General features: G+C 58.3%; 5 protein-coding genes and 1 pseudogene across 8 annotated transcripts; 1 reads left to right on the top strand and 5 right to left on the bottom strand.

The window, feature by feature from the left end:
* Positions 1–51425: 51425 nt before the first annotated feature.
* On the bottom strand, positions 51426–54938 carry LOC114513941 (annotated as a pseudogene).
* Positions 54939–88705: 33767 nt separating this feature from the next.
* CACNA1I (calcium voltage-gated channel subunit alpha1 I) lies at positions 88706–192638 on the bottom strand. Of its 2 annotated transcripts, XM_036019648.1 has the most exons (37): positions 192336–192638; positions 181455–181707; positions 162471–162582; positions 162218–162351; positions 147171–147268; positions 136868–137027; positions 131995–132310; positions 131062–131154; positions 127736–128051; positions 124929–125350; positions 118037–118188; positions 117212–117397; positions 116836–116953; positions 115931–116086; positions 115362–115455; positions 114494–114693; positions 113336–113818; positions 112852–112952; positions 112038–112161; positions 111680–111748; positions 110963–111147; positions 110385–110511; positions 108977–109102; positions 106256–106345; positions 105084–105276; positions 104335–104486; positions 102995–103104; positions 102238–102371; positions 101365–101435; positions 98544–98622; positions 97828–97949; positions 97090–97428; positions 96686–96832; positions 96180–96302; positions 95462–95627; positions 93484–93659; positions 88706–92550 (listed from the first exon to the last, which is right to left on the bottom strand). In XM_036019648.1, exons 2-37 carry the CDS (start codon positions 181685–181687, stop codon positions 91942–91944), a joined length of 6516 nt encoding a protein of 2171 aa, XP_035875541.1. In that variant the 5' UTR covers positions 181688–181707; positions 192336–192638; the 3' UTR covers positions 88706–91941. The 2 variants fall into 2 exon arrangements, with proteins under 2 accessions (XP_035875541.1, XP_035875540.1); XM_036019647.1 differs by lacking the exons at positions 181455–181707; positions 192336–192638 and having other exon boundaries at positions 93484–93656; positions 162471–162601.
* Positions 192639–214735: 22097 nt separating this feature from the next.
* Positions 214736–218242, top strand: RPS19BP1 (ribosomal protein S19 binding protein 1). The gene is made up of 4 exons (XM_028533010.2): positions 214736–214903; positions 215069–215197; positions 217377–217474; positions 217712–218242. The coding sequence occupies exons 1-4, from the start codon at positions 214852–214854 to the stop codon at positions 217841–217843; spliced, it is 411 nt and encodes a 136-aa protein (XP_028388811.1). The 5' UTR covers positions 214736–214851; the 3' UTR covers positions 217844–218242.
* Positions 218243–221227: 2985 nt separating this feature from the next.
* On the bottom strand, positions 221228–223673 carry ATF4 (activating transcription factor 4). Its single transcript, XM_028531855.2, has 3 exons — positions 223135–223673; positions 222230–222547; positions 221228–222128 (listed from the first exon to the last, which is right to left on the bottom strand). Exons 2-3 carry the CDS (start codon positions 222453–222455, stop codon positions 221299–221301), a joined length of 1056 nt encoding a protein of 351 aa, XP_028387656.1. The 5' UTR covers positions 222456–222547; positions 223135–223673; the 3' UTR covers positions 221228–221298.
* A 2100-nt stretch (positions 223674–225773) lies between these two features.
* On the bottom strand, positions 225774–239981 carry MIEF1 (mitochondrial elongation factor 1). Of its 2 annotated transcripts, XM_028531849.2 has the most exons (6): positions 239735–239981; positions 237624–237973; positions 232224–232374; positions 231197–231374; positions 230720–230982; positions 225774–229924 (listed from the first exon to the last, which is right to left on the bottom strand). In XM_028531849.2, exons 3-6 carry the CDS (start codon positions 232365–232367, stop codon positions 229118–229120), a joined length of 1392 nt encoding a protein of 463 aa, XP_028387650.1. In that variant the 5' UTR covers positions 232368–232374; positions 237624–237973; positions 239735–239981; the 3' UTR covers positions 225774–229117. The 2 variants fall into 2 exon arrangements, with proteins under 2 accessions (XP_028387650.1, XP_028387651.1); XM_028531850.2 differs by lacking the exon at positions 239735–239981 and having other exon boundaries at positions 237837–237966.
* An 8056-nt stretch (positions 239982–248037) lies between these two features.
* On the bottom strand, positions 248038–278117 carry MGAT3 (beta-1,4-mannosyl-glycoprotein 4-beta-N-acetylglucosaminyltransferase). Of its 2 annotated transcripts, none has more exons than XM_028533363.2 (2): positions 277545–278117; positions 248038–252600 (listed from the first exon to the last, which is right to left on the bottom strand). In XM_028533363.2, exon 2 carries the CDS (start codon positions 252597–252599, stop codon positions 250998–251000), a length of 1602 nt encoding a protein of 533 aa, XP_028389164.1. In that variant the 5' UTR covers position 252600; positions 277545–278117; the 3' UTR covers positions 248038–250997. The 2 variants fall into 2 exon arrangements, with proteins under 2 accessions (XP_028389164.1, XP_035875539.1); XM_036019646.1 differs by lacking the exon at positions 277545–278117 and adding an exon at positions 267416–267635.
* Between the last annotated feature and the right edge of the window lie 1749 nt (positions 278118–279866).

Genomic DNA, 279866 nt, shown 5'->3' with positions numbered 1-279866 from the left:
ACTAAAGGGAGAAACTGACAAAACCACAGTCATAGTAGGTGGCCTAAATACTCCATTGACAGCTATAGATAGGTCATTCAAATGGAAAATCAGTAAAGAAATATTGGCCTTAGCTCTGGCTGCTGTGGCTCAGTGGATTGAGTGCCAGCCGGGGAATGAAAGGGTCACTGGTTTGGTTCCCAGTTGGGGAACATGCCTGAGTTGCAGGCCAGTTGGAGGGATGGGGGGCGGGCGGCCAGTAGGGGGTGCATGAGAGGCAACCACACATTGATGTTTCTCTCCCTCTCTCCTTCCCTTCCCCTCTATATAAAAATAAATTTAGAAAATTAAAAGCCCAGTGAATACAAATGCAAAAGTCCTAAACAAACTAGCAAATTGAATATAAAAATGCATTTTAAAAAATCAAGTGGGGTTCATTCCAGGAGTGCAAGGGTGGTTCAGTATGCACAAATCTATCAATGTAACACACCCTGTTAATAAAACAGGTTGAAAATCATATGATCTTATCAGTAGATGTAGAAAAAGCATTCGATAAGATATAACATCCATTTATGATTAAAATACTCAATAAAATAGGTATGAGAAGAAAGTAGTTCAACATAATAAAGGCCATATATATTAAAAACCCTCAGCTAATAACATCCTCAATAGATGAAAAACTGAAAACTTTCCCTACAAAATCAAGAACGAGACAAGGTCGTCCACTCTCACCACTATTATTCAACATAGAGCTGGAAGTCCTAGCCAGAGTGATTAGGCGAAAGAAAGAAATAAAAGGCATCCAAATTAGGAATGAAGAAATAAATGTACCACTTTTTGCAGTTGACATGATTGTTTATAAAGACAACCTTGAAGACTCTACCAAAAAAACTATTAGAAATGATAAACAAATACAGTAAAGTATAAAACGCAAAATCTGTGCACAAAAATCCACTGCTTCCCTATACACTAACAATGAAATTTCAGAAAAAGAAATGAAAAAAAATTCCTTTTGCAATTGCCACAAAAAGAATAAAATACCTAGGAATAACTTAACACAGGATGTGAAGGACCTATATACCGAAAAATACAAAGCATTATTAAAAGAGATTGAAAAAGACACAACAAAATGGAAAGATATTGTGTGTTTGTGGATTGGAAGAACCAACACAATTATAATGTCCATTTTACTCAAGGCAATATACAGATTTAATGCAATCCCCATCAAAACCCCAATAACAAGCCCTGGCTGGCGAAGCTCAGTGGATTGAGCGCAGGCTGCGAACCAAAGCATTGCAGGTTCGATTCCCAGTCAGGGCACATGCCTGGGTTGCAGGTCAGGTCACCAGCAACCGCACATTGATGTTTCTCTCTCTCTCTCTCTTTCTCTCTCCCTTCCCTCTCTAAAAATAAATAAATAAAATCTTTAAAAAAAGAATTTAAAAACACCAATAACATTTATTAAAGAAACAGAACAAAATATCATCGGATTTGTATAGAGCTACAAAGACTTCAAATGGCTAAAGCAATCTCAGAAAGAGAAGAAAGCTGAAAGTATCACACTATCTGACTTCAAAGTAGTTAACCGAGAAATGATAATCAAAAAAGCATTGTATTGGCAGAAAAGCAGACACACAGACAATGGAACAGAATTGAGAACCCAGAAATAAAAACACATGTATTTGAGCAAATAATTTTGGACAAAGGAGCGAAAAAACACAATGGAGAAGAGACAGCCTCTTCAACAAATGGTTCTGGGAAAACTGGAGAGCCACATGCAAAAGAATGAAACTAGACCACAATTTGTCCCCATGTACAAAAATTAATTCACAGTGGGTCAAAGAGCTAATATAAGACCTGAAACAACAAATTACACTGAAGAAAACATAGTTACTAAACTTACGGGCCTTGGTCTTAGAGAAGATTCTATGAATTTGACCCCTAATGCAAGGGAAGTAAAGGCGAAAATAAATTAAGGGGACTATACCTAAAAAGCTTCTGCACAGCAAAAGAAACTGACAATGAAGCAAAAAGGCAACAACCTAATGGGAGAAGATATTTGCAAACAACAGCTCTGACAAGGGCTTAATATTCAAAATATATAAAGAACACGTACAACAACCCCAAACAACAATCAGTTTGTCTTACATCTATACTATGGATACTAATTGGCAATAAAAAAAAAACAACTATTTATACACACAAAAACTTGAATGAATCCCCAGGAATTATGGCAGGCTAAAATAAAAAAAGCCAGTCCCAAAAGGTTATATCCTATATGAATCCATTTATATAACATTCCTCAAATGTCAAAGTCAGAGAAATGGAGACCAGATTGGGAGTTGTGGGGGAAGGGTCTGGTGATAAAAAAGCATCAGGAAGGGTTTTTCTGGTGATGGAAATGTTCTGTATCTTGACCACATCAATGTCAACATCTGGGATATAATATTGTACTCTAATTTTGCAACATTTTACCAGGGAAACAGTAAAGGATACACAGGCTCTCACTATTGTTTTTTACAACTGAATATGAACCTACAATGATTTCAAAATTAAAGATGAGCTATAAAAAGTGGCAAATCACTTGGTTTGGCAGTTTCTAATGACATTTAAAATAAGTTTATCCTATGACCTAGCCATTCTTCTCCTGTGTAACATTCAGGAGTAATGAGTGCATTTGTCCACAAAAAGATTTGTACAAGAATGTTCATAGTAGTTTTATTCTTAATAGCTAAAATTTGGAAATAACTCAAATGTCCATATGCAGGCAAATGGATTAAAAATATGATATATTCCCCTAGCTGGGTGGTTCAGTTGGTTGAAGCATTGTCCTGCACACCAAAATGTTGCGGGTTTGATCCCCAGTTGGGGTGTGTACAGGAAGCAACCGATCAATGTTTCTCTCTCTCCCCCTCTCTCCCTCTCCCTCTCTCTCTCTCTCTCTCTCTCTCTCTCAAAAATACCTTATTGTACTATACTCAGCCTTCTTCTTATGATGCTGTGAGATGAGGCAGTGCCTCTGTAATGAGATGCAGTGGGCTGACGTAGGCATTGTAATGTAGCATTAGGCTGCTATAAGAGTTACTTGAGGCTCTGGCTGGTGTAGCTCAGTAGATTGAGCTCAGACTGTGAACCAAAGGGTCACCAGTTCAATTCCCAGTCAGGGCACGTGCCTGGGTTATGAGCATGTGAGAGGCAACCATACACTGATGTTTCCCTCTCTGCCTCCCTTTCTAAAAATAAATAAATAAAATTTAAAAAAAGAAGAGTTACTTGAACATACAGCACTGTGATACCATGACAGTCACACTGACCAAGAAGGCAGCTACTAAGTGACTAGGAGGCGGGCAGCATATACGGCATGGTTATGGGGGACAGAGGGAGGGTCCGCGTTCAGGGTCAGACAGAGCAGGACAGCACAAGATTTCATCACGCTACTCAGAATGGCACACCCTTTAAAACTTATGAGTTGTTTATTTCTGGAATTTGTATCTAATATTTTTGGAGCATGGTTGACTGTGGGTAACAGAAACCACAGAAAGTGAAACCACAGATAAGGAGGGACTACTTGCTGGCAAAATATGGATGGATCTCACAACCATTGTGGTAAGCAACGGGAGTCAGAAACAAGAGAATACATAGTGCATGTTACCTTTATATGAAGTTCAGAACAGGCAAACTCATCGATGGTGACAGGAGATAGACTCCTGTTTACTAGTGATGGGGGGTGGGTCAGTTGGAAAGGAACTTGAGGGAAACCTCTGGAGTGAAGGAAATGTGGTTGTGCAGATAGACACACAAAGTTAAAAGTTACTGAGCCCTGTACTTAAGGTTCCCCCATTTACTACGTGTTAATTATACTCTAATAAAAAGGATCCCCATTCATGGGGGAAAAGCCGTATCAACCCACCCCACTGTGTAGACTTTATTTGGATCACCCAATACTCAGTGGACACCACCTGTATAGATAACCTACGTGTGAATTCTTTCAATCAAAATGTGTCCACACACATTCTGCGTATAATGCCTATAGGTTGTATCTCCATAAATTGTCCATCCATTGTAACAAACTGAGGCAATGTGATTTATTTTTTTTTCAACTTTAATGTGCTCTCTTGTTTTCTCTGAGGACCTGATGTTATTTTATGAGGATGACCCAAAGCCGCCTTTGCTGACAGTCCCTCCAGCCATTGCGTCGTCAACAACGTGGCTGTCAGAAGGGCAAGCAGAAGTGTGTAACCTCTGGGACACGGGTAAGTCGGTTAGAGAGTAGGCAGTTCGCTCAGAAACGTGGATAAAGAGACACCGGGCAGGAATTTTTTTTCATTTGGTTTTATTCTGTGTAATATAGCAACAATGGCTTTAATTTAACTTCGATAACAAGGGACAGGACTAGCATGAGCAAATGCCTCCCACGTGCCATTCTATAATCTGATTTTATCATTTGTTTCCATATGTTTTTTTCTCTTTTTTCATTCTTTTGTTTAAAAAATTATTGGCTACAAACCTTAAACCTTTTACAAATGGTTAAGAGCAGAAAAATTAATTTTAGTTCCTTGTCTCATTTCTATTAACTTCTCTTTGTGTAAACACATTATGACATTTTTTAGAAGCAAGCACTGGATGAAAAAGCCAGATGCATGGTGTCCCACAAATTGGTTAATCGCCTCTTGCATAGTTAACGTAGGAGGAAGACACGGCATAAAATTGCACAAAACCGGCCTCCAGGCCATCACACTGTGAAATCCCAGCTGGGCCCTACCGCCACTGCAGATCTGACTGAGGCACTGTTGAGCCGCTCTGTCCTCCGTGAACTCGCGATGTTCAGTACATTCTTCCTCTCGGACGTCTCAGAAAACAGGGTGAAAGGTCTGCCAAGAGGAGAAGGAACTCCTTCATTAGTGCTTTTCACCCCCCCCCCCCACGCATGTCCACTCTTACACTCGCCCCGGCGTCCGTCCCCGTGTCACGGAGGTGGCTCCTCCCGTTCTGGGCTCCCCCTCCCACCGTCGGACCGCATGCCTCCCTTCCCCCGTAAGTAGATCCCCAACATCCAACATATAAAAATGACCGCTTATTAGTAGATTTATTTTGCAAGTTCACGTTTATACAGTTTTCTTATTAAGCAAGTCGTGAGAATGATGAGGCTATTGTAACAGACACAGAAACAGGAGGCTGCCGGTCATGGTGATACCTGCGGCACGAGGATGGCGGTATTCACACGGGTGACTCGTTATGAGTGGTCACAGTTTTGCAGGCAGCTTGCCTTGTGCCCTTAGAATACACTTGATGTAAACTGCTCCAGATCCAGAACCTTGACCCAAGAGCCGCAAGGACACATATTTGCATTCTAATAACCCCACCCCACACATTTCCCTCACCCCAACATTTTTTTAATAGACTTTATTTTTAAGAGCAGTTTTAGGCCCAGAGCAACGTCCCCCACACACGCTGCCTCCAAAGGAGCACAGCTCCCCCCCGCCCCACTACAAACACACCACACCTAGGTGGCGCCTGCGCTGCAGTCCATGAGCCTATAGCCCTGCCTTAACGCTTCATTGTCCCCCGGAGCCCATAGTTTACATTCGGGTTCACTCTCGGTGTTGTATATTCTCTGGGATTGACAAGCGTGTGACGACATGTATCCACCATTGTGGTGTCACGTAGAGAAGTTTGGCCGTAAAAATCCTCTTCTCCCTCCCCTTCCACTGCCCTTCCCCCAGCAACCACTGATGTTTTTAACTGTCTCTGTACTTCTGTCTTTTCCAGAAAGTCATCTAGTTGCCATCCTACAGTGTGTAGGCTTCTCAGATTGTCTTCTTTCGCTGATGCGTTGAGTTTCCTTCGTGTCTTTTTGTGGCTTGACAGCCCCTTTCTGTTTAGCGGCGAGTAGGATTTGCTAGGGGATTGTCCAGCTACCTACTGGAGACCATCGTGGTTGTGTCCAAGTTTCGGCAATTAAAGATAGAGCTGCTATAAATACCCACGTGCAGGTTGTGTGGAGGTGTGTCCCTCTGCCGGCATTTTAGTGCAAGTGAAATCGGGTATAAATCGGCATCAGAGGCAGTCCTCAAGAGGAAAAAACGTCACAAAACGTGTCGCACAAGGGACGGTTCCACCATTTTTCTTGGGTAGGACTCATTTTAATCGGAGGAGCTTTTCCTACTTCTAAGTCGGTCTTCTCTCAAATCTTTCCTTTACACCAATCTCAGAGAGCTCTCTCTAAAATGCAGACCTTAGCGTTTCACTTCTCACCTTAAAAACTCTCAGCGGTTCTCCACTGCCGATAGGATGTCTACTCTGGTTTCTGTGCCTGCCACGCAAGACTTTCCATAGTCTGGTCCCAGCCAGCCCTCTGGCCTCCGGGCCCAGCAACTGGCAGCACTCACAGCGCTCTGTGGCTTCCTGTCAGCCGCGCAGCGCAGCTGCTGCTTCTCAGAACGTCTCTGTATCAGTTTCCCCAGCTGTGTAACACATCGCTCCGAAACTCCGAGGTGTAAAAGAATCACTTATTCTAGAAGCTCATAGACTCTCAGGGTCAGGAATCAGGACAGGGCACAGTGGGGACGACTTATCTCTGCTCCGCGACACGCGTTAGGGCCCCAGCCTGAGCCCGCAAAGGCTGGGGACTGCGCTCAGCCCCCGCGGCCCGATCCCTCCTGGGTCTGGGGGTTGAGGCACACGGTCCGCCAGGGGCCTCGGCTTCTCTCCGCGTGGGCCAGTGTGGGTTTTGTCACAGCACACCGCACGGTGGCTGCGTCCCAAGGGTGGGCGAGCATCCTGTGAAAAAAAGGACCAGGCAGAAGCTGAATAATCTGGAAAGCCATGCTGTGACACTCCCCCGCGCTCGGTTCATCCAGGCCATTACAAAGGCTCGCGCCAGTTCAGGGGGAGGGGACGGAGACGCCCACCCCTTCACCTGCGGGAGCGGCGGTATCGGGTAGAAAGAAAAGCAAATGGGACGGGATGTGTGTGTGTGGACTCACCTTTGACAAGTATGGTCTGCCGCCGCCCACCCCCACATTAGGGGGGCGCGACAGTGTCCCGTCCAGCCGGCAAGGCCCAGCTCGAACGTCCCCACTGCTGCGGAGTCTCCCTGCACGCGGAGTCTCCCTGCACACGGATTCTCTCCGTTCACTGGGCTCCCACAGGACTCTGTCCCTACCCCTAGTGCGGCATTCGTGGCTTTGTATCATCATTATCGTGTAAGTTTTGTTTATTTCTAATTCACATAAGTAATAAACGAGCATACTGATATTAAAAAACTCAAACCATATGGAGTTAAAATCCCCCCTCCACTGTTCCGTACCTTTGACACAGGCCCCAGAGTTACCTTTTACTATTAGCTTCTCAGTTACTCCAGACTTTTCTGTGTGTATTTGTGTACGTACATGTATCTTTAGAAGTATGTGGAAATGACTTTATGTTCTTTTAGAACATTTTTCTGTAGTTTTATGAGGCTTTTTTAATATCACTAAACAGTCCTTCAGTGTACATCAATATTTAGAGATTTACCATAGTCTTTTTAAACCGTTGCATTGCCTGGATATTCTAGTTTATTTCCCTGCTGATAAACACGTTGGTGGTTTATATTTTTCACTATTACAAGTAATGTTTCAGTGAGTATCTTTGTGCACATACGTGCGTGTTTCTTGAGGGTAGATTCTTAGAAATGGAACCCCTGGGTCAGAATGGATGCCCGTTTTCATTTTAATCAGTATCCATACCAGCTTGTGCTGGCTTGCACGGGAGTACATGAGGGTACTACTCACACTTACCAGCACCTGATACTTGTCAAGTTTTAAGAGTCCGTCTCTTGTATGAAGGTTACACTGCATAGTAGGTACAATGTGCACTTTTTCCAGGCATTCCTGGTGCATTTCTAGTTCCTCTTCTGTGGGTTGCCTGTTTATGTCACTAACCTGGTTTTCCTTTGGACTGTGTGTTGTTTATTTAAGGTGATTTTGTGGTATTTTTGTATAGGTGTGACTGACCCTTTTTGTTATTTATGTTGCAAGTATCATCTTAACAGCCTGTCTTTAAACTTCTTTTATAGAAGTTTTGTGTTTCATGTAGTCATATTTTTTCATATAATCATATTTATTCCTCATTTTCTCCTGAAGATTGGCATCTCATGTGTTTTTGAGAAGTCCTCTTCTACACCCGGCTCGTAGCGCACATTCATCTGTATGTTTTGAGTTCTTTAGCCTTTCTGGGCTTAAAGCATTCGTGGATGCTTTTAGAGAGGGCAGCGGGCATCCAGTTGTTCCAAAGACATTCCTTGACTGGCTCATTCTTCTCTTCTGTTTTTAAGTGAGTCTTTAAGCCGTGCCAAGCGGTGTCTGTTTAACAACTCTGCCCTGTCCCATCGATCCATTTTTCTATTCCTGGCCTATTTAAATTGTTTGTAGCTATTATAATAACGTGCCATAGTATAAGTGTGTCCTATTTTATTTAACCAGTATTATGTTGATGGTTACTGGAGTTATTTCCAGGTTTTTACCATATAGATAATGATAAAATGACAGCTTTCTTCTCTCACAAATTAAGTAGGCTTTTTATTTATATGTTTCCACAATTTGAAGCAGATTCTAAAATAAATCCCTCTGAATTTCTTTGGGTAAATTCTGTCCATCTCACTAACTTAGCCTGTCAACAGATGGTTCTAATTTCCATGTGATAATTTTGGCAACTTCAACCCAAGGCAAAAATAAAGTAGGCAAGTCACGTGGGCACAGCACCCTCAGCCCTCCTCCCGCACCTGCCTTCCCCCTGCTCAGAGCCCGGGGGTCAGGGGTCCGGGGTCGCTGCTCACACGCTGGCCTGAGCTGGGGAGCACTCGTGCCCTCCCCAGCACTCCACCTTTGCATCCCTGTCCCCCTTCCTTCCCTTCCCCTCCTGAGTGATAACGCTCCTGAATTTTGTGCTCAGCTTTTCTTTATAGTTTTACTACATATACTTACGCTCTGAACAATACATTACGTGTTGACTTTACAGGCTTTTAAACTTTTTCTAAACAGGGTCCTTTGGAATTTATTTTTCTGCGATCTCTTAATCGCTCAGTAACACATTCTTAAGGTTCCTCTGCGTGTACATGGTTGTCAGTTGTTTTCACAGCCGTAGAGCACAATGTTTCCTTGTGTACCTATATTAGAATGTATTTATGCACCCTACACTAGAACACTGCCCCCAGCGCGGTGTCTCAAGGGTTTTGTGTTGTAAGCAGTGCCTTCTATGAACCTGTTTGTATGAGACTCCTGGTTGCCCGCAGACAAGCGTTTCACTGGGGCATATATTTCAGAGTGAAACTGCTGTTGATTCAATATGAACATCTTTAAATTTACTGGATAAGGCCAAATGGTTTTCAAAGTTTTGGTTGCTTCTTCTCCTCACCAACGCTTTAGGTTGTCATTTTTGAAGAAAAAAAAAATCACCAGTCTGATGGGTGAGGATTGGTATCTCATTTGTTTTAAAACACATTTGATAATAATTAGATTAAACATCTTTTCAAATGTGTGTGGCACATTCATCTTTCCTCGCCTGTGACATGTCTGCTCATGTCTGTTGGCGATTCTTCTGTCTGGTCGTTTGTCTCTTTCCTAACTGGCCTGCAGGAGCGCTCTGTCTGTTCTGGAGGCTCGAGTTTCATTTTTTAAGTTCATTTTTCCAGCTCATGACTTCTCTTTGCACTTTGTAAAGGGTCTTGTGAACAACAGGAGTTCTCAGTTTTAATGAGGTGGAATGTTATTCCTGTGGTTTGTACTTTTGTATCTACTTATTTTTAAAAATTCTTCATTGTCTCAAGACTACGGCGAGATGTCTACATAAGTTAAAATTTTTGTAGGTTCGCTTTCCACCATTAAAAGTTTCATGCAGCTGGAATGGGTGTTGTGTATGGCGGAAGCCGGAGTCTAATTTTACTTCTAAATGGATATCCAGCTGTCCCAGCATCAGTTTATTGAAAAGTCTGTTCTTTCCCCACCATTTGTATCCTAAAGCGAGTTTATACATATGCATGGATTCGTTTCTGGGCTCCCTGTTCTGTACGTAGTTTGATTATCACTGTGCCAACACAGTTTTAATCACTCTACCTTTGTAATAACTCCTGATGACTTTTCCTTCATCGGGAGTGTTTTGTTGATTTTTTACTTTTTGCTTTCCTACAAAAATAGTTTGTCAAGTTTCTTGGGGGGAAAAAACCCATTATAGTTTTGATTGGCTCTGTCAATCCTCAAATTAATTTGGAGCAGTGACATTTTTACAATAACAAATTATTCTATTCATGTAAGTCTTCTTTATTTTTTTTTAAGATTTTACTTATTTATTTTTAGAGAGGGAAGGGAGAGAGAAAGAGAGAAAGAGAGAGAAACATCAATGTGCAGTTGCTGGGGGCCGTGGCCTACAACCCAGGCATGTGCCCTGACTGGGAATCAAACCTGCGATGCTTGGTTTGCGGCCTGCACTCAATCCACTGAGCTATGCAGACAGGGCTACTCATGTAAGTCTTTAATGTATTGCATTTTATAGTTTTCTCCACACAAGTTTTATATAGCTTTTGATAGATTTAGTCCTGGGTACTTTATGTATTTTTGTGCTACTGTAAAAAGTATCATTCTATAAATTTTAGTTTCTAGGTGTTGATGGTGAAAATGAATGATATTAATTTTTATATATTAATTACATAACTAGCAACCTTGCTCAGTTAACTCTTACCAATTGTTCTAATTTATTTGTAGATTCTACTGGGTTTCTTATGTTGAAAATCACATCAACTGTGAATGATGGCAGGGTCATTTCTTTGTTAGTAAACCCTGTACTGTGTTTTCTTACCTAACCAGGTGGGTAAGCTTCTGAGACAGAGTAGGATAAAAAGTGTGACCGTGGGCTTCCTATACCTAGTCTGTCTCTGAAATAAAGTGATTTCACCATTTGCCATCAAAACAGGTTTATTGTATGTATTTCTGCAAACCTCTATTCCTCACTTAACACTTTTATCATGAATGGATGTTGAATCTCTCCATGTTCAGCATCTACATTAATGGTTATAGGTGTTTTTTCTTTGAGCGGTTAGTTTTGTAAAACAACCTTGAATTCCTGGAATAAACCCAACTTGGCCATGATATATGATTTTTTATATGTATTGCTGAGTTTGAGTTGCTAATGTTTTGTTTAGGAGTTTTGCATCTATTTAAGTAAAATGCTCCAAAATAGCCTTTTCTCACATTCTTCTTGTCATGTTTTGACACTGGAGTTTTGCTAGATTCATAAAAAGAGCTGGAAAGTATGTTTTTGAATTCTCTGGAAGAGTGTGGGTAGGGCTGTTCATGCGATAATGAGGAAATAGATAAGGCGCTCTGTGAGTTCCCTGACGGTGATGCTGGCGGGAGGGCCGCAGGCAGGGCAGGCAGCTCTGTGCCATTCAGAACGGAGGGGTCCGATCTAATCAACCCGACACCAGCTTCCTGGCTGTGTGCCCTGGAAAATGGTGCCGTGCTAGGGATGTAACATCAACCTCTACTTCTGGCAGGCTGGACATCAGCAGGTGTGGTAGCCAGGTCACCTTGATGAGGGCAAGTTCATGTTGTCACGCCCATGCATAACCTCCATCCCTGGAACATGACCACACCCACTGAACAGCCACTGGAGTGACTAGGGGAAGAGGGGGATTGAGGGCCTTTTAAACAGACATCTCACCCACCTGACTTGTGAGAGCCTCTTCCACAGTGAATGTCCCCTTGCAGGCCTTTATAGAGGACATGAATACCTTCACACAGTGTACACATACATTCTGAGAGGTCCATCCACACATTTCTTTGTCACCAGCCTTCCAGTCTTATTCTTTCCAAGTCCCTGAGTGCACCCATCAGCCACTGTCTGTGAATTGCTTCTCACCTCCTGCATGAAGGATGCATCCAGATGCACTGTGTGCAGGTCTGCTTGGGAGGATTCTCCTACTGTCTTTCAGGGGCACTTCTTTTTTTTTAAGTATATTTTATTGATTATGCTATTACAGTTGTTCCATTTTTTTCTCCCCTTTATCCCCCTCTGCCCTGCACTCCCCTCTCTCCAGGATCTGCCTCCACCCTTAGTTCATGTCCATGGGTTGTACATATAAGTTCTTTGGCTGCTCCATTTCCTATGCAATTCTTAACCTCCCCCTGTCTATTTTGTGCCTACCCATTATGCTTCTTATTCCCTGTACCTTTCCCCCATTCTCCTCCTCCCTACTGGTAACCCTCCATGTGATCTCCATTTTTGTGATTCTGTTCCTGTTCTAGTTGTTTGCTTAGTTTTTGGTTTTGTTTTTTAGGTTCAGTTGTTGATAGTTGTGAGTTTGTTGTCATTTTGCTGTTCATAGTTTTGATCTTCTTTTTCTTAGATAAGTCCCTTTAACATTTCATATAATAAAGGCTTGGTGATGATGAATTCCTTTAACTTGACCTTATCTGGGGAGCATTTAATCTTCCCTTTCATTCTCAGTGAAAGCTTTGCTGCATAGAGTAATCTTGGATGTAGGTCCTTGCCTACATGACTTAATACTTCTTTCCAGCCTCTTCTTGCCTGTAAGATCTCTTTTGAGAAATCAGCTGACAGTCTTACAGGAAGTCCTTTGTAAGTAACTGTCTCCTTTTCTCTTGCTACTTTTAAGATTCTCTCCTTATCTTTAATCTTGGGTATGATGTGCCTTGGTGTGTTTCTTCTTGGATCCAACTTCTTTGGGACTCTCTGAGCTTCCTGTACTTATATGTTTAGTTCTTTTGCCAGATTGGTGAAGTTTTCCTTCATTATTTGTTCAATATCTTGCTTTTCCTCTCCTCCTTCTGGCACTCAGGGGCACTTCTGAGTAGGGCTATAGTTAAGCAGTTATCCATTCTGGCTAGTGCTGGCATACCTTTGCAGATTCATAGGTAAACCAAACCTGTACTTTTTCCTCTTAACAGGCAGTTCTTCAGGGAGCTACAGGTGTAGGCTGAGGGGGAGGCAGCAAGAGAGTAGGAACAGGTTCCAGGGAGTCTGAGCCACTGCTTGTATGGTTTACATGGATCTTTTGGACCGGCTCCATCTGGTCTCATCTATGTCATTTTGATTTTACAATGGAAAGCTGCCATTCATGTCTAATTTTATATTTTGTGGCCCAGGTAATACCCTTTACATTATGGCTACATAGTTCTTTGGTGTCCTTTGGGGTTGACAAAAGAAGACATGGCCTTACTCCAGAGCCCCAGAGGCCAGCTTTGTGATTTCCCTACTGGAGTTCATGAGAGGCTGCATTTAGCATCAACCTCTGCCTAAGGCATTTGCATTGGTTCTGGGTTCCACTGCCAGGGCAGCTTAGACGGTGGCCTGGGCCTGCTGCACAACCTTTCCTGGCTTTGATGTGCACTCAGAGCTGAGTGATCAGAGCGGAATACCCAAGTGCGATATACATTGCCTCTGATATATAAAAAGGCCGTGATGACTATGAGTTTTTCTTTGTGTTAGGCAGTTTGAGGTACAAAAACTTGCCTTTCCCTTTAAGAGGAGATCTCCCGATGTGCTCCAGACTGCTGTATAAACATTGCCCAGGACTGGCAAGCCCTTGAACTTTCCCAGGACTTACCACCCACCCACGGTGGTCTGCATGTTGGTAGTCCAAGAGTGCTTGTTGCTCCCTGCTCAATAAGTCCAGTTAGCACCGTATCATCCATGTAGTGGACCAGTGCCAAAGGACCAGGGGCAGCAAGACAATCCAGGTTCCTCTCTCAATAGAGCAGAGCTGACATAGCTGTGAGGCAAGACAGTGAAGGCAACACAGCCAGACTGTGTCCCAGCCACGTGAAGGCTGACTGACTCTAATCATCTTTACTAATAGAGATCTGAGAAAACACTTCTAGGCTGAGAGCTGTACCTGAGATGCCAGGGGCGGTGCTGATTTGCTCCACGGAGGACACCACAGCTGGAACCGCAGCCATGACTGGCATCGCCACCCGATCATGTTCACAACCGTCTACAGTCGGTCTCCACAGCCCATCTGGCTCCTCAGAAAAGTGGGTGGGCTAGGGATGTGAGAAGAATCAAGTCTTTGATGGCGGCAGTAATCTCTGCTCTTTCCCCTGGAAGATTCTTGGGGACGTGTGCAGGTGGAATTCTAGGTGCTTCTACCTGGTCCTCCTAACCGTAATAGCCTGAACTCCATGGCCCTGGAACTGATGTGGGGATTCCGCCAGTCGCCAAGTGTATCTATTCCCATGATAGGTCCTGAGTCCATGGAAATGACCACAGGTAGGTCTGTGGCTTTCCTGGGCCCACTGCGAGACAGAGCCTGGGCTGTGACTACATGTGTCCCCTGATTTCAATAGATCTCTACTCAGTGGACGGCAGTGGAGTCGCTGGCTCTCCAGAGATTGGCATCAGTTAAGAGCCAGCATCGAACAAGACCTGGAAGTCCTGCGGATTTCCCTTTCCAAGTACAGTTGTTGCAAACGGCTCCAGGTGCCGCTCAGGAAGGCTCAGCAGGAGATGGGCTATGTACACCTGCGGCGGCATTTCAGGGTTCTTCCTCGAATGGATCTGACCCTCCCCTCGGTCAAGAGATTCTGGCTGTGAGAACCAGCTTGGGTTTCGGGGCTGGGTAAGAGGCCATGAGCCCCACCACCATGACACTAGTTATGTCTTCCTCCTCTGTATGCCAGGCAGCACTCCGTAGGCTGCTCATCCATTTCCTATAGATCTCGTGATCCACTAACCATTACCATACATCCCTGAAATTTTTAAAAATCTGCTATCTTTGCCTCCCTGTGGCCTACCGTGGCTATGGGGCCTAGCCTGCCTCCAAGAGGTAAGCACTACCATCCGGCTCCTCCCACTCGAGGATGCCACTATTCCTATGAAGATCAGGGGCCTCATTCCACCTCATCATCCCGTGGCCCTCCTCGGCCTACAGGTGACGACCACCACACACCTCTTCGGTGGTGCTGGCACCCCGTCACTGTACAGTTTTGGATGCCTTGGTGAAAGGAGTGTCCTCCAAGGCAATTAGGAGGTGGCCCAGCACGTTGTACGTAACAGATTCACCCCACAGTCCCATCTCAGGAGCCTTGAAGCCTCCTTTACAGCGTGCCGGAGGAGCGCCTTTTGTCCTGAAGGTCACTCCTGAGCCCGTACACACGGTGCTCCGTCACGTTCTCGCCCCCTGTCTGTCTCTCCCTGCCCTCTTTCCAGGCCCTTCTGGTGTGTCACAGTCTCGGGAGGCTTTCCCGAACGTTTTAGCACAAACTGGACCCCACCACCACCACCACTGGCACTCCCTACCCCTCTTCTCTGCTTTATCTTCTCTGTAGCTCGTACCGTCACCTAACATGTGAGTCTATCGGTTTAGTGAGCAGATAGTCCCAGAGTTCCCCAGAACACCCGCAGGTATTGGAGTGAACCTGCCGTCAGCGCAGCAGGGACCCTGGGCAGTGGACTTTGCCACTTATAGGTATGGACAGTGCCTTCCTAGCGCTTGCTTTGAGTTTTGAGTGTTGCTCACGAATGGGGAGCTTTGCACTGACGTCTTCCGCTTGGAGGGAAGCAGCTGTGTGCTTTCCCGCTGCCCCAAATAGTCTTTGTACCCGTCGCCAGAGCACTGCAAAGCATTTTTCAAATTATGGAACTGATTACAGGACTTAGAGAGGTTATCAATATGGTGACTGTGTATTACATGGCTGGTATTAAGAAAGCTAATTAAAACCTTTTTTAACTTAATTTTTCCTCCTTTTTACTTCAAAAATATGGGAAACATGACCTATGCATGAAAAATAGACGTAGATAAAACTGTTATAGGCTTACATTGAAATGGATGAATAGAACAAAGTCTCAGTAATTTGCAGAACTCAGTTAAACAACGGAAACATTGGAAGAACGGACGGTAACTACATTTAAAGATGCCACCTGCTATTTTTCATGCAGTGGCCAACTTGTTTCATCATTGTGATGATGATAAGAAAAATTAAGAAATGCTGATTTTTTAAAATTATTTATGAATTTTAGGTCAAGAAGCCATCCACCATAAATCCTTCACTACATTACTAACAAGTGTATGTTATAAAAAGCCATATAACCCTTCTGACATGTTGAATTAAGAGAATCAAGCTTAATCTGAACTAAGGTGACAGGTGCTTTGTCAAAATTACTGTGATTTCTCAGGCGTGTAAGTCCCAAGATGACTTTATTTGCGTAAAACAAATGGCTGTACATCTGTTTCCAAGAGTGAGTAAATTACTCATCCTGCAGAACTTTACTGACACCTACTATGTGCCGGGCACTGTGCCACTGGCTAGATACCCAAAGACGAACAAGACACCTGCCTTTCTGCGGCTTCCAGCGGTCTAATGAGACCTCATGGGATCTGACCAGACAGAGGAGGCGAGTGCTAGGACCTGGGAGGGCGCCCGGCCCTGCCTCAGATGGCAGGGAAGGCTTTCTGGAGAAAGTGACCTCCGAATCAGGGCCTGAAGGATAGGTAATGATAAGTGATCGGCACATACTCTGCACGCTGGGTGTAGTTTTAAGCGTTTTACTTCATTTAATCTCTGTAACAATCTCATAATATAAATGAGGAAAATCCACATGGTTTAAATAACTTGTCTGAGGCGACAGAGCTAGGAAGTGTCAGAGTCAGGATGTAGATCAAAAGGGTCTCCCCCACCCTGGAGCCTCTGCCAGTGTGTTTCAAACCTGCAGACGGTGACCCGGTCAGAGAAGCCTCTTCCTTGTGACCCAGCGCACTCGCTCACACCCGCACCCGCAGCAGTCACCTCGCAGACGGAGCAGCACTCCGGGCTGTGCTCTGCCATCCCGGGCGGCTTTACCTTCGGAAAAAGTGCTGCTGAGTGGCAGCCGCAACATTGACTTCCCAGCCCACTGAAGGGTCACAACCCACACTGTGAAAAGCAGTTCACCACGCCACTTTCTCTATGCCACACAACGAACTCGGCCGAGCGAGGAGGGGAGACAATGCCTTAGGCGGAGTGAGCAGGGTGTGACGTGAGACCAGGCGGCGGGAGGGAGGCGGACAGGCCGGCAGAACTGAAAGGAGCTCAGCAGGGCGTAGGGTTAAGTGGGTTGCAGGGAAGGGACCAGATGAGGCCAGCAAGGTACACGGAGTCGTATCAGTAAAGGTGACCACATAATCTATTGTCCAAACCGAGGCATCTTTGAAGTACAAGGGGGGACAGTCCGTGATGACGCCAGGAATACAGATGTCAACGTGGAGCTTCCTAGGCAGAGTGGCGTGACTGTGGTCTGAGCGTTTGTGTTCCCCTCAAACTCGTGTGTTGAACACCTATCACCCAAGGGGATGGCGTTAGGAGGCGGGGCCTTTGGGAGGCGATTAGGTCACAAGGAAGGAACCCTCATGCATGGGATTAGTGATTTGCCAAAAGAGACCCCAGAGAGCTCCCTATCCCCTTCCGCCACGCGGGTCCGTGGTCAGAAGCCAGCAGTCTGAGGCTGGGAAGAAGGCCTTCCCCAGAGCCTGACTGTTGCCATCGCCCTGATCTTGGACTTCAGCCTCCAGAACCACAAGAAACCAATTGTTGTTAATAAGCTACCCAGTCTGCGGTACTTTGTTACAGAAGCCCTTACGGACTAGGCCAGACCTGTGTTTGCCTGGTCTCTCCAGCACTGGTTATTTCTTATCTCTTTGGTCACAGCTATTCTAACAGGCCTGAGGTGCTACCTCGTCAGGTGCTGGTTTGCATGTCCCTGGTGATCAGTGAGGCCGGGCACCTTTGCAGGCACCTGTTGGCCATCTTTCGTCTTCTCTGGAACAATGTCTGTTCGGATCCTCTGCCCATGTTTGAAATCAGACTGTTTGGTTTGTTGATATTGACTTACATGAGTGCTTTATATATTTTGGATATTAAGCCTTTTCAGGTATATGCTTTGCAATTTTTTCCCCACTCAGTAGGTTGCCTTTTTGTCTTGTTGGTGATTTCCTTTGCCGTGCAGAAGATTTTTAGTTTGATGTAGTCCCAAGTTGTTTATTTTTGCTTTTATTGTCTTTGCTTTTGGTGTAAAACCCCCAAAATCCTCGCCAAAAGCAGTGTCACAGAGCTTGCCACTTGCTTTCTTCCAGGACCTTTATGATTTCAAGTCTTCAGTTCAAATCTTTGGTTCATTTTAAGTTAATTTTTCTGTGCGGCGTAAGACAGGGGTCCAGTCCCATTCTTTGGCATGTGGCTGTCCAGCCTTCCCAGCACCAGTTATGGAAGAGACCGTCCCTTCCTTGGGGTATTACTCTTGGCTGCCTTGTAGTAAATTAATGGACCACAGAGGCCTGGGTTTATCTCTGGGCTCTCCAGTCTCTTCCATTGATTAGACTGTGATTTTTTGTTGTATAAATTGGCCCATTTGTTACAGTCTAGCAGTGTTTCAAATCGCATAGCTTCCACTGGTCTTTCAGTTCCTCTGATCGCCTGACGGCGGGCGTGATATGAACGGTGGGGGCGGTGGTTGCCGTAGGTCCAGGCATCGCCAGCCACTGTTTCTGCGTGGGAACAGGGTGCCAGCCCCCACGGCCCAGCTCTTCGCCTCGGTCTCACTGCAGAAGGAGCAAGTCCACCCGCTGCTGGCTGACGTCACTCCCCTTCACTGCTTTCCGGAGGCAGGCACAGTGACCACTCCCATAGTCACCGGCATCCCGACTTTGGTGTGTTTAGCCATCGCGCTGCGAACGAGGTGCTAGACTATGATTTTTTTTTTGAGAGAGAGGGTCTGTGTCCTGTTGATTGCCGTATTCTCTGTCTCTATCTAATCCAGCGCTTAGCCACCTAGTAAGGGCTCCACTGAACACTAGTTGGCTACATAAGTATGATTTGAAATGATGTTTCTGTATTCTTTGCATATACTGTGAACAGATCTTCACAGAGGGTTCAGCATAGTGTTTCAAGAGGAGAGCGGTGCGAGCAGCCCAGCGGGTGGACTCGAAGTTCGCCGGTGAGGTTCGCTACCTGCAGAGTCATCTTTTGAAGAACCTTCCTCAGCCCTAGTTGACAGTGGATTGTTATCCTGGCTAAAGCGAGTCTTGTGTCACAGGAGGAAAGGACTCAGAACACAAAAACTTTGAAATGATGATGTTCAAGGATGTAGAGAGGGCACGTACACGGGCATTGGGGTTGGGCCAGGTATTACTTATGCAGCTTTTCCTTTCACGTCGCTGCAAGTCCGGGCCGAGCCCAAGGTCTGCCTCTAGCGCGGCGGGGACCCAGAGAGACAGCACGGGTGCTCTCTCCCCGGTTCTGGACGCAGTCACGGCACCCAGAGGAAGGGGAGTCTGGAAGGCAGAGGGGGAGCGAAGGAGCTCCCTCACCTGGGAGAGGTGGGCGAGGAGAGACGAAGGGCCGGGGGGAAGGAGGAGCTCCTCAAAGTCAGCGGTGCTGTCACTCACGCCGGGTCACGGGCATGATATTTTCAACCTGTGACCCCAACTCTGCCCAACGCAACTCCTTGTATTTTTCTAAAATTCAAAATAACCTTAAGTCTCTTGATGGCAGAAAATATAACCTTGATTATTCTGTTTTCTCAGTCATTTTCCGGTTTAAACTCAGTCCATTCAGGATTCCCCTTCTGTCCCTCTTCCCCTTGAGGGTGGCGTCAAAGGCTCGGGGACCAGCTCGGCCTCACGGCTCTGGGGATGGAGAGACTCTCTGCCCCAGCCTCCCGGGCCTCTCTGCGTCCTGGCTTCTGCTGAGAGGAAACTCAGCCCGTGCTCTCGAGTGGGCCACACCTCTTCCTGCCCATGTCCACTGTCGCCTCACAGCACCGCCCTGGCGTGAAGCCGTTAGGCCACACACTCTGTGTGCCCCTTCCCCCGTGGCGAGGCCCTTTGGCTCCTGCTGTGCTCTCTCCACCGATTCTGTGGGCTTCAGGCGCTGCAGGGGGTTCCCACGTCTCTGTCACGTACCAGGGGTCTCTGAGTGGCTGACCGAGGTACTCTCTTCCCGGACCTGCCTGCTTGCATCTCTATCTACTGCTTCCGCCCCATCCTCCCGGTGCGAGGTGAAAAGGGGTGGGGGGCTTACAACATACAGCTCACCTTCCCAGGTTCCACCTGGGAAATGAGCAAAAACCCTCTTCACCTTCAGAGTGAGAGCAGGGAAAGGATTTTCCTCTGTTTCCTGCTGAATGCTCAGCGCCTGGAGAGTGGCAAGCCAGGTGCCCAGGAGAGACAGGTTGGAGAGACGGCTGACCAGCCCGTCCCCAGCCTTCCCTGCTCCTGAGACCGGGCCCTGGGCAGGCTCAGCGTGCAAGACCTCTCTCGCCTTACGCACCTCCTGCTGCTTCTGTTTATCTCCTCCCTCGGGGGAGCTGTAGTCTGAAGTAGACACTTAGAGTTTGGGGTGGGGAGTGGACAAGCTGAACCAATATTTTTTTCCCAAAATTCCCAATTTGGCTTTAGTTTGTTCGTTTTGAAGTCTTTATCTCTGGACCCATCATGAAACTTCCTCTTGGGCAAAGGCGGCTTCATATTTAGGTGACTACGCTGGTGGAGAGGGCCTTGGGGATTCAGCGTGCGTGGGGGGCGCGGGGGGCACGGGGAGCTGTGGGACCTGTGTCTGCTGACACTTCGCTCGCCGTCCTCCCAGCCCGGCAGCCCCAGGTTCCAGCACAGCTCCGGGGCGAAGCAGGCTCTCACTGGATGGCACTGAACTTGGGGTGAATGAGAAACTGGTAGGACACTGCAGAGAGAAGAGTAGAGGCTTGGGGGTGTCATCAGGGTGAAGGAGGGAGGAGGCAGAGAAGGAAGGCTCGATATTGTTGATTCTTTGTTGAAACAGCATCTTATTCAGTAACGCGACGTGGTTTGTTAGTGTTGATACTAATAAGAAGTGTTGCTGTTATTTTTATTGATTGTAATGGTAGGTGCTCTCTAGACCCCAGCTTAGTAAATTAACTCTCCACATGAGGGTCAAAACCCGGTGACTGTGAAACTTAGAGTTTTGCAGCAGGTGTCTCTTTGAGGCAGAGTGCAGTGTGGTCTGGGGACAAGATAAGCAACAGCAGGTACAAAGGTCAGATGTTTGTAGTAAATATAAGTGGAAAAGGTGTTTTGCTTTCTTGGAAGTATTGGGGATGGGAAGCTTTCCTCTTTCCCACCTAGTTCTTCTTTCTGGCTGGTAGAATCATTTAAATGGCATACAGCAGATTAATGGGAGAAATCAAGTTTTAATATGTGCACACGGGGAATTCACTTACACATGAAAGTTTCAAAGACAGCGAGGCAAAACGAGATAGGTCTGTCATAAGGAGGGGGACGTCGGGCTCCAGGACTTGGAAAGGGAAGTTAGGCGATTCCCGAGGAGATGAAAAGTTAACGTTTAGTGAATAGGTACTTGCTGGGCCGTCTTCAACAATGGGGCGCAGGACAGGTCTTGCTCCCACAGGCCTGGCTAGGTTCCTCCCCAGTTCGAATGAAACCGCAGTCACCTACGATGGCAGCTGCCTTCCTGGAGCCTGTCCTCTACCCTACGTTCTTCTAGGGCCCGGGGGTGTCCAGCCTTCGGTGTCTCTGGGCCACACTGGAAGAAGGGTTGCCTTGGGCCACACAGTAAATGCCTTGTGACACATAATCACACACACAAAAAAATCTCATAATGTTTTAAGTAAATGTATGATTTTGTGTTGGGCTGCATTCACAGCCATCGTGAGCCGCATGCAGCCCGCAGGCCGCAGGTTGGACACCCCAGTTTAGGCAGTTAGGGGGAAGGACAAAGGTTCTTTCTGAGCCTTCTAGGCCCTGCTTGTTTTTAGCTTGAAATAATCTACATTCCAGGGGGGCACATCTTGGGGTAACCTGTTCGTCCTGCACCCCTACAGAAGTATTTCGCTCATTTAACTGGGAAAAGAAAATCCCATAAAAGAATGCTTAGTTACCAGTCCTTGCTACCTGTGAACTTGGAAAAAGCTCATTCAAGCACTAAATTGCGGCAGTCCTTTGATAACCATACTGTAACTGTCATCTCTGCCCCTGCTTCGTGAGCCTTTCTCATCTGTCGCTTGATTGTCAGGACGCCTCGGTCAGGGACCTCCTGGCCTGAGCATCACTCCTGTCTGTTCTGCCTCGGAGTCCCTGCAGCGGCCTGTGCAGCTCACAGAGCTTCAAAGCAGCCTTTCTTGGCTCTTTATCCTCTGCGGGCTGAAAACTATACTCCTGACCGCTTTCCTTTTCAGCAATGTAGTACCCCAGACACTCTGAAGGTGCTCCTGCTGTTTAAAAAAAAAACAAAAAAACAAAAAAAAAAAAAACACAACAAAACTAGATTCTGGATCAAAGGTAGCTTTTGATGCATTGTTGAACGCTTGGGAGCTAAAGGAGATCTCTAAGGGCAAAGCAGAACAAAGGCAGACGAATGCAGTCAACCCGAGAACTGAAGCTGATTGGAGCAGGAGCTCTGAGTGTGAAGGACTGCAGGGCAGGTTTTCCTGACGGCAAAGGCTGGTATGAGCTTCACGCTCGGAACACCACGGCTCCAGCCAGCCGACCGCAGGGAGGAAGAAGCGCCTCAGACCTCTGCATTAAGTGAGGCACTCAGAGTGCCGGGGGTAAACCGGCTCTAGCCTGTGGACAGAAGCAGATCCTTCCTGGAGGAGAGCAGGCCTGATTTAGACCCCGCCATGCGCACGGGAGCGTCCCCGAAAGGAGTCCCTCGCACACGTGTGTGTTTCCGCGGTGCCAGGTTCCCCAGGGGAGACTCTCCGGTAAGACAGTGGAGTCCCAGGCCGGTCGCGCGCAGAGAGGGGAGCTTGCACCACGGAAGCGAGCAGCGCGAGGGCCCAGTGCGAAGTCTCGGTCGCTGGCGACGGCCACAGAAGGAGAGGCCGGCACCAGTCTCAGCCAGGCGGCTGCAGGGGCGGCGCGCGTGCAGTGGAGGGGCGGTCCAGCAGGACCCCCAATGAGACCTGCGGTGCAGCGGAGCTCAAGCGGGGGCGGGGGGGGGCGTGGAGCTCTGAGTTTTTGTAGCTCCCAAGGGGTGCAGGTCCCACTCATAATGGTGTCCAGATGGAGCCCTCATCCACGTGTCCAGGCTTGTGGCTTTGAGTGTTCCGGCCTCCTGCTCAGGGCGTTCCCACTCCCTCAGTCTCCGCGTTGCACTTGACATGACGTCACTGGGGCAGGAGACCGCACAGGAAGAACTCTGAGACCGCGCTGCTGATCCCGGCCAGCGTCCCGCATCCTGGTTGCCAGGAGGCGCCTTTCACCACTTAGGTCGAATAAATAGTAAACCGAGGCAGCGGGGAGGAAGGAGACGAGTCTCACACACTAACTCAGCAGTCCTGCGCCTGGTCTGATAATACTGCCAGGTGTTCCAGCATCACAAGAAACACCAGGTTAGTGAGAAAGGAGGAAAGTCCTTGAAATTCTATGTAGCATTTCCACTGTCTGGGAAAGAAAGCCTTGAAACTGGGCTTTCATCCCAAGGCCTGAATGTGGGAGAGGGTCCCCGGTGCCCACAGAAAGAGCCCATAAAACAACTTTGGTGAATTGCCTACCTCCGGTCACTGTCTGTTTTATGAGGAGTCCGTGATGCTTACAGAAAGAGCCCATAAATAACTGGAAAGTGCCCCAATTTTAATTAACTGCCTCCTGTGACATTTCTGTTTTACAACAAGTTGAACAAATGGGGTCTGGAGCAAGATAAGGATTCGGGCTAAGAGACCCCCACACATCCCTAAGTTTGGGTCATCACATTCCCCCAGGAAAGCTGGCGCCACATTTACCCATTAATCATTATGCAATTTTTTTTCTCCTATGCCACCAACTCTATAAATCCTCAGACCAAAGGACTCACTCCCTCTTGGGGGCTCGGGGCACTCTTAGCACTCTGGCCTCCCCAGGCCACTGGGCCTCAGGCCACCTGGGGGCCTGCCACCCTGGTCTCCAGCCGCTCTTACTTTTGCCACCCCACTTTGCCCCGAAACTTTGCCTCTCACCTGCCCCCCATCCCATTCTCTTTTCCATGGGAATGGGTCACTAATAAACTGATTGCACACTAATAGATTTGCCGATCTATAATTTTTCACATGCATGAGCAAGGAGGACCAGGTCTCTCCCGTCAACATCCTGGCTGACAGCGACTCCGTATGGGATTGTCGAAGATGTCCAACATCCCACTCTGCCATTGTCCTGTACAGGCCCCCGGACTCTTACAGGTTAAGCTCAGCCAAGCAGGGTGCTGCCATCAGTGAGAGCCAAACACACAGGGAACGAGCCTGCGTGACTGGGAGGCTACAAGACGCAAACCAGATTCAGCCTACACGGATTTCAGCAATGAGCTATTAGCAGCTGAGTATGAAATGCTTAAGGAAAAAAAAAGATGGAATCAATAAGGGACAGATGATTAGGCAGATTTGAAATAACCAAATAAAACTGTCATTATAGGAAAAATGAAATTGTTTGAAGGCAAAAACTCCGTGGATACGGATGGAGTAAACAATAGATTAAATAAAACTGAAGTAAGAATTAGCAGCAGGGAGGTGGTTGGAATAAGTTGAACCAGACCTGGATGTACCACATTAGGGGATGGTGAAGTTTGGGGGCTCCCAGGGTGTACTCATTCACCCCCATGGGCACAATGGCCATAGCAGGCAAAGGAGCAACGACAGCCAACAGATACGTGACCACAGTGGTGGCCAGACGAGGAAGGGCAGACACTTGCCTCTTACTCCCCTCCTCTGCTCTGACCCCCGAGTAGAGCTGAGCTCCGAGGAGGGAGCTGGGCCCCACAGGCTGCTTCGTCCAGATGTGGACATCCAGGAGAGTGGAGGGAAAGAAAGGGAAAAGAGGAGACGGGGACAAGAGGGCAGCCAGCCGGAAAGCACAGCGGTGTGTCAGCGCCTGGCTGCGAACAGAGGTGATTCTGACCTCACTCCTCACATCCGTATTCTTTCCCTCTGATCTCCCTGCTGTATTTGTGAATGGTTTCTTTGTATCTGTCTTCCAGCTCCCAATTTTCTCTTCAGCTGGACTTAGTCTGCCTTTTAAATCAGCCAATTAATTGTTTTTTTTATTTCAGCTATTTTACTTTTCATTGTTAGAAGTCTACTTGGATCTTCATCATATCTAGTTTTACTATTTGGTCTTATTTTTATTTTAGATTTTATTTATTTATTTTTAGAGAGGGGGAAAGGAGGGAGAAAGAGAGGGAGAAAAACATCAATGTCTGGTTGCCGCCTGTGTGCCCCCCATGGGGACCTGGCCCACAACCCACGCATGTGCCCTGACTGGGAATTGAACCGCTGAATATTTGGTTCATAGGCTGGCACTCAATCCACTGAGCCACACCAGCCAGGGCAGGCATTTGTAATGTCTAGGGTTGGGGGAGAGAAATGGTATATGTCATCTTAGGTATCCAGTGAGGTGTTTTCCAAAGGGACGTATATTAATATATTGTTTTAATAGGTGGGATTTGGGGGGGGGCATTCTGTTTTGGAGTTTTGTTGCTGTTGTTTGTTAGTGGAGCTTTTTTTTCTTTGCTTATTTTGAGTAACAGAGCATTCATGCTTCATGAGAAACAGCATTTCGTCTGAGTTCACAAGTTAGATGATATTTAAAGGTTTGTTTCAGTGTTGTAGACTTAGATGTGATTTTTACCCAGTATCAAAGTGAGAAATTTTATTATTGGTCTGTACAGCTAACAAAGAAAATGTGTAAGAATTACAGTTCTTCTCATCATCTTTCCGCAGCACACTGGTTCTCTCGGCCTTAAATGCAGCAACCCGCGGGCACGAAGGGCCTGCATCGCGCTGTGGTCTATAAACACAGCGGCTTCCGGGGAGGCAGGGAGAGCACCGGGGTGTTTACATTCCCATCTGTTTCCAGTGAGGCCCCCCCACCACCCGCAGCAGGAACTCCCGGGGGATCCCACTTCCTCCCACTGTGTCATAACAACACCAGCAACCACACAGAGTCCCCGGTGTGTTGGGGGCTGTTCCAGGCCATCCATGTACACCAGGATTAAACCTCTGACCCAACCCAGCTCACTTTCTTACTCTGCTGGAGTCACCTACAGGGGTCGTTGTCATTAGAAAGACCGGTCTGATAGTTGACACACTTGACCTTCAGACGCCAGCGCACCTGTTTGGCCTGGAGTGTGCCCTGTGGAGCGCGCAGGCCCCAGCAGGCCAGAGACCAGATCCCGCTTACCCTCCAGCCTGACAGACAGACAGTGAGGCAGCAATGATCCCCAGCTCCCCAGGGACAGTCTCAGCCTCTGTTTGGCTCATGATAATTTATCGAATGAAATTACGACTTTTACTATTGATGGAACTATAATTATGATGCAAAATTTAATAATGTGAATCCTGTACCTGCTTTGTATGGTCTACTTTCATGGCCTGAAAATCTTCAAGTGGAAAATCTCCACTTGAAGAGATTTTTAAAGACAAGCACCTTTAAAAGTGTCTGTAAATCTATTTTCCCATGAGAAGTTAAACCATTAACTCAAATTGATATTGAAAGAAGTAGTAAGTATACGTAACATATTTCATAGCTGCATTTGCCAAATATTTTTATTTTAATATTTGGATATAGTGTAATACAGTTAAATGTAATGACATACAATTAAAAAATTCTCAGAACCTACAATTGTGTGTATACACACACACACACACACACACACACACACTTAACACAGACCATAGGTAAATTATAGCCATTTAACTTATTACAATTATTTGGGGTTTCATATATGTACTACAAACAAGTATATTAATATTTCCATGTCAGATATGTTAAGTTTCACGTTAAATACTCATTTTTGAATTAGTGGCTTGTCTACTTTAAACCAACATTTCAATGAGCAATTCAAATCATTCTTCTATGTTAGTAATTTATAACTGTGACCTCTTAGCAAAATGGCCTTATTATCTTAAGATGCTATTTCCTCTGATTAACATGATTACTGAAGTAGAAGCTCCTTCAGTTACACATTTTTAAGCCACAGAAAGACATATTTTGGGATCCGTCTTTTGTCATGCTTGCCAGCTCTCCGCTTTGTCACCGTAATTGGATACTATTTATCAGACCGGCAGGAGAATTGATCACAGCAATAGCTCTCTTGGAATGTAACACCCATTATTAAATTCACGGTATAATGGAATATAAAATAATATTCAATAATCGTAGTACCTGGAACAAGGCAGTGGGATTATTGAAAAATGTAAGAGTTACCAGAATGGAATAATGGAATGTTCCTGTCTAGGGGCAAAGTCTCTTAACGCAGAATTAAATCTGAAGTTCTCTTTCAAAAATGATTCCATCATCTCCAAACTAGCAGCAACATTTCAGTACCTTCAATAGCATAGCTATTCTCTTTTGTCCTCAGGCTCAAAGAATGGTGGTGTGTTGCTGGGGTTTTTTTTTTTTCTTCCTTTTTTTCCCTCACCGCAGGCATTTGAGTGAGAGTCTGGGTTTAAATTTGCAGTCTGATGTCTTACATAGAGAATAAGCTTCTTACTAGAGATAACTATCAAGAATAATCAAGCCAGCGTTTCAAGGTCCCGTTTTTTCGCATTAATCAAATACATTAGCAGGTGTAAAGCGCTGCGCAGCCAAGAAAGCCGGGTGTCTGAATCTAATTCTGGGCTTCCCACCCGGGAGTCTGCGGGATGGGTGCTTGAGAACAAAGCTCTTTGACGTTCAGGTTTGAATGGAAAGAAAATGAGAAACCAGATAAAGGAGGCCAGCCAGATCAATTCACTCTCCAGTCCTCTCTGCCATTTCAGTGGAATTCAGAGAAATTCCCTTTCAGAGAAAAGTGGGCAGCCCTCGCGAAACAGCGCTTTAGGGTTTACAGAGTGTACACCTCTGTGCTTTGTGTTGGAACAGAGAACAACAGCATTCATGGCTGTTCTCCGTCGAATCCCCACCGAGTTCTGCTGGGCTTCAGAAGATTTTCCATAAATGCTATTCGTTCTTTAAACGGACCCCGGGTACATAGGCCAACTGTGTACTTAACTCAGCCCCCTCCACAGGGCCCCACGTATCCAACAGCACCACCCAGGATGCATGGAGTGACCCCAAGGTACACTTCGGCCACCTCACAGTCGGGAGCCCTTAGAACGGTGGTTGGTCAAGAAGCACTTGGCACCGCAGGTTCTACCTACCGGACGTTTGCTCCTGCCTTCACTCCCCCCAGAGTGAACGAGAGCATGGGTTTAGAACCCAGGAGCCTGGGGTGCTAGTTCTGCTGCTGCTGCTTAGTCATCATTTGGCCCTGAAGCCTCAGGTCGCGTGTGGGTCACAAAGGCACTGAATTGGAATGTCCTCTAAGACTTTCTCTACCGTTGCGTTTTAGCGATTAAACTCCTCATTATCAATGATGACAATCCACTGAACAAACACTTATCAAATGACTGCCGGGCACCTGGCCAGTCACCTTCGGATTGAACAGACTGACCAAGTGGCGAGCCCTGAAGGGGTCCGCGGTCTGCTGCAGGTGACAGACCCACAAACAAGACGTTACAACAAGTCATAAACAATGAATTTGTTTGCTGCCGTCATCAGAGCCACATTCTTACGCTTCATACTTATCAAATGAGTAATATTTAAAATAACAAAATAAGCGAGAATATAAATATTCACATTGAACTAAGCAAAAGCTAAGAAAAGAAGGATCCATTTCTTTGCTTGGAGGATAAAGAAGAGGTTTCACAAAGCAGGTGGTATTTGAACTGAGTGTTGAAGATTGAGCCATTTTTGACAGAGAGGAAGGGTCGGGATGAAGGGTATTTCAGGCTGAGGGAAGAGCACAGGCAAAAATGCAGAGACGAGAACATGTACGTGCGCCTAAAGGGCATCAGGCTGGCAGCTGGGGACCAGTCAGGTAAAAAGAGGCAGAAGAGCATTGCACACCAAAGGAACAGCATCGGTGAAGGCTGGTGTGCAGAGGAAGCATAATAAATGTGAAGAAATGGAAGAGCTGAAGTATAGCAGGATCATACCGTTTTAAGGAAAGTAGTAGTAAAAAGTAAGATGAGAGAGGCAAATAGGGACTAATCTATGCAGAGCCTCGTAAACCATGTCCAGTAGTTTGAGACGTAGAGGAGAGACCCTGGCTGTGCTGTGTGGAAAGGACTGAGGGGTCGGGGGGTGGGGGGTGGAGACCACTTAGAGGCTGTGCTGGCAAGTACAGCTCTGGCATAACCTGAGTGGCTGGGAAGTGGATGGTCATATTAATAGAGGTAAAATGAACACCCAAGGATGGGGAGGCTGGAGGGTAGTGAGACCTCCCTGTGCAGAGGGACAGGTCAATACTGGGGGCTAGACCTCAGCGGGAGTCAGGGCTGAGGATTAAAATGTGTGGATTGCCTGCATAGAGGTGACAGGCCTAGTCCTCGTTTAAATAAGGTAGCAGATGGCGTCTCCCTGGGAGATGGTAGGGACAGAAGAGAAAAGGGTCAAGGGCAAGACTGTCTGCAAGACAGAGGAAACAGAGCCAGGGAAGACTACTGAAAAGATTGCCTGGCCCACTGGAGGAGAGCCGGCAAAGCTCTGTTGAAGCATCTGTAGAGGAACGAGTTGCAAGGAGAACATATTAAGATTTTCATTTCACTCCTCATCACTCCTCATCACTCCTGCCTGTCAGGCAAGAGGGCCACCAGACCTGGCTTCTTCCTTTCTCTCCAGATTTGGCCCGTCCACCCTGCCACACGCCCTGCTCTGGTGACACTGAATGGTTTGTATCTGCCCTCCGCCTTTGCTACGTACCACATTGGAGCCTCCATTGTAGCGTGTCTTGAAATTTCTTCTAAGTGAATTATTGCTATTTCTCATTCAATTCCACTATGGCCAGAGCACTTAGTGTAGGATGTTATGCTTTTAAAGTCTACTGAGACTTGTTTTATGGCCCACCATGGTGTAGCTCAGTAAACATAGACATACACTTGCAATCTTGCAAAAAAAAATTTATATTATGCAGTGGTTGGGTGTGGTGGTTTGCAGATGTTAATTAAATTAAGACAGTTGATAGTGCTGTTTACATCTTCTATATTCATACTGACATTTTGTCTATCCTATCAGCTGCTGAGAAGGGATGTCAAAATTGCCAGATGTAATTTAGTGAGACTTGTCCAATTCTCTCTATAATTTTGTCAGTTTTTGCTTCATTTATCTGTAGCTCTATTATTAGGCATTTACATACTTATAATGTCATATCGTCCAGATGTCTGGCCCTTTTGTCTTTATGAAATGTCCTCTTTGTTCTCTGGGAATACCTCTTTTCTTGAAGCCTATTTTATCTGATATTAAGATAGCCACCATGCCCTGTCTGGTGTGGCTCAGTGGATTGGGTGCTGGCCTGCAAACTGAAGAGTCACCAGTTTGATTCCCAGTCAGGGCACATGCCTGGGTTGTAGGCCAGGTCCCCAGTTGGGGGTGTGAGGGAGGCAACCGATCTATGTATCTCTTGCACATGGATGTTTCTCTCCCTCTCTCCCTCCCTTAAAAAAAAAAAGATAGCCACTCAGCTTTTTTGTTTATTGTTGCATGGTATTGCTGAACTTTTCAGCCTTTCAACTTATATTTGACTATGTCTTCAAGTTGCATCTCCTCTATATAGCATATAATTGGATCTTATTTTTTTATCCAGTCTGAAAGTTTATGCTCTATAATTTGCATTTTAGTATAATTATTGATAGTGTTTGATTTAGGTTTCCTGTTTTACTTTCTGCTTGTTCCATCTGTGTTTTGTTCCTCTGTTCTTTCATTGGAGCCTTCTCTTGGGCTAATTCAATACTTTTAAAATTCTATTTTAACTGATCAATTGGCTTCTTAGTTATACTTCTTTGCATGAATTTTAGTATCTTCTCTAGGGATTAAATTGTATATCCTTAACATTTTACAGCCCCATTGTATCACCACCTCATAAAATGTTAGAATCTTGCAACCTTACAGGTCCAATCTCCCAGCCATCATTTATGTGATAGTTGCCATGTAAGTTATATTTACGAGGTCTATCTAGAAGGCATCCAGGCTGGTAATATGAAAAATAGAGACATTGTTGAAGAAGATACAAGTTACAAGGAACATTGTACATAAGACAATAATGCCTTCATCCCCTTCAAAGTAGGCATCTTGGGACTTCATGCAGTTCTCCTGATCGCCATCAGCTGCCCCATATACTTTCCTGAATCTCATCAATGATCTGAAATCTCTTCCCTTTCAAAGGTGATTTTAGTTTGGGGAAAAGCCCAAAGTCACAGGACGCCAAATCTGGGCTGTAGGGATGCTGAGTCACCTGGGTGATTTAATGTTTCACTGAAAAACTGCACAAGACATGATGCATGAGTGGGCATGTTGTTGTGATGAAGCTGCCAGTCACCAGTTGCCCAGAGCTGCAGCCTTCTGAATCATCCGAATAGTTTCTGCAGAGGAGTATTCAAGCTTAATGCAAAATTTGATGCAGATTGTTTGCTCTACTCACTCAGTCATTTTGAATGCAAGGGCCACACAGTACAGGTGCTCACTTAATGGCATCTACTGCCCCCATTGGCTAGTACAGTGAAGTCGTCACTGTCCACACATGTACTTTCCAGTCCACTCTCCTTGGCTGCCAGGTTACATCGATGTTGCACAAACTATTCTCATTATATTAACCATGGCTGGGCTTTTTCTGGACATACCTTGTGTATTTGTTGTAATACTTCATACACAGTGTTTTAATTTTTAAACAGTCACACATATTTTAAGAAAGTAAGAGGAAAAATAATGCTTTATGTTTGCTTTCTTATTTCTCATTTATAGCACTTCTCACTCCTTCCCAAACCCTCAGCTTTCCATCTGTTATAATTTTTCTTCAACCTGAACTTTTACTTTCTATATATAGTATTTCTTATACATGCTGTATTATATAGCATTTATTGCTATAAATTTTCTTCTAGTAATTAACTTTCTTAGTTTTTGTTCATCTGAAAATGTTTTTATTTTGCCTTCAGTTTTGAAGGATATTATTGCTAGATGTAGAATTCTGCATTGACAGCTTTCTCCTCTTTTCATGATTTTAAAAAATAGGACATTCCACTGTCTTCTGACTGCCATTGTTTAGGATGAAAAGTTGGCTCTCATTTATATCATTCTTTCCTTGTGTGATGTGTCTTCTTTCTCTGAATACTTTCAAGATTCTGTTTAATGTTTTGTTTTCAGCAGTTTGACTGTGATGGTATAAGTATGGCTTCCTTGGTGGCTCTCTCTTTACTGGGATTTACCCCCTCACTTTCCACTGCTGTGGGAACTCCAAACCCTGTCTTCTAGATCTGCAGGCCAGTGAACCTGTAGGTTTAGCCAAATTTTAGTACTCAGTGTGGAGCTGACTGGAACTCGAGTGATGAGTTGTAAAAACAGGAAACTTACCCAGCGATCTTCCTTTCTTCCAAGTGTTGATTCCCTCTAGTTTCTGCCTACTTTTGGTTGCTCTTCTGTAACATTAGGTGGTTGGAATTTTACATATTGTCTAGAGTTTCTAGCTGTTATCTACAGGAGGGTTGGTGCAATAGGAACTACTCTGTCATTATAAACAAAAACATAATACAATAGAGAGAATTATGTAAATTATGTAATCAACCAGATGTTGATTAGATATTAAAAAGTGAAAAGAGAATACCAAGGGATCATGGCAGTAGTAACTACAGGGATAAACTACCAGGCCTAGGGCTGGGGGAGCAGAGTGCAGAGGTTGGAGAAATTAAAATTTAGCAGCTTGGCTTTGTGAGGTGATGACCACAAACTCCGCGACCCAGGCCTCTCAGGAGGTGGGGTGTGACTGGCTGCTGCTGTTATGGAGGAGGGTGGTAAGGCTGCTTCTACAGATGCTGGGAAAAGGCAACTGGAAGGAATGCGGCAAATGGAGTGAAGAAGCAGTGTAAAGGCGATGCTGTCAGGAGCAGGAAGAAAACAGGAAGGAGCAAGTTGTTTCTTTCTTCTCCGGCCTTCCAATCTTCCTCTAGCCCCTCTTATTGGCAGAACCTAAGTAACCATTAGCTGGCAAACAGAAATGTGGTTTGTGACATCCTAGCCCCAGTGTCACAAAGCTAAAGGACAATAGTTTAATAACTGACACAGCCCATCTGCTGGACACTCAGCATCCAGATATATTTTTCTACACTTATTTGTATATCCAAGCAACAAAAAAATCTCTATCTTTTGTACAAATGAAGATCTTTTCCCAAAAAGAATGAATCATAAATTCCCCATAATTCCAAGGTACCCTGTCCTCAAATTCCTAAAACTTTTTGGAGTTTCTGTGGGTTTTGCTTCTTCACTCCATCAGCTTTTCCTTTTCTAACAATTTGTTGATGTTGCGATCTTTTGTTATCCTCTCTTCTGTTCTATTTGCCCTTTTAGATTTATACCTTTTTGTGCCACTTCTGTCATGTTAGTGGGTGTGGAGGAAGGAGAGGAAATTAGTGAATATATTGTGTGGCAAATGCTATTAATGCCCCACCCGTATTCTCTTGGTCTACCTCTGACTAGAACTGCAGACCTGGTGACCAGTTCCTATGTACACTGAGAGTGCCTCTGTCTCTCTGCTTCTCTACCTGAGAGGTGTTCTATTTTGTTCCATTTGGAGCCGAGAGACTTGTTCAGCCTAAATGCACAAAAGCCAAGAAATGCCAAAGATTTCGTGCTTGCAGAGGCAACCCTCAACCAGTGATGGCAAGACATTGGGTAACTGGTCCACCTTTCCATTCCTGAGTGGCTCATGCTGAGACATCCACCAGGACCGAGCCTCATTTGTCCACATTAGTAGTAAACCTGGTCATTAATACACTCTGTTGTCTTTCATCCCTTTTTCACTTTACCTTTCCCATTCCCTCATTTCTGTTCTTGGGATCACCAGCCAAATCAGCTACCTGCATCTGAATCTTTTTCTCAGAGTCTGCTTTTAGGAGAATCCGGACTGAAGCATTTTACTGTTATATTGGGATGGCCATAAAGTTTAGTTTTTTCTGTACGATGGCTCTCGTAGCACTTAGTTGTCTTTAACTTCATTCAAAACAATTTTGTTAGATTATGTTGTGACAGCTATCAAGTCTGCATGCATTTTATTTAAAAAACTTATCAAAATGGGTAAATTTTTGTGCAGCCATTTTAATATTGAAGATGGAAAAAATATGCAACATTTTCAGGATACTATGCCTTATTATTTCAAGAAAGGTAAAAACGCAACTGAAACACACAAAAAGATTTGTGCAGTGTGTGGAGAAGGTGCTGTGACTGGTCGAACATGTGAAAAGTAGTTTGCAAAGTTTCTTGGTACTATTGACATTTTGGCCAAATAATTCTTTGCTGTGGGATTGTTTTATGCATTGGAAAATGTTTAGCAGTAGCCCTGGCCTCTACTCCCTAGAAGCCAAAAGCAGGAGTTAGCCAACCTACTCAAAATATCCAAATAATTAAAGTTATTGGTGAAAATGAAAAATGTGTCTTTTATTTTATGGAAAAAACTAAACGGACTCTTTGGCCAACCTAAATATGTTCTTTATGTCCACTCATTTATTGAGAAAATATAATCTCTTAGACATTGTGATATTGAACTGTATTATTAGTCATTTAGTAATTTTTATTATTTATATGTGTCATCACATATACATGGTGGGGCAAACCTAGATTTACAGTTGTTCATATGGAAAACAATACAATAATTAATAAATAAGAATAAGAATAGACTCTGTGTTTTGCATGCCCACAATTGTAAACCTACTCTCGCCCCATTCTGTGTACTTGTGTTTGTGCATATGTAGTGAGTATCTATCTATTTATATTTACATATCTACATATTTTTATATGTGTATTCTTTTTTCTACCCATCTGTACAAAATCCACACTTGATCTTAAGTTGATTGGCAATAGGAACTATGACCTCCACTTCTGCATGTCTTTGGAATCTAATATAGTCCGGTGCAAACAGTGGGTGCTCAATAAGTGTTTATTGACTGATCATCCTTATTTTTAGGTTTCACATATAGTATACATCTTTATACACAAAAAAATCAACATGTAAAATTGATATTAGATAATTCACAATCAAATAATTATTAAATTTAACAAACATTTGTGTATCTCCAATGTGCAAAAGCCTGATGAAGGCTATAAAGTCAGAATGCAGACACTTAATATGATGTGTGATAAGCTCTATACCACATAAATTTGGGTGAAATAAATGAGTTTACAGAAATAAATATTTGCCATTTCAGAGAAGCGAAGTACTAGGGTGGAGTGATAGGCATGATTAGGAATATCAATAGCCTCCAGCAGTAGTAATCACTGTGCTAGGCCTTAAGGAACTGACGGGATTTAAATGGGTGGAGAAGGGTGAGGGGGTGCTCCATGGCGTGCGTGCCGGGCGAGGAAGCAGTGGTAATGAAGATAAGCACAAACTAACGGGGGAATGAAGGCACAGGCGCCTGAACCAACACTGGGGATGGGATGAAAAGAGCAGCCCGGCTGAGGTTAGTTTCCTACCGAGAAGGGATAGAAAATAAGCAGTAGAGGACCTTTAAAACTCAAGGGATTTAGACTTGTCACTGAAACAAGAGGGAGTTTTTGAAGGATTTTGAGGGGAAAGTAGGGATTAAAATGAAGAGGATTAATGTGGCTTGTTGCTCAGAAAGCGCAGGGGTGGCGCAGAGCTGAGGGCAGATTTGAAACCCAGCTTAACATGCTTTCTAGAACCTGCATGCCTCTTTAGCACTGGTTACATAACTTTTTTTCTTTTAGATAATCTATGCATTTAGAATCATTATTTTTATTTTTCATGTTTTTTTTAGATTACAGTGTTTTATTCATTAAAAATGTTACTGATTTTAAAAAAAAGTATAAGCAAGAAGCTGCATTCCATTCTTCCTGGACTAGAAACAGAATGGCTTCAGTCTGGTTTATTTCTTTGAATTTTAAGATATTTTTTATTCTTTTTGTAATTTTAAGTTTTTGTACTAAACATTAAAATAGTGGCTATATAGGTGATTTCATATATCCTAGTTTTGAGATTTAGATTTTGTTATTATGACTATTTTCATCAGAAAGTCGTTATCATTCTGAATTATCTTGGTTTACATATTGCTACATTTTAAAATGACTCTATTACTATAGAAAAAGACTTTTTCCCCATTTTTCTCACATGTAAATTGAAAGTCCATGGAAAATATTTCACTGAAATTTACTTTTAAGGAACGCTTTTATGCATATGAGGTGATGTATGATGCACATGCACTTTGGAATACTGTAAATCTAGTATTCTACTAGGCATATATTAGTATTTTTAACAGAACTTTTACCAACTAGATTAACTTGATTATATGCACATTAGAAGTTGTTTTCATCTACCCATTTTCCATTTCCTTTAATCATTATTAAGTAAACTACATTCAATTTAGAAAAAAACAAAGGCATTTTTCTTTATTCTATGCTTCAGTTTGTCTTTTCATTCAATGAGCATTTACTGACTATACCCTGTGGGAATGGCACTCTTTAGGTGCTGGGATGCAAAGATGATTCCTAATAAGGTCTCTCCAAGGAGGCTGTTTTCAGGGGCTGGGAGGTGAGGAGCCTTGTAATAAATGAGATGAAATTAAATGAGGTGCAATGTTATCATTCTTCATGGGGCTCCAAACAGGATGTTGTAAGGTAGACATCATAGGGTACAGGGAGGGAAGAAAAGGACATAGAGAAGGTGATACTCAAATCGAGTTTTAAAAGATGAGAAAGTTTGGAGATGAGAAGTTTGGGAAAAAATGAGATTCCTGATAGAGTTAGTGATGTACATCTCTTGAATTGTCTAACTGGTATACCAGCAGCACTTTTGCCCAGGCTGGCCTCCAACTATGGACAAAAATGGAAAGGAAGGTTTTTAGAATCAAAGAAAATTTGCTTTTCCTGATATAACACAGTGCCTGAAAGTGACGATGCTAGCATATAAATGAGCATTATGAGGTATGTTCTGAGGTACATTGTGATACATAAACTCTCAATAGCGAATTACACCATTCCTGTATCCTCTTGCCTTTGGGGAGATTCGAATGACATAATCTCCCTTTTGCCCTCTCTCCTCCAGTTATGCTTCTAATTCATGAACTCTTTCTTAGATATAATTTTCTTCCTTTCCTTATTCAACCTCCGATGAAACTACCTGAGAGCAAGTCCTGGCACTGAGTGGTGATAACAATCTGCAACTAGAAGTCTGGACTGTGCTCGCAATTCATAGATTCAAGAGCTATTCCTATATCTGATCAACTTCCAATCTCAAATCCCTAGAATTCCTCCAGTTTCTTCCATTTGTAAAAAATATTATTTGTCTGTTGTAGTCCAAGGACTTTGTTTTATTCTAGGTACTTTGGTGATATTAATGAATAAAATGGACAAAGATCCCTGGCCCAGTGGAACTTACATTTTAGTAATCCTCACAGTGGCTTGGAGAGATTGCTTCTTTTCTCCCATGTAGACAAAGGATTTATTAAAGTCAGGCTGCTACCTAAAGTAGTGGGAGTTTTTTTATGGGCTTTGTAGAGATACTGGGGCAAGAAGACATTTTTTATTTCAAGAGAAAAAGAACCTGGGGATTCTGTAAGGATAGACCAGTATGATATGGCAAATTTTCTCTAGTTTATCTTGTTAAAAGGTAAAAGTTTGAAGGTTCTAAAAATATAGTCGTTTCTGAGACAGATAAATTGGTGAAGGGAAAAATATTTTAAGACAAATTATTTGAAGCTTTTCTTTCTTTGAGCTTCAGTGAGGAGAGAGAAGACAGCCACCAAATGACTAATGTATCAATTATAGTGTGGGTATACTTCACACAGGCAGAATGGAAATATTGTAAGAAAGTAGAAACAACTAAATAGGAGAGAATTCTGTTGTGACATAAAAACTTGGAGTTCCAGGGTTCTGGCCAAGATGGAGGCGTAGGTAGATGCCCTTCACGTCCTGGCACAACCAAAAGAAGGACAACCACCAATTTAAAAACAAAAAACAACCAGAACTGCCAGAAAATCAAACTGTATGGAAGTCTAACAACCAAGGAGTTAAAGAAGAAACCAGACCAATTGGAAGGGCGGAGACGACCAGGCGGGGCAAAGAGGATGCACGACAAGGCTGCAGCTGGCAGGCCAGGTGGTCCCACATCTGTGTGCGGATAAACTGGGAGGAACAAATGAGGAGTGAGACAGACCATGCACCCGGGGTTCCAGCACCTGGAAATAAAGCCTCAAAATCTGACTAAAAAAACCTGTGGGTGTTGCAGCTGTGGGAGAAACTCCCCACCTTATAGGAGAGTCTGTTAGAGAGACCCAAGGGATCCTAGAATATACACAAGCCCACCCACCTGGGAATCAGCACCTAAAAGGGCACGAACCGCTTGTGGGAAGTGAGGGAAGTGACGAAAAGTGAGGCAAGAGCTGAGCAAATGACATTGTTTCCTCTCTGACCCCTCCTCCACATACAGCATCACAGTGCAGCCATGTGGGTTGCCCCGCCCTAGCAAACACCTAAGGCTCCACCCCTCACTGTGTAATAGGTGCACCAAGACAAAGAAATACTGCCCAAATGAAAGAACAGATCAAAACTCCAGAAAAAGAACTAATCGACGAGGAGATAGCCAACCTATCAGTTGCACAGTTCAAAATGCTGGTAATCAGGATGCTCACAGAAATGATTGAGTATAGTTGCAAAATAAAGTAAGAAATGAAGGCTATACAAAGTGAAATAAAGGAAAATATACAGAGAACCAACAGTGAAGTGAAGGGAACTGGGACTCAAATCAACAATTTGGAATAAAAGGAAGAAATAAACATCCAATCAGAACAGAATGAAGAAAGAAGAATTTTTTTTATAAAGTATATTTTTAAAAATATTTTTTTAATTTATTTTTAGAGAGGGAAGGGGGTGGGGAGAGAGAGAGAGAGAGACATCAATGTGCGGTTGCTGGGGGTTCTGGCCTGCAACCCAGGAATGTACCCTGGCTGGGAATCGAACCTGGGACACTGAAAGAAGAATTTTTATAAATGAGGAAAGGCTAAGGAACCTCCAGGACAACTTTAAATGTTCCAACATCTGAATCAAAGGGATGCCAGAAGGAGAAGAGGAAGAGCAAGAAATTGAAAACTTAGTTGAAACATAATGAAGGAGAACTCCCCAAATCTGGAGAAGGAAATAGACTTCCAGGAAGTCCAGGAAGCTCAGAGAGTCCCAAAGAAGTTGAATCCAAGAAAAAACATACCAAGGCATATCATAATTACATTAGCCAAAATTAAAGATAAGGAGAGAATCTTAAAAGCAGTGGGAGAGAAGGAGATATTACCTACAAAGGAGTTCCCATAAGACTCTCAGCTGCTTTCTCAAAAGAAACCTTGCAGGCAAAAAGGGGCTGGAAAGAAGTGCTCAAAGTCATGAAAGGAAAGGACCTACGTCTAAGATTACTCTGTCCAACAAAGCTAGAATGAAAGGGCAGATAAAGTGCTTCCCAGATAAAGTCAAGTTGAAGGAGTTCATCATCACCAAGCCCTTATTATATGAAACGTTAAAGGGACTTATCTAAGAAAAAGATGATCAAAACCATGAACAGTTAAATGACAACAAACTCACAACTATCAACAGCTGAACCTAAAAAACAAAAATTAAGCAAACAACTAGAACAGGAACAGAATCACAGAAATGGAGATCACATAGAGAGTTATCAGCAGGGAATGTGGGGTAAGGGGAGAGGGAGAATGGGGAAAAAGGTACAGGGAATAAGAAACATAATTGGTAGGCACAAAATAGACAGGAGGAGGTTAAGAATAGTATAGGATATGGAGCAGCCAAATAACTTACATGTACAAACCATGGACATGAACTAAGATAGGGGGGGGATCCTGGAGGGTGGGGGAGAAAGGGGAGAAAAAATGGAACAACTGTAATAGCATACTCAATAAAATATACTTAAAAATTGAGGTATTACGAAACAGAGTGTTTTTAGTTTTATTTTTTGATTTTACAGATGCTGCACTTACTCCCTCAGGAAAAAACCCGTCTCTGCAGACAAATGTGAGTTTAGACAAGAAATCAGACAGCACCCTTACAAAGACCGCGACAGAAAACCCCTTGCAAACGCCTCCAGAAAGGTGTTCAGCTGCAAAAAGTTTTGAAGCCTTGACAACGTTGCCAGCGTGTTGGTCATCGAGCAAAGAAGAGTCTGTCAGCCCACATGTAAGACTCTCCAAGTCAGATTCTACTTTCTACAACCAGGCCTCCGTAGAGACACTGTATGTCTCTCCCGCATTCACACTGTTTGACCCAGTGCAGGAGACCGTCATGAGTAAGGACCCCCAGGCGCCAGCACAGCCCAGCATCGCCCAGACGGAGGAGGAAAACCTCAAGACCTTAATGACATGGGGTAAGTCGTAAAAACAAAACAAAACAACAACAACAACAAAACCCCCAACATGAACAAAAAAAAATCCTCTTTGGAAGCATTCTTCTTTTACTTGTCTCTGCTTTCTGTCCCCCTCTTTTCCCGGAAGAGGAGGTTGTTCCAGAGGAGGAGACACCCCTCCTTTCACTGCCCGTCCAGTGGCACTAAAATGTACATGTTGTGGGGGTCCTTCTCCCCCCCACGCCTACCCTGCCTAATCTCCTCTGGTGGTTTCCAGAAGTACCCGAGAATTTCTCACTCATTCTCAGGAACAAGTAAACTTCTGTTCTTCCAGAAAGGGCACTCCAGCCCGAGGAGTAATACGGAGCCGTGACTGAGCAAGGAAACTCTGTGGCGCTCCAATGCATCCTCCGTAGGATACGCAGAACGGCCCGGTGACGCACACTGCCCACGTAAACCGGGCACCGCTCGCCACGTGCCCAAAGGCCCGCTAGCCTTCCGGCCCCGCGCAGCCTAGCTTCTGCCCCTCGGCAGGCTCACGTCCTTTCCATCTGTCAAATAGACCGCGTGGCTTCAGCACTTTTGGAATCCTGTTCCCTCCGACTCGTAATCCGCCCCTTCCCTGGTCCACTCTCCCTCAACCTTTGAGGTCAGCTCACGCGTCACTTCTTCAAGGTTTCCTGACCCCTAGATGATGTCCAGTCCCCCCCAAAAAATGCATGATAGCTTGTGTACCCTATCATTGTCCTTCCTAGCACTCACTGTCACTCTAATCAAGTAGGATTACATATGCATTAAGTTTGTAATGTCTTTCCCCCACACTGGAATGTCAGCTTTATGAGGGAGGGGACCCTGCACACCCCGTTATTATTATGTCCTCATCACCAACCACAGCGCCTTGCACTCAGGGGGCGCTCCATGTTTAACAAGCAAACTAAAAGCAGCTTCGTAGAGAAGGAATCAGAAACGCCGTGAAAAAGTAATAGAAACACTGGACGGGGAAGCCAGGGTAGATGGTGAGGAGCTGTGTGTGCCGGGTTAAGTTTGGACTTTATTTTGGAGACAGTGCAAGTACTAAAGGTTTTGCGTCAGGTGAGAGGCTTTACAAATGTATCTTAGAAAAATTCCTCCGTCAGGGGATGCGGAGGACTGATCTGGAGGGGGCGAGGCAGGGAGGCAGTGCTACTGCAGGGAAGGAAACTGGGCGAGAGGTAGGCGCCGAGAGGGGACGAGGCAGAAGGAGGTGGCGCATGACCTGGGGGAGGTGGCCCAGAGTCCAGGACGGAAAAGGAGTCGCTCATCCTGCGGGCCTGTGAGGAAGGAGAGAGGCGGCATCGGGTGTGAGGGAAGGGTTTTGCTGATCTCAGTAATTCAGGGGTACTGAGCCCTTGGGCACCGTACCCTGTATGTCTTGGCCTCCGCATGTTACCGTCTGGCGTCACTGGAATGACAGCACGGCTGTGAAGAGACCAGAAAAGACTCACAACAGCCGCTCCAGAGAACGGAAGAGGGGACTGACAAGATGAAGGAGAGGTCGTTTGCAGCAGTCCAAATTTACAGGCTCTCCTGCTTTTCTCCACTCGTACTGAGCAGCCCGGGGATAGGAATGAAAGAGGTAGATATTTCAATTCAAATACGATTAGGACAGGGATTGGCAAACTGCAGCTCCTGGGCCGAATCTGGCCCACTGCCGGTTTTCATAAACAAAGGTTTACTGCAACACCACCACACTAACCGGTTCACATGTTGCCTCTGGCCGCTTTTGTGCTCCAACAGCAGAGCCAGGTAGTTGCAACAGACACTGTCTGTCCCACGACGCCTAAAATATTTACTGTCTGGTCCTTTGCAGACAGGCTTGCTCACTCCTGGGCTAGGACTCGGCTGTGGGTAAGGCAGAGGGGCCACCGCAGCCGTGGGGCAGCAAGAACGTGGTTAAAGTGATGGGTAATGAGAGTCTATGCTGGACAAGACAGGAGGCAGAGCCGGGCAGGCCCTGGCAGCATGGGAGAAAACACAAGGGTCGTTGGGTCTGCTGTCTCCATGAGGCTAAAGTAAAGACACATTACAAGGACTGAGGGGCCTGGAAGTGACTGAGAAGGAAAGGACTCTCAGCACGCGAGGTCTCAGAGCGTTCTGAGTGGTGATGCGGTCTAGCCCCGGGCTGTCACACTCACGTTCCCCGGGGGCCACCTCAGCCTCGCGCTGGCCTTCAAAGGGCCGAATGTAATTTCAACTCCTTAGCAGTTAAGGAGTAGTGACATTTATACAGTCCTAAAATTATTTCGGCCCTTTGAAGGCAACCACAAGGCTGATGTGGTCCCCGGTGAAAATGAGTTTGGCACCCCTGTTCTAGGGAGTGCTCAGGGGAAGAGCTGGTGGTCATTATGGTTGAGGAGTTCAAGGAATTGTGGAGGAGGTGAGGATGGCTGACTGGTGTCCATGGACGCTGGCACTACTCGGGATGGTGGAGGATAAAGGGGATGGTACAGTAGCCCCTGCCGTGGTTTTGCATTTCAAAGTTCCACTTACCACTGGTCAACTGGGATTCAAAAACACTCAGTGGACAGTTCCAGCAATAGACAATTTCATAAACCATCCATAAGTTTTAAACCTCATGTTGGTCTGAGTGGCATGGTGGAATGTCACACCACCCGCTTCATCCCGCCCGGGGACATTGATCATCCCTTTGTCGAGCTTGTCCATGAAGTGCATGCTATCTGCCCATCAGTCACCAAGTAGCCATCCCAGTGACCAGGTGGACTGTTGTGGGGTCTCAGTGCTCGCGTTCACGTCACCCTTATTTCACTCAACAGTGGCCCCCGAGCACAAGAGTAGTGATGCTGACAATTAGCATGTGCCGAGGAGGAGCCAGAAAGCACTTCTTTCAAATGAAAAGATAAAAGTTCGAGACTTAATAAGGAAAGAAAGAATTCATATGCTAAGGTTGCTAAGATCTACGGTGAGAACAAATCTGTCTGTGAATTGTGAAGCAGGAAAAAGAATTTTGTGCTAGTTGTGTTGTTGCAGCTCAAACCGCAGAAGTTAGGGTGGTAACGGCTCAGTTAGGGCGGAAAAGGCATTAATTTGTGGGCGGGAGACGTGCGCGGAAAACGTGCTCCAACTGACACCAACCAGAGAGCACTGAGCCCACCCAGAAACTGCAGCGAGGGTCCTCTGACATGAGTGGTCCCATTCACACGACTCGTATTGCAGTATATTGTTATGATAGTTCCATTGTATTATCGTCGCTAACTTATTACCATGCCTAATTGATAAATTGAACTTTATCATAAGTATGTATGTATGTATAGGAAAAACAATAAAATTGACCCTTCAACATCATGGGGGCTGGGGGCACCAACACCCACCCAAGCAGCTGAAAATCCGCACATAACTTTAGAGTCCCCCAGAACTTAACTACTCATAGCCTGCTGCTGACTGGAAGCCTCACTGACAAGTAAACAGTCATTTCACACACATTTTGTATGTTACATGTAGTATATGAGGTCTGTCCAGAAGGCATCCAGCCATATACTATGTAAAGTAGAGACATTTATTGGAGAAGATACAAGATACAAGAAACAGTGTGCATAGGACAATGACGTCTTAGTCCCCTTCAAAGTAGGCACCTGGGGACCTCACATAGGCCCCAAGCACCATCAGCTGCCCGGTTGTATTTTCCTGAATCTCATCGATGGTCTGAAATCTCTTCCCTTTCAAAGGTGATTTTAGTTTTGAGAAAAGCCAGAAGTCACAGGGCGCCAACTCTGGGCTGTAGGGGGGCTGAGTCACTTGGGTGATTTGATGTTTCACCAAAAACCTCTGCACAAGATGTGACGCACAAGCAGGCACATTGTTGTGATGAAGCTGCCAATCACCAGTTGCCCATAGCTGCAGCCTTTCTGAATCATTCAAATAATTTCCGCGGAGGAATGTTCAAGCCTAACGTGAAATTTGATGCAGATTTTTTGCTCTATTTGCTCAGTCATTTTGAATGCAAGAGTCACACAGCACACAGGCTCACTCAACAATGTCTACTGCCTGCCCCTGACTACTGCAGCGAAGTCATCATTGCTCACACACGCACATTCCAGTCCACTGTCCTTGGCTGCCGGGCTACGTGGGTGTCAGGCAAACGGGTCTTGTTTTGTTAACAATGGCTGGGCTTTTTCCAGACAGACCTCATATACTATATTCTTACAATAAAATGAGCTAGAGAAAAGAAAACATTACTGAGAAGATCAAAAGGAAGAGAAACATATTTATAGTATTTATGGAAAAAAATTTGAATATAAGTAGATTAGCACAGATCAAGGGTCAGCTATCAATACAGGTCTTGGAACATATCCCCTGAGGATGGGTGGGGGGGGACTACTGTATCTGTCTTCTGGTTTTAAGAAGTATTGGTCTGTAGGGAGTGTCTTTTTGGAGAATGAGCTGGCCAAGTTAAAAACTCCTCGCACATTCTTATTTTAGCAGACCTGACTTATCAGGGAGGCTGCGGAAGGCGGCGACGTCACACGCCTTAGTATTTTCACTGAGTGAGGGGGATGGATTTGCTGCCGCAGCCTTTTGACCTTTTAATACTGAATCATTCTGTTCTTAGAACAGCCCGTTCCCTCTGCTCCTCTGTTTGAATTTTGTCATCTACCTGTAGCTCAAACTATGCTTTTAGGTCATCGGATATTTCATCATGCATACTAAGAAGGAAAACCAAAGAGCTAGTAGATGCGTAAGCATCTGATCTGGTGGCAGGCAGCTTTTCCCACTCTCTGAGCCCCAATCAGGGTGCTGGACAGCCCTGGCCTATACTTTCTCATCTGTTTGGAGCAAAGAAAACTGTACTTTCTCATGTTGGGATAATGGGGAGGTTCTCCCTGGCCTCCTCCTTCGTTTCTGTTTCTCATTGGTTCCTTTTTTACTTTTTCCTCTGGTTTTCAGTAGTCGTTACTCTGTATTTCTCTGTATTTCATCTCAGCTAGGAAGAGAGACCAAACACCCCCCCACACACACACACACATACCCAGGACCCAGTAAGCACGCTCCTCTCCTTCTGTCTATAAAAAGCTCCAGAGCCAGAAAAATGAACAATTTCCTTAAAAGAAGTGGGGAAACTGGTAGAAAATAGTCCTGCACACTGTGTCAGCTAACCCTGAGCTGCTGGTCGGGCTGGTTCCGAGGCGCTGTGTTGAAGGGAGTGCTATCCCTCCGGAGGTCACAGCCACGCTGCCGCCTGCCCCCGGCCGTCCCAGCAGCTCTTCCGGCCGCACGTGTGTGCGCGTCACCCCGAAGAGCCCCGCTTTCTATGGCAGCCCCTCCCGACTCCTCCCTCTCCCTAGCTCCTGCGGCCACCGATCCACTTTCCATCTCTACGGATTTGCCCATTCCGGATATTTCATATGTTGGAATCGGTAACATGTGGCCTTTGTGTCTTTCACTTTGCATAATGTTTTCAAGGTCATCCACGCTGTAGCACGTATCAGTACTTCGTTCTCTTCTATAGCTAAGCAGTATTCCTTCGTATAGATAGCCACACTGTATTTATCCTTTCGTCAGTTGATGAACATTGGAGTTGTCTCCCCTTTCAGCTATTATAAATAGTTCTGCTATGGATGCTTGTATAAAATATCACGTTTTTAAACCACTGGACAAAGTCAGGATATTTTAATTTATGTGTATAGCTACCTTGCCAGCCATTGTAAACCAGCTGGGAAGATTGAAAGAAATGAATTGGAGAATGAAAAGAAATCCCTGTGGTTTACTAGGAACTATCTGAAGTATTTAAATGGCCAAGGACCTACAGCTTACAGAAAAAAATTACATGTGTAGTTTAGTTCTAAAACATTTCTAGAAATGTGTTTGTCATTTAATTTTTGCTGTGTCATTTAATTTGCCAATAGTTCTTAATGCTTTTTACATTTAAAGCTGTAATATGACCATTATGTAATGTAGTGATGTTTCAGGGCTACTTAACTATGAAAGGCTACAGATTACACAGCATTTGGGGTGGCGTTCGGTCTTGTCCGTGCTGTCTTCAGGCACGTGCGGCATTAACTGGTGTGTACATATCACACAATGAGATTTCAACATACAGCCATTTATTGCCACTTATTTGCAATAATTGCTGTGTTTCAGCTCTGGCAGATCAACTGTATGGAGGGGATGACTGTTAACAAGATACCCAAATAATTCCGAGCGAGCCAAGAAGGGGGCCGGGGCGGGCAGGCAGAGGCGCCGGGAGCGCGGCCTGAAGTGCCTGGGACAGCTGCGGAGTGTTTGGAAACAAAAGTAGATTGGCGCGCAGCAATTAGAGCGAAGTGGCTCTTCATGCGCGAAGGCACCGCGGAGCCTCTGAACCGAAGCTGCAAAACTGTAAACAGTGGTACGCTATTTAGTCTGTCGCTGCCGCTACAAAGGAAGCGAAAGGTGGACGTACGGTAGCAAGCAGTGATTCTCCAGCGTTGGCACACCCCAGAGACACCTGGAGGTTTGCTGAAAGTTGGTGTTCTGGGCCCAGCCCTCCGTTTCTGATTCCGTTGGGTTGGGGGAGGGGTGCCCCGAGCCCTTTATTGTAACTAATTCCCAGGTGGTGCCGCTCTGCTGCTGCTGCTGGTTCAGGGACCAACTTTGAAAACCACTAGCATGAAGTTCAATTCCAGGTATTTTAACCACGTTGTGTATTCGCGACCAACATAACTGCGTTCTCTTCAAATACATAGGGTAACGCTGTATTAATATTTGACTCAAACATTATTTCCTCCTGGCCTACTTAAGTGTTTCTCATTAAAATGCTTCCTCCTGACCGGAGTGAACTATTTCTAGAATGGTTTTTCAGTCACTTAACAGCTACGTTTTGGGTCCTAGAATTTTAGCGTCTCAGGTCCTGTCCACTTGATGCATGAACCTGGCCTGAGACAGCTCTGCCTGGGGGCCATGCAGGCTGCGCCTGCCCCTGGAGTGACCGGACACTCGCCATGTCCCGAAGCAGCTCACTTCCTGTGCAGAGGACCACGGGAAAGCTTCCCTCTCAACACTGGGCTAAAGTCCGTCTTCCTCCATAGCTTTCCCCTGTTAACCCCAGTCCTAACTCAGGCACAATGTGAGAAATGGAATATAAATATGGCTAAGGTTTTGTGGTGGTCTTCTAATAATTACACACAGACTCACACCCTTTCTGCCATTCTCCCTTTTGGGTAAAGATCTGTGTATCTGTCAACTTTTCCTTATGGATAAGATGTCAAGTCCCCTTATCCCCTCACCCTCCGGGTTGCCTGCCTTCTAAATTTTATACCCAGAATTTAACAGAATTCTAGAATAAAGTAAAAGTAATTCTGATGTGGTGAAATGGTGTGGACATGTACCATAACGGTTCAGGGGTGTCCAACCTTTTGGCATCTCTGGACTACACTGGAAGAAGAAGAGTTGTCTTGGGCCACACATTAAATACGCAAACCCTAACAAAAACTGATGAGCAAAAAAAGGGGTGGGGGGATTTAGGTGAATTGACAATTTTGTGTTGGGCCTCATTCGCATCCTGGGCTGAAGGCTGGACACGCCTGGATCATATGCTGTGACATCGGAGACGAATCTGAGTCTCCCCTCTGCCCCTGTTTAGCTTTGTGATCTTGGAAAAGTATTTTGGCCTCCAAAAGATTTCTTTGCCTCGTTTTAAAATAAGGTCATAAAAACTACTCCACATGTTGCTTTCAGAGGCTGGTGCTAAATACAGAGAATTAAAAACAGCTATTCGAAATGCAGTTAAATCCTTAGCTTTCTCCTCCTTGCCAAACAGATGAACAGTTGCTGCCCTGAATCCCCACCTACGTCCACACCCTCTGGCCGGAGTTTAAAGATAATCCGTGTTTCCTGGAGAAGGCAGGTGGGGGGTGTCTGAAATGAAGATGTCAGGTATAGTTGAGCACATGGGTACCGGAACACCCAGTGCAGGACTAAGCAAGCATGCGCAAACACACCGAATGCCGAAAATCCAGCCCCTTTCCCTACCGGACTTCAGCTCCCGGGAGCCAGGTCTTTAGTTTGTAGGCAGGAGGCAGGAAAACCATTTTCACAAGAACCTAAGCCCCTTGGAGAAAAGGACTAAAGATAGTGACATTAGTAGCTCCCCTAGAGATGACCCACCCAGAAGACTGTACACCAAAGCTGGAAACTGGCAAGTCCCACACTCGAGGCCGATTTGGCTCTCGCTCAGCCCTGTGATCCTGCATTCTTGACTGCCAGCAGAGAGCGAGGAGTGCCAGAATCTGAGGAAAAAAAAAAAACTTCTAACATGGAACATTGACACGAGTTAAGAGTACGTGTTGCATCTATGAAACACGAACATAATGTTACAGAACACATTTCTGAGAACCAAAAAAAAAAAAACTCTTGGCAATTAAAAATATAAAAGCAGAAATTAACAACCCAATGTGAAGATTGTCGCTAAAGCTGACAAAATCTCCAAGGAAGCAGAGCACAAAGACAAAGGTGGGGAAAATGAGAGAAACAGGAAGACCAGAGGACTGGTGTAGGAGCTCTAACACGTGAACAGAGGAGGTTCGGGGGGACAGAACAGAGACAGCACAGAGGAGAAAATAATTAGTTAAAGCATTCGAGGAAATCTTTTAAAGCTGAAGGAAATGGGTCGCCTGATGAAAAGTCAGTTGACTTTCAGCCGACCTCTTCAAATGAAAGTAATAGCACTCAGGGGCACAGGGAGAAGCTTCAGAAGCTGGAGACAAGAGGAGATTCTACTATACGTTAGAGATAAAACACTTTATACACAGTGAATAAGAATTAAAATGATTCCAACTCCTAAGTGGCAATACTGGAATCAAGAAGACAGTGGAATTTTGTCTTCAAATTTCTGAAAGAAAAGGGTTTCCAACTTAGAATTCTTTATCTACCTAAACCATCACTAAGCCTAAAAGTAGGATACAGACTTCTGGCCAAGATGGAAGCACAGGTGGATACGCTGTGCCTCCTTGCACAACCAAAAGAAGCATAATAACAAATTTAAAAACAAAAAACAACCACAACCACCAGAAAATCAAACTGTATGGAAGTCTGACAACCAAGGAATTAAAAAAGAAACATTTATCCATACCAGTAGGAGGGGTGGAGGTGGGCAGCCGGGCAGAGAGGACTCATGGCAAGGTGGTGGCTGGCAGACTGGGTGAGGTGGTGGCTGGCAGGGCAGGCAGTCCCACATTTGTGTGTGGATAAACCGGGAGGAACAACTGGGGAGGGAGACAGGCCGCACAACCCAGCGTTCCTGTGTGAGGAAATAAAGCCTCAAGGCCTCTGACTGTAAAAACCTGTGGGGGTTGAGGCGGCAGTGGGAGAAACTCCCCGCCTCACAGGAAAGTTCGTTGGAGAGAACCACAGGATCCTAGAACGTACACAAACCCACCCGCCCACCCAGGAATCAGCGCCAGAAGGGCCCAATTTGCTTGTGGGTAGCAAAGGAAGTAATTGAAAGCTGACAGAGAGCTGAGCAAGCAGCATTGTACCCTCTTAGACCCTTCCCCCACATACAGCATCACAGTGCAGCCCCGCCCTGGCGAATACCTAAGGCTCTACCCCTTACTATGTAATAGGTGCTCCAAGAAAAAAAAAAATAGCCCATATGAAAGAACAGATCAAAACTCCAGAAAAAATACAAGTAAGTGAGGAAGAGACAGCCAACCTATCAGATGCACAGTTCAAAACACTGATAATCTGGATGCTCACAGAATTGGTTGAGTATGGTCACAAAATAAAAGAAAAAGTGAAGGCTATGAAAAGTGAAATAAAGGAAAATGTACAGGGAACCCACAGTAACAGGAAGGAAACTGAGACTCATATCAACAATTTGGACCAGAAGGAAGAAATAAACATTCAACCAGAACAGAATGAAGAAACAAGCATTCAAAAAACTGAAGAGGGCTTAGGAACCTCCAGGACAACTTTAAATATTCCAATATCTGAATCATAGGGGTGCCAGAAGGAGAAGAGGAAGAGTAAGAAATTGAAAACTTAGTTGAAAACATAATGAAGGAGAACTTCCCCAGTCTGGAGAAGGAAATAGACTTCCAGGAAGTCCAGGAAGCTAAGAGATTCTCAAAGACTTGGACCCGAGGAAGCACACACCAAGGCACATCATAATTACATTAGACAAGATTAAAATTAAGGAGAGAATCTTAAAAGCAGTGAGAGGAAATGAGACATTACCTACAAAGGAGTTCCCATAAGACTCTCAGCTGATTTCTCAAAAGAAACCTTGCAGGCAAGAAGGGGCTGGAAAGAAGTATTCAAAGACATGACAGGCAAGGACCTACATCTAAGATTATTCTATACAGCAAAACTAGAATGGAAGGGCAGATAAAGTGCTTCCCAGATAAGGTAAAGTAAAAGGAGTTCATCATCACCAAGCCCCTATTACATGAAACGTTAAAGGGACTTATGTAAGAAAAAGATGATCAAAAATATGAAAAGTAAAATGACAACAAACTCACAACTATTGACAATTGATCCTAAAAAAAAATGAACTAAGCAAACAACTAGAACAGGAACAGAATCACAGAAATGGAGATCACATGGAAGATTATCAGTGGGGAGGGGGGGAGGGAGAGAATGGGAGAAAAGGTATAGGGAATAGAATCATAAATAGTAGATACAAAATAGACAGGGGGAGGTTAAGAATAGTATAGGAAATGGAGAAGCCAAAGAACTTATGTGTGCGACACATGGACATGAACTAAAGGCGGGGAATGCAGGTGGGAGGGGGAGTGCAGAGTGGAGGGGAATAAAGGGGGGAAATTGGACAACTGTAATAGCATAATCAATAAAATATATTTAAAATAACAATCACTGAAAAAAAAGTAGGATACAGATATTTACTTTTTTTAAGGATAGAATTCAGTCTTTATTTACCGGACACTACCCGATATGAAATTCCACATAGACACAAGAAACGCATTGAGAAGAGAATGCACATACTGTATGTGCAGGTTGGAACTAATCAAGTACGATTTCAAGTTGTAAAAGGCACTACAGTAACAAACCGCATTTGGAAAACGTTCTTAGTAGAGACACAGTAGGACGAACTTACATCAAATATAGTGCACGACGAAGAGCTTTCTGCCTCCGCTGCACGATCCCGAAGTTAAAGGTCAGGGGAGCGGCATCCTGAACTTGGACCGTAGGGCCATCAGACGTAGTCACTGGCACATTTTGATCTTCCTCTCCCTCTTCCTCTCCCTCTTCCTTGACAGAGAAACACTGTTCAATCAAGGTTAATGAAGCTTTGTACACAGGCTCATTTTCATGGTTTTACAGAGCTTCCATTTTGTCTACACCCCCACATTTTTTAATCATTATACTGAGCCTCTCCATGTCACCTAGTCTCTCCACCTGGAAGTTATTTGAAATGGCACCAGAACAACCGGGTCAATTCTGGTATTTTCCGCAGCTGAGAGCTCCATCGATGGCTCTCTTGCGCCACAAGGAATGAGGTGTACAATCTGTTCAGCTGTTCCTCCACCTCTTCCTTCTGTGCCTTGAAGTCTGCCCTAGAGCAGGTGAGGAGCGGGTGAGGAGCGGGGCTGATCCATCACCCACCACTTGCTGCATCTAGCCCCGGCGGCCGGCTGTGATGTGTGACGTTGTCCATGTAGCTGCCCTCTGGACGTCAGTTCCCGAGTTCATTAGCAGGCTGGGGAAGGCGGCAAGGGCTCTCGCATCTATCACAGCCTGAGTCTGTCCGTCTGTCCCAGGGATGACGTTTCCCTCCTGCGGCACCTAGCGCGGGAGGCACGATCCGCACCTGAGGAGCTCCGAGGAGCTTCACAGGTGGGGGCACGGCCTCTGTTTGCACAGCCGTTTCAGTCTGTTTATTTGCGCCATCATCAGTAAGGCAGGAAACGGCCCAGCAGCTGTCCGCCAATGCTCCTGGGTCATCGTGACTCAGGAGACGAGCTAGGTAGGAAGAATCTGTTCAACTGCCTCTCCCGATGGTGCAGCATTTTGCAGTGACAGAGGTTTGAAAGTGTCTAGGTGAGATTGCCTCAGTTACCACACGCCAACGACGGCATGCTGGGAACTACAAGAAGAGACGACGCCGGCACCCGACTTGATAACTGTGTTTCGGGAAACGGAACCGTCCCCTGCAGCGTTTCCTGGGGTCCATCCGGCGTGTTCCCGGCTGTGAGCAGGGGGACGTGCCAGCAGAGAAATGAATGCTGGGATAGCAGCTCCGTCTACCACGGCCTCGGCCTGTTAGTGAGGGCCCAAGGGGGTTCACCATGAGTGGGACTACATGCAGTCAGTCTTGCCCCAGAAGGACACACATCGTGGCACCAAACCAGCCTGGGTTCTGTCATCTTGCATGGCTGATGCTCCCGAGAAAGGGTTTCCCATTAGCTCGAGCAGCTTGGAGCTGCTTTCCAAGCGGTTGCTATTTGTGCCCTTGACACTGACCTCAACAGACCCACGTACAGCGGCCTGGTCGCTGCGGTTCTTCTGCAGTGGCGAAGCAGCGGCATCAGGAACCGAGCTGACATTTCTCCTTTTTAGCATCTGGTCATCCTTCTTCGCTTTGCTCAGCTCCACACGAACTTCCCCTCGCCGACGCCTCTTTTCCGTGCCGCCTTTCCCCTTGTCCTTGCACCTGCGGAGGTGCGCAGCCGGCGAATCAGCGTTCTCGTTGGCGGAGGTGGTCGTGGGACCAAAGGAGGAAGCTAAGGGCAGCTGGGGCCTCACTGACCCCCGCTGCGGTTCGCCTGCTCCGGAAACGCCCCCGTGGATCGGCCTGAAGCCCGGGCGGCCGGGACACAGACACTTTCAAACGTGCAAGTTCTCAAAACTTGTGCTTCTCCGGCATCCCTTCTCAGTGAACTACCGGAGAATGTGCTATTCCAAAATGAGAGTGAACCAAGAAAGACACGGGGTGTGGAAAACAGGAGAGCCAGCTCAGGAGGGACATGTCAGGTGACAGAACTCTGTGATCCAGAGAGCCCAGCCCGGGCAGTTGAGAGTGTAGCAGTGTGACTCCGTTAGCAGGCCCGTCACCATCACACCCGTTTCCACCCAAGGACAGACTGTCCGCTGAAGTCTGACCCAGATTCTCCAGTGTGCATGCGGTGTCTCGACTGTGGCTGATGACGCTCCCGTCTCCTTTCATATCCTGCTGCTGCTGCTGCATGGGCTGAGACGTCGGCCCCCAAGCAGTTTCGCCCTTGGAGTTTTTCCTGAGAACTGGAGGGCTTCGGAGCAGAGCACGGAAGCTGCCTGCCCCAGCCATAATTTTTACAGGACGCCCAGCCTAGCTGAGAGGGGCGTGGATAAGTAACGGAAAGGAAAGAACACAGAAAGCTAAGTCACGTGTGCTGAGGGCCACACATTAATTTCCCTGTGCTAGGACTACGGGGAGTAAGTTCTTTAAAAAAAAAATCTAAGTAGCAAACCCAGACTTTAGAACTGGATTTAGCCCATTTATACCACCTACTACGTCAATGCATGTATATAGATATCCCAAGAAAAAGTTCTGTGTCCAAAAATGTTTGGAAAAATACTTGAATCGATTACCGTACTGGTGGACGCTGTTAACCTCCCAGCGGGAGGGCCGACCTGGGACCGCCCAGCCCCCCGCGACCTGGAAGCACTGCTCTCACGGACGCCTCTTCCCGCAGCGCCCCCAGGGGCGCGGCGCCCTCAGAGCACAGCTCGGGAGTGGCGGTTGAGAACGAAACGTGAAAGAAGAGACTTAATATGATATCATCAGAAAGGAAGTTAAAATGTTATGAAACCTTTAATTTTGTAGCAAATAAGTTTAGAATGCGTTTCATTTTGTGTCTTGCTTCTTGTGGAAAAATGAACTGTATATGTGTGCATTATATCCTGGATCTCAAATGGACTGGACTTCAGTCTTGACTATGTTTGATTATTGAGAGGAAATAATTCGTTTCCCAACTTCCGGTAGCTGCAATCGGTGGTTCATTTTGCCAAAGTATCTCTGTAGAAACTAAAAAAAGGAGATGGAATCTAAGTTGCAGTTTCCTCAGACTTTCTATTTTAAGTGCTAACTTAAAATGCCACCAGTAGGACAGGGCATAAGACTTTCATTTTCTAGTGTCGCAGGTTCGATTCCCAGTCAGGGCACATACCTGGGTTGCAGGCCACGGCCCCCAGCAACCGCACATGGATGTTTCTCCCTCCCTCTCCTCTCTAAAAATAAATAAATAAAATCTTAAAAAAAAAAGACTTCCATTTCCTGCTCTCTCGGATAAGTGGGGTGTAAAAGCATGTTTGTCAGCATCTGAGGGTGAAGACAAATATTGATCATTTTACTTTCATTTCATTTCTGCAGTATTATTGACATACACTACATCTTTAGATTTTCTCTGTTTTCCCACTTTGGGTTTATTTAGGTTTATTATGATTATTTAGCACATAAAATTCTAAGTAGTGTATATATATCAAGACCTTTCAGACAGGATTTTACATTATAAAATTATTTTAGCTACTACCCTCATTTGAAGATTGCATAATCTTTCTCTCTCGTTGATACATTTCAGTTTCAACCACCTCTGAGGTGACATCGTCCTTCTCCACCTTGTCCATGTCGTCTCCTGACTCGGCTACCCCAGAAAAGTCGGCTCCGCTCCTGCCCCCGATTTTGGCCGGACCGTCCTTCTGGACTGTGTCCCACCCACGGGGCTCTCCAGCCTCCAGTACAGACAGAGAGAAGGCAGCCGGGGTCCCTCCCCCCTTTGTTCCCGGGGGCCCTCTGTCTTCCGATGAAGAAACGGACAACTTCAGTCCCCCAGACGTTCTTCCAGATCATTCTGAGTCGGCTAAAAAGAATCTCAGTCCTCTTTGCAGCAGTAATTGGGTCGAGTTCTCCGCCCAAAATGTAGGCCACTTCTCCCGCCCCAGTGTTCAGACGACCACCGAAGGCTGGCCTGGGGAGCCTGAGGCAAACAGTTCCATTCCCGTCCTTCTAGGGGAGGTAAAGAATGCCATAGTCACACTGCACAAGGACCTGAGTCTGGTGATACAAGAGCTCGGGGTCATCAATAGCCACCTGGTAAGCATGGGTGGGAACAGCCTGCAAACGAGCACGGCTTTGCAGGGTCCCCCGTCTTCCGAGGGGAGCTCAGAGCACATCTAATGATCCCGAGGGCCATTGCTGATAGAACTCACACAGGTCCACGCCCCATACCCTCAGCTGACCTGTTCTAGATTCTCATCACTATGGTGAGACAGGGTGACGGTTCGATTTTTCTTTGTCGGGTTTATTGACAATTCACACCAATAAATTCGTCTGGGTGGTTTATTTTTAAAACAGAAGAGGCATCACTTTTGATCATATTTTCAGATTTAGATATTAGTTCATTTGAAACTGAGGAGAATTTCACTCTTCCACTCTCTGTACTTTAAATCAAAACACGTTATGCATTAGTGAAAGTTGTGCTAGGACCTCAAACGGGAAATGACTACAGTTCGAGAGCTTTGGGGTAACCTGGCAATAAGAAGCCCTTTAATTTTCATCTGTTTGGAGCATGGTTGTTAACAGGCCTCCGCCTGGAACTGGGAAGACTGAGTCTGGGGCGCACATGCACACCTTCTCGGGCCAGGCCTCTGGCTCTGTGAACCATGGGCTGCAGCCTTCCCCTTCTTGTGGGCGCCGCGCTGGTGGGGAGTTCAGCTGAGACAAACAGAACACGGAACGGTGTTTTCGTTGTTAATACACTCATATATTGCAAAGTGGACTCATGCATATTTCTTTTCTCTCGTGTTTTTTAAAATAAGTTCGATATTTTCATCTTACAGTATCTCATTAATTCATTAAGACAGCCTTTCAGACAGAAATGTCTCTATTGCTATATTCACGGGCAGAACAATCTACCCTGGGGATTATAGGGGAATGCCTAACAACTGTCTTGCACGTGAGAATCACTGGAGGCGCTTTTATTTTGTTTCTTATTTAGCTGAGAGAACAGTGTAAGGCTCTGCATTGGACCTATGGCTCAGTTTCAACAATTATCTACCAAAGACTAGAATGATCCCTGATCATTTTAAAAGATGTGGGACATGTAAAAAAATATCCTAATGCCTGGGTGCCCCTCCCACATTGACACTGACTTCCACCACGCAAACTGGGTCCAGACCCAGAGGGAACCGTGGGTGCGAAGGCCAGAGAGTGGGAGGGCCGTTGGTGTGTTTGAGGGACCCGGAGGAGGTCGGTGGGGCCGGGGTGAAGTGAGGACGGGGAGAGGGGGACGGACTGGAGGAGAGAGCAGGGCGCGTGCCGATGGTGCTGGTTCTTGAAGACCGTTGTCAGAGTTTTGTGGAGTACCCAGGCTCATCCAGGCTTAAATCCCTCATAAGGGATAGACCATTTTCACTTCATTCTCACCACGTAGCCATTGGATTCGACTGACCTTGGGTGAGGTGATTTCTGCTCCTGTTGCCCTTCAAGGTCACCAGGATGGTGGTTGGGATTTGCTGAACTCCATAAACGCCCTGGGGAAAGTGGCTTCTGCAGCCAGTTACCTGTCAGGTCTCAGGGTTTCTCAGAGCCAACTATTCCCAAGACTCTGCACCAGGCTCTGGGGCTACAGTGGTGAGTAAACTCAGATATAGTCCCTGACCTCCCAGAGCCTGAGTTCTAGAGAAGTCTGAGAGGTCAATCAAATTGTTTTCCAAACCTGTAGAGGGCCCTGGCCTAGTGGGTCAGTCGGCTGAAGCGTCATCCCGTACACCAAGCTTGTGGGTTTGGTCCCTGGTCGGGGTGCCTACGAGAAGCAACCAATCGATGTTTCTCCTCCCTCCTTCTTTCTCCCCGGCCACTCCCCCCTTCTTTTCTCTCTGTAAAATCAATAAACATATCTTTGGGGGAGAATTTTTGTTTTTTAATGTAAAGGCTAACAGTTCTGGGAAAGGTTACTCAGGATCTGACCTAGCAAAGGAAGTACTTTTGAGCTGAAACATGAATCCAACGATTGGTTAATTACCATAATAAGCAAGCACTTATTTGAGTTTCTATTTAGCCAACTCCATTAAATGAATAGAATAAACTTGGCTCAAATTAAAAGTGGGTATATTCTGATTGACTTGGTAATTATCTCGGATTTGAAATACTTCATTAGATGTTACTGCCTTAAGGACTTTACTTAGAACTTGAGATCATCTAAGGCAGCCATAAAAATATTTCACAGTTTCCTTACTGTCGAGTCACTCACGTGTTCCTTCTTCAAATTTGTAAGCAGCACCCGTTGTGAGCAGGCAGTTTGCTAGACTCGGGGGACACGATGGTGAGCAAGATGGATGCATCCCGTGTCCGAGTTGCAGCTTAGCGGAGACGCAGAGAGATAAGTGGGTAATCAGAGTGTAACGTGTAAGTCCCGTGGGTTTGGGAAGCACAGGACGGTGGGGGAGGGCCCGGCCAAGAGTGACGGCCAGCTCCGATTTGGGAGTTAGGGGATGCTTGCTGGAGGGGATAATGACGCACAAACAGAACCTGGAAGGGAAAGCAGGAGTTAGTAAGCAAGGGGGGTTCTTTTCCAGGCAGAGAGAACAGCGGGTAGGAAAGGTCGGCGCCAGAGGGAACTAGGTCAGTTTGAGGGCGGGGTGTCCAAGACCAGGGGGCTGGAGACCTGAGCCCCTCCGTCTCCCTCCAGGCAGCGACACGGTGGGTCTTGGCAAAGCAGCATCACAGCCGGAGTCACATAAAAAGATGGAGTGACAAGGACATGGATCGTATCGCAAATAAAGCACCATGGAAGTGCGGGAGTTAAAGGGTTCCCCCAATCCATCTGAAAACTGATTTAAACAGACTTTAAAGAGGGTTTTTGGACACCGTGGTGACGCATGGCCACGCTGAATGAGGTCGTTGTGACAGTGGTTTGTTCCTGGGTGGGCCAGGGTCCCTCCTTTTGTGTGCCCTCCTTTGGGAGAAAAAGGGACGAGTGGGCACAAGTCGGTGGACGGGGTCCACATTCTGCACACTGGGGGGCTGTTTTGCCAGGCTTCACTTGGTTTTTCGTAGAGCGGAGGCTGAGAGGTGATGAAAGGGTTTGGAGACGTGAAACTGAGAGGTTTCTGCTCCTGGCAGAACCCCGAGTAGTCTGAGGAGGCCACGCACAGCATCGCTGTGGAGCTCGCGCGCGCCGCCCTGCCCTCTGTCCGCAGGCAGGCTCGGGGAGGGGTCGATGAGCTCCGGAGAAGCTCGGTTTTCAAGATGGTTTTGTGTGGTGATCTCGAGTTCTGTTTTCTCATGGATGGTGCAGGAAGTTCTCAAAGACATGGTAATGATTGCAGAATTATGGCCTCAGGCATCTGCAGCTATTCAAACAGTGAAATTCCTTCATACACTACCACACTCGGGGTGTTCGGCTGTGCCGCCCCCGAGAGCGTGTCTCCTGTAGCGTGCACCACGTGGCCCTCAGCACGCAGCGAGCCCAGGGCTCGGTGCAAAAGTGCGAGTTCCGGGACCCGGGGATCCGTGAAAAATGTGCAGTAAGAGATGGGAATGAGTGAAGCGTGAACGCTCACAACGTTCTAAGCTCTGTTTCATTCTCTCAGCGGCCTTACCAGGCAGTCCTAGTGCTGTCCCATGGCACTCGAGAAAACAGAGGCTGCAGAAAGCTAAGGAACTTGTCCCGGGTCTCACAGGTAGTAAGTAGTAAAGGTCAAAGCCAGACCTTGACACCTGGTCTGACTTGGTGTGGAGCTTGTGCTTATAACCACTCGGTCCCAGTGCCTCACCATTCAAGGTGAGGGTGGCCTGCTGGGTGGCGATGCCATTGGCGGTGACAAGGAAAGTGGGGAAGACCGGCTGGTCCGCTTTCTTGGGGAGGAGCTGGAGCTCCTGCCTTCCCCACTTGCCTTTCCCGCTTGCCTCCTGCTCTCCAGCTGGTCACCCGGCCCTCCCCCGCTCCTAGGACCACTCTGCAGAGCTGCCTCCCCAGCCCTTCTGGGTCTTCTTCCGTTCGTTCCCCGGTTTGCGAAGGGCCTTCTGCCTCCACGCGCCCTCCCCAGCCCTTCCCGGCCTTCTCTCACGTCTAGACCCAAATTGGCAGAGGCAGGGGCAGAGCGGGAGCAGGCTCAGGCTGGTGTGGGGAGGAAGAGCCTGTCCCCCTTTCCCCTTCCCCGGCTAACCAACCCTGGGAGATGTCATGGAGCCACACACGTGCGAGTCTCACTGCGGGCTGTGTTCACGGGCTCAGGCCAGCAGTGAAGCCCACTTCTGCGATGGCTCTCTGCCTCTGGAGTGTATAATATGCACCTGAAAACCACAAAGAGCAACCCAGAAACAGCCGACCGAAACTAACAAAAAAAATTAGTTTGGGCTTCAGTTACCTGTAACAGTAATATGTTCATGCTTCATGTTGTGAAAAAAGCAGTGGGGGGCCCTTAGTCGTGTCTCCTAGCGGTTCGCTTCGTTATCTCCTCGGTAATGACGGGACACTGCTTCACTTCCACATCCCGCCCCCACCCCACCCCGCCCCCCACCAGTAAGAGAGGCTCAGGCAGTGGCCACCAACCCCAGAGGAGCTAGTGGCCATTAACCCCAAATCTGCCTGTTCCGCCTGCATTCCTCCAAGCCCCAAAAAGCTAGGAACAGCAGAAGGGCTGAACTAGAAACGGTGACACACTAGATGAAGCCAAGTATAAGAATAAACACAAAGCTCGAAAAGCCCATTTTCCAAAGATAAAGGGAACTAGCAAACGGGCAGGAAAGTAACCCACCTGGCTCTAGCCCTTTCACGGGGGTGGATGGCAGGCCCAGAGAGACCCACGGGAGCCAGAGACAGCGGCAGCTGGCAGTTTGAACAGCTTTGGGAAAGGGACAGGAGGGGACAAAACTGAGAAGCTGGTCTGAGGCTGAAAGAGGCAGGAGTGGGGGGGGGGGGGGGTTGGTCTGTGATGGGGGCAGGGACGCATGGCCGCCCACCTCAGCGAGAGCACAGTGGGGCCTGCAGGCAGAGACTGGTGGGCTCACCGCCCCCCTCAAACCCCCCACTGCACCAGGACGTGGAAGAGGGCACAGTCCACCCCCGGGGCTGCAGGACACATGAAGCCGAAACTTCCTACCTTCGTGAGGCAAGGAGCCCGTACAGGATATGCGTGAGCTATGTGTGTGCCTGCCGCCTGTCCACTGGGCTCCACCCGTGTGCCCCCTGGATAAACAGGAGCCTCTGGAGGGAGGGGCTTGTCCAGCCTGCAGAGCCGGCAGGGCTGGGAGCGGCCTTCTGTGGGCACCCTCCTTTGCTGAGCACAGCTGTCCCAGGCCCCTTGGTGGCTGGGCAGATCTGCCAGCTCACTCACTCGTTTGCTGGCACACACCACTGCACGTGGCCTCTAAACCGTCACTGCCCTGTCAAAGGGGACGGCTGCATTAACAGCCTTAGCCGGCCACAGTCCCCACTAGGGACAATAATGGCAGTGGCCTAGGAAGAAAACGTCCAAAGGCCCCTTGTCAGTGTTGGCTGACAGGCTCAACCCGAGGCCCGCAGATTTGCTCTTTGAGAGTATCTGTGGAAGCTGCAGGGGGCGCGGGGCAGCTCCCGTTCCCTGCACTCGCTGGTCCTTTCTCTCAGATCTCCGCTGCCCGCACTTCTGCTCCCTGGTGCTGGTGGAGCACTCGAATATGTTTCCATCTCATCTCACGGCTCTTGGGAGGGTTGGGCAGAGGAGGGCCTGGGGCCTCCAAGAGGCTGAGTCCCTGGCTCAAGGTCACGCCGCCTGAGCAGCAGGGCTGCGACGCCTCCCACAGGTTTGGGAGGCTGGGGACCTGGTGTCCTACCCTCCCGGCCGCCTCCAGCTCCAGCTCCTCCTGTAATGCGCCACTGGGAGGTAAGCGCCGGGATTCTAATCAGCTGCCAAACACTCACTGTGGAGTCTCTGCCCTTAAAACTGTGTGTTATCACCTCAGCCTTACAGATCCCCTTTGGTCAAGGCATTAACCTACTTCATCATCTCCGATACACGGAAATGAGTGTTTTCCCGTGGCTCACGCACCTCCACTTCTTCCCCTAAAAAGCCAAGGTCACTGGAAAGAATGTTACGCAAGGACCAGACAGCTCACACTCCTGAGAGGAGCTGCCGGGAGGAGGATGGGCCGTTATCGCTCTCATTTCCTCCCGACGCCCAGATGACAGTCATTAACGGGGGAGTTCCAGTGACGGATGATGGGCTGCGGCTGTCAGCGAGACTCGGCCACCTGCCGGTTAGCACTGGACCGTGAGCAGCGCGTGCCAGCCTCCCAGCCCACCGCCATGACTGCGTGGAAAACCAGAGAGGCTTAAATACTAATGAGCCATTCCTTCGTTCATTCATTGACTTCCAAATTGCAAAGGCCGTTGAACTAATCCTGGGGGTGGGCAGGGTCGGCGTGAGCAGGCACCTTTCTGTGATTTCTCTCTTCTGTGTGCTCGGCTCACCCCGCATGCGCGGTCGGTGGGCCTGGTGCCCTGCTCGCTGGTCCGTGAGGAGCAGTCCGCCCCTCGGACGGACAGATGTGCGGCACAGCTGAGCCGGCAACGTGATGAGGATGTTGTCTTTCCCACAGCTCCCTGGGGTCAGAGGGCGGGAGTGGCTGCCCATGGCAATACTGGGGACACCCCAGACGGCACCAACACCCTCCTCCAGCGGAGGCGGGAGGGGGGTCGAGCTGGTTTTGCTGAGGACGTGGCCTGTCCCGGCCTCGACCGAGCCGAACACTCCAACAGGAGAGGGGAAGCCGGAGCCATCGCCACGGTCCCTGCATTTGTGTCCCAGAGCTGCCAGAACAAAGCACCATGAACTTGGCAGCTTACAACAACAGAAAGTTCACGTCTCACGGTCCTGGGGCTGGAAGCCTGGGACCCAGGTGTCGGCAGGGCTGGCTCCTTCTGGGGCTAAGAAGGAGGGTCGGTCCCAGGCTCTGTCCCAGGTTCCAGTTGTCAGCAGTCTCCAGCGTCTTCAGCCTGCAGCCTCCTCCCTCCCACCTCCCGCCTCCTCGGGGCCTTCGCCCTGTGGGTCTTCACGTGCCTGCCTGCCTCTACGTCCAGATGTGCCCTTTGTATAAGGGTGCCCATCACATCGGACAAGGGCCCACCCCAGGACCTTCTTGTAACTTGATCACCTCCGGGGAGACCCCGTTTCCAAATAAGGTCACATCCTGAGGTCCTGGGGGGTGAGAACTCAACATACATTTTTTAGGGGACACAGTTCAGCCTATTCCAATCCCCTTTTCCCCCATGTAGCCTCCCCTCTACTCACATGTGAGCAAACATTTCAGTTACAGTAGCGCCCTTCCCCAGACACCCACCCGGCTCAGCTTAACCCCGATCCCCACGGAAGGCAGCGTAGCCCGAGGCCAGCCCTCCTTGTAGTGTCACCTTTCAGCCACCTGGAGGCTCTGCAGGGCCAGGGGGGACCCTCAGTCTGGGGGACCGGACGGTGCTGATTTGAGCCCAGGCTCTGTCCCCACCCCCCACCCCACCCCCCACCGGCTCTGCAGTGACTCAGCCCCCTCAGCCCCTGTCCCGTCTTCACCTGCACGGAAAGCTAACGGCATCCACTTTGCCTGCTTCCAGTGAGAATTCCGTGAGAACACGGCCACGTGATGCCTGGCACACAGTAGATGCTCAATAAGTGTTAGCTCCCTCCTCGCCTCTCCACATCTCCCACGTACCTCACACAGTGCTGGGATTTTCAGCTGGCCGACACTGTCGTGCAGCCAGTTCTACAACAAATATGTGCTTCCTGAGCCAAGTTTGTGATTCCATTAATTGACAGGGAGAAGCATTCTTCGGTGCCCGGGTTTTCAGAATCCACCGAGGGGCACTAAGCCAGCTGCTGGGCTGCCTTCTTTGAAAAGGACACAGGTCAAACGCTGAGCCCGGCGTTAATTGACTGTCGCGGTGTCTCTGTGGGTCCCACGTTGCGCGGGCTTTGTGTCTGCCACGCGGCAATCGATGGCCCTGCCCCTGGGAGCCTGCGTCCCGAGGAGCAGCATTCAGAGGAGAAGAGCCTCACCGGAGGGCGCGTGTCTCCGCTCGGGGCTCCGGCTGCCACTCGCTGCAAAATGACCCTCGCGGGAGGGCCGCCCCTCGCCGGGGTCGCCACCACCTTCATTTTTATGGGTTTAGAAACGCCTGCTTTATAAGCTTCTCCAGATGAGCCAGAGCCGGAGGAGACTGATTTTTCATAACCCAAGTCAAAAGAGACCTTTTGATAAGCCAGATCATTCTCTGGCACCAGACTTCAAGCGTTTATTTATTCATCTGTTCATTCATTCAGCAGGCCTCTGGGAAGGAGCAGGCACTTTCCCCGTGTTAGCTCATTTAAGCCTTGAAATAACCCCGGGTGGTCTCATTATCCTGCCTCCTACAGGTGGGCAAGCTGAGGTTTGGAAAGGTAAAATGATTGTCCCTGAAGCCAGCTGTGGTGGCGGGCACAGGACAGAGAGGGAAAGGGCCCTGGAGGCTAGAGAGAAAAGCAGTCGGCAGATGCAGCTGCGGGGGGGGGGGGGCGGGGGGGGGGGGTCACTCAGGAAAAAAATACACTGGCGGCGCCTTGGGGACTATAAACCCAGAAAGGGGAAATAGCGTGTGGCCAGAGCACTTGCATGGGCACCCAAGGGTATCTCGAGCCAACCATAGATACGGCCTCCCCAGAAAGCTTACCCTTCTCAGAACTCTTAGAGCCAACGTATTAATCAGCTCTCACTACGTGAGGCTGAGGTCACAGGCAACACTGACTCTCAGTGGCTTGTAACAACCACGGGTCATGTGTCGCTCAGGTTCAACATCAGCTGTCGGTCATCCAAGGCTCTACTTCACGCTGTCTCCTTTCTGGAGTCCAGGCTGCAAGCAGGGCCCCTCCTTGGGACATGTGCTCATGGCAGAGGGGACAGGATGACAGTGCCACCATGAGATGGCTTTTAGACTTCTGGCAAGGGTAGTGCCCTTGCAAGCCACAGGGCCAGGCCTGCTGTCAAAGTAGCAAATAATTGGCAACAATATATCATCCACTGTAGCAGGTTACATTTACGGTGTCCATTCCCTAGTTTGCAGTATGGAAACACGGAAGTGGCGGTTCCCTCTTAAGGAGGCACTTACACAGACCAAACCAAACACGCGGTGTGTGGGAACACACCAGACTGGCCCTTTCAGGTTCGCAGCGCTCAGCACAGTGCCTGGCATCGCGGAGGTGGGCGAGAGACAGTCGTAGAACTGTATCCATCAGGGAGTATTAACTGAGCACCTACTATGTGCCAGGTGCTATTCTGGAATAGCTTTGAGGATCTCGTGGAGAACGAGACAGGCAAGATTTCTGTCCTCGTGGACTTGACATTCCAGTTAGTGGGGCACGGGCAACAAACAACTAAAAAAGAATTCCAGAGAGTGGTAAGAGCTGTAAAGAAAATAAAACAACACATAAAAACAAGTTAGACCTGGCTGGCGTAGTTCAGTGGATTAAGCGCGGGGCTGCGAACCAAAGTGTCGCAGGTTCGATTCCCAGTCAGGGTACATGCCTGGGTTGCAGGCCATGACCCCCAGCAACCGCACATTGATGTTTCTCTCTCTCTCTCTCTCTCTCTCTCTCTCTCTCCCTCCCTTCCCTCTCTAAAAATAAGTAAATAAAATCTTAAAAAAAAAACAACAGGATACAGAGTGAGTGAGGCTAATCAAGAGACACCCCTCCAAAGAAGCACCTATGTGATGAGAGAGAGCTGGTAGTGAGAAGCTAGAAGGAACCAGCCTCCTGGGAAGAAAGGAAGACAGCACGCCCAAAGGCCCCGAGGCAGGGGTGAGCTGTACCGTTCAAGAAACTGCACGCAGGCCAATCTGGCTGGGGGGCTGCGCAGGTGCACCCACGCCCAAGGAAGCTGGAGGAGAGGCAGGGCCTTCATCCTCTTTCTCGAGTCTTGCTTGCAGGTTACCAGAACCCAGCACAGTGCCTGGGGCGGGAGCCTAGGAAACTCCCAGAACGAGTGGCCATCTGGCAGGACAATGGCTCTCCAAGGGCAGAGCGCTCCCCTCCCTGGGAGGGGGCTGCAGAAGCTTCGCTGGGTCTTTCTTTCTGACTCTCCTCGACTCCTCATGGGCCCCCGGAAACTTCTCTGGGCGCAGCATCACCCCGCGGCTTGCCCCAGTTCCCAGAATCACAGCTGATTTCACTCGGCCTTTCATGTGCCGCCTCCTGATGACCCAGAGATGCACTTCACTCTTGCAGGTAAGCTCTCCCCAGACCGCAGTGCGGGGCTGGCTAGACTAATCCCATCCATCGGATGCTGCCGGCTGCCGGCTCTGCCTTCAACCCTGGGCAGCCTTTGACCTTGGCCTGGGTTTCAGGGTGACTTTCACTCTGGGGACCTGGATGCCCCTACCCACAAACAGCGGGTCCCACGGCATGCACCTGTAACTCCACATGCGTGCCTCGCCTCCACCTGCTCGAGGGAGAGAGGGAGAGGGGTCTGAGGGACACAGTGGGCTCATGCCTCGGGGTGGGCTGAAGTAGGAGACCAGACCCGGTGGTTTCCTCAGTGCCCCGGTGCCTCTCAGGGTTGTGAGCATTGTCCCTTCCATGATGCACGAGATCCTAGTGTTTAAAGATCTGGGACGTCTGAAGACGCCTGGCTTCTGCACTCGGTGCCAGCATGGGGGTGCCTGGGCCCCACTGGCCTACCACCAGCCAGGGTGTCAGTGTCAGTGAGAGACCTCACCCGGGGATTCTGGGAGCTGCCGCTGTGGTCAAGTTCACTACCCAGGCTCACAGAGCAAACCTCGTGCAAGAACAGCGCTGGAGGAGGCCTGCGGCCTTGACTGGGAGCTGGAAGCCCAGGTCCTGGTCCTGTGGCCGCTGAGCTGTGTGCATTCGGGCTCCGTTCCCAACTGTAAAACAAGGGCCTTGGGATGGAGGGCGGATGCCAGCCCAGTGCTGACTTCTCCGTGACCCCGCAGGGAGGGCCTGCCGTGGGACGAGGAGCACCGAAGTGTGTCCTTCTGGGGACAGATAGCGCGGGGTAGGGGGAGACACCTCGGGGTCAAAGGCACCCTGGAGAGGACACCTATTGGGCCCTCCTAAGCCAGACTGGAGGAATCGGTGCCCACCTAGAAAGGAATCGGTCTGGCTGGGAGACCCCTTCAAGAGGGGCTGGGCCCCAGGAGTCGGGCTGGGAAGGACAGTCGGCGACCTTCGGGGCCCAGGACGTGTCCTCAGCCAGGGGCTCTTTGGCCTCAGCTGTCTGGGGGCAGCGATGATCCGAGAAGGTGAAGAGAGGAGCCTGGGTGAGCAGGGCCTGGGCCCAGTCGGGCTGACTAGCAAGATTCCCAAACCTCGGGTAGGGATGGGGTCCAGCCCCTGCTGCCGGAGGTCTGGGGGCCATACTGGGGGCACTGGAAGCAGGCGGGGGGAGAGGAGGGAGAGGCCGGCCCACGATGGCAGAAATGGCACCCGGAGGAGGCTGCGAGGACAGTCCAAGCACCCCGAGTCCAGATTTCCTAATGAGTCCCAGAAGGCTGGGGGAATCGGGGCACGACAGAGCAGGGCGGTCCCAGGGGGCTGTGGGAGAAAGCTGGGAGTCCTGGGGTGAAGGCGAACCCAGGAGACTGCTGAGCGATGGCCGAGTGGAGCCATGTGCCGGCCATGAGAGTGACTGAGAGTGCAGCAGGCCGGGGCCCGGGGGAGAACCAGGCCCCCAGGAGTGCCCTGCATGTGCGGGGCTGTGGGGGAACCGGTGCCGGGGACAGAGCTGCACACGGGGACTAAATATCACCTTGGGAGTAATTCTGTGGGACCCACACAGCCCAGCATCGGAATGGAGCCGGAAGCCCAACCCACTGGCCAGAAGTAACAAGGGGGATTCCCACGCTTGCCTCCACATCTCCTAAAGCTGGTGCCGCTGGTGTCCTGAGCTCACTCTTTGGATCCCTTCCTTCCTCCCACCCCACACCTACCGCTCCTGGGCAAGAGCCCTGAGCCCCCACGTTCCCTGCTAAGGCACTGCCTGAGGCACTGAGGGGTGGAGATTTGGGGAGTCAGGCCCTCCCGGTGCCAGGCCCGCCAGAGCCCTGTGTGCTGGGCTGCCAGGGCACAGGAGGGTGGTCTGGGCCTTGGGACTGGGGGGTCCAGTGGGAGAGAGAGAGGGAAGACAGGAAGGCAGGGGTTTCTCAGGATCACAGGGAAGCTCCATGGCCCAGGCGTCGCCCTCCCCGAGCTGCAGAGGGCGTCAGGCTTGGACAGGCGCAGGAGCACACGCCCAGGAGCACACGCCCAGTAAGGGGCAGAGAGAGACCCTGAGTGCGGGTCCGTCTGAAGCCGAAGGAGTCCTCACGGCTGCCTTCCACCCCACTTCCTGTCGGAGAAGAAGTGCAAAGAGAAAACCTAGGGCTGCATGGGGGTGGGCTGCATGGGGGTGGGCTGGGGGGCGGCTGGGGGGAGAGAGAAGGACAGGAAGAGCGTGTCAGCTGGGAGGAGAAGGGAAAGAAAGGGCTGTGGAAGGGAGGGGCGCGGGCTGAGGGAGAGAATGAAGAAACGCAGTTGCAAGCACAAACCTCAAGGACAGACATTTAGAACCTCACAGAGGTTGTCACAATCTTTCCTGATGAGTTTTTTCTGAAGTCCTGCTCTCCATCCTGTGGCACAACTTTGGGACAGAGCCAGGGGCAGCAAAACGGGGTCAATTACACGGGCACCCCGCCACCGAGTGTCTCCCCAGAAGCCTCTTGATCGTCCCTGCAGGGCCCCGAGGCTCCAGGGAACGGTTTAGAAGCCACAGTGTTCTTGTCACGATGTAAAGACCCAGCACTTTCCATCTCGCTACCAGGCTCTGGGGCCCAAGTCTATTACCGTTCTGTGCTTCTGTGGCTTTGGGATTCAATGATAGAAATTTCAGCAGAGAAAAAAAAAAAAACAATGACAGCCAGTACAGCAGAAGCCAAACACAGCGAGCATGCTCAGCGCGCCAGGGCCGCTCAGCGTCTCTGTGCTGATAGGACAGAAGCACCTCCCACGCCCGGGCTGACAGCTATGGCTGATTCACGGGCGGCGTGAAATACAGGGAAGGTTATTAATGTCCGTAATAACAACAACGATAACACACTCATATTTCACACTCGTAATTTACGTCTATATTTCACATGTGTGATTTACAAAGGACTTGATGATGTACAGGGGCCTCACGTACCATTCCCTCGCTCCATCCCGAAAACGACCTAGCAAAGCCAGCAGGAGAAGCACCGTGGCAACTGGCTCTGCCTGGCTCCCCCCCGCCCCAGCCCAGGGCAAAACTGCGCTCCCCTCACCTGGGAGGGAAAACACATTGTCCATGTGACTTAAAACACGGCCAAAGCCTTTCCACGACACGTCACGTTTCCCTGCCATGGAATGGCCTGGGTCCCAATACAGGAGACGTGGAGCTTGCCGGCTAGCTGGCAAGAGACGCACAGCCCGAGCCTGTGCTGGTTGGTGCCTGTGGAGGTTGTCGCTGCAGCAGAACCCAGCCATGCTGACTGACGGAGACATGCACTCGTCGTGAGTGAGTGCACACACACACTGACCTACAGCCTCCTTGGAAGCTGGGAGAACTCTCGTCAGCTCGCACGGAAAGCCCCTGGGTGTGATCAGCCAGCCTCCTGAGGGCTCTGTTACATCCTGGGGCCGCATCTCGAAGGTTCCTGCAGCTGAGGAAGTTCCCCAGGTGCCCTGGCTGAATCGCCCTTCTGTCTGCCCTCAGCTAAGCAGAGCTTTTATTCCCCTCGGGGCTCCGAGTCCGGAGGGTGTCTCCTTTGAGTCCCATTAGAACATCTTTCACTCCCCAACACACCGCTGGCTGGGACAATGGCTGCTCCCGAGGACGGGGCAGACAGTGAAGGAGAACCGTGAACCGGAGCCGTGGCGCCTCCGGGGGGCCTCTTTGGGCCCCGTCCTGACTGGGCCGCCGCCAGGTGTCAGCAGGAGACACCCAGTAATTACTTTTTAAATGTGCCATTATCGTGCATTTAGGCAGTGGGCTGACATTCCGCTTGGTTTTGACCTTTGAAAATGTGACAAGCAATATCAGCTCTTTTCCAACGGGGAGGGCGCTAACCTGGAGGCGATAAAATCCTCAGCCCCGTGGGCCGGCAACCTTCCTCCTCAAGTCTTCCTCACAGCCCTCCCTGTTACTTGTCGTCTATATAAAGGAGACACACACACACACACCCTTTTTCTTTTTCTGGAAATGAGGTTTATATTTTTATCCCCTTATTTTCCATTCCCAAAAGGGGCTTTTTAAAATTATATTTTATTGTGCATGCTGTTACAGTACAAGTGTCTTTTTATAATGGTGTTAAATCCACACAGAATTTACCATTTCAGCCATTTGGAAGGGAGCAGCTCAGGGGCACCGAGGGCGTCCAGGTCATTGTGCAGCCGCCGCCACCGCCCGTCTCTGCCACTTGCTGGTCCTCCCGCCTGAAACTCCCGCTCCCCGTCGCCCGGCCCCTGGCGACCACCTTTACCCTCCCCCCTACCCTCGGGCATCTGATTCTCCTCGCCCCGCACTGAAATGGGAGCTGAGGCGTCTGTCTTTTGGGGACCGGGTTTTGTCCCCCAGCAGAGCGTCTCCGAGGTTCATCTGGGCGCCTGTGCCAGGATTTCCTCCTTTCTAGGCTGAACCCTCCTCCGCTGCAGGGGTATCTCGCACAGATTTAAGCGGTAAGAGATCCTCAAGGGCTAGTTGTGCAGAGTGTTTCAGCTTAGCAAGTGGTTCCTTCGCACGTGATTTCATTTGCTTCCCCACCCAGGTGTGGCGAGAAACCTTTAAATCTGCCGTGACTTGACATTCAGGCAGTGGGCTTAGCGACCGGCCACCTGGCAGGTGGGGACCCCAGTCTCTGAGACACTGAGGGACTGCCCAAGGCCACCCGCCAAGCCAGGCAGCAGGACCGAGTCACAGGGTCACAGGGTCACAGGGCCTCCTCCTGTCTCCACCCCCCTCACCCCCACCCCCGTCTCCAATGTTAAAAGCAGAAGGTCGACTTTGTTCAGGCTGATGTCCACTGTTCCATTTTACTTTACCCCACGCCTGTATCCAAGACGCGGGGGGGGCTCTAGTCAGGCCTCAGACAAGGTCGGGGTAGCAGTATAGTCTCATTTCCAAAAGACCCTGAGAAAGACCGAAAAACCCCACCGCAGTCTCAGTCCCCCCCACGTGAGCCGCCGAGTCGAGCCCCCAGCCCTTCTGTGGGAGGAGGTCGTGATGCTCACGGGGACACGGGACAGAAGGAAGCCCCTCGTTTCCTTCGAAACCACTCGGGAGAGACTGCGGTGAGGCTGGAGCAGGATACACCGGGCCGGGCCGCAGAGAGCCCGAGAGGGGGCCGCAGCTGGGCCCTCTGCTGGGCGTTTCCATCCAGTGTCCCCACCCCCAAGTGGGGTGAGGGGTGGGGGGACCCCGGACAGGCAGGAAACCCCGGAGGGAGGAGGGCTGGGAAGCTCACCACTTCCTGCCTCACCATCCCGGGGCTGGACCAGGTGGGACGGAGGGAGAGTCACAAAACCAGCCCCTGGGGATGGATCAAGTGCGGCTGGAACCTGTGACAAAGCTCCAACTCGGGCTCTTTCTCCTGCTGCCACCACGGGAGGGTCTGGGGGCCCCCTCTTGGAGACAGGACTCTGAATGTTGCCCCAGCCCATGCTGTCTCCTGGACCCCCTTCGGGTAGGAAGGTGTTGATGGGAGCACCCAGCGCTGAGATCCTTCTTCGCTGAATTTAAATCAATGGCGGGCATTCCCTGGAAGCCTCTGCTACATGCCAAACTCAGGGCCAGACTCCCAGAACACCACGATGAAAGTGACCTTGTCTGTGACCTTCAGGGGCAGACCAGAGACAGCCCCCTCCCATTACCATAGAATGGGCTGTTCTAGAGGCAGCTGTGCTGGGCTGGGGCAGAGGGACTAATTCTCTCAGGGACGGGGAGGTGACGTGCCGGTCCTAGAAGATGTCACAGAAGAGGTGCTATTGGATCTGGGTCTTCAGGGCCAGCTCCCCAGGTGGCGTGGGGTGGCACATGCGACAGAGGGCACAGGTATGCATCGGTGAGCAGCACGCCTGCGGGCAGGGCCAGCTGGTGAGTGACAGCAGACGCCCCAGAAAGCAGGCAGGTGCACCATCTGCAAGAGCCTGAGAGACGAGAGACGTGGGGGTCCGGGCTTTCTCTCGAAGGGGATGGGGAGCCAGGAAATGACAGTCAGGGGACAGCCACGAGGCGTGTCGGCGCCTGATGGACAGGCACAGGGGAACAGGCAGGGGGTGACAGCCAGGGCAGCCGCTGGGAAGGAATGGGAACACTAAGTCAAGCCCCCCGGCCCCCAGCCAGGGCTGAGAGAGCGGGCCAGAGATGGGAGATTGCCACAGAGGCTTCTCGGGGACAGATGTGTGTGTCCTCGGGGGCTCCCGGCTGCCGGAGCAGCCCGTCTGATGACGGCCGCGGCGCTCCAGCTGGTGGAGGGCTGGCTTTTTCCTGCCCAGAAAATACCACCCACGGCTGCACAGTGGGGCATCGGGAGGCTTGCAAATGGAGCAGAAACGGCCGGCCCAGCCTTCCAAGAGAGCTCTCTGGGGTGTCCTGTGAGGCGTGTGGAGCCTTTTTCCCCCAGACCAGCCTGGGAGGAGCCTGAAATGTCACTGGCGGCTCGTTCCTCTGACATTCGGCATTTCCTTCCCCAGCACCACGCTGCGGAAGCGGCATTCAGCTTGGCCCTGCTTGCCGGCTGTGACCTCAGGCGAGCCCCACCAGCCCTCGGAGCCCCGGTTTCTATGAGGAGCTCACCCCTTTTCCTTAACGATGATAAGACTTAGGTCCCCCGAGGGTAGCAGCAAAGGGACACTTCTGGAGAGGAGGGGAGTGGACAGGGCAGCTCTCCACAGCTCACCTGGGGGATGGCTCCCCGGTCTGCCGCCAGGGCCACACTGACCTAGCACATCCCTTTAATGCTCCGGCAAGACGTGGACCCTTGCCCTGCAGCCTAAAGACTGGGCCAGGGCGACAACCGAAAGTGAGTGAACGGACCCAGGTCACACCGCGCAGCGCAGACTCCGGACTCACGGGCCCTGCGCTCTGGGAACGAGTCCATGCGGAACGCTGCCCCCGCTGTTCTCGAGCCCACTCCTGGGGACCCCAGGGGGCCCCTGTGGGGCACCTCTTTCCAGCTCTGGGTGCAGGGAGTGCACGTCGGCCCCTCGACATCAGCCACAGGGGGACTATGCACGCCACAGAAACTCGCCGACACCACCAGTCAGGGCTGTCCTTCTCCCCAAAGAGCTGGCGGTTAAACACAAGATCGCCACTGGGTTCTGCCCCGTGCCTGCCCGTGAGCCAGACACTCCCCCTCTGGGCATGCGCCTAAGAGAGGAGAGCCCGTGTGCCCGCCAAAAGACCAGTACGAGAGCGTTCACAGCAGCGATGTTCATCATGGAAGAAGGAGGAAGAGGCCGGTGTCCGTGGACAGGAGAGCCGGTAGAGCGCATCGCACCTGCAGAATGGAGCACCCAGCAGTGCACCTGAATGCCATGGCCACGGCCACAGCGTTGAGTGGGAGCAGCCAGACACAAAGGGCCACCTCATGTGGTTCCATGTATGTGACATTCAAGCGAGGGCCAAACTAGTGTCGATGATGGAGGTCAGAGCAGTGGCGACCTGGGCGGGGGTGAGTGGGACCCGACGGGAAGAGCAGGAAGGGCCCTGGGGGGGGGGGGGGCTGTTCCGTACATTGGTGTAGGTGATGGTCACACGTGTGGAAATTGATCCAGCTGTGCATGTAAGGTGTGTGCACGCCGCAGTCCTCGCCGTACACGTTCTGTGCCTCAGTGACAAAGACCGTGTGTGTGTGTGTGTGTGTGTGTGTGTGCACGCACTCGAGCACGTGTCCTTAGGTGAGTCTCCTCAGCCCTCCAAGCCTCCCTTCCCTCGTCTGTCAAGTGGGGCGATGAACCTCTTGTGAGTGACACGCACCGAACGCCAGGCAGAGTTTGGGGGGCACAGAAACACAGCGGGTCCTCAAGAAATAACTGTTGAATGTGTTCACTTCAACCATGTGCACCCAACAAAAGTAACATTCAGTCTTCCTGCCTGACCGCGTCCCAGGCCGCAGTGGGTGGGGAGACGCCCCGTGTGCTTGTGCGGGGCGCTCAGGACGGCCCCGGCATGCGAAAACCACCCATGCTTCCTTTGCCTTGCAACCTCTTTTACTAAAAATTGTAAATTCACCACATTTTTCTAATAAAGTCCAGTCCTGCCAGGTCATGCTCTGACCCTAGTCCATAGCCATTGCCAATGCAGGGGTGCAGCCGCCCAGCCCACCTCTGCAGCCGTGCTTGCTGGCCACACAGTGACGTGTCCACAGTCGCCCGGTGGCTGGGCTGGGGTGGGTGCAGCTGTCACAGGGAGGGAACAGCCAGGCCTTCTCCCCAACCCCCTTCCTTGCTTCCTTTGGCCCCTCCTTTCTCAAAGGCACCTGCTGGTCAGGCTCACAGCGGCGCCCCAAGCCTCTGCTGGGTGAAGGCACCTTCAGAGGAAACAGCAAACCTTTCTGCAAAGCCACCACCTCCCAGGCCACGTTCAGGCAGGGCACGCACTGCCTTAGGGCCCAGGCCACGGGACTAGAGCAGGATGCTCACCCCCTGGAGCAGGCCCTGCGGGAGGGAGGGGCGAGGCTGCATCCCTGACCAGAGCCAGCATGCAGGTTCCGTGTGCTCGGAACTGCTCAGCCACAGAAAGCTGGGAGGGGGGTGCCTTGCGCCCCTGCGGCCCCACTGGGTAAGGCAAATGCCAGCTCTCACCCCCAGCCTCCTTCAGGCCCCCGTGGTGGGGCCCTGCACCACCCAGGTCCAGAGCCGGGGCTAAACCAGTTCACAGGCAGCAGCTGATGGCAGCCCCCACGGGCGACTCAAGAGAAGACGCCACCTGCGCCCGCCCGCCCTGGTGAAGGCCATGAGGCTGGGGCCCTCCACATCGCCACAGGCTCGCACGGTCCAGGACCAGACAGTCCCGATCCGAATTCCCCTCGTCCGCTGCTGCCGGCTGTCACCGAGACAAGCTGTTCCACGTGCTTGAACCTCGGCATCCTCGTATCTCAACAGGGATCCTCGGCCTGACACACAGGCCGCTGTCTGCTGCGCCCCCTCCGCCCCTGCCCTGCGCCAGGTGCTGCCTCACCTGCGGGCCAACCCCTCCCCTGCGAGTCAGCCTGGGCGCTGATCTAGACCAGGGCCACGTGCCTCCGCGTTGGAGGGCGATTTGTTAAAGACAAATCACATCGTTCGCAAGCGACCTGCTCCTTCCTGACAGAAAGGCGTCGTACAAGTTTGTTTGTTGTTATTTTTCATGTTTAATAACTGTTTTTGAAGTTGAGACAGACATAAAAAGAGTAAAAGCAGAAGGGTTTACAATAAGGAAGGCTTCCTCCCCGGCTTCCCAGGCTCTTCCCCACGAGTGTTCCCACACCTGCGTGCACTCCCGCCCACCCCACTTTTTTCTTGCACCCACGGTTGTGCACCGGCTGGTTTTCGTTTCACCGCCATCTCCTGGCTCCTCTCACGCCGACCGTGCAGGCTGCCGTCACGCTCCCCGACGGCTCCTGCCGTCCCACCATGTCAATGCTCCACGGCGAATGGGTTTCCATCCCATTTTCACGGAAATGCAGGTTGCTTCCATGCTGTAGTGAGTATCTCTGTGTGTCGGTGCAAGTAATGCTGAGGAACAAATCCCTGGGAGTGGAATTGCAGAGTCGAAGACCACAAGGCCCCTGTGGACCACCCATACCGGCGCTCTGTTCCCTGTGGGGCCTGCCCAGAGCCCACTAGGTGTCCTGGGCTGGTCCTGCCCCACTGTCCACCTCCCTCTTCCCTCCAGCCACTCGTTCATGCACTCATTCATGTAACGTCTTCTCGGCCAGACCTCTGTGCTGGGTGCTAGGGATTCGCACAAAGCCTAGCCCATCCTTCAGAAGCTCTTCTTCTGGGAAATCTCCTGGGACAACCCTCCCCCCGGCCCCACATGCACACCCCCTGCTGGGCCCCCACGGCAGTCGATGGATGAAGAGTTTGCAGAGCTCTTTGTCATAGAGATGCACGTATGCACCTTCCAAAGAGATCTTGTTCTACCTAGACCTGGGGGGGGCGGGGAAGGAGCCCTCCCTCCATCCCAGCAGACCAGCCCCTGCCCACCCCTGATGGGACCAGGCCTAGTCAGGTTCTGTCCTGGGACCCCAGAGTCGCTGAGAGGCTGGGCAGGTGGGGCTGGCTCTGGGGGGTCTAGAGGCGGAGCAAGAGACAGCAGAAGGGAAGCTCATGGGAGGGCAGGCACGGTGCTGCCCGCAGCTGGAGGGTGGAGCTGGCCCGCAGAGCTGAAGCTCACTTCCCTTTGGCTCAGGGCCCGATCACAGAGAACTGGAGGCCTGAGCAGGTCCTGGGACCGAGGCGGCCTTCTGCCCGCAGGCGGCCATGGGGAGGCAATGAAATGGGGAGGGCTGGAGACCTGGTGGGGGACCCAGGGCAGGCCACCGCAATCAGAGCCCAACGGAGGGACAGGCCCCCAGGGCTGTTAAACCTGATCCTTGATTTAAAAGCCTGTAGAAGCTTCTCTAACGATCGTCACAGGCTGTCCCCAGAGGCCTTGCTCCGGAAGGCAGGGTGCTGCTTGTCAGCTCCCGGTAACGCAGGTCCCATTATCACACAGCCACAGTCCCAGGAACCTGCTTCCCTGTTCCAAAGACAGAAGACGAATGGCCCTGGCCATTCTCATGCAGCTGGTGTCACGGCGAGGCTGCATGGGAACCACCCGAGCTGCCTTCCTACCTTGTTTATTAGGTACTTGAAGATGTCTCTCCAGGAAAAGGAGGCATATGGCTGAGAAATGACTCTGTGTTGAACACAGTCCGGCTCCACAGGACCATGTGCAGACACGCACGCCTCCCATTAAAACCCGAGGGCAAGTGGGAGCGCTGGGATGCGGGGCGGGGAAGGGGGCGGGGTGGTAGGCAGCCACGCCCCCGCAGGAGAAGCCAGCCTCCTGGAGCCAGTCAGCTGCTCGCAGGGCAGGGGCCCCGGGCAGCCAGCCCCTCTCACCAGATGACTGACCGGGAGGGTGTTGCAAGGGCAGGAGGGGAAGGGCCACTTAGCAAGAGTGGGCTGGGGCCACTCTGCAGAAGGGACGCTGCTCGCCATCCAACAGTGAGGACACTGAGGCCCGACACCGGCTACAGCCCGGAGGCTACCAGGGCGCCTCCACCAGAACCCTCCTCCCCTTTCCAGAGGCCAGGAGGGTCAGGGACCTGGCCTTTCCTGGGTGATGCTCATGGGGGATCTTACAGCCACCCCACCCGGGGCAGACCCTCTTTGGGCTTGAGCCCGGTATGTTTGGGGACCTCTGTGCAGGTCAGGACTGAAGCTTTGGTGCTGTCTCCAAGTCCAGACCACGTGCTCAGGGCATAATCCACGCTTTCCATCACAGACGGAGGTCCTGGTCCATCCTCCCAACTAAGGAGAACCCTTGGACGCGGGGGCCTGCACGAGGAGGAGCCAGCAGGTCCCAGGCACGTGGCCCCTGCTGGCCCGCAGAGGGCAGAGCTCCCACCAAGGGCCAGGCTGGACGTGTAGCTGCCTGGACCCTTGTGGGTATCAGGCCTCGTCTCCTTTCTCTGGGGGAGGCTGGGGGTGACGCAGCAGTGACAACAAAGCAAGATGTGTGACCTCGGGCAGGGCGGAAATCGGGGTTTGCACTTAGCGGCCGCAGACCTCGGGGGGACAGAGCACCTCGCCTCCCCTGCTTCTGCCTCTCGTTTGCAAAATGGGGAGAACCAGTCTCGGCCTCCCCAAGGCTCTGGAAAGCCACGCTTGGGCTGGGCATTGGGAGCCCCCCCCACCCCCGCATTCAACGCCTGTGCCCACCTGTTCTGGGCCCTGAGTCAGCGCCTGAGTCACGGCTGCTGCTTCTCCCAGCAAGGAAGCCACCTTGGCAGGTGCCGAACAGTTAGTTCCTCAGCGCTCGGCCCTGCGTGGGCGTGGCACCGCCACCCAGGGGCGCACGTTACTGAGGAGCTTGGTCATTCGTGGAGGAAAGTTCAAGCTGCCCGCTCCGGACAGCTGAGCGAGCTCCGGGGTGCAGCAGCTTCCCTGCGCTCCTGAGTGCGTCTCAGAGATCTCTGGAGGTGCTTTCGGGAGCACGGCGAGGGTGAGGCCAGCCTTCCTGAGCTCCCCCACCGGCCCACCTCCCGCCACAGTTTGCTTCAGGGACCCGAAACCGAAAGATGGGCTCTGGAATCAGCCTGCTGGGAGCTTGAATCCCCACCCTGCTATACGCCCACCGTGTAACCTGGGCCCCCCACAGAGGGCGCTGTGCCTGCCTGGATCCCCCCCAACCCTCACAGGCAAAGGACAGTCACCAAGAACAAACGCCTGTCCTCCGAGGGGGCAGAGGGCCCAGCCACTGCAGCTCTCCTCCGTCAAACAACCATCCCTCTTCGGGACGGCACCCCCTCCTGGGTGCTCCCGGCCCCCGGCAGCCTGTGGATGCCCAAGCTGTGGTTCGCCCCTGGCAGGAGGGGGTGCAGCGGGTCTGATCGCCCAGGGACTGGGTGACCCAGGAGAGGAGGGCAGCGGTAACTGCCGCTTCAGAGAAAGCCTCCGGCTGATCCGACGGATGGGCCTGCCAGGCCCGAGGCTTCTCCCGAGGGCGCCCCCGAGCCTGGTCCCGTCAGGGCCCCATGATGGAGGACCGCGGGCCCTGCTCTCCCTGCTGGAGCCAGCTCCCAGCCCTGACAGCTTTCCCAGCCAAGACGTCTCCCCTGGTACTCGGCTCAGCTTCAACCCATTACTCCTCATTACGCTCCCGAACTGCTCTTGATAAAGCTTCTCCTCCCCGCTGTCCCGGCCCTTCAGAGGCTTGCCACAAGACTCATTTCTTGGCTGAGGGACAGGCCATCAGTCTTCCTAATCTGGCCTCATAAATCAGCCGCCTGGGCGCTCCCTGCAACCCCTGAGAGCTCTGGGCACCTCTCCAGGACGACGCAGGACCCCCAGCCCCTCCGGGAGGGGGCTGTGTGCCCCTGCCCATGCAGAACCGTCCTTCCTCCCCCTCAGCCAGCTGGGCGGGCACACAGGGCCCCCGCAGGAGCCCCACCAGCAGCCGGGCAGCTGCCGCTCCGTCAGCAGGGCTTTCTCCCGGAACGAGATGTCTTAATCTTGCTGGGACCCACTGCCCGTGGTGTCCCCCTGCCTGGAGACAGACAGCTGGAGGGGAGAGGAGGAGCAAGGGCATGTTTAGGACCCTAAACCAGTCTCTAAGGGACATGACCTTCAGTGTGGGGGTTTGGAGGAGGGAGGAGAGTTAGAAGCCCGGGATCCTGGGGCCAGTGACCCCATTTTTAGAAAAAGCCCCAGGATGTAGCCCCCGGGGAGCCTGCTCATCCCAAGCAAAGTGGCAGTAAGACCAGCCAGAGTCCAGCGCCAGGTGTGGCGCACTGTGGGCACCCCAGGGGGCTTGCCGGGAGGTGGAGGGGGTTGTGCTGACTCCGGTGCAGAGAAAAGGGGTCTGTGTTGTGTGTGTGTGTGTGTGTGTGTGTGAGTGTGTGTGACAGAGAGAGAGAGAGGCACTTCCTGGTGGGGGCGGGGCCAGACTCCCCCCCACCCCGCCCCACCGAAGACCCACTGGCCAGCTCACACCCATTCAGGCTTAGACAGTCATTCAGCTAAAATTGATTTAGCATCTGCTGCCCTGAGCAGGTGACGGTGAAAATGTGAAGATAATGATGCAAAACACAGCCCCTGCCCGATGAGGTGTGCAGGCAGGAAGGCGTGCTGGGGGGGGCATGTTACCCCTGCCCCAAACTGGAGAGACCCGGGGATCTTTCCGCTAAAGCAGTGGCTCTCACACTGTGCTCCAGGACCTGCAGGGCCTGGGAACCTGCTGGAATGCAGACTCCCGGGCCACGTGGGACCCTGGGGAAGGGGCTCAGCCCCCGCCCCCCATCTAACGAGCACTCCAGGCGATCCGGGGGAGAACCTCGGGGCTGAGGCACCAGGGGACCCCGAGTTTGGGACCTGAGAGCGCTTTCCAGGCTGCAGGCCAGGTACCCCATCACGCTGCAGGTTGGCGGTGTGCACCTGGGACAGAGGCCCAGCGGAAAACACTTCTCAAAAAATGTCATCGTTAGTATTTTTCCAAAAAGCATTAAAACAGTCATCATGGGAAATACCAGAACCTTGCCGAACATTTCATCGTCTTAGCCCCCCGAGTCAGACACTCTGAGAACTGCTCTCTCGGGTCCACGCATGTTCGGGTCTCCCCGCACCTCCCTCCTGCCGGGAGAGGGGGGCAGGGGCTGCTGACGCCTCCACGGCGTCGGCCTGGGCTTCAGATGTCTCTGTCTCGCTCGTGAAAGACACTTACTTGATAGCGATCCCGGGGGGACAGTTCACGTACCTGTGCTGTGGCATCTGACGGCGCCGCACCCAGGCTCCCGGTCTGGGCTGCGCGGTCCAGCAGTTTGCCTCCCACCCAATCGCCGTTCCCAGGGGTCCTCTCGTCTCTTCCCTCTGGCTCCTCACAAAATCTGCCCTTCGCTCTTCTGCGTCACTGTGATGGGTCCACGTGTCACGTGTGTGTGTTTTTAACCCCTTGCTAGGGATTGGCCGTGTGCCCTGAACTGGAGTCCATGCCCCCTACCAATTCTGGAAAAGCCTCAGCCGTTGCCTCTGGGGCTGGTGCCGGCCGCCCAGCGAGCTTCGCACTCCAGTCGCTCCGTTCCCCACACCTGAAAGTTCTGAGGGGCCCTTTCTCAGCTCCCTTCCGGTGCAGTCTTTGCGTCCTCACCCCAGCCTCAGCTCGTCTCTCTGTAACCATCTCCAACTCACTCACTTTGACTCTCGTTCCCACCACGCAAACACCTGAAACCCGATCTAGTTTTGCGCCGACCGGCTCACCGGGGGCTGCTTCCTCCCGTGTTTGCCATTAGAGTTGAGGCTGTGAGCCAGCTGGTGGTCTGGGGGCCCTGGCAGGACCCGGGCAAGAGTGTGCTCCATCCAGCCTGCGCCCCGGCTGGCTACCAACCCAACAACACACTAGGTTACTACCTTGGCTTGGGGTTCTCAGAACCCTCAAATCCGGGCCTCAAGGACAAGTGGAGGTCAGCCTAAGCAAACCCATTCCCATGGAGGACTCTCTTCACCCGCATCCACGGCAGAGGCTGGGACAGATGAGCGCCTTGCCATCGTTTTCCGCTAGAAGGTTGGTTTGTTTGGGCCACCCTCTTCCACTCACGGCGCCACTTTGAAGCCCCCAGCTGCAGACGGGGGTCGCACTTCCTGCTCCCATTCTTTTATGCGCTCAGAATAAAACAATGTCGTCGGCCCCCTGCATCATGGGGAAAACCCAAGGTTCCGGGCACTGTTATGGGCAAAGGCTTCGGTGCAGCCAGAGGTCAGCCTTTGCTTCCTCTTCCTGGTTTCTCGGCAATTTCCCTCAATTCCTCGCAAACTTAGCTGCCCATGGAAGAAAGAAGCGTGTGGTAACTGATCCTGCACTTTGGGGTGTTTTGTAATAGAAGAGTGTCTCCCCCACTCCCCACCCACCCCTGGAAGACCTGATTGGAGCACGATAGCTCTTGCTGCTCCCCAAACCCCTTCTTCTCCCTCTGGGGCTCAGAGCGAGCTTGCACCCCAGCCCTCCCGCAGCCCCCTGTGCTCCCGTAGCGGCGTCCTGTCCAGTGGGGCTGTCCTGAGGCCAGCCCACTGAAACCTCCACATGATCCCCAGAGTAAAGATGCAGGAGGGGCCTCTAATCGCCGCCTCCATTGAAAGCCCCACATACAATTGTTCCACCACTTAGTATCTATACACGTACCCTTTGCAGAGCTTAGGGACTTCACAGGTTCCCATCTGGCCTGGCTCTCAGGAGGCAGAACCACCGGTAACAGAGCCTGAGGGGCTTGCTGGCATTGCTGATGGGCCGACGGCCTGAGAAAGAACCCCCTTCCCTTCCCCGCCTTGTCAGCATCCCAGGCCAGGCCCGGTGCTGGCCACTGAGTCCCAGGCCACTCGGACGTGGCCCTGCTCTCGAGGAGCCCCTGGGTACCAAGGACACAGATGCAGACACAGGTGACCCCGGGACAAGGAGACAATGGCTGCAGTGGGCTGAGGACAGGGCTGTGGGGACTCAGGCGAAGGCCCGTGCGGGCTGGGGTTCAGGGCCCAGCTGTACTGGAGGGAGAGCAGCAGGGAGGCCTGGCCCCACCCCCCGCCCCACCCCCGCCTGAGTGGGTGGGACTCCAGGGGCCCTCCCTCCGTCCTTGCCAGAGGACCCTTGTGGGGACACAGGACCTGTAACAGCTAACATTATTCTGGGGGTGTGAGGGAAGTTAGGGGGCGGTCAGAGAGGGGGCTCCAGTGGTGCGGCGGGATTTCAGGTTGGGGAGCGGCTCGGTCTCCCTCCCTTCCCCTCACTGGCCGAACCCGGGCTGCAGATGCACGTTTGCAGGGGCCAGGGACCCAGGGAAGCCTCGTCGATGTCCCACACTCACTGTCAGGAGCAGGGGCTTGGAGGCTGGGACCACGCAGCCTTTCTCCTTGTGACGAGAAGGACTGGGGGGAGGCCCTGGGGAGCCTGGGGGGCTGGGAGGCATAGCCCACTCTACGCCAAGTCACTGCCGGTGTGTGGGGCCCAAGTGCGTGGGAGTGAGGTCGCCAGAAACCCCCAGCCCGGCGTCCACACAGCAGAACTGGAAGAGAGGAGGCCAGCGTCTGAGGAAAGACAGATCAGGAGACAGCGCCCCCCTGCGGCGGGATCACCGCACCCTCCGTGCTCCTGCCCTGGTGGGGGAGGCAGGGCCTCCGAGGTGGCGTGTGTGCCCCTCCCCGTGACAATACGGAGCCCGCACAGACACTGCCCTCGGGAAGTGTAGCCACCGTCACCTGATCTCTCCCACAGGACAGGTTACGTCTCTGCTTCAGAGACCGGGAAACTGAGGCACAGAAGGAAATGACACCCCAGGGCCGACACAGCTCCGCCCGTCTGAGCACTCACACCTGGGGAATCCCAGCTTCGCAGCTCTCCTGCTGCACCAGGTGGAGGGACTGACTCACGCCTGCCTCAGTTTCCCCGCCTGTAAATTAGGAACCACCCCCCTTGTGTGCCGGCACCTGGACGAGTGAGACGCCGCATGGGAAGGGCCCTCGCCAGATACTTCGCACGTGACAATCCCAGACGACGATTACTGTCGGACAATTACTGCCAGAATAATAATGCTGTTATTCTAATTTGCTCCCATTAAGCACTCTGTGAGTATTTGCCAAATAAGTGATTTTTTCCAATATTTCATTATGAAAATTTCAAACACACAGCAGAGTCGAAAGAATTTGTAGCAAACACCCGTATACTCTAGTGGCAGACTTCTACCACTGACATTCCATAACAGTTGTTTTACCCACGTCCACCCATCGGCCCATCTCACCATTTTGACAGCAGTCCAATCCCCCCTAAACAATTTAGCATCTGCTGTTTGGGACATGAAATTTACACAGGATGAAATGCACACATCCTGCAAGTCCCTTGTTGAATTCTGACAAATGCATATGCCCGTGTAACACAAGCCCCTCGGAATAAGGGGCACGACCCTCCTTCCAGAACATTCCCTCCTGCCTCTTTCACTCGGTCCTGCCCCGACTCCCAGGAGGCGAGCACTCTTCCCATAGTTCTCCACCGAGGATGCATCTCGCCTGTCGTAGAATGTCATGTAATACAGGATCCAGTTTTGTGATGCAGCATAGCTTGTGCTCGTATCAGTTATCTACGGCTGCATAACAAATTATCCAAATGTAGGCCGCTTGAGACAACAGCTCTCATGCTCTCACGGTTCCTGTGGGTCAGGAACCCAGACTTGGCTTAACTGGAACCTCAGGCCAGAGGGGTCCCGAGGCTGCAGTCAGTGTGTCGGCTGGGGCTGTGTCTCACCTCCAGGCTCGGCCGGGGGAGACCTGCTCCCAAGCTCACTGGAGTGGTGCTGGCAGCATCAGCACCTCGGGGGTTGCTGCACGAAGGGCCTCCCCCCAACCCCACCCCACCCTCATGTTGGAGGGAGACAGCTTCAACCCTGTGTCACGTGGGCATCTCCACGGGGTGGCTCACGACCAGGCAGCCGGTTTCCAACAGAGCGAGTGAGTGAGGGGGGGAAGGAGAGGGGCCCGCACGGTGGGAGCCAGTCTCTCTGCCACCTGCTCTCAGAGGTGACATCCCGTCTCCTCCGCTGGTATTCTGTCCGTTAGAAGGAGGTCACTAGGTCCAGTGCCCTTGCAGGGGAGGGGACTCTGCATGGGCATGGGGACCGGAGGCAGGATCGGCGGGCACCATTGGAGAAGCTGTCGACCACAGCTCACGGTGGGAAACCCATGGCCTGAGCACCCTCTCTCCAAATGCGCTTCTGGCTCCAGGAAATGACCGCAGCGACAGACCTGGGCTTGTGTCCCTCCGTGTGGCCTCAATGTGGCCTTGGCGTGGCCTCCTAGGTGGTTGTAGGTGGCCTGGGCCCTGACCCAAAGCTGCCTGGGGCTCTGAGGTCATGACCTTTGCTCCTCCCACTCTTCCTTCCAGAAAGAAGGGTCTTATGGGGAACTCCCCATCAGCGGGCATAAGAGTGGGGTGCCCTGGGGTTGGGGTGAGGGGCTCACCCGGCTCTGCTTCTGGCTGACGGATCCTGATGGCACTTTTCGGCCAGGGAGGCAGCTGGGCACTGTCAGCCCAGCATGCGGGTCGCCCCCTGATTGGCCCAGAGAGGGCGACCTGGACCATGGTCACTCAGTGGGCTGATGGCAGGATGGGCACCCTGTCCTGAGTGGAGACACAAGAGGTGAGTGTTCATCAAAGAACAGTGTCCTGACCAGTGTGAGGAGAAGAGAGCACAGAATCAGGCCCCCCAACCCACATGGAGTCGACCTGCCCTCCCCCGTCCCCGGGGGCTGTGAGCACGAGACCTGGACGTGGGGCTGGGCCTGGGAGGTGCTTTCTGTGACTGTAAGTACGAGGGAGGGAGCAGTAGCCTGGGGCAATCAGCAGAGAAGCAGAGATGGAAGGAGACAGATGCAGAGAGGGAGGGAGGGAGCGAGCCACAGGGAAGACTGAAGTTCAAGGACGGGAAACCGAGAGGCTGCTGCGAATGGGCTGAAAGCAGAGTGCCTGGACCTTCCCGCCCAGCACTGGCCTTTCCCGGGGAGCCCAGAGGTCGTCCTTGAGGTGCTCACATCTGGTCCTGAGGGTGAGGGGACCCTGGAAGCTGGCAGCCCATTCCTGAGCCCTGCTGAGGGCAGCAAATGCTGCTCCAGTCCCCAGACAGCTGCGCAGAGGGGGTCAGACCTGCACCTCCCCTCCCCCCACCCCACCCCGGCAGAAGAGGGCCCAGCCTGTGGGCACCACACACCTACCTCACGATGAAGGGGTCAGTGCAACGCGTGTGCAGGGGGCCTCTCTGCCCCGAGCTCAGAGCGGCACAAAATGCCGCTGCTCTGTCCTCCCCCGCTGTCCCCTCCCAGGAGTTCAGCTCGGGCGCTGTCTGGGCCTTAGAGGTGGGTCCCCTGCCTACCGAGCCTGCGGGCCCAGGCCTGGAGCCCTTCCAGACTGCTGGCCCATGGCTTCTTCCCGGCCACGCGTGGCCCTGGCAAGCTCTGGTGAGGGGGGCTGCGCCACACAGCCACCCCTCCCCACCCTGGGCAGGAACCCCCACCTCTCCCCTCTCTCCTCCTGCCTCCCACAGACTCTCGGAGGGAAGTTTGGGCTTCTGGAAATGAAATCACTCCGAAGAAACCACGCACCTCCCCTGAGGCTAGGAGGCACATGTGCGCTAAAAAGAGAAGACGGGGAACGGAAACGGGGAGAATGAGGGAGGCAAACAAAATCTGTAATAACGCATCCAAGTTTAACCTGGCGTCGCGTGGAAGTGGGAGCCGCGGTGGAGGCGGAAACGGTGCGGCGGCTCTGGAACCCGGAGAGCCAGAGGCCCTGGGAGACCGTAACAGAGAATGACCCGGGGACCCGGCGGTCCCATCTCTGGGTAGAAAGACCCACAGAAAGGAAAGCCCGGGTCTGGACGGACGCACGGCAGCATCAGGCACGGCGGCCACAGCGGGAGACGACCGGGCGCCGTGAACGGACACACGAGGTGTGGTCAGTCCAAGGTCGTCCAGCCCAGAAGGAAGGCAATTCAGACACAGGCCACGACACGGATGACCTTGGAGGACACTCTGCTGGTGCAATAAGTCACTCACAAAGGGACAGACGCTGCGTGACTCCGCTCCTGCGCGGCCCCTGGAGGGGTCACGGTCACGGTCACGGTCACGGAGAGCGAGAGCGGAAGGGCGGCTGCGGGAGGTGGAGACGGGAGGGGGGCGGGGAGGGGGCGGAGCCAGTGCTCCGAGGGCGTGGGGTCTCTGCTTGCGAAGGTGGATGCAGGGGCTGGCGGCACAATGACATGCATGTACTCGATGCCCCTGAACTGCACGCTTCAACATGGTTAAAATGGTGAATTTCAGGTCAGGTATATTTGGCCCCCATTTGAAAAATGCGTGGCTAATACCGTGAGGGGCTGAGCGGCACCAGAGGGCGGGGACGCCCTGGAGCTGCAGGAAGCTCCCACGAGACCCAATGCCCGAGTTCGGGGCCTGAAGGCTGAGGGACAGGCGGCCACGGGAACCGAGGCTGGAGCGAAGGGAGGCGGGCAGAAGGGGAGTTGCGCTGGTCGCTGGGTGGGGCCCAGAGCACCCGGGGCTTTGCAGGCCTCCAAGCAGGTGCTGGGAGCCCCAGGGAGCCTCCGGGCAGGGCGGGGCAGGCTGGGCCCGGATCAGACCGCGCTTCACGCCGATGTCTCCCAGCCCAGGCGCGGTGAGAATGGATTCGGGGGACAGATTGGCAGGCAGGCGGTGAACAGCCTTCCCCAAGGACCAGGACCAGGGCGGGGTGGCCGTGCGCACCGGCAGAGTGCGTGTCCGGCTTTGCTGGGAGAGGCCTGGGCAAGTCACCGCCCCGCATAGGCTTGCCAGATTGAGCAAATAAAAATTTGAATTTCAAATGAGCCAAGGATAACTTTATAGTGTATGTCCCGCACATGGCACGAGGCATACTTACACTGAAAAACTTGTTCATGGTTCATCTGAAATTCAAATTTCACTGTGTGTCCTATTTTCCCTGGCAGCTCTGCTCTGCAGAGCCACCGATGCCTGTGCATGGCTATCTCCCCCTTGTCCTTGACTCCCCAGCGGGGCCTCCCCTGACCACCTGGTGGCAGGCCCTCCTCCGCTCCCCCACCCCCACCATCACTCCAGGGTGTGTCCCCCTCCCACCCCTCTCTATCGCCCTCCAGGTGCTCCCAGGCCCCCATGCGTCTGCTTGCTTTTATTAGCCGTCTCCCGCTCTGAGATACAGGTTGGTGAACTCAGCGACCTGTCGCTGCTGTATCCTCCGCACCTGGCATGGCCTAGCACATAGTAGGTGCTCAACAAATATTTATTGGAAGATGAAAGGGATGCCTCCCTGGCAATCAGGAAGGGGAGGGGGGGCTGTGGGGGCACTGCACACTTGCTGGGTGTGCCCTCCACCCCCTCCCACCGGCGACTCGCCCATCTCCAGTGAGGCGCAGGGACGGAGCTGAGCCCAGCCTGGCCCAGCTGGCCGCAACCCCCCCATCCCCGAGGACCAACCAGCCTCTTGTCCACAGATTCCCTTGACAGCCCTGTTACCATGGCAACAGCAATCCGAGTTCCCAGCGCTGGAAACAGGAGGACACCTCTCTCCTGGAACCCACCACTGAGTCAGAGTCTAATTTTCACTGCAGCCATGATAGTGGCTTTGCACAACCGCACGTGTATTAGTGCCGCACGTCCCCATGTTTATATCTGGTTAACATTCATGAATTCCAGTCTAAATAAAAAGTGCTGATGGCTAAAGCTTTTCATTTTCTTCAAATGTTCCTGGGTGTTTTTGTTATTGTTGTTGTTGTCGATCTTTTTTTAAGTCAGTCACTCTCCCTGGCAGAAACTTGTGTTTAATCCCATCATTAAAGGGTGAGGGAGGCGAAAACAAGGCGGGTCTGTCCCCAGGTGACCAACCTGGGGGGCAGGTGACCACGGCAGGAGAGCTTGGGTGCTGGCTCCCCAGTGGTGGAGGGGTCGGTGTGGGCACCGGTCACCCAGCACCACTCCCCTGTGCGACCTGGAGCAGCCTGTCGATGTCCAGGGGACTGTCTCCGGACTCTCTGGGCCCCTGGCCTCACCCTGAAGGGCGGGAGGAGAGCCGCTCTTCCCAAGAACAGAGCCACGGGGAACTGAGCCCAAGGCGAGCAACCCCAGGTTCTGCGGTGTGCCCTGTGCTCCTTCCCTCCTTCCAGCAGGCACACAGCCGTTTTCCTTGGCCGTGTGCGAGTGAGTGGGCTACCCCCATCCCTGGTCCCCAGAGTTCAGGCCGGGCCCATCAGAGCGTGGCGGATCCTGTGGATTTTGCCAGACTGTCAGGGAGAGAAGCTTTCGTTCACCTGGGGACGGCTCAGAAGCCTGGGCTGCTGGGGGCCACTAGGAGAGGAAAGAAGCAAACGTAGAAAGATGCAGAGCCAAGAGGTGGGGAGAGACAGTGTCCTGACAGCTGGGGCCCTTGATCCAGCTGCACCTGAAGCCAACCCCTCCTCAGAGGTCTTTGGTTACTTCTTTCTTGTTTCTTTCTTCCCTCCCTCCCTTCCTTTTCTCTCTCTGGCTCTTTATTTATTTTATTCTTAATCTCCTTTGAGCTGAGTTATTGTCCTTTGCAGCCAAGAGAGTTCTGATAAGATGTATAATATGAATTCTGGAAAGAGCACCAAAGATGAGTAGGTTATTATTCCCATGTGACCCTTTCACCCAGTCCAGCGTCTCAGCTACAGAACCAGAGTGTGTGAGCCAGGCCCTGCCTCCTCCCCAGCCCAGCACTCGCTGGCCCACACCCCGGCCAGGAGAAGACCCTCCCATGGGGTGCTGCTGTAGGTCCCAGACACCCCACACCCCCAGCCAGGGCACGATGGAGAACCCCACCCCTGGGAGACTCCCCCAGCTCAACACCCGCCTGCAGAAAAACCAGGACAGTCACACAGAGAAATTCTGAAATAGGCTTCTGGGTTTTTATTCAAAACAACACTGGTGGCGGCTGCCACTTGGTTTCTCTATGCCCGGGCCGTCTGGGCCAGCAGGGACCAGTGCCGTCAGCAGCTAGGAGGGAGGTTCGTTCACACCGTAGAAACTGTACAGCGACTGGGAGTGCGGTAGTCACAGCGGCAGAGCCAGGCCAAGGGCTTCCCGGAGGAGGCGGCCTCCACCGCCCCCTCAGGCCCCAGCTCACCCCGGCTCCGCCAGGAACACGGATTATTGCACAAAGACGAAAAGAGTATGTGTATCTGGGCTAAACAGAAGCTTCTAAGACCCCAAGCCCTCACACGGCGCAGCGACGGGGGCTGGAGGCAACCCTGGAAACTGAAGGCTCCCGGGGGGCAGGGTCTGGGGGAAGACAGGCAGACAGACGGGCTGGCACTGTGCACACTGCGTCCTTTGGGGCGCCGCCTGGTGCAGGGGAAGGACAGGCAGGCGACGGGAGGAGGCTGTGGCTGGGGCAGGCCACAGCCCCAGCGGGTCCTAGGTCCATCTGCGCAGATGCCACGGGGCCTGCCAGCCGCCACTCCGCAGAGCCCCACAGAGAGCTTGGGGTGCTCCACACCGGGGTCCCCACTTGCCCCAGGGCCAGGTCCATGGGGGGTGAGGGTACGGTTGTGCTTTTGTGATGGACAGGCTCTAGAATCAGGAAGGGCCGAGGGGCCATTCACCCCACCTTATCCATTTCAGCTGGTCCGGGCCAGCCAATCACAGCCTCGGTGTCCCCAGGGCCCTGGACGAGCACAGGGGCCCCCCGGGAACCAGACCCGCCTCCCGTGACTCCCCAGGCAAAGCTTCCCTCCTCCGGGCTTGGCTGGCCCCACCCTGCTCTGTCCTGCCCTCTCCCCTGCGTGCCCGAGCTCCGGTAAGCCCCTTTGCCTGGACGGCCCTCCCCACGTGCCTGCTCGTTTTGGGACCCCAAGGTTCGGGGTAAAGGGATGACTTCCAGTCAGGCACACCCGGGGTGTTGTCTACCCAGCCCTATGTTACCCGGCGACTCCACGGAAATCACCCCCCTGCTCCGTGCACGCCGCTCTGGGCCTCCGTGCGTATTAAACAGGGTGCACCTGGGCCCAGGAAGCGGGAGCTGCTGACAGGTGCCAAAGGCAGGCCCTCTGAACCCAGCCAGGTGAGCCCAGTTAACTTCCTCCGTGTGGCCTCCCCAGGCCCCGCCGCCTGCCCCCTTCCAGGCTGCTGCATACAAGGCTCTCGAGAGAGACATGCTGACTAACCGTGCCGACTTACGTGTGTGCTGCCCCCCTCTAACTCCTCTGCTGGGAGCCCCCACGGTGCTGGCGGGCAGGGTGCGCCAGCCAGGCCTCCCTGTGCCCGCTCCTCCCCCAGACGAGCACCCCACAGGGAACCAGTCAGCAGAGCAAGGAAGGCTGGTCCAGAGGCTCCGGCCCTGTGCACAGCCCCCCCCCCCCCCACCAGGTGTGGGGACGCCCGGGGCAGAGGGTCACAAGACCCCAGGTCCACCTGCTCCCTGAGAGAAAGGGCTGGGCTGAGCCCTCACCCTGGAGGTTGCTGTCCCGGGAGGAAGCCCAGTGCTGGGCCCCAGCGTCTGTATCCTCGCCGAGGCCGGCCCACCGTCCACCCTGTGGGGCGAGGAGAGGGAAGCTCTCAGGGTGCAGGGGCAAGTTCAGGTCTGCCTGCCACGCCAGCCCAACTCCACGGTACCACCAGAGGCCCCCGGCCGGGCTCTGCCTCTTGGGCCCGCCCTCTTTGAACCCAGGCCGATCCTTACATCCCAAGTGCTCCGGTGCTGGCCCCGCGGGGTTGGGGAGACGGGCGGCCTCTTTGCTGCCAGGGCCCTGAGGGATCCCGGGCTGGCCCCTGCGCCTCATCCCCACCTCCACCCCCAGCTACTGAGAGGAGGGCTTTCCGGCCCACTGAGCTTAGGCCACTCATTACCTCCTCCCTTTGCTACAGTGGCCAGGCCCCACGGGTGGCTCTGCCAGCCTGGGAGACACCCAGAGCCTGTCCAAGCAGCTACCCCCACCTCACGCCACTGGGCAGCCTGGCCAGAAGCCAAGCACTTTAAGGTCAGGGTTTGGGACAAGGACAGGCCCGCCGGAGACCGCCTGAGATCTGGAAGGCCACGGGCCTGGTTATTGCTGAAGCGCAGCTGGGCCCCAGACTCGCCTCAGCTCCCGCCCCGCGACTCTGCCACCACGTTCCCGGCCTTCTTGAGACTGACCTACTCGCTTTTAAAACCTCGGCCTTGACTTAAGCAATACGTTTGTGAAATCGTGGGTTGAGCACACTGCTTTCTTCCTAATAAACACTGAAATAAATGCATAACTCTTCAAAGAAAAAAATGCCTGTCTGCACATCTGTTTGAGTAGCGTTTCTGCAGGGAACCTCACCTCCAGCTTTGGGAAGGTGGAGGAAATGAGACAGGTGGAGGGCGGGGTGGGGCCTCCAGGTGACAGGGTAGGAAGGAGCTGAGGAGCTCCTTAGGGGGAGCTGGTCCCAGGCAGCCGCCCCGCCCCTGCTCCCACCTGGAGGGTGAAAGGCCGTGGCCAGCATAGACCAGGTGGTGCCCTTGACCTACGCAAGGCCTGCTCACCCCGCTTCACTGTTCTCCATCTCCTGCTGCCTCAGTCCTGCCCACATCTTCCTGGGAGCAAGGCCACAGCAGACCCCGCCCTGGGGGGTGCCCGCTGGGACAGGGGCCCGCCCCCCCGCCCAGCCGTGGAGCGGCTCTCCACCCATCCCAGCCCTAAGAAAATACAGCTATCGCCCCTGATTTTTCTAGAGAAACACAACTGGGGGACTAAGAGTCTGTGGACTCTGGGAGCCTACAAAAGACTGTCCACGCAGCTAGACGGTCAGGAACAAGACAGACACCCCAATACGTGGGGGAGGGGTGGGGTCTTAGCAGCATCTCTTCTTGAAAGGAAAAAACGCACCCTGAATGACACCTCTTTTTCTGGGCCTGTCTCCTGGACCATGGGACCCTCGGAGAACTGAGAGCCCTCTCCAAGCTACTCCAAACCCAAGGGGAGACCCCCAAAAGTAGGGGTGCCTATGCCCCAGCAGGACCGTCTGCCCCAGGGCAGGTGTGGCCTGGGTCCCAAGCATCAGGCAAAAAGCCCCGTCTGGGCCCCGGCCCGCACTCCCCAACTTTAGCACTTTCTGGAAGTCGTAAACTCTCGGTAAAAAAAATAAATATATATATATGTCTGTCTCTCTCTATATATATGCATACATATATATACACATGTATCTGCATGGGAAGGACCGTGGCCGGGCCACAGCCGGGCCCCGGCCCCCCAGACAGGGCTCCGCCGTGCTCCCGGCAGCCTGGCGCGGGCCGGCCCTGCTGCGCGGCGCCCAGGTTGCGGGCCAAGTATTGCTGTCTTCCCCCTGGCTCCTGAGGTAAAGAAGGTGAGACGGGGCAGGTGGCGGCGGCGGCGCGGGGCCCCTGCGGCCCTCATCTCTTCCTCTTGCTCGCAGCGTCTGCGGGCTGCGGCTCTCCCGGGGGCTCCGCCGGGCCGGGCGGGTCCTTGCTGCGGTCCGCGGCCCAGGAGGGGCTCCGGGCCAGGCCGTGGGGTCCCACGGCGGCGGCGCGGGAGCGACCGGGGCCGGTGGCCAGGCTGCTGGTGCTGCTGAACCTCCTGGCGGGCGGCAGCCCCGGCGGCGCGGGCGGCGCGCAGAAGAGGGAGGTGAGCGAGAGGCTGCTGAGGGTCTCCGAGTGCTCGCTGCCCCCGCCCCCGCCGCCCGCGCCGCCGCGGCCCGCGCCCTCCTCGTCCGAGGGGTCCATGGAGTCGTGGTGGGTGCATCCCGGGCTGGTGGAGCCCCCGCTGCTGTGACTGCGCTGATGCGCGCCCAGCCCCCGCCGGCTGAAAAGGCCCCGGCCCCGAAGGCTGAGGCGGCGGCGGGCGGTGGGAGACAGGCCAGCCCGGGGGCCCGGGGTGGGCGCGGGCGGCCCCAGGGCGCACCGGGGACTGTCGCTCAGCGTCAGGCTGTCCTCCAGCGTGGTCTGCAGGCTGCCCGCCGAGCTGCTGCGGCTGGCCTCCAGGGACGTGTCGCTCCCAGTGGCCTGTGGGGAGACACGGGGGATGCCAGCCGCCTGGCGTCCCCCCCAGCCCGCCCCTGCAGCAGCCTGCCCCCGGCGGTGACTGCAGCCCTCCGAGCCCTCGGGAAGGCCTTCGCAGCCCACCCGGCGGCGCCGCTTCTCCCTGCGCCGCGCCCCTGCCCACTCAGCGCTGGGGGCTCTCACCGCCGTCACCGCAGTGGCCTCCGCGGGGCTCTCCCCCACCAGCCCCCCTGCTCTGGTCCTCAGGGGGAAGCCAGGGTCACCCTGCTCACACCCAGTCAGACCCTGGCCTGAGGGCCCTGCCCCACCCCTCCGGGATCTCATTTCCCAGCGAAGGCCCCGCCGCCCCACCCCCACCTCCGCTGCTTGGAAAGCTCCGCCCCAGGCTCTCGGCCCCCCTTCGGCCTTCCCAGCTCCTCCGCCTGCACCGCCGGCTCACCCCACGGGCCCCTTCCTGTGCAGTGTCCCCCCCAGGGTGTGCCCCTATCAAGCAGACAACACCCCTCGTGCACGGGTCTCAGCCGTCCGTCCCTCCTCTCGCACCTCTGAAACACGCACGCTACACGTGGCCCGGAAGCCGCAGGGGCAGGGATTCTGCATTCGTGGCTGCTGCAGCCTCCAGGCCCGGCACACGGCCTGGCACACAGCTGGGGTCGCCAGCCCCTGAATGCACAAATGCCCGGAAGAGCCCCGGGCCCCGCCCTGTGTGATCTGGTGCAGCTCCCGCGGCTCCCTGAACCCTCAGGATCTGCCACCCACAGAATGGGCTCGTGGGTCTGCAGGTTCCTCTGCGTGCCCCAGAGGGTGGCCCTGGCCGATCCAATACAGGTGGCCCTGCAGGCGGAAACCTCCCGTCCCCTAGACCTGATCCCCGCCGATGCCCCCCCCCCCCCCCCCCCCGGCGAGGGAGCTCTGGGAGTCAGGGAGGTGCCGTACCTGCCGGAGGAGGGTGCAGTTGACGCTCGGTGACCGCAGGGACGCCCAGGAGCCCTGCAGGGCGATCTTGGGGAGGGTCCCGGCACCGGCGCCCTTCTCCTGACCCTTCTGGCTGGCGGACACGGCGGGGTGGAAGAACTCCGCGGGCATGGGCAGGAGTGGGCTGGAAGGTGCTGCTGGGGAGGGAGGAGAGGGAGCTGGGGGGCAGGCTCGGGCTGGCAGGGGCGGGTGGAGAACCTAACAAGCCGGCTGTGAGACTATGGGCAACTCCCTCTCTGAGCCTCGATGTCCCCACTGTGAAAGCAAGAGAAAAATGGTGAGCCTGCCCGTGTCACTCCTGGGAGGACAGACACTGGGCAAAGGCACAGCTTTCGGAGCCAAGGAGACCCGGCTCCAGGACCCCTGGGTTCCTGCCTCTGTGAAACGGGGACCAGAAGCCTCCCCTGGGAGGTGGTGAGGACCAGCAAAGCAGAAGTCCTGAGTGCCTCCCACCAGGGTTTGACGCCCCATGGGGTCTGGCTGGGCCTGGGGGCCCATCCAGGACGGTAGGTAGGGTGGGCACTGTGCTGGGTGGGCTGAGCCAACAGAAGGGCGCTGCTGGGTCTGTCCGGCCCGCTGCACCAGGGGTGGGGTGGACGGGGCAAGGACGAGGTGAGGGCAAAATGGGGGCCAGGCCATGGGGACGGCCGGGAGCCGCTCGCTGCTCACGGTCCCCTCAGTCCGTGCCTTCCAGGGTGAGGATGGGATGAAGGAAGTGGGGAACATGTACCCAAGGTGGTGGACAGCTTGGTTATCCCCAGGTGCAAGGATTTCTGTTCTGTGGCATCTTATGATTTAAGGAAAAATAAACAAATGGTTAACTAAGGGGATATGAGGTTTGATTCAATTAGAATGGCTCTTGGCCCCAGCTGGTGTGGCTCAGTGGACTGAGTGCCAGCCTGCAAACCAAAGGGTCGCCAGTTCGATTCCCAGTCAGAGCACATGCCCTGGTTTCAGGCCAGGGCCCCATTTAGGGGCGCACAGGAGGCAACCACACATTGACATTTCTCTCCCTATCTTTCTCCCTTCCCCTCTCTCTAAAAATAAGTAACATCTTTAAAAATAAAAATAAAAAATGAACGGCTCGTGGGTCAGTCCTGCACCCTGACTCTTGCTTCGGGAAGTCTGGGGTCCTCGCACCTTGGCCACTGTGTCCAGTCCGGAGGCCACCGGTTTTAGGGGAGGTCCCTGGGACAGTCACTGCACGGCCAGCCCCTGGAGGGGGCTCGATGCCAAGCCAAGCCCCTCCGCACAAGACTACGGAGATGAGCTCAGCCCTCCGTCCCCTTCCTCAGCCAGTGCTGTGAAACCAGATTCCCGCCACCCTCCAAGAGCACCCAAGGCGGAGGTGAGCCCTGGAGATAAACAGGCCAGCTCTGTCCTCTGTCCCGGTGCCACAGCCGAGCCGGGGGCCCAAGGCACAAGCACAGGGTGCGGAGGGAGCGGGTGAAGGAGGAGGGAGTGGACGAAGGATAAACGTCAGCACGTTTTGCTGAAGGGACGGAGCGGGCAGCGGGCGTTCTGTGGTCCAGCATCATGGTGTGTGAGGATCCCTGGGCGCACGCCTCTGAGATTCAGCTCCCGGGAACCCCTCAGCAACCTCGCGGCTTCCTCTCTGCTCAGTGATGGGAGCTTGTGTGCCCAGCGCTTCTCCTTTTCCCCGCCACTCCCGGGAAGCGCGGCAGGAAGCCCCGCTTGGCCCAGGCTCCTGGTATAATGTTTTTCTCGTCTCTGTATCGTTTGGCTCTTGGATCTTTTATCATTGTTACCTTGGGCCTGAGATTGCTATCTTTTATTGTCAGTTATTTATCAGTTTCTTTCCCGGCTCAATACAATAGCCTGGGGAAAAAATCCCTAAGGACAAAACCCAACCAGCGGCCTCTGAGGCAGCTGCCCCAGAACAGGGCTGGGGGGAGCGGGGGGCAGCCCCACCCCTCACCTTGGCTGCTCTCGTGTTTCAGCCAGGACCTGACGGGGTTGAACGGGACGGCCTCCATCTCGCACAGGAAGTTCTCTGGGCCCGAGGACACAGCCGTGTTGGACAAGGGGAAGAAGCATTCACCCAGGTCTCCCCCAAGCCCGGGCTCTGGCGGGTCCGGCTCCTCCTGCAGGAAGAGGGAGGTAGATGGGTCAGGAGGCGGCAGAAGGCGCAGGGGCCGAGCCCACCACAGCTCACCTGCCTGCAGGCCCCTGACCCACAGTCCTTTGCTTGGGCAGCTCTTGGTGCCTGGGATAGCCTTCTCCTCACCCTGTCCACCTGGCCAACAACCGTCACCTTCCAAAACCCAGGTGACAGGGCCCCACCTCCAGGAAGCCTCCCCAGTGTCCCAGGCAGGTCACAGTTTCCTGCTCACTCCCTCCTTGACTCTGAGATCCTTGAGGGCAGTGGAGGGTCTTCTTACTCGGACCAAAAACATCCAAGGTGACAAGGAGCGCCCAAGGCCACTGGATGCCGTATGCACGGGGTCCTGGCTGAACGTGTTGTTGTGTGACCTCAGGCAAATCACTGCGCCTCTCTGAGCCCCACTGCCCCCGTCGGACCCACGAGAAACGAGGGTCTGGCACACAGCAGGCGCTGCTCATGTGAGGTGCTGGGGGGGGATGCAGTGTCCTGGCTGGGCAGGCGGAGGCCAGGCTGCAAGGGTGGGCCCGCTCACCTTGCTGTCCTTAGGGCGAAGTGGGCAGGCTGTGGGGTCCTCGAGACTCAGGTCATCGCCCAGCAGGATGGATGAGGACCTGTCTGAGTTCAGGGAGAAGGCTTCCGTCTCGGCCAGCTGCACCTGCGGGGAGAGGTGGCCGCCTCGGGTCACCCATGGAGCTGGGACCGGGCAGGCCTGGTCCTCCAGAAAGGCGCAGGGTGGTGGCCAGAGAGGTCCAGAGACCTGCTGAGCATGAATGGTATGCCCGCCCTGAGCAGGCAGCCCAGCCTAGATGGGGGCTGGGGGGTGGGGGAGACACGATGGCATCTCGGCCACCGGAGCACCACGCCTGGGCTGGGCCAAGGGCAGCGGAGTTGCATGAGCTGTGAACTGCAAAGCATGGCCGCCTGCCCACAGGCCAAGTGTCCCGGGAGGCTGGCCAGCATGAGCAAGTCCACGGGCAGCTCTCTGTCCAGAACTAGGCTTTTCCCACAGGCCAGCCCACTGCCAGGCGCCGGCCTCACCTCCTGCTTGTCGTGGTGGCACCTCCGGCAGCCGGCCGGCGAGGAGTAGTGGTGGAAGATGGAGCCAGACAGGTTGTCGATGATGGTCAGTTCCCCCTCCAGGGAGTCCTTGATGATTAAAGAGACGCTGTCCAGCCACAGATTCTCCTAGGCGGACAGGATGGGCGGGGACAGGTGGGATTATCACTGGGTGGGGACTGCGGGGTGGGTGGGGCACAGCTGCCCTCCCGGTTCTCCGCACCTGTGGCCTGGTGGACCCCGGGCCCCACGCCTTTGTCGCAGGAGCACACAGAGCTGAGCAGCAGGGGCAGGGCCCGAGGGACAGAGGTCTCTGCCCAGGCCGCCCGGGCCAGCTTCGCTGGCAGCCCCCAGGCCCTGCCCTCGGGGACCCGGCCCCTGCCCACCTGGGCTGGAGAGTAGCAGTGCCGGCACAGGCGGCCTTCCGAGTCTCCCCCGCAGCCGGGCCCCCCCGGCGCCCGGCCGGGTGCACCCGGGGAGCCGGCAGGCGGCCGCGGGCTGGGCCCGAGGCCCTGGGCCATCTCCAGCTCGAGCTCCGCGTCCATCTCGGCGTCCTCCTGGGCCTCCTTGTTGCTGTCATCCAGGTGCTTCATGAGCACCGCCACCACCACGTTGATGAGCACGAACTGGGCCGTGAGCACGAAGCTGACGAAGTACAGCGGCGACACGAACTGCAGGCTGCTCAGGCAGCTGCGCTCGTCGTGGGTGCAGTCCCGCAGCGTGTCCTGGGCGGGCGCGGAGGGCGGTGAGGGCCTCACTCCGTGAGCCCTGCCCCCACCCCGCCGCCCCACGCCGGGGCCAGAGGGCCTCCGCTGGGTGACGGGCAGGGCCCTGGCCCCCGGAGGAGCAGTGACTCCAGTCCCCTCTGGCCCTGGGGGGGGAGTCACGCCCCCGCAACACCTGAGCACGGGTCTGAGCACCGGCCAGCAATTAGGGGCGGACAGAGAGCACTGGCCTCCTCTGCACCTCACTGCGTTGCCCGGTCCCAGGCAGGGTCCGCTGCGCCTGGGCCCTGCCCTCCCGTCCCGGGGGCCATGGGGCGCCCTGACCGTGGGGACTGTCACCAGCACCCTCACTCTCAGAACCCAGCCTGAGCTCGCCCTCCACAGCCTGCCCACAAGCACCTTCATGATCCCGTTCCAGTTGTCGCCGGTGGAGACCTGGAAGAGCGTGAGGAAGGCCATGCCGAAGTTCTCGAAGGTGGCGTGCCGGCTCATGCCCTCGCACGGGTTCTCGTCGTTGCAGACTGGAAGGGAAGGAGGTCAGCTGTCCCGCGGCAGAGCCCCTCCCCTCCGCCTCCTCTCAGGGTCCCCACTACAACCCTCGGAGGTGCGTGCGACTGAGCCCAGCCCACAGAAGGAGAAGCTGAGGCTCAGGGAGGTGGCACCCAAGCCGGGGCTCAGGCTCGGGTGAGCCCGGCTCCCCCTCCATCCCAAGGATCAGTTCCAAAGGGAGAGGACGGGGTGGGCGTGGGCCGGCCCCCAAGGGAGCCCTGGCGTCTGGAGCCCATCCTGTATTGCCCTGGCCATTCTGCTTGCAGGGGTGGCCCTGGCCCAGATGGACACTGGCTTGTGGGGCCGGAGGGGGCATGCCCAGGGGTCAGACAGCTGGGAGGCTCCAAGTCAGGGCCCGTGCACAGGCCCAGGGCGGGCACGTGAACCCAGGCCAGCATCTCTCAAGCTCCCAGCCACACAGGAGGGGGTGGGGTATGGATGGCAGAGGGCCCCCATCCACCCCCCATGGCCTGCTGCGAGGGCATCTCCCCAAGACCCTGATGGGGCAGTCCGGGGTGCTCTCAGGCCTCCCCCCCAGAGCTGCCCCCCTGGCTCGCTTCACTCACCCAGCTTCCCAAAGAGCTCCACCCCCAGGGCGGCATAGATGAAGAAGAGCAGCATGAAGAGGAGGCCCAGGTTGCCCACCTGTGGAGACAGCAGGTGGGGCTGGGCAGGGCCGGGCAGGGCCGGGGGATGGCCGGGGCGGGCAGCAGGCTCCAGGTGAAGGGCAGCCTGAGGGCCAGGACAGCTGCAACATTTCACCAGGTTCCGTGTCCGTGTCTGCCACTCCCCGCATGGCCCCCTGGGGGGCAGGCGGGGCCCAGCACAGGGCACAGGAAACAATGAACCGTTTGTGACGCCTTTACTGTCCGTGGCCTGGGTCAAAGCCCGTCACGTTCACGGTTCACTTACTCCGCACGATGCCCCTGAACTCTGTATCACCCCCGTTCTCCAGAGGAAGAAGGCAACATACTGAGCGGTGAAGTATCTTGCCCAGGGTCACACCACTAGCACACCGTAGGCCTCAGATTCACACCCAGCCTGCTGACCCCTGGGTCCATGCACACAACCGCTACTCTGCACACTTGTGCATGGTTAGTGCCATCCCATGGGTGAACAGAGAGAGGAAGGAGAGGGAGAGAGAGGTGCCTCCGCAATAATGCCACCTCTTCCACGAAGTCTGCCCAGATTCCTCCAGGCAGACTGAGATGCAGCCTGGCAGGGAGTATAACCAGTATGTCCCAGCCGAGGTCTCTACTGGCCTGGGAAGCCCTGGGGAGCAGGAACACGGCTACATTAAATCAGATCCGCTCCCTCGGACCGGCACGGAGCCCGGCCACACAGCAGACTGGGCACGGGAGAGGCGTCGTGCAGGCCTGCGAGCCCCAGAGCCTCCCACAAACCCGGCCACCCCCATCCCACAGCTCCTGTGGGAGGGAAATGTCCCAGATTCCAAACCTATTTCCAATCTATCCGCATGCCAGAGACCGCCCTTCACGCGTGCTGTGGGTAAAATAAGGCTCTCACACACTCCGGCCCTAGAAATAACAAGCTGTCTCCCAGACCCCGCGGAAGGCCCACGGGACAGAGTCGGAAGACAGTCGACGAATTGCCGAGAAGGAGCCCCGTGCATCACGGCCTCCGGGTGTTCCCCTGCTCCGGAGGAGGAGGCCTCCCTCCGAGCTGCTCCACAGGCACACCGGCGGTGTCTGACTAATTAAGTGACGCTCGTTCATTAATAAAACGGGCACTTGCCGACCGAACACCTGTGAGGCCCGGGCAGCCAAGGGGAGCAGAGCATGCATGAGCGTGCATGACTTGGTCTTGGCCTGCCCTGCCCCACCCTCTGCGGGACCCAGTTGGCCCATCTGCTAACCAGTGTCCACCTCCCCTTACCTTTCTCTTTTTTAAAAATTTAATGTGTTCATTTTTAGAAAGAGGAGAAGAGAAGGAGACAGAGAGGGAGAGAAACATCGATGTGAGAGAGAAACATTGATCTGTTGCCTCGCACACGTACTCTGACCAGGGACCGAACCCACGACCCTGGCATGCGCCCTGACTGGGAATCAAACCTTCGACCATTCAGTTTGCAGGACGACGTCCAACCAACTGAGCCACATCCGCCGGCATGTCCTAAATCCCAGGTCCCACTCAATGACTGTTAACTAGTTTAAACCTCACAACACCCTTTTGAGATGAACAGTTATTACCCCCCATTTCATAGGTAAGGACACCAAGGCACAAGAAGTGTCACATGCCCAGGGTCTCACAGGGGACTAGGCTTTGACCCCAGGCAGGGTGGCTTAACTCTGGGCTCCACCCACTTCCTGTCTGCACCCCCCCCAAGCCAAGCACTCACCCCCATATTCCACATAGCAAATTCTTTTGAAGGGATTTAGTATCAAGAAAAAACACATCTCTTTGAATGAATGCTCCTGCTTTCCATCCAGACCTGCTGAGAGTTATGCTGCTTTCCCTTTGCAACTGGACTGCTGGGAAGCTCACACCAAACTTGAGAACGGAACTCACTAACGTTCTTAGCCCAGGTCACTGTGAAAATTAGCTTTGCTTTCACCTTCCCTTCCCTGAGGTGTTAAATCTGTTATCCTCATTTTTAGTAACTGTGCCTTTTTATTTTAAGATGTATAATGTTCCTTAACACTAAGTGAGTCACAGTGAATAAATGAATGAGCGTGAGGCTCACCGCTGAGCAGAGGGCATCCTGGGGGGAGGGGGAGGCGGAGCTGTAAGTAGCCCGGACAGCAGACAGGGAGAGACTGGGACACGGCGTTCCCAGGAGGATGAACGGTGACCCCTCGGGGGCCCCGGCCCTGTCTCCCTTCCACTACTGATGGGGTGTGGGGTGAGGGGGTGGAGTTCCTAACTGCCTAGCTCTGTGCCCGGGTCCTGTGCTTCCCCCCACCAGAATGTCAGAGCCTGTCTGTCCACATCACCACCTCCTTCTGCCAAACCACCCAACGAGGTCAAGTTCCAAGTCCCTGACGCCTTCCCTGGTTCCCCCCGTTGTGTCAGGGCCACCTCTCTCCCGGGCACAGTGCAGGACCCTCACCACTTTGCTCCGAGGCGTCTGTCTTCCCTACCAGCCTGGTGACTCCTGACGGCAGAGCATGGGCCCCCAAGGGCCAGCCCGGGGCCTGGTGCAGAGCAGGGGCGGAGAGCAGCTGGTGACAGCAGGAAGGAGGCGGCAGCGGGGACCTGTTCCGTCTCTCGCAGCCCCAGCTCAGACTGCTTCCCGGAGACCAGACGTGTGCTGGCTCTGGGCAGGCTTGGGGAGAAGGGAAGGCAGGGCCCCAGGGCCCGTGCCTCCAGTGCCCAGTGGGACAGCAGCGACAGGCAGGAGGGGCGGCCGCAGGGGGCAGCTCTTACCTGGGGCAGAGCTTGCACCACCGTGTCCAGCAGGGCCCGCATTCCCGTGGCCATCTTCAACAGCTTCAGCACTGAGGGGGGACAGGCAGCAGGCCCACTCAGCCCAGGCCGGAGGGGTAGGGGTGTGTGTGCGCATGCACGCTCAGTGTGCAAATGCCACGAGAACGTGGGTGCAGCTACAGGGTGACTGGAGTGCGCATGAGAACATGTCACACAACACGTGAACATCAGTGTAAAAAGTCCTAGAGAGGGAGGGCACGCCCAGTGGGACCGGAGGGGTAGAAAGAGTGTGAATGAGCACCTAATTCTCCGCGGTGACGGGAAAGTGACCAGCCGGGGTATGCCCACGCCCCCTCCTGTGGCTCGGGAGGGCTCAGTGTCCCGCTGAGTTTCTCCACACCCACCCCACCTCGGGATCTGGGGGCGACAGGCAGGTGCGGGGGGAGAGTGACAGGCACCTGGGTGAGCACTGAGACGGCAGGTGTTTGAAGGAAGTGGGGGGACGGCCTTGGGGGCAGAGGGCGGTCTGGGAGAAGAGAAGGGGTTTTAAGAAGCGCTGAGGCCCGTGCGTCCCAGCTGGTGCTGGGAAAACGCCGGGGAGGAGCCCCGTCCGCACTGGCCGCCTTCGTCCCGCTGAGACCCCTGGACCCAGTGCGGCGTGACCGGAGGTGGGTGGGGGTGGGGTGGGGGGTGAGGTGTGCTGTGCGGAGCAGCTGTGGCCGGGGCGCTGAGTGTGCACACACACAGGGGCGAGCGTCTGTCCGGTGTGAGCTCCTCTGGGCCCCCCTGCTCACTCTGAAGACCTGTTCGGGTCCTGCCCTGTCCCCCCACCCCCTGCCCCCCTCCCAGCCGCCCTCCGCCCTCCGCCCTCACCCCGGGCGATGCGCAGCACCCGCATGATGCGGATGATGGTGGGGTTGATGGGCAGGGCCGCGTTGATCTCGATCTCCTCCAGCGTGATGCCCATGACTGACAGCAGCACGATGGCCAGGTCCAGCTGGTTCCACCTGCTCGGGCGCACCGCAGAGGGAAGCAAAGGAGTCACTCTAGTGCCGACAGGCCTCGGGCCGGGGGAGCCTCCCAGCTCTCCACCCTCCGGCTGTGGCCGGCGGGCATGCGAGCCCACCCTCCCTACGAGCTGCTCCAGACCCCCCTAGGTCCAGCTCCCTCTCTCTGCCCACCCCCCGGACAGCCTCCCATTCCTCAGGCAAGGGGCTGAGCAGGCTAAATAAGTATCTGTGGCCTCCCGCAGGGGAGAAGAAATGGCTCTCTCTGACTTCAGGCTCTGAACTTGACCCTGCCATGCCTGCTGTGTGGCCTAGGGCTAGTCTATCGACCTCTCTGAACCTTCTCTGCTCCCTCCGAAAAGGCGTGGGGCGTGCCCCGCTCTGTCTGTGGCGTCTGGAGGACCCACAGGAGGAGTGCTCAGGGGGCTTGGTGGAATGAATGCCCCGAGCCCACCGGGCAGGACCGGGACTACCTCCTATGCAGGCCTGTAGGGAGCACCCAGAGGCCCGGGCCATCCTCGCACAGGCACCTCTGGCTGCCCCGGCTCCCCCGGGGATGAGGACGGCCCCCCCATCCCGCAGCAGCGCCCTCTCTGCCGCCGTGAGCCGGCCCAGCCACTCACCGGTCCTTGAAGAAGCGCCTCAGGCCGAAGGCCACCAGCTTCAGCACAGCCTCCAGCACAAAGACCGTGGTGAATAGGTAGTTGCAGTACTTGAGGGCCGTCTCCAGGGACTGCGGGGGGGAGGCAAAGAGAAGCGTGACCCAGGCCCCAGGACCTGCCCCCGCCTTCCTCCTGTCAGCGAGCTTCCGCCCGCCCCTAGGAGGGGGATTGAACCCATTCACCGTTGGTGCAGTGGCTGAGGTGCCTGCCTTTACCCCTCCCCTCTCACTAACATGCACCATTTCTTTCTCGCGGCCGCTCCCCTCCCCGCAGCTCTGCGGGTCTGGCCCGGGGAGCCCTCTCTGGAAGCAGCGCTGGGCCACATTGAAGGGTCCCGGTTAAGAACCAGACGGCCTAGGCTTGCACGCTGGCTCGGCACCTGACTCCTTGTTCGCTGTGGCTTTGGGCGAGTCCCTCGACCTCCGAGGGACTTGGCTTACCCACCCGTGGCACCAGGACCTCGCCCCAGAAAGCGGCTGTGAGAAGTAAGGGAACTAGCAGCCCCGCACCAGACTGAACTATCAATGTAGCACGGGGTGAACGTGAGCTATTATTATCCCACTTCTTCCCGTTAATTCAGAAGCTCTGCAACCGCTGCTCCCTTCTGCTCACAGCTGTACTCTCCCGTCGTTTACGTGAGACACTAACCCCTCACCGGGGCTCTGCTCCCCTCTTCGTCCCTCGGCTCCGATGGGGCGCACTCGCCCCCACACACCCCTCGCCTGCTGCTCACGCACGCTGCCGGCCACCAGCTGGGGGCTGGCAGCCCTCCCCCACCTCCACGTTTGCCCCCAACAGTCCTGCCCCCTGGGCTGCCCCTCCCCAGGGCCCCACTCGCCCAGGGAGCAGTGGAGACCACGTGGCGGTCCTTGAATGCAAATCAAAGGTCCAGCCCGCTCCACTACACACTGACTGACCAATCGGGGCAGCCCTTTCACACCTCTGGGCCTCAGTGTCTTCCTCTACAAAGCCTGAAGCCAGTCCCCTCTCCTGCCTTAGGGGGCGCTGCTGCGAGGGTGGGAGTCAGAGCTGCAGCCGCCTTGAAAAAAGTCACAGGAAACCCTCCACAGCGACCGTTACTCATGTTCAAGGTGGGGCCCAAATGCCACCTCCCCACTCACCAGAAATGGGAGACCTTTCTCCCTGGCCTTTCCCTTTTGTTCATGTCCTGCCAGGCCATGAGCTTCCTGGACACAGGCCCCAGCCTGGGGGGCACTGCTCAGGGCCTGCTCCCGGGGCGGGGTCCTGCTGAGGCCCCACTCCACCGGGGACCCCAGGCTGGGGTCAGGGGTCAGGCTCACCGTTGGCTGGTTGTAGTGCTCCAGGGACATGGTGACCACATTGAGGCAGATGATGAAGGTGATGAAGATGTCCAGGTAGTGGCTGGTGCACATGGAGTGGATGAGCAGCCGGGTGGGGCAGTAGGTGGCATAGTACGGCAGCCGCTGGGCCTCTGCCGGGGGTGCACGCGGGAGTGGCACAGGCCGCAGAGGGTAGCCACGGCCGGACCAGGACACGGGGAGGGCGAGGCCGAGGGGAGGGAGGAAGCCAGGGGGAGAGGTGTCAATCCCCACAGGCCCTGGGAGTCAGAGTTAGGTGCCCTCCACCCAGCCAGGGGGCCACAGGACACATGGGTAAGATGTGGGGGTGGGGGCAAAGGTGGCAGGACACAGATTCTCCCCCTCCACCCCAAAGCACCCACGGCAGGGGCTCCGGGCCTGCTGTGGGTGGGGGACAGGGGTCCTGCAGCTCAGGGTTGGCATCGGGCTCTGCCCTTGCTTTCTGCCTGGACGGAGACACCTGGGTGGCAGTGGTGTCACCATCAGACTCCAGGAGGACACGTATGGGGCTCCGGTCACCCAGTCAGGCAGACACTGGGGAAGGGGCAGGGCCAGGGGCCCAGGGGCCGTATCCATTGTCCCTTCCAGCTCCAAAGGCCCAGAGGCTGGTGCCAGGCCCAGGCCCCGCCCCCGCCCCCGGGAACCTCAGCGGCAGAGGGCAGAGGAGGCCAGGGCTGCGGTGGCCCCCGCCCCCCAAGCCGCCCACTCACTCCGGCGCTTCTTTTCCAAGCGCCGCAGCCGCTTCTCCTCGCGCCGCCGCGCCTCCTCGGCCTCCTGGTGCTGCCGGCACTTGTGGAAGTTCTCCACCACGACGCCCACGAACATGTTGAGCACGAAGAAGCTGACGATGAGCAGGAAGGAGATGAAGTAGAGCAGCATCCAGGGGTTGTGGTTGGCCACGGGCTGCAAGGAGCCAGACGGGGCTGAGGCAGGCCGCCCGGCCCTGCAGAGCCGGCCGGGGTGGGGGCGGGGATGGGGGCGGGGCCCGGGGCTACCGCGCTGCGCCTCAGAGATACGGAAAGAGCCTGCCTCCCAGGTGGCTGAGGGGTCTGAAGGGGGAAGCTGGTAGGAAGTGCCCACCCTGGCCTGGCAGGAGTAAGGTGCTCAGCAAAGAGAGCCCTCCCCTCCCCTCCCCTCCCCTCCCCTCCCTTCCCCTCCCTGCTGCAGCCTCCTGGACACATACCCACCTGTCTTCTTCTTCCTCACGCCCAACCACCCACTCACTCACGCATCCACCCTCCACCCACTCATCACTCACTGACCCACATCCCCCCACCCACTTTTCACCCACCCGGAAAGAAGGCCGCCAGCAGGGGGAACGCACATCCCCGGGGGGGTATGTGTGTTGGGGGGTGGCAGGCAGGAGTGGGAGACAGACTCGGAAGTGGAGGGGGATGCCGCCAAGCACTCTCATTCCCTGCCTGGCCCCGGGGGGGCCCCTGCTCTCAGGGGGACCTTGGGCACAAGAGCTCAGGCCCCCCATCAGGCCCGGCTCCTCTCTGACCCCTTTCCGCCCACCCCACCCTCGAATCCATGTCCCTCTCCTGCCTCGGGCCTGCTCTGCTGTCCCCCTGCCCGCTGGCTCGGCCCCTCCCCACCCACAAGGCTCTGCGCCCTCCAGGCAGGGGGCAGCTTGGAGGGCTGTCCCTACAGAGCAGGGCCTTCGTCGAAGCCAACAGAACACGACTTTAAACACGATTTTGGCTGCCCAAGGGGTGGCCCTGCTGGTGGAGGAGTCAGGCCAGGGTGCAGAGGGGTGGGCCACGGCGCAGTGGGACACACTGGAGCCGTGGGTCTGCTGGCACGGGTTCCAGACCCCTGGCCCCCAAACCACCGTGTCCCTTCCCTCGTGCCCTGCTGACCTGGCCCCAGCCACACCCACCTGCTGGTCCACAGCAACAGCATCCAGTCCATTGTACATGATGTTCACCCAGCCGTCCTTGGAGGCCAGGACAAAGAGTGACATCAGCGCCTGGAAGACATGCGGGGGGAGGGGGGACACCGAGGTGATGAACTCAGGCAGCTCAGGTGACATCTGCCCCCCCTCATCTCTCCATGGTCCTGTGCCTGGGAGGCAGAAGGATAAGAGGCCTTCCCCGTGTTGAGGGCAGAGCTGTGTCCTCACGGACCAAGCGTTTCTGAAGACCTACTAGGTGCCTGCCATAGACCCTGCAGGCACTGCTGCAGGAGAACGAGCACTGGACCGGGAACCCTGGGTTCCAGTCCCGGCTCTGACGTTTCCACTGGCCAAGGCCCTGACCGATGCTCAGTCGGCTGACCCTTGTCCTGCAAAGCCGAGAGGTTGCCGGTTCAATCCCCGGTCAGGGCACACCCTGGGTTGTGGCCCAGTCCCCAGCTGGGGCGCGTGTGAGGGGCAACCCATCAGTGTTTCCCTCACCTGTCGATGTTTCTCTCCCTCTCTTTCTTCCTCCCCTCCCCTCTCTCTAACAAGAAATAAAATCTTTTCTTTTTAATTAACTGGGCAAGAAAATTCACAAGCTCTCGCCCCTTGCACCCGCAGGATGGAGCTAATACTTAAAGGGCTGCCGCCAGGTTTGCTGAGAGAGCCGGCTGTGACCTCAACCTGGAAGGCTCCTCACAGACATGGTGTCCCTGCTGCTGTCCCTCCGAGCTTGAGCCCGAACTCTCCTGACGTGGGAGGCCCCAGAGAAGTCGGGAGCCCTGGGCCACAGCCCACGCTCTGCCACTAAATGGCTGTGTGACGTGGGGCAAGTTCTTTGATGTCTCAGCTTCCTTGTCTATACATGGCAATAATCGCCGTCACCAATAGGAGACTTGGGGACAAGGTGACCCCCAGGAGACAGCCAGCTGGGGCTCCTACCCAGAGAGCAGCCAAAGCATCCACAGTGTCCCTTCAACAGGGCGGCAGACTGGTCCTGGAGGACCCAAGGCAGACCCCCATGTGCAGCGGGTGCTCAGCAAAGGTTCTCTGAGCTAGGCTGACCCAGTGCCATCCTCACGGAGCCCCAGCTTGGTGGACAGTAGGGGGCTCACCAAGGGTCCAGACCAGCAGAGGCTGCCCCGGGGGGCACACCCCCTACTCCGGACACCTTCCCCTCCCGTGCTTCCACCGCATTGTTCATCTGGGCCGGGTCTGCGGTCCCGCACTGGCCCCTCCTTCCTAACTGGCCAGGGCTCAGACCCACCCTCTTCCCTTCCAGCCAGCTGTGGTGCTGAGGGGGCCCAGGAGTGGGGCAGGGCAGCAGACGCAGGGGAAACCCTCCTTGCCAGGGGGACACAAGAAGCTCTCGCATGCTGGGGGGCAAATGTCCCCGTAGACCCGTGGATCGCAGAGGCCTGAAGCACAGGGAGCCTGAGACGGGGAGTCCCGGGCCTGCTATCCTTGTCACCGTCTGTGGACGAGGACACGGAAGCCCAGCGAGTAACTGGACACACTTGAGGACACGCAGCAAGGAGTCGGAGACCCCAGACCGTGCTGCCACCCCCGTTAGCCCTGCGGGCCGAGAGCACCCCACTTAGGGGCCAGGGCATCAGCCTGGCATCGAGCACGCTCCAAACGGAGAGGGCCAGGACGCCGCACAGGCGCTGGGACCCGGGCCTGGCGCTGGGTCAGGGGTCGGGAGCAAGCTCATCAAGGCCCCCACGGGCCTTCCCCCAGCTTCTGGGAATATCTTTTTTTAAAACCTCCGTTTTGCCAGCCATTCCGTTGTTAACAGCCTGGAAAGGCGCTGCCTCTGGAGAGTCTGCAGGAGCTGAGGCAGAGACTGTGTGCCAGTTCCTGACCCCCTTGCCCTGGTCACTCACTGTCCCTCTGTGGCCCCCGGCCCACCTCCCAGGAGGCACGGGGAGTAGGGTCTCTGGTCACGTGGGGTGCGAGCTCCAGTGGGAACCAGCTGGAGGGTCCCAGCAGAGGGGTGGGGCGTGGGCCCCTGGCCGCATGGACCTGGACCCTGCTCCCTCCCCATCTGGCCATATCTAGCTCCCCCGGGCAGGCCTTCAAGAGTTAGGAGCATTTGCTGGGGGCGGCGGGAGGGGCGGTTCTTTGTAGGCAGCCAGCAGGGGGCTCTCATCTGGGCTGCTGCCCGGAGGGCCAAGCCTGGCAGGCCGGCCCCCAGGGGAGGAGACCAACAGCGAGTCAGGACCTGGTTGGGGGGGGGCCCACCTGTGATGGGAGAGCAGAGCAGATGAGGGGGTGATGGGAGAGGACACCCACTGGGACTGGGGCCTGGGCACACGTGAGCCTCTGCAGGGAGTGGCACAGCCAGGACTCACAGCCACCCCAGGGTGACTTTCAAGTTCCCGTCAGCGTCCCACGGGTGCGGTGGGGCCCAGGAACCAGCACCCCCTGAAGAGCCTGTGAGGCGCCAGGCGCTGGCTGGACGTGCCTTGCTCAGGAGCTCCAGCCCTCCCACACCTGCACGGGGGCGCTGCCCCTGCCCGTTCCGCAGAAGAGGAAACTGAGGTTTGCAACGGGGACATCACAGGGCCAGTCCTGGGAGGGCGGGTCTGCAGGCTGGCCCACACCCCCAGGCCGCTGGCATTGCAGAGCTGTTGCTCCAGCGCCCGGGGTGATGGGGGGCGGCGGGGCGGGGTAAGGACGCGGCCGGCGGGCGGAGCTCACCTGGCCCAGGTTGTCGAAGTTGTACTTGTGGTGGACCCAGCGGTAGTTGGCGGCCATGCAGTCGGAACGGTTGGTGATGTTGCGGGTGTCCACCCCGAGACAGTGGTAGAACTTGCCCTTGAAGAGCTGGGGGCAGGGGACACAGGCCGAGGGACCGTCCTGTCAGCACTCCCAGGGGTAGGGGTGGGGTGCCAATAAGAAGGGGGACGGCCCCTCAGGAGGCACCTCGTCCCCAGTCTGTCAGTGCACAGCCCGGGCCAAGCCCTCAACCACACCATCCCCCCGCCCCCCGGCGGGAGAGGGGCCACTCTCATCCCAGCTCACGGATGAGGAAACTGAGGCCAGGGTGACAGGTAACGGCCTCCAAGTCACTGGAGGTTGAGGAAGCTCCAGAGCCAGCGTTCACGCCCCGGTCCGTCTGATTCTGGGCTTCCCACAGACCCGAGACCAGACCCAGTCCCGGCACTGAAGGCGTGCGCAGGGGCCCCGAGGGAGAAAGATGTCTGCCTATATCCCCAAGGGAGAGAGAGAGTAAAGGGACCCTCCCCAGGGACCCAAGCCCTCTCCGTGTCAGCTGCCGGGAAGGGGCGGGCCACTGTCCACGCGGGGTCCACTCCACTGTGCATCTCTCAGCAGCCCCAAAGCGCACCTGTGCCCAGGGCTCCCCGCCAGTTACAGCCCCACACGCGGCACCAGGTGAGGAAACTGGGGCCTTGAGGCCCCGACACTCAGCACACAGGAAGGGTGTCAGTGCCACTCGGACCGCAGAGGGCCCGGGTCGCTCCAGCCGTCCCCATCACACACTGTGTGACCTAGCCTGTTCTTCCCGTCCAGCCCTGAGGCCTGTCATGTTCCTGGGCTGGGCTCCACACCCAGACCCACAGCAGCGCACGGCCCTGCCTGCATCGGAGGCCTGCCTCCCGGAGCCCTGAGCCCGGAGGGGACAAACCCCGGCCCCTCAGCCGCCACTCCAGGCCTCACCCCACGGCACCCAGCCCACCACCAGGCTGGTCTCTCTAGCCAGCCAGAGCTCCGGGGCTCACCTCCACGCGTGCGCCTGTCCTCCCCATAAACACCTTCCCCCACCACAACCTGTCAAAATCCCCGCTCCTTCAAGGCCCAGGGCAAAGGCCACCACCTCCTTCAGGGTCCTCCCCTCATTGTCCCCAGCCCAGCTGCCAGTTCCTGCACAGCTTGGGCCCCTGTGACCCCCGTGACCCAGCCCGCCTCGCCCTTGGCCGTGTCGGCTGTGTCTGTCTCCCTCTCTGGCCCGGGAGCTCACCACCCACCGGGCCACCTGAGCCCCCACGTCAACCAGCACAGGGTCGGGGGAGCTGGGTGGGAGGGCGGAGCCTCTTCTCTGACCTTGGAGCCCCCCCACTGCCTGCCCATCCCGGGCACCCCTCACCTGCACCCCCAAGATGCCGAAGATGATGAAGAAGGCACAGCAGATGAGGACAATGTTGCCGATGGGCTTCAGGGAGGAGATGAGCGTCTCCACCACCAGCTTCAGGCCAGGTGCCCGGCTGATGACACTGCAGGCAGGAGGGACCAGGGGCACGGTTAGCCCTCGGCCAGGCCAGGAGACAGCCAGCCCCCGTCATCCCAGAGTCACCAGGGCGTGGCCCCAGGCTCAGACCTGTGTGCAGAGCAGGGCACTGTGCCTCCACCCCACGCCCCTGGAGTCCACACTCCTTCACGTAGAGACTGAGGCCAGAGGCAGCAGTGAGCCATCCGGGGCACACAGAGAGGGGGCCACCTTCAGCCCTGGTCTTCCAACACACTCACACACACCCTCACACACACCCTCACACACACACACACACACACACACACACACTCACTCCAGGCTCCTGCCCCAGGAGCAGGGCCCACTGTCGGTAGTGCACTCAGCCTTGCTAGCAGAGGACCGAGTGGGCGGGGAGGGGCGGAGCCAGGGGTCCACTGAGACCTCAGGGGGTTCCCCAAACTCGGAGGCGTCCTCACCGCAGGGGCCGCAGGGTGCGCAAGAGCCGCAGGACCCGGAGGACCCCCAGGATCTTGGCTCCACCGGCCGAGGCCAAGGACACCACAATGTCGATGATTGACACGAAGACTAGAAAGCCGTCCAGCACGTTCCAGCTGCTGCGCAGGTACGCCTGCTCGCCGAAGTACAGACCCAGCGAGACCACCTGGGGGCGGGGTGGGAGGCGGGGCCAGTGGGCTCAGCGGAGCCAAAGAGGGCGGGGCTGAGGGGTGGGGGGAGGGGTGTGCAGGGCAGAGTCAGGCGAGTAGGGTGGGGCCAGGAGGCTGGCAGAGGACGCTTCACCCGCTGCGCACTCAGAAGGTGGGCAATGACTGGGGACCCGGAAGGTCTGGGCCCCTGGGGACACTCCTTGCAACCGGGGCGCGTGGCCTGTTCCCATGCGCTCTCCCCGCAGGCCTGGCAAACCCCATTAAAGCTACATTGTTCCACTGTGAGGTTTCCCAGCAACCGCCTTTCTGCCAGGTCGTGACCTCCTGGGGAGCAGGGATGTGGATGACCCCACCCGCTGGGTCCCAGGAGCCCATTGCCAGTCCCAGGGGGAAGTGGGCCACTGGGGCCCCTGTGGAAAGCTGCTGACCGGCGGGTGAGTGACCGGCTGAGGGTGGGCTGGGCCAAGGCCACCCCTACCCACCCCGACCCCCAGGGGATGGGAGAGGCCCCGGGGACAGAAAGGCTACCTTCAGCGTCATCTCGCCCACGAAGATGGCTGTGAAGATGTAGTTGGACACGGTGAGGAATATGCGTTCCTGGAAGAGCCAGGAGACACCATGGGCCTGGGGCTCCCGGAACGGCCCGGCCACCCGGTCGCCTCTGCCTTCAGCCAAGGGGCACCCCGGGGAGCCTGCCCCCTTCGCTGTCCAAGGAGGTGTCCTCTCCCCAGAAACAGGCCCCCGCCATGGCTTCCCACACACACCAATACCCACCGTGCTGAGCTGTCCTAGGCCCCCGGCCCTGCGCCCTGTCTGTCCCCTAGCGGCCCCAGGGGCCTGCCCCTCGGCCTGTCCCTTGCCCCGCCCACGGGCCCCAGCAACTCACGGTGCTGCCAGCCTCAATCTGGGGCCGCTCCAGGGCGATGGTGATGCAGTTGAGGAAGATGAAGGCCAGGACCACGTAGTCGAAGAGCTTGTGGGCAATGATGGTCTGGCACAGGACGCGGAACCTGGGCAGAGTGGGCGAGGCTGTGAGGGGCGGTCTGCCCCTCCCCCAGCCCCGGGGGAAGACCATGGGCTGCAGCCCAGGGACGGCCTGGAGCACGCTGACCCTTCTCTTCTCCGTCCACCCACAGGCAGCAGCTTTACATCCGCCCAGGGCGCCCCCTGGAGCTGCCTCCCCTGACCACACACCCACAGCCACTCCTCCAGCCGCAGGAGGAAGGGCACCCGCCCTGCCCTGGCACTCGCGGCTCTCCACACACGGCCCACAGCCCTGAGCCCTGCCCTGCAGCAGGGGAGCTGCCCAAGTGCCCGCCCCAGACCTGTGCTCAGGCTGCTCCCCACCCCTGCCCCCACCCCCACCCCCGCCCCTCACGACCCTGCTGCGCCCACAATGCTACACGGGCCTCCTCCCGCCGGAAGCCACGATGCCCCTTCCAGAAGGGTCAGCTTGAAGATTTGTCCAACCTGGTGCCCGGGACAGGGACAGCCGAGACTACAGGAGAGGCCCAGGAGCCCCCACTCAAACTTGCCCGTCCCGGCAGCCACTCTGCCACAGGGGCAGGGGGCCCTCTGAGGTGTGGGCGGCGCCCCCCTCCACGGCCCCGCCTGGCTGCGTGGAAGTCTCTCCCGCCCAGACCCATCCACCCTCCAGCCCACCCTGACCCTGACCGCACGCCCGGCCCTGCCCCGCCCACCTGTTCTCGGGAGAGAAGAGGTAGACAGACCAGTCCTCGCGGACCTCGCACCAGTCCGGCTTGTAGGCGTCAACCATCTTGCGCATGCGGAAGCACAGAGTCTGGGGAGGGGGGCAGGGGACGCCGCCTGGTCAGCACGCCCGGACCCCCCCATCTCTGCCCGCCCGCCCCGGCCGCCCAGCACACGGGGGCCTCTGGGTGACCTCCGAATTCTCCCAGCAAGCCCAGCACCTCCTCGCCATGGCAGCGGGGAGGGCTTCACTCCCGGAGGCGTGCCCGACTCGGGTGTGGGCAGCTCCAGCCGCCTTCTCCTGCTCACCTGCCTGGAGCCCTGTCCCCGGGGGCCGTGCCCCTTGGGTCGTGCCCCTTAGTGCCCCCTGTGGGGCCCCCCGGCTGCAGCCCCGCCCCGCAGGCGGCCCCCCCCCCCCGCGAAGCAGACCTCCTCCTGGCCCTGGGCAGTGGCCCCGCAGCCCGCCCCACTCACGTAGTCAGCCTCCTCCTCATCCTGCGCCTGGTCGCGGCGGTCGTTCATCTTGGTGAAGACCTCCTTGGCGATGCTGGGCATCCGGCCGTTGCAGTCCTCGTGCCCGGGCGCCAGGCCCGCTGCCCTCCAGGCGGCCCGGGGGTGGGGGCCCGCAGCGGGCCCCAGCTCCACCAGGTCCACCGAGTCTCTGGTGTCGAGGGACAGCGTCCGGCGGTGGTGGTGGTGGTGACGGTGCACCACGTGGGGGGGACCGTGATACGCGTGGTGGGCATGCGGGGTATGCAGGGGTGCGGCCCGTGGCGGCGGCCCCCCCTCCTCGCAGGCGCCCTCGCAGGCCCGGGCACCGCCGCCCCGCTCAGCGGAGAGCAGGGACTCGTGCTCCGCGGACGGCGGCTTGTGCTTGAGGCTGTTCCAGCTGGAGCGGCGGCTGGCCCGGGCCCCGCTGCGGCCCCAGGGCCCGTAGTAGGAGCTCCGGGAGCTGGACTGGGAGGAAGCCGGGGCACCAGTCAGCGCCAGCCACACACATACCCAAGGTTGTGACGGACGGCGGCCTGTGGGCCCGCTAAGACCCTGCAAGGGCCAGCGGCCAGGCCAGCGGGGGCCAGAACCAGCCAGACGGCAGGGGTCCTCCCCCACCCAGCCTCTCACTCCCCCCACACCCACGGGCGTGTGGGCGTGTCTACAGTGCTCTCCCATCTGCTCCCCACCCCACTTCCTTCGAGGAAGCTACGGCAAGTCAGGGCCATCCTCCTGTTAACATGTAAGGAAACTGAGCTCAGAGAGGGCTGTAGCCTCCTCCTGGCTGCACAGCCTGGCCGTGTCAGAGGCCGGAGTCGAGCTTGGGTCTGCCCGGCCACCCCCGGCCCGGCTCTTGGCCCTGGAGCTCCTACCATGGCACCCACGTCAGTACCTGATTCTCCACACCAGACCCACAGGCCTCACTCATTCATTCCTTCACCCCTTGTCGCCCGGTCCCTCTCTGACACCAAGAACCCAAAAGTGCAACAGACGTGATCCCTGCCTGGTTCCTGCTGGACACTCTGGCGCTCAAAGCCTGGGTACCGGTCTGAAGCTGGACTGGCAGGCACTCCGCCCCCCAGGTCCCTCACGCATGCCCATCAGGGAGCGGCCACCCCCAGAGCACCCCCAGGGACTCACCAGGGAGCGCTGGTCATAGCTCACCCTCCCCAGGGACATGACGCTGCTCTTGCGGGAGCCCAGGGCCACCAGCATGGGGTCCGGCTGCAGCGACAGGCGAGCAGGTGCTGCAGCCCCAGCAGGGCCCAGGTGTCCGCCCAGAGGCAGATTGGGGTCCAGGTGCCCATTGGGGGTCAGAGGAATTGGGCAGAGCTTGGGATCTGGAGGGGGGAGAAGGGGACAGAGGGAGGGGCGGGCAGAAGGCCAGAACAAGAGCAAAAGAAGCCATGAGACAAATAAGTGGACGTGGACAATAACTGAAATGGAGAGGGTGTTTTTCTGGGGAGGCCTCCTCCACCAGGAAGTCTTCCAGATTGGACCCCATCACCTGTGCCTCCCCTCTGCCCTGCCTGCAGGGCTCTTGGCTTTAATGTTGCATAAGTGACTCCATTGCCTTCTGTATTCAGGACAACCACCGAGCTTCACTCAGCATGAGAACCTCACTCCCATGGCCACAGGGGGAAGCAAGGCGGAGGCCCCCAGCCCAGTTACTGAGGGCACGGCGTGGGCTGGGGCGGTTTGCCCCAAGCTTCCAAAGGGCACCAAACAGGACCAAAAACCAGGCATCCTGAGGCCCAAGGCTCTTCCCAACAGGCTACACTGTGTGGAGGCGGGAGGGTGGCCTGCAGCCAGCCCTGAGTCTAGAACTCAGGAAGGTCACGAAGGTCACAGACTTGTTGAGACTGAGCCCATCTTTCAACTAGGAGCACAAACAACAAGCCACAGAAATGAGCGGTTGCAGAGCCCGAGCTGGAGGGGAAACCAGAGGCTCTGCCCCAGAGGCTGTGCCCACCCTGGGTCTTCGGGGACGGGTCCTGGCTCCATTTACCTCCGCCGCCGTCCAGGCCCTCCTGGAGCTTGTCAAACTCCTCCACGTTGGACAAACTCTGGTCGTCATCCGAGTAGGAGCGATTGGCGTCGCCCTAGGAGACCGTCCCTCGCGTTGGAACACACGTCGGCACAGCCCTCCACTCCCTCGAGAACTTGCCAATGGACGTGTTCACCCCCGTTTTACAAATGCGGAAACTGAGGCTCAGGAAAGGGAAGTGACGAGCTCACGGGGCCCTAGACCCCCCTGTCTGCCTGACTGCAAGTTCCCAAAGCCTCGGAGAACAGAGGAGGCAGGGTCCAGAGCCCCAGGCCTCGGAGACTTGAGCATCTCAGAGATGGACAAGCCTAGCCTTGCAGCCCTCGGGGAGAGGCAGGGACCCCAGGCGCTGCCTCTATTTCCATGCCTCCTATGACGGGAAGCTCACTACTTCATTGGCAACCCCCTCTCTTCTGGAGACTCGCCTGCTAGATGTTTGAATTGCATCCCTCCCCCATCAAGACCCCCTCCCCTCACCCAGTCCGGTGCAGGCCCCGTGGGGGTGCTTCCTCCACCAGGGCCACAGTCACCTCCGCCTGGAAGCCTTCCACCAGGATGGCCACCAGCAGGTTGAAGAGCACGTAGTTGCCGAAGGTCATGAGGGCAACGAAGTAGAGGGAGGCCCAGGGCGAGGTGGAGGCCATGCCGTTGTAGAGGACAACGTTCCAGTCCTCCTGGGTGAGGATCTGTGGGGGAGGGGGCGCAGCTCAGCACCAGGGCACCCCCGGGCCCCGCCCCGCCCCGCCCAAGGACAGGCGGAGCCCTCTGGGCGGCAATGGCACAGCTCTGGGTGCACGGCGGCCCAGGCACACCTGCAGCATCCTCCCGCAGGTGCTCGGGCACTCCCAGGGACCTGGAGTATCCCAGCGGTAGCTGGGGGAGTGCCCACCCGGCTCTGCCTCTTGCTCACTCTCACACACACTCACACACACACACACACACTGCTCGGCCTGCTGCCCCCAGCGCACCCGCACCTCAAGCCCGTGTCGCACACCCCTGCACTGACATTCACTCCTCGCTGAGCGCCACTCCTGCCTGCACAGCCCCATCCTCTGCCCTGCTCGTGCGACCCGCCTGCACCCGCAGCACAAGCCCACCCTCCCTCCTCCCCCGCTCCTTCTGCCCCCACTGCACTGCGTATGCACACTCACTCCACCATGTCCACGTGCCGGGGGGGGGGCATCTCAGAGAACACTCCTAACACGCCCAAAGTCTCCGGGTGGGAGCGGATGGGCCAGGCATGGGCATAGGGTGGGCAGCCCGGCTCCCAGAGCCTGTCCTGCACCGGCCGGGCCACACACCCCAGACCCGCCCACTGAGCTGGAGCTGAGGGTCCCCTGCCCCCCGTCAGACATGCTCTGTGGGGTCTCCAAGGCTGGGAGCATCAGCCAGAAAACCGTCCTGGGCCCCCCGCCACGTATGGACGCACGCTCACCTGGAACACCGTGACGATGGCCCACAGCAGGGAGTCGAAGTTCTTCCTGTCGGGGACCGTGTCGCCCGTGTCCGTCCGGAGGCTGAATTTGCAGCCGAAGATGTGCATCCCGAGGATGCTGGGGGGGGAGGGGCAGAGGCGGCTCGAGGGACCCTCGGACACCAGGCTCTGGCCCGCTTAGCCTGTGTCCTCCTCAGAATCACCCGGTGGGACCGGAGGACGCTGTGTTGGCCCCGCTCGACAGAAGTGCGCCCTGCCACTCAGAGGGGCAGTGCTCGCCCAGAGCCACAGGGGAGTAAGGAGCGGGGAACTCGGCCCAGCCACGCTCCTGCTCGCAGCCCCACCCGGCGTGGCTGGGGGGGGGGGCAGGGCTCACCTGAAGATGAAGATGAAGAGCATGAGCAGCATGCAGAAGGTGGCCACGTTGTCCATGGTCTTCATGAGCACCACGAGCTGGCGCCGCAGCGCCGGCATGAAACGCACCAGCTTCAGCACCCGCAGCAGCCGGAAGGTCCGCAGCACGGAGAGCCCGCCGTCCGCCTGCCCCACGATCTCCCAGATGCTGCAAGGGGAGGGGCGGGGGGGGCGGGGCGGGGGGGGGCAGGGAGTGGGGCGGGGCAGAGGACCAGGTGGAGTTCCATCACTCATCCCTTCCTTCACCCGACCAACACTAGGTCTCACGGGTCACGGCGGCTCCGGGGCACCCTGAGGTGGGCCCTCCCAACCTGGAGCCCGCGGGCCCCTCCCCCAGGGTGTCTATGGACAGAATTCAGAAGGTCCGCGAAGGTCGCTGAGCTCTCTTTGAGATTTAACGTTCTTTTGATTATGAATAGAAACAACAAGATACAGAAAATTGGCGGTTCCCGTGACCTCGTGGTTAATGGAAATCACTGGTTTTATATCCCACGATGGCTGACGTGGTGGGTGTTTTCGAAGACAGTGTACGCTCACCCCTTCTTGGGGATGACGGGAGTCACAGGCCTGTCGCTAGACTCCGCTGTCTAATGTGTTAATCCAGCCGCACGGAGACGGCCACGTCACACACTTGTAAACATTCTGGTTAACTGTGTTTCCACGGCACTGGCTTCCTCGGACCTCACGCACTCCGTGCACAGGCTGGGCCAGCCCCCTCTTCCCCAGCTCTGGGCCCTCGGCCTGGGGACGGGGACCGGCGGGGTGGGGGCGCGGGGGGCACAGGCACCTGATGATGACGATGACGCTGTCGAAGATGTTGTAGGGGTTGCGCAGGTAGTCAAAGAGCCCGAAGGCGGCCAGCTTCAGCAGCATCTCCAGCGCGAACATGCTGGTGAAGACCACGTTGCAGATCTCCAGGATGTTGGTCAGCTCCTCGGGCTGCGGGGCGTGGGGCAACCCTGTCGTCAGGCGGGAGGCAGCCACGGGTCCCCCACGGACGCCCGTCGGCTCTTAGGACCCCAGGGAGGTGGCAAGGCGTGTGTGGCTGCGTGGCCGGGCAGGGCGGTGTCCGTGCCGGAAACCCAGTACCACGGCCTTAAGGGCCTGGCGGCTCTGCTGCCCCGGGTTCTGAGAGGCCCCCTGAGACGGTGGGACCCCACGGGCTGACCCTCCACAAACTCGGAGCTGGCACTATGGCTGCGCATGGAGGGAGGCATGACGACACCCGTTGTACAGATGGAGAAGCAGGCTCGGAGAGGGCCCGTGTGCTGCCCGAGGCTGCGGGGCTGGTGGGAGGCAGAGCCAGGGCTGGAAGCCAGGCGGCCTGGTTCTCGGGCTCCCCGGCCCTCCACCCCCTCCCGTCCAGCCCTCCCCTCTCACTGCCTAGCCAGGGCCCTCCCGGGACTGCAGTGTCGGGAGACCACGACACCCTGGGAGGGGACGCTGGAGACCATGCCCCTACTGTGTGCCACATGGATCTTCATTCCCTCAAGCACCCCAGTCAGTGGGGCTCACTCCGCCCATGTCCCACGGGAGAGCACGGGGGCCCAGGAAGTGAACAGGGAAAGCCACAAACGGGTCACAGGGAGACCAGCCCCCACTGGCTACAGACCGGCCTGCTGCCCCCGAGCTGTCCACCTCCTGGTTTTTAGCACCAGGCAACACCCCTGCAAATGGGACCATCGGAGCGACCCCAGTGTACGAAACGGGCTACGGTGTGGGCCACCCCACCCCTCCTTGGCCTCAGTTTCCTCATCCACAAAACAAGGGAGTGGAACGAGAGGTATCCAAATCTCTCCTCGAAGGGCCACATGCGGCTCCAGCCCCTCTGTCCCCGCCACCATCCCTCCGGGACGGGGAAGGGCCCGGCTTCTGCTCCCCGTGGAGCCAGGCTGTGCCCACTGCATCACGGACAAGGGAAGGGCCATCCAACAGGCCTGACCACTGGCCCGTACTGAGCTCGCCACCCAGTGCACACATGCTGGTGTCTCAGGTGGCCTCAGGTGGCTGAGACAGAGGCTGGGTGAAGTGAGCGCACTTGCTCAGAGCGCCCCGGCAAGGATGCGGCAGAGCCGAGCGCTGAGCCAGGCCAGACTCCAGACTGCTCGCCCGTTACACATGCCAAGACCCCCCACTACCCCGAACTCCTCCGCCCCTCTTCCACCCGTTCACCGGTACGGGCACTGAGCCTCCACCGTGTGCAGGCTCATGCTACCCAGGGTGCAGGGGCGTGGGGGATGGAGGGAAGGAGTCAGGACGTCCTTCCAGCCCCGGGGAAGGGCAGGCTCCGGGGGCAAAGCCCCACACGCAGGTGAGCTAACCAGTCCGTACGTAGGCGCTAAGAACAGGAAAGCTGAGTGTTTCGGGGACCACTGGGGTCAGGAGCAGCTTCCTGGAGGAACTGGCATCTCATCAGAGACCGCAAAGCTGAGAGGGAGCAGGTGACAGGGAGATGAGAAGGGGACCAGGCTGAAGGCCCCGCCAGAGTCAGGGCGGGAGGGCAGGGGCCAGCCATCCATCAGCACCGCCCACCCCAGCCCAGCCCAGCCCAGTCCCTCTTCCCGGGGCCGGGCACCGAAGGGGCCTGACTTTGATTCCATTTGGGTTACAAGGAGAAGGAAAAAAACCAACCACCGCTTCCTGCCTGGTGCCTGGGAAATCTAATAAAACCGCCAGTTCTTCTCCAGTCCGGATGAAAGGAGAAACCCCCTCCCATCTGTGATTACATCTGACTCACAGAGTGGTCCCGTCAGGGGCCCCTCTGTGGCGAGGGGCAGGGGCCCAGCACCCAGGGCTAGTCGGGGCCCAGAGGCCGCTCAGAGCCACCATTTATTTCCCTGCTGCCGGCCAGGTGACATTCGACACCGGGGAGGTGAAGACTATGGTGCTGGCCATCCACCACAGCGGACCACCACTCTGCTCTGAGCCCCACGCCGCATCACCCACTGCCTGCAGGTGGGGGCGGGCCCGCCGCTCCCCTAGGAAGGTCACCCACGGGCGTCCCTCTGCCCTCAAAACAGCTGTTTGTCTAGTCAAGTACACACCTGCTCATCTTTGTCTAACGGATCATCCGTCACTCCTGAGAGTGTTTCTCTGGGAGCGAGACAGTGAGTGGGAGAGACAGACAGACAGACAGATGGAGGCTGGGGAGAAGCAGCTGGAAATTGCAAAGATCCGCCCAGGGAATGAGGGGATGCCCGAGGGCAGAAAAGCCAGACTCAACCAGAGGCAGGAGGGTGGGGTCAGGTGAGGAGGGGCTGCCACCTGGAGGTGAGTCCAGGAGTGGAGGGAGGTGGGCAGGGGCAGGGCCAGACCCTCCCCATCAATGCCAGGCCTGGGAGGCACCAGGTAGCCCCGCCCCTGGCCATTCCTGCAGGGGCAAGAGTCTAAACTGCCCCCAGGAGCCCTGGAGCCCAGCACCATCCCCACGGTAACCACAACGGTGGCTGCTACCATCTCCCACGTGCCAGGAGGTGCTGGCCCCCCCCACGGATTCTCTCTCTGAGCCTCAGACGTCACCACCCTGTGGCATCCCCACTTCCCAGGCAGAAAGCCTGAGGCCCGGCGCCACAGCCGGCCTGCGGTGGGATCGGCTCCCAAACCCAGCTCCCCACCCTGTGGCCCAGGCACCGGCTCCACTTTTCTGACCTGAGGGTCCGGTTCAGCACAGACCTGTCACGGCCCTGTTTACAAGCCTTCCCTGGCCCCACGGCCCTAAGGACAAGGCCAGCCTCAGGACCCTCCGCAGATGGACAGCTCCCCAGCCTCCTGGGCCCTGCTCCTGCCTCTCCTCTGTCTCACTGATGGGATCTAGTCTCCTTCAGCATCCATCTCCAGTACCACCAACTCCAGGAAGCCTTCCCTGACTGCAATCCATGTTGGTGCCTCCCTCCCCCAAGCCAGCACAGAGCTGGGATGTCGGGCACCCAGCCACCCCAGCCTCGTCTTCCCAGGCTCACCCCAGACCTGGGTCGGCCGTGACTTGGGGGCTGCTGGAGGGAGAAGAGAGCCGGCTTTGGCCCATCCACCGGTCTGGAGGCCTCGAATGCAGCCCTTGGCAGCTGGGACCAGTGTACACGCCCTGGCCTGGGTCACCCCTACCTCAGGAGGCTCCCTGTACCCCTGCCCTGCCCAGAGGAACAACACCCTCTGTTTTTTTGTTGTCCCACTTGGAGACCATCCTCCAGCTCCAGGACAGCCTTGCCCAGCTCAGGAGGGGTCACTGGCCTAGACAGGGGACAGCCGGGAGAGGGAGACGTGGAGACAGATGTTGCTCCCAGTCCCTGTCCACCCCCTGTCCACCCTGTGGAACCCCAGAGCCCAGCTCTAACAGCCGCGCACCACACCTGGGGCTGCCACCTGGGGCAAGCCATTCCACCTCTCCGAGCCTCAGTTTCCCCATCTGCCCGGTGGGGTTACGACGCCCACCCCGCCTGCCGCACAGGGCTGCCGTGAGGATGGTCGGGGAAGAGATGGGACGAAACACGACTGCAGGTGCCGATGAGGGGTCTGGTGCCCGAGCCCACCTGCTGGTCACGCAGCCTCAGTTCCAGACAGCTCTGGGCCCACCCTCCTCCCAGGGTGGCGGGGGCTGGGGAAGCACTCAGCACCCTCTGACGGCCTCGTGGGTCACCAGCAGGTCCCTGCCTGGCTGGCACTCCCTCTAACCTGTCCCTCTCCCAGGCCAGTACCTGCAGAGACTGGCGTCTGTGGCCACCAGGAACCTGGTGACGCCCCATCGTGATTTTGGCAGCAGTGGCCACCTAAAGGCCACGGGCAGCTGTGAGGTCACCTCTCCCTCGAGCACGGTGACCAGAGCGTCAGGGGAGGCCCCCACCGCATAGACGGAGTAAGGACGTAGCGGCCAGGCCCTGTTCCCTCCTCTCACCACCTGCCACCACGGTGGCCACACCAAGCTCCCTGCCAGCAGGGTGGGCAGCCTCAAGAGGCGGGCACCCAGGGTGCCTCCCCTCAAGGTCGCCGTCCCTGCAGGAGAGCGGGCCGTGCTCACCCGCTTTCCCTGCTCCTCCCCTTCTCCCCCTGCCCCCATGGGGCTCTGAGTCCCCCCTCTCTCTGTGGAAGCCACTCAAGGCAGCTCAAAACAAACACGGGGCAAATCACTTCCCACGGAGCGATGTCTGGGAGTCGTGGGGAGAGAGAGAAAAATGCCAGCAGCCCACAGGTGGGCCCGCGCGGGGCTCTGCCGGACGCTGGCTGCCACTCGGAGCCACTTTATAAAGAGCGTTCTTAAAATTCTCCCTCCCCCTCACTTTTTCTTTAATTAATTTTTTGAGGCTCCAGATAGCAGATGGTAAGCTCACCCCAAAGGTGGTGGTATACGGCTCCAAGGAAAGTTTCAAAATAATTCCTAACTAGGGAATACCTACTATGTGCCAGGCTTCTTAATGCATTTCACCTCCCCAGTCACTCTGTGAGGAGGTTGTGAGGACTCAGTACACCATGCAGGCTCAGGATCTGGCACTTAGTAGGTGCTCTGTCCATGGGAGCCGTTCCCTCTGAGGGAGAGGGCACAAAGCTAGGGCACCTGCTTCTCGGATAAAGAAACTGAAAATGCAGACAGTTGTACTTGCACAAAATGCAGACAACTGTACTTGAACAATAAAATAATTTTTAAAAAACGAGGTGAACCCCGTGAAGGGGCAGGAAACCACCCAGTGAGAACTGCCTCTCCCAGCTCGGTGGAGACCCCGGGGTGCCTGCAGTGCCGAAGAGCTGAGGCTCCGCCATACTCAAGGGTAGAAAGCTTGCTCGGAGCAGGCTATGGCAGTGGGGGGCCAGGCCCAGCAGGGAGACCCTGAGCTGGCCCGGGCAGGGGCCATGGCCTGGCCTGAGGCCGGGGCCGATGGGTGGAGGGAGAGGCCCGGCCCAGCAGACAGGGCTGCCCGGCTGCCGTGTTGCCCTGGAGGGGACAGCTGAGAAGACACGGTTAACCGCGGCAAACAGGCCTCTGAAGAATAACCCTGACTTGTGGTGTATGCCAATTTCTGTGGTGTAAATATTTCCACCGTGGCCAATTCCAAGCTACCGACTGTGTTTAGTGATGTCCTTGCAAAATCCCTGTGTTAGGAAATTGCTCTTGCAAGCTGGTCCCGGGAAGCCACTGGCACGGAGAGTGCCCGGGCTCTGGTGTGGCAGGGCTGTGACCGGCCCTCCCGGTGCTGCCCCACTGGAGAGAGCCAGTGCCCCCAGGCACGGGGTCCCTGTGGGGCCTTCCCCAGGAATGCTGGCCTCCCGCAGCCCTGAGCCAGGCAAAGGCCCCGAGGCTGGACCCCCGGCGAGAAGGTCCGGGCGGCCTGTCTCCCCAGCTTTCCCATGCTGACAGCCTTCCCCGGCCCTCCCCAAAGACCTGTTTAATTAAGCCAGAATGGCTGGTAAACCAGCAGCTCTGAACAGAGTGTCACGGCAGCCCCAGGGGCCGCATTTAAGTAAATTGAATGGGGCCTGCGCTTGGCGAACTAATGAAGAGGGAAATGAGAGCGTGGCCTACCGCAGGGCGCAGCGGGCGGGCGGGCGGCGGGCAGGGCTCTGCAGAGCCGGGGCTGCAGGAGGCGAAGGGGCCTCCAAGTGCCGAGCCCTGCGGCCAGCGACCGCCCCTCCCTGGGCCTCAGGGCTGCCAGCTGCCAAGTGGGGAGCCCTCCCAGGGCTGGGGTCACCTACGGGCGGGGAACACCGGGAGCCAGAAAAGGGTGCTTTTCCAAGTGGAGCCAGGGTGGGGGTGTCACCCGGGCTGTCATCTGGGTGTGGCCTACAGACTGGGGACATCTGGGTTAACCCCCCACAGCCCTCCATCTCGTGTCCCCACATGGAGCCTCCTCCCCTCCTGTACGCAACCGCCCCGGGTTCCTGTCCCCTCCGGGAAGCCAGCCTCTCTCCCAGGGGCTACTCCCAGCATGCTGGGGACCCCTTCTCTGAATGCCCCTCACCTCTGAACCCCTGGCCCTACCCCGATGGCCTCAGGGGCCTGGGATACACCATCCGACTCAGGCAATGCCCCCGGCACCCCCGGCAGCAGGGCTGAGGACAGGGGCACCCACGGGGTGGCCGGGAGGGAGACCACAGAGCCACCCCCAGTGCCGAGGGGGTAAGGGGGCCACTGGGGACCGGAGCGGGGGACGCCGTGTGAGCTGAGGTATGTCATGTGCAGGGCACGGGGAGACTCGGCATCAGTACGAAGTGTGGTCTGAGCCGAGGGCATGGGGAGCTGCGGAAGGCTGCGGGCAGGGCAGAGCCCAGCCTCTGGAAACATCTCTCCTACCGTCCTGGGGAGCACGGACAGGGGGCGCACGTGGGGAAGAAGCAGTGAGTGGAGGTTACACTGAGCAGTGACTGACGGGGGTGTGCGGGGGTGTCCCGGGTCCCTGCCGGGCTGCTGAGGAGGCAAGGACCGGCTCTGCCTCCCTCCCGCCCCAGGCGGGCCAGCCCAGCCCTGCTGCACGCGGGCACTCACTCGCCCACACAGCAGACACCTGAGCCCCCTCCTCTGTGCTGGGCCCGGGCTGGGCGCTAAGGCCACCTGGGGGGCTGGACGCAGCCCTGGCCGGCGGGGCAGACAGACACACATGGTGTGCAGCACACCGGGCTGGAGGGGGCTGGCTGGCGCACCCCGGCCCCCCACCCCGCACTGTGCCCTGCCCGGCCCGGCACCCCGCCCCACTGGCCTGCTCGTGGTGCTCGATGCCCATGCTGACGGTGTTGACCAGGATGGCCATCATGATGCCGCGGTTGAAGTACTTGCTGTCCACGATGCCGCGCAGCTTGGCTCGCGTCTCCCGCCACACGTCCCCGCACAGCCGGGCGGCCCCGTCCGCCTGCTCCTCCTCGTCCTCCTTCTCCAGCCCCGAGGAGGTCCCCTCCTCACTGCTCCGGGAGCCATCCCCCTCCACCTCGTCCTCACCACTGCCGGAGCCGCCCGAGCCCAAGCCCTCCTGGCCCGAGTCAGTGCTGCCCAGGCCCGAGGGCCGCCGGCCCACCTCCTGCTGGCAGCGGGGGCAGCTGGCGGGGTCGGAGGCCAGCATGGCAGAGATGGGCTGCACCAGCGTGTGGGGCGTCGGGTCCAGCGGGCTGTGTCTTGGGCACAGCTCTGGAAAGCAAACAGAGGGCACACTCGAGGTCTCAGAGGCGGCAGCCCCTGTCGCCACCAGGCCCGGAGCCCTAACCCTGGGACAGAGCTGCGTGTGGGCATCAGGCCCCCGTTGCCCACAGGGTCTGCCTGGACATGCCAGCCCCACCCGGGGCCGAGTGGCCTGGGGTTCCCGAGGAAAGGGTTTCGCCTGCTGGGCTCTGTTTGCCCCTGTGCAGAAGCCTGGGCCAGGAGCGCCCCCCATGCGGGGCTGCGGGGTTTCCTATTGGTTAGTGCCCACGATGGGCCCAAAACAGCGTCTGGGACACACGTCCACAGTAGCTGTGCTTCCTCCTCACTTCCTGGCCCCGGCCCCGGGCCAGTCCCGGACCCGACCCTCCCCACGCCTCAGCCCCTCCCCACCACCCTGGTTTCTGACATCACAGAGCTGGGGAACCGGCTGAAGAGCTTCTCAAAGAGCCAGGCCGGTGTGGAGGTGGGCGCCCCCCGGAGGAAGCCGAGGCGGCCCTGGCGGCCCTCAGTTCTCCCGCCTGTACAGCGGGCCTGTGTCCCAGGGAGGGAGGGAGGGAGGGAGGGGGGCAGGAGCCCCCGGCAGGGAGCGAGCCCTCTCCAGAAGGCCCCCGGACCCCCGTGGCAGGAGCTGAGACAGGTCCAGGGGAAGGAGGCAGGACAGGCCCCCCCAGGGCCAGACAGGGGTGAGGGCGGGGGCTGCTGGAGCCCTCACCCCCTCACCGCCCCGCCCAGGGAGGGTGAGCAGCCTGGCCAGGCTGGGACCTGAGCCAGCAATCTGCAAACCATTGCAAAGGCAGTCGGAGGGGCCCTCTCTGGGTGGGTGGGGTCCTTCTTTGTGTTTGTCTGTATTTTGCTAGAATAAACACGCTTTACTTGTGTAAGCAAAAGTACCTTTGTTAAAGGGAAATAAAAACATATAATGTCTCCTTTCCTTTCTACACTTGCCTCCAAATAGCTCCAATGCCCTGGACGAGGCCTCTAACTCAGTCATCCCGGGAGCCGGGGCGGGGTGATCAGAGGCCCAGGGATGGGTTCCCACTCAGCTGGGGGGCAGGGCAAAGACCCTCCTCCTCCTCCAACCCCCCCGGCCCCACACGTACTCTGGGCTGGGCTCCCTGGTGCAAAGGCCTGGGCTGAGAGTAACGGCCCCTCCAGGAGCTCCCCTGGGACCTCCTGGGCAGGGGAATGGACAGCAGGTCCCCAGGGCAGGGGAATGGACAGCAACAGGAATCCTCTTGCAGGAAACTCCCCTTCCCGATCGCCCAAGAACGCCAGGTGCCATCCTCGCTCGGCTCCCCCATCCCAGTGCCGGGCCAGCCCACGAGCCACCTGGGGCCTCCCCAAGACCACGCCTGGACCGCCTGGACAGCCGGTGCCCAGGGTGGGCAGCTCCGAGCATGCGCCCTCCGCCTGCCTCCCAAGAATCTCAGGTTCCCAGAACAGGAGACCCGCAGGGGCAGGGCCAGGACGGGCTGACCCCTGCTGCACGTGGCCTGTCCCTCACGCTCCAGGGGGACACTGAGGCCTGCAGCAGGCCCAGGGCTGTCCCAGGCCACATGTCAGCACCCACTCGGGGGCACAGCCCTGCCACCTGCTGACTTCCTTCTGAGCACCAACCAGGGCAGGACGGGCCTGGGGTGGGCCCCCCTACTGTGGCACAGCTGCCTCCTCCTGAGGTTCGCTTCTCCCTGGCGGTGGCCCCACTGAGCCAAAACTCTGACATCCTCTCGGGGGACAATACCCCCCACTCTGCCCCTCCTCAGGCCTGTTTGAACCGAGAGCCCTTCCTAAACCTCAAGTGCTGACTCTCAGAAACGGCCCATGATGGTCAGGGAAGCAAAGAAGTGGACCGGAGGCAGGAGGTCGCAGAGTGGCCCCAGTGTCCCCAACGTGCCACGCCTTCGCAGGGTAGCCGGCCGGCCCTCTGTTCGGGGTGGCCACTGGCCACTGCTCGCGTGCACTAGCAAGCGCTCAGGGATGGCAGGACCCCATGCGGAGCGAGGCCAGCTGCAGTGGGGCAGATGTTAGAGTTTCACAAGACCAAGGGCAGACAGTCCCTCGTGTCTCTCTAGTTGGGTCCTGGGGGTGGAGCCTGAGCCCACGTGCACATGCCAGGCGGGGAGGGAGCCCCTCCAGGGCCCAGGCTGGAGCCAGGTGCCGGCAGGTGGGCGGGAAACAGGGAGGGAATGAAGGGTGTGGGCTGGAGCCCTCAGGGGAGACCAGGGTTGTCGGCCTGCTGGACTGGCCGGCTCCGCTGATGCCAGGGAGACAGGGAGACACCCTCGCAAACAGCGCCGTTTGGGAGTCGCCAGCGGGAAGCCCACGAGGCCCACGTGGGGCCCCCTGGAGGCCACGGGAGGCAGGGCTACTTACTGAAGTGCCTGGGCTCCTTGGCGCGGGGGCCGGGCTTGGCGGAGGTGGGGACCCCCGGGCCTGGGGGAGCCTGGCGCCGGCTCTGCAGGGCCTGGTAGAGGCCCAGGGCCCGGCGCTTGGCCTTGCGCAGGATGTGGCAGACGTACTGGAAGATCTCCTCGTAGCAGTCGCCGGGCTCGGCGTAGCTGGCCACCGTGCTGGAGGACAGGTAGCGCTGCCGCTGCTCCAGCATCAGCCGGTGCTCCCGCTGCTTGGTCTCCGAGAACTGGGTCGCTATGACAACGAGGCACAGGTTGATCATGAAGAAGGAGCCCACCTGTGACCAACGGGAGGAGAGGACAGGGACAGAGGGGACGGGGAGGTGTGGAGAGGCAGGAGAGGGGGTGGGGCAGGAGGGAGACAGGTGAGACGGGGAGGGACAGGGACACAGAGGCGGAGACGGAGTGGTGAGGCGGGGTGCGAAGCGGAGGGACAGGAGACAGGATGGAAGGAAGAAAGGGGGAGGGACAGGGACAGATACAAGAGGAGACGGGGAAAGGCCAGAGCGGGAGGCAGACAACCAGGGACAGCCAGGCGCACAGAGACACAAGGACGAGGAGAGACACCGAGAGAGAGAGAGAGAGACAGGCTCAGAGAGAACAGAAGCAGAGGGTGCAGGAGACGCAGAGGGGCAGGGGCGGGGGGAGAGGAGGGTGGGGGCCCGGAGAGACGGGCACGGCACAGGCAGGGACAGGAAAAGAGCACTGAGGCCCGGCTCCAAGAGGAGCCCACGGCCGCAGGCGGCAGTGGCCCGGGCAGCTCCCCAGGGCCCCCGGAACCTGCTTCCAAACCTGCCCCCCTTAGGCCCCCCAGGCTCTGGCCACAGCTGCCCTCCCACTGGGGACATCGCCGCTGAGGCCAGGAAGGAAGGCACAACAGCAGCCCTGCCGTCTGTCTGACCTTGCCTTTGGCCCCGGCTGGGCGTCCACACAAGAAGAGAGAGATATCCCTGAGAGCGGGTTTGCCCATGTGGCTCTGTGTGGGCTTGGGCGGGGTGGTGGGAGAAGCTACCCACCGGGGTAGCGCCGGAGTCCTGCCACCTCAGCCCCAGGACTCAGCTCCAGGGGCCCCTCCTGCTCTGGGTTCCAGAAGGCGAGCCCTCCCCTGGCATTTGCTAAGCCTCTGAATGGGCTCAGACCCTGCCAGTGAGGGAGGGGGTGGGCGGCTTTTCCTCCCTTCCAGGCTGCCCACCCGGAGGGTCCTGCAGGCTGTAGCCCGGGTCACTGATTCACCCTTCTTCCCTCCTCTCCCCTACGGCATGGCTGGGGAGCTGGGGTTCTGCAGCCTCGAGCTGGGGCCTGTCACACCCAGAGGACTCTGGGAAAATTCCCAGGTAAGAACATGGCCCCCTCGCTCACTCTCCCAGTCACTTCCTTCAAAGGCATTTCCTGGAGACCTGCTCCATTCCGGGCGTGTGTGAGGGGGACGGGGCCTGCCCTGTGGAGTTGACACCTGCCAGCCGCCTGCCCAGCCTGCCTCTGCCTCTGCTGCTGCCGCTGCCCCGGGGACCCCGGCGGCTCCCCATGCCCTCTGGACCGCCGCCTCCCTGTCTGCGAAATGGAAGGCTCAGACACGGCCAGCCTGGAACTTCTCCACGCACAGGCAGCACTGGGGACCTGGGGCTGAGGGCTAAGGGCTCACCCCAGCAGGGCGTCCTGGCCAGGCACCTCACCACTCTGGGCACCTGCTCCCCACCTAAGGAACAAGCAGGTGACACTGCATGGCCAGGGGTGAGGGGGTCAAGGACAGCATGGTCACTCGGGCTCCATCTGGACTGTCATTGTCCCCCATTTCACTGTGAGCTCGGGAGCGAAGGGGCCTGCGGTGGGTGGCGCGGGTGGTCACCCACCCCAGCATCGGCGCCAGAGCACGCTCCGGCCTGCCTGTGGACACCTGGACTTCTCTAGCTGCCCCCGCACTCTCCGCGCCCCCTGCTGGAGGGGTCTGTCTGTTGCAGGGTCTCTGGGAACACCCCTGCCGGGAAGGCTCTTCCTCTGGCTGTCACACCCGCTCCCCCTTTCCCCACCCCTGAGCCTTTAAGGCTCCGTTCTGGTGTCACCTCCTCCAGGAAGCCTCCCACTTCCCACCCCTCCTCTGAGCTGGGTTAGAGGTCTCCCTGGGTGTCCCTCTATCGCAGTTCCTAAGATACTGTCTGATCACTGCCTGCTGTAGCCCATCTCACCCCCGAGACGGTGAGCTCCTCCAGGGTAGGGCCCATCTGGCTCTCTGCTCAGCTCCAAGCACCCTGCCCCGGGCCTGGCGTAGGGCAGGCGTCCCTGAGCGCGCCGGGGACTGGGCCAACCAGCGGATGAGCGGCAACACTGAACGAGGTCTGCATCCACCTCCCTTACCCTGGGGGCCTCCTACGGGTCCACAGCCCCAGCCGCCCCAGGAAGACATCAGAGCAAAACCAACAGCAGGTGGGTCCTCGGTCAGCTTGCTCTGAACCCCCAGGACGAGGTCCCACCAGCCCAGGAGGGGGTGCTGCTCCCTCTCCCACCACCAGGAAGCCAGAGAAGCCAGCGCGCAGCAGCAGCTGGGAGGCTGCAGCGACTCTCCCAGGAGTGAATCGCCTTGACATCTGGGGACTGTGCGGGGGCTGTGGCTGTAGCTGCAGCCAGGCACGGCACAGCGATGCAGCCGCACAGCCATAGGGCAGATGAGCTGGCTCTGGGGAGCCTGTGGGGGCGAGGGCAGGAGGGGCTGGCCACAAGGGGGCCCTGCTCTGTGGAGCAGATGGAGCCCCATCTCCAGCTCCACGTCACCCCCACCAAGGCAGGGCTGCTGAGAGGTGGGGTCTCTCCCAGAGTTTCAGGGAGCTCCACCAGGTCACCACAGCCTCAGCCTCCTCTTCAAGCCCTGCTTGGGAAGCAGGCCGGGCCTCCATTTCAGAGCACCCCGCCTTCCCGGCCCAGGAAAAGAGGGGGAAGCCGGGCCCCTGGGGAAGCTTCCACCCGGGGGCTGCACGGGGCTCAGGTCAATGAAACGCATGTATCCCAGGGACTGGGAGGCAGAAAAACAGGAGCGGAGCCACGGGCTGGACTCAGATGCCAGGAATGAGAGATGAAGACAATCAGACGTGATGGATGCTTCCAGCCACCGCCCCCGACGCGTCCTTTCAATCACCCGCTGCTGAGCTGCATTTTAAAAACTGCCACCCTTGCTCTCTCCCACCCAGCTCTCCCGGCTCTGAGGAGCTCCCCGGGGACCCCCCAAGACCCCAACCCCGTCCCCTGGTCCACGAGTCCTTGAGCTTGCCTGGAGAGGCCAGCTTCCCTGACACTTACTATGATGAGCAGGATAAAATAGATGAAGTTGTAGAAGGAGTGCGCATCCATCACGTAGTACATGATCTCCACCCAGCCCTCCAGAGTGATCACCTGCAGCCGGGCGGAGCAGACGGGGAGAGAGCCTGAGCCGAGCTGAGCCTCGGGAAAGGCAGGCAGCAAAGACAGCGCCCCTGACAGGGGCCCTACTGTGTGCCAGGTCGCTTTACATGTGCCGCCTCTCAGACAGGGCAGGCACCTGCGCCCTCATCCTCCAGGTGAGGAGACAGAGGTTCAGAGAGGGTAAGGCACCTGCCCAAGGGCGCACAGCCAAGGAGTGGACCTTGACCTGGTCCTTGTCCAGCCAGAGCCCACCCCCTTTCCAGTCCACCACACCAAGGTGGGAGGGCTGGCCGGAGGGGTCCCTGGGCTCCGGCTCACCAGTGGGCCACTCTCTAAACCTCAGCTTCTTCCCTTCAGTGTGTGGGGCCAACGGAGCCCACCTAGCAGGGCTGGGGGCAAGCTCAGCCACGCCCGGGGACTATGGCCGTGGTGCAGCTGGTGGGACTCTGTCCCCACACACTCCCTCCCGGAGACGGAGGCAGAGCAGCTTTGGGCAAGACAGACACAGGGTCCTCCCCAGCACAGCTGTCTTGTTCGTTTTCCGCAAAGAAGGAGCCCCCAGGCAGCGAACCCGCCCTGTCCCACAGACAGGCCCCACAATGCAGCTGCTGGGCTGTGATCACCTCGCGCCTGGGAGCTCTGAATCCCGTGACCCCGCCGCGCCCAGAGCACAGCGAGCGGGCAGCCACCCCAGTGAGGCCCCGCCCCCTAGGGGCCTCTCCACGGCCCTGCTCCTGCCCCTTCTTCCCTCCCAGCATGCACTGCGCACTGGGGTCGGGGGGGCGCTGCTCGCTCCGCCCCCCCAGCACGGTCCGGCCCCAGGGGCCTCACCTGGAAGATGACGATCCAGGCGTAGCCGATGTTGTCGAAGTTGATGGCGCCCTTGTGCGGGTTGGCGCTGCCCGTGCGGCACACGTTGTAGTAGCGGTTCCAGTTGACGCAGAGCCCGCTGGCGTTGGGGTCCGGGCGCCCCGGCCCGAAGTCGTAGACGTCGTCCTTGGACAGACAGCACTCGCGGCCCTGCTCCTTGAGCGGCGGGATCTCGTGGCAGCCCATGATGCCGTTGTCCCCCGAGAGGGAGCAGATGAAGGGCATCTCGTCGTCCTCCTCCGGCTGGTAGTAGGGGGGCAGGGCCACATCCCCTTGTCTGTCCACAGACGGTGGCGGGTGCGAGAGGGGAAGGGGAGGGGTTACTGCCTCCACCTCCAGGCCTTGGCACATGCTGTTCCCTCCACCTGGGACACCTTTCCCCACCTCCGAGGCTGCCACAGAAATTCCCCGGGAACCACTGTGGTCAGTTCCAGGGTCGCCCCACCCCAGGAGGCTTCCCTGAGGGATCAGGCAGAGCTGATCCTGGCCCCCGGCCCCCCAGCCAGCCTGTGTCCTACACCGGCCTCCACTCCTGCTGCTGGGGTACATGCACCCAGCTCCACTGGGAGGCTGGCTGGGTGCTTTTCGGACAGGAACTGGGTCCCAGCACCCCTAGTGCCCACACTGTGTGGATGGCACAGAGGAGGCCTTCAGTGAACAGATGCCAAATGTTACCGACCCACCCGTCCCATCTCCGGGACCTTGGACAGGTCACTTCCCCCTCCAGACCTCAATGTCCCATCTGTAACACAGAGATAGCGACCCCTGCCCTGCCCTCCCGAAGCGCTCATCTATGATGTGCCGGAATCCCAGCCAACATCTCAACAGGGTTTTGTCTGTGGAACCTGGCCAGATGGCTCTAGGATTTATCTGCACGAGGGACCAGTCAAGACAACTTTTTAAAACAGGAAATATGAGTGCAGCCCAGCCCTACAAGACAGCAAAATACTCTACAACGACAGCTATTACTACAGTAATATTGTCACCAGAACAGAGAGGTTCATGGGCCGTCACGGTGCACAGGGACAACGTGTGTGTGAAAGAGAACTTAGTGTAACAGAGACGCCTTTCAGATCCATGGGCGATGGAGGGGCCACGTAACCAGTGGTGCTGGGACAACCGCTGTCCGTTTGAAAGATGATGAAGATAGATTCCCTACCTCACACTGTAAACACAAATAAGCTTCTTGAAGACTTGGTATCAAAAGAAGAAAAGAATGTAAATTTCTCATTATTAGTTGTTTATATTTTTGATATATTAGCTTAAGTAAAATATATAAATTAAAAAAAAATTTCCAGTGGATTAAAAAGCATAAAGGCAACACATCTAACCACACAAATATTATAAGAAAATATGGAATGCTTTTTGTTAACTCAAGATACATAAGGCCAAGCCAAGAACCACATGATTTCATTCATACGTGGGACATGTAACTGAAACTCACACGCAACAGTATGGCCGTGACCACAGAGGGAAGGGGGAGGGGCAGTAAAGGGTATAGGGGGCCAAATATAGGTAACGGATGGTGATTTGGGGGCACACAGTGCACGATGCAGACCAGGGACCACAGAAATGCATGCTGGGCACCTGTGGGCTCGACTGACCAGTGACACCCCAATACATTTAAGCTTTTAAAAAAGATAGGTAAGGCCTTCCTGGATAAGGCACACAACATCCAAATTCTACAGAGAAAAAGGTCAATAGTGACTAAATATGAATGTAACATTTCTAGCACAGAAACCATAGCACACAAAGTAAAAAGACAAGCAACAAACTGAAGTAAAAGGGAGGCCAACTTTGTCTGCAAGGGGCCAGAGAGAAAATAGTTTTCTGCAGTCCACACGGTCTCAGTGCCAGTTACTCAACTCCGCCCCCGGAGCACGTGAAAACAGGCCCGGGAAACAGAATGGTGGGTGTGGCTGTGTTCCAATAAAACTTTATTTATAAAAACAAAAACAAAGTATTTTCAACATATAAAACAGATAAAAGATAACTAGAGCATCTTAAAAATCTGTAAGAAAACTCAATAAGAAAAATCAATAAGAAAAATAAATCAATAAGAAAACTAGATCAATAAGAACATAAAAAGAACCCACTGGGGAGAAAAAAGACAAAAACCCACAGAGACAATGAGAACAGCCAATGTGTGGGAAGAGGTGCTCACGTCCCACAGGAAAGTGCAAACGAAAAGAACACCGTGGTCATTCACATCCATCCTAATGGCACACATTTCAGGGTTGACGGTTCTGAGTGTGCAAAAGGGTGCATGCCAACCGACACGCTCACACACTGTTGGTGGGAGCGGAAATCAGTACACCCGTTCTGGCGTGTGCTTTAGGAACCTCCATCAGCAGTGAACACACACACACACACCCAAACACCCACGGACACCTGCCTGCGACGAAGGCCCCACTGCAGCTCAGTGGGGGCAGGGCGGGTTTCCCGACCAACGTAATGGGACAGGGGGACACCGGGGAAAAGCAGACCCCGGCCCCCACCACACACCACACTAGAAACTGTTTCAGCTGGAACACGTGGTCCGAAATGTGAACAACAGAACAAGAAAGCTTCTAACAGCAAACGTGGGAGAATATTTTCAGACATGACCTTGGGTGAGGAAAACGTTTCTTAAACTAGACACACAAAGCAATACTTTAAAAATGATTGATAATCTGGACTTCATTACCTCGAAGAGCTTCTGAGAGTGAAAAGGGAAAACTCAGACTGGAATAAAACACCGAATACCCACCACAGGGCCCGGATCCAGGATATAAAGAACGACCACACATTTACGAGAAAAAGAAAGACAATGCTATCTTAAAATGGCTAGAGACCGTAACAGACACTTCCCAAGAAGACATGCAAAGGGCTGATAAAACACGAAAGATGCACGCCACCATCAGTCAGCAGGGAAACGCAAACCCAAACCACAGTCAGAGCCACCGCCGAGTTCTGCCACGGGCGTGGGGCGACTGGCCCTCTCAGACGGCTCCAGTGGACGCCGAGTGCAGCCGTGTGGGAGAACGGGGCGGCCAAACCCACGGAAGCGAAACATACGCACGCCCTTCACCCGGTGACTCCATCCCCGGGCGTTGACCCAAGAGGAAAGGGTGGCTGTGTCCATCCAAAGACATATACAAGAACATTTATGAGTCATGAGACCCCAAAACCCAGAAACAACCCAAGTCAACGGCAGAATGGGAACAGAAGGGGCGGTGTTCTCACTCCGCGGGATCCTCAGCGGTGATGGAGAAGGAGCTACTGACACATGACAACCGGGATGAGCCTCACAGACGTGTCGTGCTGGGCCCAAGGCGCAGCCACAGAAGGTAACGTCCTAGAGGATGCCATTTAAAGAAACCTCCAAAACGGGCAGCCACTGGGAAGGCACCGGAGGGAGGCTTCCCGGGCGTGCAAGTTTCTCTGGGTAGATGGATGGACACTCCGCACACCCAGGGCAAGCCTCCTTAGGCCGCACATGTGACGCTTGTGCCTGCTACTGAATGTGATTTATATCTCAACAAAGAAGGATTAAAAAGGTATAAAAACTTGGACCAGCAATGACGGGCCTCGCCACGGAGCACCCGTGCACACCAGGCGCCCTGCAGCCTTGCACGGCAGAGCAAACGCTCCGTCTTCTGCTGCGCCGCGGGCTCGGCGTGGGGTGCCCCCTCGGGTGCGTTTGTCGCCTGGGAGGATGACTGGAAGTGCCTTCCTGATCTCCCCCCCCCCCCCCCCCCGCCGGGCGCATCGCAGGCGTGCACTAATGCATCAGACAACGGGCGGACGCACCCTCGTGTGCAGACACATCCGTGCATACACTCGAAGACGCTGGGATTCTGTAGACGTCAAACTTCCCAGGCAACTCACCCCAGCTCCTCCAAAAGCCGAAGCTTCGTTTAAACAGCTGCTGACAGGCGTGTCTGAGGAGCAACCTACGCCCCGGCTCTGAGACACAAGGGGGCCGCACGCGTGGGGACCCTTCCCGGGTGACTGGGAGTCACTGACAGGGAGGGCCGGCTGTGCTGTCATTCCAGCACCAGGTTCCGCGTCTGCCTGAGGGTTGTCTGTCTGCTTCGTCCCTGTGGGCCTCACGGCTTCCTGGGTCTTCACGGCCCTTCGCCCTCCCAGCCCACCCCTTCCACCCCCGGCCCCGAAACAACCCAGAGACGGTACGGTCACACACCCACGCGGAACTTCTGGCTCCCGAGAACCTTAAAGACTAACAGCCTACTGCTGACCGGACGCCTTACCAATAACAGAAACAGTCGATCCACACACTTGTGTTATACACTACAGTCTTACAGTAAAGTAAGCTGGAGAGAAGAAAATGTTAATAAGAAAGTTCTAAGATTTGTCTGCAAGTCTTTGCAAATTGTCGCACATCTCCACAGGATTTTCTGATGTATTTTTTGGGGAAAAAAACCTGCACCGATGCGGACCTACGCAGCAGGTCAAACCTGTGTTGTTCGTGGGTCGGCTGCGGCTTGCTGCTCCCGCTCTGTTGGCCCCGATTCCCAGTTACCGGGTTACAACCCTGTATTATGTACACGCGCGTCCCTGGGAGCTGAATGAGCACCTTGGTGGTTTCCTCGTAGACCGGGACTTTGTGATGGTGACTCTGAGAGCTCAGAGGCCTCCTGTGCTCATGTTACGGTCCAGCTGCTCAGGGGAGACCCACCGCTAACTCACCTCCCCACGCCCCTCGATTTCCCCGCACTTTGGGGAGTCAGGATTGGAACCAGGTGCTCAGTGGGGAGACTCTCCCAGCCCTCAAAGATGCAGCACCAGGGGGCCCTGGCCGGGAGCCGCCCAGGGGCCGGGGCTGACTCACATGGTGAAGTTCTCCTCCAGGAAGCAGCGGTTGCGCAGCAGACCCGCCCACAGCTGCACGCCGATGATGCCGAAGATGAAGAAGACGAAGAAGCAGAGCAGGAGGACGTTCCCCAGCATGGGCAGCGTGTCCAGGAGCAGGTTCACCAGGATCCGCATACCTGGGAGGCCGCAGGGGGGAGGGCGGTCGGACAGGCCGCAGGGAGCCCGAGAGGACAGGAGGAGGGCAGGGTCACGGAAACGGGGTGGGGGGGGGCAGGGAGAGGACAGGTGCGGACTCGGGGCTCCTTACTGCTCCCCGCCTGCTCAGCGGCCACCAGAGAGGCCTTCTCCTTGGTGTCTGCCCCGCCCCCCCACCCAGAGGCCATGGAAATGGCTCTGGGCCCCAACACACTTCCGCTAGATGGTGGTTGAATAAGCAGGCACTTGGGGAGCCCCTCTCACGTGCTAAGCACTCTCCTGGGTAACGCACAAGTGTGGCCTCCTTCGGTCTTCACGACAGCTCTGTGAGGTCGGTAACTCTACCCCAACCTTACAGAAGAGATCACTGGAGGTTCACTGACTGAAGCCACTTGCCCAGGCCACACAGCCAGAAAATGGCAGCGTTTGGATTTAAACCAGGCGTCCTGACAGCAAGCCTAGCACTCTCTGCCGTGTCCAGGGCCTGGGGCCCAGGCCGGCTCACCTCACTACACCCAGCACCCACCCAGGATGGGCGCAGCCGGCGCCTAATGAATGTGTCCTGCGTGCCCTTCATCTCCGGGGCAGTCAGCGGTCCCCTAATCACACCAGCAAGAATCACCCTGGCGACCCAGCCCCTCACAGGACAGAACCAGGCAGAGCCACCTACAGAAGAGACACGGCCCGTGAGGGGCTCAGCTCTGGCCTGATGTCAGGAAAAGTGGCCTTTTCCCTTCCCGACAAATAGCAGCGATGAGCCAGTCACGCCAGCAGCAAGAAGAGGAGGAAATGGGGAGACGGGAGTGGAGAGAGGAGACCCCAGGGAGGCCACGGGGTGACCCCAGGCAGGTTCAGGCAGATGGGGGAGGGGCAGAATGCGTAGTCACGTCCTGGAGCGGCTGCCGGCTGAAACCAGCGGGCAGGGAGCGCCTGTGGGAAGCACGCAGCCTCCAACTTCCAGAGACCCCAGTTCAAGGCCTGCCCTGCTGGCCTGTGGGGCCCTGAGCCCGTCCCTCTCTCTCGGGGGATGAGGCCTCTCAGCAAAAGGGCCCAAGAAGACAACAGCCACCCCGTAAAGGTCCCCAGCTCAAGGGCCACCCCCCCACCCCCAGCCCCGAGGAAAGGGAGAACACACCCAGTTTCCAACCCCACCCCCCACACTTGTCAGTCTTCACATCCATGCCCCCATCCTTCTTTTCTGCCCCCTCGGGCCCTGGGTTGCCTTTTCTCTCTCCACAGCCCCAGTCCCCCACCTCACAGCCCACCTGTGAAGGTGACCTGCCCTCCCCAGTGTGGGTGATAGCCACCAGAATGACCTCAGTATGTCACCCCTCCTCCTGACTCCAGGGGGTGGAGGTCCAGCCGCTCTAACCACTGGAGAACCCACAGAAGCACAAGGCCCAGACAGGTGGGTCCCCTCTGTGGCTTCCTCCAGCCACCTGTCCCAGTCCTGGGCTGACATGGAGACCACATGACCCAGGCCTGGCCAATCCACATTTTTTGTTCCCCCAGCCCCAGGGTGTCGGTCCAGGATGGGCATGTGACCCCGGCCAGGCCCAATGAGAGTAAGTCCCTGAGACTCCTACCGGAACTACAGCGGGGGAAATGCTCTTTTTCTGCAGAGGCTGCACGCTGGGCAGAGTTAGCGCTGAGGCTGCTGGGCCCATCTGGCCTCGGGAAGGCAGTGCCTGCCCAGGCTGAAGCCAGCCCAGGGGAAACAGAGCCCACGGCAGAGAGAGGGCGATTCCCGACAAGAGCCTCTCTCTAGAACATGAACCTGGACACGTCGCCACCGTGCACGAAAACCTCAGGTCCCCACCACCTACGGAAGTTGTGGGTTAGGTCCCAGAAAGTAGCCTGTGAACCCTGTGAAGCTGCTGTAGACCATGCACGTCTGATGCCGAGGGGTTTTCTGGGAGCAGGTCCACGCAAGGGTCTGCGGCTCCAACGAGGGTCAAAAGCTGGTGTGTCACCCTTGGTCGCACATCCCCCCAAGACCTAGTGAGGTCTGACACCGCCCACCTCTCGAGATTCACCCCCCTCGCCCTCACCCCCTCCCCCTCCCCCTCCCTCTGGCGTCACTGCGCGCCTGTGCAACACCAAACTACCCGAAGTTCCCCAAACACACCACGGGTCTCCATGCCTTTACTCACGCTATTCTCTCCCTCCCTTCCCTCTCCTTTGTGCCTGGAAAACCCCTGTTCGGCCACCGAAGCCCAGTTGAAGCTCGGCTTTCTCCCTGTGAAGCCTTCCCACACAATTTCCCACCCCATCCCAGGTAGAGCCCAGCCCAGGTAGAGAGAGCCCAGCCCCGGTACAGGCCATCCGTCTCTCCCCAGCTCTGGGCAACCTCGGTCTGGGCTACAGTGGAGGCTGCTCAGGCCCCTTAACCTCTCGTCTCCACCCAGCCCCGGCGCACAGCTGCTGGTCACCCTCCCATCCCTTCCCCCGGAGCTGTGAGCTCCCGGGCCGAAGTCTGAGGCACCCCCCAGGCTCCCAGAAGCCAGCAGGTCCTGGCCCGGAACAGAGGCCCAGCCAATGTCTGGGGAGTGACGGCGCGTGAACACCTGGAGGGGTAAGGCGTGAGCAGAGAGTGGCAGACAGGACAGAGGGGATGGAAAGCTGGTGATAAGAACAGTGGCTTGTCTAGATCTTTGTTTGTTCTGGGCATGATGGTGAGGGGGTTTTCAACAAGGGTCATTGTTTGGGACGTGCATCAGGGTCTCCGTGTGGAGTGGTCTCCTGTCAACGCTGAATGCCCACCCCCACCCTCCCTCCCACAAAACTCGGTCACCCCCTCTTGGAGAGGCAGCGGGGCTTCCTTGCAGGCAGCTGCCCCCCACTGAAAGCAGAGCATGGTAAGTGAAGGCCCAGTACCCCAACTCCCTACATCCGCCCCCCCCAGAGAGTAGCCAGGGATGTTGGGAGGAGGGAAGCAAAAAAAGTAGATTGAGCATCCGCTAATCCATCTGAATGCCAACTAAGTCGTCGCCGGCCTTTCCGGGGTCCCACCGACCACTCACGCACCGAACACTCACCGCCACGGCTGCTGCGTGCCAGGCGCCGGGCAGGCCACTGCGGCCTGGGGACGAGCAAGTCCCACTTTTCTCCCCCTCGGGTGAAATGCAGCCCAGCAGCAGGAGACGGGGGACCCCAGGTTGGGGGAAAGGACCCTGCCCCACCTGGGGCAGGACAGCCCTGGGCACTTTCCTGAGGGGCCGACTTGAGCCGGACCCTCCACCGACAGGAGCTTGTGACAAAGGCACAGAGGGTGACCCTCCAGACAGTGCGCCGGGGGTTCCAAGGAGTGTGGACTCTGTGCCAGCTGATCGGCCGGGGAGGCCAGCCGGCAGACTGCTATGCAGGCCGAGGCCGTGATGGGCTCTGGGGTTGCAACAAGAAGGGCCGGTCCGGGAGGCCAGGGCAGAGGGCCAGGTGGCAGCTGCTGTGAGAAGGGGCCAGACCAGAAAGGCCTGGAGGAGGCAGGAAGCGGCTCAGTGTGATCCTCGCCTGGCTGCTCCCCGGGGCCCAGCCTTTGTTGCCCAATTAATTACATGTCCCTTGTTCTCCAGGATATGAGAGTTCTGAACGGCTCCTGAAAACCTGCCCGCCTGGCTTCCCTGAATGGCAGCCCGATCCCTCCTCCCCCACCCTCCTCCTGGGCCGGGCCCCAGCTCATTCATTCACGGTTCTCCCAGGGAGTCCCAGGGCCATACTCAAGCTAATCGGGGGCTAAGGATGAGTCTGTCACGCCCGTGCCAGGCACAGGGAGCCGTGGAATTAGGGAGGCACAGAGGAGCCCCTGAGACCCTGGCTAATCCTCCTTTTATGCCCACAGTCCAGTGATCGGCCGAGGCAAGTAAGATGTTTCCACCCTGCCCTCCGCTCCCCTGGAACCGGGCATTGGCGATGGAGGTGGAAAGGGGAGAGAGAGAGAGCGAAGGCTGAGAAGAGGGGTGGGACATGGGATGTGGAAGCAGGAGAGGAGACGGGACATCCCCAAGATTCCGGGCTCAAGGCCAGAGGCGTGGTGGCCAGAGACCATTGGTGGAGATGGGACTCCATTCGGACATGTGGAGTTTGGGGCGCCTGGTATACATTCATATAAAGTTGTGCCAACCCTGGCTGGTGTAGCTCAGTGGATTGAGCGCGGGCTGGGAACTGAAGTGTCGCAGGTTCAATTCCCAGTCAGGGCACATGCCTGGGTTGCAGGCCATGATCCCCAGCAACTGCACATTGATGTTTCTCTCTCTCTCTCTTTCTCCCTCCCCTCTCTAAAAATAAAGAAATAAAATCTTTAAAAATAAATAAATAAATAAAAATAAAGTTGTTCCGTAAGATCTCGGGGCCAGGGGTTCAGGAGAAAGGGGTATGGCCTGGAGTATCACGTGGGTGGCCCCAGGGGAGAGACAGTCTCTGGATGGACGGCGTTTCAGTCAGGAGCGAGGAAGGGACAGATGACAGAGGGGTGACCGGATGGAACCACTCAACCTCTTCACCCCCTTTTTGCAGGGACCCCAAGACAGAACTCTCTGTTCCAAGGGAAGCTGGGCAGCAGCCAGGCAGGGACACCCGTGGGTGGCAGCGGGGGACCTGGGAGAGGCGGGCAGGCGGGCTTCCTGACCAGCATCGCCCCTGGAGGCCCGGGTCTCTCTGCAGACAGGTGCTGTAGCCCAGGTCAGCGCCACCACACTGCCAGGTCAGCTCGGGAGGGTGGGGGGGGGGACAGCCCGGCTCACAGCGGCTTGTGCTGGGGCTGCGGCCCACAGCCGAGAGGAGGGGCTGGGGGCAAGGGGGCCCGAGGCTGCAGCCCCTTCTCTCTCTGGTCTGGCCAGGGGAGTGGAGGGTGCTGAGCGGCCAGGAAAGGCCGTCTGCTGCTCCCACCACTGCCAGCACCACCTGGTCGGGGGCACAGTGGGTGCCCAGGAGGTCGGGCCACGCAGCGTAGGGATACCACCCAGCCCCAGGATACAGCTGCTGTCCCAGCCCAGGTGGGGGCGCCGATGAGCTGATGAGGGACCTCGGCACCCATTCCTGCCATAGGAAACACACCCCAGCCCAGAAGTGGGCACCCCTGCACCCTCCATCCCAGGAGAGGCTGTGGGTCCCTTCCCAAGGCCGTCACGCCTAGGCCGTGGGTCTGACCCGGGTCCCACTGCGGCACAAAGGTCTACTCGTCTTCAAACGTCCTGACCCCACTCCTCCGTGAGGCCCCCTTTCGGTGCACGGAGGCCCTTCCCCTCGGCCTCTGCTGCCTCCGGCAGAGCACGTGTGCCCCTGGCCCATGGCTCCTGGCTCGCCTGTCTGCCTGCGGAGCAGGGGCTGCGTCTGAATCTTCCCGAGACCCCACAGTGGACCCAGGGCCTGGCCTGGGGGCTACTTTGGATGGACGGATGACGGATGGGTGGATGCATGGATGGATACATACTGGTCCACTCCCTTCCACATAGTGCTGTCCCTCCCAGGGATCACTCGCCCCGTCTCCGATTTGTAGAGAAAATGTGACCCTGGGAAGTGGAGGTCAGGGTGTGTGTGTCGGGGGGGTCATCTGCCTTCACCCCACCCTCACCTCCCGGCGTTTCCTCTCTCGCCGTCCTGGCTGCTCTTGTCCCTGAGTCAGGCTCTCACCAGATGTTTTGGCCAGATGTTCTCCCACCTCCATCTCTTCAGAGAAGCCCCACCCCCGGGAAATCGGGCCCCTCCCCTCCATCTTCCCTCCTCTCTCCCCAGCTCCATCTTTTCCTTCCTCCCTCCCTTCATTCCTCCCTCCACTCCTTCCTTCTTTCCTTCCCTCCCCAGCGAAGCCGCCAGGCCCTTCTCCCAGAGGGTGGCTTGGGAACCCCTTGTCGGTGCCAAGAACAGACAGCCCTGAAGGCCAAGGGGTGCCTGGGGTCAGGGCCCCCCTCCGCGTGCCCCCCGGTTCCGAGTACACACACACCCCGAGTGAAAACACAGAGGTCTCACGAAGGTCTGCCTCCAAGTGCGTCTCCCAGCCCCCTTGTCAACAGGTGGCCCCCAGGACCGCGTCCAGGAAGAAGTCCCGGGGCCTCCCTCCTGCGTCTCAGCGCGGCTGGCCTGCCCTGGCGAGGACCTGGCAGAAACAGCCAGAGCGGACCTGGGCCGCCAGGGCCAGGAGACAGCCATGAATGAGCCCAGGGCCCCTCGGTCCGACGGGCAGTCGGAGACGCTGTGCCTCCAAGACAAGATTGTTCTGAGGCTTCTCCTTCTTAGCCCAGGAGTCTAGGGTTCCGCGGCAGGAAGGACAAGGCCAAGAATCTCCGTGATTCCCAGCCAGGCTAACTCCGAGCTCTCAGAGGTAGGAGACCCCCACGCCATGAACGGGCAGCATCGGCACCTTCCCTGGGCACAGTTTGCTGCCCCACCCACGGTCTAGCTGGGGATGGGGAAACCGAGGCACGCAAGGTGGAGCCGAGCCACTGAACAAGCTCCCAGGCACGAGCCCTGGTCTACCTGCCCTGGAGGCTGCAGTCTATGGCCCTGGCTACAGGGGCCCTTCCTTGTGGGGAAAGCCGGGGCAGGGCGGTTCGCTGGCACCTCAGACTCGCCACTGGAGGTGCCGTGTGCACCCCCATTGTGCAGACAGGGGAGCAGAGGAGGACAAGACTCTTCCCCCCAGGCCCTGCAGCCAGTGAACGCAGGACCAGGCTCTGCGTGCACACAGGGCGGCCCAGAGGCCAAGCTCTGCACAAACCACTGTACTATCCTGCCTCCTGCCCCGGCTCGGCCCCTCAGGCTGCGCGGGGCCCGGTGCCGTGAGAACTCCACGCCCTGACAGTGCAAGGCACTCAGAGGGGCGCCTTCGGGGCATTGTGTCAGCCTGCGGGGCCCTTCTGCATTGACCCTGGGTGTGGGCAGGGCGCCTCCGGGATGCCCCGCAGAGGGGCTGGGCGGCTGGGTGCCTACACGCTAAACGGAGAGAATGGGGGTCATGAAAAGGAGCGAAAAGCTCTGGGGTAGTACAAGCACAGGTTCAAATCCTAGCTCTGCCCCAGCCAGCTGTGTGGCCTCTTCAGCGAGTTACTCTGGAGCGCTCTCTGCCTCAGTTTCCCCGTCTGTAAAGTGGGCCGGTATCCTAGGGCTGTTGTGTTGTTGCAATGATGTCGCCTGTGTAAAGCACCGTGACGGGTCTGTGATAAGCACCTGACAAGTTTTAGCCCCTTATCATTAGTGCTTCCGTGGACGATTTGGAAAATCACCTTCTGCCTTGTCCGCCGGCAGTCCTCTGTCCAGACACACGGCCCCCAGGCCGGCTCCTCCTCCCCACCTTTGCATGCGGGGCTGGTCTTCCAGGAACACCCTCCCACCCTCTGTGCACCTGGTGAGCGTCTTCCAAAGCCAGGCTCTGCCCTCAGATGCCCCGAGGCTGCCCCCTCCGTCCTCTATGCCCCCAGGACCTCTTTGTAACAGTGACACCGATTATCCACTTACTGCACTCGAGGCTCCCCGTTAAGCTCTTTATGCACACTGCGGTATTTCATCCTTACCGAACTACATGGAAATGGGTATCACAAACCTCCCATTTCATCACAGGAGAAATGGAGACCCAGAGAGGAGCAGGCAAGTGGAGGGACGAGACCCAGGGCCTGTCAGTGCAGAGCGACCCTCCAGTCCCTGGTCCTGCAGTTGGGGCCTGGCAGTGGCCTTCCCCCACGACACTGCACTATGAGCTGGGTGCTGCCCTGGGAGGTAGCTCTCCAGCTCTCGGCACCACCCACCCCAGGCTCCTCCCAGAGGCCCCTGCATTGAGATGAGGTCTCACTGAGCCAGGGATTGCAGCTGGGCAGGGCCCTGGGGGGTGGGCGGTGGCCCAGGCCAGCCTCAGCACTTCCCCCAGCTTCCCCCGAGCTCCCCAGGCCTCTGTACCCCCCGCCACAGCCGGGGCCTGGGCGTGCTGTGCCCAGGTGCACATGTGAGCCAGCAGCTCAGACTCAGCTGGCTCAGGCCCTAGCAGTGATTGCCCTAGTTTCTCACTGGAGAGAGAGAGGGAAAAAAAAGCCACACTTTCACAGTTAAATGGCTTGGCCAGCAGGCTCTGGGAGGCACTGCTCAGGCTTAAAGGGTGCGTAGGCCCGGTGAGGGCTGGCGTCAGCCGGTGCCAGAAGGGAGCACTTTTAAAGGTAATCCAGCCCCATCTTGCCAAGACTCAGAAAGAGCTAGTGACCTAGGAAAGGCCACACAGCCAGCAACCAGAGCCCAGCTTCCTGGCTCAAAGTCAGGTGCTTCCTCCCTCCCTCCCTCCCTCCCTCCCTGACCTCTTCCTCCATCCCGTCCCCTCTTCTGTATCCAGTGGTTGAGTGGCCAAAGACACCTGCAGGGGTGGGCTGGAGGGACACATTTTAACGGGGGTCCCCCACCCATCCTGGACAAAGTTTTAAACCGTGCATCTAAGCGAGCCCTTGCTCCTGCTTTGTGCAATTAGGGAAACTGAGGCCCCGAGACACTAGGGGACATCCCAGCGCACACAGCACATTCCTGGCACAGCCAGAAACCAGAACTCGCATTCCCAGAAGACCCAACGGAGTCTCCCTGCCTGGCTGTGTTTTTAAACTGCTTTTTAAACGGCAGGCAGCCACCCCGCTCTCCACAGCTTTGTAACTAATAACCTGTAATTTCACTTTGCCTATTCCCAACTCTCCAGCCTGCCACCTAGCGGCAGACTGGAAAGCTGCGGGCTGTTGTTGAAAAGGAGGAGTCTCTGAGTAGACGCAGCTCTGAAGATACAGGGGGCGGTGTGGAATGTTTCAGGGAAACATCTAGAAAAAAGAGGAAGTAACCAGCCAAAGGTCCCTAGGACGCACTTCAGAGAGCCTGTGTCCCCCATGTCACTCATTCCCTGGTGACTCGGGGCAGAGGGCCTGGCGCCTGGGGGCACGGTGGATCGTGGGGCCTGCTCTGGCCTCCGGAGGCCCCTGTTAACTGAGTTACTCAGGAACGTGGACTTACCCTAAGCCCCTGCCCAGGCGGAGCAGCGGGAAGTGTCTAAGTGGGGGAGGGGCGCCGGTTATATTTTGGACCCCGGAGGGTTTGCGCTCTAGCGCGGTTCCTGTGCCAGCTCAGAGTGGGGGGTCAGCTCAGAGCGGAAGCCGGCACCCCCGACTCACCCGCCAGCTTCCCAGTGCCGCCTATCAGCAGGAAGGAGGCCCCCAGGGGCCCCGAACTCTCTGGACTCTCTGGTCGCTGCAGACCCCAAAAGTGGAGCCTCTAGGAGGGAGCACAGGGCCATCCTGCCCTTCCCCGGAGAACCAGGCAGGCTGGCGCAGGGGACTTGGAAGTGACCTCCACAGCCAGGAGCCATCTAATGAGCTCCTACACAGTGGGAGAGGGAGGAAGGGGGGACATGTGCCTACACACCCCCTGTGTGCGTATGTGTCACGTGTGCACACCCCTCACGTGTGCATACACCCTCACATGTGCACACAGCCTCACACGTGCACACCCCACAGATGCACACCTCACATGTGCATACACCCTCACATGTGCACACAGCCTCACACGTGCACACCCCACAGATGCACACCCCTCACGTGTGCATACTCATGTGTGCACACAGCCTCACACGTGCACACCCCACAGATGCACACCCCTCACGTGTGCATACTCATGTGTGCACACAGCCTTACACGTGCACACCCCACAGATGCACCCCTCACATATGCACACACACCCTCACGTGTGCACGTCCTTCACACGTGGGTAGGTAACACAGCTCAAGTGCTACGTCATTCAGCACAAGTGAGGGAGGGAGTCGGGGAATCCTCTCCTTGGTGAAAAGCTGCCCCGTGTGCTCCCTCAAACTAAGCAGCTGCTTGTCACACCTTGCCGCCGTGACAGCCACCTCCCCCCCAAAGAGCCTTGCTCCCAGAGCCAGACACCCCAGCATGCTGCAGTCCAAGTTTTGGGGGCTCGGGCAGCAAGGCCACCCCCCAGCATCTTCAGGCCCAAACACCGACCTGTGAGCCCCACGAGAGCAGGACTGCCCTCCGTCCCGTCACTGAGAGGCCCCATGGCCAGCACAGGCCTGGCACTGAGAGGTTCTGGTCAATGTTTTCTGAGCGGAACGGGTGTCTCTGCGGGCCAGGGATGGGGGAGGGGCGCCAACTCACTGGGCACACGGTTGATGGCTTTGAGGGGCCTCAGGACGCGCACGGTGCGGATGGCCGACAGGTTGATGTTCTGCAGGTCCAGCGAGTACTCCACCATCCTGTGGGGGACAGGGAAGAGAGGGAGGGACGCTGCAGGAGAGAAAGGCAGAGCCGCGGGCCACCCCGCAGAGGTCTCTGGCCACCCACACTCCCCCGTGTGTGCCCGCACCTGCCTGGGAAGGGTAAGCGGGGGGGCGGGGGGGGGGGAAGAGGTCAGAATCCGGGCTGTGCCCCAGTCCCCTGCGTGGCCTCGGGCTGTCTCCGCCCCTGAAGCTGCGATGCCACCCTCCTAGCCTGCCCTGAGGATCAGAAGTTGTTGCTGGGGGCAGAGGGAATGACGGAGCAGGGACCCTGGGTCCCCACTGTGCGCCAACACGGGGCCGGGTGGCCCCTGCCCCCGTTTCCAGAGCAGCCTCCGGAGAAGGGAGGGTCAGCCCCATTCCTCAGAGGGAGGACGGAGGAGCCGAAATCCCTGGGCTGACCCCGCTGGCAGCTGGGTGTCACCACCCTCATCTCTGTCCACTGAAACACTGTTGACGCTTGGAGACCCTGCCCAGTTGCCCCTGGAGTCCTGGAGGTCCTTCCACACCAGGGTCCACACTGGACCGAGCCAGTGTCGGCGAAAACGAACCGAGAATGACGTCAACCAGCCCCTACCCTCAGCGGCACCCGCTCGGGCCAGGAGAGGCTCAGAGGCCAGGACAACACCGGAGCCCTCCCCACTGCCCTACGTCTCATCCCCGGACGGTGCTGAACAGGCCTTCCTGCCGCCTCTGTGGTCAACAGCCCCGCAGCTCCCCGGGGGCAGTCTGCCTCCTCCAGGACGGCTCCCCAGGTCTCCACAGGAGGCAGGTCTCTGAGGTTGCCCACGTGGTTCCCTACCCTTCCACCAGAGGGGGCAGGTGGCAACTGAGCAACCTGCCCCCCTCCCCCCACTGACCCAGGGCCTGCAGCCCCAGCCTAACCCCTGTGCCCCACTCACCAACCCTTCCCCCCAAGGCCCCCACCCACCCACCCCCCACCCCAAGGCTCTAGCACTGCTGCCAGCTCCACCTGTCCCCACCGGCGGCAGGAAATGAAGCCTTTCTCTACGCACAGGCAAACCTGTCTGACTGTTGTACAGCCGCCACCCCCTCCCGCTGCTTGAAGAGTAATTGAGTGAAAGCTTCCTTTGCCTGAAATGCCTCATCCATCCCCCAGCTTTCTGGGGCACAGGCGCTGGCTCTGCTCTCTCTCCGCCCCCCCCCCACCCTCTCCCCTGCACGCGCACACAGAGCCGCGCACCTGCACACAGCCCTTGGTGCACGCACACACTCCTCGGACACCCTCGTTAACACACACTCTGCCAGAGCCCACACTCAAGACGAGGGGGTGTGCCAAAAAAAGTGACAGAGACCTAGAGCTAGAGACGGAGTCCTGGGGGATCAGAGGAGGGGAAGGGGGGAGGAAGGGCAGGAGGGAGGGAGCCGGGGTGCCAGGGGCAGCAGCCAGGCCGAGAGGGAGAGGGTCAGGGTGGGAAGTGCCTGGGGGAGGGGCGGGGGAGGGCAGAGCCAGGTCTGAGAGGGGGCGGGCGCTGGGGAGCAGAGCGACAGGAGGATTCCGGGCGTGGGTGAGCCAGACTGTCATTTTCATGTTCTGTAGAAAGAGCTCTCCAGGCAGCCCAGGAGACATGTGTGACGAAGGAGCTGTGGGGGTGGCACACATGGGCACACAAGCAGGCACGCTCTCGCTGGTGTGTGCACACGCATGCACACGCACAGCAGGCGAGGAGGGTCACCACGTCCCCCCCATCGCCCGCTGCCGGGCTCAGCTCCAGCCAGCCCCTCCCCCACGCCCCACACCCCACCCCCACACAGGAGTGCAGCCCTCTTCCTCCCGCCCCGCCTCTCCCCATCCTGATGGTGGGGGCGGCAGGAGGCCCCGGGGAGAGCTGCGCTGCCCAGGCTCAGTTCCCACTTTGCCGAGTGCACCAAGTGCGCCGAGTGTGCCGAGTGCACCGAGGGTAGGGGCTCCCAGCGCGTGCCGGACTGAAGCCACCTGGTGCCGTGTGCCGGGAGCCCCAGGGCTCACCTGCGGAGCTCCGGCAGGTGCCAGACCGGGACTGGCTCCCACCCCCGTGAAGTCTCACGATAGCAATAAACAGACGCTTCACAGAGGACGGTTAGACGGGGAAAAGCACGTGGCTTCTGAAGGCCAGCAGCCCACCGGGCACGGTTCTCACCCTCGCCCTGAGTTGACCTGTTTGAGCCCCCCCCCCCACATTATGTGGGCCCCACACCCACCCTCTGCCTGCCCCCGGGCCCAGGCAGGCCACAGCCACAAGCCGCCCCGGGCACAGCGGTGTGGGGGCCCTCAGGACAGCCCCGCTGGTCTCCGACGCCCCGTCCCACACTGCTGCACCGGCTCCACGGGCCTCCTCGCAGAACCCACGGCCCACAGGCTGGGACCATTAGTTCTTCATCACGTGAAGGGCACTCATCTTGGCCCCTGCCCTTTACCCTTGACCTGACCCCCCAGGCCTTTAGCGAGGGAACATGCCTCCTGCAAAAATTCCTAAGCCCTCATCCATCGCAGCCCTTCAGGTCCCCACTGAGAAGCCCCCAAAGAGAAATTTCTTGGGGAATTCAGTATCAAGATCTTAGCTCTGTCTGAGCTGCCTGGCAGTCAGGTCAAAAGGGGAAATGAGATGATTCATTGAGTTCTTAGCAGCAGGAAAGATCTCGGCACTGTGGATCCTTCCAGGAAATCCATTGCCTAAACCTTTCTCCCAGGTCCTACCTTTCTCTTCCATATTCCGTGAACCTTTCTGGGGGTTCACCTGCCCCTCCTGTGGGAGGGAACAAGCCCAGGTGTAAATGCGTTCGGTGATAAAGAGCACATAGTAGGTACACAATGAAAGCTCCTGAAATTCTCTGAGAGGACACAGATACCCTGGGCGAGGACAGGGAGAGACACCGCCGGGAGTGAGAACTGCGGGTTCTGCCCTCCGCCCTGGGCAGGCAGCACACCATCCTAGCGGCGACTCCCTGTGCCATGGAGCCCAGCGTGGGACGGCCCGCCGACAGCGCCACCACCCCTGCCTGGGTCCGGCAGCCATCCCTGTCTCCTGGCAGCTGCAGCAGCCTCCCCGCTAGTCTCCTGCCTCCCGCCTCCTCCCCCCACAGCCCATCCTCAGCGGGACAAAGCCGCCTAAACCTCACATCTAGCTGTGTCACTCCCCAGGCCAAACCTCCAATGTCTCCCCACTGCCCTCAGACCAGAGGCCGAGCGAGCCCCTGGCCACAGCCCTCAAGGCCCTCCTGTCCGCCCCATCCCCTCCCGCCAGCCCTGCTCCTACGCCAGGCGTCTTGGGCACCACGCCAGGCCTGCCCAGCTCCCCAAAAGCGCCCTTCCCTGTCCCCTGTCCTCCGTGCAATGCCCTTCCTCCTCACTCTCTCTCTCCCTTGCAGACCGTCTCCTCCAGGAAGCCATGCCCAGGCCCTCCCTGCAGCCCAGGCTGAGCTCCCCCCCTGCTCTGGCCCCTTCACACAGCTGAGGCAGCCCCCGCCTCAGCCAAGGCCTGGGGAGCAGCAGTTCATCTGGGAGGTGACCCCAGGAAGCACAGCGAGGGAGGGGGCAGGGGAAATCAGCGAGGGGCTGTGCGTGAGCAGGTGCACGCTGTGGGCAACAGGGTGCCGTCCCCACAGAACCCTGTGGTCCTCAGAATCGGACCAGTGAGGGCAGGGGCTGCGGCATCATCCACGGTCTGGTCAAATACCGGCGGAGCACCTCTCCTCCTCCGACACATGGCCCGCCACCGCACACAGTAGGCACTCAGGGAATCTAGTAGCGAGAGTAACACCTGTGACAGGTGTTACCCTACCCTCTTCTACCCCCTTCCTCCCCCCGCCCACCCTGGGTGACAGCCGTGGGAGTGTCCCGCCCCCCAAAAAAGGAGGTGAAGAGGGGCCACTGTGGGTGAAGAACCTCAGGGCTGACTCTCCTGGGGCCCCAAGTAAGACATCACTCACAGGAGTGAGAAAATGTTAATTCCTAATTACACAGTTATTTTATCAGGCGGCTCCAGTGCTAAAAGTCTAAAAAAAATCAACAAAACCCCCACCACCTCCTGCCAGCTCCCAAGCGCCTAATTAGGTAAGTAATTTTGCTGTAAAGTGAGCGCTTTTGTCCCGACGTTACCCCAGGGGGAGGTGGCTGCACCCTGTCCCCAGGTGTCGTTTGGGGAGAGGGCCTCAGGTGTGGCCGCGCTGGGGTGGGGCTGGAGGGTGGGCAATTCAGTCTTCAGGACACAGCCCCGCTGGTTCCTGCTGAGGGGCCTCCCTGTTCCCCCTGGATCCCAGGAGGGGCCCAGAGACTCAGGCCCGGTCAATCTGGGGACACCACCCCCCAGCCACCGTCACTGGCTCAGGGTGGGCATCGGACCCCAGGTGGACCCAGCCCTGGAGCTGGCACCGCCCGGACACCCGGAGGTGCTAATGGCCATCTTGTCTCGGCGGTGGCCTGAGATTTTGCCAACACAGAGGAAGGCTGAGGCCAGAGCCGGAGAGATGCAGGAGCCTGACCATATGGTCCGGCCACTCCCCCTCCCCCACCCCCGCCCGGCTGCACCCGAATCCTGGGTCCGCCCTCTGTGTTCCCCAGTGCCGTGAGCCTGCCTACTCCCTCTGGGGCCCAGGCCGTCTGCCCTGGAGCCTGTCACTGTCCTGGCGACTCAGAAGGGTCTCCGGAGCACCGTGTGCCTGTGCAGGGCGCCTCACACCCCTCCCCGAGGTGGGACTGGGGAGCCCACTGCAGGTGAGGACACTGAGGCTCAGAAAGAGCCTGGGCCACACAGCCAGGGAGGGGGTCCAGGAGCTCCACATGACAGCCCCCCTCACCAGTCATCAGGACAGGCCACCTCTGGCTCCAGAGCACCGCCCCCCGCCCCCCCACCACCAACGGCCAGTCAGCACAACACGCACACACGGCAGCACACGGAATGGGGCCAGCACGGGCCAGCGTCCCAGCGGTCAGAGCATGGGGCCTGAGCTCCAGTCCCAGCCCTGCTGCTAGTGCCCCTTGCGACCTTGGCGAGGCACACGGAACCCACATCACAGGGGTGTGGGGGGGCGAAAGCGTTCCTGCCCTGGCCGATGTGGCTCAGTTACTTGGAGCGGCGTCCAGCACACCAAAAGGTTGGGGGTTCGATCCCTGGTCAAGGTGCATGCCTAGTTTGTGGGTTTGGTCCCCGGTTGGGGCGTGTATGGGAGACAACCAATCAATCTCTCTCTCTTGCATGGATGTTTTTCTCCCTCTCTCCCTTCCTCTAAAATCAATAAACACAGTTTAAAAGTGAAATAAATAAAGAGCTCCTATACGGACTCCATGTGTAGAACAGAGCCCGGCACAGGTCAGAGCCAAATGGGGTCAGCTGGTATCATCACATCACAGCCGGTCCGCGGCCTCGGGTCCCGCTGCCCACGAGTCGCACGATGCCCGCCTCAGCCTGTCCCGGACCCCCCCCTGCTGGAGAAAGCCCGGGCGGAAGGCCTCGGGGAGCCCTCCGGCAGAGCCCCAGCACTGCCTGCCCGCTACTTGCCCTCCATTTGAGTGGCCCTTGAACCTTCCCAGGCCCCACAGTGTACCGGGCCTTTTCCAGCCTACGGGCCTCTGCATTCTCCAGGCCTTCTACACGGAGCGCCCTTCCCAGCTTTCCAGACCCCGTGCCCGGGGCCTGCTGGGCTCCCCTGCCTTCTGTCCCACTGCGCCTCTATCAGGGCACCTCGGGCCCCGAGGCCGGCCCTGTCACAGCCCTGTTCCTCAGAGCTGCGGCTAGCTCCGAGTCCCAGGTGGGCCCCCAGCGCCCAGCCGCGGACTCCCCTGCCCGCCTGTCAGACAAACAACTCAAAGAACGAGATCAGAACCAGAGCTTGGAGCTAACAAGGAGCAACATCGATGACTGAGATTCCACGTCTTTCCAGGAAATGCCCCTCCCAGGAGGTGATTTCTGTGTGTTGCTGATAAAAATAGGGTGTTTCCTCAATCTTTTCAAGGGGCCCACGGGGGCTTTCTTAAAATGTAATCTAAGATGTAGCTAATGGAAAGGAAGCTGAGAAGCTGGAAACAGCGGATCAGCTGTCAGGAGGCAGCTGTGATGACTCAGGCTGGTGCTGGGCGGTAACTAGACCACCGGCCTACGCCGCTCTGCCTGCGCCCAGCACACAGTAGGTGTTCCCTGCAGGGAGCGGGGGAGGGACAGAGGAAATAACGGAGAGTGAAAGTTACAGAAGAACAACATTGACCCTCGACTTTGGCCGGCACTGACTTAGGGGTCATTTTCACCCCCAGGTCCTCACGCGAACCCCAGGAGAACAGAGGAATGGGGGTCATTAAGCCCACTTGACTGTGACGGAAAACAATGCCGTGAAACCAGCTCGGGCCAAGTTCAGGGTAAAGGGGGAATTCGGGGCGACAGAGTCAAAGGAAGGGTGGCACAGAGATCCGGGGCAGGTGGGAACCAGGGCAGCTCCGGGGACCTCAGCAGCAGGGGACCCTGAAACTTCTGTCACCAAGGCTCCACTCAGGTGACAATACTCCAGTGAGTATCACTGCAAGTAAGTACAGGATGCTCAGCTAAGACCGAACTTCAGATAAACGACAACATATGATTTTTTAGAGTGTGTTCCGAATATGCCTCATTTCTACCTCCCGTGGAATTTAGCTCCCCTTTGCCATGGAGTGGTCCACCGTCACCAGACAGAGACACTCCCAGCCCCACTAAAGCCTGGGAGAAACGTCTCCCTCCGCGGACCCTCATCCTGCCGGGGGCTGGCCAGGCTGCCCCGGTCCTCCGGGGTCCAACACGAAGACTATTTTGGCCTCTGAGAAAGTAAAACCCCTCCCACTGTGAGTCAGCATGGGCTCCGGGGACGGGAGCGCCTGCGCACACCCAAGCTCTGGCTCATTCAGTGGCTGGGACCCGGGACAGGATGCTCATCAGTCTGAGCCTCCATTTCCTCAGCTGCAAAACGGGATTCCCAGCCGCAGATTCGCAGGATCGTGAGGATGTACGAGGGCCCAGCCCAGTTGGCGGAGCTCTGGTAAACCCCCTAAGAGGGGCTGGTTTCTGCCTGCCCGAGGTCCCTTCTCTGCTCTCAGGGTAACAGTCCTGGGGTTTGCCCAGCCGATCCTGCCCACTCTCGGGCCACGTGGCTCGGGCACCGGAGACCTCCGACCAAGTCCTGGGGCGGGGCGGGGCAGGGGGGGGGGGTTAGCCTTGATCTAGGTTGGGCCAATCAAAACGCTGCCTCATTCTGGCCCCAATGATTGGTTCAGAGATGAGCACGTGACCCACACCAGCCAATCCAAGTCAAGCAGGGTCGATTCCACACTTGCGGGAGTGGCTGGGAAAGGAAAGAGGGCTTGGCAGTGAACGTGAGGGTGTAGGCTGTGAAGCCCAGTTCTACCTGCCGCCTCCCACCCAAGAGGAAAGCTCCCGGAGACGGAGGTTGGCACAAACGAACAAGCAGCTGTGGGATGGGAGGGTGCACTGTGTGCCGACATCTTTCAGGGCTCTGGGTCAGCAGGCCCTGAAGCCAGAGACCCCTCAGCTTTCAGTAAAGATGATAAACTCCCTTCAACCAGGTTTGGCCGATTCCTACCCCACATGGCCGAGAACGTCCTCAGTCATGACGGACTGGTATCTGGCTTGCCAACCTGTGGCCTGAGAATCCCTGGTGACTAACCCCCACCCCCCTGGCATCTAGCATCCTGTTTCCATGGAAACAGACCTGAGCAGCCTTCACCCCTCTCCCACTCTACTCCATATGCAAATGAGGCATCATCCACACCAGGGTTCCCACTGGAACCTTCGCTGGCCCACAACCACCCGACAGCCAGTTCGGCTGGAAGAAAAGGGCCCCAGATAGCCTCCCCCCAGCTCTGTGGGGACCTGGACACGACAGACAGGACACAGACACGTCACGGAGCCGCCTCCTCTCTGCTGGCCAGGGCCAGGCTGTGGGGACCCCAGGAGGAGGACTCGGCCTCGGCCCTGTCCTCAGAGCACGCAGTCCTTGGGCAGACAGGCCTGGGGAGCCCACGGTAAATAAGGGTGTGAGGTCCGTGTCATGGCCTGCGGGGTGCCCTGGGCCTGCTGACACACGGGGCGTCTCCCTCACGCAGCGACAGAGCACAGAAAGCCATGTGGAAGGGGGGCTGGCAGCGAGGGCTTCTGGAAACGGCCCCAACGGTGCCCCTCCGATGCCTCAGCCACAGCCAGGTCTGCGGGCAGGCACGGACCTCTGTGGAGCTTGCAGCAGTCGGTGTTGGACTTTAGATTTCTCAGTGGATCACAGGCTCTGCCCTGTCCGCCCAGGCAGAGCCCTGGCCACTCAGCCCAGGGCTCGGGCATAAAGCAAGGGCAGAAACTCAGGCCCTGGGGGGGAGGGACCTGAGAGTAGCCCACACAGTGTACATTCTCTCCTTCCAATCCTGCCTAGCCCCGGGCAACAATTCTTGGTTGATTTAGCCAAATTCAAAGATGTTCCCTATTTTCCTAATTCCCCTGGCAGCTAAGGATGGCCGTAAGACCCCGTTCGGGCCGCATATACTGGGATGCGGGGAGGATCTAGGATAGAAAAAGGTGTTTTCTTGGCATAGCCCTATCTCCCTGTCTCCCAGCCTTCAGTGCAAACTTGATGCCCACAGCTTCAGCAGCTGCCTTGTGACCAGCAAGAAAAGCCTGAAAAATTACAAGGACATCACAGAGCCATCACCAGTAACCATAGACCTCAGAACTTCATGTTACATCAGAAAAAAACACCCCAGAATTCGCTCTAGCTGCTGTTGGTTGGATGTTGGTTACTTGCTGCCACGTGCACCCCGGATAAATACACCCAGCAAGTTACACAGAACCGGGACTCGAGCCCAGCCCACAGAGCCAAGCACCCCATGTGCAACTCCTGCTGTGCCCCTGACCAGCCCGTGACCTGGAGCAGGTCCCTCCCCATCCCTGGGCCTCCTGTGTGAAATGGAACTGACCACAGTCCCTCCTGCACAGAGCCCGTAGGAAGATCAGGCCAGATAATGCGCAGCACTGGCCCACAGTGAGTACTCGGCAATCAGCGGATGCTCTTATTTTTATCACACCCCTGGATGGTGCCTAAGAGGATTCAATTCCCTTTGCTTTTTAAAGTCCCCCTGATGGGGCACTTTGGACAAAAGGAACTCTCGGCGCGCAAGCACAGAGGGGACGTGCCTGCCTGATCTTTTTAGAAAGCTGTCGACCAGAGCTGAGGAATCGTTCTTATTGACGTTCCATTTCCCAGGAGCCCGTACAAGCCAGGGTGGGGAGCTGTGTCCTCGGGAGATGTTTCCAGAGTGTGACAAATCCCGGCCCAGCCTCTGCCTCCCACTCCCTGGCCAGGTGCTGAGTGACTGACGGTAGCGCTATTGGTGTTAATATTATTAATAATAGAAATCCTTATGTGAAGCCCCACTGTTCGGTTCACAAAGCACACCTACTTGTCGTGAGGATTCGTTCAGACCGAGGATGCCGGTTGGAATCGGAGCCCTCCACACGCCTCGTCCCTTCCCCCACGCCCGGGCAGCGCTCCCAGCAGGGGGCTGTGCAGGGTCAGACGGACGGGAGCATGTGCAGCAGGGCCACCTGGGCATGCGGCTAAAATGCAGGTTCCCAGGCACGGCCATACCTGAGGGGTTCGGAGCCCTGGGGTGAGGCCCAGGAATCTGTATTTTAACTCGTGCCCCAATCAGTCTGCTGTTCCTTGCCCTTTGAGGAGCGCTAAGCAGGGGTGCAAGGCTGTGCGTGTGTTTGAGGACAAGGGAGGTCGCCTGTCCTTCCCCTGGGCTGCTTACACTTGTCCCTCTGCCGTTCCATTTGATGTCTTCACGGCCACAGCCAGACGCTTTAAAGGTTTTCTGAGACCTAGGGTGGCTCCCGTTCCCTGCAGTCGTGCAAGGTGGGGCTCATGCCAGCCGGGCCCTCGGCCAGGCCAGGGCCTCACTCTGGAGAGGTCGCTGCTGCCCAGCCCCCAACTCCAGCCCTCTGCCCTGGCTCACCCTACAGACTCAGCAGTGGAATTCGTGGGGAAGCTTTTCACACGACGGTGCCCAGGCCCCTCCCTACAGCTAGCAACGGCCCTTCCGAGTTCTGGTCTAGGGGAGGAGGCAGCATTACCAGTACGACGCACCAAGGCAGACGTGCAGGTAAAGAATATCTCAAGTTCAACAAGAATGCTCTTGAATATTTCATGACTTCCTAATGGACGGAGACAGACAGAAAGAGTAGCTCAGATGAGGGCGTGAGGTGGGGTGAGGTACGACCCGAGGATTACCGGGGCTTTGCCACACACCGGAGGAGAGCGTCCCGTGAGCTCCCACAGGGCCTGCCATCCCGGGCGGATCGAGCACGGGAAGCAAAGGGGACGAGGCAAGTGCCCCAGTGAGCGCTGCAAGGTGAAATGAGCAGTAAATGCAAAGTTTGGAACTGCGCTCGGTTCCCGGGTGGGGGAGACCTGGCTTGGAAGTTGAACCCCACCTGGGGTGGGGGGGTGACAGGGAGCCCAGCCACTCCCCGGGTCACTGCAACCCTGCATGACACTGGGACAAAGGCAGCCCATTCTCCTAAGTCCTCACTGGGGGTGGGAGTCCTGCTCCCGGCCAGGGACCAAGGCTGCCTTGGCCGCCTGAAGTGAGTCCAGCAGGTGAGGTCTCCTTCAGCTCACCTGTCCTTCAACAAACGGTGGACGGTGCCAGAACACTTCATGTGAAGAACAGGGGACTCGGGGAGGCAGGGAGCCACCTTCGGAACGCCTAAGGACTGTCATGGGTCTGTCCGGGATGCCCTTGCCCGCCGGCTGCGGGCCCCTCAGTGGGTTCAGGTCCCTGCACCCTCTCTGGCCTCACTCCTCAGCACCTGCCTGCCCCTGGGAACCCTAGCTCCAACGTCCCCACTGCTCTCCCACCCTTTCCTCAAACAGCCCCCTCAGGTCCTCTGCACGTTGTCCCCTCCACCTGAGAGTCCCAGGCCCCGCCCTCTGCCTGCTGAGCTCCTCCTCGCCCGGGCGTCCCTCCTCCGGGAGCCGTGTGCCAGCACCCTGGCCTCCATCAGGCCCCTAGCCCATGCCCTTATGGTCCTCTGTATGTCTTTCTACAGCGTTGACCCCAACTTAGAATTGATCTAGCATTTCATTATCTGCCTTCCACCCATGTTCTAAACCATGAGCTCCACGAGATCGGTCTCATCCCCACCGCCCTGCACAAGGCCTGGCCTGCTGTAGTTACTCAAGAAATGCGGGTTTGGGGTGGGAGTAAGTGAATGCATGACTCCGTCCGGTGGGAGCTGCAGGGGAAAAAGGAACTGGTCAACCCATTAGGCTGTCCCAGTTTGGGATCGGCTGCCTTGTGAGACGGTCCCCCAGTGGCAGCATGGACGCAGGGACCAACCACAGGCAGAGCAGAGACGAAGGCTCTGACCTCTAAGGAACCTTCCAGGGTGCAGGCTCTGTCTCCTGCATCGTCAAGGAAGAAGCCAGTAATTTCGGGAAGGGGAGGAGCAGGAAAGAAGAAAATAACCTTTGGATGTCAGGCCAGTTACTCGGGGAACAGAACACTTATAGCACCAAGGCTGGTTGGGACCGCAGAGGAGGGGGGCAGCTCTGGGGCCTGGGCTCTGCAGCCCGGGGTGCAGCTCCCCATCCTGCCTCATCACCCACCCAGAGGACGCGGACGACCTTGAGGATGGGGCAGGTCTGAGTCACCTGAACCCCCAGCACCCCACACACGGATTGTCCTCCTATCGGCCCCCAGCCAGGCCGGGCTTCACAGTCTGTGGGGCCCGGCGCTGCAGGAAAATGCAGAGCCCCCTGTTCAAAGGGATAGAGAACGTTTAAATGGTGACGGCGGAGCGTTACACCAAGCGTGGGACCCTAGGCAGCCCCCAGGAGGACGCTGGCCTGTGGGCCCCACCCGAGGACCACGAAAAGGTGTCGGACACAGACCTCACCGCAATGCTGAAGCCAGGCTGGCTTCTCCCTCTGCTCAGCGGAGGTCTTAATCTGTAAATATGAATAGACACGGGCGGGGGCGGGGCGGGGGGAATCGCTAAGCAATAGAGTGTCCCACCTCAAAGTCAAGTTGGGGGGTTCCTGGGAGGCAGTATGTGCAGCCAGCTGAACAAACGGCTTCCTCAAAACAGGAGTTAAGAAAAATTATCCTCCCTGCCTGGCACAGCTCAGTGGATTGAGCACAGGCTGCGCGAACCAAAGCATCGCAGGTTCAATTCCCAGTCGGGGCACATGCCTGGGTTGCAGGCCATGACCCCCAGCAACCGCACATTGATGTTTCTCTCTCTCTCTCTCTTTCTCCCTCCCTTCCCTCTCTAAAAAAAATAAAAATAAATAAATTCTTTTTTTAAATCTTTTAAAAACATTATCCTAAAACTTGGAAATAAGGCTGGGGACAAGGGGGACAGTATTTCTGACTGTCATTCTGGAGCATTATTTAACAGACCCCTCTAAGGATGATTTCATTAGGGAAATATACGTTTGATTTGCCATTTCCTGCTAATTAAAGGTCTGTCTGCCGTGAATTTACAATGTTAACTTGTAGCTTTTTATTAGCGATTTCTTCCCAGCAGGAGAGAGAACTCCAAAGGGTATGGTTTCCTGACCCTGTAGTTCGTTAAGCGGCTTTGATTCTGACCTGGCGCACCCATCCCCGCGTTCTCCGGCGCTCACTTTCCAGATTCTGCTAATTACCGTCCTGCTGCTTCCTCATTAATGAGCCAAATGAATCCGTGATACATCTTCCTCCTAAACATCGCTGGGAGGGTCATCCTTCGAAAACTTTTTGGAACTTACGCTTTGACTTCGGGATCAGGAAAGGACTTCTAAGGAGCCCCATGAGGGTCCAGAAGGAGAGTCGAGAGAACATCGCATCCAGGAAACAAGAACAGGCCCAAGCTGCTCCGAAAAAGAAGAACTCCAGGACAAGGAGCCATCCTGGGGATTAACAAGACACGGAGGAGGGGGGTGCTCCCATGGGGGTGGCGAGGGGAGGGGAGGGGAGCGGTCAGTGCAGTGGGAAGACAGCGTCCAGGACCCTCCCCCAGCGCAGAGGAGACCGGCGAGGGGCCGGAGGAGAGAAGTGCAGAACAGATGGAGGAGGGAGGCGCCCACTCAGTGGGAACTTTAGGAGAAGCCAGAGAAGAAAGAAAAGAATTTTCTCCCTGACCTTGAGCTCTAAAAGGCCCCGCAGGGCGCCTCTTCCACCAAGACCTCCCCTCGTGAAATGCCTGAGTTCGGAAGGCAAGGAGAAACCCGCACGAGCTTCTACTAGCGAGAGAACAGCAGGCTGCCTCCCGAGAAGGAAGAGCCAGACCTGTCCTGGACCCACCTGCCACGCTCCTCGAGGATTCAAGCAGCGCCGTGCGCCAGGTTCCGGGGGACAGGAACTGTGACTCTCAAACAATGCGGACAAAAACTACCCCTCACACACAAAGCGCAAAGAAAAACATGTTTGAAGAGGCAGGGCTGAGAAACGACACCATCCAGACCTCTGTTCTTTAAAAACAAACAAACAAATGACTGAAAGAGGCCCTCCAGCCAAACGAGAACGGGGAGCTTGAAAATGGGGTGACAGGGCTCACAAGAAACCGTGTGGACCCCACATAACTCCCGGCGAGGTCTAAATCACTGCCCGGGATGTGGCTGTGACACTGAATGCGGTTCCTAGAAGAGGTGGAACTTTTTTCTAATCCTCAACTGAGGATATGTTTACTGATTTTAGTGAGAGAGGAAGAGAGAGAGAGAGAGAGAGAAACATCCATCGGCTGCCTCCTGTTCGTACCCTGACAGGGCATCAAACCACAAGCTAGGCAGGCGCCCTGACCAGGAGCTGAACCCGCAGCCTTTTGGTGTCCAGGGTGACGCTCCGACCCACCGAGCCACCTGGCCAGGCCAAGAGGTGTAACACTTCTTTTTAACACTGCTGGACACGTCATTTCCCTCTGGGGCGTATCTGTGGAATTTCACACGGACGGAGTGGTACCACTCCCCTCTCAGCCCCGTGCCTGTGTCTTAGTGGTATCGCACACACACACACACACACACACGCACTCACGTACACACGTGTGCACACACACCTGCAGGCCTCCAGCCTTTCCCTCGCCGCCCCCAGTCACTCCTGCCACCATGACTCATCACTGGGCCCGCTCAGCCTGCAGCTCTGCGTCACGTCCTCCGGAGAGCCCTCACGGGGAGTGGGGGCTCTCTGCACCCGAGGCCAGCTCACAGACGCTCTCAGAAAACCACGACACTTTGCCCAGAGCCCTTGTCTCATTATGTGCGACACGTTCACCCACGGGTGCACCTCCCCAGGCGGTAGCTGGGAAGGACAGGGCCTCCGTCTGGGTCTGCCGTCCCCCGTGCCCTGCTGACCCCTACACTGCGGCAGCACTGGCACTGAGGAGCCCGCCCCACCCATGGCGGGTGGGTGGATGCGGGACTGAGCCGCCAGCCTGGCCGGACCCGGGAGAGCAGGACCAGTCACAGGCATTCCCAGCAGGCCCAGCTATAAGCTGGCCTGTCTCTGACTGTAGCTGGTGTCTTGGCTGAAACAGTCATAATTTGGAGTCGGAGCTTGAATCTGTGCTTATCTCTGACGTGCTGGGTGATCTAAGATAATAATAATAGCAGCTAACATTTATTGGCTGCTCACTGAGGCAGCTACTACTGTTATCCCCATTTTACAGACGAGGAAACCGAGGTTTAAAGAGGGTAACCGGCTTTCTCAAGGTCACAGGGTTAGTTCGTGGGAAACACACTCAGCACCAGTAGCAGCTGACAGTGCAGGAGGACGCACGACTCACCGGAGAGGGGAGGGAGGAATGTCTGTCCGTCCCAACATCACCACGTAGCTCCGCCACCGTCGCCAGGAAGGCCCACGGATCACTGACACTGTCTGGCGAACACCAGAGGCTCAGGCCTGCCCGGCGCGCTACCTACCCAGCCATGACGATGAAGAAGTCCAGTCGGTTCCAGGTGTCCCCAAGGTAGCACTTCTTGCCAAAAATGCCCAGGGCTACCATCTTGAGCACCATCTCCATGGCGAAGAAGACGAAGATGAAGTCGTCAAAGACCTGCGGGGCAAGAGGAGGGCGAGAAGAAGGGACTGAGTGAGGTTCCAGAGCAGGACCCAGGGGTGGGGCGGGGCATCTCGGGTGGGCAGGGCATCGTGGGCGGGGCAGGCCGGCCTCACCTGCAGGATCTTGCAGCGGTCGGACAGGCAGTCCATGTCGTCACACGGCTGGTACATGCCCAGGGTCACGCAGTTCAGCAGGATTACCAACATGCTGACACACTCAAACCACGTGCACACAGAGTCAAGGAAGAAACGGTGGGGCCCAAGCTGTGGCCACGGGGGCAGAGTGCACCCTGCAATGTAATACCCCCCACCCACCACCAACTAAGCACACACCCCTCTCCTGGCCCGCCCCCGCCCCGGGCTCCTTCCCTGATGGGCCAGTGCCCGAGTTCTCACAAGGCCTTGGAGCCGGCCGACCCCCCTCACAACAGGCCACATGTGCCAAACCACCCAGAGAACCCAAACCCCACCGGGCCCCCACGGGCCAGGACCCCCACCCCACCTTCTTGGCCCAGCCTGAGAGTTGCCCTCAGGCTCAGGAAGGAAGGGTCCCCGCAGGCTGGGCTGGCCAGCCATCCCTGAGCCACCTGTGCCTCTTCACCTCTGACCGCCTCTCCCCTCCCCTGACCCACGCCCCTCCACTCCTGCCCATGGAGCTGGAGCTGGGGCCTGCGGAGGGCCAGCCGGTGGGGCTGAGATTGGCTGGAGAACCCTGACCCTCTGTCGTCGCCTGTGGCCGGGTCAGAGCTCACCTCCAGACTCCGGAACGTCTGGACCTGGGCCCTCCCCGGCCCCTGCGCCAAGCCAGGTTGGGCCCAGCCTCCTCAGGTGCCCAGGCGGAAAGTGCCCTGTGGCCAGGGGAGACTGAAGCCATCCGGGCAGCACCTCCGGGGCCCATGCCTGGAATCAATATGAGCGGGCTCCCTGCCCCTCCCCCCGCCCACTCCCCCAGCCAGGCCATTCCCCTCAAAACCGTCCTCTTTCCCTTCCCCCCAGCGGCTCCTGCCCGGCCCTACAGCACAGCCGGCCGAGACCTGGTCCCCCACCCTAATCCACCTGGTCTCAGAATCAGGGAAACAGGGGCCTCGGACAACCTGTGCCTCCGTCTCAGGAGGACAACCCCGGGAACAACGGACTTCAGCAGGTGCTCCGTCTTGAAGAGCAGGGGTGCCGATAGACCGCGCCACCCTCTGCCCACCTGCACCACCCCACTCCCGCCCCCCCCCCCCGAAACTGAGCTGCAGGGGTGAGAGGACAGAACCCCGGGGGGCCTGCATTTGAACTCCAGTCCCAGCGCTGACCCGGTCCAAGGCCTCGGGCAAACTCCAGAATGTCCCCATCGGAGGACCAGGAGCCTCCTCAAGGGACCATGTGGCCCGCTCTGGCCCCTCAGGCCCACCCCCCCTGCAGCAGCAGCAGCGAACTGCTGAAAACGTTGGCAAGAGCTCCGAAGCCAGGCACGGGGCTCCCCGCCTCAGTCAGCAGAGCCGTCACAGCCCTCCCCGAGGTCTGGAAGGCTCCCCCACCCCCATCCCCCCATCCCCCCACCCCCCAAGCCCATCCCCTCCTCCTGCCCCCACCCTGCCTCTCAGGCTCCTTAGGCATGCTCCACCCCAGGGCCTTTGCGCCTGCCGGTCCCTTCACCTGGGAGGCTCTGCCCAAGGCCTTCAGGAACTGCCCTTTCTGACCTTCCAGCCTCAGTGTCCCCTCCTCGGAGAAGCCCCCACCCAATCTCCCCCGCTGCAGTGGCCACCCCTCCCCGTTTTGTGGTCTCTGAGCACTTGTGCCCTGAGGGTGTCTTGGGGACAGGCTCCTTGTCCTCACCCACAGCTTGGACCGCATCCCAAGGGGACAGGGGGTTGCATTCACAGCTCTGCTGGTGACAGGTGATGACAGAGTGATGTCATCACTCTGACATCTAGTGATGCTCCTGCGTCTGCAGATAGAAGCCCACCCTCCTGGATTTCACCCCCCTGCTGTGAGCTCCATGAAGCCACACAGCCAGACCCTCAGCCAGACCCCAGCCTGAGGGGAGCCGGACCTGGTTGCCCTGGCAACAGCCTCCCTCCCACCCCTGGGCCCTTGCTCACCTTGGGATGCTGCCTTCCCGCCCCCTCCCCCTCAGACCCTCCTCGCCCCAGCCCGGCTCCTTCCTGCCCCCCCCAACCCTGCTGCCACTCTCTCGCCACAGCCTGTAATTAATTTGAGTCGCTGCCAGGGCCCCTTCTAGCCTGAGCATCGCTCCAGCGGCAGCTTCATCGTTAATTAACTTTTTTGAAGTTCAAACGTTCTAATTACCAGTGAACCTCCCCCACCCCCCTAGCCTTTCCCCCTGCCTGCCGTGCTCTCTCGCCTCCCAGCCTCCTCCTCTGCTCCCTCTGCCCTTCCTGCCAGTTTCAAGTTCAAAATGCACTTAACAGGGGCCTCTCGGGAGCCCGGCGCCCCCACTTCTTCCGCTCCAGGACCCTGAGCAGTAGAGGTCAGCAGGCCCATTTTACAGATGAGAAAAACTGAGACTCAGAGCACCGAGGGGCCTCTCCGGGATCACACGGCTGGGAAGTGCAGAGCTGAGACTCACACAGGCGTGCTGGACTCCAAGGCCAGCGCTCCCCTCTGTGGCGCATGGCCTGTCCCTGCCTGTGACCAGCCTCCCTCCCCTGGAGCTGCCAGCTGCTCTCTGCCCTTCGAACCCGCCCACACAGGAACCAGGCCCCGCTGCGCGCTGCGCGCCCTGCATGACCAGAGCACTTTGCAAGTGTTACCTTGTTTAATCTTTGCAGTGCTGTTGTAAGTCCCATTTACAAAGGAGGAAACTGAGACACAAAGGGGAACGTGATTTGCCCAGGGTCACCAGCTGGGAAAAGGCAGAGCTGGGCTACAAAAGCCAGAGCCTGCTTTTCCTGTCCCTGAGCTGTTTCGCCGCTGCCAGAGTAATCTGCCTGAAACACAGCTCCCAGGAGGCCTCCCCGCTGTTCAACAGCCTCCCGGGTTCCCGTCGCCCTCCTGGGCCTGACACCCACGGCCTCCCAGACTCCGGCCTTGACGTGGGCCCTGAACTTCTTACCGTCCCCAAGCATACTCCGCCTGTACTTCCCCTTCCCTCTACCGTTTCAACCAGACAAACTCCTACTCACCTTTCACTGCCAAGTTCATTGTTACCTCTTCTTGAAGCTTCCCTTGGAGCACTTTGCCCACTCACAAGGTGGTGGCTCAACCTCCTCTCTGGAAATGCTCCCCGATCTAGCCAGGGTCATAGTAATTAATGAACTTGGCAGTAACCCTGGGGACTGTGTGGCAGGCCCCTGGGGACATGGCCCTAGCTCTTATCACAGCCCACGGGGGGGGGGGGGGGCGCAAATGAGGAAACAGGCCTGGGGGCTGGAGGGACTTGCCCAAGGTCACACAGCCGGTGAGCAGCCCCAACGGTGTGTCGGTGTGTCGGTGTGACGCGGTGGGGCCTGGGGCGTGGCCAGCTTGCCTCTGCCACCGAGTCCCTCAAGGGGGCAGATGGGTCCGCTTTCACCTCTAGATTGCTCGGCTGCAGGCATCCAGACACGGGCAGTCTCAGCCCTGCCCTGAGGCACTCGGGGAAGTCCCAGATGGCAGGGTCTGGGCCCTTTCCAGGAGCCCGTGAGGCTCAGAAGCCAGGCCAGAGCCGGCATCGCTGCCCGCGGTTCCCGACATGCTCCCCGCCGGCTGGGGGATCAAAGGCAGCAGCCGTCCTTGAAGCGGAACCACACGGAGGGAGTCGCGGTCTCCGGGCTGCCGGACTCTGCAGCCTGGCCCGGTGCCCGGTGCTTCCCCATCAGCCGCTGAAGAACCACCCGAGGGCAGCGCTGGACCAGCTCCGGGGTTCTGGGACAGCCTGCGGAGGGAGGGCGGAGGCCCCCAGGGTGAGGTACAGGGTTTCTGGGCACCAGGGCAGGTGAGGGCTTGAGTGCCCGCTCCATGAGGGCGGGGGGGGGGGGTCTTCGGTGACTCCCCACTGCCTCTTGCAGCAAGGTTCAAAGCCCCTCACCTGGCATCCGAGGCCCTGCGGGTGGGACCCTGCCACCTTCTTCCTTCATCGCTCAGACCCTCACTTCTGTCGGGGTGACCTTGTCACAAAACAACCCCACCAAGGTCCTCACAAAGCACCTGGTCCGACTGCCCATTGCACAGGTGGGGCACAGAGGCGGAGAGCCCTCCGAGACACGGAGAGCCCAAAGGGAAGTGACTGTCAGCCAACAACCTCTCCACCCGTGGGGGTCCTGACACCCCACATTTCCCCAAACGCCCAGGCTCCACAGGGGTGCCATCTGCTCGGAACAGCCACACTTGGTCACCTGAGGCTGACGGGACCCCTGAGGGGCAGCACGGGTGCCCCTGAGGAATGCAGGTGTGGAAACACACCCACGGCAGCCCAGTCAGTAACACCCTTGGTGGGCGGAGCCATCCCGGACACCCACCTGGCTGTGGGGGACAAACCACCACAGCGGCCTAGGGGCTGCCGGGAGCCCCCACCGCATCCCCTCCCGCACCCACGCCCCTGGCTCAGCCCCACCTCCCAGCCTCTCGGTCAAGGCCCCAGCCTCGCCCCCACCCAGTCCCCCTGCTCTGCTCACGGGTCACAGGTCCTCAGAACTAGGGCCAAGGAGCCCAGCAGTGGATCCACGAGCACGTATTGAGTGCCTGCTGTGTACCAGGCACCTGATCAACAGCAGCAAAAATGGCACCGATGGCAAACATTTCTCAAGTGGTCTTGAGCGTTTTGGGCCAAGGAGCTTTCTAATCGAACTGCAGGTACCACCTCACTTAAACCTCACGGCACGCGCCCGAGGCAGGGAGCCCGGAGGTGCCGAACAGAGGGCCCGGCAGCCGCAGGCCTGCAGAGCCACCCTCGCGCCGCCAGCTTCCCCTGTGACAGGGCCCGGCGCCTCTCGCTCTCTGTCCTCTGGAGGGGGAAACACCTCACCCTCAGGGGCTGAGTGCCGGCATTGCCGGCTGATTACTTAGCACGACCTTGAGTAGAAGTCAGAGATGCTACCCCAGCCCCTTGGACAGGTGTCTGCCCCGCAGCACGCTGAGTCTTCACTCAGCCTTCCAGAAAACTCCGTCTGCTCAGGCCTGGCAATGTGGAATCGCCCCAGAACATAAACAAAGTTCCCTGCACCTGGCAGGTACCACTGTTACCCCCATTTTACAGACAAGGAAACTGAGGCACCGCGAGCTGGTTGCGGGGCCCCAGCCACACACGGTCACCCAGGGCTCCTACAGCCGGTATGTGGCAGGGGCAGGATCTGAACCGGCCTCTTGCCGACTCCAAACCCCACGTTCCCAGCCACGTGCTCACAGACCCCAGGCACAGGGCCTGGGACGTGAGGGACCCGGGACTGGCACGTGTTCAGTGGATGCTTGCTTTTCCCTTCTCGCCCACGCCGTCTCCACCCACGGAGGCCTGGGTCCTCGGGAGCTCGGGATTGGCCATCTGTCTGGACCCGAGGGGTCGAGAAGGGGGCTGTTCCGCCCCTGCCCCTGGCGGGCAGGAAGGGCCTGTCTGCAGGAGACAGTGGGAGGGGTGCTGCTCCCAAGACCCCCGGTAAGAAGCAGAGCTGGGCCAGAACCATAACTCCAACCCACGTCCAGGCTGCGGAGTCCTGGGACGGCCGGAATGCAAACTGGGAGGTCACAGTCACCGGGGCAGGCACCACGCCGGGGGTCCCCTCCCACCTGCCACTTCCCAGGGAGGAGAGACACCAAACGAAGGGGCAGCGCCTGGCACCCCAGCAGGTCCCCAGGGCAGCCTCCTCTCCGGGAACCAAAGCCAGAGGCCTGCGCGGTTGCCATGGCAACCACCGCCCTCCATCCTGCAGGCCCAGCTGACAGTCGCCGCGGTTTCTGTAATTGGGGGGCTCTGGAAGGGTGGGTGGGGGTGAGAGTGCTGGATTGGCTGGGGTGGCCAAGTTTGTTTTTATTTTTGTGAAATCTGGGATCTAATCCACTTCCCAGTGTGGGCCTCGGTTGTCTACGAAAATCAAGCAGAGAACAGAGATTGGGGGCTGCACCCTTCTGGCCGGGGGACACGGGGAAGCTGGGCCAGCCTCTCTGTGGGGGTCCCTCCCCCGCCCCGAGGATGGGAGCGCAGTCCTTGGGCCTTCACGGGCCGCAGACCCCAGCTCTCGGCCCAGCTCTGCGCTCCCCCGGGGCCGGGGCCGCAGACATCACAGGGCACCTACCACATCAGCGCCCAGGGCGAGCCAGGCTCACCCAGCCTGGGGGGCACCCTGTCCCCGCACCGGCGTGACAGGGGGCCGTGCTGCCTGCACTGCGGGAACAGCGGCTGCGGCGTGGACTATCAACTATGCTTCGGGCGCTGGGCTTTAAGAGGATATTCACTCGCTCACTCACTCATTCACTCATTCACTCATTCAACTTATCTTTGGGAGCAGTGACCACTGGAAAGCTTCCCGGCAACATCTGTTAAAGCAAACCAGAGGCCCCCGCTGGGACCCAGCAGTGCCACTCCTGGGTCCACGCCCCAGAGGAATGCCGACGAAAGTCCGCCAAAAGGCACATATTATTCGTAACGGCCCCGACCAGGGAACCCCTGAAGTGCCCGCCACCAGGAGAATGAGTCGGTGGCAGGTCTTAACTGGGTGTGGCGATTTGACCTCTGGGGCTGCACTCCAGACCTGGCCCGGGGAGGCAGGGCGCTGGCATCTGACGAGCAGCGAGCGAGGATGCTGTGAAACACCCCACAGAGCACAGACCCGCCTCCCCCAAAGAACTGTCCAGCCCCGAACGTCAACAGTGCCGAGGCTGAGAAACCTGGTGGTCCATCCACCTGGTGGAATAGTATGCAGCAATGAAAAAGGGGAAACTATCAATACCTGCAGCAGCATGACGGTGTTGGAGACCAAAGAGTGTACAAACACAGTACATAGAGTGAAAAATCAGCTCTGGCCAGTGTCGCTCAGTTGGAGGGGCATCCCATAAACTGAAAGGCTGTAGGTTCGATTCCCAGTCAGGGCACATGCCTAGATTTCAGGTTAGGTCTCAGGGTGTGTACAGGAGGGAGGGAGGAATGAAGGAATGAATGGATGAAGGAAGGAAGGAAGGAAGGAAGGAAGGAAGGAAGGAAGGAAGGGAACCAGGCAGCGTTCAGCCACGAGAAGGAGGTCTGAGCAGCGGTGTCTTTGGAGGACCGGCCACTGGGCGTGGGGGCGGGAAGCTTCCAGGGCTAAGACATCCTCGTTGGACTGAGCGGGGTCACAGGAGCGCGTTTATACGAAAAGATGCCTTGAGCCGCACATCCAATTTGAGGGCTCCACTGCATACGCGTTTGACCTCAATAAAAAGTGCCACAAAACATAACGAAGTGCAGCTGCTACAAGGAACAATAAAAATGGCGAAAATTAAAAAGCACAAGCACCTGCTGGGGCGCCCGCTGCCACCAGCCCTTGCAAGGGAGGGTGTCACCCTGGTTTCCCCAACTCGCCCGAGGCCACAGCGGCCGAGGGGCAGAGCCGGGGTTGGGGACCCACACCCGCCTCCCACTTGTTCGAGGGCTCGTTCCGCTCCCGCCCACAGCAGCCTTGGGGGACAGGCAGGTCGTCCGCATCACACCCACTGGACAGATGTGAAAATGGAGGTCCAGGGATGACCAGAGACGGCGGGACTTGCCCAGGGTCACACAGCGGCCAAGCTAGGACTGCAAGTTTCTTCCTAAAGTGGACAGACCTGCAGCACAGAGGATCCTCAGCCCCCCTCCCCACATTTGCATGAGCCCCCCACAGGCCACCCAGCCCGGCCCAGGCTGAGGGGTGCGCTTCCAAGCTGCGGAGCCTCCCTCCGTGGGCTGAGACCCCTCCAGGGAGCGGACGGGGGAGTGAGCTCGACCTCCCTTCCTCGTCCCCGCCCCCGCTCCACTTCTTCCTGTCCCCACAACGTGGGAACGCACTGCACTTGGCCGGAGTCTCTGATTCCCAGATGTCCAGCAGGCCGTGGTGCCCAGAGCAGACAGCCGGAGCGGGGGCGGCAGGGACGAGGGAGCGAGGGCTGCCAGGGTGGGAGAAAACCCAGGGGGATGGTCGCTGGGAAGGCAGCTCCAGCCCAGAAGACGCTCCAGATGCTACCGCCTCGGCCACTGCTGAAGGGACGGACCAGGGTCCCACGGCCTGGGGGCTGAGCCAGCCCCAGGAGCCCACCCGCAGAGGAGCTGCGCCTGCAGGGAAGCCTGCTGGCACCCTAGGCAGGGGGTGCAGGCGCCTCTTCTGGGCCCCCACAGCACCTTGGCTTCCCCCCCTTACAGCAGCTGCGAACCGAGCGTGCTCTGTCCTGGCCTCTCACCCCCCCACCCCCCAGGCTGTGCTCTCCGAGGGTGGACCGTTCCCACCGCGCTCCACCCGGAACCCTCTCTGGGGCAGATGCTCACGGGCGTCACACAGCCGCAGGAGGGGATGAGATCCCCGTCACTTGGAGGCATCAAGGAGGCTAAAGAGGGATTTCTACTCAAAAGGGCATCATAGCCTCCCTTCCCCCCCTCCACCCCCACTGCTCTCCCCTTCAACGCCCACCGCTCTGTGCTCATCTCTCCGGCACCACCCCGAGCCGGGTGAGGCCTACAACGGCCCTGGAGACCTCGAGGGAAGAAGCTGTGAGCCAGGCCTCCAGGAGCCTGGAGTGCACACTCGGCGGGGACAGAGCGAGGCTGGGGGCTGGACGGAGGCCTCCCGAGGGCCGGCCCCCACCCCCGGCACCCCCTGGCTGCCCTGCCGCACACAGGTCCCCATTCACTGCACCTGCGCACGCTGCCACGCGGGACAGCCCTCCCCCGGGGCCCGCCCGGCCCGCCCACTCCCTCCAAGCGCGTCTCACACTTCTTTGCGCCCCCGGGGCAGCCCACGAGCCCCTCCTCAGAATAATGTTTTGCAGTACGTACATTTTTTTTTAATGCTTCGGACTAGAAAGGGAGGAAGCCAGTTTTGCTAGAATCGTTGTCAAAACGTTTTACTAAAGGAACAAATCTGTGATCTAGATCAAGCTTCACTGTCAACTGGGAGACTGACCAGGGCCGGCGGTGGGCCCGGCACCGTGTGACCAGCCTTGAGGCAGTGACAATGGCCGGAGGGCGTACAGCAGCCAGGACGTGACACACGGCCACGTCAGGTCACAGCCACCAAGCCCACTGAGCCCGCCGTGGCTTCTCACCTGCACTCGAGACAGAAGGAAATGCTGGTTCCCGTCAGAGGGCAGTGAGCACAGACCTCCAGGTTCACGAACCTGAACCTGGACTGAAGGCCTTTGCTCCAGAAGCTCGCCCCCCTGGGCCCCGGGCAGACCCTCCTCCTACTTCGTGGGCTCCGTCCCTTACACGCCGGCCCTCCCCGGGCTCCCCAGCCCCCAGTCTCCGCTCTCCTATCCCTGACCCCACCACGCCCATTCTAGACGACCGCCCCTGGGCTAGCAGTCCCGAGTCGGCCCCACCCCAGGCTGACTCCCTGGGGGCGGCAGACTCCCTCCCGGACACCGCCCTGGGACAGCCCTGGGCGCCTCAAATGCATCACGTCCCAAGTGGGAATGTCATGTTCTCCCCAGACCACCAAACGTGCCCCCTGCACTCCCCACCCTCATGAACAAACCCCCAACCACCAGCCATCCTGGAAGCTGTCCAACGAGAACCCCCAGAGTCTCCCTCATCCCCACGTCCATCCCAGAGACCTATCTGGCTCACCACCTGCACCTCTTCATCCGTGCCTCGGTGCCCCCGCTACCCCCAGCGGGCCGCGCTCTCTCACTCACGAGTCTCTCAACAGCTTCCTCCTCCGGCCTGACCTCCTAGGATACATCCTCCACACGGCAGCCAGAGGGCCTCTCCAAAACCAAAACCTTCTGTGCCCCGCCCCCCCACACCCCCATGCCTCCCAGAGAGTTTCCAAACTCCTTGGGTCGGCACTCGAGGCCTTTGTGTAAGTGTTCTTGGGTAGACAGTTGGGAAGCTGGGTGGATGGACGCATGGAAGGGTTCTGCAGATGAGTGGGAAGAGCTGGAAGGACAGATGATGGGTGGATGGGTGGGTGGATAAATGGGTGGCTGGGTGGTTGGATGGATGAATGGGTGGATAGGTGGGAGCCTTCCCCCCACTCTCCTGGAGGAGCCTGGCACAGCCCTTGGCGCACTGCTCTGCCCACCCCCACCCCTGCCCTCTCCCCCAGCCCGGTACCCCAAGCCCTCACATTCACAATGCACCTCACAGTCGGCCAAGCCTTCTCCCCCTGGGCTCTGATCCAGACGGAAACGGGCACCCAGAGAGGCCAAGTTGTGTGCCCAGTGTCACACAGCTGCATGCACCAGCGGGAGGATCTGAGTTTGGGGCGAGGATAGGGAGACCAGAGGAGCCCCGAGCGGAGTTCCACGGGGCAGACGGGCATGGAGTGCGGAAGCCGGCCCCGCAGGAGAGCCGGAGGGAGGTCAGCAGGAAGACATTCCGGCTGATTAAAAAGCCATATTAGACTTTCCTCCGAGGGACATGAAGGAGGCGGGTTTCCTCCCAACAGGATCCGAGGCCGGCAGCGGGTCAAAGCTGGCTCCTGACACGGAAGCCAGAGCCCGGGCCCGACAGACAAGTAAAAATCCAATCATGTTCTAAACGCCTCAGGAGGGGCGAGCCCCTCATTAGCCTGCCGGCCCTCTCCCTGGCTCTCTGCTCTGTATCAGTGACAACGAGACGCTCCGTCACCCGGGCACGGCCGGGCTGGGTGGCCTGGGCGAGCACGTCACCTCTCGGGGCCTCGTCTGTCCAGTGGGTAGTCTCTAGAGCCTGCATGAACGGCAACCCAGCACGTAGTAGGCCCTTAGCAAACGCCGGCGCCCTCCCCAGCGGGGTCCTCCCCTTTGCCTTCCAGAGTCTGGACACCGAGTGCCCCTCCGCACACAGCCAGCACCCCAGACCGCTGTCGGAGCCCCTGGTCACTGAGCTCAGCTCCGGGGCCTCGGCCAGCTGTCTCCGCACAAGTCGGGAACGGCGTCCGACACACGGCTGGCTTCCGTAAACACTTGTTGAATGGATGGATGGATGAATGAATCAATGAATCAATCAATCAATCAATCAATCAATATCTATGGCAGGAGCCTCCTGCCTGGTCTCCAGACCTCAGTGTCTACCCCTCCACACCCTCCCGTCTGTCCTAGCAGTGACCATTCCAATAAATGAAGTTTCTCAGTCCCCATCCCCACTGGACACCCACCAATGACCTCCCAGCTACCACAAGGTCAAGTGCAAGCTTCACCCGCCATTCCACACCCTGCTCTCCAGCTTCCCACACCCTCCCAGCCACCCCGAACTCCTCCTCTCTGGTCTCTACACCAATACCACCCCTGCACTGGGCTCCTGGAAAACTCCTACTCACGCAACAAGACCCAGGCCACGTGCCGCCTCCGCCAGCAAGCTTCACCGTGCCCCCGGGCGGGCAGCTTCTGCACCCGCAGCTCTCCTCACACAGAACTCTGCATGCGACAGCTCCTGAGGTTGCCCTGCGGGTCAAGCCCTCGCTGGCCCAGCTGGGCTCCTCTGACTGGCCGTCCAGCCGCTCTGCTGACCAATGACAGTGCGGCACCCACTCTGGCACCACGAGCATACCCAGCGCACAGCTTGGTGCTGACTTTTACTTTGGAGAAAAACAACCTTCTCTATACCAGATGGAGGGACACGGACAATTTCCCGGACATGTGTTACTTCTCCCAGCCACACTTGCTGCCCGTCTGGGTGTTCCCGTTAGGCCAGGGCTGAAGGAGGAGGGGACAGCCACGAGCAGGCTGGCTGGGCGCAGCACTGGCCGGAGAGTCTGGAGCCCCAGGCTCCAGTCCACCCTGGCCTCGCTGACTACTCAACGTGTGACCTTGGGCAAGTCATGCCCCCTTCCTGGGCCTCAGTCTCCCCAGCTGCACTATGGGGAGTTGGCACACTCTGGGCCTGCCCACTTCACGGAGGTGCTGAGAGGTGTGAGAGGTCACAGTGGGTGGGAAGGTACCATGGGGACTGGAGCGTGATGCCCACGCCGGTCGGCGCGGGGCCTGTGCTGCCCGTTAGAGACGCAGGGCGAGGGAGAGGGCGCTTCCCTCCGGGGCCTCCCCCCGGCCTGGTGCAGGAGGTCAGGCAACAATGCCCTTGAGGCAAGGAGCCCTGTAGGATGGGGCAGGGGTGCTATAAAGGGTTGAGGGGTTCTAGAAGAAAAAAGCTGGAACCCAGGAAAACTTCCTGTAGGTGGTGGCAGGAAGCAGAGCCTGGCAGGAATTGGAGCTCTGAAGGTACAGGGACAGGGCTTGGCGGGTGAGGGCAGACCCAGCATAAGCTAAGGCGGGGAATCAGGGGCCCCAGGACCCATCAACAGCGTGTCTGGGCTTCAGAACAGAGTGGGGGGTGGGGGGAGCAGAACAGCGGTTGGAGGACACCCAGCGTGCAGCCTGGAAAACCTCGGATCCCGGAGAGAGGAGGCTAACCTGGGGGGACACACAGCCACGGAGGGCTCTGAGAGAAGAAAGAATAAGCAAAGGAAAGAAAGCAGGCAGGAAGGCAGGGGACACAGCGCTTGACAGAGGGGTCCCAGGACCCCCTGAGGGGGGAGGCATGTCTGTCAGGAGGAAGCAGGGGTTCAGGGGAGAAGAGATCACCCAAAGTCACACAGCTCTGGGCTCCTGGCCAGGCACTCTGTCCAATGTGCAGGGGAAGAGAAAGAGGGTGACACCACAGGTGCTCTGTCTACTGTACAGGGGAAGGGAAAGAAGGTGACACCAGAGGTGCTCTCTCCACTGTGCAGGGGAAGGGAAAGAGGGTGACACCAGTTGTCACGTGGGGCAGGAGGGGTCAGATCCGGGAAGCTGCCAGTTTGTACAGGAAGAGACAGGAGAACTCAACCCAATGGCCACCCCACAGGGAAAGGGCTCGGGACAGGAGGGATGGAGGTTAGACTAGGGGAGGACTTCCTGATAGTCAGGAACTCCCAGAACGGTCCCGGAGGCCTTTACCCGGTGGCCCAAGGTGGACTGAGAGGTCGCCTGCAGAAACTACCGGAACAGGCTGGACCTCTCGGACCGCCAGCGCAGACACCAGGCCCAGCTGGCCGCCGGCCCTGCAGGACCCTTGTCCAGGGTGAGGGCACCTCCTGCAGTGCAGCCGGGGCCACCCAAGCGGCGCCTGCCAGCTCCACCGTCAGCCCCGGTGTGCACGCAGCTGCCACTCAGCACTCAACGGGTTGTCCGCTCCATACTTGGCCTGGATGCTCACTCGACCCCTTGACACTCCCAACCTGGGTTCTCACGATGACCCCCATTTCACAGATGAGCAAACAGAGGCTCAGCAAAGTCAAGCGACGTGTCTGAGATCCCTCGGCCAAGAAGCCAGGAGCGGGTCTTCCCTCACGCAGCACCCACGCCGTGGTGGCTGGGCCGCCTCTGAGTCCTCTCCTTCCAGCACCAAGCCCCACGCAGCCACACCTCCCCTCAGTCCTTCCTCCCCAGGCCCTGCCAGCGCCCGGGCCACCACCATCCCCCCAGCCCACAGGCGCCTTCTCAGGACGGTCTCCCGGCGGCTGTGGCCCGTGGGAGCCAGAGCGGCGTTCCCCTGAACAGAGGGCGGTGGCTGTGCTCTTCTGCACGGGCCTGGTGCACGGCACGCGCTCAGTGAAGGCTAGCTGAATGATCTCACAAGCGGGCAAACGAATGACGGTGAAGGGGAGCCTCCACCCCCTCGACAAGCAGGCCGAGCCCTCCCGGCGGACAGCGCAGACCTGGCAGTGTGGGGCTGGACTGAGACCCTGGGGCGGGGATCCCGGCCCACCGGACTTCAGGGTGGGAGCACCCACGGACCCCAGCCTAGCCAGCAGAGGGCCGGGGCCAGGCAGGGCACCCGACGCGGACGGCGGGGGGCAGCTGAAAGGCAGGAGCACAGCCGCCAAGGCACTAACCAAGTGAGCCCCACCCCCACCCTCGCAAGGACCACGGAGCCCGGAGACGCTGCTGAGCGGCTTCCTGAGGGGGGTGTCAGGGAAGCCGTGCCCCGGGGAAGCCCCTTCCCGACCTCACCGTCCACCTCTCCTGTCCCAGACAGGGAGACTGAGGGCTAGAGTGACGTGTTCTAAGTCACTGGAGACATCACTGACAGGCCTTCTGCCTCCCTCTACCTGGGCAAGCGCTCTGCCCCTGCCCGGCAGAGACGCAACCTTCACAGCCGACTGGCTTCCCACGGAGCACGGACGGCCCGCCAGCAGCAGAAGTGCTGGCTCAGCCCCGGCTGGAGCAGGAGGCAGCGAGCAACCCCGAGCATGCTGGGAGAGAGAGGGCTGCATGCAACCTCCTCAGGGCAGGGAGGGGGCGCCCAGGCGGGCCACAGTGAGGCGGCTGCTGAATGTAGATGCGGGAGCCCAGGGAGACCTCGAGGGCTCGGCCGCCTGGAACTTCGGGGCCAACTCCCTGCCCCGTGGCGGGTGGGGCACCCGGGCTCCGCTGCGGGCAGCAGCATCCTGGATGAGAGCGGAGGCCAGGGATGCAGAGAGACGGACGTCTTCCTCCCGGCTCTGCCACATCCGGGCCGTGCAGCCCTGGGAAGAGGTCACTCAACCTCTCCGAGCCTCCCTTCCCTCGCGTGTAAAACGGGGCTACGGTGGCACCTGCCTCAGGGCGGCTGTAGGGATGAGAGGCGGCAGCGATGCAGGTGGAGAAGCCGATGCAGGGAGAGCCGGCCCTCCTGGCTGTCACCCTGAGCCCCTTCTCGGCACTGGACACACTGCTGGGCGCTTTACGGGGTCGCCTCTACCCCCCTGAACCATCCCGTCACAGAGACAAGAACACTGGACTCGGGGCGCAGGGACCAGAGTGCGCACCCGTACCCCTGCCCTTTCTCCCACAGCAGCCGGTCACCCTCGGAGAGGCTAATCCTGGGGAAAAAGGCTTCCCCCTATGAGTCCTGCCGCAGGTGCCCTGCTGGAGGACTCTGGGCTGGACCGGCGATGTGCACGCGGGAGCGGGCGCGGCTGCGAGCCACCGGACCGGCACGACTTCACCCCAGTAACCGGGACCGGCTCTGCTTCTCCCGGGAGCCGCGTCCTCTGAACGCGCCACGTTCTGTGTGAAGACGTGACGGCCCGTGTCTTGCAGACTCTCCACGAGCGGAGAGTCTGCTCGGCCACACGCCAGGGCCCTGTGCACCTCAGGGGCGCAGATAATAGGAAGGACAACCACAGGTGTGGCGGCTTTTCTCCTCTGCACGGCTGCATTGTCACATGCTCCTTAGGCAACGGCCTTGGTCTTCGCTGCCATCCTGTGCGGTGGGGAGAACCGCCCCTGTTGGGCCGGTGGGGGAGCTGGGGCTCGGGCAGGTTGGGAACCCGGCCCACGGCGAACGGGAGGCAGCAGCGGCACCCAGGTCTGTCTCACTCAGGCCCTCGCGCCGTGCACCACCACCTCCCCACGAGTCAGACGGCGGCCAGAGCCCTCCCGGCTGAAACCCTGGCTGACGGCGCACGCTCGGGGCCCAGGCCAGGCAGAGAGTACTGCTGGCGAGGGGGTGAGCGAACCTGCCCTGCTCGCCCGCTCGCCCACTCGGGGAGGGTCCCGGCAGCCTCCGGGCCTCCAGTGAGTCAGGTGGTGACTCAGGGCCCAGTGCCGGGCTGGTGAGGCGCTGAGTCAGGGAGCACCGAGCTTCAAAGGGCAGCGGGCTCCGAGCCAGGCCCCTCCGCACCCGAGACACCGGCGCTCCCGGCAGCCTGTCTGGGGCAGACCTCCCACGCTGCCCCGGGGGCGAGCCCGACCCTCATGCCCGCCCACCCGGCGCTGCTTAGGGTTCTCGATGAGGAGCAGAATCCTGCAGAGTCTGGGGAGGTGACGGGGTCTTTGGTGGCTGTCACGATGACAGAAGAACACTGCCTAAGAAGTCACCCAGCATCCTGTAACATGCAAGACAGCCAGGAGCACAAAGACCATCACACCCCAAACGCCACCAGGGCCCCTCCTGCGGAGCGCTGGGCGAAGCACTGTCCCTTCCCTGGGCCCCCGCTCAGGGAAAAGGCAGGGAGGGGGTGGTTCTTCTCGGGGAAGAACCCTGGGCCCTCGGCATCTGATCAGACACCCCAAACCACATACCCCTAAACCCCAGCCTGAGCACCCCACGGTCAAGTCTCTGCTGCAGGAGCCCCCCGTGGGCACCAAGGCCTCCTGGGCCTGCATGCCTGGAGACCCACCCAGGCCTCTCCCCCGTGACCCGACTCGGGCTCCGAAACCTTCACACCGTCGCGCCGTACGCACGGGGCCCAGGTGCGGGGGCCTGCCCACTCCCAAGCACGCACCACCGCAGTCGGGCACTGGACAGTCTCTGAGTCACGGACACTTAGAGTGTCACTCAGTGTCACTGAGCGCTAGGTCTGAACTCTGAACCCCTGGGCTCAATCACAGAAGCCGGGAGTCGGACGGAGAGTGCCAGAACTCGACACTCCGGAGGCTGCTCCACACCGGAGCCACCGGATCTCTGGTCCAGAAGGCGGCCCAGCAGTTGGGCGGCCACGTCAAGGTGAGACCTCTGCCCCTCACTGCAGCCCCGGCAGCCTCTGGCTGTGGGGCCCAGGGAGCCCGGTGGTGCTCGGAGCCGGTCCCAGTGCTGGGGCGTCCCGCCTCTCGAGAGGGAGCTGAATTCAGCTCCACCCCCAACCCCATGCAGTTCCACACACTAGGATCCAGGCTCTCCCCAAGACAGGTGAGGACCGAGCCCAGCCGCACCTGGAACCCCAGTCCCTTCCCTCCCAACCCCGGACTCTCACACACCCTCGGGGCGGAAGCCAAAGGGGGTGGTGAGGACCCGGGGCTCTGCCCGCAGCCCGGAAATGGGGCACCTCGGAGGGTCTCTGTGCTCTCTGCTCAGTGGTCAGGGCCCAGGAAGCCCGAGGTCGAGGGTGGCTGAGGCTGGTGCCCTGGGTCTGGGGGCTGGATGGGGGCAATTCATCCAGCCCTTCCTTTGCAGGTGGAGTGGAGGCACCGAGACTCAGAGAGAAGGGACCATCCCAAGTCACACCCCCACTTCCTGGCAGACGAGACTCGGACCTACGGCCTGCCCAGTGGCTTCCCTGTGACTCCTGGGCCGCTCCGGACCGCTCCAGCCTGGCCCGACCCGCCAGGGCTGCTGGGAGCCAGCTGGGTCAGACCCCGGGCCAAGGCTGTCTGGGCCACGCCTCTGACCATCCGGACCTTGCGAGGTTCAGACAGGTAGGGTATCTTTCCCAAAGTGACACAGCACCTGTGTGGCAGAGCCAGGGCCGCCCCTGCGGCCCACCGAGGCCACGTCCCTGTGATGCGGTTGCACGGCCTCCCTGCCCCCCCAGCCGGCTTTCTGTCCCTGGAGGGCCCCCTCCCTGACCTGGCTGCCCCCCAGCTCACACGGTGCGGGTCCCTGTGTTCCCAACACTCCGCACTAAAGCTGCTCCCATGGGTGATGCAGGGTGGTCCCAGGGCAGGTGTGAGGGGAACCGAGTTACTGAGGGACCCTCCCGTGGTGCCCGAGGCCGCCTGAGCCATCCCCCAGAATGAACATCAAGGTTTTTTGGCCCCACCCAGCAGGGGCGCCAGCCCTGCCCTCCACCCACTTGCGCACAAACCCTGCTGTTCCCAGATGTGGGGGTCTGGGGCCCCTCAGCACCTCAAGGCCCGACATAGTGGGGAGGCCAACAGATGTGGGCTCAGCGTGGGCCTCCCTCCTCACCATCCCCGCCTGCATCGGGGCACCCCAGGCCCCCAGGGGTGGGCTCAGGCCCCACTGGCAAGGACTCTGTCCTGCTTGCAGGGCCTCCAAAGCCACAAGGCCACCACATCTGGGTCCCAAAGCCTCCTCCTCAGCCGCCCCCAGCCACAGGCTCACGCCTGGGACCCCCCCACTCACAGCACGGCTCAGGGGTCCTTCTCAAACGCGGATCTCGCCACGTCGCGCCCCTCCTTTAAACCCTGCCAGGTCCCCCTGGCCCTCAGGACGCGGGCCGGCTCCTCACTCGGCCTGAAGCCTGTCTCATCTCCTGCCACCCGGCCAGCCTCATCTCCCCACTCTGCCCCTCCCCCCAGGCCTTGGCCCCTGCCCCTGCTGCCCTCTACACCTGACGCCATCCACTGCCGGAGACTAGGTTCAGACGTGGCCACAGGGCGCCCGGCACACAGAGGCAGCCCCTGGTGTGCTCCGGGTCCGGGTGCTGTGGTCCAGCAGCGAACGTGACGAGGGTGGTCCGCACCCTGGCCACCCGGCAGCACCTCCGCAGGAGGCAGGTGTTGGATTCAGAATCCCGCAACTGGAGTGCTTGACAACCGACAGAGCAGCTGAGCGGGGTCCCCGAGGGTTGCCCTGAGGAGGGGACACGTGGGCCGTGATTTGAAGGATGCAACCAAGACTTTGCCCCGGTGCAGAGAGCAGGGAGGAGCTTTCCAGACAACGGGAAGAGTGGGAGGTGGCCCTGGAGCCTGGAAGGGCCCAGAGAGGCGGGCGGGGAGCCTGGGCGCGGGCACGCAGGGCTGTCGGAGCAATGGGAGCCGGGGGAGGGGCTTGGGCAGAGGGCGGCACACGCAGACTAGAGGCGACAGGGAAGGCGGGAGGACGTGTGCGGGGCTGCTTGCTGCCGCCAGGGGCCCCACACAGAGAGGCCCAGCCAGGAGAATGGGGCGGGGAGCCTCACCCTGCTGTGTGGTGGGACCAGGGGCCTCGGCCCCAGTGCACAGGTCCCCATCTCAGCTCCTGCCGCCCCTGGGGACACCATCCATCCAATGGCTCGGTCACTGGGCGCTGGGCCATGGGGCTAACTCTTGTCCTCGGTCCCAGCACAGCGCTGGGGTTCGCCCCTGAGCACCTTCCCAGCCAGCCAGCCACTGGACCGGCCTCCGCTGACAGCAGCCTCCAGAACGTTCACATCAGCAGACCACCAGGTCTCCGTCTGTCCAACCTCCAGGCCCCCAACACCCCCCAGACCCACCACTGAGCTCGCTCCCCACCAGCAAGGCCACCCTCCCAGGCAGAGGCAGGTGTGGGAGGCTGGGCATCATCAGGGAAGCGCGCGGCCCTGGGCGGGGCCCCGACCGTATCCACGGCCACACAAAGGATATGGGTTGCACACCATCTTGATGCACCAGTTCCGGGGGCTGGTGGTCTGGCGCAGACAGAAGAAGGCAACAGGCGCCAGGTCCGGGTGGGGCACGTCCGGGTCGGCTCCATCTGGGGGCTCCTCCAGGCCTGGGGGGGAGGGCGGGGCGCTCCGGGGCCCCGGCTGCTCCGTGACTCCTGGCTCAGGGGCCAGGGCCGCGGCAGAAGAGGAGGGCGGAGAGGAGCTCTCAGCCATGTCAGCGCGCAGCGGGGAGCCTGGGGGAGAAGAAGAGGTGACCCGTGGTGGGGGCAGGCCTGGCACACGCCCCCCAGCCAGCTTCCCCCTGAAAGGGGGCAGCCCAGCCTCAGGCCTGCAGGCCCCTGGCCCTCACTCCGGCCTCGAGGTTCAGGAAAGGACCTCGGGCCCAGAAGCCCTCAAGTTGAAACCCACTCCCAGGCTGGTGATCCTGGCCAGGCCAGCCCCATCTGGTCAGCCTTGCTGAGCCTCAGTTTTGGGGAGACAAAGAGTGGGGAGAATAAAACCTTCCCAGAGTGTGGTTGTGATATTAGGGTGTGCGTGTGTGTGTGTGTGTGTGTGTTTAAATAAGAGTAGACTTGCGTGTTTATTGCACCATCAAAGATCAAAAAAATGTACAGGAAAGAAAGAAACGTTGCTGTACAGACAGACAGACAGATAGACATCATTGCCAGGGTGACGCATGTAACGAGGAGAAATTGGGGTGCTGTGGGACCAGAAGCCGGGGCGGGGGGGACCTGGGCCAGCAGAGGGGAACTCAGCACAGCCTTCCCCGAGGACAGCAGAGCCGAGACCTGCCTTGCAGCCCAGGGACCCACCACCACGGCCTCTGCGGGCTGAGAGCCCAGGGGCCTTCCCCACCAACCTCTTCGCTCTACAGGCGGAGGAATGGGGCCCCAGAGAAGGGGCCGAAGAGACAGGGAGAGAACAGCCGGTCACGGCAGAGACAGAGCTCCACCGGGGCCAGCAGCCTGGGGGTCCGACCGCGCAGCCGCCCGGGCCCCATTCTCAGAAAGGCCTGCGCCTGCTTTAAGGCTCTGCTGTCGCCAACCTGAAACGGTCCGTTCTGACGCAGGGGCCCCCCACGTTCACTTTGCACTGGGCCCTGCAAGTCGGGCAGCTGGTCCCGACTCAGTCTCGAGGGTACGTCCAATCCCGGTCTCATCAGATGCTCCCAACAACCCCCCCCCCCCCCAGGGTTACGCATGCCCATTGAGCAGATGGAGACACTGAGGCCCAGAGAAAGGGATGGCCTGTCCAAGCCACACCGTGAGGCCCCTTTAGAGGCCAGAATCCCAGCACCGGCCTTCCAGACTCAGTGGTGACTGACCGTGACCTTGCTTGTGCCCCTCGACCGCCCACCGGACAATGTCGGGGCGGGAAGAACAGCGCTTCTCAGGGCCTGCCCCTCACCACCTCCTCCGAGAGGCCTCCAGTCCCTGAATCCTCATCCACGGGGTTCTCCTGAACCCTGGGACCCCGACAGCACCGGGCAGGGCGGTGGGGGTTGGAGTGCAGGCGCAGAGCCCTGGCGTCCCCTCCCCCCGGCTGCCACCTGCGGCTGCTGAGCTGCCTGCTGCGCTGCCCAGGGCTGATGCATTTGGACGTGCCCCCGGCTCCCGGGGGCAGCAGGCGGGAGTTGGCTCCTCCCGCCACGTCTCCCAGTTGGTCAGGGAGGCAGAGCTTCCTCTCCAGCCCAGGGCTCTGCGCCTGGTTCCAGAAACACAGCCACAGGCCTTACATAAGCTCCCAGGCGCCTCGGCCCGCCGCGTGTCAAGCCCTGGGCGGAAAGACGTCCTCCCCGGGGTGGCTCTGGGCCCGCCCACCACTGTGGCGGCCTCGGAGCCCACCGGGCCCTCGCTCAGGTCCCACAGAGATCCAGCTGCCTCCTGCAGGCCTGTCGCTGGAGCGCTATCCCCTTCGTCGCCCGCACCCTGTTCTCCCAGGCCCTGAAGATGCATTCACTCATCCAACAATACTTCGTGAGCACCTACTATGTGCAGACGCTGGGAACCTACTACGTGCAGGCTCTGGGACTAGGCTGATGAACGGGCCAGACTTGGCACCAGCCCTCATTCACAACGCTGGCGCTCCAGCCAGGGAAAAGGATTCCAGTCGATGGATCTCTCTCTCTCCCTGGGCTTCCAGAGCTCTTATCACCACCAAACACGCTGTGTAATTTATGTATTTACATCTTCATGATTTAGAGTCTGTCTCCTCACCCGAAAGACGGCTGGAAGAGAGCGGGGACGGTGTTCTGTTTTGCTCACTGCTGTACCCCCCGTCGCCTGGACCACACTAGGTACTCAGTAAATATCTGTTGGATAAAGTAATAAAAAGTGCCAGAAAGTAGTCCTGGCTGATGTGGCTCAGTGGACTAAGTGCCGGACTGTGAGCCAAAAGGTCACCGGTTCAATTCCCAGTCAGGGCACAAGCCTGGGCTGCCGGCCAGGTCCCCAGTGGGGGCCACGTGAGAGGCAACCACACATTGATATTTCTCTTCCTCTCTTTCTCCCTCCCTTCCCCTCTCTCTACATATAAATAAATAAAACCTTTTTTTTAAAAAAAGTGCTAGAAAATAAGCAGGGGAGAAAGGTGCGAGTGGGGAGAAGCCACCTTGCCCTCTCTGCAGAGAGATGTTCAAGGTGAAAACCACACGCATCAGAAGGGGTCGTCGCAGGCACCTGTGGAAAGAGCGCGGCTCCGTGTGGGAGGAACCGCACATGCAAAGGCCGGGACGCTGGGATAAGCTCCACGCCCGGAAGGAGCGGAAGTGAGGCCAGCGTGGCCGAGCCTGGACGAGCATGGAGGGTTCGGCAGGGCCCGTTGCCAGGCCACGGGAGAAGCTTGGGTTTCAGTCCAAGTGCAACAGGAAGCCACGAAGGGCGTTCACGTAAGGAGTGGGGAGCTCAGGTCGCCGCCTTGCAGCACCCCTCTGAGGGCGGAGGGAGGGTGGATGGAGGCCCGGGGCGGGGCGGGGGTGGAGCACGGAGGTACAGAGGAGGCTGGAAAGATGCGCTGGCCTGGCCTGGGATGTTGGTGGGGGTGGGGAGAGGGGGGTGAACTTGAGACCAGTTTTAGATGCAGAGGAGCCAGGCCTTGTATCAATCCAAAGCCACCCCACCCAGCACTGCCAAAGCCCTTCCCGCTCCCACACAGTTGGGAAGAGCCCCCGTGCCTCTGGGACCACACGTGATCACCCCTCTGCTCACCTCCTGTTTAAAGCTGTCACACTGCAGTGTTGTCCTCTGACCTCTGACCTCTCCCCCTCACTGTGGGGTTACTAGTGCTCACAGCTGCTAAGGATACCATCCCCAGCCTACTCCCCAGGGACCACCCAGCCTCCACCCTCCGACCTGTTCCCAGGGACCACCCAGCCTCTACTCTGTGACCTGTTCCCAGTGACCACCCAGACCTCCATAGTCAGATCTGCTCCCCATTTCCAATCCCTCTGTCCTGTGCCCATAGCCCAGCTCCTGTCCCCAACTGCCCATGTGCCTATGGCTGGAAGCTTTTGGGGGGCTGGCAGCTGGGCCCACCTGAGCTCCAAATTGTCTGCAAGATGGAGCCCCACAGACTCAACAGGACTTGCGTTAAGTGGCAGCACTGGTGGGTTCAAACTAAGGTCATTCTGTCCCCAGAGTCACCGCGGCCTCCACACCCCTGCATCCTCCCTCGGGATGCCCCCGGGGAGAGCCCACCAGGCAGTGGTGCGGGGACTCGGCCGGCTCCATGCGCAGGGGGCAGGGCGGAGCAGGCCCCCACCGGGCCTGGAACACACGCCCACCCCCGACTCCATCGGCCTCCTGGAGCCTCAGCTCTGCTCTCTGTGAAGCTCAGCTCTCCTCTCGCCTACCTCACGGGCCTTCGTGAGCACACGGTGTGAACGCGAAGGCTCTCCAGGACCCACGAAGGTAGATGTCCAAGCATTCGTGGGGCCAGCTCAGCCATCCCCGGGGCCACCCCAGTCCTCTCTCCGCCACCATTACCATTTCTGCCACCATCATCATCACCACCATCACCACCATCACCATTACATCACCTCCATCACCATCACCATCATCTCCATCACCTCCATCACCACTATCACCATTACATCACCTCCATCACCATCACCATTACCTCCATCACCACCATCACCATTACATCACCTCCATCACCATCACCATTACCTCCATCACCTCCATCACCACCATCACCACCACCACCATTATGTCACCTCCATTACCATCACCACCACCACCATCACCACCACCACCATTATGTCACCTCCATCACCATCACCTCCATCACCATCACCTCCATCACCATTACCTCCATTACATCACCTCCATCACCACCATACCATCACCACTATCACCACCACCATCATCACCACCATCACCTCCATCACCACCAAACTCCATCATCACCACCACCACATCACCTCCATCACATCACCACCACCACCATCATCACCACTATCACCACCACCATCACCTCCATCACCATCATTACCACCAAACTCCATCACCACCATCACCACCATCACCACCATCACCACAGCATCATGGAAGCTCAACACCTGACTGTGCCAGGCAAAGGGCAAAGGGCTTTCTCCGCATTGTCTCTGTCAGTTCCCACCACAGCCCCCGGTGCACAGACCGCGCTTATCCCTGCTTTATGGGGAAGGAAGCTGTGGCTCAGGGAAGTGCCGCAGTGCCCAAAGTCACCCATACGGCCTAGGGAAGAGGCTGGGTCCCCGTGTAGGTCTGCCCGTTCTGAGCCCGAGCCCTGAACCATCACAGGCACCACTCTGGGACAGAGACAGGGGTGCTGGCACCAGGTCCTCCCTCCCAGCTGGGTCACCAGGCAGTGCAATGTAGCTGCCGGTCTTGCCAAGACCCCCGTGTGGCAACAACTCCCCAAGTGGTCCTGAGTTTGTGGGGAAACCTGCCTCCAAGGGCCTTCCAGCTGAGGCTCCAAAGGCCTAGAGTGCAGGGCAGGGAGGCCTCTGTGTGCACGGCTCGGAGTCCCAGTGGGGACAGGCCTGAGGCCTGGTCTGGTCGCCCTCGGCCTCGTGTGTGTGTGTGTGTGTGTGTGTGTTCACAGGCACACACAAGCAGGCAACTCATTTGTCCTTTGTCAACAGCCTCACATCAGCTAACGTCACGGCTAGAAGAACAAGCAACAGATTCATTCTGAGAATGCTAGAATCCAGGAATCTCCAAATCCTTTTGTCTTAGAATCACCCAGAACCTCAGAGGCCCAAGACATCAACTACAGTAACCTGGACTCCACAGTGTGGTTGTGCCACTGAGTGTGGTGCTCCAGAGCATGGGCTCTGGAAGCTGAGGCCTGTGCTGGAGGCCCAGCTGTCACCAACCCACCGTGGCAGGCGACTCAGCCGGGCGGAGCCCTTGGTGGCCCTGTTTAGACAATGAGGGTGACAACTGCCCGTCTCAGGGCTGCTGGGACGATGAACTGGACACCACATGCGAAGACCTGACCACACCCCAGACGCCGGGCTAGGGACAGGGAGCCCCGAGAGGGTGTCCCGTGTGTGAGCGCCATCAGCCACGGGACTCCAGGACCCCAGAACACGGGCGTCCCAGGAGCGCGGTGACAGGTCCCAGACCGTAATGAGCTCCTGATCTTCACACGGGGAATCTCTGAACAGATGGGGCCTCAGAGTGGCCTGGCCTGTCACCACACACACTAACGTCATGCACACACACAGGGCACCCACACAGACACACGCTCACAATCACACAGACACACGTGCGCTCTACTACACACACCTCACACACTCACCACCACACTCGCAGACACGCACACACGGACACAACACCTGCTCAGAGATACACGCGCCTGTGCTCACAGACTCACACACACATCGCCCACTCACACACACTCCCCTGCAGGGGCCGACCTGCTGGCCTGCAGAAAAGTCTCGCGAGGCTGCGGGAAACCTGCCTCCCAGAATCCTCCAGCCCCTCCTTGGCGTCCCGGAGCCCCTGGCACCCTCTGCCTGCTCCCTCTTCCACGTGACTGCCCTGCAGACACTTGACGGCAGCCCGCCCACCCCAAGCCTCGCCGGCTCCAGGCCCCTTGTCACCAGCTTCCTTGTCCCTCCTCGGGTGACAATTTCCAGGTCATCGGCTCTTTGGGACCCCATCCCCGGTCACATCCAAGTTGGCCTCTTTCCCCCCACAAGGGCCAGACCGGGTTCTCACCAAGTCACCCAGAGCAGAGCCGACAAGTCACCTGCCTGACCCTACGGGGGGTGGGGGTCCTCTCTTGCTGCAGCCTGGGCGCCCCACATCCTGGCAGGCAACCCAGCCGGACTGCAGCCCCCATGGGGCTTGGGGTCCACTGGCGCCCTCAGATCTTCTTCCGAGCGGCCACAGCAAAGACAAGGCTCCTCTAGCTCACAGACGAGTGGCTGCAGCGTGGCCCAGACGTGCACGACCGGACAAAAAACCTGCTCTGGTCCTGCCAGCCTCGCCTGCCCGCAGCTTGCCATTAACTTCGTCTGTCACCAAGATCAGCAGCTAGCCCTCCCAGCCTCGCCGTGGTCAGCCAACTGGATTAGCAGCCCCTCCCACGACGGCCGGCAAGAGTCACAGACCTCCTCTGCAGAGCACTTGCACTTACTGTGTGCCAGGCACCTCGCTACCACCCGGTGAAGTAGGCGCTTTTACTGTCTCCACTTTAGAGCTGAGGACACTGAGGCACAGACAAGTTAAGGGATTTTCCCAAGGTCAAGAGGCACTTGGTGAAAGAACTGGGATCTGGGTCTGGGAGGCCCAAGTCCAGGTCGCTAGTGAGAGGGCAGGCTGTGGACAGCAGGCTGCAGCCCACCGGCCCACCCCCCTGCTCGGATGGGAGCCCCCAGCTGTGTTTGCTGCCTGGGGGCGCGGGTCCCGGGGGGCTGGGGAAGCAGCAGGTGTTCGGACGCCCTTGAAGAAATGCTGGGTGCTCGTGAGGCCCCAGAACACATGGGTACCTGTCCATGTGTCTGTCACCAGGCATCGTCATCTGTCAGCTCTCAGCCTTACGACAAGTGCCAGCCAGTGAGACTGTCTGAGTTCCTGTCAGTTGCGTTTGAACATTTCCCAGCAGGCAGCCCCGCGGATGAGTGTCACTCCCTCCACAGTAATCACGGCCTTGGGTCCTCCTTCAGCTAACAGACCGGGGCGAATGTGGTCCCCGATTGGGGGGGAGGGTGTTCCAGAAGAAATAGCACTGGGTCAGGAGTCCCGGGGCCCAAGTTCGAGTCCCAGCCCCACCCTCACGGCATCACACTGTCTCACCAAGCTGTATCTCCTCTCGTACAAAGTGCAAACACGACCCCTCTCTATCTGACGGAAAGGAGAGCGAACTGGAAAAGGTGTGGAAAGCACCTTACAGGAACCAAGCCCCGGGCTGGGTCCTGCAGAGACACGTCTAAGGCTCACAAAAGCCCTGTAAGGCGGAAGGCGTTCTCCTGATTTACACGACGCTGACACTCCCCCGGGCTGTGCTCACGGTCATGGGCTCGCTCGCCCCTCTCTGGCCCGGGCAAGAGCTCAGTGATTGGGCAGGAGGCCTAAGTGTTTGGACCGATGGAGAGTGGAGCGTGGCTCCTGCTGCCCATCGAGGCCAGTGGTCAGCGGTGAGGAGGGGGAAACCCTGATGCTCTTCTCGAAACGCACCATCAGTGAGAGAGCCCCGGCCAGGGTACGGAGCGGGGGTGGGGGGAATGGGCAGAGGTGGGGCCTCGGGGTAAAGGCAGGCGGCTCAAGAGGCAGGGCCGGACCCTTGCCCACCGCCAGCCCAAAGGCCGTGGCCTCCGCCCTGGAGAAACCACTGTCTGGTCCTCCTCTCCTGCTCAGGGAGTCCCGGAAGCTCCCAGCACTTGCTCACGGGCATTGAAACACCTTGTGCTTTCAACGCCTCCCATTACCTGCTCCCCCACGTATGGGACACAGCCCAGGTCTCCCCTCCGAGAGCTCGAGAGCACACCAGGCCCTGTGGCCAGGTGGCCACGTGGCGCCTGGCATGGGGAGGCCACAGGCCCCTCTGGGGGGCACAGAAACTCCAGGCTGACGTTGTCTGTTCCTTTCTGTTCACTGCAACGTCCCCCAGTGACCATAGCGGGGCTTGGCACATAGTAGGTGCTTAATAAATATAAGGGAGACATGGAAATCAGGAAATCAGATTCATTTGCTTCCTTTCTTATGCCGGCAGCCGTGAGGGGGAGAGGCTCAGCCCACATCTTCCCCACTATCAGGATCCACAGGCCCACACACCGGTGGGCCCTCAGATCCACGGAGCCCCACTTCCGCAGGTTCTCGGGTGTGTACGCCCACAGACCTGCAGATCTACGGCCCCGTGGGCCTTAAGGCCGACAGGCCCCACACATTCACAGAGACCTAGAGACCACAGATCCCGGAGCACGCGCCCACAGGCCACACACCCACAGCCCCCTGGGCCATCTCTGAGCCCCCAGCCCAGGCCCGGACTCCTGGGGGCATGAGGGCGCATCCTGGGAATGCGTGGGAAGGACACTTCTGCAGAAAAGAACAGGAGGGCGGGGAGGGGTCAGAAGGGAGCAGAGGCAGAAGGGAGGGCAAGTAAGGAAGAAGAGAGGAGAGGGGAAGGATGGGAGAGGAGGGCCTGCGGCCCTCGGGGGTCTCCCTGGACCCCTGCATTCCCTATGCAGTAACTGGCCCATCATGCCCTCTTTCCAGATGCCCTGGTGCAGGGGGTGGGGGGGGGCACTCAGAGAACAAAGCAGCTGAAGGAGAGACGGAGGGGATCAAAGAGCCCCAAGCCCCGAGGACCGGTTTCTTCCCTGGCCAGGGCTCAGAAGCTGCTGGGGGTGGAGTCCCCCCGAGGCTGGAGGAGGGACAGAGTGGTGATCAGAAACAGGCTCTCCTAAGAGGGCTGAGGCCCAGGGGAGCCCCACTTGGGGCTCAGGTGAGGGTGGAAGACATGGCAGTGGTGCAGACTGGGAAGGGGAGTGCAAGGTGGCCCCCCGTGGGTTCGGGGTGTGGGTCTGGGTCCAGGACCACAGAGGCTGCAGCAGCGCCGGTCCCTGAAACTGCTGCCAGCTCGGCTGCAAGCTCAGGAGGGCCAGGCTGCCTGGGGCCAGGGACAGAAGGTCGGAGAGGAGGGGTTCTCCCAGCAACCGCAGCCCCCACCTCCCCACCCAAGGTCAAGGGAGTCCAGAACAGGGACAGGGGAACGGCGCTGGGTGCCTCCTGGTGGGCCTGGAAGATGTCCTCTCGGAGGCCATGGAATAGGAAGATGGGAAAAGGGACAAAGGACCTCCCCCAAGCTGGCCATCATGGCCCCCAGGGGCAGGTCTGGGCAGCTCTGAGCAGCCAGGAAGGAAGCCCGGCCCCACACCCCACACCACCCCGATGTGCTGTTCTCTTTTCCTCTCCCTCCCCCCACTGCAGCCCCGGAGCTGGTCCCCACTCAGTGCCACCCTGCCCTGTCACCCACTGGCGTCCCTTGCCTCTGGCTCGGTGTGGACGGCGGAGGTGGGAAGGGGGCAGGGAGGGCGCTACACCTCGTGCCAGGCCCCATCCCGGCCCCGTCCGGGAGCCTGAACAGAAAGTTTGTCCTGAAGGGTGGACGCGAGTGTGCGAGGCCCGTCCTTGGGGCCGAAGGCAGACACAGATCCACGAGGTGACCCCACCGGGTGGGCAGGGCCTGAGGACTGCAGCCCAAAATCCTCGGCCAGACCCTGGTCCGCAGGGCAAAGCCCACGGCCCCGCACCCCCCTCGTCACTGCGTGCGTCCCACCCCCAGCACACCAGTGTCCCCGGCGTGCCTCTCCCGGGCACTCGGAGATGGAAGGACGGACGGGCCCCCTGCTCCGGCCAGCCTGAGCGCTCGGACCCCAGGGCACTCCTCACACACACACACGCGGTGTGTCAGGCCCCATCACCCCACACGGGCACAGGTGCAAGCAGGCGTCCCCTCTGTCTGTCTGTCTGTCTCACTCACACTCACACACACACACACACACACAGACACCCAGGGCCAGAACACAGCAGCCCCCGGTCTTCACCGCACAGCCACTCTCACCCCCGTTCAGGAGGCCCCAGGACCCTGAAGGGGCAGAAGGACACAGCTCCTCCAGGAGCCCCCTCCCCCAGGGGTCAGGACCACCTCCCCCACCCCCAAGGCCTTCCCTCCCCCTGCCAAGGCCTCTTGCCCCCCATGCTCCCCCCCCACCACGGCACCCAGTAAACAAATAAAACCCAATCATCAGAAACACTCATTATATAACCAGTCCCAACCTGCCGAGGATTCCTTTCCTCCCTGGAGTCCCAGCTCTGACCCTGGCCTGGCTTCACGCAGGGAGACCTTGGGCACCCCTGGGGTTCCGACGAGGGAAGGGTCCAGGGCCACCTGGGCCTCCGGGAAAGTTAACCGTGGCCTGGGATTCCCCCGTTCGATGCCCCGCCGCCGCCGCTCTCCCTTCGCCGACATTCCAGCTCCGCGCCCTGGTCACCGGCACCGCTCTGGTCCGCCGGCCGCAGCGCCGCAGCGGCGAGGGCAGCGGGACGGACAGCCAGCCTGGGCCCCGCCGGCATCCTGACTTGTTGAATAAATTTCTGCAGAGCTGGCTCGGCTGGCTTCGGCATTGGCATGGAGAGAACTTTCGTGGCCTTGGAGAAGAGACCAGTCAAAGTTTCCCGTCCTCCCTCCCAAGGCACCTGCCCTGAAGGCAGGGGCCGGGGGGCCGACCCTGATGGGCACGCGCGGGCGGAGGGGCCCGTCCCCAGAAATGAATCAACGCCTCGCGAAAGAGAGAACCGACGCGCCAAGAAATTGGCATCGGAGCTGAGCCCTCCCTTTCCCGTCCTCCCCCGACCCCCCCACCTACCTGGGCATGGACTTGGGGCAGCGGGGGGTCGTCCAGGTTAGAGACGCGGGGGCGACGCGTCCCCCGAAGCCAGAAATCGAGGGGGACCTCCAGCCCCGCCACTCGCCCCCGGTCAATTCAGGATCAGCTGAGCCCGTGGGGCGCCAGGGGCGGCGGGCGGTGGGCGGCCGGGCCCGGGGCCCCAGCCATGGCGCGGGGAGGCGGCGGGCCGGCGGGGAGGGGTCGGCGAGGCTCCGGCGGGCGGCTAGAAGCCGGCAACGCGGACGAGCCGCAGACGGAGCCGGAGTTGGAGTGCGCGGCGGGCGCGCGGCACTCCGGGATCGGAGCCGGGGACGGGGGTGCTGCGGGGACTGAGGGCGGCAAGTGCCTGGAGAAGACCCGCGGCGGCGGCGGCGGGCGCGGGCGGCAGCCCGGGGCGGGGGTCTGGGGTCGGGCCGCGTCCCTCGCCCGGATCGGCTCGCGCTTCTCTCCGGCCCCAGGCTCGAGGCGCGGGGGTCTGCGCGGCGGGGGCTGCGGAGGAGACCGAGCGCCTGGCGTTGCGGGGACGTGCGGCGGCGGCGAGACCCAGCCGCGCCGCGTGCGAGGCAAAGCCGTCCTTATACTGACACCAAATGTCTTCGGGGAAAGCTGCAGGCGCGGGACGCTGGAGGGGGGAGGCGCGGAGGCGACAGACAGACTGACTGACGGCGGCTGGCGAGCCCCTACCCCTCTCTGGAAGGCCACAGGCCCCCAGCCGTGTGGCCACCTCCTTAAAATTCAGAGTCGTGCCTGGGGGAGTGTCCTACCCCCGCGGCAAGGGGGCTGCGTCATGTGTAAAAAGGGAGGGACCCCACTGCTGACCGCTCCGTGTCCAAGGTGCCTGGTTGGCCACCTTGGATTACACTCGGGATTCTCGCTGAGGTGCTGTGAAATGCAAGGGGTGGTGTCTGCCACCGCTCCAACGAGGGGCTGCCCGTCTCAAGCCACCGGCCCTCACACAGTGGTGCCAGGCTGGAATTCCAGGCTAAAGGTTCCTCCTCACTTCTCACTCAACGCTGATGTTTCTTCTCCACCTTCAAGGCCTGGCTGAAAGACCACCTCCTCCAGGAAGGTTTCCAAGAGGGCTCCCAAGTGGAACAGATACCTCTTTCTCCAGCTGCAAGGGCCCCGGCCTCGCCACTCCCTCTGAACAACCTGGGCCCCGGGAGCCTGAGAGATCAGGGACCACAGCTGGGTCAGCCGTCCCCAGCCCCAGCCCCAGCCCCACCTCCTCTCATCTCCTTGGGGAATGTGGAGTAGGGGGCAGGAACTGGGCGGGGGCTGGGGTGGGGGTGGGGGGGTGCTGAGGCCTGCCCTGGGGGCCACGTGGTCCGGCAGATCGGAGAGCTGTGGAGGAGGCTGCGTTCATAGTTCCAGCCCAGTCGCTTCTCCTCATCCTTTTGGCTAAGGTCAAGGGCAGAGTCTCATCCCAGCCCTGCTGCTGCCTGACTGTGTGCTTTGGACAAGCCCCTTAAAGCCTCTGAGCCTCCGGTTTCTCATCTGTGAAGTGAAAATTGCCCATGTTGCAGAAGGAACCCTGGCCTGGCACACAGTAGGTGCTCCACAAATATTTATCTTGTCCTACCTTTTCATCTGTCCCGGAGACAAGCCAAACCTTTGTCACCAGACCACAGTGCAAGGCCACGTAAGCACCCAGGAGGGAGGCTAGGAGGTGTCCGTCCCCTAGGCACGGACGGAGCAGGCCGGGAGGCGTCCACAGGTGGGGTGGATTTGTTTCGGATCGGAGTGGGCAGCAGATCGCGAGTCTTCGGGGAGGGCCTCACCAAAGGCCAGAGGCTTACACCAGCCGAAGGCTCGTGTGGGATCGCGATAAGAAGGGAGGAGGTGGGGGAGAAACCGCATCCGCCGGGAGGGAGAAAGGCCTGGACAAAGGCATGGGAGTGGGAATACGGTGGCGCACAGCAGGCGCTCCGTGCCCTGCCCTGGCCCGCCGAGTGCCTGCTGCAGAGCCCAGCCCGGGCGGTGAAATCCATCTGGCAGCCGGGCAGGGAGATAACCACCACCGCTTTCTCGCCTGCTCTCCTCTGGCAACATTTTCATCAAGTTCAGAAGGCTGGACAGGACTTGGAGAAGCCAGCAGATGGCGAATTCTCAGGACTGGAGCCTTTCCACGACAGCCTCCCGAAGTGGCCGCCCGGCGCCAGCTTGCGTGCCTGGGGTGGTGACGATCTCACCGCCTCTTGGGGGCAGCTCCTTTGTTCTCTGGGCATCTCTGATCACTCCAAGTTCTTCTTTATTTGTCTAAGGATTTTATTTATTTATTTTTCAAGAGACAGGAAGGGAGGGAGAAAGAAAGGGAGAGAAACATTGATTGGTTGCCTCTCACACATCCCCACCAGGGGACCTGGACCGCAACCCCAGGCATGTGCCCTGACTGGGAATCGAACCGGCAACCTTTTGGTCTGCAGGCTGGCACTCAATCCACTGAGCCACACCAGCCAGGGCCAAGTTCCTTTTTTATATTTAAGGAGAAATTTGCCCCCCGCCCCATGATCCTAGACTCTTTCCTGTTCTGGCAGAACTAACACACCCTCCCCAGCCTTCTTCAGACACTCACACTGCCAGGAAGTCCTGCTTAATGTCCAACCTAAATGCTTCATGCTTCAATTAAAGCCTTCATTGTCTGCTACCTCAGAGAGGAGTGGGCTCTGCGGACATGCAGGGTGCACATGGACTAAAGGTCATGGTGGAAATGGGGTGAGGGGTGACCCTCAAACCTGCAGGGGGATGGGATTGCGACTCCAGGTCTCCGCAAGAAGCGAGGCTGCAGCAGTCCCTCCCGGAGGCCCTCGCTGGCTGCAGGAGCTTCATTTATTCATTATTGCTATTTATATTGTGCCTGGTATTTGCAGAAGGCTGCAGCAGCCACACGCACTCATTAGGCCCCGCCCTGCCCGGGGAGCAGGGGCCTGCCCAGAGGTGGGCGAGACAGCCTGTCCTGGAATCCCCTAGGGCACTCGTCTGGCCATTGGGCCTGGCTCCTGATCCCCTCCCCCAGGGACAAGGCCCAACCAGGCAGGCCCTCACTCACTACTTCAGCAACTGCTGGACACAGCAGCCCAGACTCACCTCAGTCCCCCAGGAGAACCTTCTAGCAACTGTAACATCAACAGAGACGACCAAGGTGGGGCTGAAGGGAGCCAGGACATGAGATGAGGTCCCTTCCAGGCCTGAAGACCCCGAGATCACAAAGACAAAAAGATTCTAGTACCCTCAGAATCCACACCGATTTCTTCCTCAAATCCTTACAGAGTGTTCATCTGCACCAGGCACCACTGGTCTACGCCTTTGGCGAATACTAGCCCATTTAATCCTTTCCACGATCTTGTGAGTCCGTTTTCCAGGTGAGGAGTCATTGGCACAGAGAAGTTAAGTACCTTGCTCAAGGTCACACAGCTAATCAGTGGCAGAGCTGGGATTCGAATTCAGAAGGCCTAGCTTCAGAGTCTGTGCTCTTAACGAGGGTTCTGGGTTCTAGGATTTAAAACGCTTCAGAGTCAAGATTTCCAGGATTCCAAACTGGCAGAGTGGCCCCACCGACCAGATAGAGGAAGGCGACAGAAATCCCGCCCAGGCAGGAAGGGCAGGGGTGCAGTGTCTTACCTAACCAAGGGGCAGAGAGCACCCCTCCCTGCTGACAGGTGCCCTTTTACTCCTCGTAACCCTGGCACAGTGCGAGGGGAGAGGTGTCCTGCAGCTCATTTCACAGATGGAAGAGCCAGAACCAGAGAAACTGAGTAAACTGCCCAGGGCCACGCTGCTGATGAGCCGCGGGAATCTGTGTCAGAGTGCACGTGTGTGTGTGAGTGTGTGTGTGTGAGTGTGTGTGAGAGAGAGAGAGAGAGAGAGATTCTTCCCCCTTCTCCCACCTGCCCAGGAAAGGAGGCTGGAGATGGGCAGAGGGAGAAGAGACAGACCTCAGGACCCCAGTTTCCTGCCAAGTAGGAAGCCCCCGACTCTCAACCCAAAGAGGCAGTTGATGCCCTGGAAGCTTCCTTGGATGGGGCTTGAACGATCCAGTCTGGGTGCATCTGGAAAGGGCCACTGATGGCCAGCAGTCTGCGTGTGGCCGGGGGGCCGGGAGCTGAAGTGCGGATGTCGGGGAGACCGGCCGGGGCTGCCCAGGCGCCCACCCGGACGGGAACACCGGAAGCCCCCCTCACTTCCGACCGGCCCTGGACAGTGGGCACGCCCTCTCCTCTGGGCCTCACCACGTGCAGCGCGCACAGCCTGGCACGCAGCAGGCGCTCCATACTTGCTGGGCGCATTTCTGGAATGCCAGGGCTCCCAGCAGTCATTTCCAGGCCCACGGTATCGATGAGGAAAGTGGGGTCACGAGAGGTGACCAGACACGCCCACAGTCACCCTGGGTGGTCCCTCGGGGACGCACATCGACCACCGACTAGGTGCCGCGTGCTGGACACGCGGAGACGCAGCTGGGTCCAGACAGCCCAGGTTAAGCTCCGTAGGAGGGAAGTGGGGCCCTGAGAGCAAACTGTCATTTCTGCCAGGGGACAGACAAGGAAGGCCCCACATACAGAGTGACAGAGTGCAGGCTTGGAGCAGTGGGCCGGCGCCAGCTCCCCGAACAGACCACTGAACTGACGGACAGTCACCCCGGGAGGGGCAAGAGCAGGAGCCCAGGCCCCCGGGGGTGGGAAGGAGCAGGGCTTGCTGTGGGGACAACAGGAAGTCGCCTGGGGCTTTGAAGGCCGAGCTCAGGGAAGTGTAAGTGGGGGGCGGCAGGGTCAGGCTGCAGGGTCATGCTACCTGGGCGCAGCATGAGGGCCAAGCGCAGAGAGCAGCACGCCCCCTGCAGGTCTGACCTGGCCTGGCTCTGCACTGCTGACAGGAGGGGCCGAGCAGGGCAGGTCTGGGCTGTTGAGGAGGCAGGGGGCCAGGACTCGGAAACGTAAGGAGGGAGGGAAGCAACGGGCCCCGGTCTCTGGGTCTCTGGACCTTCCCTGGGTGGATGCTGGCCTACTGGCTTCTGCAGCAGTGGTCCCGGGCCTGGCTCCAGAAACTCCACAGCCTGGGAAGGCAGGAGCCGTGATGGGGGAGAGACGGGCCCCGGGAAGGGGAGACGGCGAGTCAGGGAGAGGGGAGGTATGAGCGACAGAAGGACACAGGAAGAGAGAAGAGAAGGAGAGACAAGTCCAGGCGTGATGGAGAGGGAGGCGGAATGGAGGGAGGAAAGACAAGAAATCAGCCCAGGCGAGGGGCGCCCTGTGCCCCCTGCTTCCTCCCCTCTGCCCGGTCCGTGGTGCCCTTCCCCTCCCCCCGTTCCTCTTGCCCGCCTCCCTTCCCCCAGGCTGCTTCTCTGTCTTCCCCTTTCTCTCTCCATCCTAATCATCCCTCCATCCTGCTGTCTCTGTGCCCACCTCTGTCGCTGCCCCCCTAACTCCACGTGTCGGGATCCCCTGCCTCACTCTCCCCGTCTTCCTGTCCTGTGTGTGTAAGTCTCCGGCACGTGCACACTCACTCTCACGCCCCATTCTCTATGCCGCTCCTGCTGCTGCAGAAGGAATAATAGAGCAGGCAACTCTTCCTTTCATCCTCGGCTGAACAAAGGCTGGAGGCCCAGGGACCCAGCAGCCAGGCCTCCTGGAAGCCGCCTTCAATGTCACCATCAAGGAGAGATGATCGGGGGCCTGTGCAGCTGGGAGCAGGACCCCGGGCTGGAGAGGCTGACCCAGGCTGGCCTTGACCCCTGCCCTGCAACCTTTTGACCCAAAGTAGCTCCGGAAGGGCATTTTAGAGAGCAGACTGGCTTTGCCCAGGGGCAGGGTGGGCAGCGTCCCAGCCTCCCAGAGTCCTGAAAGTCCATCCTCAGGCTACTGGCCTTTCTCTGGACCTCCCCTGGGAAGGATCACGGAGCCCAGAGCTCCCGCCCTGAGGCCAGCTCCATGCCCCCTCTGGGTTTGCAGGGTAGTCCCCAGCCTTGCCCTGGGCGTGGCCCTGGTCTCGGGTGGGGTAGAGCAGGCTGAATCAAAGGCCATCACCTAGAGAGTGCCTCTGGAGTCACGCCAGGCCACATCGGGTCCCCTCACGCCACTCGCCCTCCCTGTCGTGACGGCCTGCCCCTCTGCCCGACCCCCACCAGACCAGGGGCCCTGCGAAGGAGGGGAGAGTGGGCATAAAAGGGGCTGGAGGTGTGCTGAGTGGACGGGCGAGTGCGTGGTTTCCACACAGGGGGTACGGCAGGGCAGCTCGGTTTCTTCGGCAGCGCCCCTCGGAGCCCCGACCGCGTGCCCAGCACAGCCCCAGGCCCTGGGGGTGCAGCAGTGAACCAAAGGAAGTCCTTGCCCCTGGATGTGACCCTGCAGTGAGTCAGAGCCACACACGCGGTCAGTGTGGGCACTCACTGTGTAGCACATCGATGCTACCAGCCCGTGGGGGAAAAGAAAGCAGGGGAGACGGGTGGGCAGTGAGGACAGTGGGGGGGCGGCGGTGGTTCAGTGCGGTGGGCACGGTCTCAAACGAACACCCTGAAAGACTACCCTGGCTGGTGTGTTGTTCTCAGTCGGCACAGTCCCTGGGGCGGGAAGGCTGACGCTTCCTCAGCAGGCTCCTCGGTCCCATGCCAACAGCCCCTGCCACCTGGGCGCCCCTGACACCTGGGCGCCCCTGACACCTGGGTGCCCGGGCACTCCTTCCCGGCGAGCAGGCCCGGGGCCCAAGCTGCCCCACCAGCCTCTCCGCCCGTTTCTCATCTTTCACTCCATCACACCACCCCCAGGGCACATGCACTTCCTTCTGGAAAATCTTTCCAGGTGGGGCGGGGGGCGGGGGAGGGATGCAGGCCATGGTGGGGTGAAAGTGGCGACAACTATACTTGAACAATTAAAAAGAAAAAAAGAAAGAAAGCCTTCCCAGGAATCCCTTTGTCAGGGCAGAGACACAGACACGGTGGGTGTGAGAGAGGTGAGAGGCCGGCGCTGGGAGGGGTGGGGAGGCAGGTGCACACCGTCGGCAGACAGCAGCTTTTGAATACGTCTCAAGCCCTGACTGGTGCGGCTCAGTTGGGTGAGCGTTGTCCCAGAAAGCAAAAAGGCGCTGGTTCGATTCCCAGTCAGGGCACATGCCTGGGTTGCGGGCCAGGTCCCGGGTTGGGGAAGAGCGAGGGGCAACCAATCCATGTTCTCTCGAACATCGATGTCTCTCTCCTACTTTCTCCCTCCCTAACCCTCTCTAAAAGTAAATAAATAAAATCGTTAAAAATAAAAAAAAAAGAGGAGGAAGCACTTCCAGTGGGGGTGCCCAGGCTCCAGTTCCGTGTGAACACAGGTATAAATTTTAAATGCACAGCGGAGGAACAGTAGGAGCCAACCCCTCGAGGCAGGAAAGCACACACGTGACAGAGAGCTCTCTGGTGTTCCAGGGACCAACCTGTCCTCACCACCCTCTGCCTATACCTCCATACCATGAATTCCCTTGCACCCCACCCCGGCCTTGCAAGGTGAGCATGTCGTCACGTTCCTGTGGCAAATGCAGAAGCAAGGATCAGAGAGGCCAAGAGACTGGCCTAAGGTCACACAGCAAAAAGTGGCAGAGCCCAAAGGCCAAAGCCACTGTCTAGATAGCCCGGAGCCTACAGCCACCCTGCTCCCAGTCTACAGGGACCTGGGGATCCCTGCACCACCAACCTCCACAGGAAACTGGGGGAGAGACTCTCCACAGCTTAACCCAGAGCCTCCACTTCTGGGGCACGGAGCTGCCCTCCCCCCGAGGAGAAGAAACACACGAGACGCTGAGACGCCATCCTCACACGGCTGTGTGTGTACACGCAGACACGCAAACGACACACTCACACAGACTCACCAACACCACAGGCACTCTCGCACGTACACCCAGGCAGATATCATTTTTATTAAATGCACCCTCCCACCGAAACGCAAAGACACACACAGATACTTTCACACCCCCTCCCAAGCACACCCCAGCCGGCTCTTGTTCCCAAGTTCACACAAACACAGAGACAAGCGCAAATAGGCCCTTTCAAATGCACTCGGGAAGGGGGAAGACATATTAACGTGTTAGGAGGCGGGGAAAGAAAGAGACAGAAAAAGGAAGACAGAAAAAAATCAAGGGGAGAGACACAGGGAGGGGACCGGCAGGTCAGGGAGCGAGTTCGGAGCATGCAAAAGCAGGGAGACTGAGGGAGGAGGAGGAGAGGGGAGGGGAGGGGACAGAGACGGAGGCAGGAGGGGCCGAAGGAGCAGGGAGACGGGGAAGAGAGAGGGGAGCGGGAGCTGCGGTTGGAGCCTAACTTTAGCTGCAGCAGCACGGATGACTCACACCTCGGGGGGAGCGCGGAGCGGGCCCCAGGTTTCTGTTTATATACCTCCAAGAGCTAAATATACAGGCTAAGGGGCTCTTCTGTTCTGGTCCAGCAGCTCCTCTGTGTTCTTCCTCCCGCCCTCGCCGCCCCCCTCCCCGGCTCACACTCGCACACACTCGGTGCCCGCCTGCCTCTCCCAGGCCTCCAGGGCCCTGCCTGCGCCCTGCTGCCACACCAGCACGCACCCTGCCCTTGCCTGCAGCTCTCGCCACCAGGAGCTGACCGTGGGGCTCGGCTGCAAGCTCAGAAATAACATGGTCCAAATTGCCCCCCTCTGATGCCAGGCGGCCGGGTGGGAGGGCATGCCCAAGGTCACACAGCGTGCAAATAGAGAGGCCACACCAGAGCCTCCTGTGACTGTCAGGCCAGAACTCCCCCAGGAGACGATGGCGGGGAGGGGTATGGGGGGAGGGCCAGTGGCAGGTGGGCTGGGGGCTGAAGGAGAGAGAGTGCAGAGTGGAGGGGGAGAGACAGCACCAGCCATGGCCCGCAAGGCAAAGAAGAAATGGAAGTGGTGTGGGGGGCAGGGGAAGGGGATCCACAGTCTTGGGAGCGAAAGAGGGAGAGAATTCCGTTGGCAAAACCATCTGGGGACCGAAGGGAGCTCCTCCGACATCACCAGCTCCTGCACCCGACCTCCCAAGCGGCCCTTCAGGGACCCTCAACCAGCCCAAGTCCCTTTCCGACCAGCCCGGGCCTCGCCGCTGTCCGCGGTGCTGAACCGCCTCTCCCCAGCCCCCTTCCCGCGCGGACGACTCCCAGGAGTTCAGCGGGGTGTCGGATGGAAGCGGTGGTGGCGGAAAGAACGGGAAAGAGGAAACATAGGACAGGGACTGTCAGGGAGGTGGCCCCAGCCGCAGATTTCGGGGAGAGAGAGCGGTTTCTTCTCCGATATGGCTTTCAAATCGCCACAGTGGCCCGGAACACCGCCGCGAAGCTGGCGGCCGGAGCGAGGAGGCGAGGCGCAGTGGGGCGCCCGCAGAGCCGGGCCAGCGCCGCCGCGCCCAGGGGAACCCAGGCCGGAGGGCGGGACCTGGGCGGGCCGGGAGGAGCAGCCCGAGCTGCGCTGCACCCAAGCGCTCCCAGTTTTCCTGTTTCACTGCCCGTCCCGGTGAAAAAAGGTCGTGAGTGTTCGCACTGTCGCAGAACAGACGGAGCTGCGACTTCTGGTTCCCAGGGTGCGTGGCTGTTTCATGTGCTCCTGCCAGTTCCATCGTATTTCCGACAGTTTCAAGGTTTTGTTCCCCTCGGGAGACGCAGAAGAGCACTCGCCCTCCTTTTCCCTGCCACGCGCCAGGCTCAGGGGCCACACAGCTGACCCCGCCACTCCTGCACCGTGGTGTGCCTCCAGGCCTTTGCACATGCTGCCCCCACCCTCGGATGCCTCCTTTCCCCCACTCTCCCCTTCCAGGACCAGCTCCCCTGTCTCCCCCGTGGGACGCTGAGGGCAGGAAGGGCCACACTGGCCTCAGTGTCCCCGGCCGCTAGCACAGAGCCTGCCAGAGCCATTCCCTCTCCTTTCCTTCTGCAAGAATGAGCGGAGCCAAAGGAATCCGTGACTTAATAGCCCAGCATGGGGGCGCGGCGCCAACGGACGCCTGGGGAAGGACAGGGTCGGAGGTGGTCAGGGGGAGAGGTCGCCAGTTCTTCGTGAGGAAGGTACTGCCTGAAACAACCTTAAAGACCATTTTATGTACTCTTCCCTCCCAACTGCGTCTCATAGTGCTGGTGAGAAACCGAGGCTAAGAGAGAAAGGGCCTTGTACGAGGTTGGCCAGGGTGGTGGGGGGGGGGGCACCCTGAAGCTGACCGAGACTGTGGGGGTGTCCTCCTGAGTGGGAGCAGGTGGGGAGGGGGCCACCCCCTCTCCCAGGCCCCTGGGCCCCATCCTGGCCATGCACACACCCTCGGGAGGAAATCCGTGGGCCCCTGGCAGGAAGACGGCCCTGCCTCCCCTCCGCTGCTGCCTCACCTGCTAGAGGATCCCAGCCTTTAAATAATGAATGGCTCCTAATTTAATTACATCTTTAATTAATCCAGGTCTCCGAGGAGCTGTGAGCTGGAGTCTGAGGAAGAGTTCAATCGTTCCCGAGGGGCGGGGGGAGGGATTCCTTTCCCGTTTCGGGGAAGGGAGAAGGAGAAGCCGGGGTCCCATTGTCTGCTGGGCGCCCCCTCCTTCCCCCATGGGGAGTCACACTGGGGCTTCTGGACAAGTGGGGTGCTGGGCATCGGTGAGGAGACAGTAGGGGGAACAAGCGAGGGGCAGAGGGCAAAGGTCCTGCCCGGTGTTCCCGAAACCCTGCTCACGCACACAGCCAGAGGATCGCATGGGGACATTATTGTCACTGCAACCATTTCTCGCGGGTCTTCTCTTGTCGAGCGCTCTACCCAACTCCAACCCCGCAGTGTCACCACCTGCACTTTGCAAAAGAGGAAGCCGAGCCTCGAAGGACAGGGAGTGGCTTGGGGAGGACGCAAGACAGGTCGGCCTCAGGGTGCCCCTCCCGCACCCCGGCCAGCCTCCTGCGAGGCCCTTTCTCTCTCAGGCTTGGTCTTCTCGCCAGCACAGTGGGACACCACGGGGAGGGAAGAGTACACGAAATGGTCTTTAAGGTTGTTGCAGGCAGTACCTTGCTCACGAAGAACTGGGGCACAACCAGGACCCAAAGTGCTGTCCTGGCTTGCAGCCCCGGCCCACGAGCTCCGCCTCCACAGGGGTCTCTAGCACATGCACGCCCAGCGCAGGCAAGGAGCCCCAGGGGACAGATGTCTCGTCCAGGATGATGACACTCCCCCAGGGTGAACCTCCTGGAAATGTCTGGGAAGTCTGATGCGCATATGCAAATCACTTCAACAAATACTACTACTACTACTAATAATAGCAGACATACAGTCTCCATCGTTCGCCAGAGCCTGTTCTAAGCCCTTTCACCTATAATCCCACTTTACCCCAGAACAGCCCCAGAAGGGGGGCTGCATCACCACCCCCCTCCAGAGACAAGGAGACGGGCACACCGAGGGCCGAGTCGCCCGGTGGCTGAGGCTCCTACAGCCCGAAAGGGGTGGGTCCTCAGAATCCTGCAAAGCACAACCTTCCATCCCGAGTCTCACGGTCCGGAGGGGGAGGCTGTCCCGCAAAACCGTGCAGGAAACAGCTCAGACTCACACCCAGGCCTGGTGCCCAAGTCCCAGCCTCTCCGCTGCACTGAGCAGGTGGGGACCTCACCTCCCACACCTGCCGAGTGGGCCTGACACCTGTGTCGTGGACTGAGTGCGAGGACCACATGTTAACTGGCAAATGGGCAGGCACCAGAAACGTGACAGCTGCATCCGTAAAGCATGTGACCCTGTAGCCCTCACCACAGCCTCCTGGACTGACATCATTAAGCACAGAGAGCCGAAGCAATTTTCCCAAGGTCACACAGCCCACAGGTGGCGGAACCAAGATTGGAACCCAAAGGGCTGGCTCCAGGCAGGTCTGCCCTGAGCCACCATGCTCTGCTCCCGCCCCCTCGGAGACGAGAGAAGGGAGAGAAGGGGATGGGGCCACCACCAAAGCCTGCGAGGACACAGGAGGAGGTCGTCTGGCAGAGAAGAGGACAGGGCAGAGGCAGAAAAGGGCGTGATTCTGGGACCAGACCTGGGGTAGGGACACAGCCTGGCCCCCCACCCCAGGACCACGGGGTCTCGTGAGCCTGCCTGTGCTGAAGCTGTGGGCCCCCAGGCATGAACGGTTTGCATGGCGGGGGGATGTTGCTGGCATACCGGCCCCAAAGGCCACGCGGGCCACCACCTGGGCAGGCAAAGCCGTCCACCACTGTCCCCTCCCCATGGGGCCTCCCAGCAACTCCTGGGCAAGCCTGGGCAGAAGGGAGGTATATGGGGGAGGGCTGGTGACCGGGGCTGGGGGTGTGGTTTCTGGGGGCAGAGAGAAGGGGAGACACTGGGGGTGATTTAGATAGGACAGGTGACTCCTCTCATTTGGGGTAAAGGGGAAAGTAGCACCCCGGTTTCTGGCTGGGGTGAGACAGAGTGGAGGGGAGGGGAAGAGGGGAGAGGACAGGAGAGGAAGCAAGCTCTCTTTGGGACAAGCTAAGGCTGAGAGGTGCATGGGACACGCAGGAGCAGGACAAGACAGGAAGCTCTGAAGGCAGGAGTCTGGGGGCCTGGAGGGGCCTGAGCTCACTCGGAAGCCACGCAGCCCTGGATGGCTCAGCCAAGGCTGGTGGGCTCACCTCGTCCCCTTTGTACCAGTCTCTCAGGACAGGAGTTGAGCCGAGCGACCAGAACCCACTGGAGCCATCTCCTGCCACTGTCCACCTCGCCAGGGCCCCAGCCACCCAGGACTCCTCCCAAATCGAGGCTGCCAAGGTGCCTGTCCTCAGAGCCCTGTGGGCGATGCCAGGGACACGTCCCCCAGCTCAGAGTCTGGCAGACACTATGGGCACTGGGCACTAACCCCAGCTCCATGGAGACTTCCCCGGGTCTGAAGGCCATCCCGCCAGGGAACAGGCCGCCCATGGAGGAGTGAGCTCACCGTGACAGATGAGAGTCACAGAACGTACAAAAGCTCCCTCTTCCCCTGGCTGCCGTAGCTCAGTGGATTGAGCACGGGCTGCGAACCAAGGCATCGCAGGTTCGATTCCCAGTCAGGGCACATGCCTGGGTTGCAGGCCACGGCCCCCAGCAACCTCACATTGATGTCTCTCTCTCCTTTCTTCCTCCCTTCCCTCTCTAAAAATAAATAAATAAAATCTTAAAAAAAAAGCTCCCTCTTCCCAAAGCTCCCTCACAGACCCATCCTTGAGTCTGTGGACACCATCTCCACCCCGCCAGCCCCCGCCCCCAGACTTTACTGGCCCTGGGCCGCGCTGCCACCTGGCTCCCCTCCGGCCCCAAGCCCGGCTCCTGCTGCATCCCCAAACAGTCCTCGACTCCTCGTAGGCGCCGAGTACATGTCTTTTACCAAATGAGTCTTTTTACCTGACACTCATCCTAGAAACGTCTGTCACGCACCTACTGCGTGCAAGGCACCACTCTAGGCCCTGCGGCAGCAGGTGAGAACAAGATACATAAAGGTCCCGTGTCCTTACATTGTGACTGAGAAGACACACGACACACAGGGGTAGAAAGTCCCGTGTGGTTGTCGGAAAGTGGTACATGCTGTGGAGAAAACAGCAGGGAGGGCACGGGCAGGGGCAGGGGGCGGGGGCAGGGGCGGGGGGCGGGGGGCGGGGGGCAGCTGGAAGAGCTACCAGCTGCAGGGGGAGTTCTGCCCCAGCTCCTGGCTCAGTCTCTGGCCACTGTAGCTCACAGACTCCTCACAGCAACCCTGGAAGGTGAGTGTTATTTATTATTCTTTCCGTTTTGCAGGTGAGGAAACCGAGGCACAGGCAGATCCTGGTCCCAGCTGGATCTGCACCAGGCCACCTGGTCCAGTCTACGCCAGAAGCCGCCACGGTACCAGGGACGGGGTGGCAGGCGGCTCAGAAAATGCCTAAGCTGCCCTGGCTGGCGTAGCTCAGTGGATTGAGCGCGGGCTGTGAACCAAAGCGTCGCAGGTTCGATTCCCAGTCAGGGCACATGCCTGGGTTGCAGGCCATGACCTCCAGCAACCGCACATTGATGTTTCTCTCTCTCTCTTTCTCCCTCCCTTCCCTCTCTGAAAACAAATAAATAAAATTTAAAAAAAAAAAGAGAGAGAATGCCCAAGCTGAGAACCGACCCCGGCCCTGCACCACGGAGGCCGCCACCCCACTGGAAGGGCCTCCCGGAAGGGCCTCTGCTCGGCTTCGTGCCCCACTGTCGCCACCTTCACACTTTCGAACAAGGGGCCCTGCCTTTTCGTTGTGCACTGGGCCCCGCACACCCGTGGTCAGCCCTCCCCTCGGGTCACAAGGCCTCCGACAGATGGCCGCCCCCACTCCCCTCCCCTCCGCAGCCGCCGGCCCTGGCACACCAAGTCGGGGTGCACAGTCGGCTGTCTCCCTCACTGGACCCCACAGGGTGGGGGCACAGACAATTCTCCCCCGTGTCCCCTGCAAAGCCCAGCCCGGACAGGGCCCACACGGAGCAGAGGCTGGAGGGCACTGGCGGGGCCGGCCGCTCGGGGGTGGGATGGAACGAACCAGCCCCTCCCGGGGGTCCTCGGTGGACTCGTCAGTGTAACTTCTAACTCTGCTTCCCACTCGGAAGTCCTGCCGCTCCCCTCGGGCCACACCCCGACCCCCGTCTGGGGCTCCTCACCCCGATGCAGCCTCTCAGGACGAGCCCCGCCCGCCAGGGGCTCTGGAGTCCAGACAAGTGTCCTCTGCACCCTCCGCTCCACCTGTTTGGAGTGAGGAGACGCAGGCATTTTACGCCTTCTTTGCACAGGCCGGCAGGGGTGGCCCAGACGGGGCTGGCTCTCCTGGCAGCAAGGACAGGTGGGGGCGGGCTGAGAGCCCTGGCCTCCGACCCGGCTTCCTCTCGAAGTTCCCCTCGAGAGCCCTCTCGGGAGCCGCAGATTTCCTCCTCCGTGGGAGAGGAAGCCCCGGGGGCCTGGCCGAAAGCCCAGCACTGCCACGGGCCTCAAGCCCCGGCTCCTGGCCGGGGCGGTGGAGGGGCAGAGCCCGGCTCTGCATTCTTGAAACCTGAGCCTTTAGGGGACTGGGGTTCTCACAACCCAGCAACACAGGGCCCTGAGGCTGCTCTGACAAAGCTGGCTCTTCCTTGGTCTTCCTCAGAGAACACCCCTCGTAGGACACAGGTCATCCCAAGCCCCAGCCTGAGCTCCAGGGGGCTCCTGGGGACCGTCAGGAGGGGACCTGGGAGGTGCATCAGTCAGGATATGAGAGGCTATGCTGCGGTAATAAATAGATCTCGATACCCTCAGGGCTTTAACACAACAACAGTTTGCTGTTTATTTGTGTCCTGGTCCAGCTGGGTGGTCCCCTGCCATCCATCCGCCTTGTCCCAAGGTCACAACAGCAAGGAAAATGAGCTGGAGTTGCAAGGGATGCTTTCAAAAGCCAAGGCCAGGCTCAGAACTCAATTCCTGGCCCCACCTGATTGCAAAGAAAGCTGCGGCAGAGGTGGGGGAAGCTTGTAAACACCAAGCTCTGTCCTCTCCTGACGGGAAGGGAGCTAATGTACATCCTCCTCGGGGAGCTGAGCCCCACCTGGCTGCGTCACAGTCCCCTCCAACACCAGCCCTTCGGCCCCGCCCCCTGCTCCTGCTGGGAGGCAGTTTACCAACAGAGCACTAAGAACTGCAAAATCAATCATCAGACAAAATGCCAGCGCTCCCCGCCCCGCCCGCCCCCTCCCGGCAGGCACTCCGTGTAGAAGGCCACAATCGCCCAGCGGCGTGGGAGCTGAAAGGTTTGCACGGAGCAGCCACGCTCATTCTTTTCCTCTCTGTCACAATTGTTCATTTATAATTTACACTTTCAGCTATTTCTAAAGAGGGTTTCTTAAAAAGTAAAATAAAAGATCAGAAATCATTTAGAGAGCAGGAGCGAGGGAGATGTACTAGGAAGTGGAAATGAATATTTATTACAGTGGAACAACACGGCAGTGTAATACAGGACCATCATAAATCACATGTATTACTGTAACACAGGAATGATGCTGTTCGGCCCGAGCTTCCTAGACGCACAGGCAGAAAAGGGAAACCCAGCGTCTTCCTCCACGTAGTCATCCCGTCCTGCTCCGTTTGCCGACGCTCTTTTCCTCCCCTAAAGTGCCTTCCCTTCATCCTCCCTCCCTTGTTTTCGGATCCACCGAGGGCAGAGAGAACCGCCCCCATTTTTCAGACACCCATATCCCCCCGGCAAGGACAGACCGGCATTAAGCCAAATGGCTGTGGGGTCCGTGCAAGCCAGGCCTCAGCCTGAGGCGCTGAGCCTACACGGGACTGCAAGGCTATCCCCACACCGCCTTGTGGCTCCTTCTCCAGGAGGGAGCAGGGGCTCGAACTCCAGGGCATGAGACGCCTGGACTCCACACGGGGAGGGGTCCAGGCCACGGTGTCACTGAGCACCCCAGAACTGCATTTGGAGGGGGACCCCCTGCCCTGATGTCCTGTAAATTCATTCACTAGATCCCCGCGATAACCCCGCAAGAGAGGCCTGTAATGTTATCCCCAACACACAGATGGGGAAACTGAGGCCAAGAAGGGGAAATGACTTTCGCAAGCTCGCCCAGCCTCCGTCCCCTGAAGACCCAGCCTCAGGGCAGGAGACCCCCAAGCTGTGGGTGAGATGCTTGGAGTTCTGAGAGGGGAGGGGGGGCACCCCGACAGTCCCCCATGCGGTCGGGAAGCATCCAGAGACAGCTGCCCGCCCCACGCCCAGACTCCAGTCGTTGGGACAGCAAGGCCTACACTCTGGGTGTTTGTTGGAAATTTGTATTTGAATGGAGATGCAGTTAGAATTGCAAAGCTGAGGCTGAAGGGACAGAACCCCTCTCACCCCCTTGGGAGCCGGAACCCCCCCACACCTCCCCCCCCCAACCCCTTCTACCACCGCACTCCCACGATCTGCCCCGCTGCCCGGATCGGATGGGATGCTGAGTTCCTGGGCAGAGGAGGGGCTCATTCAAGGTCTCACGATGAGACCAAGTCCCCAGAGTCGGGGCCCCATGTCCTCTAAGGAACCTCACATGACCCCCTCCGTGCTGGTGGGGTATGAGTTGGCTGGCGGAGGGGGGTGCTGGCTTGCTAAGGACCCCCCAGGTCTTCCCCTGAGTTTTCAGCTTACCTCCTCCTTTCCCTAAAACCTCCCACACCTTAGCAGCCCTGGGGGCCTGGCAGGGCTGGGGGTCCCTTCCCATCCTACCCCAGAGGGAACTGAGGACCGACTGATCAGGGTGGCACCATTAAGAAGATCCCACCTGTGACCCCCACCCAGAGTCACTGTCTGGCCCCCGATCGCCATGGAGAATTTCCAGTAGCTTCTTCCTGTATCTTCATTGAGTTCTTACAAGCAGTCGTGGCGAAAATTGTATCTTTTCATTATCACATCATTGAAAAGAAGCCACCCGGTCTCTGCCTGGACACTCCCCAGATGGGGCCGCTGCCCCCGGGGGCCACCCTGACCCCTGCAAGCCCCGGGGGTCACAGACGCGGGCCCTCGCAGGGCAGCGGAGGCCCAGACCCGCTGAGAGGGCTGCACGAACGTGCGGGCGCCGCCTGGCCACAGCAGCCCCCGTTTACCCGCCCCCGCCCCCGCCCCCGCCCCCACACACGGGTGCGCTCAGCCGACGTTCGCGCAGGGAACGCAGGACTAAGCGGCAGGCCCCGGCGCTGAGCACGCCACCCCATGCAGCCTCCTGCTGCACTCTGCCACAGACCTGTGACGGGGACACCGCCAGCCCCGGCCAGGCCCCCTTGAAGCTCAGAGGTGACGTAACCTCCCCAGGTCGCACAGCTGGTAAGTAGCAAAGGCTCTCTGAGCACTGACCTGCCGACTCCGAGCTCTCTGCATTGCTCTCTGTGGCCTGCACCCACCCACGTGCTGACCACAAAAAGAGCACGGGGCCCAGCTGCCACACACATGCACACAGGCCACGCCCATGGGCATGGGCACAGGTCCCACGGGACCCCACGGGGCAGTCATTTATTACAAACACATAGCGCCTACTCTGTGCCCAGTGCCAGTCCAGGTGCTTTGTACTCAATCCTCACAGCAACCCTCGGAGGTAGGGGTGATTATTACAGGATCATCATGTTCAACTGACAGATGAGAAAACCGAGGCACAGAAAGGTTATGTGACTTATCCGAGGTCACACAGCTGGTGCGTGGAACAGCCAGGATTTACACCTGCACAGCCTGGCTCTAGAACCCATGCTCCCTGCAGGCCTCAGGACCCAGGAGCTCTGGGCCCCTGCCGCCCTCGGTGCTGGGGAGAGGGTGGGGCAACACCGCTCAAAGCCCAGTCCAGGGAGGAGGAAGCAGGCCCGGCAACAACAGGCAGCTCACTCTTGGACACGCACCGTGTGTGCGCAGCCTGTCAGCCCTGAGCATCTGCGTCAGCCCTGGGGATCCCCCACCTACAGCCCCGCCTCTCTGCCAACACTTCCCACGGTGGGGGGTGGGGGGGACACTGATCCGGGGCCCTGAGGAGGAGTGGTTGCCTGGTGACAGCATGGTCAGGAGGGGAACAAGATGCATGCACAAGCATCGCTTTTTAGAAAAGAAAGCCACAGAGCCCTGATCCATATTGGCTCCGCTGGTTGGGCGTAGGTCCGCAGAGCACAGGTGGCTGGTCCAGTCCGGTCGGAGCGGACCCCTCAGTGGTTTCGGGTTCTGTCCCCAGCGGGGGTGAGGACCAGAAGCAACCAGTCAATGCTTCTCTCCCGCATCAGCGGGCCTCCCCCTCTCTTTCTCCTTCCCCTCCCCTCTCACTAAAAGAGTAAATGAACAAAACCTTTTTAAAAATCTGAATTAAAAAAGAACTAGGAACTCTACTTTAAAAAAAGAAAGCTGGAGACGGAGTCAGAGCCAGAGAGGCCCCGAGAGGGACGGGCAGGACGAGAGCAGAGGCCAAAGGAGCCGACTCCGCCGACAGTCTAGAACCAGACAGCGCGGGAATGGGTCTTCTCCTGAGCTCCCCTGCAAACGCACTTCAAAGGCACTGAAGGCAGGAGTCAGAGGTCAGACGGAGAGAGAGAGACTGCACTCAGCTCTAATGCAGCCCAGGCAGCGGAGGGAGGGGGAGGGCGGGGCACACAGAGGCTGGAAATCCCCTGGTGGAAGGGCAATCGGAAATTCCATTTGGGTTTTCGGAGGGAGGCCAGGCATTCGTCTGGGGGGTAGGGATGACTGAGGAAGAGAAGGAAAGAGAGAGGGCTCAAACGGAGAGGAGAGAGGACGGAGACTGGAGGCAGAAATAAAGATAACAGGGATAAAGGACACCCAGGGCCAGAAGAAAGGAGGGAAAATGCAAATCACAAGGTCCCAGGTGTCCCCCAACACACTATTCAAAAGGCCACACACGGCCCTGGCTGGTGTGGCTCAGTGGGTTGGGTGCCGGCTTGTGAACCGGGGGTCACCGGTTCTGTTCCTGGTCGGGGGGCAGGGGCGCGTGCCTGGGTTATGGATGGGGTCCCTGGTTGGGAGCGTGTAGGAGGCAGCCAATTAATGTTTTTCTCCCTCTCTTTCTCTCACTTCCCCTCTCTCTAAAAATAAATAAAATCTCTCTTTTTTTATTAAAAAACAAGGCCGCATACCCACACACAAGCACTCACACTCACGCTCACATGCACACTCGCGACTCAGAGACCTGGGCTCTAGAGTTGACTCTGCTCCAGGAATGCTTTGTGACCTTGGGGAAAACCAGCCCCTCTCTGGGCCTCGGGTTCCCCCTGAGCATCGGTGAGGTTAGGCGGGTTCCAGGAAGGCCAGGGCATGTGGGCAACAGGGTCTAGGAAGGCAAAACCTCAGGGGGATGTTTCCTCCACGTGGCAGAGGGCCCCAGCTGGGCAGGCACTGAGGGCGACCTCAGGAAGGGCCTCGGGCCACAGGGAACAGGCTGCAGGCAGCAAAGCAGCTCGCTCAACCCAAGGCAGCCAGGACAGGAGCCGCCCCCCTCCCCTGGCCACTGGGAGGCCCCATGACGCACCCTCTGCCAGCAGAGCAGGAGGGAGCTGGCTTTCCTGAGCCTGTCCCATCAGAGGTTCCGGACAGGTCTGGCTGGCACTTCCTAGGCCCCCAACTGTGGGCACCTGGTTCTTGCCCAGAGTGGGAGTGAACACATTTGTAACACCAGTGCCAACAGTGGCCGGGCGCTGACTCATCCACTGCCTGTTCTACGTGCTTCACGCTCTTAATTTACTGGCTCCTCACACGCACCTTGTTCCGAAGCTGAGCCCCATTAAACAGAGGAGGAAACTGAGGCACTCCCTGTTTAGGGATTGCCTAAGGTCACAGAGCCCCCTGCTGCCTCCCCAACAGTGAGTGCCCAGCCGCGCCTCCCACCGCCCACCACCCCCTGCTCGCACACCCTTTGAGAAGGAGGTCTCATCGCGCCTTGGGCAGCCCAGCCTGCCAGCTCTGCCCCAGCTTCCCACCCACTCCTCGGGCCCAGCAAGGGTGTGTAGCCCGGTCTTGGAAGGCCGCGGGGTAGGGACAGCAGGAAGCCAGGGCCACGCGGGGATGGCTGCAAAGAGTCAGCTGAGGCCCAGAGGTGTCCCGACCCCGCACTCCTACCTGGACACACCAACCGGCCCGCTGCACACTGCCTCGCGGAGTCGCGCCGCGCGAGAAAGGTGATCTGCGGCGACACCTGGTGGCCAAAAAGGCCTCCTGGCCCCAGGCGCCCCTGTTCCCTGGGACAGTGAAATGCAAAGAATTCCTCCGCTGGGGCCCGCGTGCTGACCGCCCCAGGTCGGGAGGAGGAAGCTTGTCCTTTGCACCCCCCGCCCTCCGGGAGGGACAGACTCACGCATCCCACAACCACCCAACATCCTTCCCCGAGCCCACAACGTCCCAAACTCATCGAACACACACAACCTTCATCTAACGCACGCATTTATGAAGCACTCATGTATGCCAAACCCTGTTCCAGGGGCGAGAGATACAAAGACGAGCAAAGCGCAGATCCCTGCCCCTGTGGAGCTTGAGGTGGGGCCTAGTGGGGAAACGCAATAACCAGCTAACGAAAGAAATAAAATAATCCGGCTATTTTAGAAGCAGGAAAAAAACAGTGTGTCTGACAATTCACTCGCGCGTGCTTGCGCGCACACACGGCCCTTAGGGCAAACTCACAGAATCAGACGCCAATCAGACCATCCTGCCCTCTCGGTTCCTCTGGGGACCCTCCTGTCCCAGGGGATGTCACACCTCACCACAGGGTCCTCCTACCCGGTACTCTCCCCTGTCACATAGCTCCTCTTCTCTGGAGGTCTCCTGACCCCAGGCTGGCTGGGCCCCACCCAGGGCACAAATGCTCAGGCCAGGCTGCCTGGCTGCCTTGCTTGCCAGCTCCCTTACCACCTGTGTGACCCGGTCAGGTTCCTTGCCCTCTCTGTTCCCTCATCTGTTAAATGGGAAAATAGTTGTTCCTACTTCGGAATCATGGGGGAGGGAGGGACGCAGTTAACGAGCGCAAAACAGTTCTAATAGCACCTTGACATAGTTTTGTTATTATTAACGTCTGTTTAGGTGTTTCCCTCCTGGCCGAGTTGATGGAGGTTAGACAGTGAGCTCATCCAGGAAGGACCAGCTGAGTCATCGCTGCGTCCCCTGCTCCAGAGCCGGGTTTACGGAAGGCTCTCGGAGCATGTTTGCATGGTGGTTCGGTGGTTCCTCCTCTCGCCACCTACGGAGTGCCTCCTGCGTGCCAGGTAGTACTGAGAAGTGAGGGCAGTTTCTTTCCACTGCAGGAAGAGTAATTTCTAGGCCATGAGTTCTCAGTTTTTTTTGGTCTAAGAACCTCTTTACCCTAAAAAGAAAAAAAATTCAGGATACCAAAGAGCTTTTGTATATGTAAATATCTATAGCTATTTGCCATATTAGAAACTAAAACTGAGAAAACTTTTGAATATTTACTAATCCTTTAAAATAACCACCTCGTTGCATGTTAACATATTTTTATGAAAGTAGTTGTCTTTTCCAAAACAAGACAAAATAGTGTGAAAACATATTTTTTGCATTTTCTCAAATGTCTTCAATGTCTTGGCTTAATGAAAACTGAATTCTCGTGCCGCACTCAATCTGTGCGAGATGTTGCTTTGGTTCGCGTATATGAAAAAAGAAATCCAGCTCAACACTCTTTTTCGTAAAAATTGAGAATACTAACACCCCGCCGTGTCCCCGGCTCCGCTTACTACCGAGCGACCAGACCAGACAGGTCTGACCGACCAAGGTAGGCTCGTCGTTAGGGGCTTCCGGGAGAAGGCGTGGCCTGGCGCGCCAAGGAGCAGCTGGGCTGGGATTGGACGACAAATGCGTCCTTCTGCGCGTTGCCCCCGCCCCGACTCCCGCCCCTCCTCCCTCAAGAGTAAACCCGGTAACCCAACGCCTGCGTCTTAGCGAAGGCGGTCACTTCCGCCTGCCCACTTCGGAACTTTCCGTTCCCGCTCGGGTTTCCGCCGAGACGACTCGAGCGCCGAGACGGAAGTAGCCTGAGCGTGTGGGCGGGGCTAAGTGCAACAATGTCCGCCGCCTTGCTGCGGCGGGGCCTGGAGCTGCTGGGGACCCCCGAGGGTGAGGAGATCCTGCACGGAGGCTGCCCGCGCAGGCGGAGGGCGGCTGGGGCTAAGGGCGGGATCCCGGAGGGTGCGGAACGATCCAGTCAGGGCTTATCCTTGGTGGGATGGTACCCGGCTCTTCCTCCGACCCAGGTCCGTCCCTCTCTCTCTTCCGCTATAGCCCCCCAGGCCGCGCCAAGCCAGGCCAAGCCGAACGAGGCTCCGGTGAAGCGGGCCCGTAAGGCGAAGACGACCCAGGCCGGGAAACTGCGGAATTCGGCCAAGGGAAAAGTGCCCAAGTCGGCGTTGGGTAAGCTCAGGAAGGGGGCTGGACGTGCTGCCCCCAGGGCCGGGGTCTGCAGCCCGCAGGAAGGGGCACTTGAGGCAGGGCTTAAAACGTTCGCCAGGCATTTCTGGAATACCTACTGGGCGCCATGCACCGAGCGGAGTCCCGGTAACACGGAGTGAACGAAACACATCGTCCCAGTTCTCGTAGTGTGCAGCCGTGCTGGGGAGAGAGGCATTAAAGAGCTTCAAAATCAGCCCTGGCTGGTGTGTCTCAGTGGATTGAGTGCCAGCCTGCAAACTGCAAGGTTCCCGGTTCGATTCCCAGTCAGGGCACATACCTGGGTTGTGGGCCAGGTCCCCCACTGGAGACATGCAATGTTTCTCTCCCTCTCTTTCCTCCTCCCTTCCCGTCTCTCTGGAAATAAGTAAGATCTTTTTTAAAAAAATAATAAATAAGGAGCTTAAAAATCAGCTAAGTTTGATGAGGGCTTTGAAGAAGACCTGTGCTCTGAGAGGGAATTCAAATAAAAAGCCAAATCAGACTTCTCCGAGGGAGCGACATTTAAGTCCAGAGCTGAAGGAAGCATAGAGCAAACCACAGGGGCCGATATCCTAGAGAGAAGAGCCTATGCAGAGTCCAGAAGAAGTTTCAAGTGACTGAAAATTTGAAAGGGAGAAGCCGGGTGAAGGTGACATGTAGGGAACAAGGGTCAGAGATGGAGCATTTAACAGTTGATAGTCCGTGCCTGGTGCTGGTCTAAACACTGTACGAATGTTCACTCATTTAACCCCTCATGGCAGCCTTGAGGGCGGCACAGGTGGCACAGGTGGCAGCCATGCAGTGTGACTGCAGAGCCCTGCTCTCACCTATTCCGTGCAAGTGGGAGGTGCTGTGACTGGGGTGAGGGTGCAGAGATGAGAGAACTGTGCAGGGGGAAGATGCGGGGAGGGGGGCGTTGATAGGCTGCAGTGGTGAACTGGCTATGAATGGGGGAGGAGGGAGGCACGGAGCACAGAGCCCAGCCTCTAAAGAGCACTGTGAGGGATGCGGTGCATTTAAGGAGGAGCAGGATGGTGGGAGGATACGTGGCAGGAGTTGGTGAGCTCCTAGGGCATCTTCGAACCCCAGGACCTGGTGCGTAAGCAGTGCTCAGGCATCTGTTAAAGAGGACTGCAAGTTCCCAGGAGGAAACAGCCCAAGCAGAAGTGCGGAGGCAGAGAAGTGAAGCAGTTTGAGCAGGCGATGTTGGAGTGCAGAGCATGGGACACCAGAGGTGCCGTCGTCCAGCCCAGACCTTGTCCCATAATGGCTACCTCATTGGCGAGGGAGGGGACCCTCAAGCCTCAGTGGCCAATCTCAGGGACACTGCTATGGCCGCCACCTCTGTAAACTAGACATCACCTCTTGCTTGGATGGTTGTGAAAGCCTCCCAGCTGGTCTCTCACCTTCCACCACCCCCACCACCTGCCTAATCTTGTTTTCAGTACAGCAGCCCATGGGACCCTATAAAATCCCATAGGACCCCTCTCTTCTCTGCCCCGCACCCTCCTGTGAAGCCCAGGTTCTCAGGGCTCCTGATGAGGCCCCACATGTTTTTCCCCTTCTGCTGTCTCCCCTCCCCTTCCGGCCGTTTTCCGTTCTTCAGATGGCATTAAGTCACAGGTCGCTCCAGGGCCTTTGCACAGGCTGTTCCCCCTATGTAGAATGCCCTTCCCCCAGACATAACACTCTCCCTTGAGTCTTTGCTCAGATGTCATTTCACTGAGGCTTTCCCGGACCCTCAGGTTTAGAACTGCAACCCTCTGGCCTTGGCATTCCTCATTCTCCCTTACTGGAAAACATGCCGCCCTCTAAACACTGTTCGCCACCTCTCCCGCCGCTGGCACGTGAGCCCCATGAGAGCAAGGTTTGCCTGTTGGTTTCCTGCTGCATGCTCAGCATCTAGACCAGTGCCTGACACACCGTAAGCACTGAGGACATGCTTGTTGAGTAAGTCCCCTGAGCCTCAGGGAGCCAAGGGGGACTTGCAGCAGGATCCGTGTGGAGAGGCCAGGCTATCGCAGTAATGGAGGGAAGGGGCAAGGCCTTTGGCGGGCTGGGGAGGTTGGGGGTGGTGCGGGTCAGGGAGCTGTCATGAGGAGACCCAGAAGGCTTCCAGGGAGTGACTCAGAAATGACGCCGCCTTGCCTACCCTCCACAGCCGAGTTCCAGAAGCGAGAGTGTCGGGGCTACCTCGGAGTGAACCTCAAGTTTATGACCAGCGCCAGGAGCACCGTGCCTGAGTCCGTCACCCAGCAGGTCTGTCGGGGACAGCTGTGAGGAGGAGCCTGGGTGTGGGGTGAAGGCTGGGCCACCCTCCAGGCCCCTGCCTCGCTGTGCTGTGAGGGCTGTCCCCCGAAGGGCTGGGGGCAGGGTGGAGGAGGAGGGAGGCTGGGCCAGGCCCTGTCCCGCGTGGCAACCAGGTGAGGGGCAGCACTTGGCCAGCTGTGCCAGGGCGTGGGGCTTCCTCATGTCCTGACTCCCACGCGCCTCCAGATCGTGCACCAGAACCGGGGCCGCAAGGCCTGTGACCGGCCTGTGGCCAAAAAGAAGAAGAAGAAGGCTGAGGGCACCGTGTTCACCGAGGAAGACTTCCAGAAGTTCCAGCAGGAGTACTTCGGCAGCTAGGCTCCCGGAGGGCTCGGCGGCAGAGGCACTCAGGCCCGGCGTCGCCCTCTGGCCTCACGGCCACTGCTGGCCCTAGGACCCGCCGCCGTACACAGCGGGGGCCAGGGTGACGCAAGGAAGCCCTGGAGCTGAAGCCAGGGGCAGGCTGGAGTGCGGCTGGGGAGCTGGAAGCCTGGGGGAGGACTTCTCCTCAGAAGGGGCTGGAACCCGCAGGCCTGGGAGGAGCGGTCTCCCCAGCGGAAGGGACCGTTTCTGACTGTTCTGTTTGCTCTGGCTGCGGGAGGGCTTCTTGGCCGTTTGCCCTGGAGAGGCCAGTTCCTGGGGCCTCAGGGCCACACCTCTAGGGTGGGGGGTGGCTGCTGAGTCCGCTTCAGGGTTCTAATAAATGTGGGCCCAAGACCTGTGTGTGTGCTGCTGCCTGGCTTGCGGGGTATTTGTCGTCTTCTGCGGCTCAAAGGGGCCTTCCCCGCCTTCCCCGCCTCCCAGCGTGGTTCTTAGAACCCTAGCTCGGGAGTCCTCCAGTCCAGCCCCAGCACAGGCGGCCGCCTGGAGAGGTCACCGAGCATCTGCTGACACAGCCCAGAGGGGCGCCCGCCCCAGGGGTGGCAGCCACAGCTGCCAGAGGCTTTGCTCCGCGGACCCTGCTTCAGGGTCCGGGGAGAGGGGTGCTGCCAGCCCAGTGCCCAGCAGGTCTGTCGGGGATGGCTGTGAGGAGGGGCCTGGGGGTGGGGTGAAGGCTGGGCCACCCCCCAGGCCCCTACCTTGCTGTGCTGTGAGGGCTCTCCCCCAAAGGGCTGGGGGCAGAGCAGAGGAGGTGAGCATGGGTGCGGGGCATGTGTCAGAGGCCGCTTGTTTTCCTCCTAACTCTAACAGGAGTTGGGGGAGTGGTGGGGTGACCCAGGAGGTGATTTCCAGAAACAAGGGTTCACACTCAGGTCTGTGCCTCCACAGAAAGGCAGTGAGAGCTGGGGACTGGGGCTGGGCCCCTTCCAGCCAGCACGGTGCCTGGCACAAACACCCGTTGGTCAAATGCACAAGGTTTAGTGTGAAGGAGCCGAGTCCTAAAAGCCAGGGCCCCTTGGAGGGGTGGGGGGCTCCTGGAGAGGAGGGTCCTGGACACCTTTGGGCAGCTCTCCTCTTCCCTGCCACCAAAGGGCTCCATAGGCCATGGCCTTTCTGATAGAGGACTTCTGAAAGGTCCCTGTGGCTGGAGCAGCTGGAGTGAGTCTGCCAGCACCACAGCGGGTTCTTGTGTGCCGGGGGGAGGGGCTCCCACTGCCCTGAATGCTGTGCCTGGCCATTGGCCGGCTCTCCTTCTTTCCTAAGGGCAGGTGCAGCCACAGCTGCTTGCGCAGAGCTGGATCTGACCCTGTCTGCAGGTGGCCCATCTGAGCAGCAGGCTGCCCAGGCAGTCAGGGTGGCAGAAGAGGGTCCTGAGATGCGATACTCACATTGTCCCACCTTCCTCAGATGTGCTGGCCCCAAAAAGGGAGTGGCTGGTATTGTGCCTCAAATTCACACCCCTCCTTTCAGCCGAGCTTTAATGAGCCTGCTGGGGAGGCCATGAACCTGGGTGTCCTGGAGACTTTCCCTTCCTCTCAAGCAGCTTAGCAAGCTGGCCCAGCTACTGGCCCCAGAAGTTTGTCAGAACAGGCTGGCCAGCCACTGAGCTCCAGGGCCCTAACAAGGACACGTGCTGTTACCCTATCACCAGATTCCTGACGCCTCCCAGGTGCAGTGAAAACTGCCTCCTGGGGGAGGGCCAGAGTGGGGTGGCGTCCACATCCCCTTTGTGTGACTAATACCAGTTGTGTCCACCTGAGGCTATGGTCTAATGGGTCGGGAGGGACTTGGGGATGTCTGAGTTTTAAGTATCCTGAGTCTGGTGCAGGTGGTTAGGAGGTGGTGGGGGCCCAGGGGAGGCTGGTGCAGGCTCTGAAGGAGGGAAGATGAGTCACCACGTGGGAGGCAGTGGGGGGATGCAGGTGCTGGCCAGGAGTCCCAGGGCCTGGTCTCTTAAGATCTGGAAGGGACACGGCCCATACGAGGACACAGTTTATGCACTGGAGGCGGCAGCCTGCCCCAGTGGAGACAGGGTGATGGATGTGAAGTGCCTGTGAGCACATGTCCCAGGTGGTTTGGAGCAACTGAGACTTGGGACAGGTATGTAGCTGAGGTGACCCTGTTTAGGCCAGTAAATCCCTATGAATTTAAGCTGCTTTGATGGGGTGATCGAGTTGAACTTCTATACCTGGATGTATGGCTCCCCTGCCTGGAGTGAGGGTCATGGCCTTTTGGATCCTTTTCCTCAACAGGTAGACCTCAAAGATCACCAAGTCCACCTGGCTGGTGTGGCTCAGTGGATTGAGTGCCAGCCTGTGAACTAGAAGGTCACCAGCTCAATTCCCAGTCAGGGCACATGCAGGCCGGGTCCCCAGTAGGGGTGTGTGAGAGGCAACCACACATTACTGTCTTTCTCCCTTCCCCTTAATATTAAAAAACACACATTTCAGCCCACCTGTGATTCACCACCCCCTCCAAGTGGGCTAGTTCTTCGGTTTCCAAGCCCTTCAAGAAAAAGGAACACCTGAGTTCACCACTCTGCTGGTAAGCCCCCTCCCCTTGTGAGGTGTCAAGGTCACCTCACCTGGTTAGACTGGATCACTGCCTAACCACCATGAGGGACATCCTCAACCCAGCCAGGCTCCAAGGTACCTACACTGACCTTTGTGGATAGGGAACAGGTCTGCCCCAGGAAATGAAGGGACCTCGCCAGCACGGGCCCAAGACAAAAAGAAACACCTGCCTTATCCTACACTAGGCCAATCCAGTCCCAAGACCAGGGTCACAACAAGCAGCCCAAGTGCTTTCCCCTTGCTGCTGCTTCGCACCATCTCTAGGACAGCTAGCTGGGGGCCCAACCACACAGTTCCTGCCAGGAAGTAACAAGACTGCAGGACTTCCTTAAGGTTTCTTCCCACAGAAACCAAGAGCTGTTTTTCTCTGATCAGCTCTTCTAAGAGGCATCTACAGAAAAGTAAAAACCAAGAAATAAAATCTAACCACCAGCACACCCAGGGACTTCCATGACAGCTGCTGGCGAAGAGCCCAATTGAAGAACAAGCGGAACCTGGCTGCTCCTCCCTAACCAAGGGCTAACCTAAGCCCAACTCAGATGTGGGGAAACTACCCAAGAGCCTGCTGTGGGGGCTCTAGTCTGGCCTTTCCAGCGAAAGTCCCCACCAATCCTGCCCTATGGCACACAGGGCCAGGCACCTCTCTGGGACCCACCTGAAGCACGCCAAGTCCTCTTCCCCGGCCCCCCCATGAAGAACGTAGTTCCAAGCTCCTCACTAGATCAGATACAGCAGGTCTGCACAGTACTTTCACTACAAAATAATTTATTACAACAGCTCCAGCACAAGCCTCCTATATACAAGCACACGCTACCCTACCTAGGGGGCCCTTTTCTTTCCCCTCGCCTTGCGCACCTCTTCTATCAGATCTTTCAGATACTGGATCTCCTTGGCCAAGGAGTCTGCCTTCTCTTTCAGAGCCTCGTTTTTCTTTTCCAGCTCTTTACACTCCCCCGTGAGGGCCTCCTGCTCTGCCCTCTTCTTCTGGCGGTACCTAGTGGCTGCAGTCTTGTTCTGCTGCATCTTTTTCAGCTTTTTATCTAGTTTTTCACCCTTGACTTTCGCTGCCACCACCTTCTCCCCAGGAGGGTCATAGGGTTTGGGGCGCGCAGAGCCACAGACATCGTCTGAGGACAGCAAACTGCTTGGGGAGGCCCCGGGGGCAGAGGGACTGTGCTGAGGGGAGCCCTGGTCCGACTCGGGGCTCATGCATATGCCGCTGTCGTTGTCTGAGGCAGCTTCCTCCTCCTTCACGCACTGAGGGATTATGATAATGTAGGCGGGAGAGTCTGACTTCCTGTCTCCTTCAGAGATGTCGACCTCGCTGCCTAGCTCTAAACTGAAAGAATGGTCCAGAGTGGACGACAGGGCCACTGGGGAAAGGGGACGAGGTTGCAGTACAGTAAAGGAAGCAACCTGGTCAGTTTTTGGTAAGCTTTCTGGAAGATGGCCAATTGGGTTCACTGTCTGGGGGGGCTCCTTATTAATCTCCTGGTTTAGGGGGTCAAGGAGACCACACGAGTCTTCCAACGTGGCCCAAAACTCATCCGGCGTCATTTCCAGGTCATCTAAACCTAACAAGGCATCAAAATCAAACTCGTTGAGATCCATTTTCTCCACCATCCAATCTGTCCCGGAGAAGGCATCCTCTGCAAAAGATATGAAAGCATGAAATAAAATCAGTCAGATGCACAAGGCAACAAGTTCCCACGACCAGGTCTCACGGGAAAAGGAAAGGACGGGCACTCACCCTTGCCGTTGTCTGAGGCACCGACCAACCCATCCACAGCCAGCCATTCGGAGGAGCCCGCCTTAGCCTTGTCGCTGGAGAACCCATGAGGTTTAAAGTGCTTGGCCACCTCCAGGGAGTCGTCTAAGAGACCTAGGCTTTCTTCAGCCCCCAAGCCCGACTGGTCGAAGGGGGACACGAAGTCCCCCACCAACACCTCGCTGCTCAGGAAACTCATCTCGGTCATGTTGTGGGGCTTTGCTGGAATCGAGGGATGTGCTTAATTCGAAGGTGTCTTTGTCGGTTACAGCAATGCTGCTGCTGAATGCCGTGAAAAGCCTGAATAGGAACCAGAAACCAAGTCCCATTAACGACCCGTCGGCCAGGGGATTTCATCTTTCTACTCCTGAGGCAGCACGGGCAAACTCTCCCTCCCCGTACAGACTCGGACACACGTGGCCCCAGAGCCGCTGTGCCGACCTCCCCAGTTCCCCGGTCGGGCCGCTCAAGATGGACGCCCTCCGAGCTCGGCCATTCCTCAAGCGGCCACAAGAGGAAGGCGCCGCTTCCTCCTGCCCAAATACGGCCTCGGCCGCGCCGCCTCGCCCCCGCCCTCGGTGACTCACACCGCGCCGGCCGCCGCCCTGCCGCCATCTTGGGGGCTGCCACGTTTCGCGGGGCGCCAGGCGGGACTCCCGCGGGCTCGGCGGCAGGCCACCGGAGGCTTCTCCCCCTAGGGCCAGGCCGCTCTCCCAACCCCGACCTAGCGTCTCCGGAACACCCAAACAGCAGCCACGCGTGCCCGAGCGCTCGTAAAACAGCTTCCCCCTCCGCGACACCGCCAGGCCGCAGGCCGCACCCGATCAGGTCGTAAGCCCTAGCCGAGCCGGGGGCGCACGGCCAGAGCGGTCCGACCCCGTACTTACGCCATGGCTTAAGCCGCTGGGGGGTGCCGCCGCAGAGCCTGGTGCTGCTGCTGCCGCTGCAAAGGCCAATGCTGCCGCAGGCACTGCTGCCTCTAATGCGCCATGGCGGCCGCGGACTTGCGGGAACGGAGGAGGGGAAAGCACACACTCGCGCAAGCACTCTACATCTGGCAACGGGAGAAAAAGAAATGGCCGTAGCTCTTTCACCACGGGTCTTTTATAAGCTTCCCTATGGGACGCATCACAGGGGAAATCCTTCCGCTGAGGCCACGTGACCTCCAACACCCACCCATTTGTTTTCATCTGTCAACACCCTACTATTTCCAACCAATGACTTTTTCGTTCCGGGCGTAACTCTAAAGAGAGAAGGAGTTATTTTCAAGATCTCCAGAGAGGAAAGACGCACTACACTACAAGGCTTCTAAGATCAAAGAGTCACACTTCCCTATGCCTCTAGAGAGCGCGGAAGGATCCACCGGACACTGCTGTTTCCGGTGTTCGCTGAAGGGCAGGGGAGCAGCTTCTTCCCCCACCAAGAAAGATTTCCATTGTGAAGTCCGAGGCCTCCTTATTATCGCGCGAGATGCCAGCGGAGAGCGCTGATTGGCCAGACATGATGAGTCACCTATATCTCGAATTTGTATTGGCTCAGGCCCTGAGGTGGGTGGGCTGTTCAGTGCTGCGGCCCGGGGTCCGAGAGGGAAGGGGTGGGTCTGCGGATGCGTTTCCAGCGAAGTTCTGTGTCGTCTCCCTCTTCCTTTGGGTGGCACCCCTCTACAGTGCCTTCCGCTGTGCGGGCCGCAGCTGGCCTAGATGGGCTCTAACCCAGTGAGCCCCAAATAGTGGCGTTAGACCCCAGCCCCTGCGGTCGCTAGTTGCCCCCTCTTACTGTAGCTAGGGACCAGGTTGCAGCTGGAAGAGGAAACTAGGCAAAAGGAAATGTGTGCGATTTCACCACATTGGAAGCCCTTAAGTCGCTGAAACGGGAGGAGGACCTCAAGCGGAAGGTCACCTGAGCCATGCCCACGTACCAACAAAGGCCAGCTCTCCGTCCTTACTCAACTCTGTACAGTTGAGACGGGAAGATGCATAATCCTGTAACCCAACCTATTATATTCGTACATGCCCATTCTACTAAAATGTTAGTCTGTTAAAATATGCAGTCAGTCACAGGGGAACTGCTTTTGGTTTATGTAAGTTCAGTTTCTCTAAGAACATGGAGATGTTACTCAACTGGGACCTTTCACTTGAGAGTAACTTCAATCAGCTACCAATTCTGTAACTGTCCCAGGCACCCACTTCCTAGCAAGGCCTCCTAATTAACGGCCCTGCGAGAGAAGAATCCAGACCCAGTGGCCGGGGTTCCTGTGTTGGAAGCAGCTGTCCGAGTCAGGAACAACTTGCTCTCTATTGGGGAATTAAGAGTGCTGAGAGCCCTGGTCTGGTAGCTCGGCTGGCTAGAGCATCCTCCCAGTGTGCCAAGGTTGCAGGTTCAATCTCCAGGCAGAACACGTACAAGAAGCAACCAGTGAATGCTTAAATAAATGGAACAACGACCCGCTGTTTCTCCCTCCCCTCTCCCTTCTCCCCAAAATCAATGTTTCCTTTAAAAAAGTGCTGAGAAAGCTGTGTGCCATCCGTCATTCCCCTCCACAGTCAGGCTCTGTAAGGACAGACACTCCTTAGATTCTGTCTCCATTCACTTCAGTGGGTCGTACAAATATTACGAGGGCTGTGCTGTGCTGTCAAAACATTTGGGAAGCACTGTCCCAGGTAACTGGCAACATTCGCTGGCTCCATCCAGCGTGATTTCTTCACAGTGGTGAACAGAGGTCTGACAGGGTGAGGTGTCTGCTAAGTCGCAGAGCTCCCAGTGAAGACAGCATGGGGCAGGGATTAAAAGATAGATTTTAGGGGCAAACCCAAAAGAATCCCGGCTCTCCCATTTGTTAGCTGAGTAGTTTTGGTTAAGTAACTTATTCTTGCTGAGCCTCAGTTTACTCATCTGTAAAAGGATGTAAAGTTGATGAAAAGTATCCTTATCTTTAGATCGAAGTAAAATCACTGATGTGTGAAGCGCTGAGCAAAGCCCCTGGCACCTGGTAAGTGCTCAGTAAGTGATTACAGTTAGAACTCAGGTCCTCTGACCCTGGCCCCACCCCGTACCCCCTCCTCATCCTCAAGTACATCATCCTGCTTCCTCAGAGGATCCCTACTACTTACTGAGATGACGCCGACAACACTAAACCACCGGTACACGCAAAGCATACTGGGTGCTGGGACCTGTGGAGTTTCTCTCCCCGTGAGGAGTCACAAGCATGGAGATGCGCAGAAGCTGCCCACTGCTTGGTTCTCCTGGGGTGTGACCGAGGCCCCATGTGGCATGCCCTCTTTTTGCTGGATCGGGAGACTTGTCAGTGCCTCCTGAGGGACGACCACGCAGGTGGTTGAGAATTAAAGAAAGTAACGCTGCCCCAGTTTTGACACTGTAGAGGTCGTGCAAGAATGGTTTCAGTGGCAGTTTGTCCCGTCCATTCTATTATGCAGACCCAGATCAAGCACGCCAGTGTTCTCGCTGAAATGAGGAATCCGTGCACTCCCGTGGGAAAAGGTTTCACACCACACACAAAAGTCAGAGCTGTTGGAAAGGAGGCTTTTATTTTATTCTCCCCATGCCGTGGGAGGACGCCGTGTTCCCCAGCTGTTTCCTCCCCCAAGGAGAAAAAGGACAGCAGTTCTCTGGGTCTCAGGGCTGAGCTGCTTCTAGATGGAGCTCCCCAAGACAGGACAGAAGGACTGGGACTGGCTCCAAATCTGCCAGCCAAACACACTGACAGCTACTGAAGAGCAGGCGAGTGGCCGGGAGACAAGCCTCGGACTCGGCATCGGACCGGGAATTTGAAGACTACACGGTGATCGGAACGAAGAGGTAAACAGCACTCTGTATCTGTTCGCTCCAGAAGCCCCATGCCTGGCACTCTGGCCACTCCGAGTCAGCAGTGTCTAAAAGGGCGACGGCCCCACAGCTCTAGTCCCACGCATCTCTTTGGCCTTGAGCTTCAGCAGGAAGGACGGAGTTCTAACGCATCCTGTGGCGGCAGACGTTCTCAGCCAGGGTCCCGGTCTCACGGAGACAGAGCGCAGCAGGGGGCTCAGGACACGTGCAGGGATCCCTCCTTACGGAAACCCCCTGGGGCCTCTCCAGGGCCTGCACACCCTGAGGCTGCTTCCCAGCAACACCATTTTCACTCTCAACGCCGGTGGGGCACAAGGGGGCAAACCCAGCTAATCGGGAGTGTCCACCGCTGGATACCAGGGGCCGAGACCCAGGAAGAAAGACTGTAGGCCTCGACACAGCTTTTCCAAACATGAGCTTCCATTATTTATTTGAAAAAAAAACCAGTCACAACCAAGTGTATAAAGAAAAATACTGGTGTCCTAAACTCATTTTTTTAAGGAAGGAAAAAAAATACACTTTGGAATTGATTCGAATGTCAAGATGGGGTATATTTTTTAAGCAGTAGGCTAACTGTGTGGTTTGCTAACCTAGATGGTGTGGGAAAAACCCTCAGATGGAGAAGTAGGACCAGATGCTGTGACGTCAGAAAAGGCGGGAGTTACTGAGCAGAAACACAGAGTGGCGGGGAAGGCACCACATCCTTCCCCAAAGACTAAAGGCGGAGGGGACAGGACGCTCCCTCTTCCTCCCAAGAACCTGAGGACCCTGACTCTCCTCCATGCTTTGTGGTGAGGCTTGCTGACTTGGCCGGCAAAGCCGCCAGGACAGGGGTTCCCACTGCTTCCCGGTCTGAGGACTTCTACAAGGTTCTTGCTTGTGCAATGGCAACATTACAGATTTTGGTTTTGTGAAACATAGTTCAGAGACAGAGAAAGATGCTCTTTAAGAGAGGAGATAAACTCAAATCACAATCGCACTCAGCTTTGATAATCTGGGACTTGATCTTTAAAATCTTTTTTTGAGCTTGGGAAAACTGTCGGTTCTGTACGAGACTGGGAAAAACAAGCCGGCTGTCTCCGTGCATGACCAGGCTTCGGCAACGCCGTCTCAGCCCGCCCGTCTCCCGGACGCCGGGCCAGGCACTCGCCCCGGGCGGCACCTGGGCGCACGGAGTTTCTGAAACTCCAGTTTAATTCCGATGACCAGCCAGGCTGGATAATCTTTTTCTAGGTTCCGGGTTTTATACTTCTCATTCTCCCCCAACAGCCGCATGCAAACGAAACAACTGAACTGCTTTAAGGAACCCTTACTACAGTAAGAGGCAGGAAGATTCTCCAAATATAGCCAAGGTTAACCCCAGTTCTGAACCGCCCAATCCATGGCAGAAAGGGAACAGGAATCCCTACCCTAAACTCAGAGGGGCGCCACTGAGCCACTTCACGTTGTAGTCGCCGGGAAGGAACAAGACAGCTGCAGAGCGCTTCCCCAGCATCGCTGATTGGAGAGGTAGTAAGAACAGAAAAACACACACCACCACTTCCTGGGAGTTGAACAAAATACTGGGTGGGCGGATCAGAAACAGAATCATCAGGCTCTTGTCATAAACAGGAAAACACACACAAAACGAGCAGCAGTGGCATTGTGTATTAATCACTCCTCTCCCCGCTCGGGACACTTTTTACATTGCAATAAATACTGCGATTTTAGCAGCCGCAAACAAGGAGCACAGGAGTCCCTACCTCCCTCTCGTGTGTGTTTTACCCGTGTGCACTCTTCCCAGGTAGCACCGATCTCCCCAGGTGCTGGGCAGAGGCAGGCCTGGGGGTGGGGGGAGCAGTCGGAGCACGTCTGCTGGCCTCTGGCCCTGGAGGTGCCTGGAGAGCTCCGCCAACGGCCCTCTCGCGTACCTACAGCCGACGGCCCGGCCTGTTCTCGCTCTGGCTCTAAGGCAACGTCCTAGAAAGGCAGAGCCTGACGGGGGAGAGACGTGGCCGCTGAGCACCAGTTGGTGACTGGATCTTCCAGTTGCCGTTGTGCCGCCTGCCAAGCTCCCTCCGACCTCTGCCGCTAAGGCTGTGTTCTTGAAGGCCCCGTCCTGATTGGCAATCGGGGAGGAAGGGGGTGAACGAGAGCGCTCGTGCAGAGGCGCTGCCCTTGCGGCTCCTTCCCTCCCTGGTCTGTGCCTGACTCCTGCACACAGTGGCACTGGTCTGGATCGGGATGAGGTGCAGACGTCAGGCACACAGACCCTCTCCCAGGCCCCCCCCACCTCCAGCTCTCCTGCTGATGGCACCAAGAAACAAAATCTCCAAACACGTGGCATCCAGTTTTTCTTGGGCCCTCACTCCCATGTGGGCCACTAACAGTGTTCCCAGGAGAGACCTTCTCAGACTACGGATGTGAGCAGGCCATGAGACTGGGGGAATGGGCTTCTTTCCCAGGAACCCGGGTCAAAGGCTGGCTCTTGCCCCGCCTCACCGCCAGGTACCCTAAACACTGCTCAAGCACTCTGTGCAGAGTTCAGCTTGGAAATGTGCAATCGTAACTTCGGTGACATTCAACTAAAGGCAACATCTGGGTCAGGCAGGTGTGCTCCAGGGAAGGAACAAAACCGAAGGTGCGAACAGGAGGAAAAGGGAAAGGCAGAGGAGACGCTGGCGAGAGACAGGCCAAAGGCCAAGGGCAGGGCAGGGCACCGGGAGCAGAACACCTGGGCCGCGTGCAGAACGCCAAGCGGCTTCGACAGCTCGGGCCGGCGCTCCACCTTCTCAATTCATTCCAGAAAATCAGCATGGAGCAAGGGGGCACGGAGGAGTAGGGAGCACAGTGTTTGGTAACAAAAATAGAAAGGGCTGGGTTTGAGAAAATAGGAAATTAAGCGATGTCATTCTAATCAGCATGAAGTGACCAGGGCGAGACAGGAGGCACCTAGGGACCCCGCGCGGCACCAGCCGCATGGCCAGGAGCTTCTGACAGAGGATCCAGAGCCCGACTGCCCCACACCCACTCCGGCCTGCCCCTGCCCTACGTCTGCAGCAGCACCTCCGGCTCAGACAACGAGCAATAGAGAGTGTATCCCAATTCATCTATTTCTTCCGGGGTGAGCTCTGCGAATAAGTTCACCTTGGGGTTGAGGGCACTGGGCAGGACGCCGGCCTCCAGGTACCTGATGAGTCCCCGCAGGGCCTGCAGGAAGCGGTCGGCCAGCACGTCGGGAGACCAGTCGGCCTCCTCCTGGGCCAAGTGGAGGATGACATTGGTGAGCTGGCAGGCAGTGAGGCGGCCCAGAGCCGGCGTGGACTTGCATATGGCCTTGAGGATCTTGAGGCACAGACAGCGGCAGCCCGAGTCAGCCTGGTCCAGAGCCCGCAGGCGAGCCGTCTCGGCAGGACGCAGGCTCAGCCGCCACAGGTTGTCGTACTGGGCCAGCCGGTGCGGTCTGGCCACCAAGACGGTGTCGCCAAGGGTCACCGATGGCAGGAAGTCAATGACAAGATGTTTGTCCCGCTCGTACTGCACTTCCAGGGTCAGGGCCTCTGGGGGCGGCGCCGGTCGGATCACATAGTCCAAGAGGGAGCCGATGGCCGGCCAGTTGATGGAGCCAGCCACGACCTTCTCAAACGTGTCCGCCACCGTCTTCGGGGAGAGGTAGCCCCCGACCACACAGCGGTCCCAGTAACTGCTGCCACGAGGAAAGTACTCCGGGTTCTCTCGGCGGACCAGGAAGAAGCCGGGGACGTTCATGATGGTGTCCTCGCCAGGAATGCACGACCACAGGTTCTGCTCCAGCACCAGGGGCACGATGAGCTGGATGTGGTCGGCCGTCACCACCTGTCGGAGAATCACAGAGGTTCTGAGGGACTGCATCTGCTCCGGACAGCAGCATCCCCGAACACAGGTCTCCCCGGGAATCCATCTTGCACCCCCCCCCGGCATTCTTCCCTGTCAGCCTTCCAGTTCAGACAGAGAAATAGTGAGGACCGAAACCCCGGGCCCGTCAGACTCCAGAGCCCACGCTCACACCGCTCGCCTGGGGCACAGAAGTACCAGGACACCCCCCAGTAAGTCTGGAGACCCAGTAAGAGGCAAAACTAGAACGGAGAGGCAGGGCAGGAATGGAGGATGGAAGAGGCCTCTTCCAATTTCCTACGAGATGTGAGTATGACCAAAAAACAAGAAAGGGTTGAAGAAGACCAAGATGGATTCAATAAAAACATTAAATAACCTGGCTGGCATAGCTCAGTGGATTGAGCGCGGGCTTCGAACCAAAGCATCGCAGGTTCGATTCCCACTCAGGGCACATGCCTGGGTTGCAGGCCACGGCCCCCAGCAACCGCACATTGATGTTTCTCTCTCTCTCTCTCTCCCCCTCCCTTCCCTCTCTAAAAATAAATAAAATCTTTAAAAAAAAACAACACTAAATAAATGAGATCTATATCTAAACAAACAAACAAAACAAAGACTGCAGCCGCGATCTCCAAACGCTCCCAACGAGCAGAGTGCAGAGGCAGGGAGACTCCGGCCTGTCTGGCAAGCCCAAGGCACTGATCCTTTGCGCCAACAGCACCGCTGAGAAGCACGGCGGTCAGCACCCAGCCCTCCCCTGCGCGAGGCCCGCCCCGTCACCTGCAGGTCATCGTAGAGGCTGCCGCTCAGGTACATGTCCCGAAGCGGCATGTCAGGCAGCTTGGCCCGCAGGAAGCCCCGGAGCTCGGCGCATATGTCCACGGCAGCTTGCTTGGCCCGCGCCTGCTCGCCGGCAGGGATGGCGGCCCGGTTCCGGTAGTAAGCGAGCAGTTTCTCCTGCAGGGACATGCGGAGTCGTGACTTCTTCAAGTCTACCTGGCCCTTCCTGGCCAACGGCTTGGGCCGGGGTGGGCAGAACGTATCTGCCAAGGCAAGAGAGAGAAGCGTGTCAGCCCTTCCCGGGCTTGCTCTGCCCACGGCCACCTCAACCCCAGACAGAAGGGCTTGGCACCAAAGGCAGGCGCTGGCACGGCGCCTGGCAGCTGTGTGCTCGACAAACCTTTGCTGAGGGCAGGAGTAGGGCCGAGAGCCCCCACAACAGGCCCGGGGGCGGGGGGAGCGCGACAGGCCTCTCACCGGTGTCGAAGGCTGAGGAGTCCGTGGGCAGCGTCTGCAGGGAGCGGCTCAGGCCGGCCTTCATGTCCTTGTTCAGCAGGCGTGGGGAGCCCATCCAGTTCGGCTCTTCCCAGCTCCTCTTCCCCAGGTGGCTCAGGCGGGTGGGGCTGGTGGGCGCGCTGATGGCCCGATCGTACATCTGAAACGGCAGAGGACCCGCACGTGCGCCTCTTCCTTCCTGTCCCCTCCTTCCCTTCCCTGTGTCAGTTCTAAACCACTGCTTTTCAATGCCTTTGTTTCACTCTAGATCACAGGATCCTTTCCCCCATGCAGGAAATCTCAGGAAATGCAAAATCACATAAGCAACAGATTTATTCGTAATGTCACAACCCAGAGATTAAGTATTAATATTTTGGTGTATTTTTTTCTGAAAAAAAAAAAAAAAAAAAAGAGTTAAGGAAATAATATCCTACTCTACATATACTTTTGAAACCTTACTTTTTTCACTTACGACTTTTATTATTTCCCCGCATCACTAAAAATGCATCAGTGTTCAACGTCCCGGTGCACTGGGCCACGAAGGCAGCGGTGAACACCGGTTCATTCCATCACCGAATGCTCGCTGAGGGGCTGCTGCGCGCCAGGCACTGTTCCGGGCACACAGCGCAGAGCACCGGGCAAAGCGCCTCCCGGCCCTCACGGGGCTTTCAGTCTGGGAGAACGGGCGGCAGTACGTACACAGTGAAACGCAAAGTACGCAGAGAGGGGTAAACGTCGAGGAAAACGAAGTAGGAAAGGGAACTAGGAAGCATATTATGTGGTGGGGGGGTGTTAAAATAAGGTAGTCAAGGAAGGAGGTTTTGGTTATTTACAATTTTTTACTCGCTGGGATAAACCTCATCAGGGCAGACCTAGCAGCAGACTGAACTGACTTCTCTTGGGGTCTCACCTAACGACGCCGAACGACCGCGTCGTGTTCCAGGCCAGCTCCACTCTGCGGGGGCAGCCCCCCGCCTCTCCCACCCCTGGCCCGGCTGCAGGCACTTACCCGCTTAACCGCCAGTGTGGCGATGCCCAGCATGGCTGCTCCACCCACCCCCAGCACCAGCCGGGCATTGGAGAGCACGAAATCAAGGGCCGTGCCGATGCCATTGTCATCCTTCTTGCCTTTGCGCTCGCCGGCGCCTGCCATTGCTCACCTGAGAAAGAAGGCAGAACGCAGCCATCACCACCTGGGACCTCAGGAACTGTCCTTCCCGTCTCCCCCACCAGGCCAGTCCCCGGGCAGTTCAGCAAGTCCTCCCACCGCTAACACTGCATGCTCTAGGGTCAAGAGAGAGACACGGCGTCCCAAGCTGTGTCTGGATGTAAGAGGGGAGCCGGTCACACTTACTGTGGGAGAACCTCTCCACTGAGATCACGGAAAGCATTAGCTTGTTTCAGCCCTTCCCCGCATTAGAGTACCCCACCACGCAACGCAAGTCTCCCTGCCCCTGCCCGACGTTACAATGCCGACTGCGCTTTGTTCCTTTGGCCACTGCTTCATGGGAGGTTAGATCTGAGAAGGTCTAACCTAGTAGATTAGAGGAGGCTCATCTTGCCCCATTGCACCACCTCACGAGTGGGGAGGTGACTTGCTAGAGGTCCAGAGACAGGGAGTGGCAGAGCCACCTCCAGAACTCTGGACTCCTGACTCCCGACTCCTACTGCAGCGCTTTTTCTACTGGATCGTATTTACTCTCCCTTACCCAGATCAAACTCTTCCTATTCTATGTACTGCCTGCAAAACAAAAGCAAAAACCCCACAAAATAGCATGGACCAAACACCCTGCGCACGCACGCGCACACACACAAACACACACACACGACTACGAGTCCACCCGTGGCAAAGGGCCAAAGGAGGAAATAACCCTCACGGACACTCCCCCTTGACAAATGCTGTTTCCCGGAGCAAGTGTGCAGGGCGACTGCCCCAGGCTCGGGTGAGGCTGGCACTGTGAGAACGAGATAAACACAGAGGACACTGCAGACGTGGCCGTAACTAACAAACAAGCGAACGAAAACCCCACCTGCTCACACGCCCTTGGAACATGAACTGAAAATGTGGACACCTAAAGGGAGTCCTTGGGCGCAACACAGAAGAGGCAGGCCTCCCGTACCCAGCCCACGAGGCCGGCACGCACTTGCTCCCCGGCAACGACGGAGTCATCCGGATCGAAGCTCCCCTGGTCCCCAAACAAGCCAGTCTCCCACGGAGTCAGGAGCCTGGCCCAACCCAGCAGAGGGTGGCAACACGGTTTAACACTGCCCTCAGCACCACCCCTCTCTTCTGCCCCGTGCCCCGTACACTGGGATCACACAGGGACAGAGCTGTACGCCGTTCAGGATCCCGGCACACCCGGAATGGGCGGCCACAGAGACACAGGCCCTGGCAACCTTCCAGGGTCAAGTAACATTCTTTCTGCACCTTGTCACAACTGAGACTGTTTCACAGCTCACACTCTGCCTACAGCTCTGCACGCCCCCAAAAGGAAAAGAAACATTTCTGCCTCTGCTTATTCCAGCAGTTGCCTAAGAGTCTCTGTCAAGTCCAAAGACATTTGTTCCCTAACTGGAGTTCACAACCTTGGTGGCCCTTTTCTTTCCTCCACCTTTCAGAGTCAACAGGAACTTCACATTAGGGGCATATGAGACCACTCGGGCGAATGGAAAGTATTCCCACTTCGAATGCACAGAGCGAGCAAGGCCAGGAAGAGCTCAACTCTGCATTTACAGGTGGGGGTCAGGCAAGGATGCCTGTCGTCCTTTTCCCAGTGGCCACTGAGACCGAGACGGGACACATCAGACTCACTCGGCTGAGGCGGCGTAATCCAATCAGGACTGCAGTTCCCACACACAACGACGACGTTTTGTTTTATTTTTATAAAAACAAAACACCCTCCGCTGGTGTGCTGACAACAGGAAGAACCGCTGGGCAGAGGCGCCCTCCAGGTGGCCCTCGGACGCCCTGCGGTAGGACCAGAAGATTGCGTCCTCCTCCTGAGCAGAGGCCAGATCAGGCCCCCCTGGGCCACCCCGTCCTTGGCCCGTGCGATGTGGTGGCTAGTGAGAGCGAGACGGTGATGCGGTAGAACAGAAAGACCCCGGTTTCCGAGTCGGAAATCCTGAGACTGGGAACTTGCCCTGGAGCCCCAACTAATTAGCTGGGTGACCTCAAAGGAGTCACTTAACCCCTCGCTACGAAAAGGGGATAATGATGCCGGTGTGGCCTAGACCATAGGGGTGTGGCCTAGACCACAGGGGTGTGGCCTAGACCACAGGGGTGTGGCGAGGAAAACATCCACTGAAACACTGTATGCCAACACTTTATAAACTAAAAAGACTCCAGAAATTTGAGTTTATGATGAAGTCTTTTAAGATTCCCACCTACAGAACAAAAGGTCAGCTTCCAGAAAGCAGTGAGGAATCCAGACTGACCCCTAAGTTACATCTGACCTTCTGAGACAGAGGTAAGAATGGCCTCTAAGCCCTGGCTGGTGTGGCTCAGTGGACTGAGTGCTGCCTGGGAACAAAGGGTCACCAGTTCGATCCCTGGTCAGGGCACATGCCTGGGTTGCAGCCCAGGTCTCCAGCTGGGGGTGTGCAAGAGGCAACCACACATTGATGTTTCTCTCTCTCTCTCTCCCCCTTCCCCTCATTCTAAAAATAAATAAATAAAATCTATTTAAAAAATGGCGTCTAAAAGTCAGACTGATGCTATCCTGGGCTTGAGACCAAAACGGTGTGATCGAGCGGCCTGTGAGAAGGCTGTCCCGCTCTAGTGCAGTGCGCTCCTCCCCTCGGAGGGCCGGCGACCTGGACGAGGCGAGTGTCCACGACCTCCCACAGGAAGACATGAGCCCTCACTTTAAAATGTAACTGGTTCCAACTGAGTGCTTACCCACTGTACCTCCTCCACTCCGGTTCTGCGGCACTAGGAGCCGGCAGCCTCCTAGGAGACAGGAACTCCACCCACCTGGCGAGGGGCCTGGCTCCCCAGTGCACCCAAGAGGGGGCGCTGCTGTTCAATGGGTATAGAGTGTCGGTTTTGCAAGACAAATTCTGGAGATATTACACAACAGTGTGAGTACTCTGGTTTTTATTTTGGGTTCTTTTTTGCCATTTTTAAAATATAACATTTATTCCTTAGATGATTTGATACAGAATGGCTTTTCTTCTCATTCTGAATCTAGAAGGATGATACACCTAAATACAAAAAGAAACAAACAGCACCAAAACCAAATTTGTGATTCTGTTCATGCGGCATAAACAATTCACTCTTACCCATGAACTAGCCGTACACTAAAAAATGGCTGAAATGTTTAAAAGGAAGAGCACTGCCAGCATTCAGGGAAGTTACTTAACGGGCCTCCCTAGATCCAAAAATGGGAATAAATAGGGATGGATACCCATTGCCCCAGCATCGTGGTGATGAGTAATGCGGGGCGCCCTGCCATGTCCTGGGGTGGCAACACAGAACTATGGAAACTCCAACTTATTTTGCTTAAAAAAGTCACGTGACTCAAACATGTCATGAGGTCAGTCATACTGTTGTCTCCAGTTTTCAAAGGAAGAAACTGAGACAAAGGTTAAGAAACTAGCCCAGGGTCACCATGGCAACAAGTTGTGTGGAGGTTTGAGCCTAGAGCTCGGGCTGCCGGGTCATAGTAGTTTACAGGGGCCCCAGGTGACTTGCTCACATGTGCTCTGTATTAGCCACTAGACCGCAGCTTCTTGGGGGCATTTTGGCTCCCTCACTGCCACCACCCAGGGCCAGCAGCGTTTGCCACACAGTATTTGTTGCACAATGAGCTATAACCCTGTGGCTTTTTTTTTTTTTTGGCAGGAGTGATTGCAACCTGTAACCCAACTCACAGTCAAAACTGATCAGGAGCACAAAGACTCAGTAACTCACTGTTTCATTCCAGGCCCCCACGGGTGCCCACCCATCTCAGCCCTACACTGCCAAAGGCCAGCCTGCCACTCAACTGAAGTGGCTTGAGCAGAGACAAAAGCAACTACATAAGGGTCATCCTCCTGCTTTCCGTCTGGAAGTCGGAAACAGTACCCTCCACCCAGCTGGCAAGCCTTACGACTTGGCCCTCGCTTTCTCCTCCTCCTGCCTCAGCCAACTGGTCACCAGGCCCCACTGTGGTACACGTTGTAGCTCCACGCGGCCACTCCGCCCCTCAGTCTCATCTGGCCAGATCTGCTGCCTCTGAACCTCTCACCAATTTACTCTCCAGGCTGCCGCTGCCACTGCCACGACCCCTCCCCCACGACAGTCCGCCCGCTTACAAAGCTGTGATGGTCCCCCTATGTCAGATGTCACAATCTCCTCAACAGAGGATCCAGTGTCCTTCCAGACCTGGCCCAGCCTCAACTCCAGCCACCTGCCTCACAGGTGCACCATTCTAGCCAAGCCAGACTCAAGTTCCCAGACTACAAAGTACGGTCTCCACACCTGCTTTTTCTTGCCCATCTCCTCAGCAACCTTCTATTTCTCACAAGGCAGACCTCAAATGTCCTCCCTTCAACAGCTGCCTGTGATTCCCTCTGCCACCCCCTGCTCAGGGCAGCCATGTTTTTACCCTTCCTGTAAGCTTTTGTACCCAAGCCTCTAGCACAGAGCTGCTCTCACTGGGATCACTTCCTGTTGATCCCGCGTTAGACCGAGCCCCTCAGTGGCCCGTATCATTCATCTCCATCCCAGAGCCTGCAGGATGCCTGCGCCACAGAAGGCCCTCTGGGAGAGCTGCTGAATCCAATATAACTGTTAGGTTATTTTTAGTGGGACTTCTTATAACACCGGTATCAGGAGTACACAGAGGTAATGCCACTCAAGAAGTAGTTCCAAGTGCTGGGTGAGCACTGTCTCACTGAACTCTCACGATAACTAACCTGGGGGGGGGGGGGGTTGGTACTCTTCTGTCCATTTTACAGATGAGGAAACAGAGGCCTGGCAGCGATCGGCTCTGAATCCCACAGCCGTCAGCAGCAGTGCCCGCAGGGGAACCCAGACGCCGTCCCCTAGCACCTGTACACTATGTTTTGCTTTGTATTTCAGGCGGTTGTAACAAAATATAGTTATGTCTGGAGAACGTGGTCAGACCCATAAGATAACTGAGTGCACTGATGAATGAGCCAGCCTGGAACTGAACCCTATTAGCTTTAACCAATGTCTTTTCTAACATTTTATGTGTAAATTGTTCTATTTGAAATGGTGATAACAATCCTTTTCCAGTAGGTGGGGCTTGAAACTCAAGGCCTAATTTTTCTCAGTAAGGAACCATACTTTCTGTTAATATGTCTGATTAAAGGACTTGGGTGATCAAAAGAAAAGGGTCTCCCTTTCCTGGTCTGCTGAGTCAGAAAACGATGAAACCTACAGTGACAAAGGCCCACCTACCTGAAGCTGCTCACTGCATCTGTGAGGTGGGGTGGGAGGGAGCCGGGGTGTCCACAGAAGGCACCTCTGCCCTCCTTCCCTTGGAATTAGGATGGGAAAGGAGAGGATCCTAAATGATCCCCCCCAGTTTGCTGTGGAGGAAGACCAGGCCCTTTTCCAGCTGCCTCTCCCGGGCCTCAGGATCCTCCAGCTTCTGATTTCTCCAGAACTCACGGCGGACGGAGGCAAGGTAGAAGTCCCGATCAGTGTAGCGAAGCTCGCGGCCCTGGCGCAGCAGAGCCCGGTAGAGACTCAACACCGCCTCTCGGCTCCATGGGGCCATGGGGGACTGGCAGGGGCTGGGCGTCGAGCTAGAGGCAGAAAGGAAAAGCACAGAGCCTGGAGTCAGAACTGATAACAGAAGAGCCTATAGAGATGACCCAGAATTCAAGAGTTCTTAATCCAGGTCTCGGAGACCCCGAGGCCACGCTACAACTGAACCACAGGGCCAGGGCTAGACCCCAACTCCTCAATCCCCACCTTGTGCTGCAAGTGCAGGGTGAGCTGGAGGGGGAGGGCCTGGAAGCCAAACTGCCTGGGCTTGAATCCTGGCTCTGCCACTTACCACGTGACTTCGGGCAAAGCACTTAACCCCTCCAAGCATCAGCTTTCTCCCTTGTAAAATGGAGGCGATGGCTTGTCAGAAGTACCTACTACACAGTTTCAAGAACTGGGCGAGATAATACGTGTAAAGAACCTGCCACGGAACTTCACCACAGAGGTCTGGACGGGTTGCAGACAAGGACGCTCAGCCATACTTGAACCCGGGCATCCCCACTCGTGAGCTGGTCCCCATGGGCAAGTCTCCTAACCTCTCTGTGCTTATTTCACCTCCTCATCTGTAAGGCAGGGGTATAAACTGTGTTCTGCCCATATGGTCTGCATGAAGATAGAGTGAGGTAAGGCATGTCAACGTGTGTAGAGCGGCACTTGGCACATACTAAGCACTCCAATAGGGACAGCCATTACTACTGCCACTGAGCCCGGTGTGGAAGGGCTTGACGAACCCTAGATTTAGTTCCACGTAACCTGCCACCATCCTCCTTCAGTGACAATATGCCCTTTCACAAGTTCACAGAGTTATCACTTGTAAAGTGCTTTGTCACCATTAGCATATTTAAACTAAGGAACCTAGGAAGTGGCCAGGGCTCACAGTAATAACACTGTTTACTACACACCACGCAGGTTCTAAGCACATCCCGCATCTCACTCTACAACAATCCCCAGCGTCGTTGTCGTCCCCATTTTAAGCGGAGACGGAAGCTCCCGGAGGGAAGTAACTCGCCCGCGGCGGGCACAGCTGTAGAGGCGGGCAGCACTCCTGACCCCAATTCTGCCTGCCTCTGGAAGGGCGGTGAGCACCCCGCTGGGGCCTTACCACGCGGTGCGGCACTTCTGGGTGCCCCACAAACTTCCCCAGCACAAGCCCGGCACCTAGCAGGAGCTCAAAAACGAAGCTGAACGAAAACGGGAATCCTCACAACGTCCCCACGTGGGAGAAGTGCTCACCCCCGTTTCAGAAATACAGTCCTGGGACCGCGCGGGCGAGGTAGTTGGTAAGAAGATCTGGACTTGGGGCCCCAAGTCAGCTAGCCATCCCTCTCTGGCCCTGCCACCTTCCTGCGCGAGCTTGAGCGAGCCACTGGCCCTGGTCCTTTTTCCTCGACTAGAGAGGAGCCCCCTTCAGCCCCAAGGGCCTCCCGGAGAAGGGGAGAGGAATCCAGAAAATCAACAGGGAAGTGCTTTAGGAGGTGGGACGCGACTGTCAGGCAAGGGGCTGTCCGTACAGGGTCTCTCGGCGAGTGGACGGTTGGGTCCGGCAGGCGCCCAGGTCCTCCTCTCCCGACCGCGGGGAGGCTCTGGCCGAGTCGGGGTGGGAGACCGAGAGGCTGGGGTAGGCCGGCTCGGGGCACCTGAGCGGCTTCGCAGGGAACGCTCAGGGAGGGCTGGGCTGAGACCCCCGGCGTCCGGGCCCGTGGCCCCGGCCCAGGCCGGGTGCGGGGCACCGGCCACCGCCCTGAGAGGAGCCTCGGCGGGTCCGGCCTCCGGCCCTCTCTCCTCCCCGCACTCACCCGCGGACCGCGCGCGCTACCACTCCTCGGGATTCGCCTCTCGCCCGGTACCTCTCCCCGGGTCACCCACCAACATGGCCCCTTCACTTCCGGGACACGACCTTGTGCGCGGAGCGGAGGGGCGGGACTGAAGGGAGTTCGCAGGCGGACGGAGGCGGGAGGACTTCCGGTCCGCGCTGCGGCAGCCTCTCTCCGGGCGGGGCCTGGAGCTTCGAGCTCTCTCAATCAGACCCAGCCCTCAATCCTCAGCCCCGCCTCCTCTGTGACGTCACACGGGCAAGGCCTGTTCAGAGCGTTCAGGCCCCGCCCTCCGGAGGGCCGCGGGGCGGGGCGTGCACCCCGCAGAGAGGGAGGGCGCGAGCGCGTGGGACCCGCTAGGCCTCCAACCGGAGGCCAGCACAGCCCTTTCAAGTCACTTTTCAGGGGGTCAGGCCAGACCGTAGCAACTTCCGGGAGGGACCATGGGGGTACCTGCGGGAATTCTAACATTAGTAACATTCCCAGCCATAGGTTTCAAAGCTCTTCCAAGTCCATTTTCTCAGATCGATTTCGAATCTTTGCTTTCCTTCGTGCTGTTCCAGCTTCCCAGGCCCCCTTGGCTCCTGGCAAACTCCTACCAAAGTCCACCTCGGATGTCACGGCTGGAAGCTTCTCCAGCCTCTTCCCCGCCCCTCATCCAACACATAAGTGTGTCCTTTGGGCCCCACAGAAATGTCTGCACACCAGTAGGGCTCCTAAGCTGGTCAACGACAAAGCAGTTATTTATTGGCACCTGTTATTTGCACAGGCACTGTTTTTTAATATGCACTGGCTTCTCTGTCTCTCGCCAGCTTCGAGGGCAGGAGCCATGTCTTAGGGAATCTATAAACTCCCTCCTCCAGTGCCTCACTGGGTGCCCAGCCCCGAGTGAAGCCAAGGAATGTTGGGTTTTGGAATCGGGCCCAGCTGGCTCCCAATTCCAGCTCCACCGTTTAAGGACAGCTGCCCTCTGGCAAGTTGCCTCTTCTCTCTCAGCCTGGGGCTCTTGTGAGGACTGAAAAGCACCTAGCATTCAAGGAATAGTGGCTGGAGGCAGGGTACCCTGGCTGAGGGTCTCCAACCTGCACAGCCCTGCCACAGGCATTGCAAGGAACAGAGATCCAGCCCTGGTGTTCTGGTGCCTCAGCCTCCAACTCCTCCTCCCAGGATCTGACCACTCCCTTGCTCACTGCCACCACCCCTGAGCCCCTGTCTGATTTTGCAGATGGGAAAACGGAGACCCCGAGAGGTCTGGTGATTTCTCTAAGGCACTGAGCTAGGCAGCTGAGAAGCTTGCAGTGGAACCCAAGTCTGTCTGACTCCAAAACATATTCTTCTCACGCTTCCAGGCTGCCCTACTTTGCTCTCTAAACAAATAATTTTGTGACCCAAATAAATCTAAATGGTGACATTCCTAGCTGGAAGACCAGATGACCTTTCATATCCCTCCTGACCCTGTAGTTCTATAGAGTATTATTTATAGAAGGAAAGGAGCGGGTCCCTTAAGGAGCTGCCCTTCAGATCACTTCCCAGATTCTTCTTGTTCTTCAGCGTTTTCTCTTTACTTCCAGACACCAAAGGCTCCTCTTGTTTTCAGTGCTTCCATGGCAACCTGTGGGAGGGAAGAAGACAGGGCAGCGAGACAGGCGTCTGGCCCCCACAAGTGTTGGTGGTGACTTTGTAGGCTGGAGACCCCGGCAAGGGGCACCAACCCAAATCTCAGGGCTCCGATGGGTTTAATGGGACAAGGGGCCTTCCGGGACCTCTCTGATCGATACTGCAGCTTTGACATAACCTCGGGTCTCACATCTGCATGATGTCCAGATGGGGTCACGGTTGGAGGGTAACAGGGAAACTTGCTCAACAAAACAGCGATTCTCACAGAGCAGGCATTTAATTGTGGAATTAATTCATTAACATTTCCCACAAAGGTAGAGGGTTTGGGAGAGATGGACCATCCTCCCTGAGTCAGGCCAGTCAAGTCTAATTTGAAAGGGTCATATGGGGTGGCAATGAGCATGGGGCAAGTGGCTTCGCATGCCTTGGTTTCCTCATCTCTCCATTGGACAAAAATGGACAAAACATTTCTGCTCAGTGGTCCATGAGAACCAACACTGTTGCCCCCGATGTACTGACCAGGTAGTCACCCATCCACTATTTTGTGAGCACCTAGTATGAGCCAGGAGTAGACGCAGGTATGTGAAATAAAACACGCAGTTTCTGTCCTCAAGAAGTCCCAGGTCGAGGAAAGAGTCAGACAAGCACGCAGACAGGAACTAGGAGAGAAGCCTTCACGGCGGGAAGCAGAAGGCTGTGACCCAGAGCAGAAGCAGAGGGGTGGGCACCAGCCGGCTGGAGCACAAGGTAGGGAGATGAGGGGGTGAGGAAGCTGGACAGGTGAGCATCCTAAGGTAGCCCAGGGAAGAGGTGATGGCCTGCAAAGTGTGTTTCAGGCTGCTGCACCAGCACCATTCATCTGGAGTCAGTCACGAATTTGAATCCCAGCTCCTCCTCCTGATGGCTGGGTGACCTGCAACAAGGTTCTCAACCTCTCTGGGCCTTGGTTTCTACACTTGTCAATGGGGATTAATATAAGTACCTACGCAATCAGAATTTGAAAGTGACTCAAAGTAACTAAAATGAGGGTGGAGATAAGCAGGTCAAGCAGATTTCTGCAATGAGAATTGTGACTATGGCTGGGGCTTTAGGGAGCTCACCAGGCGATGGAGCAGAGAGCAGCAGTCCGGGCAAAGGATGATGTCGTGGGCCATCGGAGAGCTCAAAGGACCGCAGCCCAGAGAATGCAGGAAAAGGGGTCCAAGATAAGACTGGTGAGGAAGGACGGGCCCAGCAGGCCACAGCCGGAAATCCGGCCCTGACCATCTGCAATGGGCAGTCTGTGCCGTGGTCAGACTTGAGTCTTGGGAAGAGCAGCCGGGCCGCGTTGTGGGCCGGTGGGCCGCGTTGTGGACTGGTGGGCTGAGAGCCTCAGGAGCTGGGTCCCCAGGCACGGGGGGGGGGGGGGGGGGGACTCCTTGAGAGAGTCATCAGCGGGCAGTGAAAGCTCCTCCTCACTGAGTTTTCCCTATGCGCCGGCGCTTACACACGCCAACCCCCTAGCTCTCCTCACAGCCCCGTGAGGACAAAGACTGAGGAGTAAATGGCAAGTGGGGAGGAGACAGGGGTTCTTCTGGGAAAGAAAAGGGCAGAAGGGGAGGACAGTTCAAGGAGAGGGGTGTTAGAGGGATCGTGTTGGGTTGGAGTGACGGCACAGAGGAGACAGAGGGGAGAGAGAAAGTGCAGGCCAGGCGCCCGTTTGCCTGTGGGGGAGCAGGGCAGGGTGGCCCGGGCCTCCCTACCTCCCTTAGCAGGGGCCCGAGTGCTCTGAGGTCTGCGTCTCACCAGCCCCATTCCCTCCACTTTGCCCAGGAGGACGCCTTACAAAGCCAAGCCTCTCTGCAAATGCTGGCTGCTCTGAATTGGAGGGAAATTGCTACTGGATGACAGGACAGAAAGCTCGGTCCAGCCCACCTCCACCTCCCCAGCCCTCCCAGGGGCAGGCCCGGGAGGGAGTGAAGGGCGGGCACTATCATTAAGTGGCTGATGGAGGAGTTGGCTGAAACCGGATCAGCCAAGCTCTGGCATTGCGAGCCTGCCAGGGACCTGGAAGTCACTCTCAGAAAGAGCCGCCTCCGTCATAATGGGCTTTGCTATAATCAGTGCCATCGATCCTGTACTCACCAGACTAAAACCGGATCTCCCCGGGCAGGAGTGAGGTTTCAAGCCAGTGAAATCTCCGCTGCCCACGTTGTGCCAGGTGGTGTGGAAAAGGACTCGGGGGATGGACGCTGGTTTGCTGAATACCCTCCTGTACCAGGCTGCAGGAGTGGGGGCGGCGGGGGGCTGGCAGGTGCGCAGGCTCGGAGCCTGGATCCCAGCATCTCCGCTTCCCGCCTGTGCAACTGCTGTGAGTTCCAGGACTTACTTAGGAGGAAACGGGGAAGACTGAGCATAGCACCCAGCCCAGAGCAGCTGCTCGGTGAATGTTACTTGGATGCCTTTCACATCCTTTGTCTCTGTTGACCTCTACTGCAGCCCTGTGCGGGCCGGGTATCCGTGTACCCATTTTACAGATGAGGCAGCACCGTTCAAGCTGGCTGTAGCCTCCGCCCGCACCTCCACCTCCTCATCCTCGAGGGACACGCTGGAAGCCTGCGTGCTGGACTGGACCAAGAAGTGTTCTCCTCGCTATGCTAAGAGCTTTGTAAGTCCCAGGCAGTTATACAAGACAGCTTTCCAGGTTTGCTCAAATGTTTAGAAGACCTGGCAACACCAGCCTCCCCACCCGTGCTGGGGAGTAGTCCTCACCTCTGAACAGAGTATGAACTCCCAGGCTCGCCCCGATCCCCACCACTCCCTACTGCCTCCTCTGTGGGTGCTCACTCCATCCCCTGTTGGGCTCCTTGGGTTTTCTGGGTCTGCCAGGTCTCATGAGGGTTTCTCCTCCTACGTGGAAGGAAAAGGAATCGAAGACAAACCCCGACTGCCCCCCAGGGTCACAATGAGTACGCTCCCTGACATACCTTCCCAGTTCCCATCACAAAGCCCTGAACCTTAGCGTAGAGAAAGAGAAAACTGAGCCCTGGCTGCTGTGTCTCAGTGGATTGAGCGCTGGCCTGCGAACCAAAAGTTCACCGGTTCAATTCCCAGTCAGGGCACATGCCTGGGTTGCAGCCGCTCGAGAGGCAACCCCTCTCTCCTTCCTTTCCTCTGTCTAAAAATAAGTAAAATCCTTAAAAAATAAAATGTTTTTTAACATTGTACTTTTTAAACTTTTTATATCTTTGGTAAATTCATCTGGGATTCATCTGGGTGTAAGGGCTGAGGGAGGGATTATGGCTAGTCTTTTTTTTCAATGCTGTTAGATATTTATGAACTAATCCTTTTTCCTCCCGATGCCATGAAAAACCTCTTTTATCACACACTGTGTGTATTTGAGAAGCCCGTCTTCAGGTCTTCGGAATTTTGTGACTCCTGGGTCGGCGTGACCTCCCCCAGGTCACACAGCTCGGACAGGGCGACATGGGTTCCCAGGGCCGAGCGCCACGGAGGCGGTCAGCTTTGTCCTGAGGATGCACCAGGACCAGTTAGTGGAACAGTCACTGGTCTCCCACGGCTGCTTCTCTCTGCACCCACTCCACGTGCCCCCTCCCTGACCCCTGCCCTCTGACGGGCCCAGCTCACCTCTTCAGACCCGGCCACGTCACAGGCAGGGCTGCCCAACCCGTAGGCGGATCGGCTGCCTTTGAGTCAGGCGTCTGCTCCAGCCCAAGGGGATGGCACAAGGTAGCCAGCAGGACAGGGCGGCAGGGTGACTTGGCACTGCAGGAGACAGGGAGCCAGAGGCTGTGTCCAGGTCGTGATGGGGGCAGATCTGGGATGGAGGCGGGGCTGCGGGGGGTGGTTGTTTGTGTCGCACACTGAACAAGGGCACCACGTCCAGGGGCACCTTCCCCACGGGGGGCGGGGTTCATGGAGTCATGTGTTTCGTCTGACAGTTCTCTGGCAGAAGGCAGTGAATTGTCTTGTTCTAATGAAACCAGTACATTATGGCATTTTTAAAAGATTTTATTTATTTATTTATAGAGAGGGAAGGGAGGGAGATAGAGAGAGAGAGAGAGAAACATCCATGTGTGGTTGTCTTGTTCTAATGAAACCAGTACATTATGGCATTTTTAAAAGATTTTATTTATTTATTTATAGAGAGGGAAGGGAGGGAGATAGAGAGAGAGAGAAACATCCATGTGTGGTTGCTGGGGACCATGGCCTGCAACCCAGGCATGTGCCCTGACTGGGAATCGAACCTGCGATACTTTGGTTCACAGCCCACGCTCAATCCATTGAGCTACACCAGCCAGGACTACATTATGGCATTAAAAATTTTTTTATTGATTGATTTTTAGAGAAAGGGAGAGAGAAATATCAATTTGTTGTTCCACTTATTTATGCCTTCATCAGTTGATTTTTGTTTGTGCCCTGACTGGGGACCGAACCTGCAATGTTGGTGTGTCAGAACGATGCTCCAAACAACTGAGCTACGTGGCCAGGGCCCATTATGGCAATTTTCAATAGATGGACGTAAAATGTCTTGAGGAACAGGTGCCCTTCCTGATTTGCAAAAGGCCCCGATGGACTGGGGCGGCCCTGTGTGGAGAATGGGTTGGTTGTGGGGAGACTGGGAGAGGGAGAAGGAAAAGCAAGAGATGCTTTCTGCATTTCCAGGTCGGGGTGTGTTCCAGAGGATGGGCAGAGCTGGGAAAGACCCTAACTGTAGCTCAGATGACGAGCTGTGATGGCTGCACACGTTCTCCGTCCTTTGAGTCTCAGAACATGACCCACCGATGCCCTCCTGCCCAGTTGCTGCCAAACAGCCCTTCCTTCCCTGGGTGTCCAGCCATCCACAGGCCCGGTGCAGGCTACAGAATGGGAGGAGCCCTCTCCAAACACGGCTCCTCAGCGGGAAAGCCATTCCCCCACGTGGGCCTCTGTTCCCCGTGAGCCCAAGGGGATGAGGGAACCCCAACTGAGGAAGGTAGCCACCCTGGCCTGACAGGGCACAGGGGTCCTCCGACTGTTTGGGGACATGCTGGTGGGGTCGATGCCAGCATCTACGCCCATCACTAATAGCCCACGTCAGAGGCCTGGGGGTGGGTCGCCCAAGGAAGGGCGAGTTACTACGTGCACATCACGTCAGTACAGTTCAGCAGGATTGAGTGGGCACTGCCCCCACCCCTGGGCAGAGCGCTGGGGACGTAAAAGTGAGGGAGACACGCCCACTAGACCAGAGAGCAGCTCCAGAGGCGCAAGCCATTAGCGTCCATTCCGACGCTCCGCCACATCCCGTGCGAGTTCCAGAAGCTTCGTTTCCTCACCTGTACCAGCGAAGAAGAGGACGTGGCCCTCTCCTCTGTAGCCGTGAACACTCCGACGTCCCCCTAGCGCTGCCTTCATCATTAGGTGGTGTTCCCCAGGCTTGGTTTGCTTTTCTCATTACACTTTTCCGCGATTCTAACTTTTATGTTTGTTTTTCCATTTTTTTGCGGCACGCAGTGCAGCCGCGTCCAGCGAGGAGAAAAAGGAAAGCGCGGCGAAGCCTGAGCCGCCTGCAGCGGCCATGCCTCGCCCTCCCACTAGGCGGCAGTGCAGCACCGAGAGAAGGGTGGGGGAGACCCTGCTGCCTGGCAGCTGTGTGCCTTGGAGCGGTTTCAACCCTTCACCTCCCTAAATCCGAGCCTCCCCTCCTCCAATCTCCCCGGCTGGAAAATGGGAGCAGCCCCTCCCCAATACCGTAAAAATCCCACAGGAGAAGAACTGACCTCCAGTGCCCCTGTGAGTGGCCACTGTGCCTTCTTCCATCACCCACCGCCTGTGGAGAGCCTGGCACCTGGGGAGTGCTCGGAACACACTAACCCCTCCGGTTCTGGCCACCCCCACTGCAGCCACTCCTTCCCGCCTCCGGCCTCAGTCTCCCCATCTAACATGGAGGCTGCACAGTCACCCCGCAGAGGACCAAGGCAGAGTTCAAAGTGTGCCCCCTCCCCCCATCTCTGAGACTCTTCTTAGAAAACACCCAGAGGGCCCTCTTCTCGGGGACAAGTCCTGGAGGAAAACTCCAGGAAGCTCCCCATTCCCCACCCCCCGCATTCCACAGCACCAGGTGTCATCACGGCCCAAGTCCACGGTCAGTTTCATGGGGGAGAAATGAGTAGCCCCAGCGGCTGCCACCCTCACCTGCCCCAGAGGGTTGCTGGCAGGACCGGTGTTGTGAGTCCAGGCCCAGCCCTGCTCTGCCATCCAGTGGCTGTATGACCTTAGGACCCCACAGGCACGGGGAGGACACCGCTGAGGATGCCTTGACAACCCAGCTGTGGGGGAACTGCTGCCCTCTCGGTACAGGCACCGAAGTCTTTATCCGGACCCCCAGAGATCCCGCTGCCTTGGGAGGGTGGGTGTTGCCAGTCCCAGGCCCCCTTCTCCTTCCTTCTGGGGGTCCCTGTCCAGCACTTTCCCTTCCTCAGCCCATTTCCACCCGTGGGAGGGAAGGGTGCCCCCTGGCGCTGGCGGAGGTAACTGCACCCCTCCTCACCAGCAGTGGGGGCCTGGGAGGGCTCTCACCCCACAGACCCAGCACTCCATAGGGAGAGCGGCTTCAGCAAGACCAGAGCCACCCACTTGCAGCCCGCCCTGCCCGAGAGTGCCCCGAAATCAGCCACACACACACTGCATACTTTGTAGCTGTTTTTATTATTAATATTACCTTAAGCATCCCTTTAAGGGTGAAATGAAATCCAACCATTTACAGAGAAAATGATTTCAGAATGTACATATCGATTTTCCCTTCCAAAAAAAATAATGGTGTCCTTAAATTATACATTTCCCAGGGCCCTGCTATCTTTTTGGCCAAGTCCTGTCTCCCCACCCCAACTGTCACCTTTGCCCTCCAAAGCGCTCCCACGCCTGACCCCGGGACCCGGCATGGCCTGTGGGTGGGCTGGGCCTCCTTGGGCCGACAGGTCTGGGGCAGGTGTCCCAGGGAAGAGAAATGGGGGTGTGTTATCAGGGCTAGTGGTACACCAGCACTCACGTTCACAGTTTGGCTTCCCTTCGCATTGGGTGAGTGGCCCAGGGCTCCCCTGTCCCCCCCCCAATTCCCAGTGTGTGGTGTGATTACATGTGAAACTCGTCAACCCCGTGCCTTGGCCCTCCACCCCTCTGACAGCTGTCATCTCCACCCAGTGGCTAGGCCTTACTCGACAGTGGCCACGAACATGCCCTCCTGGGTCTGAGAGGAAAGGCCGGGCCTGGCAGGTCAAGCTCTGCCCTTCTTCCCTTGCCCGAGCTGGTGAACTGGAGGCCGGCCTGGGAGCGGGCGCCTGGCAGTAGCGGAAGGGGGCATGGGGTGAGAACGCTAGCCAGCAGGGAGGCGTCTGGACTGGGGCTCAGGCACGATTCCAGAGCCCTGAGGCTTCCTGTCCAGGGGTGAGCAGGGGTGGTGGCTGACCTCCTGAGCCACGTCTCAGCCCCCAGAGGGATCAGAGGGGGGGGCTGCTGTAGCTCCAAGAGAGGGGTTCCCTGGCGGTCCCTCTAGAAACAGGAGGGAGAGTGGGGGCCACAGAGCACCCTCAGCCCTCTTCATTCTTGCCCCAGAGATTGACTGTTCCTCAGCCAGCTGCCTCACCACTCCCACACCAGGAACTTCTGCAGACGGAAGGTTGCACGAGCTGTGGCGAAAGGGGCACCCTCCTAGTCTGGCCCATTGAGGAACACCCAGAAAAAGTCCCTGCTGGAGGCCAGAGGGCACAGGGTGGAAGGATGTGGGCGGGACCGAGCGGGGCTTGGAGGTCTGGGGCGTGAGGCTATGCAGCCCAGCCCTCAGGTCAGGAGGATTCTCATCCCTCGAACTGAAAGACAGACGGACGGACAGACCCTGCATCCCCTTCAGCCTTGCTTTCCAGGCTCCCCAAGGGCTCTCTGCCTCAGTCACTTTGGGGAGCTGCAGGAGGCAAGGTCACAGGCTCCAGATTCCGGGGAAGGGGGGCCATCCACACACAAGTATTATGTATAGGGACACAGCGACACAGACACATACAAGTACACACAAGCATGCACCCATGCCCATAAATACACACGCACACACACGTACCATTCCACAGGCAGCCTCTGCGTCCTGGCGTCACCACGTGAGCATCTACCGGGGCCTCGGAGAGAGGGTGGCCCACCCTCCCCATAACCGCAGGCTCTCAGCGCACCCCAGCCCTGGGTGGCAGGGAGGGGGCAGGTCATTCCAGGAGCTCCACGCAAGGCAGGATGACCTTATGACTGCCACAGTCGTTTCTACCCTCTCCCCCCTTGCCCCTGTATCCACCTTCTCCGCCTTCCTGCAATGTGAGAACTAAGCTAACGCTGAGCTCATGGCAGCCCAGCTTCCCTTGCAGCTGCCTGCGGCCAGCAAGATGCCGTCAGAAGTGACTGTGCCAGCTCTGGCTCACGCCACAAACAGGAGAGGCTCTGCGTTTCCCTTGCCTTTCTCCGCCAGCCCCGGGCCTGGGTGCCCGAGTGCCGCTGGGAACGGGGCGAGCCCCCCCGTCCAGAACTGGAAGGTTGCACGAGGGAAGCAGAGCTGCCCTCCTCGGTCCAGACCCCTTCCCTCCAGGGCGTTAAATCTGAAACAAGCTTCTGTCTGGCTTAAACCACTCACTGTATTTCGGCGTCTCTTAATTACAGCAGCTTAGAACCTACTTCGGTGGGTCCATCTCCTGCCCCCACGAGGCATACTAAGAGGAATGAGATAACACGCAACTGGCCATCATGTCCCTCGTGGCCCCTTCCTGGCCCCCAGCCGGCACCAGAGAGGGACAAGGGGGCGACTCCACCCGAGACGGTGGAGAGCCAGGGCTGTGGACTCCAGTGGGAAGGGGTGATGGGGTGCCCCTGGGGCTGACTTACCAGGCTGGCTGGTGCCCTGTGCCGCCCTGAGAACTGACCTCCTGGCCTTGCAAGGACTAGCAGGTAGCCCCCAAGACAGCGATGCAGAAAGTAAAAAGGAACATGGAAGCCAGGCCCAGACTCCCCAGGCCCCACCCCTGTGTCAGCTGGGGAAGGGCTGGGGCACACGGCTGGCAGCCACCACAGTGGCGTCCCCGTGGGGCGGGCAGGCGGCTCCTTCTGGCCCAGCGCTTCTGAGGACACCGCGCTACTTCCCCGCTGGGTGCTCTATGTTTATGCCCTCCTTTCTCGGTGCCCCCTCTTTCTCTTGGGCCCAAATGCAATTATTTACAGAGCCCGGGGACCTCCTGGCACCCACCCTTCCCACTGCTGGTCCAAAGCACCAGGGAGCCCAAAAGCCAGCTTCCCCCCAGCGGGGCCTCAGCTCCCACGGGAGCACCGCGCGAGTTCAGCCCGCGCCCTTCCCCACCCTCCCCTGCCACCCAGGGACATTCATGCACTCTCCACGGCACCTCCTGGCCACAGCCCTCTTGGAGGGCGGAAGGGCTGGTCTCCCTCTCCTGACAAGGAATGATGCTTTTTGAGCTCGCAGGCCTCAGCCCTGATTCACAAGGGCTTGAACAGGGAAGATCCCCCCACCCGTCCACTCCTGGTCCTCTCAAGAACCCCTCTGAGGTCAGGGAGACGACAGAAGTCGCCCCCGGCTGCCCTGCCACTGGCCCTGCAAGATCGCGCCACCTTAGCCTTCCATCACTTCCGATTTGGCCCTGGCGGGTGGCCGTCCGTCCGAACCCCGGTGCCGCGGCGCACCTCCCGCCGTGCTCTTGGGCTGCTGGTAGGGGTTGTCCAGCAGGTAGCGGAACTGGTTGTAGTTCTGGAGCAGGTACTTGGGGGCGTACATGTGTTCGCTGGGGTCAGCCGGCGGGTACTCCTGCTGCGTGCCGTCAAACCAGCCCCCCGTGCGGATCAGGCTCCGGATGTAGTTGAGGTCCCGCTTGTCCTCGTAGTCCCCCCAGCGGGGGAAGTCACCGTTCTGGGCCGACACGAGCTTGAAGTAGATGCCCTCGGGCGTGAAGCACCAGGAGCAGTGCCAGCCGGCGAAGTGCAGGGGGCTGCCCAGCGACCACTGCACCAGGATGTGGCCCGTGCGGTTCTCGTACTGGCGGAAGTTGGGCATGGTGTAGTACTGGCGGCGGCGCAGGCGGATGCCGTCCAGCCCGTACACCGACTGCAGCATGTCCACCGTGCAGCCCGACACCACCTCCAGGGTGCCCGGCTGCTTCCAGAAGAAGCCGTAGAGCGACTTGCGCATGTGGAAGGCGAACGGCTCGGTCCAGCCGTCGTAGAGTTTGAGGAAGAGCACGCCGTCGCGCGCGGGAATCTCGTCGGCGTCGTCGATGATGAAGACGTCATCGGGCCGCAGGTTGCGCAGCCGCGCCACGCCGTCCTGCGTCAGGAAGGTGCGCAGGTAGTCGTCGGCGATCCAGCCGTCCTGCCGCCCGCCCGGCGGGAAGTGGTCCAGGAAGACGTAGAGCACCTTGTGGCGGATGTACTCGAACGTGCCGTTGGTCAGCATCTCCCGGAACTTCAGCGGCCGCGGCTCCCCGTACGCCGTGAAGTTGGACTCGCACACCACAAAGGCGTCCACCACGTCGCCCAGCTCATGGAAGCGCACGTCCAGCAGGTCGAACTCGTGGTTGATGTTGATGGCGTTGATGACGCGCCGCGGCACCTCCCTGGGCACCAGGCGCTCCTTGGTGGGCAGGTTGGAGTACTGCACCACGGTGGGCACGCCGCAGCTGGGCCCGTGCCAGCCCGGGAGGCACACGCACTCCACCCACTTGCGCCGCGCGCCGCGACTCCCCACGCGCTCCTGGGCGCTCAGCAGGTGCCGCACTGGGCCCCGGGCGGAGGAGTCATCGCCCCCCTCCGCCTTCTCCTCTGGCCGCCCGGATGGGGGCTTCTCCAGCATCTTGGTGCCCGGTTTGAAGCAGACACCCCCGGCCTTGGTGCGCACGAAATACTCGGTGGTGTCCTCGGGCAGCACGAAGTCCACCCGGTGGAGCTCCTCGGTGGCCCTGCTTGGCGACAGTGGCTGGAGCAGCGGCGAGTGGGAATACAGCGGGGTCCGCAGCAGGTCGGGGCTCCCCGGCTCTGGGCTGGCCTGGGGCGTGACGGGGGCATTGTTCCAGAAGAAGCTGGACACGAGGTTCGGGCTGAGGGAGGCCAGTTCCCGGGGGAAGGTGACGTAGGACAGGGTCTTAAAGAAGTGCAGGAAGGAGATGAGGCACAGGCCGGCCATACAGAACATGAGGAAGAGCTTGTAGCGTCTCATCTTCATCCTGCAGAAAGGGGAGAGAGAGCAGGCGGGTCAGGGGTCTGCGTTCCCGGGTGAGCGGAGCGTGGGGCCCTTCTGGGAACCGGACCCGAGGAGGCCCTCGCTGCCCCCATGTTCGCGAATATCCCGGCCAGTTGCCGGTGACCCTGTCGGAAGCCGCCTCCTGCCGCCCAGGCATCAAACCTGCCGGTCCAGCTTGCTGTACCCGGTGCCCCAGAAAGCCTGTGTCCAGGAAGCTCCCCTCCTGGTTCAAGAAGCCCCGCCCCTTGCTCACCAGCCCTGCCCCCCAAGGACCACCAGCTCACCACACATCCAGCCTCTGCAGTGGGCTCCTCCCCTGGTTCACTGCCGCCCCCCGCCGCCCGATACCAGCTGGTACCAGTTCCAAGCACCGGCTCCAGGTGCAAAATGCATCCTGGGAAAAACTCAACGCTGCGCTGCTGAATCTGCCCAGGGGGCTCATGGGCCCCGGAGGAGGGGGAGAGCAGGCTGCAGGCTTGGGGGCCTTTCTCTGCACCGCCCAGGGTGATGTCCTGCCTATCTACCTTCTTATTGGGGGGGGGGGGGGGGGCGGGCATTGACAAGCCTTTCCAATACCTCTTCACTGAAAAAAATCCACAGGTCTCAAGGGATGGCGTTTAATTCTAACATTTAAAGAATAAAATCAAGTGAAAGTTCCCCTCCTTACCCCAAGCCCTAGACTATCCTGCTCCCAGGCATGCGCAGTTGGACCTGTTAGAGGTGTATTGCTGGTTTGAGGTGAGATTTTCTGTTCCTGGTCTAATAGTTTTCATAACTGTCACATTGGACACCACGTCCAATCAGTTTTTTTCTAAATGAATAATAGACATGTTCAGGTCAGTGGAAATAAACCTGCCACTTCCTTTTAAATTCTACATCATATGCCATGGTTATTTTTAATGAATCACTCTCTCTATTCATGAGTGATTCATGAATATAACCACTCCTTTTTTTACACAGTCTAAGTTATCAATTCGTGGTGACTACGGAGACATATATAGCAATTTAAACAGACCTTCCATGTTGGATCACCTGTGGTTTCTCAGGAAAGTTGCGCAGGTAGGGCAGAGTTCCCTGTGCTCCTCACGCGGCTCCCCCGGGGTTGGCATCTACCTCAGCACGCACCTCTGTCACAACTAGAGGACCGAGACGGGCACCTCAGTGCTGACCGAATGCCACGCTTTCGTCTGGATGGTCAATGCTGTATTTTGGCAATGACCCTAACAGTCCAGCTCACGCTGTCCTTGGGCCCAGGGAAGTGGATGGGCAGGTGGGGAAGGCAGGCAGGGACGTTCCGCCCTTTGGGGGAGTGGGACCAGAGACGTGCTTGCAGGGACCCAGCAAGTCACAGGAGGGGTTGAGACAGACACCAGGCCCTTGGCACCTGGTGCCCTCATTCCCCCTCCATAGATCCTGGTGAGTGGGTCACCGCCCTTCCGCCTGGAACACTCTTTTCCCTCAAGTGTCCCTTTCTGTGGCTTCTCCTCTGGTTGTTTCTCTGGGTCATGCAGGTGTCCTCCGGCCACACTCTCCCTTTCACCTCCTGACACGGAGGGTGGCGGGGCACTCGCTGCGCACTTGGCTCTTTAAACTGCTGACACTGTGCAAGGCACTTTCCGTCCTGAACCCCAGTGGCTACTTGTGAGATGGGTACAGAGTTCTCAGCACGTAATTTTCTCTGAAAAGTTCCATGGCTGGAGGGCACAGAACCACGAATGTTTGATCTAGAACTAAGTTTAAAGACCATTTCCTCCGACTCTTTTTTAAAGATTTTATTTATTTTCAGAGAGAGAGAAGGGAGGGAGAAAGAGAGGGAGAGAAACATCAATGTGTGGTTGCCCCTCACATGCCCCTCCCTACTGGGGACCTCACCTGCAAGCCAGGCGTGTGCCCTGACACGAATCAAACCAGCGACCTTTTGGTTCTCAGGCCTGTGCTCAGTCCACTGAGCCACACCTGCCACGGTGCTTTCCTTTTTATAAAGGAGGACTTTGGGGACCTGCTCAAGGTTATGAAGCTGGGGCGTGGGCCTGGGCGGCTTGACTCCTTCGCCACGCACCCTCCCTGGCCTCACCTGGCTGAGAAGTCCTGAGCAAGCCAGTCCAGAACGATGGCCTTGCCAATCCCCTGGCCGGGGCGGCACCTCCTTCTGCCTAAATTTGCTTGACCTTCCTGGAACCTGCAGGCAGGCAGGCAGGACAGTTGCGGGTAGGGGCCTAACCTCTGCTGAATGTCAGCAGTTCCAGGTGGGGTCAGAGGTGGGGCTGGCCTCCACTAGTGTTCGGCTGGCAGAAGGGAGGGGCTGCCCCTCGTCGGCATGCTCAAGGGGGTCTTCTGGGCCCCACAGTGGATTCCAGCCCTGCTCTGCAAAGTGAGGCCAGGCAGAGCAGGCCAGCGGGGTGAGTGGAGGGGCACTGGGTGAGGCCCAATAAAGGCAGGCGGGGAGGACAGTTGCCATGGCAGTGACCAGGTACAAGGCAACCATGGAGAGAGGTCAGGACTGCAGAAGCCTCCACAGTGACCCACTTGAGGATTTCAGGGCTTGCCAAGGAGCCCCCAGCCTTCCTGCAGGCTGTTCTCCCTACTTGGGACCTGCCTCTGTAAGGCACACCCCCCCCCACCCCGCCCCAGCCGGACTGAACGGGCCTGTGGGCTGTGGAGGGGCAGGGCAGGGCCAGGACTGAATCCCCTGGCAGCAGCCAACAAAGGCTTTAGCAGGTAAGAAACTCAGGGGGGAAGTGAACACCCTGCTTTACGCAAAGGGGCACCCTTGGACCCCACTGAGGTCACAATGGCCCCGCCCCCCTGGCCAGGCTGGCTCTCAGGTTCTGGTTATACCTGGCCCGCTCCGCCCTAGGGAGGACAGGCTCACCAATGCCTGGGACCTCCCTCTGACTCACTGGGCCCCAGCCCAGCTTGCTGCCGAGAGTCATGGAACTGAGCGTGTTTCCCTCATCACTTAGGCTACTAGGAAGCTCTAAAGGGCAGAGGAGTCATCCCAGAGTCAGTGCCTCATAAACTGTGTTTTCTGGGACACCTTCACTCATAGCTGCTTGTATTTTTTCAACTCTTACTCCTCTTGGCCTGATTCCTTTTTATCTTTACGTATTTTGATAAGTGCTTCAAATACATCTTTTGACCGAGAGACACAAAAGTAGGAAACAGAATAAATAAGGAAGCATTTGGGAGCTGGGGTCTTACTTAAGTCTCAACCAGCCTGGGAGTCCTTGTACTGCCTCTGTCTTTACAGACGGGGAGAGTGAGACTCCGAGAGCTGACGAGGCTTTCCCCAGGGACATTGAGTAGGTGGCCGAGACCTGAACGTAAGTTCTGTTCCCGAGCCAGCAGCCACATCCGCCCCCCAACAGCTGCAACCGTGCCCCTCCCCAGGGCAGGCAGCCTGGCTGCGTGCAGGCTACGGCCAGGGAGTGTCTCTGTGTCCACTGTCCAGCTTCTTGGAGAAACCTTCAGGTGTGACCACAGAGGTGATGGCCACTGACGCAGCCTGACTCCCGTCCTGAGCACATGACATGCACGGCCTCCCTAAGCCCTTCCAACACACAGCGGGGACCGTTGTTGCCCCCGTTTCACAGATGAGGAGACTGAGGCCAGAGAAATGAAGTGACTTGCTCAGCACCACACAATCCGGAAGGGTCAAACTCGATTCTGTGGGGTCAATAGCGGGACTTAACCCAGTGGTAGTTTTCCTGAGCCCCTTCCACCTGCCAAGTTCAACCCACATGGACAACGAGGTCCCACGAAGTGTCCCCCAGTGACCCGGGAAGACAACCCAGTGGACGGAACTGCCACCATCGCATCCGAACCCCACAACACCCCACAGGGTGGGCACCGCACCTGCATCACCCATTCATCCCGCAGCAACTTGCAGCGGGCATGCTGGGTGCCGGGCACCGTGCGAGGGCCCGGGAGCATGGGAGTCCGGGCAGCAAGGACCCCTGGCCCCCAGGGGCGAGGCGCATGCTTGGGGTGAGTGGGAGAAGGGTCAGTTGTAAACTAGGTAAACCAGTTGAGTAATGTTGTATGTTAGGAAGAGCCGAGCTCTGAAGAGTAAAGCAGGGTAAAGGGGAGGAAGGGGGAGGGGGCGGAGGCTGCAGGGGAAGGAGGGACAGCCGGTCGTCAGGGGCACTGCAAGGGCAGCAGACCAGAGGGAGATGGACGGGCCCAGACCACGCAGGGCCCGGGGTCACGGCCGGAGATGTGGCCATCCCAGGAGGACCCTGAGCGGAGGGACAGGGTCTGCCTCCGGTCTGAACCGCTCACCTGGGCCGCCCTGCTGAGACCGTCGCCCCGGGGGCAGAGCAGGGGAGCTCTCTCACCCCACTTCCCGGCTGCCCGCAGGGAGCCCCGGCGAGCCTCTGCCGAGCCTGTGAGACCACTATGAGCACCGAGTCCCCATGGGGTCCAACCCCCTCTGCGAAATGGGATGTGACCAGGCCTGCCCTGCCTGCCTTCAACGAGACCCTGGATCAGGGAGGCCAGCCCAGTCCGCCCTTTTCCCGATGCCCGCCGCGGGGCCTCGTCTCCTCTGACCTCTGTCTCTCCGGTGGTGGCGGCGGCGGGACCACGAGCTCACAGGGTGGAACCCGGACACAGTGGGCGCTCCACAAGAGCGCCCTGCGTGGCCCTGGGCCTCCTCCAAGCACCCACCCGTGGCACTTCCTGGCACACCCAGACCGCCCGGGTCCAGCCCTGGCTCTGCCGCTTCCTGGGTAGCCTTGGGCAGGCCGCTGACCTTTCTGAGCCTCCCTTTTCTTACCTACTCAAGCGTTCAGCAATAACCGACGTAAGGTGCTAGCACATACCCAGCGCTCAGTGAGCTTGAGCTCTTCTTACGGCTATTGCTACTCCCCAGCCTGGCAGAGCAGAGGGAGCCCAGGCTGGGGGAGGAGCAAGGGCTGAGGCTCGGAGCTGAGCCCCGGCAGGGCCCAGCCCCGGTCGGCGCTGTTCTGTCTCCAAGCCGCACTGAGCAGGGTGAAGGCCTTAGCCAGTGGGGCCTGGGCAGAGCCTGAGCCTGGCTGGGGAGTGGGCCGGGAAAGGTGGGAAGTCCTGTGAGGGTCTCTGGGAACTTCCGTACCAGGACCCTCACCTATTCCATGAGTCACACCCAGCCCCAGAGGCTGGGTCTCCCCTCTGAGAGCGTGAAGGAGGCGGCGGGTGGGCCAGGTGCTTCCTGGTAGCCGGATAATCATGGACGAGGGAGGCTGAGCTGACCCGGGCCCAGGACAGCCTCAGGATCAGCCTGCCCTGGGCCTCCCCCTCGCAGCCAGGAGGTCCCAGCTGGGTAGGTTTCCTCCCTGCTCCCTCCTCCCACTTCTCCCCTCAGGCTCTGCTTGGAAAGCTGAGGGAGGGAGCGGGAGCAGCTGAGCCCCAATTCCCTGATGCAGCCATGACCTCAGGGCCAGGGCTCAGGCTGAGTCTGGAGGCGGGGTCCCAGCCAAAGCAAAGAGGGGTGCTCCCTGGAGGCTGCCAGCCGTGCCTGCGGGGCTGGCCAGGCGAGCAGCAGCAGCCTCCCAGGTGCAGACGGCCTGGACAGCTGTCACCGGGGTGACCGAGGCGCCCGCGGAGCTCTCCGTGGTCCTGAGCTCGCCTGCGCTGGCCGGGGGCCCTCGCTCAGCCCCGGGCGTGCCCTCAGGCGGCCTCCAGCAGGCCCCTGCCAGCCTCCTCCGTGTTCAGGGCTTGAGGCCTAAGGGCTGCTTCTTCCTCCCCTGCCTCACAGCCCTGATTCCTGGCGCCCTCCACACTAGGGCAGCTGGGGTCGCTCAGCTCTTCCAACTGGGAGAGGCGGCCCACTGTGGTCTGTGTCCAGCAGCGAGCGGGGCCAACCCCGTTGTAGGTGCTCAGGGCACTGTCAAAGGGGTAGATCTCGGGAGGGGTCAGCCCGTCCTCCCTCAGTCTCCACTCCCGGGCAGGAATGTGCCCATCTAAGCCCCCCAGCCTGGGAGCACCTTCGAATGGACCCTCCCCACCTCTCCAAGAGTGCATCTGCTTGAAGGCCACCTTGACTTTTCCGCTGAAGTCCGCCTCCCTGTGCTCACTGTCCTCCCCGCCCGAGCCCTGCCGCGCCGGCCCGAGGGCTCTGCCCATCTCCGTGGGGGAGCAGGAGGTGCATCTCTGCAGCCAGCTGCCCCACCTCCCCGGGCCTCAGTCCCCCTCTCAATAAAAGGGAGATATAACGCTCCCTGGTTCACAGGGTTATTGTGAGAATCAAATCAGCTGATCCATGCCAAGAACTAGTAACCCGGCCTCAGCACGCAGTAGGTGCTCAGTAAATGCTGGCTGCCACTTTTACTGGAAGTCAGGAGGGTCTGGTTTGAATCCCAGCACTCGAACTGACTAGCTGTGTGTCCTTAAGCAATCTACTCAGCCTCTCTGAGCCTGCCCATCCTCGGATGAAGAAGGATGATGTCATCCTCTCCCTTGCAGTCCTGGGGGAGACCTCAATGAGCCGAGGTGTCGAAGCACCTACCCGCACAGAGCCTGGCACTTGGTCGATGCTCTGAACGTGCCTGTTTCTTCCCTAGCATTCGGGTTTCCCGTCAGATGAGCGGACGCAGATGATCCAGCGGAACCTGCCAGGCCTGGGTCCTGGCCAGCTTCGGGCCAGTGCTGGGCCAGGTGCAGGGCCGCTCACCGCCTTCTGAGGCATTTACTTCTCAGGGACTCGCTGGGCTTTCCGAAGCTGGGGCCAGGACCTGGGAGCCCCGGGGCCCCAGGACGTGCTCGGAATCCTCTTCCAGGGTCTGCAGGAGCAGCTGAAGTAAGAATGCTGCCCAAACCTGCACAGGCAAGGGTCCCTGCCGAGTGCGCACCTGGCTTCCTCTCGTCCGATTCTTAGAGCTGCCCGTTCCAAGCCCTGGGGCTGCTGGAAATTCTTCTGAAGGCCTGAATCAGCCTCTTTGGAGCTTCGGCTGTTGCTCCCAGGTCCCTTCTTAGGGTTAAGCAAGCAAGTCAGTGTCGGCGGAGATCAGAAGACAGCGGCCACAACTTCTACATTTCCTCCATCCCCAGGACTCAGTGAGGGTCCTTCCAACACAAGGTCCCATGATCCAACACGGAAGACGGGCAGGGCAGGTGGCAGAGAACAGGACAGATCTCAGGGTTCTGGCGAGATGCACAGAACTGGGACTGTGTTTATTTCTTCCCGTCTCATTGCTTTATTCCCTCCTTCAGTGCATCCCCAGCAGGCAGAGGGCTCCAAAGGTCAAGCCTACACTAGGGGTCACTGTACGGCCAGCACATTGCCCAGGCTGCTGGCGAACCTGCCCCGAGACCTTGCTGTGTGCCAGGCGCTGGGGCTGCGAGGGCTGGGGAGGAGCCGGGGCCCGAGTCAGGGGCCAGCACTGGAGGGACACGAACGTGCGTGCGTCTCCGTCTTCTTGAGGAAACAGAGGCCTGGGGAGGTTGGGGTGCTTGCTTAGCCACACAGCACCAGAGGGGAGGGAACAGATGGGAACAGACACCGCTCCCCCCAGGCACCCTGCGCTTGCTGACAGACAGCCTGGGGCGCAGCGGGGCTGCAGACTCTGGGCCCTGCCCTTGCCCTGGGCTAACCTCGAGTGCCCCGGCCGAGGGACTGTCTGGTGTGCCAGGACCCCAGTCCCCAGCACATCTGCTCCCCTGGCACTCCGCAGAGTGAGCGCTGGCTCGTGGGGCTGGCCAAGGACGCCATCTGTTCCAGGTGACCAGAGTCACCTGGCAAACACTGTTCACCACAGGGCAGCAGCTGTCACGGCCACAGATAAGGAAAGGGAGCCCCAGCAGGAAGAGGAAGTGCTACGCTGGGAACCAGTTCTCGGACCAGCTAGGCAGTGTGGGGGGAGACCGGGCAGCCGTGCCACCCGGGTACCCAGCTTGCCTGGCACAAGGGTCTTGGCCCCACTTCCTCTGCTGGCCCAGCTCCAGGTTGGGGCTGGCTGCTCAGTTCAACGCCCACACCCAGAAGCCCTTTCCGTGACGCACCCCACCTCACCCCTGCTCCACAGCCAGCCCCCGAGCTCCCTGTCCCTCTCACTCCTCCAAACCTCTCCGCCCAATCCCAGCTCCTGCCTGCTGCCACAGAGGGCAAGCACGTGCCCGGCAAAGTTGGTTCCCAAGGCTGGGACCTGCCTGCCCTTGCTCCCTGGGGCCCCCTCCCCTTTCCACACCGGTCACTGGCCTGCCTGAGACATCAGCTCCCGATCCCCGGAGGCCAGTGGGTATACAGAACATTTCTACCACCCCAGAGTGTCCTATGGACAGCACTGCCGGCTAAACAGGTTAGTCATCCTCGGGTACCAGCCGGCGGGGTGGCTGTGCCCAGAAGCCCGCGGTGGCCCACGGCTGTTCTGACCCTGCCTCCCTCCATCCGACCCCCTTGCCTCATTCATGTTGATGCCACAGGCACCCCTTAGCACGTGCTGAAATATGTGCCAGCCATTGGCGGGGTCTTACATATCCTTGACCTTCACAGTCAGCCTCGGAGGCAGGGATTATTATTACCCACATTCTACAGAGGAGGAAACCGAGGCTGAGAGGGTGAAGCGACTTGGAGCGCGCTCCTCCGACCGCCGGTACAGAGCCACTGCTCTCCGGGGCTGCAGGCCTGCGCGTGCAGGGTCCACTCAGAAGGGCCGGGCAGGGTGGCCTCAGCCTTAGGCCACTGAAGGCTCTGAGCACCGCCGCAGCATCAACCTGTGCCTGAAGACGACTCATCTGTCGGTCTCCCAACTGTCCCGTGATGTGCCCTTTGATGGAGGAAACATCGAGTCCTGTGCCAGCCCAAGCACCAGCCACTAGCCACACGCGGCTGCTGAGCACTGGAAACTGACTGGGGGCGGGGCAACAGGGGAACTTGTCACTTAAATACAACGTCAGTTTTAATAGCCACGTGCAGCTGGTGGCTACCAAATTAGAACCAGTTTAGACTGCACTGGGGAGAAGGGAGCCAGGGGGCCGGGTCCATGGCTCCAGGCCAGTGGGAATGGTGGGGCAGCGGGGGCGGGGGGACGACGACAGTGGGAGGGGCAGGGAGGACACTGTGGGGCATGGCTGTGGTGCTGGGTGGGGAGCAGGAAGCAGCCCAGGCGTCCAGCCTGGGACACACGGAAGGGCACAGGGCAGTGGTGAGCTGCTGCTGAGGTGCTGCGGATCCCGGCTGAGGGAGGGAGGGAGCGGGAGAAGGGACGCCCCCCTGGGGGCACCACCTGACATCCCGGATCAGCAGGATGGGGGCTGGAGTGGGGAGCTGATGGGGCTCTGTAGTGGGGGCAGAGAGCAGGTCAGCTCCGGGCTTGGAGCTGGGGAGCAGCGGGCAGCAGCCGGGAGCAAGGTGGGCGGGGGAGCTCCTCACGGAGCTCAGCCCACTGGAGGGACAGAGGACAAATGAGAAAACGGCCAGTGGCAGGGAGGGCCTCCGGGAGGATGTTCCAGCCCAGGCCCCGGGTCCAGCAGGAGCCGTTGCAGAGAGAGGGGACAGCAGCCCAGACACCGGGCCGGGGGGGGGGGGGGGGGGGGGGGGGGGGCACAGAGGCCTGTGTGTTGGGAACCCCCAGTGCCATGCAGCCAAGTGGGGGTTCCTGAGTCTGGCAAGGAGCACGAGGGGTGGCAAGGATACTCCCCTCACCTCGGGCTGCTTGGTGGCCGCCCCCTTGGGTCTGCAATCCCAGCACAGGTAAACCCTCCAGCGGGGCGGGGCTGCGGAGCAGGGGGCCTGGAGCATTCCTCCCAGGAAACGGCGCCTCCGCCGTCACCACCTTCTTCCTGGCGGCGGGCCCCTCCCGAGTGCCCTCGGGTGCCTGACGCGGTGCCGCGTGCCTTGCTCTCTGCATCCTCACGGTGGCCACGTGGTGAGGTGGACACGGGAGCGAGGGACCTGCCTGAGACCCGGCTCACACCACCTGCCACTGCCGGGGGTCCTCAGTCAGGATTTCGGCATGAGGTCCGGGCTGCTGCCTTTGGCCTGGCCTCTCACCCCTGCCCAGGTCCCCGGCGGGCGCCAGTGGGCCTCCCTTCCGCAGGTGGCCTGAAAGGCCGCACCTGAGCAACGGCCTCACCCCCGCACCCGAGGCTGCCCTCTCCACCCAGGCCGCACTGCAGTGACTCTCGGCCACATCTCACAGAGCCCAGGGCTCCCCCGAGGGGCCGAGGGGGCCCAGGGCCCTGCCCACCCACCCTCATGGACTCCGACAGGAGCAAATCTCCCCGGACAGGGGCCTGTGGTGGGTCTCCAGCAGCTTGAAGGGGGTTGAGTGCTCTAGAAAGTCAAGAAACCTAGCCCTGGCTGGCGTAGCTCAGTGGATTGAGCACAGGCTGCGAACCAAAGTGTCGCAGGTTCGATTCCCAGTCAGGGCACATGCCTGGGTTGCAGGCCATGACCCCCAGCAACTGCACATTGATGTTTCTCTCTCTCTGTCTCTATCTCCCTCACTTCCCTCTCTAAAAATAAATAAATAAAATCTTTAAAAAAAAAAAAGAAAGTCAAGAACCTGAGATGTGGCCTGGCCTTCGGGAGGCTCTGGGGGCCTGCATTGCAGACCCCCGTCCACAGCCTCCTGGAAGGTCCCAGACTGGCGGCGCCCACCACCCTGGAGGTTTCTGTTGGCCTCCCGTTTGACGCTGGCCTGCGGTCAGCGGGCCCTGGCTGCATGGCCTGGGGACACCCCAACCCTGCCCAAGGCCCATCCCGGAGTCCCCCACGGCAGCACGCTCCGAGGCAGGGAAGTCCGACCTCTTGGCGTCTCTGGGCCACACTGGAAGATGAGTTGTCTTGGGCCACACATTCAATACGTCGTGACAGGTCATCACACAAACTATCTCATAATGTTTTAGGTAAACTTAAGGGTTTGTGCTGGGCCACATTCACAGCCGTCCTGTGGATGACACAGGCCACGGGTCGTACGCCCTTCTTCACCGTCACCATCACGTCAGCCCCTGTCACCTCGACACAGTCCCAGCGTCCGGCCAGGCTTGCTCCCCGCTCGCCCTGTGTGTGGCAGGGCGTGGCGTCCGGACCCTGGGTCTTCCTGCTCCCCTCCGCCCCACCCTGCCTCAGGTCTGCCCGGCTCCTCCCTGGGCCCCTCCATGCTCCCCTCCCCGCCATCCCCTGACCAGGTACCTGCCTCGGCAGGGTCACAGGCCAACGGCGGGGGCGCTGCACCATCCCAGCTGCTGCCATGTGCTCCGAGACCCTGCGCCTGGCCGTCCCAGCTCCCTGGCAGCTGTTCCTTCCCGGGGCCTGTCCCCTGCGCCCCGGGCCCCACGCAGGCCGCAACCAGGTGGCTGTGCGAGGAACTGACCTTGTCCGGGCCTGGTGCCAGCTCTGCCCTTTCCTGGGCTGCCTTCCTGGCCCCACCTCTTCCCTGCTGAGCCGCCTAACCTCTCTGGGCTTCAGTCTTCTCGTTTGCATGCAAGGGCGACCGAGCGGCCCAACCGGGGGGCTCGGTTGGCTGGGGGACCCTCCTGTACCCAAAGGTTTCAGGTTTGATCCCGGTCAGGGCGAGCACAGGAGGAGGCCAATCAAGGTTCCCCTCTCTCCCGCTCTCTCTCTCAAGATCCGATCAGTAAACATACTCTTGGGTGAGGGTTAGAAAAAAAGGGTGACCAGGCAGCAGGGAGAGGCGCCCCACCCCGCCGGAGCCGCTCCCCGAGGCCGGGGGCCGGGAGCTGGGTGCCCTCCAGGTTTCCGTGTGCTGTGCCCAGTGAGCCGCATGCCCACCGCCCCCTGGAGCCTCTCCGCCCGGTTCCCTCGGGGTGGAAGGTCACCCTGGACGGTGTCCCCTCTCTCAAGGGGCTGGTGGGCATGGTCGGTAGGACACAGGCGGGAGGCAGAGTGAAGTAAGGCCCACGGGTGGGGTGGGCCAGCGTCTCAGACACAGCAGGGCCCGGGTCTGAGCCCTGGCCACCCGCAGAGAGCACGCGCTGCTGTCCTGTGGGGGGGCCCCATGGGGTGGGGGCTGTTGGGGGAGGAGTCTCAGGGAGCGGCCACACCCGGGGCTGTGTGTGTGGCTGACCACGGGAGAGAAACTGGGGTCCCAGAGGAGACCCCCAAATGGCTCCTGCCCCGCCCGAGGAGGCCCCATGCCCAAGCGCATGGTGAGCAGGCGTGCGGTCCCTCTGTGGGCGGAGCCGCCCTCTCCAGGCCCCGCCTGGGAGGGCGAAGGCACGAGTCTGTCTCGGAAGAGGGCTGGGCGGCAGGGCTGCCATCATTCACGCCGCCAGCGGGCGTCTGAGGGGGGTGCAGTGAGGGCCTTTAAACATACTGTCCCATAATCCGGGGTCCCCCTCTCCCCTCTTTTGCAGCCCAGCTTAGCTCTTGCCTCCTCGGCGGGGGGCTGCCCTCAACCCCAGCCTGCTCAGAGCCCCCCCCCCCCCCCCCCCCCCCCCCGATCTCAGCCTGGAGAGGAGCTTCCCGCTGGCCCATCTGCCGGCCCTGAACGCAGGGCGTGCCGAGTCCCGCTCCCGCGCCGGCCACTCGGGGGACGCTGGGGAGGCGAGCATCGGCGGACTGGGGCAGGACGTCGCTGCGGGCAGGCCCCACTGCCCCCTGTGCCTCAGTGTCTCCTTCTGTCAGAGGGGACGACGCCCGCCCGCCAGGGCGGGGTGCTGAAGGCCCAAGTGCGGAGGACAGTCCACAGGACTGCCCAAGCGCACAGGGGCCCAGTCATCTCCTCCGCGGGGACAGCCCGGCTGGGACGGACCGCTGGAGGCGCGGAGCCCCGGGGGGAAGGCGGAAGAGAGAGGCCCCGGTCCAGCCGGGGCGCAGTCGAGGCGGTTGGAGGGGCAGCCCCGGCCCGGAATAACTAACCGAGCAAACGGGTAATCATTAACAGAGCTTCTGATTAGAGAGAGACGAACACAGCCTTTTCCGATTCGTGGAGAGGCGCCAGGCTCCGCACAGATGTTGACCAAGCCAAGCCCCAGGCAGGCTTATCACTCACACCCCAGGACCCCGGGGAGCCCCGCAGCCCTGCGCCCAGGAAGAACGCACGCCCGGCCGGCTGTGCAGGACGCCCCCCCGCCCAGTGTCTCGGGAGGCAGGGAGGCTGGGGGTGGGGTGGCTGGATCCAAACCTGCCCCTGCCTCTCCTCGACCCCCGTGTGATCAGGTCGCCTCATACCCCTGGGGCTCCCTGTGGGAGCAGCCGGGCCCCTCGCTCCGTGAGGATTAAAAGGGGTGACATCCAAAAAGCCTTTCCCTCGACCAGTCCTCGGGGCCCCTGGGCGGAGGGAGGGCGCCTCTGTCCACAGCACCTCACCACCTGCCTGGCTGGGGCACTCGCTGCTCAAGGCCTGTGGACGCCTCCCTCCGAACAGGTTCCCAGGGCAGAACCCCAGTCCTCCTCACCGGCCCCCCTCCTGCCTCCCCCTTTGTAAAAATTCTGACTTGAAATTCTTAATTGCTGAACAAGAGGCCCTGCATTTCCATCTGGCACCAGGCCACGCAAATTCTCTCCCGGCCGAGTTCCCATCAGCCACGTCCCCCTGCACGCAGCCCCCCAGGACCGGCCCCCCAATTCCTGCACCCCTAGAATGGAATCCAAGCCTCTGCGCCTGTAGGCCCTGTCGGGTTGGCCCCTGCCTCTTTGCTGACCTCGCCTCCCTGGCCCACTCGGCCCACAGTGGAGGGACCCGCAGTCCCTGCCTCTCTGTCCCTCCCACACCCCGGGTTCACCTGTCTCAGGGTCCTCGCGCTGGCTGTTCCCGCCACCTAGAGTGCCCTTCCCTCCGATCTCCACACGCCAGCCACCTCCTCCCTCCCTGACCGGCCAGCCAAAGCAGCTGTGTCCTCCCGGGCCGTCTGCCCCGCAGCAGCACTCCTCGCTGCGGAAGCCGTCTCCGTGTCTCCGTGCGAGTGGTCTGCCTCCCCGCCCCCGCCCCGCTCACCCGGAATGTCAACAGCGGGAGGGCAGGGGCACTGTGGGCCTTGGTTACGGGTCACCGCTGCTCCCCACCCCGACACCGCCTGGCCTGCACACAGTGCTCCATGAGCAGCTGCCGGGAAGACAGCGGAACTCTTAGGAGAGCCGGCGGCAGACTCCAAGCGAAAAGTACCGCCTGGTTTCGGGGTGCACGGGCGGCAGGCCTGGCCAGTGCGGGCCCACCCCAAGCAGGGGGCCCTCCCCTGCTCCAGAGGCCCAGAGAGAGCCCCGCCCTCTCAGCCCCGTCCTGCCCAGGCAGCCCCGGCAGTGCCAGCCCCTCCCGCCGGGCTTGTCGGTCCTCCGGGGACAATATACAAAGGGCCACTTCAGTGCGGAGCCTCTGCTCTGTCTCCAGCCCAGAGGGCACCCCCACCCCGCCCCTGTCCTCACGGGGCCTTCTCCAGCCCAGGGCCCTGGAGCCCAGCTACGCTGGAGAGGCTTTGCTCCATGCACAGCACCTGGGGGCGTGGGGGGGGCGGTGGGAGCCCCCACGCAGGGTAGAGGCAAAATTGGCCCCCACGTACCTGGGCAGTAGGAGTGGGGGGCACCTCCCCATGAATACAGGGTGGCAGGCGGTGGAGACCCCTGTGTCCTGAGAGGCCTGGGTGCCAGCGGGGTCAGGGAGACAGAGGAACAGACCCAGGGGGGGCGGGGTCAGGGCCAGGCCACGGGGAGGGACCCTCCGCTGCAAAACGGGGCGCAAAGAACTCGCTCAAACGGCGGCTGCAGTAACCTGAGCCGATGACCCCGGGTCTGAGCCCGACACCCAGCGACGCCGGGACGACGCCGGGAATCCCCGGCGTTCCTCCTCCCGGGCGTCCGTGAAGTGCCCGGCGGCCAGCTGCCCACGCCAGGAATTCCCCCTCTCCCCGACCCCACACACCTGTCACCGAGCCCGGTCTGCTCCATGTCCTGTGCTGGCAGCACCACCATAGCGATCACCTGGACCGCAGCGGCAGCGACAGCCTCCCTGAAGGGCTCCCAGGCTGGCCGCCACGAGCCAAGCACAAGCCACATCTGCAGCCGCCTGGTCCTCGCACCTTGGAACCGCCGACCTCAGGATAAAGTCCAAACCCTCCAGGAGGCTCCGAGCCCGTGCACAGCCTTACACCCCCACCCCCACGCCTATCTCAGCGGGGTCTGCTGTCCTGCACGCCCTCCAGGGCTCTCTGACCCTCCCCTCCGCTCTGGAAAGACCCCAGCCTGCCGAGCACCCCTCCACCCCCTTACCCCTTACCCCAAACCGAGGCCGTGCTGCCCAGGTCTGGGTTTCCCCAGCCCCAGCCTGACACAAAGAATGTGTGTGTCAATCTCGGTTTGTTGAATGAATAAGCGACCCTCTACCAGATCCCACACCTGTACCTTTCAGTAATTGCTGCTGGGCTCATGCCTGGGCTGGGGCTTGGAAAAGTGGCCTCAGGTCCTCGTTCCGCCTGCAGCGCGCCCGGGGCTCACACCGTGCCACGAGCTGGCTCACCCCCATGAGTTCCCAGGGTCCCTTCCAGTCGGGGTGGGGGTGGGGAGGGGAGACAGGAAATGACTGCAGCCACCTGAGCCACACGGTGGCGGGTGGCGGGAGGGGGGCCAGGAAGGAAGGGGTGGCACGCACAGCGCCGGCTCCTCCGGGTGAGTTAGGGTCCTCCCCGCAGCAGCTCATGGCCATGTGCCTGGCACACAGTAGGTGCTCCACGAGTCACTGCTGAGGGCAGGAATGAGCTTGAACTCTGGCTCTGCCACTCCAGGCCTGGGACCCCAGATCCTCTCCCGGCCTGTCTGCTGAGGCCTGACAGGAGGGGCTAGTCCTCAGAGGGACTGGGGAAGGTGACGAGGCCACCCCCCTGCCCAGAGCCCGCGCCTCCTGGGTCCAGGAACCTGAGCGCCACAAGTAACCTCCTGCTGGGAGCGGTCTGGACGGGGCAGGTGCACAGCTGGTTGGCTCCGTGCTCCGGGCACCTGGCGGGCCTCCACGGCGCTGGAACAACGGCCCCTTTCTCCTCCCCGCGCCCCCCAGGCTCCTCTCCGCCTCACCCCTGCCTTCGAGGACACCAGCTCCCGGGGGTCAGGACCAGGCTGTCTCCACCGGGGACGCTCAGGAGGCCCTCGCCAAGTGGCAGGGAGCCCCGTGCGGGGCTGCAGGCCACGGGCCTCCGCTCCTTCACATCAAGGGAGCGGCCCACCTGTCCTGGCTGCGTCATCGGCTACTCAGCCCTTCCCACCTGCTGCATCGGGCGTCCTACCATCGGCCCAGCACCCCAGCACCCCGCCCGCCGGCTGCGAGGAGGAGGAGGAGAGAGAACACGGGGCCGCAGCGACAAAGCCGCCCCCATGGGGTGAAGCTGGTCTGGGGGCCGGGTGGCCAGGGTCCCAGCCTCGACACTGCCACCGACCTCCTGGGAGGCCCTGGGCCTGAGAGCAGCCCCTCCCCACGTGCTGTGTGCTCCAGCTCCGCTCCTCCTCACAGCCCCCCCTCACGGCCGAACCCCAGGCTTAGGGAGGGGACGCGGCTTGCAAGGTCAAGCACCAGGGGGCTGCGGGGAGGGCGAGCAGCCCAGCTACTGCCCACCCAGGCCCGAGAGCACCCCCTCCCTCCTGGCCTCGGCGGACAGACACCCGTGTTCCGTGTTCCAGAAGGCCCCCAGTCGAGGCCTGCAGCTCCCCACCCGCCCGGAAGCCCCACCTTCTGAGCCCTGTGCTCTGAGGTCTGGCCCCCGGGAAAGTCTGCAGCCTGGGGTCTCCGCCTGCCCCCGGGGTTCCGTATCTGTGCCCTCCAGCCGACACATATTCCTCCACGGGCACCGCATTCTCCTCCCACCCTCCCGCCCGGGCTCGCGGCCGCGGCTCCATCCGCCTGATTCAGGGGCATTTTCAAGCGGCAAGGAGGGCGAGTTGGGCCAGGGCGGGGGACGGTGGGGGGGGCACGTTTAGCAGATGGCAGAGCACGCAGAATGCTCTTCCCCACTCTTCTCCCACCTCGTCTCTCCGGGATGCCCTCCTGACTGCTCCCGCCCCTGCCGGCCCGGGCCCCACCAGCCCGCACTGCAGCGGCCCCAGGAGACAGGCGGGCATTATCCCCCCAGGGACGGAGGGCACTTCCTCCATGGGCACTTGATTCGCACTGGCCGCATGGATCCACCAGGCTCACCCCAGGCACCAGCCAGACTGCACGGGGGCTCAGCCTGAGGAACAGGCATTCCGCCATGACGACGGCGCTCCGCTGTGCGCGTGTGCAGGCCATGTGCACGGAACCTCCACAGGGAAACACGGACACGCCACACCGTGAGGTGGGCAGGTCTGTCTGCGCCCCCGGCACCTAGCTCAGCCCCTGGCACACAGTCGGCCCTCAGTGAGTGACCGCTGAATGAGCGCATGAGTGCCCCGTCCCAGGCAGAGTCAGGGGCCACGGGAGAGACAGAGAGGGAGTCCCCACCCAGGATCAGGGCTCAGCTGTGATCACAAACACCTTCACCACGAGGGAGATGCGGCGCACCCACTGGGCGGTGGGGACGGAGGTGGTGCCCACAGCCTTGGAGCCACCGCTGGCTGGGAGAAGGGGCAGGAGGGGCTTCCTGGGTGGACGGCAGCACCTGTGTGTGCGGGGTGGGGGGTGCTGGTCCTCCAGGGAGGGGGCCTTGGACATGGGCAGAAAAGGGCCGTGTGCGGAAGACAGCAAGGGTCCCGAGGCTGGAGCGCAGGGTGCGTGGGGTGCGTGGGGGGCATGGGGAGAGAGGAGCGAAGGCCAGATGGGCACCACAGTTGGGAGGTCAGAGGTCTGGACCGAATGGGAGCAGAGCGGCACCCCCATAGCCCCAGCCCCGGACGCTCACTGACGCAACTTCCGGGAAGGAGAGACGCGCGGTCGACAGGTAAGCTGCTTGCCACTGATGCACCTGTTCTGGGGGCGGGGGTGCCGGGGGCCAGACAGGCCCGCTGGTGCGACCCCACAGCGGGCGCCTCTGCAGGCCCCGCACAGGCGGCAGCCCCAGGAGCAGACGCGTGGTGAGCTGGCTGCTCTCAGGGCCGCTTTTCTTCCCCCTCTCCTTCAAAACATAACTTATCCTTTTGACTATAAAAGTTTGCCGCATTCTAGAACACCTGGGAATCTCGGAGGAAGAGGAGGGACAGGAGCAGGCGCCGTACACCACCTCTCGGGCTGACACTGCGCTCTGAGCGTCCCCGTGCCCCTCGGCGCTGGAACGGCTCACCGCCACGGGTCTCCTGCCGGCTCTGGGGCGACACGCATGTTCTCCTCGGAGCATCGTCCTCCACGCACTGGAAGACCGAAGAAGTAGTAACTGAGCCCTGGGGACATCGCCCATTTCGGTTCCTTCCCATCCCCCATGGACCTGACCCGAACCTAACCTGAACCCCCCACCCCGAGAAAGGCTCCAACTTGGGACAGGCAGGGGCAGGGACAGCGTGCAGCCCCCCGCTCCCCCCTCCACACCACGAAGGGGACGCATGGCCCCTCTCCGTGGCGCTCTGGGCCGGTCCCAAGGCCCCGGCCTCAAGGTTTCCTCTGTGAAATGGGTGGCTGCAGCCGGCCACACAGCCTCCAGGCGCCCCAACCTGGCGCCTCCTCTGGGCTGAGGGGACAGCCACCTGGGCTGCACGGCGCCTTCCAGTCGCTTCTAGCAGCCGCGCCAGGAGGCCCCTCGGTCTCTGCACGGCTTGTCATCCAGACAGAAGGACCAGCACCGTAAGCTCCACTGCGGGCCCGGGGGACCTCGCCGCGTCCTCCCGGCCCAGTCCTCTCTCTCCCGGCCACCAGCACGTCCCACCAGGCCCTCAACAGACCTGCCCTGCCCGCGAGGTTCCCACATCCCACAGGGACAGACGGAAATCCCCTTGGGGTGGGCATCAGGCGTGGCTGCCTGGAGGGGTTTCAAGGGATGCCCAGGAGAGGAGGGGAAGGGCATCCTGGGCGGAGACCAGCACCTGCCAAGGCCCGAGGGGAAAGCCAGTGGCCGGATTTCTGGTCTGGGAGCCGGGGCTGGTGCCTCGCTGTCCCCACCCGCCAGGGCCTGCCACGTTCCCCGCAGCGGTGGCCATAGGGCTGTGGCCCGTGCTCACGTGTGGCCCCCAAACACTTCGGACAGCAGTGACCTGCCAGGCCCCGGAACCAGCCTGAGGAGGCCTGGCCCCTGGACACCCCCAGGAGGGGGTCTGCCTGGACGTCCTTGAGGGCCAGCCCCTGCTGTTTAATGACTCTGCAGTGGCCATCCTGTGTGGCCCAAGCCCACCTGCCAGGCCCCCCCGACCCTCCCGGCCGCGGCAGAGCATCACGCCCTCTGGTCTTCATCTGGGGGAGCAGGCTGTGACCCTGCACCAGCCACCCGCTTGCTGGGGGCCTCGGCTTGGAGACCGAAGATTGTCCCCGGGCTGTCCGAGGAGCGGAAGGGGCCAGCCCGTGCGCTCGGGCCTGGCTCTGCCCCTGCTGGCCACGCGGGCCCCCGGCGCCGGCCACTGCGGCTATGTCTCCCACCAGCCCGGGCAGAGGCCCTCTTCTCACCGCCTCCCACCCTGCGCACGCGGGACGCCCGCCGGTCACTGGAGCGGGTCTTCCGACCTGGGCCACCGGCACAGGTGAGGAGAGCCACGCCCCTGAGCCACGTGAGAACCGAGGGAGCTGGAGGGCGTGGAAGTGCTTTTCAACTGCGGGTGCCACAGGGGCCCGTTCTCGCTGCCGCCCAGCGGGGACGCTCTGCCCCGAAGAGCCACCTCCCGGCTGCGTGACCCTGGCACTCCAGGCGCCTCCCCGGTCCCGGATTCAGTGTCCGCACTGGGGGACGGCGCCTTTGCAGGCGTCCGCCCACACCGGCCGCGATGCCACACGTTCACCCTCACCATTCAACCCAGAGCTGGGGAACATTCAGTGAATGCCTTCTCCGTGCTGGGCGCGGTGCCGGCTCCCAGCACATGCCCGCGTGCCAGCCCAGAGCCCAAGCCTCCCGTCCCCCTTCGCCGGCCGCATCAGTCACCAGCCAGGACTCACCCCGGTGGCAAGAGGGGGGCAGCCCCCAGAGGCTGACCCAGAGCCCGGAGCAAGCTCTGGGGGGCCCCGCGGCCAGCAGGGACCCATCTCCCAGGGGAGACCGTAGCAGTGGGTGCTCCCGTGAAAAAGCAATGGGGGCACAGGCTGGGGGTCGTCACGGGGTGTGCAGAGCTGGGGGGCAGGGGTGGCATGGAGCAGAGGCATGAGTCACAGGGACCGTCACCCCAGGGGACAGGGGTCTCCTAAGGCAGCCTGGACCCCATGGGGCTGGACAGTGGTCTTGTAGCCCACTGGCCTCTAAATCCCCAAGGCAGCACCTTAAAAACTGGGTCTGCGCCCTCCCTCCCGCGTGGGATTTCTCACTCAGCAGGGTGGGAGGGGCCGGGCACTAGGGACTTTCCTCAAGCCGCCCAAGTGAAGCTGAGCGAGGCTTCCAGCAGCCCCGGGACGACGGGGGGCCTGGAGGGACACAGAGCCCAGAGGTGGGTGGCCTGCAGGCCCCCAGGACATGGGCCAGGTAGTGGTTTCAGGCATCCAAGCTTCAGAGAGCGGTCCCCTCTGGGTGACCCAGGGGACCTAAGTGGGAAGCCCTGCCTGTCTGGGGTCCTGCAGCCCCAGCCCTGAACCCCGGGGCCTGGGCTCCCTCAAACTGCTGAGCGGGGAGAAACAACAGCACCTACCTCTCGGGAAGCCAGGCCTTCTCGGGATCGTGCAGACACAGCACTTGGCCCGGTGCCTGGCACCCAGCAAGTGCTCAGTAAATAGCAGCGAATGACGGCGGGCGACCAGGAGGGAGGCTGGAGTGGGGAGAGCAGCCTGGAAAACCACCTATCACGGGCCTCTGCCAGCCAGACCCCGGGGCCCTGCCGCTGCCCCTGCGCCCCCACCCACACCGCTCGGCCTGGGTCCGCGCTGCTCCTTCGGGGACTTCCGGGCGGGCGGGTGGCCCGAGAGGGCAGCTGCAGGGCAGGCCCGGGGAGGCCCCAGCTCCCGGCCTGCACCCCGCCCCGCCCGTACCCCGACAGACTCCGCTTCAGTGGGAACCGGTCTTGAGCCAAATAAGCTCTGAATTCCTAAAATAACACAGTAATTAGGTATATAAATAATTTCTATTGTTTCCACTTTATTTTTAGGGAAAAAAAAAGTGAAAACAAGTGAGGAATTTCCATCCCAACAGGGAAATTTCCATTCGGGGGACCCTGTGAACCTCCCGTGGTGCGGGCAAGCCTCGGGCCGCCCAGCTTGCAGGCCCCCTTTGAGACCGCAGGGGGCATCACTCCGCCCTTCCACCTGGCCCGCTTCCCGCCGCCCGCAGGCTCTCGGCCCTCCCGCAGCCTCACTGTCCCCTTCCGGGAGACGGGGACAAGCAGGGTCCATGTGACCTCCCCGCCATCACCCAAGGCTGCCCTCCAGAGGGCCAGTGTCCTCCACCGGGGGGAGGGGAAGAACAGGCTGGGGCGGCCGGAAGAGCAGGGCCGCTCCCTGGGGCTGACAAGCGTGCACCCCCTCCTGCAGGCTCCCGCAGATCTGCAGTGCTCAAGCCAGTGGGACCCCCGTGGGGACGCGGGGACGCTGCTCTGCGGGCCCGCAGCCAGGAGACCAGGGCGCACCCCGGCCTCCCTACGTAAGCGACGCTCAAGCTAAGATGTAAGGGACGGGTCCGCGGCAGCCGGACACGGTGCCTCGAGGTCCCCATCTGCAGCGGGCACTGCCGTGGCCCTCTCGCCACGGGGTGCTGTGGAGAAGCAACAACTGTCAGCTGCTGACGTTTTCACGGGCGGGCCCACAAGAGGGGCCGCAAGGCCGGGGACGACAGCAGAACGGGGAGAAGGGTTTGCGTGATTGGGGTGGGTGGCCGGCATCAAGAAGGAGGCTGCCACCGGGCGACAGAGTTTCAGGGGGCAGAGGCAGGTGGGAGAAACGTTCAGGCAGCAGGAACAGCAAAAGCAAAGGAACAGAATTTGAGGCTTGAGCTCTCTTTGGACCCCATCTCAGAACGCTCTTACGTGAATGTCTGGGACCCAGAAAGGCCACTCTGTGCCGAGCCCCAAGGCCAGGCCAAGGTCAAGGGGAGGGAGACCCTGGGAGAAGGGCCTCAAGCAAGAGAGTGAGGCAGGGCCAGAGGTGTGGAGCCCCAAGAAAGGAAGACACCAGCCCTGCAGTCCCCCCGCTGCCGGTCCCACTGAGGGCGTTTACTCAGGGCGGCCTCTGGCCCCGTCCGCAGCCTGCCCCACGCCTGCCCCCACAGGCCAGGCCCCTTTCCGGACAGCGTGGCTGGGCAGCTCCCCAGATGCAGCCAGCCGACAGTCTCCCCGTCTCCAGGGCCTTTTCTTTTTGTCCGACCATCCCTTACGAGCCACCCACGACATGCCTGGGTGCCGAAGCTGTGGCGTACCTGCTTCCATTGGGGAATCGTTAAGCTGTTGGCAATTTGAAATGGGCCCCGCTGGGAAGGTTTACACCACAGGAATGGGCCGACCGTGCTCATCGGAGAGCCAGATGCTGGTATGCCACGGCCCTCTGGCCGAGCGTAGACACAGAGAGGCAGGCCCCTGCCCGTGGGGACCCCCAGACGGAAGAGGACAACAGGGACTCGGAATGCACTGGGGCAGCCCGTGTCGTCTCCGAGGGGGTAGGGGTGGAGACAGGGAGACCCGTTCTGCAAGGAGGGTGGTGAACCCTCACCAGAAACTGAACGAAAAAACCAGACCGCTGAAAGGAACGGCAAGCGTGTGCACCGCCCCACGTTGGGAACCGAAGCGCAGCTCACAGTTGCCGAGTAAGAAGTGGCGGGGCTGGGCCTGGAACCTGGGCCACCGGATGCGGGAGCCCTGCTTTCCACCCCAGGGTGCGGCAACCGCCTCTCCTTCCTTCCCGAAGCTCAGCGCTGGGGGGCCCTTGGGTGCCCCGTGGTATCTGCCACCCAGCTAGATTCTAACCTCCTGAGAGCGGGGCCTGCATCCTCCCCACCTGGCTGCCTGGCTGCCTGGCACAGCGCCCCTCACGGGAGGGCACCATGTTTGCTGATCTGCATGTCTGAAGAAACTTCTGGAAAACAGCCCTCGTCTGCATGTGGTGGGTTAGAGCTGGCTGGGCGGGGGGTGGGCCATGCAGTACGGGGAACAAGGAGGCTCTGGCCTTGGGGTGCACAGCAGGGTCCCTCGAATGACAGGGCTTGGGGCCAGAGGTGGTGGGGGCCCAGAGGGGCAAGGAGAGGATGTCTGTGAGGACAACCCGGACCTCAGCCATTCTTGCTTCCCTCCTCTCCTCCTCCAAGGAGGACAGGGACGCTCGCCCCCCCCCCCCCAGCCTCTGGCTCCCTCCCAGTCACATCCAGCCCGCACATGATCCTCACCACCACCCGGTGATGTGAGCCCGGCCTGCCAGCTGGCACCGATGTCCCCGTTTTACAGGTAAAAATACCAACGCAGCAGCCAGTGCCTCTCAGGTGCCAGCCACCCTGCACACATTGTTTTTCCACGCAGTCTTCTCCACACCAGTGGGGAGGCTCTCCCACTGGACAGGTGTGGACACCGAGACTCAGGACGCCAACTGCTGGAGGTGGCCCAACTACCCCAGAAAAGGGACCCCAGTGTGGGTGAAGCAGCCCTGACCACAGCGGGGGCATGGGGCGTGCCCTCAGAAGGACAGAGTGCCAGCTCACGAGGGGTGTGGCCCCCCACCTCCTCCCCTCCCGGCCTCCCCTCCCTCCCTGGGGCCCTGGCTCCCTCCCCTCTCTTCATCTGGCTTCTCACTTGGGCCACTTGCGGTGCCTGGCAACCCCTCACCTCCATCGCTCTACACAGGCTGGGCACCGGCATCTCTAAGCTTTTGCTCATGCCATTCCCTCGGCCAAATGCCCTTCCCACGTTGTCCACCAAATGAACAAACTCTTCCTGCTCCCAGGTATCACCTCGGCCGGCAAGTTCTCTCCCGCCTTGGGCTGGCAGCCCCTCTTTCAACTTCCCCAGGACCCTGCACCTCTCCCCGCAGCATTTGGGAGCACTGATGACTCCACAGAACGGCCAGCTCCCAGGTGGGATGCGGGGTGGATTGTCTTGCTCTTCCCTCCATCCTTAGGTTTGGCCCCATGCCCAGATCTTTAGTAACTCCCCCATCAAGGCAGATCCTAAGTGATGTCCCAGGAGAGAGGAGTGCTATGGGGACTCGGAGAGTGCCAGTTCTGGGGGGCCATGCAGGGGTCTCGCTGGGGTCCTGTGCCTGCCCACACCCTTTCTGGGACATCTTTCGGGGCTAAGAGAGTCCCCGGACCTCAGGCCACCCAGGCTGGCTGAGACCCATCTCTGCTTCCCTTGGAACCAGAGCTCAGGCACCCCCTCACCCCGCCATTCACCCAGACTCGCTCCCCTCCCCACCCCAGGTTCCAGAACTCACTGTTTGCGGATATTTATAGCACCTCCCCCAGCCAGGTTCCCTCCCCTGCCCTGGGCAGTGCAGTTGCGGTTCTCTTCCCATTCCCCTCTGCTCGGTCCCCAACGGCAGCCACAGTCCTGCCCCCGCCCAGCACCCCGACTGCGTGCGCCTAGGCCTCCAACGCCGCCGCCGCAGCCCCAGGTCGAGGGTGGGGGTGGTGGGGAAGGCGGGCGCTAAGGCCTCCCACTCCCCGCCCCGCGCCGGAGGTTTGTTGGGGCGCAGGGCACAAAGCACTGCTCAAGCCGGGTGCCTCTGGGACGCCCCCCGCCGGGGCCGGGAAAAGAAAGGTCGAAAGGATGAGGCTCTGCCCTCCGGGGCCAGGGAAAGCTCCACTGAGCGGCCGGTTGGGGGAGGGGGCGCCAGAGCCCCAGCATCCCGCCCCTATCTCAGCGCCACCCCACCAAGCCCCCCAGCCGAATGCTCTCGCCCCGGGCCCCCAGAGGTCACGCTCGGGGAGGGGGCGTCGGGAGCCATGACTGGGGACGCCGCAAGCAAACAGGAGGCGGCGCGGAGATGGAAGCGGAGGGCCGGGAGTGCGGGATGAAGGGGCTGCGGCGCGGGCCCCCAGAAACCAGGGTCAACTCACCCATCGCCTGCTGGGTCTCAGCAGCAGCGGCGGCGGCGGCTCCGCGGCCCCCGGGGCCCCCGGCGGGGAGATGCTGGCGTCCGCCGCAGCCTCTCGCCCCATCCCGGGCTCCGGCGGCGGCGGCTGCGGCGGGCGCCCGGCATCGCAGGCAGCGCGGCCCCAGCCCGGCCCGGATCCCCGCCCCTTGCCCCCACCTCCACCCCGTCCCGCGGTCCCCGCGCGGCCGCCTGGCTGCACCCCGGGGCCGCGGCGGGGACCCGGCGAGCGGACGGTGCGGGGGAGGGCTCCGCGGGAGGCGCGCTGGGGGTGCTGAGGCGAGGCCCGAGCGCGGCGCGCAGAGGTGCCCGCTCCCGCCGGGTTCCGGCGGCTCCGGTCCCCGCCCCGCCCCCACCGCGCCCCCTCCCCTCCACAGCCGGCGGGGCTCTGTTCGCCGCGCCGGCCCGGGGGCGTCTCGGAGGAGTCTCGGCGGCCGCTGCTCCGCGCCTCCCGCGTGTGCGATCAGATGTGTGTGTGTGTGTGTGTGTGTGTGTACGCGCGCGCCCCTGCCTGTGACCGTGCGTGCGCCGGCCCACGGCCCGGTGCGTCCTGTGCGGTGGTGGGTGTGCGATGGGAGGCGGGGCGGGTCAGGGAGTGTGCGCGTCCGGCGTGTGCACGGGTCTGCGTGTCCGTGGATGTGTGCGTCCGTGTTTTACAGTGTGCACGGGTCTGTGTGACCTACAGCGCGTCCCTGGGACTGTTTCTGTGTGCATGGCGGTGTACATCTGCTTGTGCCTGGACCGCGACTGTGTGCACACTATGACCGTGTGCAGAGAGGCCGCTAGGTCTCCTGTCGTGCGCTTGCCTGGCCCCCGGCGGCTGTGAGGAGGTATACACCCATCTGTGACGGGCAGAGAGGCCTGGTCTCACTGTGTTCCGAGCGCAGTGCCCGGCCTTGTTATCTTGTCCACACAGGTCTGTGGGCCCTTGGGGTTGGCCGCTGTACACCCGCCCCTGCTCCACAGGGCTTCGGCTGGCTGTATCCTTCCGACTCCCTCCATGCACAGATATGCCCTGTGTGCCCCCTCTCCTGGGCCTCGCGGGGCTCCCAACCGCAAACCTTCCCACCCCGTTCGCCGTAGGGGTGAGTGGGAAGCCAACTTGCCCTGCTCACCTCTGGAGCCTCGTCTCCATCTGCAGCTGTTCTCCCAGCGCCCACTCTTTCGCAAATGGCCTACCAGACTCCTACTGGGGTTCCAAGGTGGCCTCAAGCTTCTCTCGCTTCCCGCCTTCTTGTGGTTCCTTCGATCTGGAGGCTCCATCGGACAGTGACTTCCGCCCCCGCGTGCAAGGCATCCTGGGTACGCAGCAAGCACCACTGTCAGCCGGACCATCGGCAACGCGCCAGCGTAGGGTAGAGAGACCCCTCAAGGCTAGGTCTCAGCAAGTACCCGCAAGGGCAGGCTGGGCCTTTGCTGCAGCTGGGCTCCCCGCTTCCGGGGCCCACCGCCCACCTCCATCCATCCTTGCCAAGCAGTGGAGCGACCCTTCTCCAACATTCCTCTGAACAGGTCCTTCTCCCAGAACTCCCACTTTCTTAATTACGCTCTGTGCCAGGGCAGGGCGGAAGGCCCCGCTCCGGTTCTCCAGCCTCACGGCCCACTGCTCTCCTCTGCCCACAGGCTCCCTCTGGCCAAGGATGGGCAGACTATTGTCTGGGAGGACCAGACGGTTCACGTTTTAGGCTTTGCTGCCCATTGGGTCTCTGTCTCAACGACTCAACCTTGCCACCTTAGCACAAAATCAAGACAATATGTAAAGGAATGATCATGGCTGTGTTCCAATAAAACTTTATTTGTGGACACAAAGATGGGCATTTCGTATAACTTTCCCATGTCATAAAACACTATTGTCTTGCTTCCCCCCAACCATGTGAAACTGTAAACACTGTTCCCAGTTGGCACTGCTCTAAGCACACTTCCGAAGTCCTCATACCATCCTTGAGACTCACCTGCTCGCAGGTGTCCCCACGAACACAGACAGTCCCCAAGTCCCATCCACTCCGCCCCCAAAGTGTCAGCCACCTCTTCTCCCCCACCTCCTCCTCCAGCTCTCACTCAGTCCCACCTCCCTCGGACCCCTCGCCACTGCTCACGCATGCCCTCGCCCAGCGCCCCCTGACTGCTGGGAGTCCCTGCCCGCTGGAAGGGCCGGCTCAGAGACACTCTCCTGGCCCCTGACCTGGGCGGGGGGATCTGCTCTCCCTCCCCCAGCCTCCTGCAGCAGCGTGGGCATCCCCCGGACTACATGCCAGAGGCACTGTTTGGGGTCTGGCTCCCCCAGTGG

The sequence above is a fragment of the Phyllostomus discolor genome, chromosome 2 (genome assembly GCF_004126475.2).
Source record: "Phyllostomus discolor isolate MPI-MPIP mPhyDis1 chromosome 2, mPhyDis1.pri.v3, whole genome shotgun sequence".
In the NCBI taxonomy this organism is placed as follows: domain Eukaryota; kingdom Metazoa; phylum Chordata; class Mammalia; order Chiroptera; family Phyllostomidae; genus Phyllostomus; species Phyllostomus discolor.
Note: the sequence above shows the minus strand (reverse complement) of the source record. Positions and strands in the feature narration are given on the sequence as shown.

Excerpts from the sequence above, each read along its gene's own strand:
- CACNA1I (XM_036019648.1), bottom strand. The coding sequence starts at position 181,687 with ATGGCTGAGAGCTCCTCTCCGCCCTCCTCTTCTGCCGCGGCCCTGGCC. Across the intron at positions 162,583-181,454 it reads ATCAAGATGGTGTGCAACCC|GTGGTTTGAGTGTGTCAGCA; the intron begins ATATCCTTTGTG and ends CTCTGTGTGCAC. Across the intron at positions 131,155-131,994 it reads CCTGGATCGTCATCTTCCAG|GTGATCACTCTGGAGGGCTG; the intron begins GTGAGGCCCCTG and ends GCCCGGCTGCAG.
- RPS19BP1 (XM_028533010.2), top strand. The coding sequence starts at position 214,852 with ATGTCCGCCGCCTTGCTGCGGCGGGGCCTGGAGCTGCTGGGGACCCCC. Across the intron at positions 215,198-217,376 it reads AGTGCCCAAGTCGGCGTTGG|CCGAGTTCCAGAAGCGAGAG; the intron begins GTAAGCTCAGGA and ends TACCCTCCACAG. Across the intron at positions 217,475-217,711 it reads CTGAGTCCGTCACCCAGCAG|ATCGTGCACCAGAACCGGGG; the intron begins GTCTGTCGGGGA and ends ACGCGCCTCCAG.
- ATF4 (XM_028531855.2), bottom strand. The coding sequence starts at position 222,455 with ATGACCGAGATGAGTTTCCTGAGCAGCGAGGTGTTGGTGGGGGACTTC. Across the intron at positions 222,129-222,229 it reads TGCCTCAGACAACGGCAAGG|AGGATGCCTTCTCCGGGACA; the intron begins GTGAGTGCCCGT and ends TATCTTTTGCAG.
- MIEF1 (XM_028531849.2), bottom strand. The coding sequence starts at position 232,367 with ATGGCAGGCGCCGGCGAGCGCAAAGGCAAGAAGGATGACAATGGCATC. Across the intron at positions 230,983-231,196 it reads CTCCTCAGCCTTCGACACCG|ATACGTTCTGCCCACCCCGG; the intron begins GTGAGAGGCCTG and ends TTGCCTTGGCAG. Across the intron at positions 229,925-230,719 it reads GCCTCTACGATGACCTGCAG|GTGGTGACGGCCGACCACAT; the intron begins GTGACGGGGCGG and ends ATTCTCCGACAG.
- MGAT3 (XM_036019646.1), bottom strand. The coding sequence starts at position 267,549 with ATGTGGCTTGTGCTTGGCTCGTGGCGGCCAGCCTGGGAGCCCTTCAGG. Across the intron at positions 252,601-267,415 it reads CAGACCGGGCTCGGTGACAG|GATGAAGATGAGACGCTACA; the intron begins GTGTGTGGGGTC and ends CCCTTTCTGCAG.